Consider the following 250,649-nt stretch of genomic DNA (forward strand, 5'->3'; position numbering starts at 1 on the left):
GGGGGAAAAAAAACTGACCAACCTTCCAAATATCAGGAGTATAGCTAGGGTGACCAGACAGCAAGTGTGAAAAATCGGGATGAGGTGGGGGTGGGAGGGGTAATAGAAGCTTATATAAGAAAAAGACCCCAAAATTGGGACTATCCCTATAAAATCGGGACATCTGGTCACTCTAAGTACAGCTAAGTTTGTTGAGAGCTGGCAAGGCTCCAGTTGGGTGTGGAACCAATGTGGAGGCCCTGACACAGGGAAAGGTTTGGAGAGGTGAGGGTCACCACAGAGGGAGCAAGTTTGTGGTGGGATCACAAGAGACCAGATTCTGAGATGGGGGCATCACTTGAAGGGGGTAAGGTTTTTTTTAGGGGGGGGGGCAGGTTTTTGCAGAGTTTCATGTGGATCTTTAGGGGAGTTATGGAAAGTATTCTGTTTCTACGCTAGTCTCATGGGGGAGTTTGGGGGGTATTATGGAGGGTTTCATGGGGGTTGGGTTTGGGGTATAAAGAGGCCTCTCGCTTTTAAACGTTGCCCTCTAGGGCAGTGCTTCTCAAAGTGGTGGTCCACGGACCGGTGCCAGTCCGCCAGGGACGGCTCTAGGTTTTTTGCTGCCCCAAGCAAAAAAAAAAAAAATTTTGGCTGCCCCCCAACCCCAGCCCTGGGCTCACCTCCGGCACTCCCCTGCTGCCCCTGCCCTGGGTTCTCCCCCCCCCCCCATCTACCCACACCCCCTTTGGAAAAAAACCTTGCCGGTCCCCCACATCAGATAGCTTGCTAAGCTCTGCTCTAGCGTGTGTCTGCCGGCTCCTGCCTGCCTGGCCTCTGCGGGAGCGATACGGCCGGGCTGACACTAGGTGGCGCACAACCCGCAGCTCGTCCCCCCTCACTGCTATCTCTGATCACATGACGTGACTCACTGTCATGTGAGCCTACGGGCCGCTCAATATGGCGGGCTCCACGCTGGCGGCGGGGTGCGCGGCCCGGAGCTGGGGGAGCCGGCAGCGGCCTGTGGCTGTTGTCGCCGCTTCCTTGGCGCTGCTCAGCTGGCTCCGCACAGCGCACGGCGGCAGCGACGGGGGGTGAGTCTCTGGCCTCCCGGCTGGGCAGCTGGCGGCGCCTGTCCGGGCGGCGGATCCGGCCAGCCCGGGTGTCCAGGCTGGGGAGGGGACACACCCCCCCCGCTGGTAACCCCGGTCCAGTTTCTCCATCCCCCCCGTCACCCCTTTCCCCGCTAATAAACTCAGCCAATTTCCCCCTTCCCCCAAATCATCTACCCCCTCCCCCTGTAGTGCTCTCATGGGGCCAACGTAAAAGCAGTTTTCTGTTCCTGACCCGCACTCTCTGCATCCGCCCCCTTCTTCCGTGTCTAGTTCGTTCCCCTAAATAGTGCAGCAGGTTCTACCCAGAGGCGCGGGGTGTCTCGGCCGACCTGCGCCTTTCACACGGTCTAGGGAACGAACTTGGCTGTACTTAGTACTCGTTGAAAGTCCTGTCCCCGACGTGACATGCGCTTAGAGGGGAAATGAACTTTTAGCAGATCTTCCCTTGTCCAAACTGCTCCGTCCTGACTTTAGTGTAGGAGCAAAAATATAACATTCCCTGCTTGTGGAGCCACAGCATAAAGCAAGCAAGAGAGACAAAAAGCAAGCAAGAGAGACAAAAAAAGCCATTGAAGAGAAAGTTTCCTGGAAATGAGCCTATGACTATTATAGTCTAGAAGCTAAGTACCCTACTTTGTTGTTTGTCCACTCTAGGAAAGAGAGAACATAGCAAGAAAGAACGATTTGAGTGTTTTAGCTTTTATAGTCATGCCAATAGTTGATTACTACCTAGCCTCCTTTCAGAAATGATGTCAACCAAATTATGCCTCATATACGTTGGTGACAAACCTGGACTAGTGCAACAGTTGAATACCTACAGCTAGCACAACTATTCTATAAGCATAGACCAGGCTTTGGGGAGTCTGAGGAAAACAGTGAGCTCTGTATGTCTCATCCCATAATTCCTTTATATTATATTTTTTCTAAGGGCATGTCTACACTTAAAATGCTGCATGAGTGAGCTGCAATTCCATCAGCATAGTGAATCTACCTCCGAGAGGCAGTAGCTATGTTGGCGGGAAAAGGTCTCCTGATGACATAAGTGCTACCTATGCGGGCATAGGGTGGTAGAACTAAGTCGTTAGAGATGTAGATTTTACACACTGCTGATTATGCCAATAAAGGTCTGTAGTGTAGACCAGATCTAATTGTCTTGGGTATTCAAGACAGGATTTCCTTATATCAGTTACCTAATATTTCAGAGTTAATTTCCACTGTACAACTCTCCTTGTAATGTCTTTTTTAATATAGTTACTGACTGATATTCATATGCAATAACCTCAGAAAACTATAAGGTGTGTTTTTGGCACATATTATTCCCTTTTATCTCATGCTAAAGGCAACATAAAGTAACAACCTATTTACTAACCTTGAGTAAACAATTTGGAAACCAGTTTCAGTGGTTTCCATCCATCAAAGCAAGTGGAATATAAGAGACTGTTTAAAATAGAAAAAAAGTTGCATCACAGCCCCCTTCTGAGTTCAGCAAATCCTTTTATCCTGGGCATCTCCCACATTACCTATTCTTTCCCCTTCACACCCAGCCCCCCGCTCATCTTGTCAACAATGCTTTATCTAAGCTCTTTAAGAAAACTCCCATTGTTGCACCAACAGCTGTAATTGAACCCCTACAGATATTTTTGCCACTGTGACATCTAGGCCTGCTCTGATCATTTATGTGATGCATAGTTAAAAAATGCCTGCCCCCTGCCTATGCCATCACTCCCACTGCTGGTAGTGCAATAGTGACAGCAGAACAGTACTAGTTTCCCTATCAGATAGAAGCTTAGGGATTTGAGACATGGGTTCCATTCACTGCTCTGCCATATACTTTCTGTGTGACCTTGGACAAGGCACTTAATCTTGTCTATACTTCAGAAGTTTTACTATCGTAACTATGTTGGTTTAAAAGGAAAAAAAAAATCACCCCCCTAACCAGCATAGTTATGCCAGCAAAGCCCTAGTGTAGATGTAGTATCGCTTAGTTCACTTAGCTGAATTGGAATAAGCTGTACCAATATACCACCATAGATGCATGGATTGGAGGTGGGGAGAGGACAGAGTTGCCACTTTAACTATGCCAGCAAAGTTAAAAGCGGCAGAAGTTTTAAGTGTAGACAAGGCCTTAGTGTCTCTGGATTTGTCTACCTAGGCTGCAGGAGCGAGTGTCCCAGCTCAGGTCAATAGACTTGGGTTTGCCTTGGTGCTCTAAGAATAGTTGTACAAACAGCGCTTTGAAGTTGTGACTCAGGCTGGAGCTCAGGCTTTGAAGCCTGCTCCCTCCTTAGGCTTCAGAGTCTGAACTGCAACTTCAAGCTACTGGCTATATGCTTATTTTTAGAGCGCCAGCATGAGCCCCACAAGGCCAAGTCTATTAACCCGGGCTGGGAGGCTTGCTGCCACAGCCTTTGTAGATGTAGCTCTGTGCCTCGGTTCTATCTGTAAGATGAGGATAGTAGCACTTCCCATGCAGGGATGTTGTGGGGCTAAACACATTAAAAAGACTGAGGTGCTCAGAGGGCCCTGTAAGTAGCTTAGACAGACAGACGGAAAACAGACTAGCTGACTGAATGAGAACTAGATTTTATAATCTCACCCATCTCTTCATTTCAGGGGTTCATTAAATGACGACTTGTTATTGCCATATCCTCCGTCCTACTACGGTCCTCGTCACCATCACAGGTACGTCAGAGACTGTCAAGCTGTCGTGCATGGCAATGTAACTCATGAAACTTGGCCCAGCGACACTAGCACCAAACTTCCTGTGACTACGACAAAAGGATTCGTGTCTTACTTCCCGCCAGAAGGCGAGACACAAAGGGAAGTCTATGGCCACTTTACTTTTGTGAACAACCCCCTGAGAACCTTCTCTGTGTTAGAGCCTGGCGGCTTGGGAGGTTGCAATTCAAGCCGTCAGGCCACTGTGATAGAAACTGCAAGACGTGGCAAGTGCCTAGTGGCCCAAAATGGTGGCTACTTTGACATGGTCACCGGAGAATGCCTCGGGAACATTGTGAGCAATGGAAGGCTGGTGAGAAATGCCAGAGGCATGCAGAATGCGCAGTTTGGGATCAGGAAGGATGGCACCATGGTGTTTGGGTAAGGATCTGGGCACTTTTCTGTGCCATTTTCTTCTCCCGAAAGGCTTAGTAATAAACATTAAGGCAGAAAGTGCCCCCCTAGGAATTGGCTTCTGGACCTTCCCCTACTATTAACAATTTTTAATCCCGTACGTTATAGAACGTCTCCTTATTGAAAGGAAGCACTGGCAGTGTGATCTATCAGAGCAGCTTCGTAGAAAGGCCGGATATTTTTCCAGGGCTGGATGCAGCTTATCAAGATCAATACTAGGGCTTCATGTATTCACCTAGCAGCTTCATTTTTTTTTTTAAATTACTTTTACATTGTTGGAAGGACAAAAGGGATATGAAAGTTTTGTGGAAATAGTTGTTTCCCTGGAATAATACCATGCAGATAAAGGATCACATTTACAGACTGTTCCAAACAGCCTTCATTTTTGCATGTGCAATTTCTGTACTATGTGTTGCATAGGCAACTGATTAGGCATACGCCTATAGAACCAGTTTCTCCTCTGTCTGTAATGGACTCTGTACACAGAAGTTGTGTGACTATCACTTTTACATACAATTAATTGTAGAGAAACAGAGCCCATCTATTAAAAAAAAAAGTGGTGCATGCCTAGGTACTATGAAGACTTTCCCAATCTTGCACTGGTTCATTTAAACCTGGAACGCCATGTACACTATGGTCTATTGAAGAGTAAGATTTATCTTTTTAATTCAGGGCTTTGTAGTTCAGTTGGGCATTTCCCCAAAATATCTGCTCTAGTTTGGAAAGGTTCTCTGGCCTGTAATATACAACAGGTCAGGCTAGATGATCACAATGGATCCTTCTGACCTTAGAATCTGAATCTGTGAATCACTAGCCTTGGAGCCAGTCACTCATCATTTCTACATCTGGCTCTGCTCCAGACTCCCCTTTCTGACCTTGGGCAGGTCCCTTTGGTGCTGAATACCCACAGTTTGTTAATTTCTTCTATGCTTGTGAGTGCTTGGTACCTCAGGAAATCAGACCCTCAGCTTGCCAGTGCCTCAGTTTCTCACCAATCAAAAGGAGATAATGCCGACCTTCCAGGAGAGTGATGAGAATCAGTGTCTGTAAATATCGTGTATTAAAACGTACAAATTAGACATTCCCTCTTCAGAAATATATTGAATATTGCAGATTTTCAAGTACATGGTACATTATATCCAGCACAGTTAGTAAAGGGTAGTAAAGTATTCTTCCAAAATAAACTTAAGACGCTTTCTGCGTTCCCTGGGCCAGATGGGATGCATTTGACATGAATTGTCAAGGGTTTTCTCACAATGCCATGAGAGCCATTCCAATGCTAAATACGCTCACCTTTAATCACGCTTGTATTCATGATGCTTTGTTTTTTCAGTGAATGTTTGTGTGAATAAGAACTCATATGGATGGCCACGCCCACTAGCTGGCCTGGAGGTTGTAGCCAGGAATGCCTTTTGCAGCATTAGCTCTGCTTCCAAGAATGTTGGTTTGGGTTTTTGTTAAGGCTCCTTCCCATAATGCAGTGCAGGATCTGTCCACACAGCCTTAGGAGTCCTGGGACTGATTCCATGCCTTGCAAAACCCATCTCACCCAGGCCAATGTGGATTCTCTACTCATTTTCACTGCCAGGATAACCTTAAACTATTTAGGCTCTTTTAAACCTGGAGCTGCTGTTGTACAAGATTTAACACATTGCTAGTGGAGACAGGGCCCGAGGCTCTGCCTGTGCTTGAAAATTGACATGTTTCTGCCTGCGGGGATGGTTCTGTCTAGAGTAAGGTGTTTTGCCATAATCTCCCTACCACTGCTCCTCTGGTTCAGCTCTCCTGGCGGTATCAATGGCAGGAGCTCTAGCATACACAAGGGGCTGGTGGTCACCTGGGTATTACCCAGCGTGTTGTATAGATTTGCTGCCAGCAAGGTTCAGTCCATTGCTTCTGAAACAGTGCAGAACATAGCTTGAGCTACACATATGATCACATTTTTTTCCAGAACTAGCTGAGCTGCCTGTCGTCAGCAGTAAATGGATTTCCTAATGTAGACAAGGCAAGAGTTTGGCATCACTAAAGGTTTTTGGACACCTTGATGAGCCACCTCACTCCTCTTGTCTCTCTCCCAGGTACCTGTCGGAGGAGGATGTTTTGGATCAAGTCAACCCATTTGTGCAGCTGGTAAGTGGCGTAGTCTGGCTGCTGAGAGATGGAGAAGTGTATGTCGCTGAGAGTAAGACAGCGGAGTGTGACAAGACTCAAACCACAGGTAAAGATCCTAAGCTACTGCCTCCAATCTGCTGATGAGCTGCCTTGTGAGGAGGTTGTAAATGGGCATCTTGGTTTCAGAACTATAGATTGTGTCTGCACTGGTACATGCCACCCTCATTGTTGGCCATGGGTGCATCTGCAAACAGTTGTGCATCTGCAAGTGTAGACAGAGCTAAACTTTCCCATACTGCTTTGAGAGGATCAGATGGGGGGTATAGCATGTGCTACTTTGTAATGGAACCAGAATCATTAACATTTCTCCCTGTTGCTACTACCAGCACAGCTGGTGACAGCGGTGGGCTATCTGCTGCCATTTTAGACACCAAGCCACCTAACCCTGCTCAGAATAGGCCTAGACAGCATAATGGTTAACGTGCCAGTGGTTGCTGGTGCCGCATCTACACTAGCATTACCACCAGTGCTGCAGGTAGGGGAGCTGAAAATAAGCCTCACTCGGAGAAGGAGAGTTATTTTGTCTGGGTTGTGAGGCAAAGCACCCCAGTGCCCATGCCAATCTAGTAATATGTAGGAGTGGGAGGATTAACAGGTCACGCCCATAAGCTGATGTTCAGCCAGTATCTGGACACTATCTTTTCCTATACCCCCCACCAATCACCCTCAGTAGCTGCTGTAACAAGATACAACAGTTGGAGCTCTCCCCTGGAAGTTTGAGAGAGCGGGGAGCAGCCGCCTGGACTGTGAACTCTGGAGTAGAGACTGTGTCTTCCAGATCCACATCCGTTGGGCCCTGATCCTGATTAGAGGTTTTGAGTGCTAGAAATAATAATATCCAGTTAGTCCTTGGCCTGAGGGTGCCAGCAAGGGGCCCTATTTTAGTGTGAATTCTTCTCCATGGAGAACTAGATTGAAGTCAGAAACTCATTTCACAAGAGCAGTCACCATCAACCTGGGCTGCAGCTTAACCTGTGACTCAGAGGTGAAGGGCTCCATATTCCATTCCCAATCTCCTCAAGCCAGCCAGTCTCTTGTAACAAGAGTGGTTATGGAAATTTTCATACCTAATTCCTATGTGAGGTTAGATGGGGAAGGTTGGAGTTAAGTTAGTAATTAATGCTCAGTCTTCTCTAGCTAGAGGAGTCTGTAAAGTCAGCTCTTTCACCTGCCTGTGAATTATCTTTTTTCCCATGCAGGGTCCTTTGACAAGTTCATCAATGTGATATCTGCCAGGACAGCAGTGGGACATGACAGGCTCGGGCGACTGATCTTGGTTCATATGGATGGACAGACTGATGTGAGGGGGTAAGGCTGAGGACTCGTTCTTTAATAAACTCATGGGGCAGGCAAAGTATCAAAAGGGATTGATCTGGCATCACTGCCAGTACTGAGAACAGCATCAGATCCCATGTTCAGTAAAGTCAGGTGTAAGTTTTAGGCACCGTATAAAAGTTTGTGGTGATAAAGAGGCAGAGTCGGGCACTCTGAGTTAATGAGAGAACAACCCTGCAGGGCTCCATTACTGCTAGCAGGGCCCTGTTTAACCAGTTGGGCTTCTGATATCCCACTCTCCCTTCTAAATCCACTACTGCAGACAGAGAAGAACTGATGCTGGATCTTTCTGCTAAAATGATCTCAAGTGAAATTACGTGTTGGCACTGATGTTGCCATCATTAGGCTTCAGATTGTAGGTTTCATTGTGATGAATAAGGATAATTTTCTCCTTTCTCAGCAGTGGTGAGCGAGATACTGCTGTCATGGACATTCATGATAATTTTGCTGTTCATTGCAATGGGAACAGATTGGACCTATTGTTTTCAGTTGTTTGCAGAGCTATCCAGACAGTGCTGCATTTGCATGATTCCCCCGCACCTCAGTTAAAAGGGTTAGAAGTGTAACTTTTTAAAATGGAAGCTTACTGTCCTGGAAGCTAGATGTATGATGCATGTCCTGGTCTATAACTTCCTTCTCCCTCTGGCACTCTTGAGTAAAACCTGAGAGAATTTAAAGGTATTGGAGCCAATCAGCCATGGTGTAACTCTCTGGCTTAAAGAGAACTACACTGGGCTAAATTAGAAACAATAAACGGATGCTGCCAACTTGAAATGGAGTCAGTTTAAGACTACAGTGCTTAATTTGAAAAAGATTTGGGGGTCGTGGTGGATAATCAGCTGCACATGAACTCCCAGTGTGACTGTGGCCTAAAGAGCTAATGAAATCCTGCTATGTATAAACAAGGGACTCTTGAGTAGGGGTAGAGAGGTCATTTTACCTCTGTATTTGGCACTGGTGCAGCTGCTGCTGGAATACTGCATCCCGTTCTGGTGCCCACAGTTCAAGAATGATGTTGACAAATTAGAGGGGGTTCAGAGAAGAGCCATGAGAATGATTAAAGGATTAGAAACCTGCCTTATCCTGACCCAAAGAGCTCGGTCTATTGAGTTTAACAAAGAGAAGGTTAAGGGATGACTTGATCACATAGTCTGTATCTACACAGGGAACAAATATTTAGTAATGGGCTCTTCAGTCTAGCTCAGAAAGGTAGAACACAATCCAATGGCTGGAAACTGAAGCTAGACAAATTGAGACTGGAAATAAAGGCATAATTTTTTAACTGAGAGAGTAATTAACCATTGGAACAATTTACCAGGTTGTGGTGGATTCTCCATCACTGACTATTTTTAAATCAAGATTGGATGTTGTTCGAAGAGAGGCTCTAGGAATTATTGTGGAGAAGTTCTCTGGCCTGTGATATACAGATCAGAGGTTCTCAAACTGGGGGGCATGGAATGTATTCTAGGGGGTAAGACATGAGAAGCTTAGGGGGAGGGGGGAAGACAGACACTTACTGTGTGCACTTTACCCACAGCAATGAATAACTAGCAAAGCTGATTACTCCAGCCATATCAGGTCCTCAGATGGCGCTGTGCATTTTGACGGATTTCTGTTAAGCTTGCATAGCATTATACAAAGTCATTGCCATCCTTGTTTGCTACGAGCCGCTGTGCACATTTAACTGTAAGCATGGACCACAATCAGTTTTGCTTTTGCTCTTTTTACATTGGAGCGTTTGCGCATTCAGAAAAAAAAAACAACTCAAGTGAAAAACAGAGAAGCCAAAACCGATTCAAGGGAAGCACCACATATATTGGTAGATGTACTTGTGTGGTGGACACGTATATGACTACAGATACGAAGGGGGGCGCGATCAAATAAGTTTGAGAACCACTAGACTAGATGATCACAGAGGTGCCTCCTGGTCCTGGACTCTGAATTTCAGGCCCGGCACCTGCTGCCAGCTTTCCCTGCCGGTGTTTGAAACCTTTTCCAATAGTCAACTATGTCTTTTCCCTGTGAGGGACCCATCCAAGCAACAGGGGAAATGGCCAACTAGACAGGAGGAAAATTAATTTGACTCTCCCCACAGTGCTGCCACGTTCGTGAAGTAGAACTGGAGGGGGAAACTTTTCTCAGCTCTTTCAGGGATAGTCCTCTCAGATTTACAACTAGGAGGGGTAACATCTTTTAGACAGAGGCATGATTTATGTGGACTCTGTCCCTTTTCAGGTTCTTCTGATAGACAGAAGAACCAGCTTCCATGCTGCATGAGCGCTCGTCTGCACCAGTAGAGCTGCATTAAGTAAGAACCGCTAGCCTCACCCCAGGGTGTACAATTGACGCGCACCGAGGGTCTGAGCTCAGTTTTGAATTCTTTCCATTGGTGGAGCTCTCCCAGGCTGGAGTTTTCCATTGTCATAGCTACCATAGTGCAAAAATCCAAGGGTAACCATTTCACTCCTGTGTTTCCAGGGCCACAGCTGTGAGTAGGCTTGGCAGGATTCAATTTTTTTGGTAAATGTCAGTAAACATCTATTCCACCATAGACACAACCTGACAAAAGTATTTCTATTGACCATCAAAGTTTCCAGATAGGCAAAGTAGGGAAATGTTGCTTGAGATGTTATTAGAGTTGGATTTAGGGATCTTTACTCTGTATATTTTGACATGTGATGTTGACAGTTTGTGTCAATGGTTATAAAGCTTTAACTTTTTGAAGCCTAACATCTGCTGTCATTAAATCATTGTTGCCTGACCCTTCTCCCCCATAGTTTTACACAACTGTGAAAATAGACAAAAAAAATTAAAAATGCTTAAGAATAAACATAGATATTATCCATCCAAATTATATTAAAAAAAAACCAAATTCTGCCAAGCCTATATATCAGTTATATCCACCGGCCACCAGCAGAAATGTTTGCTTCATCTGTAAGAAGACTGTCCGAAATCTAAACAGATTTTAGACTCTATGAGAACCTTCAAGAAGTGGTGCTGAATAAACCCAGTTCAAGAATTCAGAGTCCCTCCAGATGATCCGTGAGCCTGCTATACTTTGCCCCAGAGATGGCTCCTGCATCCCTGGGTGCTAAACTGCAAAAACTGGTTTTTGTTTTGCAGCCTCAATCTCTGGGAAATGGCCAACTTCCTAAAGCAGCAAGGTGTCGTGAATGCTATCAATCTGGATGGTGGAGGTTCAGCCACTCTGGTTTTAAATGGAACCCTAGCGAGTTACCCATCGGATCACTGGTAGGCGCTGGATGGTGAAAAACATGGGGACACCTCAGCTTCCCAGTTCGTTGCCTGAGGAGCTCTCCTCTACATAGACAAGATCTCTGTGGGAACCACTCCAGAGTCACAGGGCTAAACTCAGGCCTGGCGAGAGTGGGTTGGATTCCCACTGACTTTCCTGTGAAATGCACCTGCTTCTTCCGGGAACCAATCTGGTCCTTCATGCTGATCTGTGTGTATGGAAGGATGAGGGAAACTGTATTGCTTTCTGACCTGCCTGGAACGTCACAGAAATAACTTGATGTCTTGGTGCAAAGTACCAGTCCAGACATCAGTCATGAGATAGCTAGACTAGTAAGAGTTATGAATCCCAGCAGATTCCACCCCCTTCCTCTCTTTCCGAGGCAGAAGAGTTGAGTAGCAAGCAAGAGTCAATATTTTTCAGAGACCTTATCTGCTCTGCCAGGCTATAAAGGGTCCCATTAGTCCTTGGAAGAGTGGGTAATGGGCCTAGACTAAAGTGCTCCATCCCCTTTTGCACAATGTGCTAGCTGGCTACCTAGCAGCTGTCATCCACCCCAGAGGTGGCTGTATTTTGATGGTGGCTCTCTGGGAAATGTCTTGGGCTTTTTCAGGCAGAAGTGCACTGTGTAACTATGATAATTGTTGTTTTAAATTAGCATACTCAAGGTCTACTTCTCACCTTGTACCTAAGAGGGAATAATCAGAATTTGAAGCATTAGGAGTTTGCACAGGAAAAGTGTGTGACAGTTTTTCTTTGAGTGAGTGACTAATGGGATTTGGCGTGATTACCTAATTTTCCCAAGTGCTCTGGTATTACACAATCTTCACCATCATCAGGCTGCTAGCAGAGCTATCAAATGGGGCTGTGACTGAAATGGGGATCAAATATGAAGCGGCTGGCAGCTGATCGACAGCTCCAAGCACTTTACTAATGTGCCAGCTGATCCAAAAATCAGCAGAGTCCTGGGTGTGTTTCCCTGTTGGAGGACTTAGTGATCCTGGCTTTCAGTTTTTGCCAGTATCTGCACAGCTCACCCCTCCTCCACTCATGCCATAGGGCTATAGGAACAGAGAAGCTTTCACACCCCAACCATCTGCTCATGGGAACTGCCTTTTGTCCTCAGCAAGTCCGACGCCATGTGGCGTTGCCCTCGGAGCGTCTCGACAGTCATGTGTATCCATGAGCCTGCTTGCGAGCCTCCAGACTGCAGCGGGCATGGGCACTGCGTGCTGGGAGAGTGCCAGTGCACTGGGGACTTCTGGAGAGGACCAGATTGCAGCGTCCTGGACTGCGGGCCTTCCAACTGCAGCCAGCATGGCATCTGCACTGAGTGTAAGCCACCACTATTTACAAAGTGAGCCCATTGCAACGGGGGGGTGGGTGTGTTACTAGTGGTACACACTAGTATGTCGTCATTACCAGCTAGGGGGGCAATGGGTAGGGAGGGAGGTGTAGCTATTGTGGGTGTTGGGTCTGTAGAGATTAGCCAGGTAGTGGTGCTAACATTTATAGGTCATATCTGCCACCTTGTCAGAGTAGGGGAACCTCTCCCATCTAGCACCACACAGTAACAAGGCTGAGCTCCTAGCAGTCCGAGAGAGGTTCTGGACCACTGAAGAGAGAGCCTCTTGTGAACATCTCCCCTCCCAGGGCTCCTCCACATCCTTGTATCCCTGCAGGAACTGCAGAGCTTGTTACATGATGAAACAGCAGGGCAGTCACCTCCCTGGATTACTCCTGCCTTGCTGAAATACCACACTGGAGCCTTTCTACTTAAGGGTCACCAGTGACTTCCATTCTAATGATCCTGAGTGATTCCTCCCACAAGCTCCCAGCACAACCATCAGAAACCCCTGCAGAAAAAGTACCTTTTGATTGACTGCAGTCCTCTCAAGAACATGGCTTGCTCCAGCCCGCCCCAGTCACTTGTGCTCTGCATACAGAAAGTGCCTCCAGTATCAAGCATCTGTGCTCTGCTGAGAACTGAAGTCTTCTTCCCTAGAGAAGAGAAGAGAGCTGCTCTTACTCCAGGCTCTGCTGAAAGCCAAGCCTTTTATAGCAGTAGCTGCAAATGAGCCCAGCTGGTCCACTCCCTGGCTGTCTGGAGGGGAGTGTGTGTTAACCCTTGTCTTGATTTCCAGGTGCATGTTCTAAGTGGGGGCATTGGTGTCTCAAGCAGCTCATGGTCTCTCTGCTGGTCTCAGCTTCAGTGCCTGATTTGTGTTTCCTTCTTCGTAGCTGGGTGCCTCTGTGATGCTGGCTGGATAGGCAGCAATTGCAGTGAAGGTAACTCCAATTTGTATTGTAATTTTATTCTTTATGACTATGGAGGGGACCGCATCGTTATAGGGCGCTGTCTGCCTGACGCCTGCAGCAGTGGGGAAACGTGGTTCTATTGACCCTATCTAACATCCACACTGTTCTGTAAGGGCGAGCCACCAAAGAGACAACAGGGTGTGTGGTCCTTTTTCTGTTGCACCTTTAGGGTACATAGTGGCCTGCAATGGGTTTGCTACATTTTTTCCCCTGTTAGACACAGCCAGGATTTCCAAGCTGTGGTTCCTGGTCAGCTGGGTCTGAGAACTGCAGATTGCGAGCTTCCTGCCTTCTTAAATGCAGGGTGGGAAGTGTGGATTCAGCCTCTAAACCAGGATAAGGTCTCCTCAAGTGTTGTAGTTAAATAAGTTTTAAGTAATGTGAAGAAATTACTGCCCCTCTCAGGTTTCACCTCCTTAATAATGATGTCACCACCCTCCTGGCTCTCCAGCCCTCCTGAGAGTTCCCTGGGGTACAGCATTAGAGCAGCAATGGGGAAGGGAACGTGGGTGAGAGCTGATGGGTCTGGGATGGACACATGATCAGAAGTGCCGGGGGGGGGGGGGGGGTGTGTTGTTTTTAAAATGCCTTTTATTAAACAGCCCAACCCAGCATAATCACCCAGTTAGCAGTGTCTCTGTGGCCTCACCATGAGCAGCACACCTGGCTCGGGCATTGGAGCCACAGGTGCTCAAATCATCAGTGGGAGCTGAGGAGATCTGTGACTTCAGCAGGCACCAGTTAACTCAAGTGCCTTCGAGAGCCCTTGGGAAGTCTTTGCCCCTGCCCAGGCCTGGGGATAGTCCCTGAACTGCAGGGCCCCTCAGCTTTCTTGAAGGCCCCTCCCATATCCACAAGGTTCTCAGCTGTTATCCTCTGACAGAGCTAGCCTGTGGTGAGCACAGGGGTTGAGGAGGCTTGTCCAGCACCAGCTGGGGATTCCTCACTGGAATCGGATGCCCATTAAAGGGGAGGAGGGAAACAGCTACAGCAAGGTATCAAGTATCAGAGGGGTAGCCATGTTAGTCTGGATCTATAAAAGCAGCAGAGAGTCCTGTGGCACCTTATAGACTAACACACATATTAGAGGATGAGCTTTCATGGGTGAATACCCACTTCGTCGGATGCATGTATTCACCCATGAAAGCTCATGCTCCAATATGTCTGTTAGTCTATAAGGTGCCACAGGATTCTTTGCTTATTTTACAGCAAGGTAGGAGTCCTGTCCAACCTCTTCATCTGCTCTGATGGCACTCCTTTCCCTGGGCACTTAATCAGAGGCATAAAGAGCAGAGTCATCCCCCGTTTTATCCTTAATGTGAGCCCCCTGCAAATGGATCTCTTCCTTCTCCTGGCATGCCCTGCTCCCAGCTGAGGCAGGTTCGCTCCACTCTGGCACAGGGCATGTGTCTGGTTTTAATTCACTTTGCCAGTTGCTTAGCAGCCGATTGGCTTGTAGTTGGTGCTGTGGTGTCCCGTCCCTGTGTAATGAACACACAGTGAATAGGGAGAGTGGTGGGGAAGGGGTGCTAACTTGCTGATATGGAGAATTCTAGCTGTTCTCGGCATGGCCAATAAGAGAACCCTGATGAGTTTGTGCTTGCCTGCAGCATGTGCTAGCGGCTCCTATGGGGATGGCTGCACCCAGAAATGCCTCTGTCAGAACGGTGGAGCATGTGACCCTGTGCATGGATCCTGCACCTGCCCGGCTGGATACCAAGGAGCCATCTGTCAGCAAGGTGACATCTCTTCCCAGTAGTGCTTTGTGCGTATGAAGAGTTTAAATGTCCTGTATGGAGCAACCCTGTGTTCAGACTAAGGAAGACATGAGCTTTGCCCCACAGGGCTCAGTCAAGCCCAGGTAGAGGCTCTCCATTTGGGTCATGTTAATGCAGAAAGGTCAGGCTTACAGCTGTGCTAGGGGGCTGCCTTTTACCTACAAAATGCAGTTTAAAAACATAACGCTTTATTTTGTAACTGGAAGCGACTGGCTCTTTCCCTGTGTGCTTTCAAAACCAGGTGAACTCTCACCTACTTCACAGCTGGCCTGACAAATGGACCACCTTTCAGCCAGAAAGCTGTAAATCTGGCAAAGCCAAAGGCAGCTGACTGTGACCTCTTAATTCTGGGTGTCGTGCCGCGCATGTACCTAGTGTGAGTCAATGAGTGTTGAAAGTCTGACCTTTGCACTCTCCCTTTAATGGCTGATTTGCCTCTAGCTCTTATTTCTTAGCTTGTGTAACTGCACCTGCTCTTATTAAAACATCTAATGCTGGTGTGAATCTTACTTTCTGCCTCAAGATCCTGCTGCAGGGAGTTGCACAGATTAATTACACTGTGCTCTTTTAATTTTTGTCACTTCGTTCTCATAAAACGCTTGTCCTTCCAAACTAAATCGTGGCCTCTAAATCATTCCCTAGGTGCTCAGATGCTATGGGGAGGGAGACTAGACAAGTTCGAGAAAATACCCTGGGGAAATAATGCTCGTTTAAACGTTTCTGAACAATTACTATACGTGCAATGGCTTTAGTGGGACATGCGTGGCTGAGGTAACGTGCCTTGTGCTGATGTGGAAATCCCAGCCTACAGGGAGTATACCCTGCTTTCTTTGTAATCAATCGACCTTAATTCCTTAGAGTGCCCCATAGGCTGGTATGGGCCAAACTGCCAGCAGCTCTGTGACTGCGAGCATGGCTGTCCTTGTGACCAGGAGACAGGCAGCTGTAATATCACCTATGAGGACAGCCTGCAGGACAAGTTATCCAGAGGTATGTCCCGTGCTGCCTCTTTGCGTGGTTCTCTTTGGCTACACGGCGCAGCAGCTTTACCGTGTGACACTGATGTGACCATAGAGACCAAAGCTTGTCTCACTTGTCATTAGCTCCGCAGAGCTATGAGCTAAGCTGCCGCCACCTTGGCTAGCTAATGCTTTCCCCGGCACTTTGCTTGGGCTTGTTTGGTGTGAGGCAGTTCTACCCCACCCATGCCTGTTTCCTTCACCTGTTGTCATCTTGCTTTCTAGCTGGCCACTGTCTGGCTTTCTACATGCTTCAGGAAGAGAGTGACAAGAAACCCCTTCTCACAGAGTAAGTGTGCAGTGTTTGGTTATATATGAACAAATGATAGAGCAGCATCTGCCCACCGCCAGTTAGCCTTTTGTGGAGAGGATGGCCATGGAGTATGAAAAGCTCCTGCTTCATTGTATATAATACATGTGCTTGCCCCGGAATCTCTGTACTTTGCTCATCAGGCTTCTGGTTAAGAATCAAATTCACAGGAGGGAGCTGCCCCTAGGCTGCGGAGTGTGTCTAAGCTGGCTTTGAAAGCCAGCCTCAAGTTGTGGGGCTACAAGCAAGAGCTATGGCCCTGCTGCTCTGGCACAAGACTAGAGGGGATGGTCAGGGCAACCAGTGCTTAACAGCGGTCATGGGAGAGCCAGGGTGTGCCCTATCCTCCCTCCTCTCACATACTGTCCAGGCACCAGCCAGCCTGTAAATAATAATCAGGGAGGCCCCTGGCTTTGGGGAGGGAGATGAATAATGATCCATCTTCACTTTGGCTAAGCTCTTGGGGGTAGATTGTTAATGACCTCTGTAACTGTAAGACAAGAGCTTTGTTCTCTGGCCTAGCTGAAGCAGGGTTTGCACCATAGGGGATTGGTGGAGAAAGGTCTCGGCTGTTGCAATATGCTGCAGCATTTAGTGCAATATTGGATTGCAAGTCCTCCAGCCCCACTAGCTCTGAACTGCAAGTAACTTGTGTAGGGAAGTAGAGCTCCATGCACACAGTATCCAAAGGAAGCAAACAGCCATTGTAAACAGTGGATTAAATGCCCTTAGCCTACTTTTTGCCCTGTGTTGCACTTGATTTCCAGCTTCTGGGCACATTAATTTTGATTCTAGAATTGCAGACCATCCAGGTGCAGCAGCATTGTCTGGTGTTTGTATTACTGATGAGGAGAGACTAGACCAGCTGCACTGCTAATGATGGGCCTCCACATTTAAAGCCATTCACTTACTTTTACTGCAGGGGGCCACAACTAACCCTATGTTCTGGTTCCTGCTAGTGAAATGAGAGAACCACTTCAAGTACCCTCTGTTCTGCTTTTGTTATGAATAAGGTTAAGATTTTGTCACAGGTATTTTTAGTAAAAGCCACAGTCAGTACACAATAAATCACAGAAGCACAGGGCTGGCTGCCTGAGCCCCACCCCCGTAGAGGTTGAAGTCCTGGAGGTCACCTAAAATCACAGAATCCATGACCTTCCTGATCTCTGGGACCAGCTCATAGCCTTAGTTATAAAACAAATTGAGCACTCCTGTACTTGCTGAAAACAGTGGGGCCAGCAGCCATTCATTCATCTTTCTTCTGTGCCCCAATCATTTCACACAGCAGAACATGCTTTTCACTAAGCTCCCCCTTTCTGTCTGCCACAGTCAGAGCTATTGGTGGAAGAGAGAGCCTAAAGGTCAGTGTTAAAGGAAGAGGCCAGCCACTCTGAGGGGCTAAAAGCACCCACTTAAGCCACTGTGAGAAGCAAGACCTTAGGCTGCAGCAGTGGTGCAGCCAGCCAGGAGCCACATTCCTGAAATCTGCTGCATAGTTACAGATGTACTAAAACATATAGTGCTGCATTTCTGAGAGTGGGTTATTCTTTCCTCTCTCACAGGAGAACCTGGATCTGCTTCACCTCAGTCTTGGGGCTGCTGCTTTTGATCAGTGTGGTAGGAAACCTGAGGCTAGTTCTCAGGAGCCGGGCAGCAGAGCGCTGTGAACATGGTGACTACATGTACCATCCACTGAAGGAGATGAATGGAGAAGCCAGTCATACATGCCCTTCTGCCTCTTTGGATCAGTACCAGACAGAAGACACTCAAGATCAAAGCCAGACAGAGACTGAAGCACTCATTTAACTTTACAGGTGAGGAAAGACTTGAGAGATTCTCCCCAGCTGTGGTACTGGCTTTCAGCACCGAGGACCTACCAAGGGCTGCTTCGTCCTGGAATGAGAAGCTAGTAACTTGCACAGAACAGCAGCAAGAAGGGGCACAAGGTTGTATTCACAAAACATATGACTATGGGCTCAACCCAGCAGCTGCCTCTGTTCTTGCCACTCCTCAATCAGAAGTCTCTCAGTTCCCTTCATGGGCCTGGTGCTCAGGAGAGAGAGGGGACATGGGAAGCCCTGTGCAACAGCAGCAACTGCTGCTCTACCATGGAGAATAGGGGCCTGTAATAACTGTGAGGGTTGGTCAGTATTCACTGCATTAGTTGCACGTGGATAAGGAATTCCCTGCCCAGCAAACTGAGCCTGATTAACTAATGACAATGAGAAAAAAACTAAAGAAAGGTCAGTGGAAGTGCAACATGCAGTAGCACACGGCTTCTCTCGCTTTGGGCCAGTTCTCCCACCGCGGCACATTCCATAGTTGAGCAGTGTGGCTAGAACATGGTCACATCTGGCTTGTTTCACTGAAGCTATGTTTCTTGCAATTTGGGCTGGAAGGCATTTCTTTAACTAGGGGTAGAACTTGTCTGCCACAAGCTGGTTGTTCTGGTTGGCTGCCATAGTGAGGGATGTATTATGTTTTTGATAGGGTCATAAACAGTGTCACGTGAAAAGCCTTTTATGTCAGCTCCCAAAAGTCTCACTCCTTCAGGGCATGTAACTCCCCCTCTTCACTGTAAAGGGGGCAGGTTGTTGCACTGTGACCAGAGCTGACACTGCTCTGGGGATTTTAAGTGATTCTGCTCCCCTCATTAAAAAAGGTCAGTTTAGCTGGGCTCATTCTCTGAACCTGGTCCTGTGCTGTCCCTGGGGCAGCAAAGAGTAACTCACCTCGAAGGAAAAGCCTCAAGGCAACAGCACACGCAGGCTACATCAAGGTAGAACACTTGAGTTAAATCGTATGCTAATTGTACCAGGGGTGGCATCTAACTTCTTTATTCCCAACCATGTTCCAACATGGTAGGTGCTGAAGGCTTCAGTCACTGCTGTAAAAATTGCATTTGCCCTCTGAGTGCAGAAAGTTGCTTAATAGAGAGGACTGAGGTTCAGTAGATTTTAAAGTTGTCAAAGCTAGTAAACCTATTGGGTGGAGGTTGATGATTTTTCTTGGCCAATGAGTCATTGTAGACTAAAAGGGCTTTTTAGAAACATGTTCATTGAGGTAAGTAATTAGCCTCCAATGTGCCACTGACTGCTCCAAGGTGGGTTTAAAGCACCTTGAATATGCACTTAGATCTTTTTTACTGTGAGTCTCCACATAAACAGAGCTCGTGGAGTTTTTATGCTATATTTGAAGAGTCAGATCAGTCTGTACATTTAAGAATTGATTTGCTATTGGTTACTTAACACTTGAATAAACTCAATTAGTAAGTGACTGTTTGAACTCTTAATAAACCAATATTCTATTGCACACTGAGGGGAAATGATCTATCACAGCCACGCTTTGGCTGGGCTCCTTCCCATTTTACCCACTGAGAATCTTTGTACAGCTGGAAGTGCTGCTATGGGATCTTGCATCATCCTCTGCCACTACAGGAAAAAAAAATAGTTTTAACTGAACTGCTAGCACAGCACATGAGACAGGTTTGAGAAATGAGGTAAGATGCATCTTTACTCCTTGGCACATTTAGATAACTGCAGCAATAGATATACTATATATAAATGCCTTAGATTACCTGACAGATACCACAACTGCAGTATTTAGTAATCTCAAAAAAATTATTGGTTTATTCATTTTATTTTTAAGTTACAGAAATATGGACAGCAGAAAATTACAGCTGGTAACTTCAACTTCCAACTGCCATAAGTGCAGCATCTGTAGCTTCACATTTGTTGCTCAGTAACATGTCACAAAGCACCCTGTGTATTCCAGTAGCATGCTCTGAATTGTCAGAACAAGGTTGTTGGGGTTTTTTTTTGCTGACAAGAACCAAGACCCTTATATAAAAGTTAAGACAGGAGCAGGTTGAGTGGGGCAAATAGTACATTTACCTAAAAAAAATTAATGCCCATTTAGTCTTTATACACAGATAGTGTGGAAGTGTTACAGTGCCATTAAAACTGATTCATGGTCAATGCTGACAGTGAACATCCTTTATGGCCAGTTAGAAGAATTTTCTCAAGTCTGTGCTGGGAGCATAGAAAACCAACACCAGGCAGAAGGTGCTGACAGATGCCCTTCAAATAGTCTTTCAGCCTTAACCTGTAAAGAAGGGTCTCCTCACAGTATAATTGCACAAGAGGGTGAGGAAGTGAACTGCATTTCAAAAGAAGGTCACTGGCTTTGCTGCTGCAACTGGCCTTAGCAGATACGTTAAAAATGTGACAGCTTAGCACCTGAGTTCAGTAGGTAGGACCTGCAGATTCTGGCCCTTTCCCCACCAACCAGTTTTTAAATTGACCAGTTAAAATGACCTTTGGAGTAGGGCATCAGAGTCTGTCTTGTCTGCAAGACTGTAGGCAAGGTGAGCGCAACTGACACCTTTTAAGCAGCAATGTGCCACTGAAGTCCAACCCTGGGCTCTGGGATTGTAAATGCAAAACAAAGACTATTCAAACAATGTCTGAAATAGTATCCTAATCCTCTAACACTGAATCATCACCATAGCTCAGCATTTCACTAGCTAAATCATCCAATAGAAGATTGGTTTCCACACATTTTCCATAATAGGAAAACAATATAGAGAAAGGATCCATATCAAAGGGAATTCACAGTCTATCCTTAACAGAGAAAAAATACAATAGTGCTTTATTAGTATGATTTTTGTGCTCCAGAAAACTCATTTTGGTTCTCTCAGTACACAGGCTGCTGGGAAGAAAATCTAGCAATGCTGCTTCAGTCAGATCAAGGCCAATTGGACTCAAGTCCCTCTCAGCCCTTCTGCAAAACTAAGGTTGTGGTCCATGCAGGACAATTGGGGGGGGGAAAAAAAAAGCCCCTTTAAACCAAACCCCATTTAAATATTTAACCACAAGCCCTGAACTCAGCTGGAACATTCTGGCTTTTGCCCCCGCATGACAATAGAAATGTAGTCTGGCATCCAGAGTTCACTGCAAATCAAGTTTTATACACAATCAGGTACACAGCAAGTTGGGGTATATTTGCAGACCCACACAAGTCAAGGTGTAAATATGGCCATCTGATTTTTAAGCTGTAGAGATGGTCATGTAACACTTTGCCTTTCCTCTCAAGATCTCCGAAGAAGCCTTTACAAATGTCAACCTTGCAATGAGCCTGTGAGGTAGGTATTGTGTGCATTTTACAGATGGAGTAACTGAAACAAAGAGATTAAAGTCCAAATTGACAGAAGTGATTTCATTCTGGGTTCCCAATTAAACAGCTGGGACTGATTTTCCAGAAGTGTGGTACAGCCACAGTGCCATTGACTTCAACTGGAGTGACAGGTGCTCAGCACTTCTAATAATTACATGGGTCTATCATTGGACTTTTGAAGTTCTAGCCCAGTGAGCCTCAGACCTCAGTGGTTCAGGAGCCAAATTAATGATCAACATTGCCCAAGAGAGCTGTCAGAGTGTGAATTCAGTGTTTCATTTACTGTAGTGCTATATATTCATCTTTCTTTAAACAGTCTGGCAAGGGAAATTTTAGTGTACGTATTTATATACACACACAGCAGAATGACTGACCCAAGTATTATTTTATCAACTACAGTTGGTTAACTACATAGTAAAAGCATCCTGATTGGTTCATAATTAAATCACATGGTATTTTAATACCATGTGTTGCAAAGAGCCATAGGAGACTTGCAGCTCGGGAGCTCACTCTGAGTGTCACTGTTCTAGCCTAAAGAATTTGCTCTGGATCATAAGGAATCTGGGGAGCTGTGAATAGAACCCAGGACACCAATCACCTTGCGCTCCTGTCACTGGAGCATGCTCTGAAGAAGTGAGCATTATGCCTTATGAGCTAATGTAGCCTAGAAAAAAAGTCAAGTTAAGTTTCAGAGGAGTTTTACTTTGTCCCATGTCTGGAATTACAGTGCAGCCTCACACATGGTACTCAATGCACAGGAGATTGATGTTTCAGGATCATGGGAAACACCACTGGCCCTTGTAAGAAGCCCTAGAAAGACAGCAGGAGTGAGCCATCCCCTGGCCTATACCCTTCCACTTAAGGCTCTTGCTCCCACATCTCAGTTCAGAATGTGCAGGCGTGTAATACATTCTAAGCTGAGAATTCCACCTTCAGTACTTTTTACTGGATGAAGAACTATTCTCACAGGGACAAAGTAAATGTGAAAAAACTTAACTGTCAAACCAAGAAACAAGCAGCCATCTTGAAATATGGCACAGAATAGGACTTGGGCTTTGCTGTTGGAAAGTGCTGGAAATCAAAACAGTTTAAAAGTTATACATTAAATTGAGTAATGGGTTTTAGAAAGCGAGTCAGTTGTGATTAAAGCAACTTTGTGTATGTGGGTACAAATACACTCGCTTTCAGCAACTTGCTCAGGATTAAACAAAGACTGTGAATGGCTTGCCAATTACAGAACCAGTTTCTCCTCCCTTGCTTTTCACACCTCAACTGCTAGAACAGGGCCTCATCCTCCCTGATTGAACTACCTCATTATCTCTAGCTTGCCTGCATATATATACCTGCCCCTGGAAATTTCCACTACATGCATCTGACAAAGTGGGTATTCACCCACGAAAGCTCATGCTCCAAAACGTCTGTTAGTCTATAAGGTGCCACAGGACTCTTTGCTGCTTTTACAGATCCAGACTAACACGGCTACCCCTCTGATATTTGATTTCCAGGGCTCTCTCATGGTGAAGCCCATTTTCCATTTCCTCTTTGCATTAAACTGGGACTTGGTTGAGAGGTATCATTAAAATGGCAGTTCCTGCCTGAGAAAGGCAAAACCCTCATTCACTTGATGGAGATAAAGAAGCACTGATAAATGCTTGGAAGAGTCCCTGATGTTCGTTCTTATTTAGTAAGGGTTTTACTATGTAGCTGGTCACACTGTCACTGGAGCTTTCCTTTTCCATGCTATGAGTGACAGCTGGAATGTTCAAGGGGGCCTCAATTTATCTTCTGGAACTGCCACTAAAAGTCAAAGTGAGCTAGATGCCCAACTTCCTAGGCTCCTTTGAAAATCCAGCCTACATAGTTATACACTAACTTTCTTACATACAGCAAAGAATCCTGTGGCACCTTATAGACTAACAGAGGTTTTGGAGCATGAGCTTTCGTGGGTGAATACCCACTTCCTCAGATGCATGTATTCACCCACGAAAGCTCATGCTCCAAAACCTCTGTTAGTCTATAAGGTGCCACAGGATTCTTTGCTGCTTTTACAGATCCAGACTAACACGGCTACCCTCTGATACTTTCTTACATACATTGCTCCAGTTATCAAGTAGTTCCCCCCGGTTCCGGCAGTGCCCTGTGCCTAGAAACAAGCAAATGAAGGTAGTGAAAACAGTTACGGATGGATGGGGCAGAGAAGATAAACTGCTTATTGAGGAATACCTCTTGCATGTCTGTTAGTTACAAATACTGCCCAGAAGCAGCTCGGTATTGACCACCTGTTTCTCTAACTTCCTAGCAATTGAGGAAAGAATACAGGTTCTCTCTTTTCTGCTATGTAAACTCTTTTAAATGGGTTCTTACTCCTTCTGCAATACGTCTGTCACTGACGTAATCAGCAGAGATTGTACAAGAACATATCTTCAACAGCTTTTAATCCTCCCTCCCTGCCAACAACATCCACAAGCTCGGTCCCTGCTCTTGCAAACCCTTACTCACGCGAGTAACGTTCAAGTCAGTTGGGCCACTCCCATGAGCTTTGGGAGAAGAGATGACACGCTGCCCTGAGTGCTACAGCCCTGAACGGTAAGATGCCCAGCTGCCACAGAGACTAGAAATGAAATCTAAAGGTTTGTGGGATTCAAGATCTGTCGTTCCCTTTTAAAACAAAAAAGTGCAGCTGGTTAAAAACAGTGATCAGGTTCAATAAATAGTTATCACTGAAATTATAAATAAATTAAACAATTTAAAATAAGCTATGATACAATTTGAATAAATATGTTTCATTAAGTGTTTAAATACACATGCACGTGTACTTTAGAAAAAGAGAGTTCTCTCCTCTCCAAGTTAGCCCGTTTTTAAAGGAGCAGCTCCTATAATGCTGCCATAAAACTTTGTGCCTTTAAGGAAAGAACATATTGCTTTTCTTAGCCCTTTATAATGTGATTTGATTCCCACCAAGTCTGATGGGGTGGGTCAGAGAGACACTCATTTATTGCTCATAAACCTGAGGAGGAAATAAAGACAAGTGGGTGTTTTAAGAAAGGACTTGCTTGCGGGAGGTAGGCGTTCTGCCTACGCACTGTAGAAAATACTGTTTTTTAAACAAAAAAACTGGAAGTATATCCAAGCAACATCCAATCAGATTGGAAGAGGTTTCAGGTTTGGGTTACCTTGGAAGTTTCTCCTCTTTCCCGCCCGCCTCCCTCAAAAGGTACTGGCCTGTATTCAGGTATTTATTTACAATTTGCTTCAAGTCCCTGCTGCTGAAACACCCACTGCACCTTGAGTGTCATCGGTATTGCAGGTGCCCAGAAGAACTAGACTAATTATGCTACATGTGAATAAATCTAGTTCTATGGGTCATTACAGATAAGGCCACATCAGTCTCCTCTATTGTATGTAGAAATAGGACTGATTGGAAAGAGCCCTTTAACCTTAGTAATACACAGATTCATGCAAAGTGATATTCACCCTAAAACACAGGTCTGTTAAAACACAACTGGTACATAGGCCTTTCAACGGAATCCAGTTTGCAGATTGAAAAGTCACATGTCTCTTACTGAAAATAGATTCCAAAGAGTTCCCCAGACTGCTGCTACTCGTGGTCTTATGAATGACTGCCCCCAAAGCCTTGACGCTGAGGCACACTGCAGCCTCTTTGGGTTGGTCCCCAGAACTGCCCTGGAGGGAGGCCTCCAAACACGGATGTAACATTTCAGAGGTCAATAGAAGCCTACACCACGCTATCTAGAAATGAGGGAGCTGCTCTGGGATTGGCTGGAAGATGTCGTGGCTGCACTGAGCTGGGAAAAGCCACTGTTGCAGGATTCCAGGCTTGACATGGACCCCCTGGAATGAAAGAAAACGGATACGTTTGTTACACATACAGCTACTTATTGATACTAGAGTGCGTCCGAGATTCCATTACTTTATTTCCAGTGAGGTGCAAAGTGGGATTTTTCACTCTATCCTCACTGTGGTCTCTCCAAATGTAAAGACATTCAAGGTACCTAGGTGTCACAAAGAGGAATTAAATGATCACAGCCAGGGATACTAGCACCTTTGTACTTTCTACAGAGGTGATGACTCATCTATAATAGTTATCAGTGGGGTAGGGCATAGTACGCTCTCTGGGGCTGTATATACAGTGTGTGGGCAGATAAACGGTTAAGCGAGCAATTAATGGCACTCTGGATGCTATCAAAAGAGCTGCCACAAGCTGAATTGAGAAGGGTCTGTTTGCTGTGGGCTGCCAGCATCAGATCACAGTTTCTACCTCACTGAGCATATCTGTTCAGATTTCCCGACACTGTGGTAGTCTGAGGTTCTATTTATTACTGTTGTAGCCACTTTCCACTACCATGTTTTTCCCTGCAACTACAGCACCGGGAAGTAAGTTTGAATGGTTAGAGTTAGGAATTCTGGGTTCTTTGGTATTCTCTGCCACTGACTCAGCAAGTCATGTCGTATCGGTGCCTTCAACTAAAAAACAAAAACACGCTCTCCCCGCCCCTTTTTCTTCCAGTATCCTGCTGAGGGTTAGTTGACTGTAAAACACTCTGAGAGCTTTTCTGCTAGGAGGCACCATAGAAATGTGTTTTTTTTACCCATTAAACCATTAGGGTGTACAGATACTCTGCAGGTTTCCTTTATGTCAGACTTATTCAGCAGACAAGTCTATTGTCATGTGATCAATATCCTCTTTTGAACACCAGACATAGCACATGGTTACTTTGCCCAAAGGTCTGGAAAGAACATGCTATGAAGTAACAGTACTCCATGCCCCTTCAAGAAGCTACAGTCACTATTAAAGACATTCAGGGTAAGGCAATACATGCAATGAGTAATTCCTCCAGAGGATGTATAGTCAAGTCATGGCCCTTAAAACTTCACGTCCCACCCAGGTCAAGGACGTGTCAAGGCTCCATCTGGTGCTAACAAAGGGAAGTCTCTCTAAAGAAGACGACCAATCTACCTGTATCCATTTTCCATGTGGTGAGCCACAGACATTTTAAAGGTTAGATACATCTGGAATTCCAGAGTCACAGTCTGCTTTGCTAGACTGCTCGTCTATTGCAAGTCACACATTAACCTAGCCCCCAGCAGGGCTCCTACCTGAAATCCTTGGATGCAAGCACCTCAAAGTAGTACATGAGTTTACACTTGTGACTGGAAACTTGCAAAGAGGCCAGGACATCATCTACTCGATGGAGACTGGTGCCAGAGCAGGGCAAAGAGCTGTGCATTTTCCACTGCAGAACATAAAAGCCAGGCCAACGAGTCACATGAGATCCCTGTAAGGGATGGACAAAGAGCACCATCAAGCGACTGCCAAGTGTCTGAAAAAAATAATCATACTCTTTTTAAAAAAAAGTTTAAAAAAAACCAAATCAGAATGTTCTTGATGTGTTCTTTGAATGCTGAGTGGGGAGTGTTGACCTCGGAAGGTTGCAGGGGAGTTTTGCTGGGACGGTCTGCACTGGGGAGGGGAGGGGAGGATACCTGAGCATGTAACATGAGAACTCAAGAGGGGGGTTAGAAGCCAGGTGACATCTCTGCTTGGGACACTGGACAAACGACACAAAGGCTGGGGGATGCTGAGTGAGTCGGCTGGAGGGAGTTTCAGTTTGGAGCTGACTGGGAAATGGAGAATGGCACCTCGACGGGGCTTGAGCTTCCCGTCGGGGCTGTGGTCTCCCTAGAGCCCCCAGATGTACCTAACTAAAGGGGGTCCTGTTGTCTGTACAGGCAAGACCTGTTTTGGACCATGTCCCTGTCATCTAAATAAACCTGTTTGACTGGCTGGCTGAGAGAGTCATGGTGAATCGCGGGAAGGGGAGGGAGGCGGGGGGCATGGCCTTGTCTTCCCCCACCCCGTGACACAAAACAAAAGGTTAACTAACATCAAACTCTAGTGAAACCAATGTATACATCACCCAGGTAACATTATGGGCCTGAGCCAAAGCCCATGAATTCAGTGGGCTTTCAATCATGGCCTACTGCTTACCAGTCTCCAACAGAGCACTGTGCGACATTGGCAGACCAAATGCAAGCTCATGCCAAGGCCCCAGGCCTCACTGAAGACCAACAAATGCATAGCTGGAAACCAGTCTGGCTTCCCTGTGTGTTAGTATAGTTAAAACACATATTAGAATTATGAGAATGTGTTTAGAATTTATGGAATGCCTGCAGGATGCTGCATGTATTAATCCTACGAGAATAGCGTAGCTGAAGTCGACGTATCTTAGATCGACTTACTTTGCGTCCTTGCGGAGCGGGATCAATGGCCACCGCTCCCCCGTCGACTCCGCTTCTGCCTCTCGCCCTAGTGAAGTTCCAGAGTTGACGGGGAGCGTGTTCGGGGATCAATCACTACCCGCCGATTCGGCGGGTAGTGTAGACATACCTTAAGTCAGGTACTGCCCTGCTATGCACTTCCTTAGGGGGTCTGGGAGTCTAGTTCATATGCAGAGAGCTGTGAAAAGAGCCTCTATTCCCTTGCAGTGGAGGACTTCCAGTCTCCATTGTTTGGGGTATTTTTAACCATGGGATTCTGGAATTTGTTAAAGTTTTGCAGAAAAACATCAATGAAAACTGCTACTCCCTGCTCAACAGTCACATATACCCTCCACTACAAGGTTCTGAACGTTACACAGGTTCAACATAGCTGTTTAGAGGTCAAGAGGCGGCAGGACATCCAACCTGGATGCTCTCTCCTTCTCGGCACACCAGCGGAGACTCCATGCGGCTATAATCCACCCCCAGAACCCAGCTCTTATCGATTAGCTGCACGTTGTCCCCAGCAGTTGAAGCACTTGATGAAGTGGCCTCTTTGCGACTGGTCTTGGGTGCTCGCTTGGAGTGAAAGAGGCAGAACACCACGTCTCCCTTCAGGATGTCAAAGTCCCACGTGATCACAGACTCACCCTCCAGGATTTCCACAACGATCTAAACAAGCAGCAAAACAAGCAGGTTTTATGGGCTTGGTCTTCAGGTGAGATCTAACATCCTCCCAACTTCCCATCACACACAAATCCATCCAGCTCCTGTAGTCTTAGAATCCATTACTGCTGCAATTCTCAGCTCCCCATGGGGTCATGAGCTGATCCCAGTTCCTGCCTGCAGATTTCACTGCCATTGATCTGCTCAGCTACTTTCACCACAACCTTCTCCTGCATCAGCAGCACCTTACAAAGTATTGTGCCAGTTCCCATGGTACCCCTCTTAAGCACAATTGGCACCAAAGCAAAGGTTTCTGGGGCTCAACTGTGGACTGCTTTAGAACAGCTAATTGTGGGGTTCCAACTGGCTGTTGCATAGGGAAATTGAACAGCCTGAGTCAGAATGAGCCACCGTCCATGGTTAGAAATGGGTGCAAAGGATTCGTCTCCCCAACTTTGTCCTTTTTGATTACACCTGAATATTCCCAGCTCACGTTCTCTTCTCTCACAAGATCAGAGGCATGATAAATAATAGACAAGGATATTGGTGGGAAAGCCAATGGAGTCTTTATTTCCCCAGAAAAAGGAGGAAGGTGCTACAGTGGGTATATGGACAAGTTACACTAGAGACTAGAGAAAGTGCTTCCTCACCCTCAAATTACTGTTCTTAACTTCCACACACCTCTGAAATGCTGGTTGTGTTATCTCAGCCATCCCCTGCCGAGCACTGTGCTGCTGGAACATGTCCAGCTCTTACATGCTGGGATCCCTTCACTGCTCTATGCCAGCCTTCCCAAGAACAAATCTGCAGCTCAGCCCCTTGGAGTCACCTCCCTGCCTTCCCCAGAACAGCACATGGTTGGTCTGTACCTCATGGGGAGCCCCTTTCAGAATATTTGCAGAGTGGTAGATGGTTTCTGTCCATAGTCGGATGTGATCAGAGTTCTCCGGATCTTCATCTGTTTGATAAAGTGACTTGGGGACGAGTCCACCCTCAGGGATATTGCACTGTAAGAACCAGAGAGAGACAGACATCTGTACTGGGACTTCTACTAAACTAACATTTATGGTAATATCTAGATACTCCCAATATATCCAGTTACCTATTATGAAACATCACATCCTCAGCTGGTGTAAAATGTCATAGCTCCATTGGCTTTACACAAGTAGGATCTGGCCCCTGCTCTTTGTGAGGGGCACATCCCATCAGTTAGGCTGGGACTCCGATTTAGAGCGTTCTTTTCTTTAAAGGACAGTGTTACAACATGTAATATTATTTGAAATTTTACCATGATGTTTCAGCTTAATTTTAAATGCTCCAAGCAGAGTCTGGAATCCAACTAGTGCACCATGGTGCCAGCACCACACAGCCCAAAAGTAAAAAGTTGACGAGAAATAAGTAAGTGACACTCATCATTGTATTTTCATTGTCTGAAGGGGGTTGATATGGTGAGCAGCATAAATGATGAAAAGTAAATTAAGGTCTTTTTCATTATTTCAATTTAATATGATTTATTGAGAAGCTTCTGGGCAACCTACAATAAGAACACAAGTGCCTGCACAATATTACATGAAGTTAACAAGGTTCAAAGAAAGTGGCTTCAATGGCAGATATCAAAAATATGATAACAACAGTTCTAATATTTTAAAGCTCAGATTAAAGACACATTACCTGTAATGTATGAATTATGCATAAACCCCAAAAAAATCAAATCAAGAGTCTTATACACATGATGTGTTGGTTTATTTTTTTAGTCTGGTCGTGTCCCTTTAATCATCTCCCTAATCCAATAGGCACTAAAGTAGCTAGGCCAGATATTTTTAAGGCCTGTGCTAAGCTGGATGCCCTTTGACAACTGAAGCAGTGGAGTCATATTTTGATGCTATGTCATGGGATTGGGACATGATCACCAATCTCTAGCCTGTGGCTCAACCCATCCTTTCAGGTATTCTTTTTTTAAGCAAGATGAAGACACCCGAATAACCCAAGGAAAACCACACTGACTTGAGGAAGAACTCTCGACGGTCAAGGACCAAAGTTCTGTTTTTCCATAACATTCAAGGTCAATGCAATCATAAGAGCAGAAGGGTAAGAATATCTAAACGCATCTCCCTCATAAAAGGCTTCCTCAGCAAAATGCCACCTCTCCAAAGGTGAGCTCAGAGGCAAGGATAATCTCAGCACTCAGCATCATGGGTCCCCAGTCCAGTGTGGGCCTTCGGGCACTACCAGTCTAGAAAGGTAACTACTCCAAGGGAAGGAGTGGAAGGACTAGGGGAGTTGGGAAGTGAGAGGCCTCCAAGAAGACAGTACCTCAGATTCACCTTACACAAAAGTAAGGAAACTCACCATACATTCTCCTCCAAGGAAATCTGGAATCACATCTTTGTCCAGATAGTCTACAAGCCCTCCAGGACCCTGGTAGTTATTGCCACTGTAGATGAGGAACTTCTGCCTGGTGTTTTCATTGATGAAGGGACTAACCTGAAATACAGGTGGACAGAATATGATGTTCTTATGGCATGGACCGTAATGGGAGAGGATATTGCACCACATTCCAGAAACACTCCTAGCATCATGGACTGAAGTCCACAGGGAAGTTGATGGCCGTGAACCAGAACAGACTATACACAGAAATATTTCCATTCTCTCACAGGGTTCCCCTGCCATCCCCCACATTAGATAAAACTAGAAGTCAACTCCCCATCCTCAACACTATTCCAGAACTGCATTGGGCTTTGTCAGTTCTGTGGCCTATACAGCCAGCAGGCCCTAGCCAGGGTCACATTCATTACTTTATTCTCCATTCTCTCGAGTGGGATTTAAAAGCAGTTTATCTTTGCCACTCAAACCTGTGCCAACTGCAGCTTTTTATTGGCACCCCTCTTGCATATTGGTATGAGAGAGAGTCCCAAGAGCTAGCCTGTCGGTTGGTGGTAATGCAGCATAGTGCCATGTGAGAGCTCAGAGTGTAGATCCCAAACTCTGGTCAGCGCTGGCAGGATGGCAGAGGCTAAAAGTGATGTGAAAGCAACATATATTGCTCTGTGGCAGTACTATGGCTAATTCCAGAGCTCCGCCAATGAGCAGTGTCTAGCTCTCCTCAGTCCAATGACAGGTTGCCTGAGAGCTTTTTTCTCCATAACCCTCCAGCGATGCAGAACATCTGCAGGCCTGGAAGTTTTAGCCACTTGTGGCACTGGCCCAGTTCTCACTGTCTGTATCATAAGGATTTCATTTACCAGAGTCCACAGCACAGGGAAAACCCGTGGTGCTCGCACGATCAGTAACCTCCCCAGTGTCTCGGGGTAATTGTCCTCTACAACCTCAATTATCCGAAGGAGTGCCTTAACTCCAGGCCGCCACAGGTGACGCATGTTCAGCCCTTCCAAATCTACCAGACACGTCCAGGATCTGAAATGCACAGAAGAATTGGAGAGGTCCCTACTGCGCCGCAATATCCCCATTCGTCACCAACACAGCATCGGCCCAGCCAGCACAAATAAGAGTTGCACAAAAATCTTTTATCATACACTTTCTATTAAACCTAGGGGTGACTGGCAGTACCAGTGGAGCAACAACTACTCCCCACCGTATGAGCAGCAGATGGCCGGAGTCCAAAGGTATTTTCAGTGAACAGAATGCATTCCTCCTCCTAGGGAGGGCAACGCTTCGAGGTGGTTAAGGGTGCTCAGGCCCTTGAGCAAATGGCTCTTTTAGATCCACCAAGACACAATCTGGGCACTACTGTCATGGCACTAAAGAGTTATTTTGCATTCGTTAAAAACCTGATGCTGCGTAAATAGAGCCAGAACTACAGGCTTCAAGCAGCTGGATTGGATCACAAAGGCATCAGGTAGAAGATTCACCTGGAATGTGGCAGAAAAGCTGGACAATGTGATTGGGTACAAATAGCCTTGTTTTCCTTCATATCAAGTTGTACATTTCATCTCGTCTAAGTCCAGTACATATGGTACCACATACACCCCTGCCTTGGCTAGAGTAGGGATTGAGACAAACAAAATACTCCTATCTATGGCTTGGGCCTAAGAATTCCAGTTACTTATTTCAGTAAAATCCAGGATATCTTAAACACTTCATCTGAAATGTTACTTCCACCTTGCTGGCTCACACCATACCAGGGCCTGAACACAGTTAAATGCATACTAACGTGATGGGACGGCCAAACAGATTGGTGTTTTCCTCACACCTCTTTTGTCCCTGCTCGTTAATGGACAAAACCTGAAATATATGAGAGAGAGAGCATGCAGGGACTGTGAGTTACCTTGGCAACACACCCAAAGAAGAGCCCCCATCTCCTATTCCACCATGGGGGAACACTGAGGAAAATCACATGAACGGGGAGCTGGAGCCAAAACAGCCTATTATGATAAAAGGGACACACCAGCCATGTTACGTGAACACGGAACAAGAAACGAGATTTCTGGAAAGGTTCTCTCTGCTGAAAGATCAGTTCTACTGAGTTTACAAGGCCTGTGTGTTAAAGACCAAGACCCTGCGTACCAGATTCTCAAACCCAGCTATGGGTGCTTTGCATCATTTGGGTAATGTAAGAGTCACAATCCAGCTGCAGATCACCAAAAGAGAATTGCCCTGGCATCAGAGAACTTCCTGCTGGTACATTTGCACCATGGCTGGGCCTTGCCCCACTTTGGACTGGAGAGTACGTTGGGGGTTGGGAGGAGCTACACCGCTATGCATGCCACTAAAGACCCTACACAAGAGGGGTCATATAGAGCTGCCTGGTAGCATGGGGGCTGAGGAGGCATTCCGAAACAGGAGTCAGAACTGATGCCCCAACCATGCTCCCCTCTCTCTCCTGCACTGAGAAGGGCTCGGATGCTGGAGTGGAGACCAGCTGCTGCTCTTTGTTCAAGGTAATGGCAAAGTAAGCACGTGCTGTAGTGGGAACTATGCCAATAGACATCAAGGTCGGGCTCTGTGCTTGAGCTAGCAGGCTAAAAACAGCAGGACAACCAGGACAGCATGGGCAGTGACTCAGGCTAGCTACCCAAGCATATACCTGCCTGGACCCCCTGGGTACATATTAAAGCAGCTAATCCAAGCCGTGGCCATTGCTATCCTGGCTTCACTGCTGTCTTTGGCAAGCTGACTTGAGCGGAGCTAGGTTAGATACATCTACAGGAGCTGGGAATCCATTGTGGATGCACCTTAGTGCTCATTTAGATAAACCCTAATAGCCACTGTATCAACCAGGTGCCAGGTTCCGTGATGGCCTAACTGTTGAAGATAATGAAGAATTTGCCTCCAAATTTGTATCTGGTAAGATGCGGCCAATCACCAGGTCATATAGTGCCCCTGTGCTGCATGCTGAACCTTATTGCCATCAATATTTGATGAGATACACAAGGCCAACTGATATATGGTATTAGAACTAATTTCTTTATCTGCTAGTCAAGGGGATCCCTTCTTCCCATGTGGGCCTGCTGCTGTGATTTGCACTTCATCTAAATCTCTCAGAGAAACTGTAGCAGCTGAAGTCATACAGCATCCCTTACATGTCGCAGGAGCGACTCTTCTCCCAGGGCCTTCACCAAACCTTTTGTGTCCATCTGACCGAGGCAGAGGATGTAGAGGGGGCGGCCATCTTCAAAGCAAAGAAACAAAAAAGTTAGAGGGAAAATACTAGTTCTAAGCCCCCAAACGAGGGATCCTGCAAAGAACCTGGAAACTCTGCTGAAGAAAAGTAGCATTTAGATGGCCATCTAACCGCAGCTTCTTGTTAGTAATAAATAGGCCAGGTGCCTGGGAGATGGAATAGCCTGGTGAGGGCTGAGGGGAAATGAACTACAGATTCTCTCTTATCCATGCCACAGGTCAACATTGGCCTAAGATGGTTAAATGTCTGATGGTCTTAATCCAGTCTTCAGTGGGAAGGTGATGATGTCACAACAGCCTTGCCAGCAGCTCAGAGAGAGGCTGTCAGTTAAATTGGTTGGTGTCTGACCTACTCAACTCCTTAGGGGGCAGACCCTTCCGAGAAGGGATGGGGCACTTGGGTAGGAGAAGCTTCCACTGTAAACAGAGTTGCTTACCTATAAGCAGGACATTTTCTTAAATTCAAAGGAAACAAAAAGGGGGCCCAAAGCATATTCCTGTCAAGGGGAGCTTTAGGCCAGCCAGATTCAGCCTCATCTGCATGTACAAAAACAAAGATTGCTTTGACAAAATTGGTCTATTCATATGTATTAGGAAATGTACCCATGTTAGGATTCTTCACCATGCTACGGTGTAACCTGCCAGCCTGTCTCCACAGAGCCATAGGTCACTGCAGTGGTGGTGCAGATGCACCATCCTACCTTTGTCCTGGTAATGCCACCCTCCGGTGTAGTACTCCTCCAGCAGGGATGGGGGTCTCCAGGTCTGCAAGATGTAATCCACCTGGTACTGCTTGCGCCAGGTCAGCGACTGGCAGAGCATCTCGCGAGCCTTGTCAATGTTGAAATCGCGAGCCCTCAGGAATCGAAGGATATGCTCATCTTTGGGGATCTGAGAGACAGAGGAGATGCACTCATCCCAAAGAACTTGGACTGCACCGCTGCCAGTGTCCCCTCCCACAAACACCAACGAGATGCAAAGAAGCTTCTAGCTCCTCACCAGGCATGGAGAAGGACTGAAGTTTAATTTTCTTTCTTCCTGCTATGTCCATTTGGTCTGCTCCAGCTAATTCAGGACTCTAGGGAAGTGACAAACCCAGCCCCCCTCCAGAGATAGGGCCCTCCCACCTACCTGGGCCTATACATGCGATGCATATTCAGTCTGGAAACACTGCAAGCCAGTGCATTGAATAGACAGCTGGGAATTGCAGTGAACTCTCTTAGCCAGAGTCTCCCAAAACATTCCCCCACCAGCCGAGACAGACCACCCGCAAATCCTGCCCAAAAGTAACAAAGCTACAATGTTCCTTCCCCAGAGAGCAGGGTGAGCCCAAGGGAAACAGGAAAGCCACACAACACCATGCAAAGGGTGAAAAGCATCTTTGTTCAACATGCTAGCCTACAGGAAGGCTCCTGTGCTAGCCCTACGGAGACTGGTCGCAGCTGGGCTGTCTATAAATAGACCATCAGACACGCTCCGAAGGCTCCCTTCAGCTGGAACACTACAGCTCACACTCTTGTGCAGGCTTTTATCTGCTGAACCTCCACACTGGCCTTGTCCAAGTAAGTCAGTCCCTCTCCTTTGTCCATGACAGCTCCCCTTCATAACATTCAAGTGCAACCCCTGCCCCAATTATCCGCTCTCGTACCTGACCACGTGGCCCCCCACAAGCTTTCAGCTAATCACACCAGCCTCAAATGTTCGTTCACTTCTCCCACCAAAACTTCTGTGCTTTGTCCCTTGCTGCCCCTTCTGCATGGGGCACTAGGGTGACCAGATGTCCCGATTTTATAGGGACAGTCCCAATTTTAGTGGCTTTTTATATATAGGCACCTATTACCCCGTACCCCTGTCCCGACGTTTTACACTTGCTATCTGGTCACCCTATGGGGCACCCTCCAGGATAGCAAGTATTTTCTGACTTCCTTCAAATCCCTTGAGATTAACTTCTACCTTGAAGCCCAAGATAAAATTGCCAGCTACTAACGTGGCAGGCAGTTGGCCAGCAGCAATGATCATTAATAAATCCCAAACAAAGATAAATTTGACTTGAAACTGCAAGTTGTGCATACGGCTAATCTGCAACTACATCTTCCAATCTCCTCCTCGCCCCATTGCCTCAGTTTAAGCTCGTGTTGCATCTCATCTTCATTCAGACTATAAACTCTTCAAAGCTGGGGCAGTCTCTTCCTATGCATTGCTACGGCATTTAGCGTAATAGGGCCATGGTCCCAGGTGGGCCACCTGCACCGTACTGTAACACAAACGATACACGTGTTCAGGGCGAAAAGCTCTATCAGTTTACTGGCATGCAAATGAAAATAGAAAGAAGGGCTGGAAGCAAAGCAACCAGGAATTTCAGGCCTGGAGCAATCTCAGTTACACATACCGATATGAAGCTGCAATAGATACACTTAGGGCTTGTCTACACAGTGCATTAGTCAGCACTACAAAGGTGTCAATTCTAACACGCACTCATAAGCTGCACACTAGCTGGCCTGTGTGGACCCTGCTGGCATGCACTAAAAGTTCCTTAGTGCATCTGAATGTAGTCCCGTTTCAAACAGTCCTACACAACGCGCACTAGGGAACTTTTAATAGAGTCCACGTGGGCCAGTTAGCATGCAACATGCTGGTGCAAATTAGAATTTGTACCCCTCTACTGTGGACTAATGCACCATGTAGACAAGCCCTAAGAACAGATTCAGTGGAGAGAAAGCAGATAAGTTTGGATGTAGCTTAGATGCACACCTGGGGCAAATTGTTTCTAACCAACTTTTTGCAAACATCGCATTTGTACATGTTGGCTACCTGGGGCGGGGGGGTGGGGGGGGAAGAGAGGGGAGGATGGACATGTTTCCATGTTGGAGCTCAACATTTTATTTAATAAAAACACTGGCAAGAACTTGTCTGAATCACATTAATATGGAAACAGCTGGGTTTTTTATAGCAGAGTTTGAACATACAACTTCAGTGCTGAGAGGAAGCCACTATACACCAGCTACTCAGGTTGGTTCAAACTAGAGCTGTCAAGTGATTAAAAGAGTGAACCACAATTAATGGCACTGTTAAACAATAACAGAATACCATTTATATTTCGGATGTTTTCTACATTTTCAAATATATTGATTTCAATTACAATACAGAATACAGAGTGTACAGGGCTCACTATTTTTTTATTTACAAATATTTGCACTGTAAAAAAAAAGTATTTTTCAATTCACCTAATAGAAGTACTGTAGTGCATCTCTATCATGGACGTTGAACTTACTAATGTAGAATTATGTACAAAAAATAACTGCATTCAAAAATAAAAATGTAAAACTTTAGAACCTACAAGTCCAATTAGTCCTATTTCTTCTTCAGACAAACAAGTTTGTTTACATTTGCAGGTGACAAAGCTGCCCGCTTCTTGTTCACAAATGTCACATGAAAGAGAGAACCGATGTTCGCATGGCACTGTGGTAGTCGGCATTGCAAGATATTTACATGCCAGATGCGCTAAAGGTTCATATGTCCCTTCATGTTTCAACCACCATTCCAGAGGACCTGCATCCATGCTGATGATGGGTTCTGCTTGATAACGACCCAAAGAAGTGTGGACCGATGCATGTTTATTTTAATCAGATGCCACCAGCAGAAGGTTGATTTTCTTTTTTGGTGGTTCGGGTTCTGTAGTTTCTGCATCGGAGTGCTGCTCTTTCAAGACTTCTGAAGACATGCTCCATACCTCGTCCCTCTCAGATTTTGGAAGGCACTTCAGAGTCTATAACCTTGGGTAGAGTGCTATAGCTATCTTTGAGAAATCTTACATCGGTACCTTCTTTGTGTTTTGTCAAATTTACAGGGAAAGTGTTCTTAAAATGAACAATGTTAGATGAGTCATCATCCGAGACTACTATAACATGAAATATATGTCAGACTGAGGGTAAAACAGAACCGGAGACATAAAATTCTCCTCCAAGGAGTTCAGTCACAGATGTAAATAACTCATTTTTTTAACGAGCATTATCAGCATGGAAGCATGTCCTCTGGAATGGTGGCTGAAGCATATGATTGTTTAGCATATCTGCCACATAAATAACTTGCAATGCTAGCTAAAAAAGTCCCATGCGAACACCTGTTCTCATTTTATGGTGACATTGTAAATAAGCAGCGGGCAACATTATCTCCCATAAACGTAAACAAACTTGTTTGTCTGAGTGATTGGCTGAAAAAGGAGGAGGACTGAGTGGACTTCCAGGCTCTAAAGCTTTGCATTTTTTGTGTTTGAGTGCAGTTACGTAAGGAAAAAAAAATCTATATTTGTAAGTTGCACTTTCAGGATAAGGAGATTGCACTACAATACTTGTATGAGGTGAATTGAAAAATACTATTTCTTTTGTTTATCATTTTTACAGTGCAAACATTTGCAATAAAAATATAAAGTGAGCACTGTACATTTTGTATTCTGTGTTGTAACTGAAATCAATATATTTGAAAATATGGAAAATATTGCTTAGCAGTGTTATTAAAACGGTGATTAATCACAATTTTTTTTTTTAGTTAATAGTGTGAGTTAACTATGATGAATTGACAACACTAGTTCAAACCCTTACAGAAATAATCAAACATAACATCTAGGGGAGCCCTTTGAGTCCCTGTCAAGAGAATCCCCACACTGTGGTTATTCCATGAAGTTTTGCCATTTTCAAGTGTCATGTTGCTCCAGGTTACAACAAACTCTTCATGGTGGATCACATAAATAAATCAAGCGCCTACTTACTACATAGATAAAGCAAGAGCTTACTTACTATGCCAGAGGAAAGTCTGTCAGAAAGCCGAGGTATAGGCAGTGGTACAGTTCTTAATACAGCAGTGCACAGGGACGAGTGAGCACTTACATTTGGGTCAGAGACAGAGCTTTGAGAGGATGATGTGGTATTGTTATACAGAGAATCAAGTTCAAAGGCTAAGTTAGCAGAATGGATTTTGACTCAAGGGACTGCATTTGGCTAAATGGTTGAGAGAATTCCAGAGGCAGTAATTTCCATAAGCAGGAAAATGAAGATGCTCCTGTAGTTCATTATTAGTGTACTAATACCTGTTGCTTTAACAGCAACACACAGACCATTGCTTACAGCTCTGTGTAGAAATCTGCAGTTTCTGCATCATTCACAGTCTCCAGTTCTCTGGCTGGCCTTCAAGCTATGGAAGATTTTATTCAGCAAAGCACTTTGCTGCTGTGGAAGGAGCAGAGAATGGACACTGCAGCTGGACAATGGGAGTGTTTCATTTAAAAAACAAACATCCAAAGGGGCAAGCTCCCATGAACAGAGATCTGCAATGAGCCTCTGAAGAGGTGACGGGGACATATTTAACCTGGAACTAAAAAAAGTCACAGTAAGAGATCAGCCGCCTCAGAGCGAGTTCAAATGGTCTAGGACAAGCGTCTGACTCTGTACCCGCCTGATAAGCTGTTTATATTTCTACAAAGCAGACAAGGAAGCAATAAATGAGGTCTGCCAGTACCATCCACGCTGCTTACAAAGGGCATGGGGAATACACAAAACCTATGAGACGTGCACAAAGCTACCTACAGCTGTCACTAAGGCAGAGTCAATTTCACCCTATTAGTGGATCCACCACAGCAAACGGCTGCCAAGAAGAGCCCACGTGTGTACACACACACACACATACACACACACACACACAGGTTAGACCATCCCTAGGGGCAACTCTTTCACATTGCTCACATGCTCCAGATTTTACCTTTTCCGGCTTCCATTCCCCAGCCTCTGACTACAAGAAAAAACAAAAACAGGCATTTACACTGTGCTTTCCAGCTCAAAACCTGGGTCCTGACCCATCACAAATGTGGCTCCCTGTCACTCTCTCAGCGAAGGGTGGCTCGGGCAGGCTGTCTGACAACTGGCACATTAGATACAGGAGACAATGCGGTTTTGCTGGATGGACTGCAGAAGATGTGTCAAGCCAAAGCAGTTATCCCAGCCCCGCTCCCAGCTGTAAAGTAGCGTGCACAGAAGCCAGCTGTAGCACTGTACGTGAACTCTGTTTTCTTTTGGAAGGTCAGGTGAAATCTCTTTGCCAAGTCTCCCTGCCTCTCAGAAGTGCTTCCCAATGGAGCAGGCAGTCATTACCTCAGGTGCCTCGTTCAACCCCACCTAACCACCACAGCTCTGCACACTCCCCTTCTCCCCTGCTCTAGTCATGGACTGTGAGTGTTAGTTAATCAGGGTAAGGGAATGAGAAGGAGAGCAGGTTGGAGCCTATCTGGGGACCTTCAGGAAGGCCTCACTTTTTGTTCCCCACCCACCTATCCTGTAGGCCTGATGGGACTATTGGCTGCGGGTGAGGCAGGACAAAATGGGCTGCTCTGCTCACAGCTCAGTCCTAGTCCTAAGGAGCCAAATCAAGGGCTGCAGTTAGTAATGAGGCTCCCCTGTCTCCCTGGAACATGGCACACTATTTTCCAGCCCTCTAAATCCCCAGTAAGGATGGGAGGGGAGGGACCCAAAACTGGAGTAATAAGATTTGAACGTGTCCCTCCACTCTTGCATTTCACAGCGCTGAGCCTGGACGTCAGTTCTGCTGGCAAAAGTTTTTTTTGGGTTTGTGCGTTAGACCCGACCAGGGACTCAGCACTGCTAACATCAAGCAGTCAGGCACAATTCCTCCACACAAGCATTTGACACTGCACAGCACAGCCCTGGCTGGGCATCTCCATCCAGAAATGCCAGCAGGCTTTGCTCTTCTGGGCATGTCTGGAAGGGGAGAATACAAACCATGCACCTTCCACAGCCTTTCAACTCACAACCATCGGTAGTGTCCCACTAAACACAAGGCTGAATTCTTCCTCGGTGTAACTGTGCTCTAATCAATGGAGGAGTGGCAGGGATACATTTGTCTCACAATCTCCAATACGGCTTGTGGGAGCCAAACGCAACCTGAGATCAGCACCCAGCTGCTGTGGTCAACTCTGGCTGCACTTGCAAATAACTCTACTCTGACCCCCACCAGGTAGCTACTCTTCGGTTCGAGTGTGATCTATTCCCACGAGTTCAGACAGACACACCCTGCCCCTCAATATGGAAGCTTCTGCATCAAGTTTGAAATACAGAATTTTCATAAAAAAAATAGATTTAAACAAGATTCCTCTCAAAATTAAAGCAGCCTCTAGGCAAGTTGGCTTATGAAGCCCACTTGGAAAAGGACTAGGTAAAAGCTAGGCGTTATCACCCACCACTCTAGTGAGCAATGTCCGTCAAAAGCCTTGGGACTGTGTAGGTTTTCAACTGATCCACACAGTGTGACTAGCAGGTTCTCTCACCCTACCCCACAGGCACAGCAAACTAGACTTTGAAGGGAAGCAGGATCACTTGATAAATACTACAAGGGGTCCACTTAAACCGCAGAGAAAAATCACACATTTTTCATAGGTTGGTCACGGCATAAATATCAAACTTCGTAGCTATATTATACATCCATGAAATTTGCTATTTATGCCGTGAACAACCCACAAAAAAGTTTTCTCCACCGTGTTTCTCAAACTAGGGGCCTTGCATCAGAAGAGTCACCTGGGACACCTGGCATTGGCCACTGTTAGAATACAGGATACTGGGCTAGATGGACCTTTGGTCTAACCAAGTATGGCCATTCTTATGTCCTTAAGGGGGGGATTGCAAGCCTATTAGGAGGTCACAGTATTGTCACTCTTACGTTTCCACTGCTGCTGGCAGCGGCATTGCCGGAAGTTGGGAGGTGGGAGAGCGGCAGCTGCTGCCCAGGCACCCAGCTCTGAAGGCAGCAACACCAGCAGCGGAGAAGAAAGGATGGCATGTATTCTGTACTGCCATGCCCAGCGGCAATAAGATTCATCTAAAGCTTATCAGGAAATAGCTGTCTTAACACAGCACTCCAAAATCAATTAAGCCTCAGCACATGTGAGTTATTCACAGTCCTATTTTTATATGGGGAAACTGAGGCACAGAGCAGTCATTTGTCCTAAACCACACTGCCAATCAGCAGCAGAGCTGGAGTTAGAACCCAGGGGTTCCTGGATCCTAGTTACATAATCAAGCCGCTAAGCAAAGCTGCCTCCGAGAGGCCATCAGTTCTCTGGAGAGCTCCCTTCTTGTCTCCAGGCTGCCTACCTTGCCTTTGTGCATTTCCTGCAGCCACTGACGGAGTCGAATCAGGCAGCTTTCCTGCATAGGAGTCAGCTGCCCCAGGTACCGTTCAATGTAATCAGCGTCCAGTTTGTCAGCTGGAGACGGAAGAAAACAGCAATTCAGGGGAGAAGTCACCCTAGAAGAAGTGGAGTATCTGGGGAATTGCACAGTTATTGCCATACACTAACACACACACGCAATTTCCACTGGGAATTTTCAAACACTCTTGGCGTTCATCAACAGTCTGCCTGGCTTTTGTCTGGAAAGGGCTGGAGAGCATCCCAAGGAGTCCATGGGAGACATTTTGATTACAATTAGGGCGTGGGGACTGAGTCAGTAATTCTAAATGTCTAGGGCATCACAACAGGGTAGGCCACTCGGTACTCAATGGTGCCTATATGCCTTCTAATTGCTGCCTCCATCTCAAAGCTGCCCTGATCTCTGGCTGGGGTTTTCAAAGGTGCTTCAGGGAGTTAGGCACCCACCTCCTGGGATTTCAATGAGTTCTGGGCACCTACCTACCTTGGGCTCTTTCGAAAATCCCACTCCACTATATTCCTACAGCAAGGGGGACAGCAGCCAGTCTGGAAGCTACTGAAATGCTATTCCATGGATAGGCACCAGGGGGAAAGAGTGAATAACTTTAGTGGCTCCTCTCAGTATACAAGGGTAGTCTTTGCCATGAGTATTGTCCTGTGTGGCTAGTGCAGCGCAGGGTCCCTCCAGGGCATAGAGACAAAGGACAAGGGGATCACATCTGCCAGCATAGGGCATTCTAGGCAGATGTGCAGCCGGAGGCGTTTGTGTACAGGGACCATGGTACCAAGAGTAGTGGCACAGGCCAGCAGCTGTGCTGGAGGCATGTGGAGACAGAAGGGAGAGGAGAGCAGAGGGAATATTTCTGACCCTGGATACAATAGGCAACAGTATCGCACAACAGGGATCACGTGCCTAGAAAACACACTGCTGCCCCTCAGTCCTACAGGAGAAATGAGCCTTCCTAAGTGCACCCTCACCGCAGATCATAGGCACTGTCTCTGTGGGTGCTCCAGGGCTGAAGCACCCACGGAAAAAATAGTGGGTGCTCAGCACCCTCCAGCTACAGCTGATCGGGGGTGCCCCCACCCAACAGCTGATCAAGGGCTCGGGGAAGGGACAGAGTGAGCATTGAGCATTCCTGGGGAAAACTAAGTCAGCAGCTATGCCACAGATCCAGCTAAGCTGGGGAGCAGACACGCAACAGAATGGAAAGAGGGCAGCTGGGAGAGCCATACAAAGCTGGCAGTTCAAGAGCAGAGATATGTGAAGAAAAGGAAGCCAATAATCCCCCCGGCTCTTCACATGGCTGCTAAGTAGAGTTCTCCACTTCTATAGCACCTTTCATCTCAAAGCACTTTTACCAATATTAATTGTGCCTTCGAGCTTCCTTAGCCAGTGGGTAAGTATTCAAACCATTTTACAGATGGGTAAACTAAGGTCTAGAGAAGCTACATGACCAAGGCCAGGCAGGAACAGAAGCCAGGAGTCCCAGATCTGTTTCTTGCTCTAGCTGCACTAATAGAGCAGCTGTTCTCAAAGTTCCTGGAGACATACCCCAATTGCAAGGGCCAGGTATCCTGAGTTAAAGCTCCCAATGTTGCACATGTCACTGCAATGCTACAATGACCTCTCACTTCCTTCTGCTTAGGCAGACACTTTCACACTGGGCTGGAGCCTTTTCCTACAATCAGGCTGCAGGAGCTTCAAGAGTTAAGTGGCAGAAAAATCCCAATGTGAAATTCAGAAGGTCTCCACTGCTAACCTTCGCCACTGCCTGGGGATAACATACCATCAGGGCTAGCCGTCTCTGCAGCAGGGCAGGAGCTGCCTGGCTGCTCTTTGGTAGTTCCAAGCATGCAGGACTCTGCTGGAACAATACCAGGGTTGTGTCCCACAGCCAGGGCCCTCTTTTCCTTCTGTCTGCTCACTGGTGGAGGTGTCCATCGGGGGATGAAGGTGATGCCCTGGGAGATCAGCTCCTTCAGGTAATGCTCGATCACCTCCTTGCCCTAGAAATGAAGGCTTGCATTAGAGAGAGAAACCCTGTGGGAAAGGATTCCTAATGCTCCGAGAGATCAGTGTCCCAGCCATAAGCAGGAAGGGGGAAGTTTCCCTAGCCCAGAGAAGAAGGAGCACATTCCTGTATTTAATGGCCTCGTGCAGCAGCTTTAGAGCAAGGCAGAAGGGAGCGGAATGGACCATGTGGGGAATGCTTTATTGGCATGTGAAAGGCACTCTCTAGATAAGAGAAAACATGCTGTTACTCAGGAGAACGCCTGAGGTAAGAACAGATTTGGGTTCAGGCGAGGGGAGAAAACAGGATCAGTCAGCCCTACACCTCTCACCTGTTTGCTGCACTGCTTCCCTGCGACCCTAAACCCAGGGAAAAGGCTGTCAAATCAAACTAACATCTCCCCCAAGACAACACCATTGCACTGCTCAGATCCTGTCAGAGTGGAATCTTTAGTGGAATGAAACTAGCAGGCACCCAGGGCTTGTCCTTCCTGTGTGCATATTCAGGAAGAAGGCTTCTTGTGTGGGGACACTGGTCAGGGAGTGACTCCAGGGAGCCTGGACTGCACATGGAACGTAGCCCTCACCCAGACTAATTCCCTTACAACCTCTGCATGGAGATATCCAAATGAGCAGACTGTTCTGCTTGTTGGATAGTGGCTTAATCTCCACTCTCTACCACTGAGACTCAAAGCAGGGCCCAGATGCTCCTTAGAGCTGCGTTCTCTCTCTATTGAGGATGAAACTCGGACAACAGCGAGGTGAATGGACTTCTTCAAGGCAACGGCACAGGAAGAGTTGGTCATAGAACCTAGGTCTCCTGCTGATCCTCACTCCCTTGATCTACTCATTAGAGAACATTGCATCTCATGACCCTTCACGCTCACTGCCATGGCAACCTTGGACCCGAGCAGCCATTTTACTTCCCCACTTCTAATGGGCTGTGGACACTTAAGCTGCACTTCTCGGAGCTAGGGGGAAAGGCAGCTCTCACCCGCTTGATGTTGGCAGTGTACTGCTTCATGGCAATTTTCTCCACTGTGTTTTCAAAGCCAAAGAACGACTTGATGTCAAGAGACGCAGACTGTTCAAAGCATGTCCACTCTTCATTCTCAGGGTGAACCTAAACTCAGACAGAGACAGGCCTGGGGTCACACAGCGCAGAGCAGACCAAGGCTGCCAGCCTTCATGCCAGGCAGTAATGGGGCTGTTCACTCTCCCAGGCTGCAGACCAGGGGTCTTCCTGCAGGATGTACGTCTGTCAGCACTTAGTGATCTGATTAATCAGGACTGCGACGCTCAGTATGACAGCAGCGTTAGGACACATCTGTTAGGATGGGATTCTCCCCACCCAAGGAAATCAAGACTAAACCTACCTCTGCTGCTTGGCTCCTCAAATGGTAATGGCAGGAGCAAAAGAGCATTACAACAGTGCTGAGAGCATTTAATCAAAGCCATAGTGCTAGACGCAGTACGTGCATGTAGCAAGAGATGGTCACTGAAGCAAACCCACAGCCCATCCAGGGCTGCTTGCTCAGCCACCCCTCCAGCTGAGCCTGCAGTGACTCTGCCTTCAGGCACGCAGCAGCAGCTTGTCCGTGAGCAGAGACTGGGTCATTTGAGCCTGGGGTCATCTATTTCCCCAAGCCGGCCAGAGCTGTTGATCTGTCTATGCAACAGCATTGCCTGGCCAGGAACCCTCCTGCTGCCTTGCAGCATAACACACTCTCCAGCCTGCTCTTGATCCTGTTCCTGCCCCAGCCTTGCCTGAGCCTGGTTCCGGGTCTTCTCCTTGAACTACTCCGACCACACTTCAGTCCTTGAGCCTTCTGACCCTCAGACTCTGACTACCCAGCTTCAGACTTTGGCCTGCACCTGGTCTCTAGCTTTGGTACTGACTTGGCTTGTCCCTGGACTCTGATCTCTGTTCCAGCACTACCCTCAGCCCAGCCCTGACCCTACAGCCGGCTTTGGCCTCCACTCCGACTGCTAGGCCTGATTTCCAAGAGGAAGCACCTGTGTCATTCCACTGCCCCAAACAATTCACAAGGTAAATAGATAAGACAGAGTGAAAGAAGGGGGGAATTATCCTCCCTTGTTGGACAGATGGGAAATGGGTACCCAGAAATGAAATGACTCACCCCAAGTTGCCCAGTCAGCCTGTGGCAGAGCTAGGAACTAAATCCAGGTCTCTTGAGTCTCAGCCACTACCTTAACCACAGAACTTCCTTCCTCTCTAGGCAGTCTCCCTGCATTCTTTTCCTCAAGGAAAACACCCACGTAGCTCTTACCTCTATCCCTTGTGAAGGAGTCTGCATTTTCCCTTATGTGTTACTGTTTTAGTCCAGTAACAGAGTACAAAAGAAACCCACCCCATGCACACAGAGATTGGTAAAAAACAGAGTCCCCACAGGGATTATAGGCAGCAGCCAGAGAAAGATCTTATTTCTCCAAGGAACACAGCGGAGGTTGAAACATGAGAAAAACCTGTTTCCTGTACACTCCCACAATTAAGAGGAAATGGGCAAAAGTAGACAGCAGGACCATCTCAAGGATGCAAACAAGTAGTTCCTCTCTTCCAGAAAGCGGGCAGAGCTTGGAAAACTAGCAGTTAACCTTCCTTCCAGAGTGGTTCAAGACCCACAGGTAACACAGTGCGGTCAGAGAGATCCCAGTAGCATGAAATTTGGCACTGGTGCATGCGCACACACACAGCATCACTGCTGGGCTCAGTGAGCAGCATCTCAACACAGTCAGCAGCTGAGATAGACCCACGGTGACAGCAAAGGAAAAGCCTGATCCATTATCATTTCCATGACCACCACACCACACAAATGTCCCATTGGTCCTGGCCCTGGGGGCCCAGTGAAATTGGGGGGGGTGGGGTGGGCAGGGGGTTAAGTTATTTGCTTCCCTAGAAGCGACAGCCATTGCACGCTTCTTTGATTCCAAGAAGCTGCACTAACATACAAGTTCTGACAGGGCAGGTAAGTAACATGATCTGGACTTTTGTTTAGGAAATATGGTGAGGTATCAGATTGCTTCCAGAAACAGAAGACGCTATTTTTAATGGTGATTGAACCCCTGTGGCCCAGATGCACTGATATGGTACACACACTCGACAAGTGGAACACGCTGGGTGACATCTTCTCAGGCCACAGATAAGCAGCACAAGAGTTTTATCTAAATGATCGACACAGGAGCAATCTGGAAGTCCCGGGGACAGAAAGAGCACGACAAGGAAGCCAGGAACTGTGCTCATGTGGGAGCAGCACGAGAATTCAGCTGCCACAACTGCCTCCCCTACCCACCACCTCACCTTGCCATCACAATAAGTACTTGGGACTCCTCCCTAAAAACTGCTAGAATCATGCCAAGGCCAAACCCCAACACTGGCCAGACATCCATCTTAACTCTAATCCTAAACCCAGAGAACTATGGGAACATGTTATACCAAATCTAGAGCCCCACCTGCCTCCCCTTGCTCTCTGATCTCACCCCAGGACCTAATGTTCCAGCCAAGGCAAGGTAACTCCTTCCCCCAAGATGAGCTAGTTGTTGAGCACTCCCACCTTTGGGAGTCCCTTCAGGTGCCCATCAAATAGGAGCCCCCAATCCAGGTCAACAGGCTTTCAAGTCACATTGGATTACGGTCCAGCATCCACACTCTTCGGAGCGCCCTCCCCTGGCTGTTAGCCCAAGGTGGAAGGCTTCCGCCACGGTCACTCAGCTGCTCTGGCTCACCGCACAGCCAAGAGGAAAAGGAAAGCTGCTTGGGAAGAGAGGCACTTACCGAGTAGCTACAGGTCTCAAGGACGACAACACGATTGGCAAAGGTCTCGTTGTGAGCCTCAATGAGGAGCGTTCGCTCCTTCCAGTTCACGGTGTTCTTCTGTATGAAAAAGACGTACTCTACCCCGGCAATCTGAGAAGGAAGAAAGGAAGAACAAAGCCATACAGGACGTTAGGAGATGTGTGAGCAGAGCAATCACCACGGCTCCAGCCTCTACTGCCCAAAGCAGCAGACACAAGGAAGCCTGGAGACACTGTGTGTATTAGGCTCTCACCTTCTTCAGCAGCCGTGGAGCATCCACATTCAGCTTGCAGCTCCGTTCAACAATATGAACAGCTCCATCATCACTCTTGGATTCCTGAAGGATCTCACTGCCCAGGAAGACAGGGATCTCTGGGCACGTGGGAAAGCGCTTCTCGTAGGCCTAGGAGATGCAATGAAGAATAAGGCTATGTGTACACTGGAAGTGCTGCAGCTGTGCCACCCTAGCACTATAATGTAGACACTTACAACAGTGCTATTGTAAGGCCACCTCTCCAAGATATACTAGTTAAGTCAATGGAGTCTACACCAGGCCTTAGGTCAGCTAAACTACATCTCTCAGGGGAGTGATACCTAACTTTGTAGTGTAGACCAGCCCTGAGCCTCAGCCACCGGGCCATTCACAAAGATCTGTGACAGGTCACAGAGCTACAAAATCCCCTTCATCTCAGAAAAGAGGAGCTAATGCAGAGGTTAAGTTATAGTGCAGTGCAAAACTGCACACCAATCTTTACTAAAACAGGGTTTAGTTAATCCCTAGGAAGGTTGTGTAATCTGTCATGGGAGGTTTGAGAACAGGATGACAAACACCTGTCAGCGATAGTCTAGATCAGTGGTCCCCAGACTGTGGGGCACAACCCTATAGGGGGGCATAGAGGAACATTCAACATTTGGTGGGGAGAGGCAGGTGCACCAGACCTTGGGGGTGGGGAGAGAGCTCTGGCCAGTCCCAGTCTGCCCCCAGTTCCACCCTTTGCTCCACTCCTGAGTCAGCTCTGGACCCAGCCACAGCTCCACACCTCCAATTGCTCTGGCCCCAGCCACAGCTCTGCCCTCATTCCCTCTCCATCTCTAGCCCCAGCTCCGCCATCAGCCCAAGCTCTTCTGCCAAGGAAGCTATGGCTGTGCAGTAATAGAGGGGAGGGGCGCAGGCAGTTTCCATTATTGGTAAGGGGGGAGAAGAGCACAACAGGAACATGATAGCTAGTGGGGCCCCTCCAGGTTATGTTGTAATGTGGGGTATCTGGGAGCCAGGTGATTGTGGGTTGGTGGAATGGTGGTCCACCTCTAGAGACTAGAGCTACATCTATCAGGTCAGAAGTAAGACAATTACATAAATTTCCACCTTCTCCCAACCCTCCTTCCTCCCTCTTCCCAGTTTTGGGCATGTCCCAGAAGTATTACCTGACTGAACAGCAGTCTCAAGAGGCCAGAACTGGAATAGCTGCAAGTCAGAATTGAAGTGCCTTAGCAGAGCTGTGCTTGGCCCCAGGAACACAATAGCAGGGGATTAAGAATGAAGTGTTTGTGCGATACTTGCACTACATTAGCACTAGAAAATTAGGGCTGGAAAGGACCTCAAGAGGTCATCTAGTCCACCCACCCACTCTCCCTTGAGGCAGGACCAAGTAAACCTTGACCATCCCGGACAAGTGTTTGTCCAACCTGTTCTTAAAAACCTCCAATGATTGGGATTCTACAACCTCCCTTGGAAGCCTAGTCCACAGTTTAACTAACTTTTTATAGCAGTGGTCCCCAAACTTTTCACATCACACTCCCCCTTATCCCAGTCTGCATGTCCCCCCTCTAGAGCTGGGGGCAGGGCTGTGGCTTAGGGGGTGTTTGGACTGGGGTAAGCCACAGCTTGGGGCAGGTCTGAGGTGGAAGAAGGACTGCAGCCTGGAGCCAAGGCTGGGACCGGGAGCAGAGCCGCAGCAGGTCACCCATTAGTCATCTTTTCTCAAGACAAAACACTCCCAGTTTAACCTTTACTCAGAGGTCAGGTTTTCTAAACCTTTTATCATTTTGGTTGCTGTCCTCTGGACTCTCTCCAACTTGTCCACATCCTTCTGAAAGTACGGTACCCAGAACTAGACACACAACTCCAGCTCAGGCCTCACCAGAGCCGAGTAGAGCAGGACAATTGCCTGCCCTGTGTTACATGTGACACTCCTGCTAATACACCCCAGAATGCTATTCACCTTTTCTCTTTGCAACTGCATCACACTGTTGACTCTCATTCAATTTGTGATCCACTGTAAACCCCAGGTCCTCTTCCGCAGTACTCCCACCTACCCCCTTATTTACCATCTGTATGTATGCTTTAGATTTTACCTTCCTAAGTGTAGCACTTTGCACTTGTATTTATGGAATTTCATCTTGCTCTGTAAATCTTTAATGCTAGTTTATCAGAAAGGCTCTCCCCAGCTAGGGGCAGGTGCCAGGAGCAGAGTGGAGCAGGTGTCAAGAACTAGCTGCTGTTCTTCCTTAGTCCATCTTTATCTTAAGTCAAAAGCCTTCAGCAAAACTCAAGGGATCTACAAATTCTGTAGGAGTTTACAAGGGATTAAACTCGCCATGTGACTGTGCAGCACAAAGGACCCCTGAACGGCAGCCGATAGCTAGAGCAGGTCCAGTTCATGTCCATCTGCCTTGAGCCTGTAGACTTGGCTGTCTGAAGCCTTATCTAAGGCAAGGTTAAACTTCTGACTTCTCTATCGAGCTCTCTCAGTGGTTCTCAAACTGGGGGTTGGGACCCCTCAGGGGGTCATGAGGTTATTACATGGGGGAGTCCTGAGCTGTCAGCCTCCACTTCAAACCCCCACTTTACCTGCAGCATTTATAATGGTGTTAAATATATTTTAAAATGTTTTTAATTTATAAGAGGGGGTCCACAGGGGCTTGCTATGTGAAAGGGGTCACCAGTACAAAAGTTTGAGAACCACTGAGCTAGCTGCTGAAGAGTTGTAGGGCAACGTGTGACTTCAGCAAACAGAGCCACATGGGTCAGGGAGGGGGTGAGGAGGCTCGAAGATGGGCCTGGTGATACTCAAATGGACAATATTTGTAATTTGCAGCCAGGCTTTTGAACCATGCCAGTGCCAGCCTCGGACAGTGCAGCGTGTCCCCTTGCTGGCATTTGGGTCACTTTCTAGATACTGTTCTGGTTTCTGACACCCTGTGGCCATGCTCTTAGTCTGGTGAGGTGTGAAGTCATAATTGGGTTTTTGGTGTCTTTGCAGAGTGTTAACAGCATGTGTAAAAAATTATACAAGCCGGAAATGATGAGGGCAGGTGCCAGGTAATACTGCACCCTGGTGGCCCACAGGGTAGCTTGTAGCTTTCATTGGCCCAGTGTTGAGAATCTGATGCCAAGGAATGGCTGGGCTGAACTGCCTGAAGTAACTCTTGCCTAAATGCTCCAGGAAAAAAATATTTTGGGGTTGTATTTTCTCTCCAGGGGATAAAGAGGGTGAAAACAGTGATCTTGGGACAGGGAAGGTCATGAATTTGGAGAAGGGTGGGGGAAGCAGGGAATGTTAACCCCATCCTCCTCTTCTATAAGAGAGATTGGTAGGCTGACAATGGCAGGTTTCAGAGAGCAGGTAATTAGGGATGCATGCCTAACTCTCTGACCCTAGAACAAAGTGCAGCATTGGAACCGGCTACCTGGGAGCATCCTTTGGCATTGTCTGGCAGTTGTGAATAGGGTGACCAGATGTCCCGATTTTATAGGGACAGTTCTGATTTTGGGGTCTTTTTCTTATATAGGCTCCTTTTACCCCCACCCCGTCCCCATTTTTCACACTTGTTATATAGTCACCCTAGTTGTGAATATTCCTGTGAGTCTTGAAAACCTGTAGCAAATCAAGCTGCTTGAACAATAAGATGCCTTTGGCCAAGGAGCCAGTTTATCCTGTGGGTGTGATTAGACCATTGGTGATTAGCCAATCGCTCTGGGAAGCTTTTAATTTGCCTTAAAATGGCCTCTCCTCAAAAGAAAATGGCCTTAATGGGAGGCCTTACAGACCTGGGGAGATCTGCAGAGACTAATACATGACTTGGGGACATGACTAGATGAACATGCTAATAACAGGCAGAGGGTAAGTGAAGGATGTGAGCTCTGAAGGCCAGAATTCCACTCAGGATACTCTCTCTTCCTGCTCTGGATATTTGAGCTTGCTGACCGCCTGATGCCATTCCATTCAGAGATCTAAGAGCAGGGGAGCTGGAATGTGTCCTCAGAAGCCTGTGCTATTTTAAGGGCAGGTGCTATTCCCAGCAGCAGGCCACACAAACATGGGCGGTGGGAAGTCAGCCTCCCAGACGGTGGGGATATACACACTGCTTTGGTAATTGGCAGCCCCCATCCAGGCTGCGTTGTGCACATAATGACATCTGAGATGATCTTATTTATAGTTTTGTTATCTCCTTTCTGTGGTTGGTTGGCTGAAGGGACTAACCCTTCTGTATGACACAAGAGCATCTTCCAAGTCCATCATATTTGCCAAAACTGACTATGAGCTCCTGGCAATTTAACCCAGTAGCCCATGTATAGCCGAGTCTAGCCTCCATTTGCACCAATAGCAAAGAAGTCTGAAGGAATCCATGAGACTGCTGCAAGAAAGAACCCTTTCCATCTTCCTCAGTTTGTCTGCCCTAGAGACCTCTACACTGGAGTCATAAGCCCTTTGTACAATACATGCTCCTCTTTAATTATTTTTTATTTACAGTTGCACCCACTACCATACTAGGCACTTTCCATAAAGCCTCAAGCAGGATGATCCACTCTCCAAGGAGCTTGTAGGACAGAGACAAGTAGAGAGAAAAGTTAGGAGAAGGGGAGCAACTTGAATGCATGTCAGCTTGATTTACAGTAAGCAGCATGGCAGTGGGGTATTAGGAGGTACTCAAACATGGACAAAATTGGGGGGAGGCCTTGCAGATAAGCTTGGGGTAGGGGTGGCCCATGCATAGGAGGCAAGACCTGGAAGTGATGGGATGTGAAACATGCATGTAGTATAAAACTTGACATGGTTAGATGTATGTAATGGAGCTAAATTTGGAGGGGGAGGGGGGGAAATGGGTTTTGCATTGTGTATTATTCCATTCTCTTCACTTAATACCTTTCAGCAGAGGATTTCCAAGTGCTTCACAGAACTGAGTAGGAATAGAAAAAAGTTTAAAATTTATGAAGTTGTTTTCACTTTTTTTTTTTTTTTTTTTTTTTAAACTTTCCTCTGTAGTGTTGGCAATGCAAACTGCAGCACTGGGCTAGTGCAGGACTGGGTGCTAGGGAGGAAGTGAAACTGACTAGTCTAGCTTCACTGTCCAAAGGAAGTAAAAGTCGAGGAAACAACTTGCATTGCTAGGGAATGTGTACAGTAACATACAGCATTTGCCTAAATTGAGAGATTGGATCAGCCCTTCCTTTATTGCTCTGTTTTACATCTCCTCTTGGAAATCATTCCTGGTGTACTCAATCCTCACTGTCCAGGCTGGGTTACCCTACTGCCTCCTAAGAGGGGAGCTGGAGCAGTAACTAAACCAGTGCTTCCAGCGAAGAGCCCAGACCAGCAGAGGGAGAGCACAGGGAACACAAGTCCCGTAGCAACAACAGGAAGAGGCAAAAGACTGCACAACATTGCCCAGTGCCAGTTTCTTTCTAGGAAAGGCCCCTGAACATGTGCTTTCTTTCAGGTATCAGGATAACAAACACCTTCTGAGCACATCTATTGGGATGAAGCATTAGTTCACTCAAAGGGACACTAGCAACTTAAGTCACTGTATAAATCAACATGTCACTAACTATGTTAGCAATACAGATTGTTGGAATAGATCTTAAGATAGTCAGTGTACTTTTCATTCCTGATGCAGTTTATTTTTGATACTCCAGGTAGCAGGGATCTCCTTCAGGGCCTATATGCTACACATATTGCTGCTCTGTCAACTCCTAAAATAACACTGCTCTACAGCCAAAACGCTTCTGAAATAAATGTAGTCCAACTTTACTAATTCTGGGTCACTGAGAATGAAAATGATGCTTAAAATTGTTTATTGGCTCTAGTTTTCAAGATATGCTATTGGGTCAGTATATACGACCCTTGACTTGGGAATGGCAGAGGATAAGTGAGTTATAAAGGGAAGGGATCTCAATTTAAACCAGAAATGACTAAAATACATCTTTGACTGGATCTATGAATAAATCTATGACTGGGTTTGGACAGTACTTGCTTTTTAGGCAAAACAATGAATGATGCAATCTGAAGCTGGTATTGCGTCATACATGAGATGAATTACATCATGTTATTCCTAGAAGTCATGGATGATGCAATCATAACGAAGCTTACATCACTCTGCTGAAAAAATTGCCCTAGATCAGCTCTAGAAATCATACAGTGTCGTGTTCTCTTATTTGTCAGTGTTTGATTTTGCAAAGGGACACATTTCTGTTTAGCCAAAGTGAGCAGAGATGCCTCGTACTTGTGTGAACAGTGCAGATAACTTCTGCTATGTTTGTGGTGAAGTGACTTTTGCATCACAAAAGTGCAGTATAAGCACTATGCTTAAGAAAGCCTATCACCTTTATTTTGGCTGCAAAATTGGAGATCAGGACAAGAGGTGGGCCCCACACATACGCTGCAATACTTGTGCAACAAATCTTGGCCAGTGGTTGAACAGGAAAAGGAAATCTATGCCTTTTGCAGTGCTAATGATTTGGAGAGAGCCAACAGATCATACCAGCAATTGTTACTTTTGCATGGTGCCTCCAGTTGGAAAAAGAAGAAAAAGTGGACTGTGCATTATCCAAACATTCCATCAGCTATACGCCCAGTACCCCACAGAGAAGGACTTCCGGTTCCTGATGCACCAGAATCACTCTCACTTGAGTCAGACGAGGAAGAAGAAGAAGAAGAGGATGAAACTTCTGGTCCTGAACCATCAATGTCACGGGACCCACATTTTCTCCCATCCTCCTCCTCTGAACCACACCTCATAACACAAGGTGAACTGAATGACCTTGTCAGGGATTTGGAACTACCCAAGAGCAAGGCAGAGCTGTTGGGCTCCAGACTACAGCAGTGGAATCTCCTGGCAGGCTATCAGGGCAAATTGAGCCCATCAGTGCTTGCAGACTATTGCTGGACAGTGACAAGAGATGCTCCATTTAATGAATACAAGAGACAAGCCAAGAAGCGCCGAGTAGACACTGAATAGGACTAAACTATGTACATAACAGTTTTTTGCCTTTTGTTTCATAATAAATTTTATTTATATAACGCTTTTGCTGATTTTTAAAGTGTTACATAAACAGGACAGGTGAAATATTATCATGTAAAGCAACCATAAACACATGAAAAGATGGGGATCAATATGAAAATTGAAAGGTGGATAAGGAACTAGTTAAAGGGGAGACTACAACGGGTCATACTGAAGGGTGAATTGTCAGGCTGGAAGGAGGTTACTAGTGGAGTTCCTCAAGGATCGGTTTTGGGACCAATCTTATTTAACCTTTTTATTACAGATCTTGGCACAAAAAGCAGGAATGTGCTAATAAAGTTTGCGGATGACACAAAGCTGGGGGGTATTGCTAACATGGAGGAGGACCGGGATGTCATACAGGAAGATCTGGATGACCTTGTAAACTGGAGTAATAGTAATAGGATGAAATGTAATAGTGAAAAGTGCAAGGTCATGCACTTAGCGATTAATAATAAGAATTTTAGATATACATTGGGGACACATCAGTTGGAAGCAACAGAGGAGGAGAAGGACCTTGGAGTATTGGTTGATCACAGGATGACTATGAGCCGCCAATGTGATATGGCCATTAAAAAAGCTAATGCGGTTTTAGGATGCATCAGGCGAGGTATTTCCAGCAAAGATAAGGAGGTGTTAGTACCGTTATATAAGGTGCTGGTGAGACCTCACCTGGAATACTGTGTGCAGTTCTGGTCTCCCATGTTTAAGAAGGATGAATTCAAACTGAAACAGGTTCAGAGACTGGCTACTAGGATGATCCGAGGAATGGAAAACCTACCTTATGAAAGGAGACTCAAAGAGCTTGGCTTGTTTAGCCTAGCCAAAAGAAGGCTGAGGGGGGATATGCTTGTTCTTTATAAATATATCAGAGGGATTAATATTAGGGAGGGAGAGGAATTATTTAAGCTTAGTACCAATGTAGACACAAGAACGAATGGGTATAAACTGGACTCTAGGAAGTTTAGACTTGAAATTAGATGAAGGTTTCTAACCATTAGAGGAGTGAAGTTCTGGAACAGCCTTCCAAGGGGAGTAGTGGGGGCAAAAGACATATCTGGCTTTACGACTAAGCTTGATAAGTTTATGGAAGGGATGGTATGATAGGATAGCTTAATTTTGGCAACTGATCTTTGATTACCAGCAGATAAGTATGCCCAGTGGTCAGTGATGGGATGTGATCTGAGTTACTGCAGAGAATTCTTTCCTGAGTGCTGGCTGGTGAGAGTTGCCCACATGCTCAGGGTTTAGCTGATTGCCATATTTGGGGTCAGGAAGGAATTTTCTTCCAGGGCAGATTGGCAGAGGCCCTGGAGGTTTTTCGCCTTCCTCTGCAGCATGGGGCATGGGTCACTTGCAGGTGAATTCTCTGCAGCTTGAGGTCTTCAAACCACAATTTGAAGACTTCAATAACTCGGACATAGGTTAGGGGTTTGTTATAGAAGTGGATGGGTAGGGTTCTGTGGCCTGCTTTGTGCAGGAGATCAGACTAGATGATCACATTGGTCCCTTCTGACCCTTAAGTCTATGAGTCTAAAAGACCTAGGTTTACAAATTTATGATTAATACTCTATCTACACAATATACATAGACATAAAATGTAAAAACTTAAATATCTTAGAAACAGTAGCCAGTTGTTTTAATTGTCATGTTTGAATTCAGCACATCAAAATACATAATAAATATCACATTTTATCTCTGAAGCAGACTGACTTCTCAAAAATTGTAGACCAGTGTAATGAAAGATGACTAGTTAATTTCCTTTTGTTTATAGGCCGAATTTCTAGGCAGTGTTGCTTCCAGATTCTCATACACTAGTACATTATGCAATGCTGCAGGGGAGCAGTTCTCTGCCCAGCTGTTTCCTTGGGAAGGTCAAAGCCAATGCAACATTTTGCTTGGGCCAGAGGTTTGGTAAAAGCTAGTTTTCACAAAGTCTAAAGATCAAGTCAAATTTGGCCTGAATACTGCCTCTTTAGTAAGAAAAAGCTGGTTTAATCACTGACATCCAAAAATGTAAAACATCTTAAAAGCAAAGGAGACACATTGCTTCTTTAATTCAGGCACAGATCTGGTACCAGGAATCCACTCTGCAACCTAGAGTAAAAACCATTACTGCTGCGCCTCCTCCTTCCCCTGATGGAATAGGTTACTCCAGTAACAAGAAGCTTAGAAACAGCAGCCACTGACTAATGAGTCACTGCTAATGAGTCACTCCTTCCTGTTAGAAGAAGGCACACAGCCCCTATGGAGGAACTAAGATAAGGGCCCAAACACACATCCTAAATAAGCTTTATCTCCTGGTTTGAGGAAGGATTCCTCTTCTACATGTCAACCTTACGCTCTCTGCTAATCTTCGCTACACACCAACAGCAACTCTAAAAATACAGTGGGTCATGGCACCTGCCTGCGGGTCACGTGGAGGAGACATTGAAGAGCTGCGCCACAGTGCTCTGGTTGCCCCCATAAATCACTACTGACCTCTCTGGTACCCCTTTCATCACTGCAGAGAGATACAGGGCTGCACTGCTGAGCTTTCACTGTCAGCAGCTAGACCCACCAGTGCATTTCTCCTCCAACTGGCAACAATCACAACCCCAAAAGGGGAAAGAAGAAGGAGTTTCGACATTAAGCAGCAGTTGCCACTCCTCATCCCTCCCCCCCCCCGAAAATCACTTAATTGAGCTGAAGATGCAGAACAGAAAACAGCACAGCCAAATTGAACCCGAATGGGACTTAATGTTACCAGCCATAGTATTAGAAGAAGCTAACCTGCCTGCATTTGCCCTTCCAGCTCCTTGCTGCAGTAATTCTTCAGAGTTTTTCCAAGGAAGAAGGCCCTTGAAGTCATGGCTCTGCAGGCTCTGAACTAGCCAAGAGCTAAGTTCCTTTTGGGTCTGTCGGTAATTCAACACGATTCAAGTGCTGAACAGAATCAAATGCGTACAGCAATAAGCGATTTACTCATCCTGTCCCGCTCCTTCCAGAGTGACCCACTTGGGACAAATACTCACTGAGCAAAGCATTGCTCACCCCAGCTTTCACTTCCCACAAATCCTCTAGCCTGAACCTGCCAAGGCTCCACACCAGAATCCAGGCCACAGACTGTGGAACTGCCTCTTCCAGCTACAATCAAGTTCCAGGGCTGACTTATTACCAGATCAGGAGAAAATCCCAGAGCAACTGATCTGAACAGCTGCAGCAGCTGCCTGGGCAACTCTGACCACTGAATACACCCAATTAGCCAAGTACTAATCTCACCATAACAGTTCACAAAAGGATCTTTCCTTATGCTGCACACAGACACCTTACCCTTGAAAGAGGTGTCTACAATGGTTGTCAATTCAGGCCTAATTTGTTCTATGGCCTTGTCTACCTCAGAGGTTATAGCTCCAGCTTTCGCACTGTTATACCATCAACACAGCTCCACTGGTGGTAGCAACCGCAACAGAACTGGTGCAGTCAACCCATCAGTGGCCATCAATGTTCCAAGCAGCGTAGACCTGATCTGGGCAGCGTTAGACAACTCTGTGCTTAGCACACTTGTGGCTGACTGGAGTCCTGTCTAGCTCTACCATCAGACAGCTGCAGCAACAGTGGGAAATAGAAGCACAAATCCGAACATGCACACCTGGCCTAAGAACTACCATGTTTTTAGAGCCAAATTAGGACACCCATCTGACTGGATACAACCAATATGGCTGAGTTATGCCCACACAGCAGCTTTCCTCACAAACCAGTCACATGTCAGCCGTGGTTGTAAGTCCACACTGCCAAGTGTGTGTCAGTGCACTACAGCATAAGCTGTTCTGCTATCCCAGACCAGCTCAGCATACACCACACACAGAACGACACCAGCAGCACGTGGAGCAATATGCCCTGTGACGTCCCATAGCACATAGCCAGAGGAAGGGAGTGGCCAGCTTGGTTCCATAAGCATGGTTAAGGGGTCCACCAAATAGTGTAATGAGCTGGTTATAGCCCCAGACCTAGACACAGTGTTAGCTCCCACTGCTACTAAACAGAGGATTAGCCATGTTTACACCAACCATACCACAACAGGTTACAAATTCAGGTCACGTTATAGTGCTGGGAGAACCTTGGAGGACTCAAAATGAAAGTACCACATGAGAGAGACATTTCTCTCCAGTAAAGGAAATTACACCCTCTAAAAACCTCATGATCCCCCTGACAGGGGGTGGTGTAAGGGAAGGGAATGCCCCTTAAGCTAGTCTGTTCCTATTCCTCTTCTCCCAGCCTCCATATCCTCCCCCCAATCCTTTCCCCTTTCATAGGATAAAGATCTAGAGAGAAGGTGCATGTGACTCATTATAATTCCCCGCATCTGGAGTATCCCTCTCATCGACCCCCTCTCTTCAGGATAAGGGAGTAGACAATGCATTCCTGCCCACCCTCTGCCCTCCAGTATGCCCCAGAGAATGGGAGCACATGCCCAGGGCATCTGATCTTTACACAACTCCTCCTGCTTCTCCTCTGTGGGTTTTCATAACCCGTCAGGCAAGTGACCTAGAAACAGTTTATAAAACAGATGTGCCTCAGGAGTCCGGACTTGGATATTTCTGTCCGTAACAGCACAGACGCTCAAGCACCAAAGCAGAGCAAGCAATAAAACCCCTCACCAGTGTAACTCTGCTGTACATGTGCAGACATTTCAGCCCAGAACCTGCTGGGTGGTTCCTGCGTGCTCCGGTGAGGCAGCACTCAGAATTAGGTTATCTAGCCTCATACTGTACCAGAATATCCTCGAGGGGAACATTATCCTCTCAGCTCATGTAAGGAAACTGAAGGGGATTATACCGTAAGTCAGCACAGTGTTGCATAACGATTCCCAGGACAGCAGCTCTGGCTTTCTCCCCAAGCCAGTCACTTCTCTAAGGCTAGAGAGAGGCTTCACTAATTCCCCATTAGTACATGTTACTGCTGAAGTGACTGGTTTGGACCTTGCATGTTAGGAGACAGTTCCTTCAGCAGGCTGGGTAAAATGAGGTGAGTCACCAATCTTCTCACTTGTTCTCCGCCTGCATTGCCTCCAGAGCCATTCTGAAGGAGTCCCCTGCCTACCCAGGCAGCCATTTGTGAATAAGAGCTGACAGTTGGGCTCAGAGGAATTGTGCCTGCTTATATCTGCCAAATGTTGCTCCAGAGTGGTTCTGTGGCTCCCACAGTAGGGCTGTCTGGAGCCAGTGGCATGAAAGAGCTGTTTTTTTAGAAACAGGCCCAGCACACAGATGAAGATGGGAGAAAATGGAGGACAAATCACTGCACACAGAATCCAGTTGGGGCTCTAGCAAGCGCGTGAAGGCTCGTCCACATCAGAAAAATTACCTCACATTACAAAATAACCTAGAGGGGGCCCTGCTAGCTAACATGATGTTAAGCACTCATCATAGACAGAGACTGCTGTGTTTAGTGTCGTGCGAATGGGTCGTGAACAGTAGGGTTCACCTTAGGGCCAACTGAGACCAACTGACACCACATCAAAACACAACGTGTCCCTTCCTATGCTGAGTCACATTTACCATTGTGCAAGTTCCCATGACTCCTCAAGCTTGTATTCTAGCTCAATGCAATCCTCCAGTGCAGAGAAGCCTTAGAGAGGGGGTCTGTGTTTGGGGAATGGGGGCGGGGGAACAAGAGGGGAGTGAAGGTATGATGTCGTTAAGTTTGGGGCTGAGAAACTCCAAAGCAGCATCCTCCCCAGAGGAGGAGAGGGATGTTGCATTTCTCTTGAGCAGCCACTGACTCTAGAAAGAACTGTGACCCTCCCTCTTAGAACAAACTGCCTAGGGAGGTGGTGGTGGAAGCTCCTTCACTGGAGGTTTTCAAAAAGAGGCTGGACAGTCATCTCTCTTGGATGATTTAGCCACAACAAATCCTGCATCTTGGCAGGACGTTAAACAAGATGATCCTTGTGGTCCCTTCTAACACTATGGTTCAGACATTGTGTCAACCATCATCCAAGGCTCGAAGAGAGTGGACTTTCTCCAGCAGTCCTTTCTGTGTCTGCTTAAGCCAGGCTGGCACTTAGGGAGACCCTGTGTGGTGACACATGGCAGCTCAGGCTCTATGAGTTAGTCTAGGAGACCAACAAGGGCCATATGAGTGTCCAGCAGATGGAATAAAGAATCTTCATGATATTCATCATAAGAGAACCCTGTCTCTTGTCTACCCAAGGGTAACACAAGAGAAAACATGGGTGGGGTTGGGGATGGAGGGAAGGTGCAGAGGAGTCAGGACTCCACCAGGGGAAAAACTCCTCCAAAAAACATGCAAAGCAGTTATGGAGATAGGTGAGAGCTTTCTGTGACTGAGAAAATACTGGCAGTCTCTGGGCTGGAGCAGAAGTAAGAGATCCACTGGACTCCAGAGCTATAAACACTGATCTAGTGTTAGCGCCTTCTGGACGGGAGCCAATGATCTGCCTCATTCCTTCAGACTCGATGAAAGGAATGATTCAGTTAACACCAGCTGGTTATTACAATGCATCCACAACTGGGCAACACAGCAGACCTTCCAGGACCATGACGTGCGCTGTAGCCGGATGCCGCTAATTCTGGAAATCACCAACCTGTCCCATCTTCCATCCAACAGGAAACACCATTCTAGTCAGGCTATTCTGCTACAATATTCACCTTCATTTGCTATCTAAATACAAACCTACCCTTGATGCCAACAGGCAGAGGACACAGGGAGTGCAGCACCTAAGGTAGTACAGGGATCCCCTGTGTTGTATATCGGCATAACAGTTCAAAGAGCAGCATGAGAGGTCTCCATCGAGAGCCAGTAGCCCACTGCTCATCATAACCATTCTGAAGTGTACGTACAGATAATATTGAAAGAGTTAAGAGGAGAAAATGATGCTCTTAAGGTCTTGGCATTAAGGCAGGTCCCCAGCAGGTAACATAGCTTGGAGATGTTCCCTTCAGGCAGCAGGAGGTAGCTGAGACCCATCTCCCTGTCTATTTGCATACTGAGCCAGGTACACAAACACAGATTTCGAAAAAAAATTGACAAGGTAAAAAAACTGCAGGGGCTATTCTGTGTATGAATAAAGATAAAGGGCTGGGCTGGTATATCCTGGAGTGCATAGAGATACACAGAATCCTTCACCGAGGACGCAAACTAACAGTGTGCAGGTCTCATGAGAAAAGGGTTGCAGCCAGCAGGCTGCTACTTGAATCTCTGAGCTTTGTTAAACTAGTACTGGATTTACTATAGACAGATAAGTCCTGTGAGTTAAGTAGAGCAGTGATCTGAGATAGACCTGGTATGCTGGGGTGTACTGCTCCTTTGGGAGCAGCAAAACTGTGCATACCATGAATGCCCAGGGGCGAGACACTCCAGGGAGAAGCTCAGAGGGCTTGAATGTGCCTGTTGCTAACTTAGAGGGGAGTGTGTATGTTGCACCTGGCTAGTGGAGTGGGGGAGCTGAATGCCAGGCACAGACAAGGCTTCCCTCACACTAAGGGCAGGCGGTAGTGGGTGCCTCCCAACCCTGGGTATCCCCAGGAAGCATTACACAGGTCAAGACATGATCAACCATCAGGATATGTTGGACTCTGCAAACGACCCTTCAGCAGTGGGGCCAGAAGCCACACCCTACTGAGGAATGATTGCTAGTTGGACAAATTTCCCATGTCCTACTTTGGGGAAAGTCTGGTACCTTGGAGGAGGAAGGTAGTGAAGCAAAGCCCCCAGGGGCAGCAGGGCTCTTGGGGAGAGGAGCAGAGCAGGTCAGATGTACCATTGGACACGTACACACCAGTGAAAAGTTTGATCCAAGTTATTACAAATAAAATGCAGGGAAGTGCACATGCATTGCACCTTTGTGCGAGACAGAACAGTTTCAACCAGTCACTTCCAGAAGCTGCAGTGGGAATTCAGGTAGGTAGGACATAACCCAGATTGGAATTTGGCCAAGAAACTGTGGTTAACAGACTTACACTCTTACCAAAAGTGCCCTGCCTGAAATATTTAATACCCACAAGTGCCCAGGGTCCTCAATTTTACTTTGTCAATTGAGTTCTTCAGGGCAGGGATCATCTTCTCTTTATGCACAATGTATCTAGTACAGCGGGGCCCAAGCAGGTTTTTAGGCGCTACTGGAATACGAATAATAAGGACACCTCCAACAGCACAGTGCCCCCTAACGCCATGCCAAGGCATTGATTCAGTACTGATAAAAAGTACACCCCCTCCCCTGTGATGACCCTCAGAGCTCGCCCATCCAGGTGCTGACATCCAATGATCCTGCTCAGCTTGAGCTCACATCGTCACAGCACATGGTGATGTGTCTGCAAGCAAGAAAGAGAGCACAGACTGAAGAAAGTCTAGAGAGACACTGTATGAACTCCTTCAGTGAAAGGAAACTTACATTCCTTTTGGGTGGATCTGCCCTAGAATTCATGTAGTTCTGGGGTCAGTCCCTCCCAACTACTCAAGTTGAATACTTCAAAGGCAACAGAAGTCTCAGCCCCAACACTGCCTCAGTGGCACATACTAAGCATCAACAACAGAAGGCAGTTAAGGGAAAGATGTTTTTGATGTTCCCAAAAACATACATATTAAAGTCCAGAGTAAACAAATGCAACCAGCAGCTGTTTCAGAGCCCTGGATGAATCAAATAGCTGCTCTCAGCAAAGAGCATTTATCAAGCATTTCATATTCAGTACGTGGGAACCATCCTACACCACCAGCTAGAGAGGAATGCATCAGAGGCGGTCTGTTCAGACTGATGCTGCTCACTCTCCTTAATAATGGAGGGGTATAGAAACTGGACAAGCAAAGGCAGCTAAGACAGCATGTCTAATCAGGGCTGTCATTTTTGGTATCTGTCCAATGAGAGTAACTTGGGCATGAGGATGTCGTGCTGTTCATACTGCATCAGCACAACACGGTTCTGTGGCCTCAAACCATCAGGTCACACTGAAGCATGTCATAAAACAGCAGGACTTTTCTGGGCTCCGAAAAGTATTTCGAGATCCATTAGCTTCTCCCAGTCACATTAAGAATAATCCAGGAACTAACAGGGCAGGCTGGAGAGCAGAAGAGAGGAGACATCTTCCTACACAATATTAGATATGGACCATTGTTGGACACAGGTATCCAGGTAAAAAGACCATTAGTCTGCACTCAGAAGGCAATTTCCTAGAGAGTTTTAATTATTCCATTAAAATGAGACTTGGTTTCCCACAGTAACATCCATTTTGTAAGTACTGCACTGATCTATACTAGGCAATTTCATGAGCCATGTATGAGTTGCTCAGCTCCCGTCAACGTACAGGGATGGTTATTTTGAAACTCTTTTCCGCCTCTTGCTCATCTCAGATACTCCGGGCTAGTGTCAGCCAGAAATGCCATGTCAGATGCACTCTGAAAAGTGCGTCACTGTCTAGGTCACGCCAGCTTCTAAGGAACCTCGGAGCAGCGGGCAGGCAGGCTGCTCGCTGCCAAGTGCCATCATGTGTCGGTCGCAGAACAGTCAAGGGCAGATTGGGTAACATGCACCTGCAGGCAAGTGCCTCTCTGGCACTTCCTCAGTTATGGAGATGCTGCACTCAGAGCTCCATCCAAACTCTTCGGCTGCTTTGTACAGACCTCTCCCATCTGCTGCAGCATTCTAGCTGCTTTAGACTAGATTCCAGCCACTCAGACAGAGACTGCTCTCCTTGCTGCAGCAGGAATACTCTCCTGCTAACAGGATCCAAGCTTGCAAATGGAGGCTGCAGAAGCGTGTGTAACATACCTTTCCATTAAAATTCTGATTCTGCCAATCTAGACTTGCACTTCTAACCAGTTAGGGACTCCTCAATCTTTATACTGGGATGTATCAATACCATAAACTTTATAAAACACTGGCCTGCAGTTGACCTAGATACCCTTCCTGTTTGCACATCTGGTCATATAGATAACATGAGCCGTTGTTGTATCCATATGGGATTGACGGATCGATCCATAGATCCTATGAACAGATGCACTGAACCTGTCATTCTATTGCAAACAAACTCATAAAACAAACAGAACATTTGCTAGTCACCACCACGCTTGCATGTTATACCATTTTCTACCACCCTTTATCTTATTGAGTTAGATTGTAAGCTCTTAAGACTGTCTTACTATGCATCTGTGCAGCACCTGGCACAATACAAATGAGCTTTTGGGTCAGATAGAGGACTGTACATACCTTTCAACAACTGTGGCAGTGATCAGGGAAGGCATAATACAGAAGAGTTTAGTCAATCTGTTTACACCCCAATATGTACCTTCCTTAAATGTGACCTGAAGCTTATATAAAGCTATTTAAAATCCAAGCTTCACAACAGAATCCACATGGGCATTAAGGAACATTACAAAATCAAAGCCAGACACAGCCCATTATTAACAACTCTGGTTGAGTCCTTTAGGCCCTGCTGGGATTGGGGCCCTATTGTGCCGAGTGTGGTCCATACACTCCCTACCCCACAACACTGACAGCCTGACTAGACAGGTAGTAGTATTATTCCCATTTTACAAATGGGGAACTGAGGCAAAGAGATGCAAAGCCCAAGGTCACATGGGGATCTGTCATGGAATTAGGAGTTGAACTCAGGTCCCCTTCTTCCAAGTCCAGTGCCTCAAGCACAAGATCATCTTTCCACCCCATGAACCACTGTATTGAATCACTGCACTCCAGAAAATGTGCCTAGAGCATTTTGGGGCATCCCAATACCGAAGAGGATGAGACTGCCTGGCTTATGGTGACACGCGAGTATGAGCATAAGGGCTGTTCCACACTGGGGGGGGGGGGGGGAAATCGATCTTAGATACGCAACTTCAGCTACGTGAATAACATAGCTGAAGTCGAATATCTAAGATCGGATTACTCACCCGTCCAGACGGTGCGGGATCAATGTTCGCGGCTCTCCGTGTCGATTCCGGAACTCCGTTGGGGTTGATGGAGTTCCGGAATCGATATAAGCGCGCTCGGGGATCGATAGATCGCGTCTAGATTAGACGCGATATATCGATCCCCAAGCAATCGATTTTAACCCGCCGATACGGCGGGTAGTCTGGACGTACCCTAAGTGATGGCAAAGTCATTTGCTGAAGAGCAAGTTTGTTTCATTTTACTCCCACTCTCCATGGGAAAGTGCCACCCAGTGACAGTTTAGCACTCTGCATCTGTGCTAAATGCTCACTGCCTCCCACACTAATGGAACATTCCATTTAAATTCGTCTAATAAGATTATTGAGACTGCACCGTGACTGATCCACTGTCACTAGAGTCAAACATCAGCGTCTCTAGAATCTTTGTGACTTCAGCCTTCACACTAACAGCATGTTATGCCTGGCGGGGTGAGGACGCTGGGCCTCAGGAGATCTGGATTTCACTCCTGGCTCTGCCACAGACTCCCTGTGGTAGACAAGGCCACACAGAGTAAAGGCCTCACATGGGCCACGTGACCTTGGACAAGTAACTTGATCTCTGTTCCTCAGTTTTCCCATCTGTAAAATGCACCTAATACCTTTGCAGAGATGACACAAAGCTTAATTAATTAGACATATAAAAGACTAAATGTCACTTTTCATTCTCAAAGTCTTCAAACCCCAGGGAGCTAGCAGTTCTGTCAAGTAGAAAGCATCCTGAAACCAAAAGCAAAACAGAACTAAACCACTCAAAAATAAACCCATCAAGCCCTGGCCTCCAGGAGCTCTGCTAACAAGCTTACAAAGGATTTGTCTAGAGGCAAGCGTCCTTATATTAGCAGGCAATCTATTGACTAGCATCTGGCATCCGAGCAATCCTGCTAAGATAGACTGTGATGGTCCTGAGAAGCACACGCACATCTGGCATGTTAGTGCTGTTTGCACGTCTCTTTGTAATGAACATTGCTGCATTGTTTTAACAGGGGCTGCATAGAGTCAGCACGGAGGGAAGACACAGAAAGCTCCTACCACAGCAAGCAACATGCTTCGTTAGCCTGGGATATGTTTTATCAATTTCCATAGCACACACGGCCCTGGCAGTTTGCTTCACAAATTAGCAAGGACAGAAAGCGAATGAAAAAAAATCAGTCCAACCAACACTGAACAAAAGCAGGCCTTATGCTTTGCCTTTCACACTAGACTTGCTGTGAAGGAGCCTCTAGGGGACTTGATTCCTCAGTTTAGAAAGCAACACCACCATAATGGTGCATTGAAAATTTAGGAGCCAACTGCAAGAGCCTGCCAGCCAGTCTTAACTGCTGTGACAAGAGGCAGGATGAGAGGCTGGTTTGGATAACCAGGTCCCAGACCAGTTGTATAGTAATATACCAGCTGTACATTAGGAAAGGCACCAGGGGCCACTACTGTCATGCAGGAATCCAGAAGTAGCAACGGGGCCAGTAGGAATCAAAGGCTGCAAACCATTCTAGGGAATGGTGCATACATCCTCCATCCATGAACACACTTCAACCCATTCATCTAAATGTTTCCCCTGCTTTACTCACCATCTGTGTCAGATACTAGGAAAAGCTAGAGTCCTAGTTCAGTAGTAAGGGCACATGGAACATACTGGGGATGTTCCGACCCAAAAAGGCTCAGTCTTCCCGAGCAGCTACGCAGCCACTGAACAAGATGTGACAAGATGAACCCATATGTGGGGCTCTGGGCTGAATGACTAGCTGCCCAGTGTTTCCCTCTGAAGTCTCCCAGAGCAAGGCCCAAGCCCACCCAAGGGCCATTCAGCTCACTCCTTAGAGATCGGTAGCTGAATCAGAAATATCACATTAGGAGTAGTAGCAGAAGCCACCCAGCTATAGAACCAGAGCCCTTACCTTTATCCATCATGATGGGGATGGCATCACATAAGGTTGATCGGCCTTTTTTGAACTAGAAATGTTATCAAAATTTCAAAGGAAAAAAAAAATGGGAAATTTTGTTTGAAGAGATTCCCTCCCTCTACTCTCCACTTTTTAACCAGCTCTAATCAAACTTATCTACATAGTCCCGGTCTCATACACAGATCACACATCAGAGGAAACCTATGGAATCAGCTCATCGCCACTTAATTAATAATATTCCCTCACCATGGCAGTTTCTAAGCAAAATGGTATTTGGGGAGGCTGGGAATATCCAAAGATGGTTCCTTAAACAAGGGCCTAACCAAGCACAGCTGGCTGCTTGCTCTTTCACAGGCACTGATAGCCTTTACCAACAACAGTCCCACTGGCTTTAAGAATCAGCCATGAAGGATGCAGATCTCTCTTACAGATGGCTGCTCAGGGACCCACGCGCACACTCCCCTTCAGTGAAGCAAACAGGATAAAAAAAAATTTAACCAGCACAGATGGCATGTTTTTTTCCTCTCCTTCTGACACTGTTCTCATGTCCATGGGAAAGAACTTTACTAGAGTAAAATACTTAGACTGAGGCAGATTTTGATTATTTCTGGAGTATGGCAGTGAATGTAGAAGATTGCAATGGAAGAAAGAAGTCCGTGCCTCGAACTCACCCTAAAGAAAGTTCCTCTAAAATCAGTGGTGCCCAATCTCATTGCACAGGAGGGTCATATAAACCTAGGCACACCCTTGTGTGGGCCAAGCAGATTCTACATATCTTAATAAGACAAAGTCACCCATACTGATTTATATTTTAAGTTTAGCTTGTTTCATATGTATTTATATAGAAACAACCTATGTACAATATTGTTTATTTAGGGACTTGTAAACATGACAAAACACTAAAAAAATCGGCCATTAGTATATTGTACTGAAACAGGCCGCAGGCCTTACGAGATGATCTAGTGGGCCATGTACAGCTCGTGGACCCTGCTCGAAATAACCCATGATCTCACACCAGAGCCCCAACACCTCCCACCACCTGACGGACACCAGAGGTTGCAGTCGAGGGTTCAGCTGTAGGAGGAGAGGTAGAAGTGCAACATCACTCACCGCCATGACAAGCTCAAAGGGATATTTGTAGACTCGAACAGGGGACTGGTACTTCTGCACCATTTTTAACCGCACACCTGCAATGGGAAGGGAATAGTGGCTTTTAGATTTTTACATTGAACACTTCAACTCTAATAAGCATCATCATATATTTTGTACTTTTCATCACTAGACCTTGATGTGCTGTGCAAAAGGAGGACAGTATCATTATCCCCATTTTACAGATAGGGAAACTAAGGCACACAGAGGGGTGAACTGATTTGCCTCAGGGTCACCTAGCAGGCCAGCAGCACAGTCAGGAATAGAACCCTGGTCTCTCTTGTCCCAGTGTAATGCTGTACCCACTAGGCCACACTGTCTTGCATATAAGCAGTACACGTTTCTGCTTCTCAACACCATTGCTGTGAATCCCACTTAGAGCTTAAATGCAGCTTGCAACAGTAGCACAAGTTCAGAGCATGAGACAGATTTGTAAGTCAAAGAGCTGCTAGCCCATACCTGGGAGAACAAGACCCTTAGGCGGCTCACCAAGCCTGAATTCTAACTTGTGTCTTCCACCCGATGTCTCATACCACCACACAAATCCACAGTGCTGGAACAGTTACACCTGCATCTCCTTGTCTGGCACGTGGGATTTAAAATACCTCTTAACCCACCTGATTAAGAAAGCCAAAGGAGGCAGAGTGCTTACAAAACCAGCCCACCACTTAACTAGGAATCGCAACCCACTGACAAGTGACAATGGCAGCTGCTTACAGTGGAATGAAGGAAAACAACTGCCTCAGTTACGAACAGTACAGACCTCAGCACTTCCTTTATCCAAGCCACCTCTCACTGATCCCATCAGAATTCCTCGGCTGCCTCCTTCACTGGGGTTTTAACTCTCAAACACATGGCAGTAACCAGCATCGGGGGAGAATACACACCCTTAGAAAAAGCTTGTTACATGGCTTTCTGCAGTTCCTTCCCCTGCTATTAATACCAAGTGTCTGAGAACGCTAGGAACACAGCAGACAGGCTCTGGGGCTGAGAATCCATGCTGCTCCTACCATCCTCAAATTCCAGTGCTGAGCAGACACTGAAAGGACTGTTGCTCAGCACTGAACTCAACGGCTAGGACACAGAACAACTAATCCCTGCTTTAAGCCAAGGATTGGAGGTGAAACGGAGCTAAAAGGCTCTAAGCCACTTTATCCTCTCACAGGAGAAGGTCTAAGCATCTCAATATTAGGAGGGGCTAGGGGGCATCTGCAAAGAGAACAGCCCATCACAGTTCAGACACTTTAAAAAGTTTGAGTACCTGAATGAAGTTTGGGGATGGCTCCTAGTAGGAGAGTCTCACATTCAGTCAGAGAGACACTTAACTCTTTAGGTCCATATGACAGGTTCAGGGCTCAATGGATCTAGAGAAACAGCATCAGCATTGAAACTGAATAGAGGCAAGCCCAATAGTGTGGAGAGACTCCATCACCAGGGCACCCGACTACCAAGCAGAAAGCAAACAGGGCGAGGGCAAATGTGCACCTAGAAAGCTAGGCTGATATCATGTAACAGGTACCCGAGCCAAAAGGAATACAGGGCTCCTTGTAACATAAGGCTGTAATTTGATTATGTAACTGTGATACCTGGCCTGTGCAGGGACTTTCTGGGTAAGTGCTAACATAGTGGAAGAATCCTAGCAGCCAAAGGTATTTAGCCGTGATCCGGTTAGCACTCGCTGACCCAGCTCCCATATATGAAATCCATGCCCTCTCTCTACAGAGAGGGCAAAGAGTCCTGCAAGGAGAAAGCAGCACCCTAGAAAAGAGCAGTCAGTCTTAGTCTGTGTCCACTAGAGAAATGAGCCATTGCTAACTGACTGGCGGAATGGAACCAGTATGAAGTCCAAGAAGGCAGCACACCAGTAGCTATGCTGTTTTAGGTATAGTTTTGTTTTGCCCGTACTTGCGCTGTACCACACTGTTACAAAGTCACTACCCCCCTGGGTGCCTATTCCACAATTCCCAGCCAAATTCCCTGTAGCAGTGGGTTGAGAAAGGCCTAGGAGTCAAGGGGGGCTGTGGGAGAAAATATCAAACTCAAAAAGCCATGGAAAATTCCCACCATTCCCAGGGAAAAGGTGCTGGCACAATTTCCATTTTCAGAAAAGCTCTAGGAATTCAGGATGAATGCCAACCTTTCACACAGCCAGAATGGCTTCTGCTGAAGCTTCTAGACAGGACTCATGAGACATCAAAGATAGCAGTGGAATGTACCTGTGACAGAGACCAGCAGTCGAGGAATTTCATGCTGCATCATACATACAACTTCCCCCCTCTGGACAGCACTTAGCACCGTGTTCACTGGATAAAGCTTAGAGAGTAGGTGCAGACCATGGCCATGAACTAGTGGGCTAGAGTTGTTCTTCAGACCTGGGACAAGCAGCAATGGCTGCAGAACTTCAGACAGAAGGAGACTTGTCCAACCTCCTGTGGTCAGACAGTACAGCCACTGCAGCCCCTGAACTACCCAGATGACAACACTGTTCCACATGGAAAACACCATAAGATCCTCCTTTAGAAACCTGACCAGCTACTGTATTTTCCACTACATGCATCCGATAAAGTGGGCTGTAGCCCACGAAAGCTTATGCTCAAATAAATTTGTTAGTCTCTAAGGTGACACAAGTACTCCTGTTCTTTTTGCAGATACAGACTAACACGGCCGCTACTTTGAAACCTGACCTGCCTAGTTACTGGTCAGTTGGCCCAGTTTAGGGTTCAGAAATCTGTGGTGGCAGATGTCACGATGAAGGTAGGTATTCAGAAACACTACATCATGCCTTGTACGGGCATGTTACTGAGATGACCAGTATAGCAGAGATCATTGAACTTTTCAGCAGCGGATTTCCCAAACTGTGCAGGAGCTATCGATGGAACCCATGTGCCTACTCTTGGCCAGTCTTCAGGAATACATTAACCATGGATACTACTCAGTAGCGGTGCAAGCCTTAAATGGATCACCTGGGCAAGGGCCTAGCTGTGTAGAGAATGGCCCAGTGACATGCCCATGGCCAATTTTTGTTTTTCAGAAATTGGCAACTTTGAGGGAAAGGGACTATATTCCCACTGAGGAATATTAACACAGCCTCCATCTCTACAGTGATTCTAGGTGAGCCTGTCTACGCACTTTTACCATAGCTCATGAAGTCATTCCCGGATTACACAAACCTTAGATAGTGATGAATCAGCTACAGATTCTGTGGGGGACAACATGGTGGTGGAGTGAAGCTGGCGAAGTCCTAACACACAACAGTTTAGTAACTAATGTACCAATATCATCTGCCTGCTGCAATCTGAACAAGTAAAAGAAAAGGGGGCCCTTAATGAGCAGAGAAGTGAGTAAGCAGTAGAGCAAGCAGCAACCTAAGCACCAAAAGGCAAGCTATTGCACCTGGGGCTGTTATTGATTAGCCCAGCCTGCAGACAGCATGCTGTTCAAATTAGAACTATTCTGCACCCTTTGTTACACAGATGGGGGAACTGGGGAAAAGACCTGTAGGTCTGATTCTAAATAAAATGCTAATTTCTAGCTTACAATTTTTATTATTCCCATGACGACTTTTTCTTTCATCTTTGTACAGGCAAAGAGATTTTATGACGTGTAGCTAGATGTGAAATTCCCATCCTGTGTTTCCATACAGGAACTACAACAACATAAGAGCACAAGTGCAACTAAGAAGTCAATGGGACTTGTGCTCCCAAATCACTTAACACTCCACTGCAACACTTACTTCTGGGTGGGATTTCAAGAGTGCTTTGGGGAGTAGGAGTACACGTTGAATGGTTTCCTGCAGTTCTCTCTCATTGTTTAGCAGCGATTTGGCTTAGAGTTGGAGGGACATCGTAGAGGACAAAACACTGTTGAGCAATCAATATTAAAGAGTACGACTTGCCTGACTTTTTTGGAATCTACTGCATTAAACACACAATGACCAGCTGCAGTATCAAACCAGACTAGCATTTATAGTAACTAAAACCATAGTATTTTACACAAAGAAATGCATGTTTGGGGTTCCCATTTTCCTTGCCCCATTCATGTGAAAGTGGGGAATGCCCAAGAAACTACTGGAGAGTAGGGGGAAGAGCAACAATAGTGCTGTCCTGGTTAGCACATTTGTATTGGCAGGAGCCAGTTGCTGGATCAACTGTGCAGTAATGTTTTCTTGACCTCTTAAGTTCTCTCACTGGAACCATCTGTTCTCATGTCTCTCCTTTTTCACCTTCTGGAAATCTCTGGAGATTCTAGAATCTCCTGCCTAAAGCTGTTCTGTCCTCCAGAAGTGAGCGTCATCCTCACAACCAAAGCATTTGACCAGAATCCCTTTTCCATCTCTCGATGACAAACAATAGGACTTTCCAGATTCTCTTTTTTCCTGGATCTCAGATCCACCAACCATTCCACCACTCTGGATCCTGTCCACCTGCCTCTACGCCTATTGAGCAATATGGCCATTACAATGATAAATAAGTGACAGGATTATTAACCTAGCAATATCTCATCCATTCATTGGAATACCAAGGGATGCAATAAAATTATGCTACAAAAGTGGAGTGGCAGAAAGAAAGGAGGAGTGGTGGAGACTAGCAGAACAAGGGAGAAGCAAACACTTCCAGCTACCTGTGAAGTTTTAACAGTTCTCTTATCAGTAGAGGATTGGTCATGCTAATGACAACCTAGAGAAAAAATTTGCATACAGGTCTCAGGATAAACCCCCGTTGAGACTCAATACAATGCAAAGCTGCATACTTGGCATAGAAGGCTCCTCATACCCAGGTTTCTTCTCCTGGGAAACTGGCTTGAATGCCATTTCCACAGTGTGTCTGGATCCTGGCAACATGTTGGGAATCTCTCAGGCTGGCATCTCCCATGCCAGCTCCTCATTCCTCTTGGGCACCCGGTTCAAAAGGTGGCATTCACACTACTGCACTGCAAGTAACCTCCATGCTACCTAGTAGCATAGGAGGCTGCATGGAAGGTCCAACAATTCAGTCCAGCTTAGAGAACAATACATTTTACATGCAGAGCTGGACCTACTTTTGTTGTCCCAGGCTTTATTGGAAGGAACTCTGGTTCCAATATTTAATCTTTTCACAGCACCACTTGCTTTTCTGATTAAAGCCCATCTCTGCTAGTTGCCTGGACCTCCAGTTACACAGCACAGTGCTCCTTACAGAGTTCAACCTCTTCCAGAGCTCATCTCCCCAGATGGCCACCAGCACCTGCATGTCAGCCTCAGGCCAGCTGGCAGCAGGCTTCTAGGGAAAAGCGCTAGACATGCTAGCAGATGGAAGTTGATCACTGGCCAAACAGTATACAACTGAGTGCCATGGTATGCGCGGGTGCTATTTGCACAGCTAAGTGGCTTCAAACAAACTTGGCCCTGGTGTAGTGGAGTTCACAGAGTGGACTGACAGGCTGTATAGACAGCGACTGAAGCGCTAAGAAGATCTACTACACCACTGGGACTGTTATGCAGGCACCTCCTGCTCACAGAAGGCACAGCACCAGTGGAGAAGGGGCTAAATTGGAGCTTTGAGCAAGGTTCACCATTGTATTGTATTCAAACGGTTTCATGATATAAGTAGACGTTCTTATTGCTGCACAAGTCATGGATGCGATGTGTGTTACCAGTGTGCTAAGGGAACCCAAACTACCAGCATGCCGACCCAGAGAACAGCCAGCCATGGTTTAACCCTGCACTAAAGCCAATCAAAGTGCACCCAGGAGCTGAGCCAAGTATATCAGTACTTCTATAATAACTTGCAGGGGCCAACCTTTGAAGTTAGAAATATCTGGGGCCTTGTTTTCAGCAACTCACAGTTCTCAGTGACATCAAATGGAGCTGTGGACAACCAGCTCTTCTGAAAGCCCTTTGTTTAAAAATATTATTTAAAAAGATCATTTAGTAAGACCCACACAAAACCAGAGCTGAGCATTCCATCCACTGAATTCTATATTACATTTAAATGCAAGGCACACTTCTTCAGTATTGCCTTCTCTGATATAAAACACAGTGTAACATGTACATAAAACAAAAAAACCCTAACACCATGAAAGAAACCGTACCAAAACACACCTCTGAATAAACACACAATTTGCACCTGGAGAGAGGAGGAGAAAAAAACAAACTATACAAAATAGGCATTCATCATGTTGCTTAATACACTACTGGAAGATTATTACTCCAATACCATGGTGATGAGCATAGAATAAGAAGCTATATAGAAAAGAGTTTAATGATATCTGTGATGAGGTTGGGGCAGACATGCCAATGTTAGCTCCATGTTCATTTCAAGCCCAGGCAAAAGGGAAGAGACTTTGCTAAGGGAAAAGAGTTGTTTTCAAGCTTTTTAAAAAAAAAAATCAGACGGCAAGAGAAGTTAGATATGAGAACCAGAAATAGAAGGTGACTAAGTACTTAGTCTTTTTTTTTCCCCAAATGAATTTTACAGTGTAAAGTGATTTATTGCAAGATAAAGGAGTTTTCAGGCTTGTCAGTTACTCATCACCACTCCAACAGCTTTACTCCTCTCTCCCTTCCCCTGACACTCCTAACTAAGATCTTCTCCAACTTCTCCCATTAGCAAGGCTGACATTTTTTCATGTCTCCTCCATTCCTCCCACTAGTCCCTTCCCCGAGCCGTACTCATCAGCACATGCCCACTCTCCTACCCACAGGCACAGTGCCTGCACCAGGCAACTTTAGAGAAAAAGATCTCACCCATGCTACTGCTTGTTCAGTTGCACCGGTGGAGTCCTAGAACACCAGAGGCTTGCGTGTACTATCAGAGAGCGCCATATATACCTGTCCAGTACCACTGACAGAATCCTGCCTTAGGGCTGCCAACTTGCAGCTGATGCAATGGGAATTTTCTTCCAAGCTACTCTAGAGTAGCCTTACTATGAAGTCTTCAGCATTTAATGGGCAGAAGTCAAATCCCGGTTGGTTCAAGTGAGAATAGACCATTATTAACTTCTTCCACGTCATACAGCAGTTTACTCCTATCCATTGTTACGAGTCTGGAACTACCAAAAGGTGTGTGGGATACGCTGGATCAGCAGGTATCAGCACAGTTCAGGATTTAAGTGCATTGGGAAGGCTTCCTGGGTCCCACACTGGAGAAGTTGAGGAGAAAGGGTGAGATAGGTCAGCATTCAGGGACATTAGTGGAGTTATGTGGGAGCCCAGGACAGGATTAATACAGGGGGCTGCAGGACAGGTTAAGAAGCATCAGCAGAGCAGCTCCAGGGCTCACGACTGGAGCGGCAGGGAGTAAGTTTCCAGACTTTATGGCTGCAAAGAAAAGCTGCCTGATGGGACCCACAGAAATGCTGTCTTCCTGAGGCTGCAGATAGGTAGCTCCAATGCCAGAGCTCCTGCTTTCCACCTAACTTTACCTAGCTGCTGCTCTCTGGGTAACTTACCCGAGGAAGAGCGCTGCGTGGCTGGAAAGCTTGTCTCGCTCACCAACAGAAGTTGGTCCAATAAGTTATTCCCTCACCCACCTTGTCTCTCGAATTTTACAGGGGCTGTTTAGAGCCCTGTGGGCAGCAGCGAAATTGTTCAGAATCAAATCAATTTCCGGCTGCTGCGCAAAGCTCAGAGCAGCAAGGAAGGCTGGCACTGGAGTTACACAGAGCAAGAGACTCCCTCCGCCCTGCCCCTCACCTAGGAAGAGGGGGCTGGAGCGGACATGACCCCCAGGACAGGGGATGCAGCGGAATGGTCCTTCTCCGGCTGGGGGAGGCGGGGAGCGACAGCAAGCGGGGGCTAGGGCCAGCAGCCCAGTCTGGCACCCGGGACAGCTCCCCACCCCGCAGCGGCCACAGGGAGCTCGGGGGCGACTCCCCAGCTTATGGCCCTGGCCCTGCGGCGGCGGCCGGCTGGGGCGCACCACCTGCCAGGGCAGAAATAGCCAAGCACGGAGGCAACCGGGGCTCCGTCCCCATGGGATGCACCAGAGCCGGGACTGGCCCGGGATCGCAAAGCAGAAAGGCGGGGACGGAAGAGGTGAGCCGCCCGCAGAGGGAGCGCGGATAGGGAAACTCTGAGGCTGCGCCGGGGCGGGCTGCGGGGGAGCCGGACCGGGGGCTGGCAGCGGCATGGAGCTGCGGGGGAGCTGAGCCGGGGAGGGGGGCGGCAGGGGCTGGGAGCCAGCCCCACTCACCCTCACACCGTGTCGCGGAACAGCCGGACCGGGTCCATGGCAGAGGTGGAGGCAGCAGCAGCAGCCGAGTCTTCGGCTGCCGCGGCAGTTCTCCCGGTCCCCGGCATACAGCGGCCCTTCAATAGCCGCGCCGCCAGAGCCCCGCCCACTGCACAGAGCCCCGCCTACTGTGCCAGACAGCCCCGCCCACTGCAGAGACGGCCCACTTCGTAGCCCCGCCCTCTGTGCCGCACAGCCCCGCCCACGACACACAGCAACACCCATTGGCCCTCGCAGCTCCAGGTATAGTTAAGAGGCTGAAGATTTATTATTATTATTTTCATCAAAAATAAGGCCCAGTGACCCTGAGTGCAGCAGAAGCGGGGGTACTAGGTGTACCACATCTGCTCCCTGCTTTTTATTAAAAAACGTCCTCCTGCTAATCCTGCAGAGGGGCATTGCCCCCTTCCTCCCACATGAGCATCCTCCATGCCAGTTCCACAAACCTATTCCTGCCTGGTAAGGCTGGTGGGGTGAGTAGAGGCTGGAGAGCAAGCTCACCTATTATCCACATCAAGCAGCAGGGGCTCCTGCAGCTCTGGTCATGAGGGTAGGGTAGGGTAGGGGGTGGGGTGGGGTAGGGGGAAGGCCATCCTGAGTAGCAGTGCAGTACTGCAGCCGTCCACACCTGATCCTCATGCCAGGAGCAGGATGCTGGGCTCAGCCCCGTGGGAGAGGAGCTGCGCTGCGCTGCAGGATAAGTGCAGCACCTGTTTACTTGCCAACTTCCACCCCCAGGAGCTGTCCTCATCCCGGAGCTGGGGGGCAGGTTCACTCTTCAGCTCCCCCCCGCCCCCACATCTCCCGCCCCTCTGCATGAGGCTAATGCCCACCAACCACTATTTGAGAAAATCAGTCCGGACAAAGCATCGCAAGCCAATAGAAAAATCACACTGTGACTTTTGTCCCACTGTAACTAACCTGCACCCCTAGCCATGGTACCACCTAGAGCACCATCAGCTACCCTGACCCCCTTTGCACCACCCAGCTCCCTACCCTGCCTCAAGTTCTACCAAACAGCTGGCCCCCCACACACACCTGAAGTCCTGCTGCAACCTACAGCCCTGTCTAACAGCTCCACTCCTTCCAGTATTATGTTAGGGCTACTGTGGCCCAGTGCTGCACCTGCTAGTAAGGCTGAGGAGTGAATGTACTGTAATTAACAACATGTATGACCACATACACAGACCTAGTTCTTATTACAATGTATATACTGTATTCATTGAGAAATAAATGTAACCTCCTTGGGGTTTAGAGAGCACAGCCCTATTCAAACATTGTCCTGAGGCAGAGGGAGTGCCAGTTGCTCTAGGATGAGGAAGTGCAGGTTGTAGCAGGGGAGTGGAGAGAGGGAGAGTGACCAGGTGTGTGTGTCTGGAAATTGAGCCATAAGAACCTACGGGAAGCAGGCCCTCACAAAGGGAAGTAGCAGAGAACTAGCCCAAAGCCTGGGAGGTACAGAGCAGCAGACCAGCAATGCCCCACGACAGGAGGAGCACTGTGCCAGGGAGAAATCATCCAAGAAAGACAAACTGGAGCCGGACCCAGTATCACTGTTGCCCAGAGCCGCATGGAGCTGTGAGTACTGGAGCTTGTGACCTAGCAGTGGGAATAAGGAGGGAGGCTACAGTGAAAGGTTGTTGCAGAAGACGACACCGGAGGGGTTTGTTGAGGAAAGTTGACTGGCAGCGACCACAACCAGGAGCACCCAAGACTCACCGCTGGATTGGAACTCTGCCAAGGATTCCTCAACTCTGAATGTAGACGCATTGCTCAGTGTCTGCCCTTTCAGACTGTGGCACCACAGGGCCTTTCCCCAACAAACTCCTCTGGGAATATCCATGGAAACAGGGAGCATCAAGGATGTATCCACAGAGCAGCAGTAGCAGGGAAATTCTATTATCTGTCCTGGAAGTTTTTGGTTAGACTTTGTATTTCAGAATCCAGTGTAGAAGGAAGGTCCCTCTACTACAGAAAAATAGCACTCTGTGGATAACCCGCTCCGTATTGTCACACTAAGCCCTTTTCCATCCTCCTTTCACATGTGCTTAATGATCCAGAGAAAATCAGTCTTGTTTAAACATTAAAGAGCCTCTTTAAATATTAAACTGCAAAGTTCACCTGGTTGTTAAAGCTGTATTTAAAGCAGGTTGGAATCGAGTTTCCATTCTCCATTATTGGCCTTCCATACACCTGGTGTCCCTCAATGGCAGGGCACTTTTCAGCACATCAAGCAGCATCATGAGGCTCAGAAATGCCAGCTGACTCCAAAGCATTTTTCAGGGACATTTAGCTTGGGGATGAGAAATGGTTCTCGGTTGATAAACTTTCCAATATTTAATCTAGCTTCATTTAACAAAAAGGCAACAATCAGTTTCACTGGACTTAGGGGTAAGCAAAAGCTTTCCCGACTACGAATGTGCCTGACATGATTCATTCTGGGGGAATTTCTATAGAGAAATAAAATACAATTATTATTATTATGATGATGCCCCTTTCTAGAAAGGCTGTCATACTAGACTCACAAACCCACTTACTGTGCTTCGCAAACACTGATGATGTAGCTTCACAACACCCCAGTGATGTAGGTCAGTATAATTATCCCCATTTTACAGATGTAGAAACTGATGCACAAAGGATGAAGTGAGTTATCCAAAGTAAAAGACAGAGTCAGTGCCACAGCTGGGAAGAGAATCCAGATCTCAAGTCCCCACCAACTACTCACCCAAATTATCCCTCATACAACAGCCTTATCTATCCCATCACAAAATATTGTATCAGTGATTCTTTACCGCACATATCTGCATCACTCTTGATCCTTCAAGATTTTACCATTGGTACCTGGCTGTGCAGCATCTTTTGTAGCTGTTAAATATTTTTGCTCATATCTTTTTTGTTTTGTTCATTAGGAAAAACAAAACAAAAACAAATAAGCAGCAAGAAGTGAATCTTCTGCCACGCTTAAGCAAAAATGCACAGATCTAGTGAGTAAGAAAACACCAAACCAGTGAGATTCAAACCCACAGCCTTCCAGGCCAAACTCCAGCCATTTTCATTTTGTTTCAATGTGCGATTGCAAGTTTGTGGTTGCAGTGCACTGAATGCAATCTAGGATTATGTTTTAATAACTTTAATGGGACGATATGGGCTCCCCTCTAGTGGCTAACCCTTGTTATTTTTCACTAGTTTTAACTGCAGGTTGTAGTCCAATGCATTATAGGGCTTCCTCATCTTTGTTGTAAATGCTGCTCCTTATTTCCATTAGAGCATTTTGGGACCCCAGTTACATGGTCATAACAGCCATTGACACCAAGAGATCTTTTAGATACTACAGTGCTAAGTTTTACAGAGAATTCTACAATACTGTCTTACCAATTGCAACTGAAGGCAGAATTAGGCGCTTTATGGGAGCACTAGAACAGGTTCTGTCTAAATAAGATGCATTTCAGTTAGGTGCCTTTTCAACTGGCTTCTGTGCACATGCTATTTGTTTCTTTTTGCCTTTCCCATTTTGTCTCCTGGTTACGGTGGGAAGATGTCGGTGTTTCTGCTCTGCTTTCTGCCTCTAACCTAATACCATATGAGTAACAGTAAGGCACGACAACAATTTTGTTATCCTAGCAAAAATCTACATCAAGTCTGGCAGCATTATTCTCCTCAGACCTTAGCTTTCAACATTTCTTTGAAAGGGTAGTGGCTAGTAACAAAGCTATTAATAGAAGACTGTCCTTAAAGCAATCTTAAAAGGGACATGACTTGTGCGATGAGATACTGTCAGAAAACAATGGGGTCAGGCTAAAAAATGGGACTCTTTTGAAAAGCATGTAAAAGTCTTCCTGAAAGGGTCCTGACTGTGTGGGTACAGGAACCCGGGGGATTTCTTTTCCCAAATAGATTGCTGAGAGTACAGAATCTTCTAGAGTGTTCAGAGGCTAAAATCTGAAAGGCTCTTCTTGTAGAAAGTGGGTGGGCAGAGGGCTGTAGCTAGGGTGACCAGAAGTCCCGATTTCATAGGGACAGTCCCGATTTTTGGGTCCTTTTCTTATATAGGGTCCTATTACCCCCCACCTCCTGTCTCGATTTTTCACATTTGCTGTCTGGTCACCCCAGCTGTAGCTATAGTCTTACATTTTCCTGGATATTGGGTAGAGGAAATGAATTGTACTGGATTAGTGTCTGTTTCCTTCCCTCTCCACTTATTTGGTTAAGTCATACCATGCTTTCAATGCAACACTTTGCTTTGCCATGTTTTCTTTGCACAGACCATCATGAAGTGTAATATAGTTGTACAATTCTTCTTTCATTCTCATTAAAATGAAAGTCACCTTACCATGGGGAGAGCATCCCAGGTACTGGAGATTGAAAAGACCTAGTAGGTCATTTAGCCAAAAGTCCCCCATCTGTTACAACATGCTGGTTGTTTACTTGGCTGCTGTCCTCTACCTCAAAGCTGGCTGCATTTTAGTGGTGAAGTGATTTTTGTATGTATATTGTTAGTAAAGTGCTTTAGGAACTTTTTGGACAAAAAGTCACATACAAATAAGTGAATACAGGTGTGACGGTACACTCCATATTTTTATAAAAATATGTTTATAAGTGTGGATATGATGCAACTGGAATATACTTTATGCAAAAGGTCTCTTGTAAGGTATCATTACAAAGCTTATAATCTACTGAGTGTGTTCAACCTAGTTGTATGCATGTATCATTCTTGTATCTGAAACTAGGAATATGAAATATAACTGAGGTCCTATTGTAATCATGCAAAGTGTGGGCCATTAATGGTGGTTTAGAATCTTGATGGCACCCATTGACTAGGACAATTGGCTGTAGATGGTTTATTTACCTGCAGTCCTTCTTGTGGACATGTGGGCCAGACTGTGGGTAATGAAGAATGAGGTCTTACAATGACATGTGACCATGTCACCTGATGCTGGAATCCATCTTAAATCTGGTGCTTTTCCATTTAGAAGGAGGGATGGGAACCCAGAGAGACAAAGGATTCCCACCTTGGGCCAAAGTTATAAATGGGAGTGGAACAGAACAAAGGTGGCCAGTCATGAGAAATCCCGTAGTTAGCACCTGAGCTGGAACAAGGACTGTAGCAAGGGGCAAGGATTGGGCCCAGACTTGGAAGGAGTCTTGTTCTAATAAGCTTTTTTCACAGACATCAGAGGGTTCGATTTACCTGTATTCAGTTTCTTAAATGTATTAGGCTTAGACTTGTGTGTTTTGTTTTACTTTGCTTGGTAACTTACTTTGTTCTCTGTGTTAATACTTGAAATCACTTAAGTCCTACTTTTATACTTAATAAAATCACCTTTTGTTTATTAATGAACCCAGAGTAAGTGATTAATACCTGGGGGAAACAAACAGCTGTGCATATCTCTCATCAATGTTATAGAGGTCGGACAATTTATGAGTTTACCATTTATAAGCTTTATACAGAGTAAAACGGATTTATTTGGGGTTTGGAGCCCATTGGGAGCTGGGTGTCTGGGTGCTGGAGAAAGGAGTACCTGCTGAGTGGTTTTCAGTTAAAGCCTGCAGCTTTGGGAATGTGGTTCAGACCCTAGGTCTGTGTTGGAGCAGAATAGCATGTCTGGCTCAACAAGACAGGATCTGGATTCCCAAGCTGGCAGGGAAAATGGGCTCAGAGGTAGTTTCAGCACATCAGGTGACAGTCCCAAGGGGGTCCTTGTGACCAAACTTGTCACAATAGGGTATTATTATTATGCACGGGCCTTCCTTTTACAATGTGTGGGACCTGTGTGGTTTTAAGTCCCAAAGAGGAAATTTGAAGCTATGCTTAAAAGTTCCTGGGAAAAAGGCTAGAACGTGCCCATTTATAATGTGAGCTAAGTTCAACTTGTTATTAGTTGCCAATATCTGTAATACAGAAGGGAAAACTTGAAGTTAAGAAGCAGCTGGCCCAAACAGGTTAAACTCATCCCAGAGACTCAAACCAACCAACTCCAAACCTCAACAGCTCAGAAATCAAACACCCTCTAAGCAGTGTTTTCATTTTATTTCCCAGACTGTGCTTTCATCTCAGATCTCTACCATTTTCATTGCTAACCACATAAAACCTCGAACCACGTGGGTCTAGTTTCCAAACATTACACCACACCTTTACTGAAACATGCTCTATGGTGTCCTTTCTGTGCTCAGCACAGCTTACGGGTACCACATGATTGACATTGTCAGCTACCACCGGGTTTCTTCTTTCCACTTCAAGCATTGCAGCTCAGATAAGCTTTACAAAAAGCACATGAAACGTATGGGCTCCCCTCTAGACTACAGACACTACAGAGTATGTTGGTTTCAGTACAGTCCACTAAGCATCCGAAGAAGTGGTTTTTTACCCACGAAAGCTTATGCCCAAATAAAGCTGTCTTTAAGGTGCCACCAGATCCCTTGTTGTTTTTAAGTTTACTTTGGTTTTTCCCATATGAAATCCCAAAAGAAATCCTTTCAGGACCCACGTGTCCTCTGGTTAGCCCATGCTCCTCTTACTGTATAGAATGCCAGCTCTAAAGGCTGCCTGCCTGTGGGGTCCATGCATTCACATCCCCTCAGTGATAACTTTCCTGTTGTCTATAAAGCTGAAGAACCAAGAGAGAACAGCCTTGTATAATAATTCAGAGGTAGCCATGCGGGTGGGTTTGCTGCTTAAGTCTTAGCTGGCTAGTCAGAAGAATCAGTGTTTCAGCAGAAAACTCATGGATTTTCTGCTCTGCTTGGACACCGAACCATCCATTCTGCATCCTGTCTGTCTCCCAGCAGAGCATCTGTGTTATGAATATACATGGTTATGCATAGGAGTGCATCTCAGGAGATTTATGTAGTCTTCTCAGGCAGTTCCTTGGTTGGGCTCGAGGGCTGTGGCTCATCACTCTTGCTGTGGGTCGGAGGAGGGGGCCATGTGGTTTTCTGATGAAGATGGCTGGAAATAGAAATCAGATTTTACAAAGATGTGGGAGAAGAACACACATGGCAACTTAGTATAAAAACAGGATTCTATGTTAAAGAAAGGGATGGTTTATGAAAAATATAAAGGTCACATGTTCTGCAGGACTATTTAATTGCCCCGTAAAATGTGCCAGTGCATCTGTTTTGCACACACTCAACAGAGGTGCTTGGAGATTTTTAGGATGCAGTTGAGATGGCCAGATAAAGCTTTAGCCTGAGACAATGAAGCATACATTATTATGGTCTCAAAAATTAGGCCCTAATTCAGCAAAGCACGTAAGCATATGTTTAACTTTAAAGCATGAGAGTGTTCCCACTGAAGGGTGTAAGTGATCTGTAGAACTGGTACCTAAATACAACCCATGCAGATTGTACTCTGCTGAGTGATAGCTGGAGTGCATCAGAATTAAATGTGTGTGTTTATATATGTAGTTCTTGGAGCAAGTAATAGTCACACCCTCAGCAGGGCTCTATTCATATTGAAGACCCATACAGTCACCTAGGAAGATGTCAATCAGACAAGCCCTGGAGCCGGAAGAAAGGCAGGCCATAAAAAACACAACAGGAACTGGCACTAGAATTTGCCCTGCTCCCTGCTGAAACTCCCTTGCAGGACGAATGGCTTGCCTCGGAAGGCACTCGTTTCCCTGATGTCAGTATTCTCTGAAAGCTGGGTCTCTATAGTACAGAAGAAGGAATATGGCCCCTCTCACCTCTGCTGTCTCTGTGTTTTCTTTATTGACACATCTGTGCCAGTCCATGGACCCCCTGATGTCTATCTATTCCTGTTCTAGTGCATGGGTTCTCTGCTCATACTTTCAACAGCCAGTCCTATACCAGCACTCCTTGCCTAGTGACTTGGCATTGCTATGCTGCCCACTGGCTCCCTAGAACATAACTTTGATATGGAATATACTTAAGACATGTGATATAAAATCCAGGAGCTGACTACTGCACAGGCTGTAATGGATTGTAATTAAGCTGATCTAGTGTTTCAGACTGAACGAGATCAGGAGATGAGATTTGGATGAAGCAGATCTACGTTTCAGAGTGTGAGTGAGTGAGCTGTTGTGTTCTATTTCAGGAAGGTGTACGAGGTGTTGCCGCTTTTCTGGATGAAAACGACAAAGGGATACAAAATGAGCCGTGTCTTTAAAAGAAGCTTTTTAATCTTTATAACCAGGAAGATCTCAACAATCTACCACAACTGTACGTGGACAGTGTTCTTCTGAAAGCTGAGATGTTTGCAAATACCTCCACCAAAACTAAGCAGAAATGAGAGGCCCAAGCAGACCTGACACTTACTCCTTGTAGTTTAGGCATCCCTCCTCACTCAGGCACTCGTCCCAGTTGTATGGCAATACTGCAGACCCAGGAACACAGCCACCGGTTAACAAAGGGTCAGAAAACATCATTATTTGTTCCTTAACAGCAAGGTACAATGCAACCAGCACTGGGAGCACAGTAACTGCATAAAGGATATACCTACCCTGCTCGCTGGAAATGTTTCGGGACCATTAGCTAAGTTCAGAATTGCTAGGCAAGACAGTTAACTTAAACTCCCACACACTGAAGTTTGAATCCTGTAGCCTGACTTACACCCACTTACCCAGAAGCAGGGGGTCTAAGCTGATAGATCTTCATGCCAAGGACACCTTGCACCTTTCTGTTAGCTGCTTTTCCTGCTAAACTCCTTTTTCCTGGTTCCTTCGTAGGAGTTACACCAAGCTAGACTCCCTCCCCTCCAACTCCATAGGTCAAATTCAGAGATGATCCATACGGAGAGTGAGGTGTAAATGAATTGCCCATCAGTAAGCAGGTGTAAATCTAAGTAAGTTTAAGGGAAACTAAACTGGTTTAACAGGTAAGGGGTGAAAGTGCAAGTTATACCAACAATAAGTCCCCTAAATCTAGACTTTCTTCACTTCAGACTCCCGTCTGAATTTGGGCCTCTACAGCTGCCTCATCACTGAGAAGGCTTATACAAAATTTACCATCCTTTGTCGTGTCAGCGAGGATGGGCTCCAACAATTCTTTAGCTTCTGATATCAACAGGTCCAGGAAATCTGGAGATGGAAGAGACGCATCCGAGATTGCTTCTGTTTTATCCTCCTCTGTCCGACTGTTGACTCTTAAAAATAAAAGCAGATGTGTCAATCGTACCAGAATAAAATGAGCATCACAGCAAAAGGTCTGACTAGCAACTCATGAGAGAACCCCCCACTAAATTACAACGTACTGTGTATTTCATCTCATGCTGCCAGTAAGACAGGAGTTTCTCTCTTTTAGATGTGTTGGCGTTGTGGTGATGTAATTAGTTAATGCAAGGACACTGTTAAAGAGTTTCAAACAATATCATGACCTTGGAAACACAAAAACAGCCATGCTGGGTCAGATCAATGGTCCATCCAGCTCAGTATTCTGGCTTCCAAGAGTGCCAGTGCCAGATGCTTCACAGGGAATGAACTGAAAGGGGCAATTATCGAGAGTTCCACCCCTGTCATCCAGTCCCAGCTTCTAGCAGTGAGAAGTCTGGGGACATCCAGAGCAGGGGGTGGCATCCCTGACCATATTGGCTAATAGTCATTGATGCCATCTAGCCTCCATTCATTTCTTTTTTGAACCTCATTATACTTTTGTCCTTCACAACATCCTCTGGCAATGAGTTCCACAGGCTGACTGTGCATTGTGTGAAGAAGTACTTCCTTATGTTTGTTTTAAGCTTGCTGCCTATTAATTTCATTGGGTGACCCTTGTTCTTGTGTTATGTGAAGAGGTAAATAACACTTCCCTATTGACTTTCTCCATGCCATCCATGATTTTATAGGCTTGTATCATATCCCCCGTCAATCGTCTCTAATTTAAGCTGAACAGTCCCAGTCTGTTAAATTTCCCCTCATATGGAAGCTGTTCCATACCCCTAATCACTTTTTTTGCCCTTCTCAGCACCTTTTCCAATTCTAACATATCTTTTTTGAGATGGGATGACCAGAACTGCACACAGTATTCAAGGTGTTACTCCTGGGGGGATTCTGCATGACTGCGTGCCTGCAGAAAATCCGCCCCCCTGCCCCCCCGGATTTCCTATGTTTCCCTGCAGAAAATGTCAGGGAAGCAAAGGGAAGCCACACGGGAGGGAGGTAGAGCAGGGGGGAGGGAGGGGGCAGGGGGCAACCAGGGGCACACAGGGTTAAACATGCCACTTCCGCCCCCCCCCCCCTCCCGCATTCTGCAAGAGCAGAGCCGCCCAGCTGAAGGAGTCTGTCTTGGCTCTGCTGACTCTGCAGCTGAACACCGCCTCCTGGGTCCCAGTGCCACTCATTCTCCCCTTCTGCGTGCAGGGAGCTTTCCTGTTTTCTACTCTGTGCAACAGTGAGTGTTCGGTCAGGGGAGTGGGGGAAATGAGGGAAGAGGCAGTGGGAAAAGAAGGACGGGTGGAATAGGATGGGGGAGGAGAATGTGGGAGTGAGGGGAGGGGGATGGAGAAGAAAAGGGGATGGGGGAATCGCGGGGGGAAGCAGGATCCCGGCATGCGGCATCCCCTCGGCAGCAGCTGGGGTTCCCCTGTTAAGCAGGTCCATCAAACCCTCACCCTGACAAGCCCTACCTCCCTACACCTGGACCCCTCTGATGAGCACCCCACACCCAGACCCCCACCCCACTGTTCCCTAACCAGCTGCACCTGGACCACCACCCCATCGACCTCCACTCCCCCAGCACCCCAACTGAGCCCCCCACACCCAACCCCTCCCCTGAGACACCCCTGAGCCCCAACCACCTTCACCTGGATCCCCTGCTGAGTTCCATTTCCCCTGCACCCAGAACCCTCCAACAAGCTAGATCCAGATCTCCCACTGAGCTGCCCGCACCCAGATTGCCCCACACAGAAACCTCTCACACACACCCTCGGATCCTCCCACACTAAGCCCCTCTGCACTTGGATCCTACTGGGCTGAGCTTGCTCACCTACACCAGGTGCACCTGGCGCAGATGGGCAGGACCCCGGGGTGTTTCTGGGGCAGGCCCAGCTCTTGCACTGTGTCAGGGTCAGGTGCAGCCTCACTGCCAAGTCGCTGTACTGGGGCATGTGGGGACTTCAGGGTGATCTCCCACCTCAATGCAGCCAGTGGCCAGTGCTCCCCATTGCCATGCTGGAGCCACATTTATTTATTGACAAATAAAATTTGCAGAATTTTAAAATACTGTGTGCAGAATTTTAATTTTTTGGTGCAGAATTCCCTCAGGAGTAAAGGTGTGGCTGTGCCATGGCTTTATAAAGTAGTATTACGATATTCTCCGTTTTATTATCTATCCCTTTCCTAGTGGTTCCTAACATTCTGTTCGCCTTTTTGGGTATGTCTACAGTACAATTAGACACCTGCGGCTGGCCTGTGCCAGCTGAGTTAGGCTCACAAGGCTCAGGAATGCTTAACTGCCGTGTGGACATTTGGGCTCAGGCTGCAGCCCAAGTTTGGGTCCCTCCCCACTTCGCAGGATCCTAGAGTCTGGCTTCAGCCCAAGCCCAGACATCTACACCTCAATTGAACAGACTGTTAGACCAAGCCCTGGGAGCATGGGCCAGCTGTGGGTTTTTAACTGCAGTATAGACATACCTTTTGACTGCTGCTGCACACTGAGCAAATGTTTTCAGAGAACTAGCCACAATGACTCCAGGATCTCTTTCCTGAGTGGTAACAGATAATTTAGAGCCCATAATTTTGTATGTATAGTTGGCTTCGAATTATTTGAAATTGAAATCTACCATCTTCCTGTCACGCATACTGGTGTATTATTATAAGGTTGCTCATTAGCCCTGGAATGCTGATTTTTTTTAAAACAATAACAAATCAGATTTCTGATTCATTTGTTTTGGACATCAATGCAAAGAATGATATGGGTTTTTCCAACAAATATTAAAAAAAGATATGTTCAATTTGTAGGGTAGGGCTACAAACCTTAACAATGTCCCTGTAACCTTTACAGAGTTAGAGATACACCTTAGTTCACTTGCCAGACTCTCATCAGCAAAGATGAATAACAGACAGCATAACTCCCAATTTCAGTAACAGATGATAAAAATGGAGATGGGCCCAAAACCAAACACAGGCTAGTCTTAGGCAAGTTTTGCAGAGCTAGGATCTGCAAGTCAGACGTAATCTGCTCAAGACCTCTGAAAATTAGGCCACTTATTTAGGTACCTAAGCCTAGGCAACCACTCTTTTGCCTAAATAACTTAACCAAGGTCACTCAGAAAGAGTTTGGAACAGAACCCAGGTCTCCTGAGGCCCAGTCTGGTATTTTAACCACAAGACTATCCTATCCTATCTCATCTGTTTCAGTCACCAAGTGACTGTATTTACTCAATACCTTTGTTACCCAGATGAGAAGCAACAGCAGCAGCTGACACTCTGATACCTTTGTTACTAGATGAGGAGTAACAGCAGAAACTGACACCCTGTAAACCAGGGGCGGGCAAACTTTTTGGCCTGAGGGCCGCATCAGGTTTCAGAAATTGTATGGAGGGCCTGCTAGGGGAAGCTGCGCCTCCCCAGAAAGGCAGGTGTGGCCCGGCCCCCGACCTCTATCCGATCCCCCTGCTTCTCGCCGCTGATGGCCCCCTGGGACTCCTGCCCCATCCAACCCCCCTGTTCCCTGACCACCCCCAACTGCCCCCCTGCCACCCAAGTCCAACCCCCCTCTCCTTCCAGACTGCCCCCCCCGGGACCCCTGCCCCATCCAACCACCCCTTCTCCCTGTCCCCTGACCGCCCCTGGAACCCCCACCTGACTGCACCAGCCACCCCTCCAACCCCTCATCTCATTCCTTACTGAACCCCTTCCCCATCCACCCCCTCGTTCCCTGACCACCCCCTGCCACCCCATCCAACCCCCCTCTCCTTCCTGACTGCCACCCCCGCGGGACCTCTGCCCCATCCAACCACCCCTTCTCCCTGACCACTCCCGGATCCCCTGCCCCCATTCAACCCCCCTGTTTCCTGCCCTCTGACCACCCCGACCCCTATCCACACCCCTGGCCCCTGCCCTCCATCCAATCCCCCTCCTCCGCTCCCTGCCCCTTTACTATGCCACCCAGAACATCAGGACAGGCAGCTGCATCGCCTGGCTGGAGCCAGCCATGCATTGTGCCGCATAGAACACCGAGTCAGGCCAAGCTCTGCAGCTGCGCTGCCCCCGGAGCTCATTACCCCACCGCCCAGAGCATTGCGCTCATGGCACAGTGAGCTGAGGCTGCGGGGGGAGGGAGAACAGCAGGGGAGGGGCCAGGGGCGAGCCTCCCGGGCCAGGAGCTCAGGGGCTGGGTAGAACAGTCCCACATAGTTTGCCCACCTCTCCTGTAAACACATCAGCCAGACAAAGGTCAAAACACGGTCGTTTTATGCACACATTCACAATTCTCAGAAGCCTTTCCCCACCTTGTCTCATCTGGTAGCTGGCTGGGTGTGCTCAGGACCCTGTGAACATTCTGTGGGGGGAAAAAGAAGATCTCAAACTTACAGGATTGACAAATTCCAGAGAACAAACCCCATGCATTTTTGCTGAAGCTCAGATTTAGTATGACAGTAATGAGCTTCTGTTTATTCACTGCCCTTGAAGCTAATATCTCAAGGCCTTTTGCAACAGAAGCAAAATTCGTACCCTATGCAAATATACAGACATAATGTAAATTAATACAGACACTAAAATATATCAGATGCAAGGTTAAAAACCCACTCTTAAAGAATAGTTTTTCAGGCTGCACTTCAGAATGCCCACTATCCCCATTATTCACACTCTGTGCCTTGGTCCTGCTCTTGAATGAATGCCCACTCATGGATGGAGCCACTAACATGCACAGAAAGAGAATTCCCAAAAAGCAGTAAGTAATATATATGAGGAAGGCATTCTGAGCTGCGGGTATGTCCCTCCAAGTTCAGTGATGTTTGTGCAACCCACCCACTTGGAGTTCACCAGATCCTGGAACTCTGGACTGAGCCTCTAAGGGGTACTAATTACTCTACAGACTGTAACAATCATGGTGTCCAGGGCTCTCTGATTCCATTTCAAACATGCTTGGAGTCACGGGTGGGGATGGAATGGACTAAACTCCTGCTGAGGCCAATAGAGAGGCTTCTGTGTGATGTGATCTGGACAAGCATTTTGCTGGGCCAGTGACACTCTGGGGCGCCTCAGCCTCTCAGCGTCAGGGGACAGCCTGACTTAGTGAGAGACAAAGAAACTAGTTTTGTTTCAGTTTTGAGCTTTGGTAGCTGAGCAAGAAGCAGAACGGCTCAGGGAGCCTGATTCACGAGAGCCAGACAAGAACGCCGCAGGACTCCAGCCCATGGAGCCAGGAGAGGGGCAAAGACATTGTAAGAGAATCCTTGGTTTTGTTTAAGCCAGCCAACATTCACAGCACCGCAGCACCTGTCTCTAGACTTATCCCCGGCATCTCAAATTCCTGGGAAGGTGCCAGGGAGGGCACTGGACAATTTGTTGATGTGTTAGTACTTATTAGTTAACCCTAAGTCTTTGCTTTCCAGATCCTATATTCCTGCTCCTAGTAAAGTCCCCCTTTGTTATGCAGTTATTGTTAGGAGCATCAATTCTTTGCTGGGCTTTGTGCTGATGTACTTTGTGTCTTGTGGACGAGGTTTTATGCTCCTTGCCAGCAGTGGTTAACATGATTCAGTTTTCCCAAGCAACGGCACCTCTCATGTCTCAGGCACCGCAAAGTAACCTTGGCTGAAGGCACCAGACATCACAAAAAAGAAGCCAGGGCCCAACCCATTCAAGAAGAGGGATAAGCCACTCCAAGCAGCAAAGAAGAGGCAAAGTCAAACCAGTACTTACATACTCCAATATCTAGCATCAATGTCTATATAAGCCACTATCTACAGCTGTAGCTCTATAGCTCTGAAGCCCTATAGAAGTCTAATTTCCTCCTTCTCCAGCACAACTGATATAGAATCTGCTCTTCCTTTCATTTTACTGTTTCCTCAAATGGAATGATTCCCACTGACTTCAATGGACTTTGGTCAGGCTTGTAGCAGGTATGCTGAGTCAAAGACAGCTCCCCCGGTGCTGGCCAGTGTGCCAAGTATATCACATTGCCATTTCAATGCACATTTAGAATGTCAGATTGCTACATGCCATGACAGTGGAGGAAGAGCAAATGAAACAGAGAAAGACATTTTAGGCATGAGTCTAGAGCAGACCTACGGAAAAGTGTTGGGGGAACAAAATTGATTTTCCAGTTGACATATGACGTGTGGTGAGAAAAATGACTAGTCAGCTATCAGAAGATAAGGTTAAAATAATACCTAACACATAGACTAGATTGTAGGTCACAGGCCAATGGCAAAATTCCAGAGCCAGGACACAGCCCGAGTAGCTGGGCTGCATCTTGTGGAAAACCACAGGAGCTGGAGAGGTAAGAATTCCCTCTTACTGCCGTGTGGAACAGCACAAAGATACAGCTACAGTCAGTGCTGCAGCGTCCTTCACAACTCCCTTGTTCCTCCTCCATGCGGGACAATGGCAGGTAGATCCACCAGCCCTGTTCTGCCCCACGATGGCATCCCAGCATTCCTCTGTGGGGTGGATGCAGAGAGCCTGCAAGAAGGAAACTCCATGGTGCTCAGGGTGTGGACTTCCTGTGTGGGTTCCCCAGATCTTGTCCCCCTTTCCACAGCAGAACTGCATTGGTTCCACAGGGTCAGTGTTCACTACTGCAGGAAGGGAGGGATAATTTGGCCTCTAGTGTCTACTATACAAGGGCCTTTTGGATTGAGTCACACCTAGTTATTCTAGGACTTGGGTCTGTACAACATAGCCTGTGTGTGTTCTTACAGCACCTAATACGATGGGCCCCGATTGAAGCCTTTGGGTGCTACTGTCAGATAAGAGGAGGTTATTTTCCTGTAACTGGAGGTTCTTCGGGATATGTGGTCCCTATATGTATTTCCACGGAGGGTTTACACATGCGCACCATGTGCCCGGAGTCAGAGAATCTGAAAGTAGTGTCCGTTGATCTGAGCAGGCACCCTGGCTCACTTCATGGTTTCACTGAGTCTCCAGTTCCTTCTCCACAGCGAACCAAACAGATCCGTAACAGGGGAAGGAGGGCAGGAAGTGGAATACAGTTAGGGACCACACATATTAAAGAACCTCCAGTTACAGGTAAGCAACCACCAGTTCTTCTTGGAATGATGGTCCCTACTGTGTTCCACTGAGGATGATTAACAAGCAGTACCTAAGCCAGAGGAGGGTGTAAGGATGAAGATGGAATGGTCATGCGGAGGACTGCTGCGCCAAAGGAGGCATCTGCCACCGAGTCCTGTATTAAGGCATAGCACGTGGCAAAAGTGTGCACAGAACCCCACATGGCTACTTTACAAAGCAGCCTGTCCTGGAGGGAGGCCAGGATCGAAGCCTGGGCTCTTGTGGAATGAGCCCACACCCCAGGGGAGTTAGACCAGACAGTTGGTAGCAAAGTGTAATGCAACCTGAAATTCACTTGGAGATTCTCTGGGTGGAGACTGCCTGCTTTCTGCTACAGGAACAAACAGTCTGGGGGACTTCCTGATGGGTCTTGTCCTCTGCAGGTAGAAGGCTAAGGCCCGTCAGATGTCTTTAGAGTGGAGTCATCATTCTTCTGTAGATGCGTGTGGCTTCAGAAAAAATAAGATAAGGCTCTGTCTACACTAGCACTCTTGTCAATAAAACTTTTGTCAGTCAGGGGTGTGAAAAAACACCCCTCGACAAACATAAGTTTCACTGACAAAAGCGCCAGTGTGGACAGTGCTATGTTGATGGGAGATGCTCTCCTGCCAGCATAACTACTGCCACTTAATTGAGGGTGGTTTAATTATGCCAGCAGGAGAGCAGACATGGAGCGGCTACATGGGAGACCTTACAGCAGCGCAGATGCAGTGGTACAGATGTGCCGCTGTAAGGTCTGCAGTGTAGAGAAAGCCTAAGTAACTGGACTGATGTGAAAGTGGGAGATTACCTTTGACAAGAATTTGGGATGCAGGTGCAGGGAGACTCTATCTTCATGGAAAATTGGGAAAGTGGGTCTGCTGTCATAGCTCTGAGTTCACCGACTCTTCTCGCAGAAGTGATAGCACGAAGGAAGGCAGCTTTCACGGAGAGGGGCATAGAGCAGGGATGGGCAAACTTTTCGGCCTAAGGGCCACATCTGGGTATGGAAATTGTATGGCAGGCCATGAATGCTAACGAAATTGGAGTTGAGGTGCGGGAGGGGGTGAGGGCTCTGGCTGGGGGTGCAGGCTCTGGAGTGCGGCTGGGGATGAGTGGTTTGGGGTGCAGGAGGGTGCTCCGGGCTGGGACTGAGGGGTTCAGAGGGGGATCAGGGCTGGGGCAGGGGGCTGGGGTGTGGGAAGAGGTCATGGGTGCGGGCTCCGGGTGGCACTTACCTCAAGTAGCTCCCGGAAGCAGTGACATGTCCCTCCTCTGGCAGAAGTGCGGCCAGGAAGCTCTGGGCGCTGCTTGTCCACAGGCACCACCTCTGCAGCTCCTAGAAGCACTGTCATCCCCACTCCAGCTCCTATGTGGAGATGCGGCCAGGCAGCTCTGAGCAATGCCCCATCCACAGGTGCTGCTCCTGCAGCTCCCATTGGCCATGGTGGGGGCAGCGTGCGGAGCCCCTTGGCTTCCCCTACGTGTAGGAGCTGGAGGAGGGACATACCACTGCTTACAGGAACTGCGCAGAGCCATGGTATGCGTGGAGCGGGGCAAGCCCCCGACTACGCTCACCAAAAGGACCTCAAGAGCCGGATTAAAACATCAGACGGGCCAGATGCAGCCCACAGGCCGCAGTTTGCCCACTCTTGACATAGAGCATGATGCCAATGCTTCAAAGGATGCTTTCGTTAGTACGGATAGAACTAGGTTCAGGTCCCACTGGGGAGCAATGGGTTGGATGGGTGGGAAGGTTCTGATGAGGCCCTTCCAAAACCTTCATGCTAGCAGGTATGTAAAGACAGAGTGCCCTTCCTTGGGGGCCGGGGGGGAATGTACTAAATCGCCACTAGGTGGACTTTCAGAGTTGAGGGTGAGACACAGTGCCTTCAAAGACAGGAGATAGTCCAGAAGGAGGGGGATCCTGATTCTGGTGAAATTCCCTTTTGTTGGGCCCAGGAGGCAAAGTGTTTCCACTTGGCCCAGTAACAGTATCTAGTGGATTCTTTCCTGCTGCTGGAAAGCATGTCTTACATGGCTGAGGAACAAGTCCGTTCTAGAGCAGATGCCCATCCAAATACCATGCTATGAGATGGAGGACCTGTGAACTGGGGTGTCTGATCTCACCGTTGTACTGTGTCAGCAGACTGGATAAGGTGGGGATAGGAATTGGTGGACGGGTTGACATACGAAGGAGGCTGGGAAACCAGAACTGTCTGGGCCAGTAGAGGGCGATCAGAATGACAGCTGCACTGTCTCGCCTGATCTTGTGGAGTACTCAAGGTAAGAGTGGTAGAGGAGGGAAGGCATACTGTAGTTGATTTGGTCTGACCAGGGGAGTATGAAAGCATCACCCTGAGAGTGGTGGCTGAGACATCCCCTGAAGCAGTACTTGTTGCATTTGCTATTTATGTGGGAGGTGAAAAGGTCTCTGGTTAGCATCCCCCATCAGCTGCAGATGTTGTGAACTACTGAGCCACGGAGTTCCCACTTGTGGTCAATTGCAAAATGCCTGCTGAGAAAGTTAGCAATCACTTTCGGTGTCCCTAGGAGACAGGCTGCGGAAAAGAGGATTTGGTGGGTGATGCACCAATTCCAGAGATGGACTGCTTCTGCACATAAAGGGGTTGATCTGATGCCCCCTTTTGTTGATGGAGAAAACAGTGATGGTGTTGTCTGACATGCTAAGAACCTGACAGGAATGGATGAATGGGAGAAAGGCTTAATATGCTTTCCTTACAGCTCAGAGTTCCAGGATGTTGATGTGCATCTTGGATTCCCAAGGAGTCCACGTTCCCCATGTCACGTGATCATCCACATGTGCTCCCCAGCCTATGAGGGATATATCAGTGATGATCGTCTTATCTGGGGAGGGAGGGAACCCCTACGCAGACATGATGTGGATCTGTCCACCCCTGGAAAGGTGAGAGTACCCTGTGGGGAACTGTCAGCATGAGGTCCATGGCATGACAGTTGAGAGAGTAAACTGGAGGCAGCAAAGATGGAGTCAAGTGAAGGTGGTGACATGTGCGCATGCACAAGCCATGTGGCCAAAGAGTGACAGGCAAGTCCTGGCTGGCACATACGGATGGTTGACAATGAGAGTTCTGAGATCTCACAGTGTCTGGAACCTGTCCTTTGGTAGCTAGGCCTGTGCTGTTACTGAGCTGATGGTGGCCCCTATAAAGTCCAGGTATTGTATGGGGCCAAAGGTCGATTTTGACATTGATACTGACCCGAGGGACGAAAGAAGACCAAGCAACGATGAAGTTGAAACTTGGGCTTTGTGCCTGGACTATGTGGCTGAGAGCCAGTCATTGAGATATGGAAATACCAAGACTCAATAACATCTGACATAGGCTGTTATGACAGAGAAAACCTTGGTGAAGACTTCAGGAATGGTAGGGGTTATTCTAAAGGGGAGCAGCCTGTATTGGAAATGGTGGTTGCCAACTGTCAATCTCAGGAAGCACCCATGGGCTGGATGGATATTGATGTTAAAATAAGCATCTTGCATATCGAGAGTCATATAACGCAAGCCTCTTTCTACGGATGAGATGATCGCTGCCAGCATGACCATTTGAAACCGGCTTGCGAATGAAGCGGTTGAGATATTGGAGTTCCAGGATTGGTCTCCATCCGCCTTTCTTCTTGAGTATCAGGAAGTAAGTTGACTAGAACCCTGTCCCTTAATATTCTGGGGGAATGCATTCTACCGCTCCCCACTGTAGTAAGGGCTTCACCTCTTGGGTGAAGATGCTGTCTCATAGACTCATAGGTCAGAAGGGACCAATATGATCATCTAGTCTGACCTCCTGCACAAGGCAGGCCACAGAACCCTACCCATCCACTTTTATAACAACCCCTAACCCAGGACTGAGTTATTGAAATCCTCAAAATTGGTTTGAAGACCTCAAGCTGCAGAGAATCCACCAGCAAGTGACCCATGCCCCACGCTGCAGGGGAAGGTGAAAAACCTCCAGGGCCCCTGCCAATCTGCCCTGGAGGAAAATTCCTTCCCGACCCCAAATATGGCGATCAGCTAAACCCTGAGCATGTGGGCAAGACTCACCAGCCAGCACCCAAGAAGGAATTCTCTGCAGTAACTCAGTTCCCATCCCATCCAACATCTCCCCGCAGACCACTGAGCAGATTTATCTGGTGATAATCCAAGATCAATTGCCCAAATTAAACTATCCTATCATAACATCCCCTCCATATACTTATCCAGCTTAGTCTTAAAGCCAGAAAAGTCTTTTGCCCCCACTACTTCCCTCGGAAGGCTGTTCCAAAACTTCACTCCCCTAATGGTTAGAAACCTTCGTCTAATTTCAAGTCTAAACTTCCTTATATCCAGTTTGTACCCATTCGTCCTTGTGCCTACATTAGTACTAAACTTAAATAATTCCTCTCCCTCCCTAACGTTAACCCCCCTGATATATTTATATAGAGCAAGCATATCCCCCCGCAGCCTTCTTTTGGCCAGGCTAAACAAGCCAAGCTCTTTGAGTCTGCTTTCATAAGGCAGGTTTTCCATTCCTCGGATCATCCTAGTAGCCCGTCTCTGGACCTGTTCCAGTTTGAATTCATCCTTCTTGAACATGGGACACCAGAACTGCACACAATATTCCAGATGGGGTCTCACCAGCGCCTTATATAACAGTACTAACACCTCCTTATCCTTGCTGGAAATACCTCGCCTGATGCATCCTAAAATCGCATTTGCTTTTTTAACAGCCGTATCGCATTGGCGGCTCATAGTCATCCTGCTATCAACCAATACCCCAAGGTCTTTCTCCTCCTCTGTCGCTTCCAACTGATGCGTCCCCAATGTATATCTAAAATTCTTATTATTAATCCCTAAGTGCATGACCTTGCACTTTTCACTATTGTATTTCATCCTATTACTATTACTCCAGTTTACAAGGTGGTCCAGATCTTCCTGAATAGTATCCCTGTCCTTCTCCGTGTTAGCAATACCCCCCAGCTTTGTGTCATCCGCAAACTTTATTAGCACATTCCCGCTCTTTGTGCCAAGGTCAGTAATAAAAAGGTTAAATAAGATCGGTCCCAAAACCGATCCCTGAGGGACTCCACTAGTGACCTCCTTCCAGCCTGACAGTTCACCCTTCAATACGACCCGCTTTGGGGCAGGCGAGTAAATGCCCGGCGAGCGAAGGGTGGTTCTGGAGTCCTTGGGGGTATGTATGGAATCATCCATCTTTTGATTAAGAAGATGGGATTCATTGAAGAGGAGGCCTGCAACAGTGTTTTGCACCTCTGAAGGGAAACCGGAAGAGTGGAACCAAGATTCCTGATGCACAACTTTGTTCGTAGCCAGTGCGCTGGAAGAAGTATCTGCCGCATCCACCACCAATTGGAGCTCTGTTCTGCCCACCAGCTTCCCTTTCTAAATCTCCTGGAAACAGGTCCGATCCAGTTGTGCAAGTCCATCAGCAAATTCCTCCAGTTTGCTGTAATTCAGGAAGTTGTATTTGGCTAGTTACGCCTGATAGTTCAAAATCCTGAATTGGAGACTGGCTGAGGAAAAGATCCCCAAAAGATCCAAACACTTGCCTTCCTTGTTGGATGGTGTGGAGCACGGGTGTTGTTGTCTGGCTCATTCAGTCATTGCTTGGACCACCAGGAAAATTGGGGAGGGTGGGGGAGGATGGTTGGATGTGAGAAAAGAAACTCAGACCCCTTAGCCAGAACATAGACTTTTTCTGCCCCTTTCGGGGTAAGCGGGCACATGGCTGGTGTGTTCCATACTGTCCTGGCCAGTTCAAGAATGGCATCATTAATAGGCAATGTGACTCTAGTTGGTGCTGGGTATCCTGGATTTCCTCTAGGGGAATGTGGAGTTACCCCATGACTCTGCACTGTAGCTCTTGGAACTGCCTAAAGTCGTGTGGAGGCGAAGGGGATGCTGTAATCCTTGCCTCCTCAGGGGAAGAGGAAGGGAATCTCGCCAGGCTCAGGGGTTCCTCCTCCAGCAACAGATCCAAGTGCCTGCTAGAAGGGTCACTCAATGGGGAGACAGATGAAAGCGCCATTGTGGATTGGGAAGGTTCTGAGGGGGGGTATTAGGACCAGGGTCCCAATAAGGCCAGAAGACTGGATCCAGAGGGTATTGAGGTGGTCCCCTTGGCATGGGGAACCAGTGGCTCCATGGTGGTTGGAATAGAGGGTGTTGCCAAGATCGGGATAGCCTTCCTGAGTACATGTACAGTTGGTACAACATCGAGGGTCCCTCTCCGGCATACAACTTATAAGAGGATGAGAAGGTGGGTTCCAATTCCATTGGCGATACCGTCAGAGCCGGTGAAAGTATGTAGACCGTCGGAGCAGGAGGCGAGGGGTCTCACAGTGGTGGTATATCATGAGTGGGGAAAACAGTCTCTCTAAAAGTATTGGGTCCCAACAAGCATGGTGAACCCAGTTCCATTATGGCGAAGACATCCTGGGCTCAAACACTGTTCTCAATCTCCCTGGTGTTAGAGGTATCCTTTCTTTATTCAGAACTGGTTGTCGTGCTGCAGATTTCCCCAGAGCGGGCAGATCCTGCATCTTTGGGAGCACCGATGTTGACAGTCCCTGTGGTCTAGTGCTCAGGACTGCTGGATCACCTGCTTGTGGGACTTTTTGTTGTGTGGTTTACAGCGTACTTTCTCCCTGGTTCAAACTCATGGAAGGACTATCCACTTTCTTCATTTTTGTGGAAGACTTATTCCAATGCTTACAGATATGGCTTCTTTACCTCCCAACTGGGCCCCAGCATGGGTTCTATGGTGGTGGTACCACTGGTGCCAGATTTGGGTTTGGCAGCAGGAGGCACACTCCTGGCGGTTTCAGGCCAATAATATGGGGGGGGCGGTCCCCTGGCCTAGATCCAAGAGAGGCCTCATGACAACTTCCATGAGGTATTTCCAGAGGCGGGAGCCAGCCTTCTTGGGTACGGCTGGGGAAGGACTGGCAGATAGTACACCTGGATGCAGTGTGAGCTTCCCCCAAACATTAGAGGCAGTGTTGGTGTTTGTCACTAACGAAAAGGGAACGTTGGCAGGAGGCACAGAGTTTGAAGCCCCGTGTTCTGCACGTAGTCTGGTACCTGCTCATTGGTACAGTGGATAGGAAGGAGGGGGTAGAGAAACAAACCCCTGATTGATCTACGTTGCTCACTAAAACGATGTTAAAACAGCTAAAAAGTTCTATAAAACTCTAAAATTCTAAAATCTATTTACAATGTATATAAAGGTGCATAAGAGATGAAGGCACAGAATTTTTAGCAGTGGTGAGAACAAACTGGAGATGTGGTCCCCACCCTTTATCACCTTGGATGAAACCACAAGGCGAGCCTGGGCACATGCCCAGACCAACAGACGCTACCTTCACATTCTCCAACTCGGGACACATGGTGCACATGCTAAACCCTCAGTGGAATACAACAGGGACCATCAGAAATCTGGGCCTAGTCTCTGGGTTTCTTGAGGGTTGCATACGAGTAAAAGAGGGCAGATTTTAGTCCCTTAGGTATACTGAGCTCCCACACATGTAAGTTCTAGAGAGGTTTGTACTGAGTAGGTTCTCCTGACACTAACAGAGGGCATCTTTCCAGGATCCAATGGAAGAATAAAGGATCTAACATCTAGAACAGGAAGTGGTTTTGACTGCCATGGTAACAGAAGGCAGAGTAAACCAGCTAAGTACGGCTCCCATAGACAGTGGCCACATTTCAATACTTCACCTGCACAAACAGGAGCAGCTTCCTGTTGCAGATTTCCAAGTGCTTCCGCATGACTTCAGATTTCCGCAACTGGCCATCTGCCAGGGACAGCCGTCTTTTCAGCTCCAGAATGTCTCCCTGAGGTGGAAAGGAGGAGGTGGGAAGAGAAGGGAGTTAGCATCAACCCACTTTAGGCACTTGGAGGCACCAACTTAACAACAGGCTTGAAAACAGAAGCACACGGACGGCAGCTAGGTCCTCAGTGACGACAGAACTTCCCACAGAGTGGCAGTGGGGCTACATTCATTCCAGCACTGTTCTCAGGGCTGCTTGGAAAAAGACAGGGGCATGAACACGCTATAGGCTCCCACAGCTGCGACAAACAGGACCAATTACAGGACAGAAAGGGAAGATGCCCCTTTAAATTCCATTGGATTATGAGAGAGACTTTCTGCAGGGGCAGAGCAAGTAGAAATAATGTACTTAATTAAAATACAAGGACTGCCCTTCCTAAGTAGGAGCAGCTGGCAAAGACACATCTCACGTCTACTGGCCTGCACCTTAATTTGCCTTAGTGTGGTCTCAGTCTGAGACCTGGCTCCCATGTGGCTCTCTCCGTTACTCATGATAGTTATGATCAGCTGGGTAGTAGTCCCTACATTGAACCACCTGGGGGCTGGGCACTCTTAATGGAAGGCCCCCATTCTGGAATCTGCTCCCCACGCTAGCCCACTAACACTGTCATTGACCTTCAGGCCTGGTACAAGACCCATCTGTCTTCTGAGGTTTTTGCCTGAGTTTGGAGCTTGGGGATGGAGGGTGGGGTGAGATTCTCAGCTAGTGCACATGCAGTGTCAGTGGAGCAATGATTAGCAGAGGAGCTAACCTGGGTGTTAAGTGTTGTGGAGGATGCCTTTTCTTTTGATCTGGTCACTGGAGATCATATTAAATATCAACATGAGCTCTGGGACTCTACCAGCCTCCGTTTTACAAATTACAATAAATCTATCAATTACATTTTGCTTCAAAAGTAAGAGCCAGAGGCTTTTCCAACTGGTCCACTGAGTCCCCAGCCATCCCCTCCTGGGCCATGGGGGTACATTACCTCTGCTTCGGAGACATGCTTTGTTTTCTTCCCTACCAGCTGAGTTTTCAGCTCAGTAATTTCAGCCTCTAGCAGGTGGATCACTTCCTCATAGTCCTGCTCTGCACTGTGGGCTTGCTGCTGCACCACCTCCGCCACCTGCAGCTTGCTGTGCAGGGTCCGGTTCTCAGACAGAAAGTCCAGCGCCTTCTGGAATCGGCAGGGAGTTTGTTAACACAGCTTCCCCACCAGCCACCGATATATCAACCCATCAGTGTTCCTGGAGTTGCTCATAGTAAAGCTGCTGCTGTTCCTACCATGGTACCATCTTAATCTATTATGAATATTTTTCCTTTGCAACTTCCATGTCATTGTGGCAAAGGGCTGGAACCCACACATGTATGAACCTCCCAGGGTATGTCTATACTGCAATAAAGGAGTTGCAGCATGGCTGCGGCTGGCCCAGGTCACCCAGATCCATCTCTGGGGCTTGGACTGCAGGGCTAAAAATTGCCATGTAGATATTGAGTCAATGAAGTCCAGGACCTCCATGGTAGCATTCTCTGAAATGCTTCCAGTTCCATATGCAAGGCCAGTTAGACAGGCAGAACTGCAGGGTCCCAATGCGTGGATGAGATGATGATGTAGGGAGGAGGGGGTTAGATTTATTAGGAACTAGGGAAACTTTTGGGAAGGGGGAGTCTATACAGGAAGGATGGGCTCCACCTAAACCAAAATGGAACCAGATTGCTGGCACTTGAAATTAAAAAGGTCATAGAGCAGTTTTTAAACTAAGGGCTGGGGGAAAGCTGATAGGTGCGAAGGAGTATGTGGTTCAGACAGAGACATCCCTTAGGGAGAATCTATTAATGGAGATTCTCTATATCCTAGTAAGGAGGAGAGGATGGAAAATGATAATATACGGGTAGGATCTGATGAGAAGCTGTCAAATGAAAAAGAGTCCCATTCAATTACATCATGTAATGGGAAATAGCTAAAAAGTGACAAGTTTTTAAAGTTCTTATATACCAATGCTAGAAGTCTAAATAATAAGATAGGTGAACTAGAATGCCTCGTATTGAATGAGGATATTGACATAATAGACATCACAGAAACTTGATGGAATGAGGACAATCAATGGGACACAGTAATATGAGGGTACAAAATATATCAGAAGGACAGAACAAGTCGTGCTGGTGGGGGAGTGGCACTATGTGTGAAAGAAAGCGTAGAATCAAATGAAGTAAAAGTCTTAAATGAACCAAATGGTACCACAGAATCTCTATGGATAGTAATTCCATGCTCTAATAATAAGAATACAGCAGTAGGGATATATTACTGACCACCTGACCAGGATAGTGATAGTGACTGTGAAATGCTCAGGGAGATTAGAGAGGCTATAAAAATAAAAACTTCAATAATAATGGGGGATTTCAACTATCCCTCTATTGACTGGGTACGTGTCACCTTAGGATGGGATGCAAGTTAAAGTTTCTTGACACCTTAAATGACTGCTTCTTGGGGCAGATAGTCCTGGAACCCACAAGAGGAGAGGGAATTTTTGATTTAGTCCTAAGTGGAGCACAGGAGCAAGTTCAAGAGGTGACTATAGCTGGACCACTTGGTAATAGTGACCATAATATAATTAAATTTAACATCCCTGTGGCGGGGAAAACACCTCAGCAGCCCAATACTATAGCATTTAATTTCAGAAAGGTGAACTACACAAAAATGAGGAAGTTAGTGAAACATAAATTAAAGGTACAGCGCCAAAAGTGAAATCCCTGCAAGATGCATGGAAACTTTTTAAAGACACCAAAATAGAGGTTCAACTTAAATGTATACCCCAAATTAAAAAATATAGTAAGAGAACAAAAAAAGTGACACTGTGGATAAACAATAAAGGAAAAGAAGCAGTGAGAGGCAAAAAAGCATCCCTGAAAAAGTGGAAGTTAAATCCTATTGAGGAAAATGGAAAGGAACATAAACTCTGGCAAATGAAGTGCACAAATATAATTAGAAAGACCAAAAAAGAATATGAAGAACAACTAGCTAAAGACTCAAAAAGTAATAGCGAAATTTTGTTTTAAGTACATCAGAAGCAGGAAGCCTGCAAAACATCTAGGGGGCCACTGGATGGTCGAGATGCTACAGGAGCACTCAAGGATGATAAGGCCACTGCGGAGAAACTAAATGAATTCTTTGCATCGGTCTTCATGGCTAAGGATGTGAGGGAAATTCCCAAACCTGAGCCATTCTTTTTAAGTAACAAATCTGAGGAACTGACCCAGACTGAGGTGTCATTAGAGGAGGTTTTGGAACAAACTGATAAACTAAACAGTAATAGGTCACCAGGACCAGATGGATTCACTCCAGAGTTCTGAAGACACTCAAATGTGAAATTGCAGAACTACTAACTGGTTTGTAACCTATCATTTAAATCAGTTTCTGTACCAAATGTCTGGAGGATAGCTACTGTGATACCAATTTTTAAAAGGGGCTCCAGAGGTGATCTCAGCAATTATAGGCTGTTAAGCCTGACTTAAATACCGGGGAAACTGGTTGAAACTATAGTAAAGAAAAAAATTGTCAGACACATAGATGACATCACTTGTAGGGGAAAAGTCAACATGGTTTTTGTAAAGGGAAATCATGCCTCACCAATCTACTAGAATTCTTTGAGGGGGTCAACAAGCATGTGGACAAGGGGGATCCAGTGGATATAGTGTACTTAGATTTTCAAAATCCTATTACAACGTCCCTCACTAAAGGCTCTTAAGCAAAGTAAGCTGTCATGGGATAAGCGGGAAGGTCCTCTCATGGACTGGTAACTGGTTAAAAGATAGGAAACAAAGGATAGGATTAAACGGTCAGTTTTCAGAATGGAGAGAGGTAAATAGTGGTGTCCTCCAGGGGTCTGTATTGGGACTAATCCTATTCAACATATTCACAAATGATCTGGAAAAAGGGATAAACAGTGAGGTGGCAAAATTTGCAGATGATACAAAACTACTCAAGATAGTTAAGTCACAAGTAGACTGTGAAGAGCTACAAAAGGATCTCTCAAAACTGGGTAACTGGGCAACAAAATGACAAGTGAAATTCTATGTTGATAAATGCAAAGTAATGCACATTGGAAAACATAATCCCAACTATACATATACAATTATGGGATCTAAATTAGCTGTTACCACTCAAGACAGAGATCTTGGAGTCACTGTAGATAGTTCTCTGAAAACATCCACTCAATGTGCAGCATCAGTCAAAAAAAGCGAATAGAATGTTGGGAATCATTAAGAAAGGGATAGATAATAAGACAGAAAATATCATATTGTCTCTACATAAATCCATGGTACGCCCACATCTTGAATACTGCATGCAGATGTGGTCACTCCATCTCAAAAAAAGATATATTGGAATTGGAAAAGGTTCAGAAAAGGACAAAAAAAAGATTAGGGGTATGGAACGGCTGCCATATGAGGACAGATTAATAAAACTGGGACTTTTCAGCTTGGAAAAGAGACAACTAAGGGGGGATATGACACAGGTCTATAAAATCATGACCAGTGTGAAGAAAGTAAATAAAAAAGTGTCATTTACTCCTTCTCGTAACACAAATAACTAGGGATCATCAAATGAAATTCATAGGTAGCAGGTTTAAAACAAACAAAAGGAAGTATTTTTTCATACAATGCACAGTCAACTTGTAGAACTCATTGCCAGAGGATGTTGTGAAGGCCAAGGCTATAACAGGGTTCAAAAAAGAACTAGATAAGTTCATGGAAGATAGGTCCATCAGTGGCTATTAGCCAGGATGGGCAGGAATGGTGTTCCTAGCCTCTGTTTGCCAGAAGCTGGGAATGGGTGACAGGGGTGGATCACTTGATGATTATCTGTTCCGTTCATTCCCTCTGGGGCACCTGGCATTGGCCACTGTCGGAAGACAGGATACTGCACTAGATGTACCTTTGGTCTGACCCCGTGTGGCCGTTCTTATGTACGTTTAGATTTGGGCAGGAACCTGGCTCTGAAACCCCGCAAGGGGGATGGGTCTCAGAGCCCAGGCTCCAACCCAAATGTCTACACTGTGAATTTTCAGGCCTCCAGCCCGAGCCTCAAGAGCCTGTCAATTGACCCAGACTCTGAGACTCGGTGTCGTGGGTTCTTTATTGCAGCGTAGACGTATCCCAGAGAACATTAAAACAGAGCCTGCCTTTTGCACTTTGGCTAAGGTAATGGAAACAACAGGTGCAGGACACTTGAGGGTGTGATTTTGCCCCTACCCCTACCCCCGGCCATCCTGCCTGTAGAAGAGCACATCTGGGCCTGATTTCTGTGGGTGCAATTGCGTCCATGGAGCCCGGCTAGTGCCGCCACTGGACAATTCACAAGTAACCTCTAAACTAACCTGGTTCAGTCTCTGAAGTTCATATTCCATTGACTTCTTGCTGCTTTCCACCTCCTTCAGAAGAGACTAGGAGGAAGATTTTCACTTGGTCAGGCATCATGTTTGATAGCATATTCACTCAGATGAAAAGGCAACAATGGAACACTGATCACCTGGCTATCTCCTGAATAACGCAGGAAATAGGTCGCAACTATGGACTTGCAGCTCTCCTTTACAACAGCCATATTTTTAGATGCACTCTTACTCTGCAATTGCCTTTCATTGGCTACAGCTTGTATGTATCTGAAAAATGCACCTTGTCACCATCATGCTTTTAACAGTTGAGCTGCCAATATTAGGTTAGATCGGGAGGGTGGGGGGTGTATTTAGGTTTAATATGAGATGTGAATTACTTGTGTTATGTTTTGGATATTTTAAAAATGTTTATTTTCTTTTAGGGTTTTCCATTAAAAAAAGAGTGACCGTACCCTTTCGGCACATTAAACATTTTTTTAAGGAAAAAAATACCAAAGAAAGAACAAAAATGAAGTCTCGATGAGAGGAAGCACAGTACACGTGTCTCCTCTATAACAACACGCATTGAACTAAACGCAAAATGGTGGTTGCCTCCAACAAATGCCTAGGAACGTAAAGGCGTGATACACACAGAAGACCTGCCTAATTGTCACACTGTTACATCCACTATATTTGAATCGTTATGGAAAAACATGCTGAAAGATAAGCCTTACCTTCAGCCTCTGGACTTCCTGCCGCAGATCTGTCATTTCCAGTTGAAGCTGTTCCAGTTCCTCACCGTTGGTACAGCTGACGGAATCAAAAGACTGGAACACATTGGTGCACACAGTGAGTGAGTTTGGCCTATCTTTCACCATGAGCATGGGGTTACAACGCATGAATACTTTTGACATACCCCAACCAATCATTATTCAAAATAATTTTCAAAGACAGTTTGTGTTTTTACAAAACGACACAAGTGTCACAATAAATAATCTAATTGTGGTTTTGTATTCCATAGGAATTCAGGCTGCACGCCATGAGACAGCTGGAACAATGGTAATTCTCACTGCGTTACTGAAGTGACAATAGCTGGAATGGATTCACCATGGCTAATTTTCCTTCTGTATCACTATCAAAGTGACATAAGATGGCCCCTTTAGGCAATGAAATATCTTGAATGGCTTTACTATGGTAATTTTTTTTCTTTTGTATGGCTAGAAAATTGACATCAGCAGCTTTCTTCAAACCATTACATAGGTTTTTTTTTATTCATTAAGCATAGGAAGTCAGGTCTTTTATGGGATTTCCTTTAAGCTTTATGATTAAGGGATGAAATTCTACCCTCTCTTTTCTATAACTAAAGCATAAGTGAAAGCTAGCCCATTTGTCTTTGCCTTCTCTGCCCTTTGGAGAAAGATAGCACTGTCGCGTTTTCTTCTATAGTTTACAGCTAACATCCAGACCAAGAATCCAGGACACAGCTACTTGGTCCCAAATCATCTTATGGTATATATCTTTCTCTTACATCAGCTCACAGAAAGACCCAGAAGGTCTTTGATCTGAGAGGAGCTTTGGAACCAAGGCAGGGTGCAGTAGGCTAGGAAGAGAAGCAAGAAACAGTATTTGGCTATGGCTGACCAGAGAGTGAAAAGCAGATGTATCCAACAAACTGGCCACTTCATGCTGAGTGAAGAGCACAGAACTGGCATCAAGGCCAGCCTCCTCCAGCTCATCTTGCAGCAGATCCCTGAGTGCTTGAAGAAAATCTATGAGGGAAAAAGAGAGTGAGTAGTCACAGTTTGAGGAGAGAGTGCCTGGAATTGAGTTTACACAGCCAACTTTCACAGAAGCCACAGATTATCCAGAAGAAGGTAACACATTTCATGTCCATCACTACAAACATTATAGCAAACCCAACCACAGCCAGCAGAGAGAAGGTTCTCTATCCCATCCCAAATCTCTGTATGTTGAATACATGGTCCGTATGCAGTATGCTTTTGCTAGCCATGGTTTAGAGACCTCTATCCAATTTTCTAGAAAGCATTGCTTAGGATTAAAAAAAAAACACAACCACCACCTAGCATTTTCATCAGAGGGTATGTCTACATCTACAATTTTGCAGCGCTGGTTGTTACAGCTGTATTAGTACAGCTGTATAGGGCCAGCGCTGCAGAGTGGCCACACTTACAGCAACCAGCGCTGCAAGTGGTGTTAGATGTGGCCACACTGCAGCGCTGTTGGGCGGCTTCAAGGGGGGCTCGGGGAACGCGAGAGCAAACCGGGGAAGGAGACCAGCTTCCCCGCGGTTTGCTCTCGCGTTCCCCGAACCCCCCTGCAAACCGCAGGGAAGGAGACCTGCTTGCACGGGGGTTCGGGGAACGCGAGAGCAAACCAGGGAAGGAGACCAGCTTCCCCGCGGTTTGCTCTCGCATTCCCCGAACCCCCCTGCAAACCGCAGGGAAGGAGACCTGCTTGCACGGGGGTTCGGGGAACGAGAGAGCAAACCGCAGGGAAGGAGACCTGCTTGCACGGGGGTTCGGGGAACGCGAGAGCAAACCGGGGAAGGAGACCAGCTTCCCCGCGGTTTGCTCTCGCGTTCCCCGAACCCCCCTGCAAACCGCAGGGAAGGAGACCTGCTTGCACGGGGGTTCGGGGAACGCGAGAGCAAACCGGGGAAGGAGACCTGCTTGATTACCAGAGAGGCTTCCTCAGGTATGCTGGGATACCTGCTTATTCCACGGAGGTCAAGAAAAGCGCTGGTAAGTGTCTACACTTGATTACCAGCGCTGGATCACCAGCGCTGGATCCTCTACACCCAAGACAAAACGGGAGTACGGCCAGCGCTGCAAACAGGGAGTTGCAGCGCTGGTGATGCCCTGCAGATGTGTACACCTCCTAAGTTGCAGCGCTGTAACCTCCTCACCAGTGCTGCAACTTTGTGATGTAGACAAGCCCAGAGAAACTACTTGGAAGCAATGCCGCACTTCAGTGAGGAGACAAAAGAGTTACATGACCAAACCTCATAAAGCAGGTTTGTCATTCTGTTTTTGCAGCTTCCCTTTGCCATTGCTGGTGAGCAGGCTGAAAGTTTGAGGAGAAGGGGCCTGTGCACTCCCTCTCTGTTACTCCCATTTTATATGTGGACCAGTCAGAGGCCTTTTTCTTGTGTGACCAGTTACTGAAGAAATAGCATCTGAACTAAAACCTGTCTGGGCACCAAACCATGGGGTTAGAAGGGACCGCAAGGGACATCTAGTCTAACTCCCTGCCAAGAAACAGGATTTGTCGTGTCTGTTTCTTTATTCTAGGTGGCATGTCTCATGTCCTAGAGCAGTCAATGGTGCTATACCAGGGATGAAATGTGCCTTCTGTCTCATATTGCACATAGCAGCACCCTGCTCACCTCCGTAGGCCACTGTTCCCTGCGAATCTGTGATCACTTCATATAGGGCATGGGACAGATCCTCAACTGATGTAAACTGTCATCGCTCCGGTGAAACCAATGGACAATTTCCACCAGCTGAGGCTGTGCTGCTGAGAGTTCACCTTCCTTTCAGGGCCCATTTATGCTCGCTCTCTCACTCCCCAGCATGAGTCTTCGGCATGGTTTGAGCGTGCAAACAATACAAGTCTCACTGCTTTTTTCTGCAGAAGGCATTTGTCATAATACTTTACACTTCCATAGCGCCTTCCAGTCAAAGAGCTAAGTTATTATTATTATTGTTTCTTTAATTTGTGTAGAAGACACAAACATTAATTAATCAAACCTCATTGCAGCAACACAAGACAAACAAATCCATGTTATTTCTATTTTATACATGACAGGACTGAGGGACACGGAGACTAAGTGACTAATGCACAGTCCCATTCTGCAGCAAGTCAGCGACAGAGCCTAAATTAGAAGCCATGTATTGTCCCCTTCTCTAACCACTAGACATATGGGAAATTCTGGATTTTCTCCAGCTTGGCCCAGAACCTTGGAGAATCCCTCTTGGGGGAAATAAAATGGCATTCAGAAACACAGCTTGTAAAGTGCAAGGCAAAGTGTGCTGTGCTCTTTATACATGAAGCAACTTTGTGTTAAAGCCAGAATAGGTAGAGACCAATGAGAAAATACAACTCTGAATTCTAACTGAGAAGCATTGTGCATTTCTAGCAGGAAAGGTTGTGCCCACCTGCTACAGTCCTGACTTTCCTGGAATTCCCAAACTGAAAAGGCAACTGCTTCGTACACCATGAGGTGGCAGCAAACTCTGGCGTCTATGCCTGGAAAAGGTATGTCTTGCCGAGCAAGTTGTATCAGCTCCAAAAGGAACAACAGAACCAGATACTCATGACAGCCACTGTACCTATACAAAAGCCTGGGTGAGGAGATAACTTTGGGGTGGGTGGTACATTTCTAGACTGTATCCATCACACTACAAGAAATACAGTACAGGTGAGCGGGGTATTTATATTTGATATAAAATGATTGAGAATAAGAAACCCCAGGGATGCTCTCAAGTTAATTAGGCCTCACCATTTAGTCACCAGTAAGTTCCAGTCTGCATCCTTTGAAGAGGATTGGAATGTTTTATCAAAACACTTTAACTGGGAAAACCCCACAACATCCTTTAGATCCTCAGCACTTCAAGCACAACTTGACACATTGTTATATTGGGCCTGATTCTTGTTTAAGGCTGGTCTACACTGGGAACTACATCTACATTCATACCCCTGAGAGACGTAGGTGTGCCTATCCAACCCCCGGTGCAGACAGCGCTACGACGATGGAAGAATTTTTCTGTAAATTTAACTACTGCTTTTTGAGGCGGGGGATTACCTACTCCAACAAGCAAACCCCTCCCGTCAGCGTAGGTAGTGTCTACACTGTAGGGGTACAGAAGCGCAGCTGCAGCTGTAGCAGTTTCAGTGTAGACGTCCCCTTACACTAAGGCCCACTTACATGGCTCTAGCAGTATGAAGGGGCCATGAAATGGGTGTAGGTTAGTGTAATGAGAATTTAGACCATTGTGGTAAAAAATGCTCAACTTCAATGACAGCAGGATTGGACTCATAGATAGCGGAAGGAGGTCCTTCTGAATCAAAAGCTCTCTATAGATGTATAACACTAGCGCCAACAATAACCTTACTATAGGAGGACATGGGAGATTTTAGGGGCTCTCTGGACAGAAAGCCAAGCCGGGAGAATTCAAATGCCTGTAGGTTCTAATCCATGTGATGCTGCCACACTGTGTCTTCCTTGTTTCAGGTCTGGCACCCTCTATATCTCAGAATTTTGGAGGAATGGTGCACATACTTCTTGACCGGAAACTGAACTCAGATATGGTGCAACAGTGTCATTTTTTCTCGAGTCCTGTTCAGATAGTTTGGTAGAAGCCTATTATCCCTCTATCTCATTAATCAGATTAGGAATTGAACCTAATTGCACTGGATGAACTCTGTGATCCTAATAATGTAATCAATGTTTTGAGCACTGTGTCTGTATCTCCCATTACCTGAACTATGACTCACGTTTCTATTAATAGCCCTGTACACCCAGGTCAGGCTCTGGATTAGAATAAAGGGGAATCAGCTGGAGCAGACTGAATCCAGCACTAGATGATGTAGGTGCAGATTAGGTCACCTGACCCAGTGCTATAGATTTATTCTATGCAAACAGGCAGGCACCAGATTCTGTCAAACTAGGTTCGTGGTATTTTAATCTCTCCTGAAAGCAAGTGACATACTAACCCCAATGCCTTTCACTGACACCTGACGTCATGAACCTGAATATAATGTTTGTGCAACAGAATTGGGAAAGATTCAAGCTGAGAAACCTAGATATATTCGTAGGTCCACATGTGTGTCCATGGGATCTCAGTGCATACCCATGGTACACCAAGGTACAGTCTGTGCATTGATTTGAGAATATACCACCAAATTTAAAATAAATAGCATATTGCCAGAGATTAACAGCCTAAAAAAACAAAAACATTTTTTCCACCAAATACTTCTAGATGGCTTATAGACTCATAGACTTTAGGGTCAGAAGGGACCAATATGATCATCTAGTCTGACCTCCTGCACAAAGCAGGCCACAGAACCCTACCCATCCACTTCTATAACAAACCCCTAACCTATGTCCGAGTTACTGAAGTCTTCAAATTGTGGTTTGAAGACCTCAAGCTGCAGAGAATCCACCTGCAAGTGACCCATGCCCTATGCTGCAGAGGAAGGTGAAAAACCTCCAGGGCCTCTGCCAATCTGCCCTGGAGGAAAATTCCTTCCTGACCCCAAATATGGCGATCAGCTAAACCCTGAGCATGTGGGCAAGACTCACCAGCCAGCACTCAGGAAAGAATTCTCTGCAGTAACTCAGATCCCATCCCATCCAACATCCCATCACAGACCAATGGGCATACTTATCTGCTGATAATCAAAGATCAATTGCCAAAATTAAGCTATCCCATCATACCATCCCTTCCGTAAACTTATCAAGCTTAGTCTTAAAGCCAGATATGTCTTTTGCCCCCTATACTCCCCTTTTAGGCTGTTCCAGAACTTCACTCCTCTAATGGTTAGAAACCTTCGTCTAATTTCAAGTCTAAACTTCCTAGTGTCCAGTTTATATCCATTGAGTAAAGACAGAAAATTACAAAACAAAGTAAATAAGGCAATGCCCAGGGTTGGACAAAGCCCTATTGCAATCATTCTCCAACTTTTCCATCATTCTTCAAGATCGAGATCCTCTTACTTGGCACTCCCAGTCCTGATCCTTCACCTGCCCTGCAGCTGTCAAGAGAGCTTGTGCACTGACAATCACCATGGTTATCACCATGGATTCACCATGTGCCCTCCAGAGCTAAAAACATGAGCCTCCTCAGCGTGAGCTACAGGAGTAAGTCCCTCGTGGAAACTGTAGTATGGTAGCCTGCATGGACCAGGCTGAGATGGACACTCATGCACCAAACAGCAGGGTGCTCTTGATTCCATGAACAAGCCATGTCAGAACAACGTGAAGATGAAAGTAAGCTCATGTTAATATGACTGGTGTAACAGCTGGGTTATGCTCCTCCCATTTGCACCTATGTGTTCCATTTCCCTGCGTTCCGGACTCCATATTTACCAGTGCAGCATCTCCCCTCATTCCCTGCAGCCCCCTGCAAACTACAGCAGAGGCTCTGGAAGTCTGTAAGAGCACAGACTTCTGTCGCTGAGTCAGTCAGCTGCTCACCCAGCACCTAGATGTGCTCACACTACCTGGCACAGCACCCACTCATGAGAATCTATTCAATCTGCTCCATGCACCACAACCTCCACTTCTAAACTCAGCATTCCCATAGGAGCCAAAGCACCTCACCCCATCTTCAAAAGGTACCTACTCACATCTGGTGATCCAGCAAACAGGGGAGACACCACCGCAGTAGGGACCACCAAGACAAAGGTCAGGAGGCTGTGGAGTTGCAAATAATGACCTTTCTCCTTGCTATACAAACATACAGCAAGAGAACTTACTAGCTTCTTGCATGCAATAACCTGATCAGCACCATTTTTAGGTAGTTATGCCTCATGGTCTCTTTAAAGTGTTTTACACTATTATCAAGGCCAGTTACTAGTGGGTTGGGGCTGGACACCACAGAATAATCTATCGCCTATTGGTATGTATGGATGCCACATTCACCCATAAAATAGAATACTCTATATTCACAAGTGCAATGAAGTCTGTATCAAACCATTACCACTGGGATTTGGAGCTCAGCCATTATTATTATTTGTAAGTATCACCTAGGATCCCTACTGCTGAACCAGGGCCCCACTCTGCCAGGTGCTGTACAAACAAAGGACAAAAATGGAGTACAGTTTTATCCAGTCATTTTTCTGGAAGGTAATTTAAATCCAGCAATATTATGGTAAAGACAACGGTCCCAGCTGAGATGTGGCATATCAGGATGACACTCCCACTAAGACAATACAAGACAACTGTCCTCCTCATTAGAGCCAGAAGAAAAAGGGAAAAAAACAGGTTTGCAAAAATAAATAAATAAATAAACTAATCAGAATATTTTTCCATTCTGGGTTCACACTTGACCAATTTTTCATTTGTAATGGTTTTTTGCAGGTTTTTTTGGGCCTGGTTTCCATTTTTTTTAAATGACAGGAAAACAAAACAGGATTTCAGCCATTTATGAAAGCAAGCAAGAGAAAACCAAATATGATAATTTTTTTTTCCATTTCTGATTTTGTTGAAAAACTGAAATATTTCTAAAAACACCCAAAAAGGGCTATTTTTGAATAATAAACTTTTTCTCTGAAAAATGTCAACCATCTCTAGCCTTCAGACCAGGACTGAGTCTGCCCTTGTATCCTGGTTTGCTGCCTATAAGATCTGAAGACAGAAAGTCTTCTTCCTTTTGCGGTTCTATTTTGTGTTTATGTTTTCCTCTGGCCTTCAGCATTTTTTGGCCCATTATCTCCAAAGGCACCTCACCTATTCCTGCAGAGAAGCAGCTGTCTCCAAGCAGGACAATGATGCTGTTCTATGGAATGCTGAATTGGACAGGGACCCACAAAATGATCTCTGAGGCAGAGACCCATGAGTAAAGACCTGTTTCACTGCCTAATCTTGTTTGACCTGGGACTGCCAGGGTATCTTAACATTAGACTTTCATAGCATGGACCAACCTTACTTCCCCTTCCATCTACCACCGCCTAACCCCACCTCCTCTCTCATTTGCCATCACCTGGTCCTTCTTCCCTTAACCATCCTCATATAAATTACAGCAATTTCCTTCATGGAAAAGCAATATGAGGGAAGTGCTTATGTAGTTTTAGCTTCTTTTCATATGATTCAGCAGCTGAAAAGAAGGAGGAGGAGACAGCACCATGTAATCAGATGCAGTCTGGGAGCCCCAATCATTTTATTGAACACAAAATCTCAATTTCAAGGCAGGAAGCCTTTCAACTTACCAATTCGAGTTTCCCATCCTTGAGTCGAATATGGGGATCCAGCGCTACTTTCGGTTTGCTGCCTGAAGCCACTCTCTGACTAGAGGGTGAAGCAGGTGCTAAATAACATTAAGCAATCATTAGTGGAAGAGCATGCGGGTGGGGGGGAAGAGAGATGTTGACAAGGAGCATCCCAAACTAAGATCAGGGTTTTGGCATTGCATGAAATATGTTGCAAGTACAGATGGGCTAAAATCAGAGGCCAGGATTTTCAGAGGATCGGTGCTCAGCACTCTCTGAAAACCAGGACACTTAAAAGTCTCCACGTGGGCATCACAAATGAAGGCAACTAAAATTACAAGCTGCTTCTGAAAATCTTGTCCAGAAGTTTATATATGAGGCCTGGGACTCTGAACTTTGGTGATTTGAATAAAATTCAACCTGGATTCCAACCACCCCAATTTATGCTTCGGTTTTACAAAACCAAAACCCAACTAGTGAGGTTTTATAAAAATCCACCGCTGGCCCCCTAGCCCAGAAGTTCTAACCCAGATTCAAAGTAACGTTTATGTAAGTGCTGGACTGAGTGTGGTCTCAGAGAAATGTTCCCAACTCCCATTAAGAAGAGAATTCACAGGTTAAAAACACCACAAGAAAACGTGTCACAGGATTTCTCCCTGCGATACTGTTCTGAAAAGCACTGGCTCCCTGCTCCCTTTCACTTACGCTGGGGCAGGCTGCATAGTATATGCAGGGTGTACGGTTAAGGTGAGGATGGAGAGTGCTTGTGTCCACAACAGAAACTGTATTGTAAGAAGGGAAACGTAGAGTGTCTCCGTCAGAGAAAATGACTGAGGCATTGGAAGAGAGACCCGGCCGCTGATAATCTGCTCTTCACTCCAGGGGGCATTTTCAAAAGTGCCCAAATGACTTAGGAGCACAAGTCCCATTGACTTCAGTGGGAACTGTGCTTAGGAAAATCCCACAATTCAGTTAATTCCTGCAGCCTGCAACAGGCCCCTCCAGAAGAAGACTGCAGAAACTGCTACGCATTTAAGGGGAGGCCCAGATGGACTCTAAAAATGGGTAATGCCACCACTGCTTTCAAGACCCTGCTAATGATGCTCTTTGAATCTGATAACAAAAGGGGCTTATAAAACCTGACCCTGTTCACATCAGAGTCAGTGACAAAATTCCCATGGACTTCAATGGTACAGGATTGTGTCCATAGAAGAGTGTCCAGGAGCCATTTTCTTTCATCGTTGCACTGCCTGGGAACTGGGGCACAGGTTAACAAAGAAATTGATACCCAGATCGCCTTAAAGACCTCCTGCTGTTTTAAATCAGTGGGGGGGGGATTTTCCAAAGCATAAGGGATTTAGGAGCACAAGTCCTCTTGAAAAAAAATCAGTGGGACAGATGCTCCTAACTCACTCAGGCATTTTTGAAAAAATGCCACTCACTGTGACTCTCAGGTGAAGAGAAGATTTTATGGAAACACAGGAGAAAAGCAGCAGAGGTGCTGTCACAAGCGTAAACCTCCTAATCCTGATATTTATCTATCCCGCTAATGCCAGCAGCTGGGAATCAGGGCCTGAAATAATAAACAGGTTCACTGGATTGGTCACCCAGCCCCATGCTGTGTAGGTTCAAGGGCAGATCACTCCCCTTCAACTCCTTGCTAATCGGGATTAGCTCCATGAGGCTTTGCTCATAAACTCTCAACACAGACATCCCAGGCAATCCTGAAGGCCGCCAGGCACCAGTGATCAGTCAACAAGCCCCAGTGACTTGTTCAGATTTCAGACTAAGCTCCTGTCCCCCAAAATGATTTGTTTATTCTAATGTATAATGGGGCCTATTCAGAACTCTGTGCCCTTCGCTGCACTCATAACACCCGCTATAAAAAGCGGACATCGGTAATGGACTGCCTGAGATGATTCTCAGCCTACATTATATGATTTGTATGACTAACAGCCCGACTGAAAGAGGCGCTGGACAGAAAAAGAGCAGGAGACAGCCACTGCCCCAAAGAATTTACAGCCTAGACAGACAAAAGATGGGAGGGGGACACAAAGGAGAAGTGACTTGCCAAGGGTCACATAGCAGGTCATTAGCAGAGCTGGGAATAGAACCCAGGTTGCCTCACAGTCAAGGGCCCTGTCCACCAGACTACACTGCCCCACAGGTCTACTATGTAGATAAACTAACTAACAGCTGCCCCCCCATAGGCTGGCCTTGGCCCGTCCCTTCAGACTATCACCTTCAAGAGGAAATATGTTCTTGACAGCACGTCCTGAGGGTTAACAAAGCAGGTCTGGGGGGCTTACCAGTATGGGGAAGCATATTTCAGAGTGGAGGGCCCTTAATAGAGCTTCCTGCCTGCAGCTCTCTCTTGTTTCAACCAAGGGATCTCTTCTTGAACGCCAATGCAGAATGCAGCGGGGGAGTGGGAAAGAGTCTGTCATAAGCCTTGTCTGCACTAGGAGAAAGGTGGGGTTTCACCAGGTGGTAGCTAAAGCATGGTGACAATCACATAGTGAAAACTAGTGTGGCTAAGGCAGGGGTAGCTTTCACACAGTAGTTGGTTGAGGTAACCTGTAGGTTCCCCCTACACCTGGTCGCATGTGCAAACTGTCTTGCCCACACTAGGATGTTTTACCACATATTAGTTACCATGTGTTAGCTAGCATGGGGTAAATGCCCTACCTTTATCCTTGGTGGGGTGCACCCACTGTGTCAGAATAAAGTTTACGGTATCATGCTGAAGATTATCTATTGGGCCACTGAACTGTGTGTATCTCTGCAATTTCCACAGACTCCAACAAGAATAGTGAAGACTTACGTGAGGCCAGAATTCATCCCAGTGCATCCGTACCTGCCATCACATCACTGAGGGCAGTAATTCTTTTTATGAATTGCCCAAATGGCAGGAGAAGAGAGACGTTTATACTGATTAAGACTATTTCGCTATATCATCAATTCAAAGTATCAGGCTAATCAGGACCTCAGTTCCCAAAGAACATTACTCCATATGAATGTCTGTCTCAAAATAGTTTTTGTATTGCAGAGTAGTCTGACAGCATTAGCACTATTGTGCAGATGTAGAAATGGACAGGCAGCATGGCAGATAAGCATTTACTCCTTGGGGGAGAAGAACCATGAGCCCAACAGATCAGATGTGCTTCTGTAGATATTATTCATTATCTTTTTCTTATTAATCAAATACAAACATCCCTGAGCGTACAGTGTAGGGGCTCAAAATGCCTAAAGGAAAAAAAATTATTGAGCTGAGAATATGTTATTTAAGCCACAAATGCCTCAGGATCAGCCAGAGGGCTCAGTTTCTTCTTCCTCAAAATTTTCTACATCTTCAACTAATGCACAGTCTCCATGGGAGAAAATAGAGCATGTGCATTTTAGCATGTATCTGACACAAGCACGCAGAAATCACACTGGCCGGGGTTGGCACACGCACATTTGTAAACCCCAACTTTCATGCATGCCTTGGATTATTGGTGTGCTTAAGCTGAGTTTGCTGATTTTGGTGTTTGCTTGAAAATTGCCCTCAAGTGTTTAATGTGCAAACAGATGGAGCCACTTTGGGATTCAGAACTATACAAAGTGGGATCTTAAGTGGAAGAAATGTGTGTTTGTGTGTGCGCGCAAAAAATATGTTTGATGTGTGTGTGGAAAAAAATGTTTCCACTGAAATTTTTCAAAACTGGAAATGTTTCTAACCTGCTCTTATCTTAAATGGTAAATCTCAAGCATCAGCCAGAAGAGAAACCTGCAAGGAGGGATTCTTCTGTTCAAACCAAAGAAAAAAAAAAAAGAAAAAAAAAGTGAAAGCAAAAGGTATGTAGTGGTCTGTGAGCACAGAGGAAAATATAATTTGAAAGATGAATATTTTCCTACATGTGAAACTCAAATGCTGAGACAATTATGACAGACTTACAAAGCCTCTGTGTTCTCTCTCATGCTTTACAACTACCTCTTCATGGATCGCTGGTGGCAACTGATTTGGCTCAATGATCATGGAATCGTGTTCCCATTTGGGGCCATGCTGTGCTTTGTAAGCAACACTGATTTATCTATTTTTTAATAGCAATTCAGCTTCAAAGGGCCAGTCAGTCCCACCAGCAAGGCTGCCAATTAGCGCTGACTACAGTAAGGATATCCGGCCACTGGACTGATCCCAAAACTACATTGTACACAGCCTTTGAATAATAGCAGTGACACTCCATCACTACCAACCCAACACAGAACCAGTGACCTAGAGCTGAAAGGCTCTGTATCCCATTGCTAATCCCTTGAGATACTCAATCACCCCTGCAAAGACCTCTGCTCCCATAGACAAGCTGACATGGGGGTATCTAATGCCTACTGAATACAGCCCTACATTAATTATACTATTGCCTTTAATCAATCCTAATGGACTGGACCCTGTCATTACACTATTAAATTCCACCTACACTGCTGTGGGTATTTAAAGCTTCATTTCATTACTTCTGATACAGAGGACCTGTGAACTAGATACCTTCGCCACCTACACAAACAGAGGAGATTGCAAGAAAGCATGCCTCTTACCAGATATTGTGAGCTCTGGGGGGCAAATGTCTGGTGATGGAGAAGGCACAGGAAAGAGATTTTCTTGTCTGGTCTAAAAAACAAAACAAAATAGCACAGAGGACAAAATGCTGAGGCCAGTCTGCCAGTGTAAGTGAAAAGCAGAAGTAGGGGGAAGAGCTCAATAGGTCCCAGTTGCTCCCTAAGGAATCAGACTGAACCATCTCTTGCATGAAGCACCATGTGAATCTATTGTGCTAGAGAGAGAGCATGAACAACGATGATGAACCAATCAAGAGTCCTGTTTTGGAGTAAAAGGGGACTGTGTCAATAACAGTCCCAGAGACCCAGATCCTCAAAAGGTTTGTGCGCCTAAGTCCCATGTTCATTACTGTGGGATCTAAGAATCTCCCGGATGATTGCACACACAGGAGGCTAAACTGAAGTAACTTTACTGAGAGAAGTGGAATCACACCAAGGATGACCCAGTGTGTTGTAGCCACTGGGGTTTGTTAAATCCCTACATATCCAAGGCACCCATGGATTCTGAGGGAGTTTGGATTATCATAGTTGGGAGGGATAGCTCAGTGGTTTGAGCATGGGCCTACTAAGCCCAGGGTTGTGAGCTCAATCCTTGAGGGGGCCATTGAGGGATCTGGGGCAAAAATCTGTCTGGGGATTGGTCCTGCTTCAAGTAGGGGGTTAGACTAGATGACCTCCTGAGGTCCCTTCCAACCCTGCTATTCTATGATCTTAAGGGCTCCTCTAGTATTACCCAATGGACAAAAAGCAGAGCTATCTACAAGAACATGCTGGGATCAAATGCAGCAGGGACTCTCAACCTGGGGTCAGAGGGCTGCAATCAGAATATTAAATGGGAGAAGGGTCCCAGTTGGGTCTATGGTATGGAAAAGGGTAAGAAGTGCAGAAATACAACACAACCAAAGCTAGGAGGTTACATCCCAGATATTGGCAATGAATCAGTGCCCCATACACAGTGACGACAGTTTACAAGCTCCTTCTATAAGACTAGAGCTAGCCCTCACTGTAACCTTAACCACATGACTCATTGATTTTGATGGGAGCTGCATGGCCAAATCTCTTAGTCACCCCTAGCTTCAGGAAATACAGCATAGTGCTGTGCTTCATGAGGAACGAGTGCTGATGGTGCTGAATTTGATGGTTGTTGAATGTGGGCAGGTATTCACTGAGTTACCGTCACCAATTGCTTTTTTCACTTGTGACGTCTGAAAACAGGTTTGAACCAGGACTCTGGAGATGAAAACACATCTCAGCGACCTTCAAACACATCACTTCAATTGACTGATCCTTTGTCACCCCAAACCAGAAGAAACAATATCTCAGATGTAAAATACCCAACTCCATATGAGAGCAAACAGAGCCATACGAGTCCACACTGCTGACTTTCCAAGCAGCTAATCCGGAAAGATTATCACAGAGTCCCTAAAAACTGTAATCCAATCGGAGACGGAAATCATGGGGTCGGCCTCTGTGGTCTTATACTGAACTACAACGTACCTCAGGTGACCTCACATGGACTTTCAACCTGCAAGAGCTAAGACCATTCCCCATGGCCTTAGGAGGTGGCGATTGGATGCTGTTATGAACCGAGAGTCCGGGATGTAACCGTCCCCTTCCAGGAATAAAGGCCACTTCTGTGTTTCCCTCATGTCTGAAAATAACCAAGTTTTGTTAGTGCTTAAAAACTACACATGCTTAAGGTTTCATAACTTTCACAGGAATAGCTCTGTGGTCTTTCCTCTGAGCTAAGCTCATTAATTGCCTGTGTAACATGCAACAATATTAGAGCTGACTTCGTCAGACAGGATTCTTATGATAGCCCAAGTTCTGTTGCAGAACTTTGGGAAGGTCTGTGCGATGGAACACACTCATTGCAAAGCAAAACAAAGACTGACAGGTTGGGAAGGACTCCGGCCATTCCTGATTATGATGTGAGAAGCTTCATGTACTCAAGACCTCCTGAAGTATGAAGGTCTCCGGTATGGGAGGTTCTTCTTGCACCTTAAGCTTAGAACAATGTGCCGGTCTCCTACCTAACACTCAGCAGATGTCACAAGGTATGGCCTTTATTGACAATAATAGGAAACGCTTTTTGTACCCAAGGAACTTATTAGCCTGGGCTGCTTCTGCATGCCTACCTGAATTTGGTTTTTGCAAGTATTTTTCTGGCCTCTTCATATGTGCTGCCCACCAAAGAGTCTTTATTGATGGCAATTAGCTGATCACCAGGCCGGAGCCGCCCATCCTAAACAAGGGAGACATCTGTGCAGCATCAAGCTTTATCCACAAGGATTAGTGCATCAAAAAAAGAGAGACACTCTGCTCAAAGTATTCTCCTGCAATACACATCCTTATTACCCCACGCCATAGATTGTTCACCCATCCCAATAAGAGCTCCTTCCGAACAGCTAGAGCTTTCAGGAAAGACTCCTGTTTCATAGGTCACAGAAGTCCTCCATGCTGTTGACTTACTCTGTAACAGTCCCCTTCTGGCATAAGCTCTTGAACATAAATCATGGGACCCTCTGGCCTGTTAGATCCGCCACTGATCGTCAATCCCAACCCAGAGGATTTTGCTATGGAGATGCACTGAATCCCTGATTCAAGGGAGTAGCTGCAAGGAATAGAAGAGTTAGCAGAAGACACAACAGTGGTCTGTTTATTCTATATAGTCATTGAATACATCTGTAATTACACAGTAGAGTTCTAGCAAGTTAGCACCACTGCTGAATGAAAAGTTCTACATTTGGTTTTGTTCCTGAGTCTGCACTCTCCCTGTCCTTCTCAACCTCTTCTCCCTCTGCCTCCTCTTCTCCCCCACTCTACCTGAAAATGGGAGTGAAGAAAACACTTATCAAAACCATTCTGAACCTCAAGAATATGTTTGATTTGAGTTTAGGAGTAGAAACGGGTAAAGCTTCAGGTGCTTATAGGTTGGGGGGGCAGTATTTGCTACTTCTATGGGGATAAATGTTGTTACTGTTATTGTTGTTTATTTGTATTATAGTAGTCCTTAAGAACCCTAATTCGAGGACCAGGGCCCACTGTGATCAGCACTGTCCGGACAAGTAATGAAGAAGAGATTCCCTACCCCAAACAGCTTACAATCTTCATGGCAGGCAGCACACAATGGGTGGACGAAACAGATCAGTGGGGTGGCAGTGGGATGGCGGGGAGGCTAACAATAAAATGGAGTTAAGCAGGAAAGCCGAAGTCATAGCCAGTTACTTGCCTAATCAGTGCCAGGTGGGAATGATTTGTAGGCACGACAACAGAGGCAGGTTTGAGGGAGGGATTTAGCAGTGAATACTGTGGGTAGGTTGATAAATATTGCTAGGGAGTTTTCCCTATGCATGGGGGGCAGCATGGGACAAAGCGTGGAGGTGCTGGAGCAGCAGGAAAGGCTGCCATTACTGGAAGAGCAACAGCGGGCATCAACCACTTGATAAGGCCACTCATCCTTAGTAAATAAAGGTGGTAATTAACTGATTCTTTCTCTTCAAAGATAAAGTCTTGTAATCACATCCATATAATAACCTGTAAGCAATCTGTCATGTGAATGATCTTTTGTTTTCCCAGTAGCTCAAAATACAATACGACAACTATGTGATCTGTTGAACTATGCAATCACCACAAGAGATAACAACTTCTCCATACTTCTAAACAGCCCCATCCCTTTAAACTTGTGGCTGTGTTGTGGCGCAACACAGAATATTGCGAAGAGTGTGGGCGTGTCATATTTTTACAACAAAGGAAACGTCTAAAAGAAATCTTTTCAGGAAATAAAATGCCATAGAACATAGTGGTTAAAAAAAAAAAAGCACATCCATTGCACTATCTGGGAAGAGGTGAGGAAGAGAATAAACTATACAGTGCAGATGTTAGTCCTATTGTTTAGTGCACAGCTGGAAGATGTCCAGCTGCCAGGGTGATGAGTGAAGCATAAGAGCCTGTACAGAATAGAAGGAGTCACTACTTTGTAAGAGTCAAGATTATATCATAGTTGCACACGTGCTCATAGTCTCCAAGATCTGAGATTTAAAGTGGTCTGAATGCTGGAGTTTCTTATAGAAGATGGCTATTTCATTCCTGCCTACCCTCTTCTACATCCCCCAAGTGGAGATAGGGTGACCAGATAGCTAGTGTGAAAAATCAGGACATGGGATAATAGGCATCTATATAAGACAAAGCCCCATAAATGGGGACTGTCCCTATAAAATCAGGACATCTGGTCACCCTAAGTGGAAACTTGCAGAACTTTTGCTTTATCGGTCACTGAACACTGTTGTACTGGACACCTCCATCAAGTACATACATGAGTACCAAGCCAGGTCACCTCCTGTCTATGCTCTGTCGTAAACAGGGCTAATTGAGGAGTGAGGCGGCCTAGATGGCTGCCAAATAGATGAGCAGTTCTCTCCTCTGTATGGATGTCTCCAGGCATGAGTCCATGCCTGGAGACATGCCTGGAAGGGGATAGGTTTAGAAGATAAAATAAAAAAAGAGCAAGTTAAAAATCACTTAGAAAAGTTAGATGCCTGCAAGTCACCAGGGCTTGATTAAATGCATCCTAAAATACTCAAGGAGTTAATAGAGGAGGTATCTGAGCCTCTAGCTATTATTTTTGGAAAGTCATGGGAGACGGGAGAGATTCCAGAAGACTGGAAAAGGGCAAATATAGTGCCCATCTATAAAAAGGGAAATAAAAACAACCCAGGAAACTACAGACCAGTTAGTTTAACTTCTGCGCCAGGGAAGATAATGGAGCAAGTAATTAAAGAAATCATCTGCAAACACTTGGAAGGTAGTAAGGTGATAGGGAATAGCCAGCATGGATTTGTAAAGAACAAATCGTGTCAAACCAATCTGATAGCTGTCTTTGATAGGATAACGAGTCTTGTGGATAAGGGAGAAGCGGTGGATGTGGTATACCTAGACTTTAGTAAGGCATTTGATATGGTCTCGCATGATATCCTTTTCGATAAACTAGGCAAACACAATTTAGATGGGGCTACTATAAGGTGGGTGCATAACTGGCTGGATAACTGTACTCAGAGAGTAGTTATTAATGGCTCCCAATCCTGCTGGAAAGGTATAACAAGTGGGGTTCCGCAGGGGTCTGTTTTGGGACCAGCTCTGTTCAATATCTTCATCAACGACTTAGATGTTGGCATAGAAAGTACGCGTATTAAGTTTGCGGACGATACCAAACTGAGAGGGATTGCAACTGCTTTGGAGGACAGGATCAAAATTCAAAATGATCTGGACAAATTGGAGAAATGGTCTGAGATAAACCGGATGAAGTTTAATAAAGGCAAATGCAAAGTGCTCCAAAGTTAGGAAGGAACAATCAGTTTCACACATACAGAATGGGAGGAGACTGTCTAGGAAGGAGTATGGCAGAAAGAGATCTAGGAGTCATAGTGGACCACATGCTAAATATGAGTCAACAGTGTGATACTGTTGCAAAAAAAAGCAAACGTGATTCTGAGATGCATTAACCGGTGTGTTGTAAACACGACATGAGAAGTCATTCTTCCACTCTACCCTGCGCTGGTTAGGCCTCAACTGGAGTACTGTGTCCAGTTCTGGGCAGCACATTTCAAGAAAGATGTGGAGAAATTGGAGAGGGTCCAGAGAAGAGCAACAAGAATGATTAAAGGTCTTGAGAACATGACCTATGAAGGAAGGCTGAAAGAATTGGGTTTGTTTAGTTTGGAAAAGAGAAGACTGAGAGGGGACATGATAGCAGTTTTCAGGTATCTAAAAGGGTGCCATAAGGAGGAGGGAGAAAACTTGTTCACCTTAGCCTCTAATGATAGAACAAGAAGCAATGGGCTTAAACTGCAGCAAGGGAGATTTAGGCTGGACATTAGGAAAAAGTTCCTAACTGTCAGAGTAGTTAAACACTGGAATAAATTGCCTAGGGAGGTTGTGGAATCTCCATCTCTGGAGATATTTAAGAGTAGGTTAGATAAATGTCTATCAGGGATGGTCTAGACAGTATTTGGTCCTGCCATGAGGGCAAGGGACTGGACTCAATGACCTCTCGAGGTCCCTTCCAGTCCTAGAGTCTATGAATCTATGAATCTATGCAAGCAGCTTAAAGCCTTCTGTGCCAAATATTTGTCCTCTGCAAATCCCTAATAAAGAGCTGATATTGGGCACATTGTGGAGTTCACCTGCTAAGTGGATTTTCTGTGTCTGAACTAAGGGGCTGGTTTTCCTCTCATGGGGGTGGGTAGCCACTCCACTGACTTCATGGAAATTACCCCTGATTTACACTAGTGCAAGGAACAAAAGCAGCAGGCCCTAATCTGGGATGCCACAGTCTGAGGACCAACGTTAATGAAAACCTTGACAGTGCCAGTCACTCCTATAGGTGGAGCCGATAGCAGAGCCCTCCCTGCACGTAGCAGACCCTGGCTTTTGTATTTTACAAAATAGGAAGCTTGGAACTAAAACATATAGACACAACATAAAGTTGCCACACTCCATAGACATAAAAGGCCTGGTTCTCCATTCCCTAGCCCTTTGTGCAGCCATTTCCTCTCCCTCCCCCCAGCGCAGAGCAGGTGTGAAATGCTGCCAGGTCAGAAGGGTAGCACTGCCACTGATTTTGCACTGGTGGAAATGACTGCCCGAGGGGGAGGCAATGGATCACGAGGCCATGATCTGCAGAAAACAGCCATAACCTTGCAGGACATCTCCATCAAGGGCATGTTTGTAAAAGAAGTGCCATGTTGGCCTCTCAGACCTCTGTAAGCTTTGGGCTCTTCCTCACCTTTAAAGGGATGGAAATGGAGGACGTGCATTCTGTAGATCCCTACTGCCTATAGCACTGTAGGCTATGTTCTCTGAGGTGGTGGCTGTGCTCTGTGTTTGTACAATGGGGTCCTGGTCCATGACGGGGGTTCCTAGGTGCTACCGTAATACAAGTGATAAATAATAATATTAAAAACAACATAGAGTGCAACAGTATGAAAGACACTGAATGACTGCTTATCCATCCTGTGACGCTGCAGTCTATATGATTTTATAAAAATTTGACAATGAGTGAATATAATGTAACTGAAATATGCTTCATGCAAAAGGTCTCTTGTAAGGTATCATTACAAAGCTTATTGTCTCCTGAGTGTGGTCATTCTATTTGTATAAAAGTATCACTCTTGTATCTGAAACTAGAAATATAAAATATAACTCTGAGGGCCTGTTGTAATTATGCAAAGTGTGGGCCATTAATGGTGGTTTGAAATCTTAATGGCTCCCATCAACAGGACAATTGACTGGATGAGTCTGTTTGCAGGCAGGCCTTCCTGAGAGTCAGGCTTGGAGGAATGAAGGCTTGGGGTCTTACAGTGACATGTGATGTCACATGAACTGGAATCCATCTTTAACCTGGTGCTTTTCCAGGGGGGTGGGGGGCGGGTGGAAACCCAGAGGGACAAAGGATTCCCGCCTTATGCAAAAGATATATAAATGAGTGGAACAGAACAGAGAAGGAGCCATCATGAAGAATCCCCTAGCTACTACCTGAGCTGGAACGAGAGCTGTACCAGGGGGAAGAATTCTGCCCAGGCCTGGAAGGTGTCCAGTCTGAGGAAAAAACTTACTGAAGCATCTCTGAGGGTGAGATTATCTGTATTCAGTTTGATTAGACATAGATTTGCGCATTTTATTTTATTTTGCTTGGTGACTTACGTTGTTCTGTCTGTTACTACTTGGAACCACTTAAATCCTAATTTCTCTATTTAATAAAATCACTTTTGACTTATTAATGAACTCAGAGTATGTATTAATACCTGGGGAAGCAAACAACTGTGCATATCTCTCTATCAGTGTTATAGAAGGAGAACAATTTATGAGTTTGCCCTGCATAAGCTTTATTTGGGTTTAGACCCCATGGGGAGTTGGGTATCTGAGTGTTAAAAACAAACACACGTCTGTGAGCTGCTTTCAGGTAAACCTGCAGCTTTGGGGCAAATAATTCAGACCCTGGGTCTTTGTTGGAGCAGATGGGAGTGTCTGGCTCAGCAAGACAGGGTGCTGGAGTCCTGAGCTGGCAGGGAAAACAAGAGCAGAGGTAGTCTTGGCACATCAGTTGGCAGCTCCCAGGGGGGTTTCTGTGATCTAACCCATCACACATCCTCCAGTACATGAGCAGAGACAGTCAATGTATCCAAAGACAACACTGGGGCCTGATCTGCACTAGAAAATTAAGTTGGTTAACTCTGTCGGTCAGTGGTGTGAAAAATCCATGCCCCTGAGCAATGTGCTTAAACTGTCCTAAGTCCCCGTGTACACAACGCTAGGTGGACTGCCTCTGGGGGAGGTGGATTACCTACACCAATGGGAGAACCCTCCCATCCCAGTAGGTAGCGTCTACGCTGAAGTGCTGCAGTGGCACAGCTGTGCTCCTGGAGCGTTCTAAGCGTAGACAAGCCCTGGATATTAGAGGATAGTTTTAATGAGAAAGAGGGAGAAAGATAAAGTGACTATCGATCTGGGGTTCTCCAATTTTGAGGAGCCCAAGTTGAGACCTCTTTAAAGGGTCTGATTTTTAGAAGGCGGGAGCACTGCACTTTATGAAAATCAGGCCCTTAAAGGTGTCTCAGGTTGTGCCCCCCAAACCACTAGACCCCTTTGAGAGCCAAGGTGGGTGAGGTAATATCTTTTATTGGCCCAACTTCTGTTGGTGAGAGAGACAAGCTTTCAAGCCACACAGAGCTCTTCTTCAGGTCTGTGTAGCTTACCCACCTTTTCTCTCTAATATCCTGGGACCAACATGGCTACAGCTACACTGCAATCAGGGCCGGCTCCAGGCCACAGCACACCAAGCCCGTGCTTGGGGCGGCACGCCGCGGGGGGCACTCTGCCGGTTGCTGGGAGGGCGGCAGGCAGCTCCGGTGAAGTTGCTGCAGGTGTGGCTGCGGACGGTCCACTGCTCCCGCGGCTCCGGTGGACCTCCCGCAGAAACACCTGCAGCAGCTCCACTGGAGCCGCGAGACCAGCTGACCGTCTGCAGAAACGCCTGCGGGAGGTCCATCGGAGCCGCGGGACAGGCAAGCGGCAGAGCGCCCCCCGCGGCGTGCCACCGTGCTTGGGGCGGCGAAATTGCTAGAGCCGGCCCTGACTGCAATGGGGCCCTCTCAGGGCTTTGCTACACTTGCAGGTGTGCAGTGCTGGGAGTTAAAGCTGTCTGCATACAGCTGTGCAGGGAAAGCGCTGGAGTGTGGCCACACTGACAGCTACCAGCGCTGCAGTGTGGCCACATTTGCAGTGGTGTTGAGAGTGGTGCATTATGGGCAGCTATCTCACAGAGCACCTCATCCCATTTTGGCACCATTTTGGCGCTGTGGGTTGTGTGAAGAGGGCGGAGGATGCGGGTCATTCTGCTTCCTGTCCCAACACCTCGTGATGCATCGCTTCACATCCCAGCAATCCCTGTTTTTCCATCCACCTTTGGCCCTATCTTGACTGTCTCAACGGTTTCTGTGCAGCACGATTTCTGAGGGAAATGGAGCCCGAACTGCTGAGGAGTATGCTGACGAATCTCACCAGCACATCACGTTTGGCAGTTGAGCTATTCCTTAAGATACAAAATGACGAGGAGTCTGACGATGATAGCGAGTTGCCTGACGCGTACGACGCTAAATTGCTTCTGGCATTCACGGAAATGCTCAGCACCGTGGAACGTCGCTTTTGGGCTCGGGAAACAAGCACTGAGTGGTGGGATCACATCGTCATGGAAGTCTGGGATGACGTGCAGTGGCTGCAGAACTTTCGGATGAGAAAAGCCACTTTCATGGGACTGTGTGCTGAGCTCTCCCCCCACCCTGCGGCACAAGGACACGAGATCGAGAGCTGCCCTGATGGTGGAGAAGCGGGTGGCTACTGCAATCTGGAAGCTGGCAACTCCAGACAGCTACCGATCCTCGGATTGGCGGTGGGGTCACCCCCAAGTATCGCACCCAGCTCTTTGTAGAAACGGCAGGTCGTGGAGGCAGCACCAGAGCAGTGATTTCCCTCATGGGCTTTGCAGTAGGCACTCCGCAGCTCCTTCACTTTAACCCTGCACTGCAGCGCATCCCGGTCATGGCCCCTTTCCAGCATGGCCCTTGATACCTGCCCAAAAGTATTGTAATTCCTACAGCTGGAGCGCAGCTGGGACTGCGCAGCTTCCTCCTCCCAAACACTGATGAGGTCTAGCAACTCGCCATTGCTCCATGCCGGGGCTCATTTGGCACGTGGAGGCATGGTCACCTGGAAAGATTCACTGATTGCACTCCACACCTGGCTGAGCAAACAGGAAGGGGATTTTTAAAATTCCTGGGGCATTTAAAGGGCGGGTCACCTGAGGCCAGGGCAGTAGAGTTCAAACTGATGAGCAGAGTGGCTGAACAGGCATTCTGGGATACCTCCGGAGGCCAATAACAGCGCTTTTGGTGGCCACACTGGCGGAGCAGCGCTGCAGTCGTTACTCCCCAGGCCGAGGCGGAGTACAGCCAGCGCTGTAGCCAGGGAGATACAGCGCTGTCCATGTGCCTTGCAAGTGTGGACAATGAGTGAGTTGCAGCGCTGTAAAGCCACCACCAGCGCTGCAACTCTCCAGTGTAGCCAAGCCCTCAGGGTCTATAAGCACTTCAGCAATACAAATAATATTCTAGAAACAGACAGAGAAGCCTGCAGACTTTATGAGTTGATGCCTGTGTAACTTAGAGCTGGTTTCCCCGTCCCATTAATATTTTTGAGAGTTTTAAATTTCTTACCATTCAAAATTGGGACAAAAAGTCCAAATTTCAAAAAAAATCATAAATCAGAGTACCAAAAAGTTTTTGGTTTGGGTCAACTGAAACATGTAATTTCAAAATTTTTCAATTTGATTTCTACCTTTTTTCTTTTTAAGAAACTCTAAAAATCTAAATTGCTTAAATTTCACACTGAAAAGTCATTTTGAACTGGGAAACAGAATTTTTCATTTAGAAAGTGGCCAAAAAATACTTTTTGACAACTTCAGAGTTTTCCAACATATTTTTCCAGCATTGTGAGATTGATTGGTTTTGCTGTCAACAAATCAGAATTTTCCAAGGAAAAAAAATTTAATTGAAAAATTCCTAAAGAGCTCTAGTGTTGAGTAATATGGTACATACTGCGAGATTGAGTGTGGGGAATGTGCCGAGTTTCCAATGATTGGGCCATGAGAATTTGCAGGGCTCAGCAGCAGAGGACTCTGGGAACGTGACGAAGACCCCGAGGATGTACTTTCCAAATATCTACCTAAAAAACAAAATAAGACAGTTCAAATAATGAAAGCATTTTCCCCCCTTACTCTTCCCAGCTGTCCCTGCTACACAGTCAAGAATTAAAACACCTTTCATGGTTTTTTACCTGGAGGCAGAAATACCTACCATTGACGTTAATGATATCAGTATATTTCTAAACTAATTAACAGAGTTTTACCTTCTCACCACAAATTCCAACCTGTGATGGTGGTAATTAATGACAAATACCACCATGTTACAGTGTCACATGCTTCTTCCCAAAAAGAAGCAGTGGAGTGATCCAGCAAGCAAACCACTGAACTAGTAGCCAGGAGACCTGGGTTCTAGTCTGACCTCTGCCACTGACTTCTTGTGTTGGTCACTGAATGAACAAGCCACGTCACTGCTCTTGCCTCAGTTTCACCAGGTGTAAAATGGGGATAGTGGTACTCACCCTCTTTCTAAAACACTTTGAGGTCCACTGTTGAAAATTGCTTTACAAGAACTAGACATGATTATAAGTTACTAGCACAATATTTTCCTTAGTTGTTGCACATTGAAGGTGGAGTTAAGGGAGCTGGAGAAGTGTTAGATACCAACTAATCCTCCCTTGGACTCTTCAGCTTGGAAGGACTCTTCAGCTTGGAAAAGAGGAGACTAAGAGGGGATTCGATCGAGGTATATAAAATCATGAGTGATGTGGAGAAAGTGGATAAGGAAAAGTTATTTACTTATTCCCATAATACAAGAACTAGGAGACACCAAATGAAATTAATGGGCAGCAGGTTTAAAACAAATAAAAGGAAGTTCTTCACACAATACACAGTCAACTTGTGGAACTCCTTACCTGAGGAGGTTGTGAAGGCAAGGACTAGAACAGCGTTTAAAAGAGAACTGGATAAATTCATGGTGGTTAAGTCCATTAATGGCTATTAGCCAGGATGGGTAAGGAATGGTGTCCCTAGCCTCTGTGTGTCAGAGTGTGGAGATGGGTGGCAGGAGAGAGATCACTTGATCATTGCCTGTTAGGTTCACTCCCTCTGAGGCACCTGGCATTGGCCACTGTCGGTAGACAGATACTGGGCTAGATGGACCTTTGGGCTGACCCGGTACGGCCGTTCTTATGTTATGTTCTTGTTTCACTCAAGGAAGTTCTCTCTCTCTCTCTCTCTTAGTATCCATGACTGGGCTGACATTTTCTGCAGCCAAGATGCAGTTAAGTATTCAGCGCCCAGAGGGTCAATACTCACTGCCGCCGTGGTGAACAGGAGAACTCCGTGCCGATTCTGTGTTGCTATGAGATCCAAACTTTTCCAGCAGCTCAGAGAACTCTCTCCTGAAAGACAAGGCCAAGCAGATTCACTTAGTTTCTCAATACACTTCTGCATGGATTTACAATGCAAACAATGCCTATGTTTATTCCATACTAACCAGTTTGTGGGATTAATTCTCTCGAGCACTGGAGCTCAGCTTAGCGCAGGGTGAGGCATTAGGGAACCAGATACAGCTCACAGGTAGTCCCAATGTAAATCAGAGCAGTTTCCAAGCAACTCAAGCTTGTGCCGCTGATTTAGAGTCCATAATCAAACTCACACCAGTAGAAGATTCTTTTGGTAAAGCAGAACTTTTGCATGCCCCATACTGTGTGTTAGGGGCAGAGGCCAGGTGCAGCGCAGATGCATCAGCAGCAAATTCCCTACATAGGGGGAATTCTCTGCTTGGCATTTGCAGCTGAATTATGGTCCCTTCTATGCCCCTTTTCATCCCACAGTCTTCAAGCACTTCATGAATGTTGATAAAGCATCATGACATCCCTCTCAGGTATTACTCATGCAGTAACACATACTGGTAAATTGAAGCGCAAAGTAGTTGTGTAATTTGTCCATTGTGAGGGACGAGGCTAGAACCCATGAGTCCTGGCACCCAGCCCTGGGCTTTAACCATTCGGTCAGAATGCCTCTTGTAGACTAGCCCAGGATAATTTCATCTCCAACCATCAGCCTAATTTGACATACAAGTTGAATACTGACTATTAAGGGGAGTTGCAACTAAGCCAAAATAACTTTTTTTTAATACACATTGGCCATCTGTGGGTTTTTTCATAATAGTCAAAGAAATGCAAATAACTGTCAAATATGCCAGCTCAAACTGTGAAATTATCATCCTTGGAACTGTGGCTATATTACATGTTTTAAAATCACCCCCCTTGACTACCCTGCTGTAATTCATACATAGAGAGGAGGAAGCTTAAAGCCAACAATTTAATTTAAAAGAACAAGTTGTGAGCACAGGGCCGGCACAAGGATAGTTTGCGCCCTAGGCAAAATTTCCACCTTGCGCCACCCCCTCCCAGCATCGCTTATTAAAAACTTTCAAAAATGAATACTGCATAATGTGGCATAGAATTAATACATGTTCAGCTTGAACATTTATTAATTTAATTATTTAGTCTATATATTTAATGAAAATAAATGAATAACCCGACAGCACTGACACTGTTATTGTTTTCACTTTGAAAACCATAGCATGGATCTTAAAATAAATCACACACATTACACATAATACACTGTCACAGAGTAACACATCATCATTCAGAATTTATTTTTCTGCGGAGAAGGGAAGCAGACCAGGTTTGTTCAGTGGGGGTTCGGGTTTGGCTGGGGAGGGGAAAGGAAGCAGACCGGGTTGAGTCAGTGGCGTATTGGGTTTGGTGGGGAGGCAAAGCAGACCGAGTCAGTGGGGGTTCGGGCTTGATGGGGAAGGGAAGCAGACTGGGTTCGGTCAGTGGGGGTTCGGGTTTGGCCGGGGAGGGGAAGGGAAGCAGACTGGATTCAGTCAGTGATGGTTCAAGTTTAGCTGGGAGGAGAGGGAAGCAGACCGGGTTGAGTCAGTGGGGGTTCGGCTTTGGCTGGGGAGGCGAAAGGAAGCAGACTGGGTTGAGTCAGTGGCGTATTGGGTTTGGTGGGGAAGCAAAGCAGACCGAGTCAGTGGGCGTTCGGGCTTGATGGGGAAGGAAGCAGACCGGGTTGAGTCAGTGGGGGTTCGGCTTTGGCTAGGGAGTGCAAGGGGAGCAGTCCGCAGACCAGGTTCAGTCACTGGGAGGATCGGGTTTGGCTGGGGAGTGCAAGGGGAGCAGACCGGGTTCGGTCACTGGGAGGATCGGGTTTGGCTGGGGTAGGGAAGGGAAGCAGATCGAGTCAGTGGGGTATCAGGTTAGGTGGAGAAGGCAAGCAGACCGGGTTCAGTCACTGGGAGGATCGGGTTTGGCTGGGGAGTGCAAGGGGAGCAGACCGGGTTCAGTCACTGGGAGGATCGGGTTTGGCTGGGGAGTGCAAGGGGAGCAGACTGGGTTCAGTCACTGGGAGGATCGGGTTTGGCTGGGGTAGGGAAGGGAAGCAGATCGAGTCAGTGGGTATCAGGTTAGGTGGAGAAGGCAAGCAGACCGGGTTCAGTCACTGGGAGGATCGGGTTTGGCTGGGGAGTGCAAGGGGAGCAGACTGGGTTCAGTCACTGGGAGGATCGGGTTTGGCTGGGGAGGGGAAGGGGAGCAGACCAGGTTTGAGTGTGGAGGGGGACGGCGGGCGGGGTAGGATTAAAAGAGCCACAAGGTAAAATGGGCACTCTCCTCTCCAGTCCCTGGCATGCAGTAGCAGCGGGCCAAGTGCACTTGCAACAGGGCAACGGGAGCGTGTGGATCTGCTTTGCCTTCACGAGTCCGTCCTGTGCCCAGGCTGGGGAGTTGAATGCTGGGCTCTTGCTCCAGCAGGGGGGTGAGGGGCAGGCAGGACTGTGAAGGCAGAAAGTTTGCGGCCCTGTCATAGCATTCTTTCTCAAATCTGAACCTTAGAGTCCAGGAATGAGATACTAGCATGAATTTCCCTAAGCTTAATTACCAGCTTAGATCTGACAGGCTGCCTCCACCCAAAAATATAGTGTTTTGGGGCACTCTGACCTCCCCAACCTTCCCTGGGGACCCCAAGAACCCAGATCCCTTGGGTTCTTAAAACAAGGAGAAATAAACCATTCCCCCACCTTCCCCCTCTCAGAACTTCCCTCCCTGGGCTATCCTGAGATACTGATCTAACCTCTTAAATCACCATTCAGAGAAGCATCTCCCTTCCCTTCCACAAAGAGGCAAACAGATTCAAGGAAAACAGAGAGAGATTTTATCTCTCCCCCTCCCGTCTCCCCACCCATCCTGGTGAATTATCCCAATCCCCTGGGATAAAACAAGGGAAACAGAGAAAAAACAATCAATCAGGTTCTCTAAAAAGAAATCTTTTAATAAAAGAAAGGAAAAAGTAAAGAATTATCTCTGTAACTTCAAGATGTCAATATACAGGGTCCTATAGCTTACAGATACCAGAAAGAGACTTTCCCCTCAGTACCAATACAAATCAAAATATTCCCAGCAACTACACATATAAAAGTTAACCAGCCAGATCCACAATTGCAAATAGAGTAAAACAATTAAAAAGCCTAAACCGCCTGGTTTTTACCTTCTATTTGAAAAGAAACTTAGAGAGCCTGTAGTAATGTCTGGTCTCTCTCAGACCCTCCGAGAGAAAAAAAAGAACAAAGAACTCACACCCAAACTTCCCTCCACCCGAATTTAAAAGTATCTTGTCTTCTGATTGGTCTTCTGGTCAGGTGTCCAGTTTCCTGCTTGTAACCCTTTACAGGTACAAGAGACATTAACCCTTAACACTCTGTTTATGACAGGCCCTCACGCCAAATCAGGGTTGGGAGGGTAGAAAGCTGGGGCGCAGGGAGGTGGGTTAAAGTGGCTTAGCTGCCCATCCACGCAAGAGAGCCAGCAGAGCTGCCAGCTGCGGCCTCCCTCCCTTCTCTCCCCAGGGACCAGAGTCTCTGCCCTGGAAAACCTGCAGCCCGCTCTCTGAGGAGCATGCCAAGTGCAAGCTGGCCCCGCTTGCACCACAGTGGCAGCATAGCTCAGCCCCAGCGGGGGATCTTACACTTCCCACCGCAAGCTGCTCCACTCTCCTTCTGGCTGCTGCTGTGCAATCTGCAAGACAGAGGAGCTAGTACTGTAATAATGTACCCACCAACACAGCAATCTGTACAATTATCAATTCACAATCAAATGACTTGGCTGGCTTTCTAAATGGCAGGAGTCGGAGAGCAATTCACTGGGAGTGTGATTCTTATCACCTCCCTATAGTCTGCGATCTAATCAAAGGACTTCCCTAATCACTGGCTATCTAAATGGCAGGAGAGCAATTCATTGGGAGCATGGTTCTTATCTACATCCTCCCTACAGTCTGTGATCTGCAGCCTGCGTCTTGATTGCTATCTGGTTCTATTTTTAGGCACCACTTTTCAGCGCCCCCCAAATCTCAGCGCCTTAGGCAGCCACCTAGTTTGCCTAGTGCTTGCACTGGCCTTGTGTGAGCATGATACAGATGGTGGGTAACACTTAGGGATTACAGACAGAGCATTAGAATGTGGGGGCCAAAATGCTATGGGATGGGACTCTTCCATTCAGTTTTGGGCGCCAAGTTCTTTACCTGCCTATAGTAATAAATGTAGTGAATCCTATTTGTTATGCTCATGGCATACAAACAGCGAAGTGAAATAAACAACATAAGATACTCTTGACAGGAGGTTGCAGTTTAACTGCTTTATTTTTTAGAATTCAGAACGATAACCCAAAAGCAGAGAGAGACAAAACAGGCTGCTCCCTGAAACAGAGAGGCCCAACTCACCTCACCTTATTCTAGACTACAGAGCCCCATAGCCTAAAAGCAGGACCAGGAATACCCCTCCCCGCCTTAAAAGGATAGCTTGCAAGTCTAACACAGTCTTCAAATGCCACATCGCTCATCAAGCATCAGAAAAATATTCATTTTTTTAAAAATTCTCCTACCGCAGTTGCTGTTGGCTCAAGCTCCTCTTTTTGATCACTAGTGAGAAAGGCCAATGCAACAGGGGGGAAACCAGAACCTATTCCACAAATGGCTCTAAGAGTGACATAGGTTTTTAAATGGGAGGATTCGATACCAGGGGAGGAGGTGAAGTGAGACACAACAGAGGGAGAAATGTGAAGAAAATCAGAGGTGACTTGGACCCAAATATCTCCAGACTTTAGGGGAGTTCTAGCTCAGATCTGGATCACACACTGTGGCTTGTACTCACTTCTAAAGAAAATAAATACGGACAATGGTGGGGAAAAAGGAGTAGGCCTGTTATTCTCCTTTCCTCTCCTTGCCTCTTTCTCCACCAATGGTATCCCTTCAGCCTGCATAGCTCAGACAGGAGTCTGTTGGTGAGCATCTGGTACTTATGTTGCTGCTGAGGTGTGACGGAATGGATACTTGTCATCAAGTAAGGTGGCATTCCACTCCCCTCTTTCATATTAGAGGCACCAGGGTGCTGCCCAAAGCGGACCAGAGGCTAGTCCCTTTTGAGTCCATCAATGGCACCTGTAATTGTCTAGAGCAGTTGTAACAGAGTAATTGGAAGCTCAGGCTATACTCCTGGTAAGTGCTGGCCTGGGAACTGAGATATCAAGCCCAGGAAAGCAGAGCTCTTCATGAGGCCAACCCCAGAGAGGTGACAAGCGCACACATCAAGGCAAGTTGATGGGAAAGATACATAGCAGCTGATGATAGAACAGCATTTTCTCAGGCGGTGGCTCCTTACAACACAGCAGCTATCAGAGGGAGCATCAATTTCCATCAACTCTGTTGGTACAAATCTCACTTTAATATCATTTCCAGTAAAACCCTTCATCTTCCCATCGCTCGCTCATAATCCCGTATCACTGCTGAGTTATGCCGCGACAAAGGCCAGACTGCAGCTGAGACTCTGTGAGCCTTCCATTCACTGTCTCCTCCTTTTCCTGGGCAGGACGCTTCACTCCTCCTTTAGCTCGCTCCTTTACTGCATGGACTAGCAACCCCAGGGCATACCCACGACCCCAACAGGCTTGTGCACAGGCAGCTAGCTTACGCTGAAGCCCATACTACCACGTCTTCACTGCTCTTGTCCCCACACTGGATAGGTTAAAGCTAACGAGCTACAGTCAGACCTTGGTTTGCTGTGTAGGTGTACCCATTGTCTCTCCCGTCCCATGCCTAACTCCACAGCCTAGTGCAGCTAGAGCTACAGGTTTCCTGTGATTTGGGGTTGTTGCATTTAAAGCATTCCCATTCTGAACTATCTCAACCTCAGCAGTAACATGGCTGTCACAGGGGAGCTGGTCGTGTAAGTAGATCAGGCCTAGCTCCCCTGTGTCAGAGCAGGTGGGCCCAACTAAGCCAATTAAAAAAGGTAGGGCTACATGTGGGGCTAAAAAGTCTTGTTAGAGGGTAGACTATGTCTTGGGAGAGGAACCACAGAGGAATGGAGCTAAGTCTGGTGGTGGTTCCCTGGAACAAGGGCCCAGCTGTTCAGGGAGGTAGACCTCAGTATGGGGTCCCAAAAGGGGAGCAGGGCTGGCTCTGAGAAGGGAGCTGGCTGGAACAGGGAAGCTGCAAGAAGCAGGATTACCAGAGACCCCTGGGAGATGAGGCTGAAACCCTAGGACAAAGGGTCAGCTAAGGAGCTGATTTTGTCAGCTGCTTACATTTGGACAAATAAAGCAGACCGAGGACGGCAATGAGTGCTTGCGAAGCTGGGGAGACACGCTGCCAGGTCACAGTGGCCTTGTACACGACTATCGTTACCAATTTGGAACTGGCCAAGTCAGGACATTGGCGCTAAGGCTGGCTCAATGCAATTCCCCATTAGATTTGGGAAAATCACTGCAACTGTGAGCAAATGGTCGGATCTTTACGAAAAATTTCTGAAGTCATGTGAGTTTTTACTCAAGAGAGACCATCTTTCAGTGAAAACCAGCAAATGGGCTGCTTTCTTTTGTTCCTGTTTTTTTTAAGTTTCCAGCTTTGACACTTCAAAATGTTATTCTGATGAAGAAGAGTTCAAGAGGGAAGAAGAGAAAGTGAAACAGGTGAACTCTCAAAACTGCATTTGTTGCAGTGCAAAAATCCTATGTGAGAAATGGTGCAAAGCCTTTAAAACCTCTCAAAATAAACAATGGGAGATTCTTCCCTTATAGACTCATAGACTCATAGGTCAGAAGGGACCAATATGATCATCTAGTCTGACCTCCTGCACAAGGCAGGCCACAGAAAAGACGGTTACTCACCTTTGTAACTGTTGTTCTTCGAGATGTGTTGCTCACATCCATTCCAGTTAGGTGTGCGCGCCGCGCGTGCACATTCGTCGGAAACTTTTTACCCTAGCAACTCCAGTAGGCCGGCAGGTCGCCCCCTAGAGTGGCGCCGCCATGGCAGCCGATATATACCCCTGCTGGCCCACCCGCTCCTCAGTTCCTTCTTGCCGGCTACTCCGACAGTGGGGAAGGAGGGCGGGTGTGGAATGGATGTGAGCAACACATCTCGAAGAACAACAGTTACAAAGGTGAGTAACCGTCTTTTCTTCTTCGAGTGATTGCTCACATCCATTCCAGTTAGGTGAATCCCAAGCCATACCTAAGCAGTGGGGTCGGAGTGAGAAGTCGCGGCATGGAGCACTGCAGATCCGAAGGCCACGTCCTCTCTTGACTGCTGGACCAGGGCGTAGTGGGAAGCAAAGGTGTGGACCGATGACCAGGTCGCTGCCCGACAGATTTCCTGGATGGGCACACGGGCGAGGAAAGCCAGCGACGACGCCTGCGCCCTGGTAGAATGCGCAGTCACACGGCCCGTAGGAACGTGGGCCAGCTCATAGCAGGTCCTGATACAGGATGTTACCCATGAGGATAACCTCTGCGAGGAAATGGGAAGCCCCTTCATGCGGTCCGCTACTGCCACGAAAAGCTGGGCGGATTTGCGGAACGAGTTGGTCCTCTCCACGTAGAACGCGAGAGCCCTACGGACATCAAGCGAGTGGAGTTGTTGCTCCCTGCCTGAAGAATGAGGTTTCGGGAAAAAAAAACGGGAGGAATATCTCTTGGTTGACGTGGAAGGCTGAGACCACCTTGGGGAGAAAGGCAGGGTGTGGCCTCAGCTGCACCTTATCTTTGTGGAAGACTGTATACGGGGGGTCTACCGTGAGAGCCCGGAGTTCCGACACCCGTCTAGCTGAGGTAATAGCTACTAGAAAGGCAGTCTTCCAAGAAAGATAGAGTAGGGAGCAAGTAGCTAACGGCTCGAAGGGGGGCCCCATGAGCCGAGACAACACCAGGTTAAGATCCCAGGTCGGGGCAGGGAGTCGGATGTTAGGGTATAGACGTTCCAGCCCCTTCAGGAATCTAGTCACCGTCGGGTGAGAGAAAACGGAGCGGTCATCCCCACCCGGGTGAAAGGTGGAGATAGCCGCCAGGTGGACCTGCAGGGACGATATCGCCAGGCCCTGTTGTTTGAGGGACCAAATATAGTCCAAAATATTGGCCACCGAAGCTTCCATCGGGAGGAGACCTTTCTCCACGCACCAACAGGAGAAACGCTTCCACTTGGACGAGTATGTCGCTCTAGTGGAAGGCTTCCTGCTGCCCAAGAGTACCTCACGTACCGGGGTGGAGCAGCGCAACTCAGAACTGGTCAGCCACACAGGAGCCACGCTGCTAGGTGCAGCGACTGGAGGTCCGGGTGACAGAGAGTTCCGTGTTCCTGGGTGATCAGGTCCGGGTGAAGGGGCAGGGGAACTGGGTCGGCTATGGCCAGGTCCAGCAACATGGGGTACCAATGCTGTCTGGGCCACGCCGGGGCAACCATGATCATGCGTGCCCTGTCCCTGCGCACCTTCAGAAGGACCCTGTGGACCAGCGGGAACGGGGGGAACGCGTAGTACAAGTGGGTCGTCCACGGAATAAGGAAGGTGTCCGCTATAGACCCGGGTTCCCGGCCCTGAAAGGAGCAGAACGCCTGGCATTTCCTGTTCCCCCCAGACGCGAAGAGGTCCACACGGGGACAACCCCACCTCTGGAAGATCGAGAGGGCGACGTCCGGGCGAAGGGACCACTCGTGTGAGAGGAAGGATCTGCTCAGGCGGTCCGCCAGCGTGTTCCGTACTCCGGGGAGGAAGGAAGCCGTGAGGTGAATGGAGTGGGCTATACAAAAGTCCCAGAGTCGCATCGCCTCGTGACATAGGGGAGAGGATCTGGTGCCGCCCTGCTTGTTGATATAGTACATGGTCGTCGTGTTGTCGGTAAATACCGCGACACAACGACCCTGAAGCTGGTGACAGAACGTTTGACAAGCAAGGCGGACCGCTCTCAACTCCCGCATGTTGATGTGCAGCTTCACCTCCTGTGGGGACCACAGGCCCTGCGTTCTCAGGGTTCCCAGGTGGGCCCCCCAGCCGAGATCTGAGGCATCCGTCGTTAGGGACACCGAGGGCTGGGGCGAGTGGAATGGGAGCCCCGCACACACTACGGACTGGTCTAGCCACCAGCTGAGAGAATCCAACACCCCCTGGGGGATTGTGATCAGCATGTCTAGTGGTTGCCTTGCCGGCCAGTAATGTGCGATGAGCCACGACTGGAGGGGCCTCATGCGGAGCCGAGCGTATCCAGTCACAAATGTGCAGGCTGCCATATGGCCTAACAGGGTTAGACATGTCCGTATCGATGTCAAGGGGGCTGCCCGCAAGCGCTGAACGATCGCCGACAACGCCTGGAACCTTGGCAACGGCAGAAGGGCCCTGGCCACGGTGGAGTCCAGGACGGCCCCAATGAACTCCACTCTCTGCGAGGGGAGCAGGGTGGACTTGTCCACGTTGATCATGAGGCCCAAGGTAGCAAACAGGCCGGTGATCCTGCGGACGTGGCTGCAAACCTGTAGCTCCGACGTGCCCCGAATTAGCCAATCGTCTAGGTAAGGGAACACGTGGATACGACTGCGCCGAAGATGTGCCACAACGACGGCCATGCATTTTGTGAATACCCTCGGAGCCGTAGAAAGGCCAAATGGGAGGACTGCAAATTGGTAGTGAAGGCGGCCCACCGCGAATCGAAGGAATCGTCTGTGGTGTGGCCATATGGCAATATGAAAATAAGTGTCCTGCATGTCGAGGGCGGCATACCAGTCTCCCGGATCCAGGGATGGAATAATGGTCCCCAGGGATACCATGCGGAACTTCAACTTCGCTAGGTACTTGTTGAGCTCTCGCAGGTCGAGGATAGGCCTGAGGCCTCCCTTGGCCTTGGGGATCAGAAAGTAGCGGGAATAAAACCCCTTGCCTTTCTCGTTTTCCGGAACCGCCTCTATAGCTCCTTTGTCGAGGAGCGTCTGTACCTCCTGCCGAAGGAATTGCTCGTGAGAGGGGTCCCTGAAGAGGGACGAGGAAGGGGGGCGGGAGGGAGGAAATGATACAAACTGCAGGAGGTATCCCGTCTGCACCGTGCGTAAGACCCAGCGATCGGATGTTATTTGGGTCCACGCCTGAAGGAAAAACGAAAGGCTGTTGGAAAACGGGGAGGAAGGATCCGTGGGGGAAACTGGTACTGCGCCCTCGGGCGCACCTTCAAAACGAAGGTTTGGGCCCAGGCGGGGGCTTGGAGGAGCTTTGATTCTGCCCCCCTTGGTTCCCCGACTGTCTGCGCCTTCCATTCCTGCCGCGGCGCCTATTAAGGTCCTGCCGCTGGCGGAACTGGGAGTATGGCCGACGCTGCTGCTGTTGTTGCGGCCGGAAGGGTCTGCGCTGCGTCCCAGGCGTGTGCATCCCAAGGGAGCGCATAATGACCCGATTGTCCTTAAGACTTTTCAGTCTGGGGTCTGTCTTTTCTGAGAACAGGCCCTGGCCTTCGAACGGGAGGTGCTGGATGGTGTATTGGAGCTCCGGTGGAAGGCCAGAAACCTGAAGCCAGGAGATGCAGCGCATCGTTACCCCCGAGGCGAGGGTACAGGCAGCCGAGTCTGCAGCGTCCAGAGAGGCCTGCAACGAGGTTCGTGCAACCTTCTTGCCCTCGTCAAGAATCGCTGCGAATTCCTGACGAGCCTCTTGTGGCAGCAGCTCTTTAAACTTGTCCGCTGCCACCCATGAGTTAAAAGCGTAGCGGCTAAGAAGGGCTTGCTGATTGGAGACCCTGAGCTGAAGGGCCCCAGCCGAATAGACCTTGCGGCCGAGGAGGTCCATACGCCTGGCCTCCTTGGATTTGGGGGCTGGGGCTTCCTGTCCGTGACGCTCCCTCTCGTTCTCCGACTGCACCACCAGGGAACATGGTGTCGGGTGAATGTAGAGGTACTCATAGCCCTTGGAGGGGGCCATGTACTTCCTTTCGACGCCCCTCGCCATAGGGGGGATGGAGGCCGGTGACTGCCAGATTGTATTGGCGTTGGCCTGGATCGTCCTAATGAAGGGAAGGGGGCGACCCTGGTGGGAGCATCGGAGGAGAGGATGCTGACGACGGGGTCCTTGATCTCAGAGACCTCCTCGGCTTGCAGGCTCAGATTCTGTGCTACGCGCCTGAGGAGGTCCTGATGTGCCCTGAGATCTAGCGGAGGAGGGCTATTGGAGGAAGTGCCAGCCACCGCTTCGTCAGGAGAGGAGGATGAGGAGACCCCTGGCAAGAAAGTGTCCAGCGGGGGGTCCGCCTCAGCCCTCGCCTCTGGCTCAGGAGGAAGACCAGGGTCTTACTGCTTCGATCCTTCCTCCCCATCCGGGGAGGGAGGGGGGCGGGATAACGACGCCTCCGGCACCCTGTGCTCTGCCGTTGCAGGCCTAGGAGGAAGCTGTTGGGGGCCCTGGGCTTGATGGTACGCCCAGGGTGTCCAGAACCCCCACTGCTGCGGACCCTGGTCCTGTTGCGGAGGGTCCTGGAAGAGAGCCGCTTGTCTGTCGGTGCCCAGCGCATATACGCTGTCCGCCTGTGATGACACCGACGGCTGTCTAGAAGGCCATGGTGGGGCCGACCGCGGCTGGTAAGAGTCTCCGCGGTCCGGCACTGAAGATGTCCTCGGTGCCGGGGACCGGTACCGGGAGTCATACCGGCGCCGGGATCGGGACCGGGTTCTGTCTCGGTGCCGGGATCTGGACCGGTACCGGCCGCTGCTTCGGTGCCGGGATCGGGACCGGGACCTGCCACCGAAGCGGTGCCGGGAGGTCGACCGGGACCGGGACCTGCCACCAGCTCGGTGCCGGGAGGTCGACCGGTGCGCTGAACGACGGCGAGACTGGCTCCTAGAGTCCAGGTGTCGGTATCGGCGGCTGGAACCAGACCGTGACCGTCTGGAGGCCGATCGGTGCCGCGAGTACGACCGGTACCGCCGAGGGGAGCGGTGCCGGGACTGCGAGCGGCGGCGGGATCTCGAGCGACCGTGGTGTCGGGACCTCGATCGCGAGCGTGAGTCCCGAGACGGCGCCGTCATCATGGGTTTGCCCCTGGACGCTACCCGCACCGGAGGTACCGGGGGTGGCGGCTGAGTTGACTCAGACAGGGCAATGAGGTCCCGTGCCGAAGCGAAGGTCTCTGGAGTGGAAGGGACCAATAGCTCAACCCCAGATCTTATGGGGGAGCTCGGCGGGACCGGACTCGACGGACCCACCAGGCCCGGAGTCGACGGTGCTGGTAGCACAGCGGCAGATGTCGGTGCCGGGCGCTCCACTCGAGTCCGCCTGGCTGGAGTTGCAGACTTCGATGGTCTTGTTTCTGCACCCGGTGCCGGGGAAGGTCGGTGCCGGGGAGTCTTTCCGGTGCCGGTGCGATCCGGTGCCGGTGTAGAGATCATGGTCTGCGAAGCTGCTGGGTCAAGTGCCGCTTCCATTAGGAGAGTCCTAAGTCTCTGGTCTCTCTCCTTCTTTGTTCTGGGCTTAAAAGCCGTGCAAATGCGGCACTTGTCCGACCTGTGCGATTCCCCCAGGCACTTTAGACACGCGTCATGAGGGTCGCTGGTCGGCATAGGCTTCTTACAGGCCGCACATTGCTTAAAGCCCGGCGAACCAGGCATGAGCCCGGTGCCGGGTGCCGGGAAGGGCTACGGCCCAAACCAGCTAACAACTATGTACAATATTATTTACACTATAAACTAAATAACTAACTATACTTAACCACTAACTAACAACGGTAGTAACAACGGTAGTAACAAGGAGAGCTAGGGACGTGGAGGACAGCAATGCCGTGCTCCACAGTTCCAACGACCGACACGGCGGTAAGAAGGAACTGAGGAGCGGGTGGGCCGGCAGGGGTATATATTGGCTGCCATGGCGGCGCCACTCTAGGGGGCGACCTGCCGGCCCACTGGAGTTGCTAGGGTAAAAAGTTTCCGACGAACGTGCACGCGCAGCGCGCACACCTAACTGGAATGGATGTGAGCAATCACTCGAAGAAGAACCCCACTCATCCACTTTTATAACAACCCCTAACCCAGGACTGAGTTATTGAAATCCTCAAAATTGGTTTGAAGACCTCAAGCTGCAGAGAATCCACCAGCAAACGACCCATGCCCCACGCTGCAGGGGAAGGCGAAAAACCTCCAGGGCCCCTGCCAATCCGCCCTGGAGGAAAATTCCTTCCCGACCCCAAATATGGCGATCAGCTAAACCCTGAGCATGTGGGCAAGACTCATCAGCCAGCACCCAAGAAGGAATTCTCTGCAGTAACTCAGTTCCCATCCCATCCAACATCTCCCCGCAGACCATTGAGCAGACTTATCTGGTGATAATCCAAGATCAATTGCCCAAATTAAACTATCCTATCATAACATCCCCTCCATATACTTATCCAGCTTAGTCTTAAAGCCAGAAAAGTCTTTTGCCCCCACTACTTCCCTCGGAAGGCTGTTCCAGAACTTCACTCCCCTAATGGTTAGAAACCTTCATCTAATTTCAATTCTAAACTTCCTAATATCCAGTTTGTATCCATTCGTCCTCGTGCCTACATTAGTACTAAACTTAAATAATTCCTCTCCCTCCCTAACGTTAACCCCCCTGATATATTTATATAGAGCAAGCATATCCCCCCGCAGCCTTCTTTTGGCCAGGCTAAACAAGCCAAGCTCTTTGAGTCTCCTTTCATAAGGCAGGTTTTCCATTCCTCAGATCATCCTAGTAGCCCATCTCTGGACCTGTTCCAGTTTGAATTCATCCTTCTTGAACATGGGACACCAGAACTGCACACAATATTCCAGATGGGGTCTCACCAGCGCCTTATATAACGGTACTAACACCTCCTTATCCTTGCTGGAAATACTTCGCCTGATGCATCCTAAAATAGCATTTGCTTTTTTAACAGCTGTATCGCATTGGCGGCTCATAGTCATCCTGCTATCAACCAATACCCCAAGGTCCTTCTCCTCCTCTGTCGCTTCCAACTGATGCGTCCCCAACGTATATCTAAAACTCTTATTATTAATCCCTAAGTGCATGACCTTGCACTTTTCACTATTGTATTTCATCCTATTACTATTACTCCAGTTTACAAGGTGGTCCAGATCTTCCTGAATAGTATCCCTGTCCTTCTCTGTGTTAGCAATACCCCCCAGCTTTGTGTCATCCGCAAACTTTATTAGCACATTCCCGCTCTTTGTGCCAAGGTCAGTAATGAAAAGGTTAAATAAGATCGGTCCCAAAACCGATCCTTGAGGGACTCCACTAGTGACCTCCTTCCAGCCTGACAGTTCACCCTTCAATACGACCCGCTGGAGTCTCCCCTTTAACCAGTTCCTTATCCACCTTACAACTTTCATATTCATCCCCATCTTTTCCAATTTAACTAACAGTTCCCCATGTGGAACCGTGTCAAACGCCTTACTGAAATCGAGATAAATTATATCTACCGCATTTCCTTTATCTAAGTAATCTGTCACCTTCTCAAAGAAGGAGATCAGATTGGTTTGGCACGATCTACCTTTAGTAAATCCATGTTGCAATTCGTCCCAATTACCATTGACCTCTATGTCCTTAACTACTTTCTCCCTTAAAATTTTTTCCAAGACCTTACATACTACAGACATCAAGCTAACAGGCCTATAATTACTCGGATCACTTTTATTCCCTTTCTTAAAAATAGGAACTACGTTAGCAATCCTCCAGTCGTACGGCACAACCCCTTGTCCCCAACCCCCAAAATATTTTAAGTCAATTTTGCACCACCCTAATTCTCACAACCGAAGAGGTTTGGTCATAGCTCTAGCAACCAATTCGACAAGCTATTTGCTCAGAAGTCTCTAACTACTGGAGTTATTGACTGAATAGATCATGATTCACTGGACACCTGCAGTTATAGGACTGGGTTCTGCAAAAAATTATGCATGAGTAACTTCCTCAGGGTAGTAGCTCTATTGTTTTCAATAAAATTTACTCACATGTGACTATTTGCAGGACTGAGCTGTTTTTTCAGGCTGCCGGGTGAGATCTGGTGAGCACACCCCCTCAGCCTCTCTTACTTTCTGAATCATGGGTGGTAGGATCTAAGGTACTGAATTTTGATCAGTGTTGTAATGCGAGTTAATTTCCAGTGATTATTTAGCTAGAAGAAGCTGGTTCATTGTACTCGTCTGTATTTACATATTCCCCTCAACTGTATTTAGAGCCTCAGGGATCCGTTTATTTGAAAAAATAATACAATTTCCACAGTAGTTCAATCAATGGAATATGACCACATGAGCAGATCTTGTTATTTCAGCCCTACCCCACAAACAAGTTTAAGTAATGAATATAGAGCTGGCAAACTATTCGTGACATAAAATCCTATTTTTGATTTTAGCCCTTTTTCCAATTAACAAATCCCAAGCTCTGTGAAGATAAGCCACTATGTGCCCAATAGTTTGGGTGAATAATTTTCAGCCTGTAAACTGTTTGCAAACCATCCACTCCAACCTGTTGCTATTGGCGTGAGATGACCGAACACCTAAGTCACATGGTATTATCTGGGCCCCTTGCTCAGAGAACAGATATTGCTCAATATCTCAATTCAGCAAAGCATTTAAGCACATGCTTAAAATCCCATTGAGGTAAATAATGAACAACAAGTAATGCATTTTCTGGTATGACTCTTCAGATAGATGATTTTGTGCTAAACTTCATGAAGCCTGGGAGATCTGCAAGTGCACAGATACTGTCCGCATACTGACTAATGAATAATCTGACTCCAGGAATCCAGTCCAACCTTGCTCAGTGCCTTCAGGCACAAATAGGTTAAAATAATATATATATCTTCAATGTTTTTAGTTTGATTTACTGTTTGACCAGCTCTAGTATGAAAATACTTAATCTTATCAGGTTCCTGTGGAACTTAAATGTCCAGCCTTATTTAACTAACAGAGGGCTAAAATAGGGGGACTTTCTCTTTAATAATGTACTCCCAGCCCAACTCCCCCCCACACATACACCCTTTTTCACTAAGGATACTGAAATCTAGGATAACAGAAGTATCCTTGTTACAGAACCCAGAAACTTGTACAGACCCGCTGAGTGGAGTCAGATCAGAGGGGATGCACAGCAGCAGCCAGCTGCAGGCCGACTTTGCTACAGATTAAGCAGCAGGAGGCCAATCTTTCTGCAGAATATTGTTGTTTTATCCCATAATACCTTGTTGTGATGCCCTTGTGTTCTGGGGAGAACAAAGGGTGAGCCCTACGTCAAAGGTTACGTGAGAGCAGAGTGGCTGGAAACTTCACCCTCTGCTCTACAGATGGGAAAAAAGAGATTGAGACACTAAATAAAACCCTAGAATTAATAGCTTGTCTCTATAAATAAAGCCTATGAGATACCAGGAACAAGGCATTCAGAGCACTGAAAGCCCGATGCATGCTTAAAGCAGCAATCTGCACATACACTGATTTTCAGCTACCCCACGTCACCAACTGTTGTGATTTTACTATGAGTCCTGTGATATTCAGTGTTATTCTTAGAGAGCCACAAGAATTTCATTTTTGAAAAAGTGAGTTTCTAGCTAATCCTCATATTCAATACTCACCAGCTTTAAAATACTTCAGTCATTCAGTCAGGTAGCAGAAACAATAGCATGTAACCTAGATGATACTATTAATCATAATGTTGTATTAATGTTGTAAGAATTCTGGGCCTGATTCTCATTTTCTCTAAGGCACTAGAGTGGTGTAAGGGAGCCCTTGTGGAAACCAGAATCAGGATCCCTGTGTTCCCCAGAGACTGGCTGAGTCAGTCATTCTCAGAGCCCGACAGCTGATGTAAAAAGGGCCAACATGCCGAGCGGGTCACCGGCCATGGTTGCATCCACGTCAGCGACCGCTCCTGACAGCAAAGTGGATAGAAGGATGATTACTCCTCAGAGCTCAAGGACGTTGCTAAAAGATCATGTGGGATAAAATAAATAAATAAATAAGCACACACAAAAAGCCTTCCGCCCTCCTGCATCCCTTTTAATCTTGGAGATATGTATTCATGTATTAAACATTTTGTGAGGCGATTATGTAAGCAAAATCTCTGCAAATCTTTAAAAAAAAATTAAACTGATTACTGTCCAACTCTCCCTCTGGATGACCTTTGGCAGATTTAGCAGAGAACCAAGAGCAAATGAAGACTAAATAAATTGCTTCAAGTTTGGTTGCCATGGACGTCTGCGTCCTATCAGTTTACAGCAATCTATTTCTTAGGGCGGTTGGAGGCATCATTGACAGATGCACAAAGGAGCCGTAGCCTCAGACAAAGCCATGCACACACACATATATATGTATATATTTAGAAACATCTGCTGCAATTTAAGATATTAGTAACATGCCTGAGCAGCTTGAAGCAGATGAACAAGGGTAATGGCAGATTACTTGCCCCCAGGGGCACTGGCTTAGAAACAAACTGATTGTCACAATAACTATGACGAATACCTCCTGCTAACCTGCCCAGAGGAGCCGAGTTGGGTTATCCCCTGCTGTGTCTGGCTATGGTGCCCATCACATAGATCACACAGTGTGAGGAGCCCACTGGGGCCTGTCCAGGTGTTTCCATCATCCAATGTAGATGTTCTCTTTGTCGCCACTCCCCAAGTATGGCTAATTGCCTAGAGCAGGGGTTGCCAACCTGAGCCTGCGAAAGAGCTAGAATTTACCAATGTACATTGCCAAAGTGCCACAGTAATAGATCAGCAGCAGCTCCCCATCAGCTCTCCCTCCCTCACTCCCAGTGCCTCCCACCCACTGGCAACCCCGCCGATCAGCACCTCTCCCTCCCTCTCTGCATCTCCCAATCAGCTATTTTGTGGCATGCAGGAGGCTTTGGGAGGGAGGGCATGGCAGGGGAAGGAGAAGGGGCCTGTGACAGAGCCAGGGGTTGAGCACCCCGGCACACTGGAAAGTTGGCACCTGTAGCTCCAGCCCTGGAGTTGGTGCCTATACAAGGAGCAGCATTTTAACTTCTGAAGAGCCACATGTGGCTCCGGAACCACAGGTTGGCCACCTCTGGCCTAGAGCTAGCTTCTGACTTTGTCTCTAAGGGACGAGGAGTGACTGAGACCCACCCACCTCTAGACTTTGGTCTGGGTGCACAGGAATAAGCAGGGCTATTCACCAGTTTCCTGCCTGCTCCAGGGAAGGAGTGGCCTTGGCTTCACTTCCCTCTTCTCATTGGCCAGAGTTACCCAGAGGGAAGGGCAGAGATAGCAATTTACTGCTGGGATAGGAAGAAAAATGTACAGGTGCCCAGGCTCAGCCAGGATACGAACTGGAGAAAAAAAGACGTTTAGTCCAAGTTTCCCAGAGCCATGTCCATCACAACAATGACAGATGCTGCAATCCAGAAATAAAATACTTTGGCAAGGCCACCTCCTTGGCAATCCAAAACCAAGCCAGTTCTCCCCTGCTGCTTCACTAATGGCAAAGAGGGAAACATTTCTGGCAGATAAACATCATCTGCACGAGCTCCTGCTGAATTTCTTTGTCAATTCCACTAAGCTGTGGGTGTTTTCCCTGAGCTCAGTCCTTAGGCAGTCCCAGCAGCCAGCCAAGAGCTTCCCTTGCTCTCCTGGTTCCTCCCAGTACTGAGCTGTCCATGGTCCTGCTGCTCTTTCACCCAGCCAGGAAAAAGGCTTCTCTCCTCCGGCAGCAGGCAGCAACTGAGCTTCTCTAGCCCTGTAGCGCCTTTTATGTGATTCTGCTGGACTCTGGTTGGCTGCTTGCTCACAGCTACTCCAGGCCACTTAGAGGGCTTCTCTTCTGCTCCTCTCTGGGACAGGGTGTGGCAGAACCCTGAGGCCTCCAGCAGGGGTTCTCTGGGCCTAATCTGCCCCATCACAGATCCCAAAATCAATCTATGGTTAATTAATGAAATTATAGTTTTAAACACTAACTCACTTTACAAAATAAAGGCCTGGTCCAATCAAAAGACTCTCCTTGACCTCCATGAGCTTGCAGTCAGGTTCTTTGAGCAGCATGGCATTGGTAAAATTATATGATGTTTATCTGTCTGGAATTTTGTGGCTTAGCCTTTTTTTTGCAGCCTTGAATCCAAGGCTAACGACCAAATAAAGCCAAAGGATCCAGATGACTAACTTCCCAGCCGTTACTGTCAGATCATTTCCCACATTTTGGGTGGGCCTTTCCACCCAAAGAGAAGGCAGAGACCATTTCTCCACTACAGCAGGGAGGCCTTATCTGAGATACAAATTCTCCTCTTCAGTGATGGATGTATGCTCAAAACAATTTGAGAGTCTTCTCATTTGAGCAGAGGTTGTCATCCTTCCCCTTGCATCACAATGCAGCATTTTCTCTCTCATGAGGACCAAGCCAAAGTAGAGACAGGCCCAAGCAGAAAACCCAGTTGCAAACACCTCTAACTAGAAAGCTTGGATCAGGTTTTGAACATCATGGCTCAGGTCCATGCCTGGTGCTTCCCTCAGAGAAGTTCTCAGCTTTGTATTAGCTGCTGGCTGAGCTATCAGACTTGTATCAGCTCCCTACCACTCATTTCCCATTCCTGGTGTTCCCAAGATGAAGGCTTAGTCTTAAGCATCTATCATCTTCTCACCTTCCAACCTCACCTAGGATCAGATCCTGCATCCATGAAAGTCAATTGGTGGAGTCAGGATTTCACCCTAGGACAAAGACCCACTGATGTCTGTAGTGCAGGATCAGGTCTTTGTTACACTTTCACTACAGACTTTCTGTTTACAGCCCAAGTGCACAGGAATTCCTTGGGAACACAGTCAAGCTTTCTGTCATGGCCTAAGCACCTTGGCTCGATGCTGAGATTAACCAAGATGTGCAGCTCTGGCTTGGAAACAGCAACAGACCAAAACCAGGGCTCAGAATACACTAGCCTGCTTCATTTCTCAAAACCAACATTTATACAGAATGCCTATTTGTACAGATTTCATTTATTAAGATCCAATAAGAGATTATAGAATCAGAAACTAAGCAGATATGCAGTCATCCCAGCTTTTGGCTCCTGGCCGGGTGGCAAAGTACTACTTTTTTTTTTTTTTTTTTTTTGCTTCTCTACAAAAAAGAGAGCACATAGCTGTCACACTCATTAAAGTGCAACCAGGCAGGCTTCAGCCTGAAGGGTATTACAGATGTGTCCCATTGGCTTATTGCCAGTGTTCAGGTGAACATTCCATTCTAAGTAACAGTCCAAAGCTCTTATGTAGCCAGCTGAGTCTTCTGTTTGACCTAAGCACATGCAATTGAGATATTCCAATTTACTTGTGCTGTTCTGTCCACCTGGCAGCCCTATGTCTAAATTACTACATTTTCTGTATGTCTCCTGGCTCCCTACATGTGGCAACTCCAGCACTGCTCCAGGACACTCAGTAGCACGGTATCCCTCTTGGTCTGACAAGATTTGGGACTTGAGAAGCTTTCAGAAGTGATCACGTGGGGGCAAAACAAGTACTCTTACAGCTTAACAACAAATGGCCAAGACCCAGAGGAGAAAATTAAAATCTTGAGAGGACAGAAAAATATAGACGAGAAATATGAACTATTCCGAAGGGCTCTGTCCTTGGCCCACTCCTCTTTGCCCTCTGCATCCTCTCTCTAGGTGTTTGTAGCTACCCCCAGGGATTTAGCTACCATCTTTAAGCCAATCACTCACAAACCAACCTGTCCACTCCTGACTTGTCTTCTTGAATACAACCCCACCTCTCAGCCTCTTTTTCCTAACACGTCATTTTGGATATCTCACCATCATCAGCTTCAGTCTGGGCCAACCCCTAACCATCCCTCCCACCACGCCCACAGAAAGCAAGATCTTCAGGGGAAGCAACTGGCAGAGAGGATCTGGAACGAAGCTAACCTCCCCCTCTGGAGGCAGAGGTTTCCTCCTGGAGGAGGTAGCTGACTGCTTCTCAGGCCCTCCCATAGCAGTTGGACTGTGGACACCTACATCGGTTCTGCACATGCATTTAGAAGAAAAAGGGTGAATCCTGCTGTCCTCTTCCTGGGCTCAGAGGGCCTATGATGTAACAGAACCAGAGCTGTTCCACAGCCCAGACGGGGAAGGATTTGAGGAATCAAATTAGGCATCAGTACACCATGCAACACAGATCCAGAAGGGATTCCTATGCTCCATCCTAAAAGGGGAGGACTTAGAAGTGAGGTTGCTACCACACAGTTCCACAGCCCACTCCCCCAGGAAAGGGGCCAAGACCAGGTAGTGTCCATGAAAGCTACTGCAGCGATAGTAGTAACTCCTGAGGAAGAGCCCAAAGGCCCAAGGGGTGGAGCAGCGCTTCCTCCACAGACCTAGCACACAGCCCATTTCCCCAGAGTTTGGGGCAGGAGTCGGACCTGAGAGAAGGTGGCTTTGCTTTCCGTTCAGTTACAGCTTTTAAAAAAGAAGTTTTAGGGTTAATGTGACTTTGGCCATTTTCCTTAGGACTTTTGATTTTATTTTTGTGTAGTGTAAAGCTGATCATTCCTGCACCACGTTTTAACTGGGAGAAGAAGAAAAAATAAAAAGACCCTCACTATGCAGGCAGCACCGCTGAGAGACTAACCAAGGCCCTTTTAGAGCTGTAGTACGAGTACAGCTACAAAGAATCCAATGACCCTGACCACTTTCCTATTTATTTTATATCACACACACACATACACACAAATATCATAGATGTATATAGAGTACAAACAAATTCCCCTGCCCCCTACCCCTGGTGGAATACAATGAAACTTCACCTGGCATCATCATCTCGAGCTATTAGAAGGCGCATGTGGCTGGTGGCAGAGGCTGTCCTGAGAATATCCACAGCTCTGTGGGAAGACAAGAATGACTATCAGGTTCAAAAAGAGGACAAGAGAGCAATACTGGGCCACAGTTATGTGGCAGAGGGCTCACACATCAGCATGTCAAACTCAACAGCGAGCCATGTATTGGGCAAACTTTAATGACGGCTTTTTGGCGAGGGCCATTGGCAGACAGAACATCTCCTAGGCTCCCGATTACCTTGTCTGCCAGCAGAACTGGAGGAAAGGTAAATCACAGCCTGAGTTTCCTCACTGCTGTACTAGCTGGGGATCCTCAAATAATAAGGCCAACCTATTAGCAAGTATCTCCTCACTATCATCTACATTGCAAGCCTTCCTTCCCTTACGCCCGGCCAGATTCAGAGCACCACACATACAGAGCCCAGGCACAGTCATGAATCAAGCCCACAGAGCATGTGTCTGCTCTCTACTGGTTGGACATAGAGAGAGACTTATCTGTGTGCCATAGGCTCTATGCTACTAAAATCTAATGGGGATTTTCTGTCCCTTAAAGTAAAAGGGGCCAGTGCTTTCGGAGCAGGAAGATTAGGGTCCTATGCCTGCTATTTTCCAAGTCTCCATGTGGCTGTTTTGGGCAGCATAGTGAGAATGAAAAATTCCAAGGCAGCCACAAATTTGCTACACTATTTAAAGAACAACAGGCACCTCTAAAAGTGTAAACCTTCAACCATTCCTCCTAGATATTTGAATATTCTCATTCATGCATTGTTGGTGTCTGGGTTATGCTGCAACCTCCCTGGAGCACAGAGACATGGGTCAGAATGCGGCCCTCCAGTGGATTCCCCATGCAGGAGCTGTATTGGGCCCATGAACACAGTGCTATGTTGGCTGTTCTTCTGCCTGGCTGCCAGCAGAGGGACATGCTGGGAAATGGGGTTTGAGGGTGGGGGCCTATCACAGACAGGAGAGGGAAGGTCCAGCACACTCAGCACTGTAACAATTCTGGGATGCTAAGTAGTTCATAATGAGGCATGTAAGGCTACCATAAGGTAAAGCAGACCTCCGGGCTACCCTGACTTATGCCCAGGCCCACTTCGACTCCTGGAACAGCTCAGAATCTGGAAGCACAAAACTGGTATAAAGAGCCTTTACCTTCCTACATTAAAGGTGCAGCCCAGAATCAGACTTTTGTCTTTTGCTGTGTTTGCATAGTGTCAGGTGCACTGTTATTGCACAGAGAGTCAAAGTAAAAAAATAAAGGGGCAATGAAGTTCTCTCCACTTCCTCTGACCTCAGAGGGTGGGTGGGTTCAGGTTGAGTTTGCATTCTGGATGAAAGTTAAAGTCATTTCCAATGCAGTTTGGAGTTCTTTGCTCTATTACAAAGAAGCTTTTCTTAATAGAAGAAGAATTTTACAGGGATGCTGGTCTAGGAAAGAAGTGTTGGATGGATAGCACTGGAACCAGAAGCCCATTGTTTATATACAGAACACGGACAGCAGCAGCACTGCAATGTTCTTCATGCCAACTGTTCCCCAATGCATGTTACAGGACTTCGTGGAACCGAAATGAATGCATTTGGATATGGTACCTCTCACTCGTGACTCCAATCAAAGAATCTCCGTTGACCTCCAAGATCTGGTCTCCTGGCTGCAAGCGTCCTAAACAAAGAAACCAGGAGACATTGAATGGATGGTGAATTCTTCCTGTACTATGCTTTAATTCCCTGGAAGGCATAAGGGAAAATCAAAAAAAGCAGAAGGTTTTGCGGGGACCTAAAATTGTTCCTGTATCTGGAGATGCTAATGATTATACATCTTAGATTAGTTGGGATTGTTAGACACATTGGTTAACTGATCGAAAGACACAATTCTGTTGGGGAAAAAACAATGTTTGCTTGGTTTCAAAGAGGCCAAATCTTGAGAATTCTGTCCAGTTCTCCCTCCCTCCTTACTCAGGAGAAACTCACTGGAGGTTTGCCTGAGCAAAGAGCGAGCAAAATCGAGCAAGTGTCTCGGGAGGTCTTTCTGGCCTCGAGGCAGCATACGACTAATGAGATCTGATTTTAAAAGGAGAATCCTAAAATGGAGAGAATCTGCTGTGTAGCATGGATGTGTCTCTGTGCAGGGGGTGGACTGACATCTAAACACCCTATATAAACACCTTAGAAATAAGAGAGCACATTTGACCTTAGACATGAAAATAGTTTGCCAGATCTAGAAGCTGCTTTAGGAAGAAGCATCAGAAACAGGATCAGTATAATTACTTAATGTGAACAAATATAATCTCACTACTCAATTTTCCACGGCTTGTAACTCACCATCAGCATAAGCCACGCCCCCTGGTAGGATCCTCTTTACATAAACTCCATATTCTTCTCTTGTCAACTCCTTGATGCCACCGATTACCTTAATACCTAGGAAGAAAAGTCACTCAATTACACAGCAGCTAACACCAGACATAACTTCCACAGGAGAGTGCTACCATGGGGGTCATGGAGAGTGACAGCTCCAAACACAGCTAACCAACATCACCCCATGTCACGAATACAACCTCCTCTTCACTCTCAGCTTGATTCCACAGATTTCACCAGAGGGATGAAGCCTTTGCTTTATACAAAAGACAAATCCAACACAAAGCCACATAAGAGGAACTAATACTTGGGATGATGTTACTTCCCCAGGGTTTGATTAATGCCGGTCAACGCTGGAAAAATACCACACAAATATGGCAAAATTCACTCAAATATAAACAGCAAATTCACTTAGATGGCTTCATCAACAGGACACGTGGAAATATCTGAGGTGGAGGATGCAAGCCAACTACAGATTTCTATGGCAACAACAGAGGAGGAGGAGGAACTGGCTGCGCTGCAGGCAGGAGAGTGGCTGTTGGCCACCTTGGGCAGTGGACAGTGCTCCACCCCTGACCCAGGTCCCCTGTCCAAAGTGGTCAAGAACCAGTGTGTTCAACTGGCAACAGAAGGTGAGGAGTAGACCCCAATGGCCGAGGAGCAGGAGGTACTTGTTCCCAAGGCTGGGAAGCTCAAGGCCACCACACCTAAGAGGGGGAAACATAAGGTTCCAGTGGTTGGTGACTCCCTTCTGGATGGAGGCTTACATCTGCCGACCTGACATGATGTCCTGGGAGTGTGCTGCCTGCCTGGAGCCCACATCTGAGACATTATGGAAAGGTTGCCAAGACACATCCATCAGTGTGACCACTACCCCATGCTGCTCATCCATGTGGGTACTAATGATACGGCCAGGTATGACACTGAACAGATCAGCAGCAACTATAGGGCTCTGCAAGTGAGAGTGAAGGAGTCGGGGGCACAGATTGTGTTCTCGTCCATCCTCCTGGTCGAAGGCAAGGACCCAGGCAGAAACACATTCATTCTGGAGATGAATGCATGGCTGCGCAGATGGGTGTCGATGGGAGACCTTTGGCTTCCTCAACTATGGGATGCTGTTCTGGGAAGGAGGACTCATGGGAAGAGACAGGGTCCACCTGACCAAGAAGGGGAAGAGCTACCCACAGGTAAGCATAAAAAATGGTGACGTTAACAGAGAGCTAAATGTTGGGAGGGTTTTGTGGGGGAGAGATGGAAAATTACAATAAGGTCATAATAGCAATAAGAGGTAAATTGATGGAGGAATCTGCTTAGATGTCTACACACAAATGCAAGAGTATACCAAATAAACAGGAAGAACTAGAAGTATTAGTATATAACCTAAATTATTACTTAATTGGCATCACAGAGACTTGGCTGGATAAATTTCATGACTGAAATAATATTGGAATAGAGGTGTATAGCTTGTTCAGGAAGGACAAGTGGGGAGAAAAGAAAGGAGATGTGGCATTACAGTAAGTATATATATATATATACACACTTCTTCTGAGGACCAGAAGAAGGTGAGAGGCAGACCAGTTAAACATTTCTGGGTAAAGATAAAAGGGACAAAAATATAGGTAGACCACTACATGCTTGTGGTCTATTATAGACCACCAAATCAGAAAGAGGAGGTGGATGAAGGACTTCTAGAATAAACACAGAAATATCCAAAACAAGATCTGGTAGTAACGAGAGACTTTAGCTACCCTGACATCTGTTGGAGAAGTAATATGGCAAAACATAAAATTCCAGTAAGTTCTTATTGGGGATAACTTCTTATTTCACAAAGTGGAGGAAGTAAGTTGGGGGACAGCCATTTTAGACTTGATTCTGCCCAACAGTTAGGAATTGGTTGTGAATCTGAAGGTTGGATGCAATTTGGGTGAAAGTGACCACGAAATGATAAATGTCATGATTCTTAGCATGGTAAGGCACCAAAGTAGCAGAATAAGAAAAACAGACTTCAAAAAAGCAGACTTTAACAGACTCAGAGAACTGGCAGGTAAGGTCCCAAGAGAAGAAATTCTACAGGATAAAGAAGTTCAGGAGAGCTGACAGCTTCTCAATAAGGCATTATTAAAGACAACTACAAACTATCCAGATGTGAAGGAAAGTTAAGAAGACTAGTAAGAGGCCAATATGGCTGTCACTTGAAAATCAAAAAGGAATCCTATCAAAAAGTGGAAACATGGACAAATTGCTAAGGACGAGGACAAAAGAATAGCGCAAGCATATAGGGACAAAATCAGAAAGGCCAAGACACAAAATGGAACATAAAAGACAATAAGAAGAGGTTCTTTAAATATATTAGAAGCAAGAGAAAGACGAAGAGAAGCATAGGTCCTCTACTTACTGGAGAAAGAGAGCTAATAACTGATGGCATCAGGAAGGCTGAGGAGTTTAATGCCTATTTTAATGATGACCAGATACTCAACAGAATTAATATTAATACAGGGAAAGGAATGCAAGCCAAATTAGGGAAAGAACATGTTAAGGAATATTAGATAAAAGTTAGATGTATTCAAGACAGCAGAGCCTGATGAAATTCATCCTCAGGTCCTTAAGGAACTAGCAATTATTCTCACAAATGCAGACAACAGATGAGGTCCCAGTGAACTGGGGAAGGGCAAACATAACACCTATCTTTAAAAAGGGAAACAAAGAGGCCCGGAGAATTATAGACCAGTCAGCCTGCCTTTATACCTGGAGAGATTCTGGAACAAATTATTAAACAATCAATTTGTAAGCACATAGAGGATAATAGAGATATAAGAAATAGCCAGCACAGATTTATCAAGAACAAATCGTGCCAAACCAACCTTATTTCCTTGTTTAACAGGGTTATTGGCCTCGTGGATGGGGGACGGGGGCGGGGGGAGATAGCAGTAGATGTGATATATCTTGCTGTTAGTAAGGCTTTTGACACAGTTCCATATGACATTCTCATAAGCAAACTAGGGAAATGTGGTCTAGCTGAAGTTACTATAAGGTGGTTGCACAACTGGTTGAAAGATGGTACTCAAAGAGTAGTTATCCATGCTTTGCTGTCAAACTGGGAGAGTGTATCTAATGGGCCACACGGGATCTGTCCTGGGTCTGGTACTCTTCAATATTTTCATTGATGACTATGATAAGGGAGTGGAGAGTAATGACATCAAGCTGGAAGGGACTGCAAGCATTTCGGAGGACAGAATTAAAATTCGAAGTGACCTTGACACATTAAAGAATTGGTCTGAAATGAACAAGATGAAATTCAATAAGGAAACGCACAACTACAAAATGGGGAAGAACTGCTTAGGTGGTAGTACTGGTGAAGAGGATCTGGGGGTTACAATGGATCACAAATTGAATATGAGTTGACAATGTAGTGCAGTTGAAAAAACAAGCTGATCTCATTCTGAGTTGTATTAACAGGAGTGCTGAATGCAAGACACAGGAGGTAGCTGTCCCGCTCCAATTAGGCACTGATGAAGCCTCAGCTGCAGTACTGTGTCCAATTCTGGGTGCTAGACATTAGGTAAGATGTGGATAAATTGGAGTCCAGAGGAGAGCAACAAATAATAACAGGTTTAGAAAACCTGACCTCAGAGGAAAGGTTAAAAAAACTGGACATGGTTAGTCCTGAGAAAGGACGACTGAGTGGGGACCGGATAACAGTCTTCAAATACATTAAAGGGCTGTTACAAAGCGACTGTGATCAATGGTTCTCCACGTCCACTGAAGGTAGGACAAGACGTAATGGGCTTAATCTGCAGCAAGGGAGATTTTGGTAGGATATTAGGAAAAACTTTAAGGCTAATTAAGCACCAGAACAGGCGTCCACCTAAGGGTGGTTATGGAATCCCCATCACAGGAGGATTTTAAGAACAGGCTGGACAAACATCTCTCAGAGTGCCTAGGTTTACCTGGTCCTGCCTCAGCACATGGGGTCTGAACTTCACCGCTCACGTTCCTTCTATAATTCTATGGCATTCACCATCCCTTTCATTTGCTTCCCCCAGCCAAAACAGCATGGGAGCAATGTCTGGTTTGCAGAAATGCTTGGGGAAAGGGAATGCCTTCCAAACATGTAGTCTGCATAGCAGCAAGATTGGTGGGCCCATCTGGTAAACTGGCTAGGTTTGGGAGTCATGCAGTGAGGAGCAGAAACAAAAGTATATGACCTGGGTGCTCAATGACACAGCATGAACCACAACTTATAAACAGTGCACATGCAAATCAGTTGCCACGGAATAGAGTATCCAAGGAAACTATAGCTCAGGAATGTCTCCAGAGACCTCCCCATCAAATCATTTCAACATTTCAACTAGACAAATTCAGCCAAATCAAATTCTGCTGATGGATAAATCCCTAACACGCAGCTCCAATGTCTCTGATCAGACTATGAGAGCTGTATCATGAGACCATTATTGTGGATAGCCGCATTTTCAGCCTCTGAGAGAGAGAGAGAGATCTTCAGCTTTTCCCACAATCCAGTCAAGCACTAGACTTAACACAGGGAACAGAAATGTCGCTGCTAACATACGCGGCTCGGCACATGTTGCATGGCACCCTCTAGTGGCTGAGTCACAGAGGGTTAGGAAGCTACCACTGCCTCCAGAGATAAAAACCTTTGGCAGACGCAGTAGAGGCTCCAGCTTTTAGACGGAGCTTTTGTGACTTGGGCAGAGCAGATCAGAGATAGGAGCCAGAATGCCAAGCACAGGAGTATTTCGCAACCCTGTGCCACAGAAGAGTCCTAGATTTTCATTTTGAAAAGATGGGAACGTTGCATTTAGGATTCTAGTAATATTAACTGATTAAAGCTGGTGTCCTGGCAGTGCCGTGGAGAACTCCAAGGCAGTGGGGTTTCATACAGCAGCACCCTAATAATTCCAGCCAGCAGGTCTCTTTCCTCATTGCACCAACCTGTGTATGCCAGTTAAGATCATATGACCTAAAGCAAATCATGCCCTCTCAGTGTCAGCTGAGCTTTCAGTGCATGAACTTCCTAAGTTCCTCCAGACCACCATGGGAATTTCTTGGTGGGGAAGGGATCCACTTGGCTTCCAGCCCCTTTATACCACTGGAGTCATACACAGGAGCAAGACTATAGCCCAGAATCAGGACCAAATATTCCTATATAGCATTCGAGAGATTTCTGTGTATGAAGAGCAGAGGAAGAGCATCCCCTGCTTTACGGCTTCTTTCCTAATGGACTACCACAACACATTTCTGCCTCTGAATGTGGCATCGCTGATGTTATTTTAATGCAGGGGGTTTTATGGTGCTTACACACAGCAACACCGAACTACATAAGTTGCTTGGCAGGAAAAGGCAGAGGAGACTGATTTGTCATGAGCTCATTAAATCCCGATTCTGGACTGTGGACAGTGGGATTAAGAATGCTGGCTTTAATTAACAAATCTTCCCAGAGATCCACTGCTGATCAGACATTTGACTGCTCTAAATCCAAGGCGGAATTGGGATATTCAGAAGGCAGAATATACACTAAAGAATGCTCAGTCCCACACCCCCAACGTGGGATGCTGTAGCGCCGCTGGAAAAGCAGCCTCCCAGGTTCTTTCTGCCCCGTGGCTTCCTCCTCAAACAGCTCTGAAAAATCCCAATCAACAGGATAGCTTTTAGAAATCAATAGATAGTTTTACTGAGCAGCCTCTGGGGGAGATCCATCACCTTAATGCCATGCTAAGGGATCTAGATGGAGGTTTGCAAAGCCAACAAAGAGATTTAGCAACACTACTTCCCTTCATTACAATTAATGGGAGATGTGTGGCTGAATTTCCTCATCAGCAATAAACATCTCAACATACTGTGGCCTTGTTTAGATTTCTGCACACACCTACCTGCTCATTCATTCCGGATGTTCGTGACATCAAATTCCCCTCACCAGAGCTAAACTGCAGCCATTCCACCCATCCCAGGAGACCTGCAGCCAGCAAGCCAGGCACACTAAAGCTGGGAACAATTCTCCTCCTCTATCAATTAATCATCCTTAGGATTCTCACCCTTTTCCAAACAAACAAACAATCAGGTGACGAGATGAACTGATGGCCATTGGATGGGGACTATTCTGGACCCAGGGCAGCAAGAGTTCCAAAGTCAAGGGGTTCTCACAGAGAAAGCCGTGCTAATAGTTTCTTCTTGTTTATAGTCTGAGCTTCTCCACTGGTCTCGGCTGTGGCTTCTGAAGCAGGCAGGTCATCACAGTTTAAAACTCTGGCTTCATAGTTTAGAACTAGAGCCAGTCAGAATTTTTTCCATATCACTATATTTGTTTGACCAAAACAAAAATCTTTGCAAAAATGTCCATTTTGGTTTCAGTTTTCTTCAAAAAAACAGAAACTTTTTAGGAACATATTTAAGTTCTCGAAAATCAAACCTTTTTTTAACTGAAAAGTTTTTGAAAACCAATGATTTTTCTGTTTTCAATTTTTTCCATCAAAAAAATGAAGAACATTCACAGGCATTTCTTTTTAAATGATTTTTTTCTAAAACTTTCCCATGGAAAATAACTTGCATTTTTCAAACAGCTCAAGTTACAACCAGCACCTTACACTTCATCCAGAAACCCACTGGCAAACAGCGAGGCTCCTGGAATGCCAGGTGACATGCCCACAGTGAGATGCCCGCTCAACAAGCAAGCTGCCTTTTCTGGTTCTGAATGTCTTTCAAGGTGCAACTCCTCAACAACAAAGGTATGGATGTGTCACAAGATCCTTATGCACAGAGAATGGTCACAGCCTTCTGGCCATATGTAAAACTTAGGCAGCTGACCTCTCCCTGATCTTCTAGGGGCCAGCCTGAGCCTGAGAAGGAGCCAGAATTTACCAATGTACATTGCCAAAGAGCCACAGGAATACATCAGCAGCCCCCTACCTCCCCGCATCAGCTCCCAGTGCCTCCCTCCCACCAGCAGCTCCATCGATCACTGCCTCCCGCTCTCTCCTTCCCTGCACCTCCTGATCAACTGTTTTGTGGTGTGCAGAAGGCTCTGCGGGGAGAGGAGTGAGTGCATGGCAGGCTCAGGGGAGGGGGCAGAGTGGGGGCAAGGCTTGTGGCAGAGCCAGGGGTTGAGCAGTGCGCAGTCCCCCCTGCCCCCCCCCGGCATATTGGAAAGTTGGCAACTGTAGCTCCAGCCCAGAGTCAGTGCCTATACAAGAAGCCGCATATTAACTTCTGAAGAGCCGCATGTGGCTTCAGAGCCACAGGCTGGCCACTCCTGTTCTAGGGAGTCCAACCAGACTCCTTCACTGGGAACCTGAGCAAACCCCACCTCCATTAGTGGGTCTAGTTTCAATTGAATCTGTGATGCTTTCTGGGGTTACCCAGGACTGAGAGTCACTTGGCTATCCCCTACCTCCAGTGAGACAGACCTTGCTGGTGCTTACTTGGGTGCCAGCTCCCTGACAATGGCAGCCCATCACCCACCCAAACAATCTCCTCAGCCCCCACTTGACTTGTAGTTTATCAGTAAGTGCACTCCAGTCCCAGCACCCCTGTGAAGCATTCCCCTGTGATATCCAGCTCCTGTCACAAAACAAAATTCATAGATGGTTTCTAAAGACAAACAACTTCAACACGCTGTGACACTGCACCCTATAGTCTTCATAGTGATATTATTATGGTATGCTTATAGCAAAATTATGATGCATTTTATGCAAGATAAGTCATGTGAGGGATCATTGGAAAAGTTATGATTTGCTGAATGTGATTATCTTATTTGTATGCATGAAACACTTTGATCTGAAGTTATGAATATTGACTATGTACCTGTATTTCAAATGTAGTTACACCTTGGTAATGCCCACTAGACACAATGCTTTCAGTCTAGACAGCTGGTTGGGAAGGGCCTATTCAGGGAAATGTGCTATTAGGGAGAACAATAGGAGAAGCTTATCTCACACCTGGTGAGCCTTCCTGAGAACACTACAGACAGCCTGTGAGCGATGGCTGCTATGATTCTACAAGGACATGTAACCAGGCCACATGATGCTGGCCTCCATCTTGGGATGTAAGTATTGTTCCACAGACTGGTCTGGAATCAAGCTTTGGAATAGAGGGTTCCTGCCATATGCAAAAGCTATATGAGGTGGGGAGTGACATCATCTGTGGTTCTTCACTCCCCACACAAGACAACTCCTGGAAACGCCTGAGGAACAAAGACTGAACTGAGGGAAGTGCTGGACCCAGGCTAAAGGGATTTCTAGCCTGTGAATGAAACACCTGGAGAGTCCAAGCTGTAAAGCAAGTGCAACTTGTCCCTTAAGAATCCGTGGCCTGCTTATATCATTTCTCAGGGTGAGACTCTCCTAATTCATATCCAATCTATCTAGTATATTAAGTTTAATTTGTGTTTTTTTGTTTATTTGCCAGGTAATCTGCTTTGATCTGTTTACTGGGTCTTATAATCACTTAAGTTTATTAACTACAAAAGATGGATTTTGTTTTAGTCAAAATCAGTGAGTTTTGACTGGAGTGCTTGGTGAAAATCTCTGCTTGGTTACCACATGTGTGCATTGTTCTCTCCACATTGAGGGAGAGGCGGACTGGGTATTAAACCCATATACTGGCCAGATTTGACCAGGGCAGGACAGTACTGCTCTGGGGTCCCGGGCTGGGAAGCTGGTGGTTAGAGAGCCTGTGTGTAACTGCAGCTGGGTGTCTCCCTGCCTGTGTGAATGCTGGTGAAAGTGCAGGCTGGAGGGCTTTGCAGCTTGTCACAGCAGTACAGTGTGAGAGGGAGCCCAGGCTGGTGTGTCAGGGGGCTAAGTGGTACCCCAGTTCCAGGTGGCACCCATCATACTAATCATCAGTCTAAAAGCTCTCTTATCTCACCGACGTGCCCTTTACAGTACTTCCACCCAGTGCAGCTGGGGATCCCATTTTCATGAATGTAACCTCACTGCCCAATCACTGCCTCAGGTGCAGATGAAAAGGTGTCCTTTTGCCGTCTCCTTATATCCCCCAAAACTCACAATTGGTCCCCAGCATCAGGATGACCCCTAAAGTTAATTCCCTGGTGGGCTGACTTCACATCCTCATGTTGACTTCATATGCAAACAGGGCTATCATTGGGCTGGCTCACAAAGCTTCGTGTGAACCGAGGTGGACAAGGGAATATACATCCATTGTCTGGCCGAAACCGGTTTGCCAACCCTGCCTTGAGCCAGGCTTTAGGAACATATTTTCACTGTACATATATAACTTTTTACATAGTATCTGACTGGACACAACAATATTAATGATCAGCATGATCCTGGCTTTCACTGAAAATCTTCCATGACATCATTTATGGATAGATACCATGAAAGCAGGGTGGTAGGTGAAGAGAGTTTGTCAGGCATGTTAGGAGTTATGTTACAGAGCAGTGAACCCTTTGCCAGTTGACACTGAGGGGTTCTTAGGGTCACAGAACCTCAGACCTTAACCCATCTCACCCTGACCCTGAGCGATGGCACTGGCCACCTTGGCTGGGCTGGAGGAAATGGAGACCCAGAACTGAGACAGCAGCATATTGAAGACACCGCAGCCCAGGTTCCCTCCCCAGCCTCCAAATGGCCCCACAAAGAAGAGCATTGACAAACTGAATCTAGGTGGCATGCCCCATGGGAGGGCTCTGAGGGATGGGGAGCCATTGCCCATCACCCTCTGAGGATAGTCAGCCAGAAATGAACAACGCCAATTGATTCCAAAGCGGCTACAGGAACCTACCGATGGCTGCTGCTGCATGCGTGTGTTGGGGAGAGGGACTGGAGCTGGGGGCTGAGGGACCACACATAGAAGCAGCAACTACTACACACTCCAGAAGTGTGCAGTGTATGCGGCCAGCCAGTGCAGATGGGAGGTTAATAATAATATATGCCTGCAGGCTGGCTGTTATCAGTGCTTTATAAAGGGAGGGAGGGATTTGTGTCCCCATTTTACAAACGGAGAGCATGATGCATGGTGAGTCACTGGGGTAATCATGCCCTTGGTTTGACCTCTTGGGGTTGGGTAGTGCTGTTTGTGGAGCTATGGTTCTCCCCCTCTGAATTCAGAAACTGTTAAATTGTGAGATGCTGGCTGCTCCCTGAGTTTGTATAAGTGCCTCCCTGTCCCATTCCACCCCTGTCCCAACCTCACACACCCACATCGTGCACAAAAGAAGCCAAGAAAAGGCTCTAAGGGACAGATCCTTGGTGGATGTAAATTGTAATCATTCCATGGACTTCCTTTGCCCTTAGTACATTGCTATATACAATACTCCACAACAGCAGGAAGATGCCTGACATCCTGTCAGATGCCCCTGTTTTCTGATGGGCCAGGAGAGCTGGATCTGGGTTTTGTAAAAACTCATCAGTTACGGTTCAATTTTACAAAACCAAACTCAACAGCAGGGATGGTCCAGATTCAGGTCCCATTTTATCAGTTGTTTGTGCCTGGCTCGTCCTTCTTTCCAGAGATGCAAGGCAACCACTCTCCCGGAACACCCACTTCCTGCCATGCCAGCTACATGAAGTCAGCCAGCTAAAACACTGATTTATAGCTAACCAATGAACTCCATACTTCATCATGCTACACAGTGGCCCCACTGAGTGACTTTGTCATTCGACTGATGTTACTTAGAGACACCAGAACAAGAGAAAAAAACTTTCTTGAAATGCTTTAATTGCCCCTCTTTTTTAAATTCTGAAGTTTAAAACATTGACCAGTTCTCATAAAAACAAGAAAAAAACTGGTGAAAATTTCATTGAAATCTAAACATTTCAACCCAACTCTAACATTACCCTGTCTTTCCTCCACTGCACTCATCCCTAGCATCTTACTACTCTTTGCTCCTTACATCATGTCTGACATTCGTTTGTAAGCTTCCTTAAGGCAGGGATTGCATCTTCGTGTATATCACAAGCCCTAGCACACTAGAGCATCATAAAACAATCTAATCTCAATCCCTGAAGTCAAGGGGCACAGATATAATGTTAGATACCTGGCCCATCTGGAAAAGAATCATCATGATTTTGGAGTGATGATAGCGGAGCTATCTTGAATCCCCAGCAAAACAAAAACCACATAAATTATGACCTAGCTGCCTTACCATCTTTCTGAAATAGGCACTTGTAAATAACACTTCTAATTAATTAATTAATTGGAGATTATCTGCCCTAGCCCAGAGATTATTTTAAATCACTTATCTCCTTTGCTTTGCCCAGTGAGATGGCCAAGAGTATTTTCAAAGTTCCACGAAATAACTATATTTAGAAAGCTAGCTTGAAGAATATGTGTGTCAGTCTGAGCCGTATCGCTGTGGAGACAGAACCACGGCAGCAAAGTGGGGAGCACCAGGGCTGGATGAACACCATGGGCTTGACTCCCTGCACTGGCACACTGTGCACAGACCCTTGTGTGCAGCTGGGTACAGCTGTATCCCTGGGGGAACATGCCCTGAGGGGTGGCAGGAGGTGTCTGGTCCACCATCATCCCCAAGATGCCCAGCCAAGCGAAAGCAGTGGGACTCCAGAGGAGTCCTGCCATTGGAAGATGCCTAAAAAATGTGCTGAGTCTACACATCTCCTCAGATCTTTGCCCACTCCTCCTCAGAGGCCACTGCTGCCTACTCTTGGAGAGACAATCACCAGCTGTGGGCCCTCTGTGGTGCAGAGGGAGCCCTACAGTACTGGCTTCACCCAGTGCTTCATTTGTAATGAAAGAGGTGCCAGGGCTCAAGCAATTTTTTTACTTTCATAACTGAGGCAGCAAGCCAAAGGTGCCAGGACTATGAACTGCCAGGCCTAGAGACGCCAGGGCTCAGCTCTGGCACATATTAAGCACTGGCTCCACCTCTAGGTGCACTTTGCACTGCCAGGGGGCCCACAGTTCGGTTGTGCCTGCAGAAACTCACATGGATCAGAGCTGAAGACAGCCCAAGACTGGATTCAGAGGAAGGAAGCACCTTCACAGCAGGGACCTCGAGGATGGAGCAACATTTAGGAAGCTCGGGATTAAATAAATGCAGTGAATTAATTCCTCTCCCACACTAGCAATGGGGATCTATTGGAAGAAGAATGGAATGCCTGTCTGCATAACGTGCAAGGAGGAGACCAAGAGAACCTTCATTCTGATGGGTCATTTTGCCCTTAGGTCAACACACACCTCACCGTGACTTCCACAGGGGCCACAGACATGCACTCCCAAGCAGTATTCGGGCCTCTGAGCGTTGCCCAGACATAATGAAGCCACCTGAGGGCAAAGTACACTGGTGGGAGTGTGTGTGTGCAAAAGTTAGTTTATTTTAGGACACTGTGACCCATTTCAATTTCTCATTAAATGTCTATGAAGGATGTGATCCTCTTGTCCTTGCACACAGTTCCCCGCACAGTCAGGAGCACTTAGAGAGTATGGTTAGAAATGTTGACAAACCTCTTTGCTGAGGAAAGGGTGTGCTGGTCTCTTCCAGTTTTCTTACTAACTAGAAACAGAAAGACTTCAGCTTCTTTTATTAGTTTTTGTTAAGCATTAACAGTGCGGTGAGCACTATGCGAGACCTAGCAATGGGAGAGTGCCGGGAACATTTCTTTAATATGTTTTTTCCCCCTTTGGTCTGGGTTGGTATCAGCACAATTCATAGAAGATACGAGTTTCTACAACAGCAGTATTGTTAACTCTAGCCATTGTATTGTGTCCCTCTCCATAATAGGTGTTTTTCATAAGAGCCCATCTTCTGGAGCTAAATGATTACATGAGAATCTCAGCTTTTAAACAAAGGTTTCTAGCCCTCCCAATTGTGCAGAAAAGCTTAAAAGGTTCAAAAACAAAAAAAAGATGAATAAAAATGATTTTTGAGAACTTCATTATTTTTAAGCAGGTATCATGATTGTGGGCACGGCTAGGGATTGTTCAACACTTGGGGTTGGCAATACGACACACAGAACACCAGATAAACCTCAGGCTGAAATTCACTTCCTCCCCACACCGCACAAAGCCTGAGTGAGTGGGCTTACTGCAGCAAACTCGGAGGTAGTCGACAAGATGGGATACAGTTCCAGAGTCCCTCTCTGGCTGTCAGAATAGCCAGGTGGCTGGAATAGTGCCCCTAACCATTACAGATCCTCTACAAGGCACTTTGTCACCACTTGACGCCACATGCCACTGCTCTGTCCCAAAACTTCCTTCTGTGCTGGGATACGTGCACAGCCCAGCTCTGTGGGTAGGGGCTACAAACTGCCAAGTCCCCCCATACAGACACCTGTGTTCTGCTGTTGCTTTCCCCTTCCTGCCTAGCAGAAAAATGGTTATCCTTTGTTGACAGCCTCAGGTAGCCTCCTTCAGGACTTGAAGACCTTTCTCCTGAACGTCTAAGGGGACACAATTTCTTTTCCACCAAGACCAAGTGCTGTGATTAACAGGCTCTGAGAGGACAATTCTGTCTCCTCTGAGTATCTAGAGATTTGAGTATCTAGAATTCTGTCTCCTCTGAGTATCTAGAGCTTTGAGGTCTCGTTATGTGGCACTTAGACTTATATTGATGATGACTCCAACAGTCACCCACGCACCTTTCTACACAGTATCAGCTAGAAATACAACAGGTAGAAATTATACAAATAGGGGACAGAAATAAGGTAAAATTATATAACTGCTGAGAATTACAACTATAGTGTCACACACACACACGCACACAATGTACACACAGGTGTATTGGAGGACTGCAGATTCTAGCTGTTCCTCTGTTTAGGTACTGAAAGAAAAAACCTGTAATCACTCATTTCTCCTTTGTGTCCATGAATCAATTGTAATAATGGTTTAATATAGCCAGAGTATCTACAAATCCTCCTTTATCCCCAAAAATGTCAGCAGAAAATCTGATCCGGTTATTAAAATCAGTGACTACTCACAGTATTAGTCTCAGACACATTCAAACTTTGATAGGGGAAAACACCGACTTTAACTCCAATATTGGCAAACAAAACAACCTCCTCCCCTGACCTCCCCCAAAACCACTCACTCCCCCATGCGCTCTGCCTCCACACACACACACACACACACACACACTCACACTCACACTCTTAAGAATCAGAAACAAAGCAGTGCAAAGGGCCATGTCTGTGTCTCTCACTTGAAAGGTCTAGTCACTGCATGCTGTCCCCAATTTGAGTAGTAAGAGACTTGAGATTTTTCCATCGCGATGTGCAGCTACTTCTAATATAGCAGAAACTGCACCACCTGCAGACTCGGACCACCCCTGGGGAAGAGTCTCCTGTTACATACAGAAACAAACCTAATGAGCTAAATTGTGACACAGCTCAAGCCCTATTTCTACTCTTGGATAAGCATGTTACAACAATAGGATCCTTTTGCACTGGTGTGGCTTAACACTCAGGCTGTTCAACTGCTCACCTGCCCTAGTGCCCCATTTGTGGGGGCAGGTGCAAAGGATGTGTCATGCATGATGGAATGGAAATTACAGGGCTGAATGTGGCCAAAGACAAAACAGGCAGGTGGGAAACCTGACACCAAAGATGGACAAGCAAGGAACTATCTGAGTTGCTGAGCATAGTAAGAAGTAGTATGGAGGAGCTACTGGAGAAGGGGGCGATGTCTTGGGTGACTGGCTGAGCTGGATAGTTATATGCACAGTGAGGGGAAGATAGCCACAAAGATGAAGGACTGTGGTCCTGAACTTGCCCTGATGAAATCACCGGCAAAACTCCTAATTATTATTACTACAGTGGCAAAGACAGGTACAAAGGGCTTTGCCACAGAAATCAGCTGAGGAACAGCAAGAGAGTGCCACTGATTTCAGAGGGAGCAGGCCCCAATGACCAGAAATGGGAGCAGGACATAACCCAGATAGACATGAAGAGGGGGACAAGGCCAGTCTACAGAGAAGTGGGTGAGGAGGAGACGGCACATTTACCCTGAACCCTAAGGACGGAGTACCCACCCCTAGGGCTTTAAACAGAGACGGAGACTGAGTCCACTCTCATCTCTCTCCTCTTTCCCATCCCAGCTCCCAAGACTCTCTCTCTGCTGAACAACAGGCCATCCACTAGCTTAAGCCCTTCTCTGACCTGCTTGCTCAGCACTGATGAGGGCTGCTCGCTCGTCACTACCATACAAGCAGCCATAGGCTGCCAACCCACCACCACTCACCCCGAGAGCAGAGCCTACCTGGGGTCCAGGCCAGCCTCTCTCCACTTCCCCAAGGGCAGGGGCATGTGCAGGAATAACATTTTGACGGCTTTTGGAGAGGCATGTTCTCTGCCCCATCACAGCCCTGGGGACAGAGGAGCTCATCTCCCCACTGCAGCACTGGGGCCGGAGTTCTGTGCCCCACCAATTACTGGGGGGCAAGCCCCTGCTTGCCCCTCCTTGTGCAAGCGCCTGCCCACAGGTGTCTGCAGTTCCCACCAGCCCCCTATTGCTTTCCAGCAGATGGAATTGCATAGGCACCTATGGCAAGGAGAATGGAGCGCAGCAAGAGAGTCAGCGAGAAGGCGGTACCCAACACAGGAGGCAGATCCAGGACTCACTCCAAACCTAGGTTTCTCTCTCAGAACTGCATCTCCTCCTTGCCACAGTGCCTCTAGAAGCCATGGCCAGACATGGATATGGACCAGCCTTTAGGGTTACATCATGTTAGGTGTGATGGAAGGGATGAATAGGGAATACGCCACATTGACTAGAAGTTGAATTTTACATTGTGAGCTCTTTAGGGCAGAGACCCTCTTTTTGTTCTGTTTGTACAGCCCCTAGCACAACAGAGTCCTGGCCTGGCTACTAAGCTCTAGTGCAGTACAAATAAATAGTAATAATAAGGGTGGGTTATTTGGGATTCTTCTCTGAATTTTCCCCATCAGATCAGAATATCTTCCTCAAAGTCATTCCAATCCAGCAACTAAATGAGTATCGGCACTTTAAATACAGTTCCTTGCCCAAAAGGAAAGTGCCAAGGTGAGCATGTGTATATGCATTATGAAGCTTTGCATTATCCAATCAATCACGTCTCGCTCAAAGCATCTATTAATCATGTTTATCAATACAATAGCGACTAGGAAGCAACCAAGATTGGGGACTCATTGTGTGAACATATCTATGGGGCCAATATGGTGGTAAAAATTATTATGCGAGTTCTTTGGAAGTGAGTCAGTGTGTTAACGCAATAGTGACGGCTCATAGTTTAATGTCTCAGCTATTTGACATAGAGGGAAAAGGAGAGAGTAAGAAACCCACTGCCAAAATACCAATCAAGAGTAAGCCATTAATACAGGGCCACTTGCTCCAGGTTCTGTTCCAAGGAGAAGACACTCAGGTTCTATGCATGTGCAGGGCTGAGCATGAGGTGGAGGGGAGTATCCAGAGGCGGCTCCAGGCACCAGTATGCCAAGTGCGTGCCTGGGGCGGCAAGCCACAGAGGGCACTCTGCCGGTCGCCGCGAGGGCGGCAGGCAGGTTGTCTTTGGCAGCATGCCTGTGGAGGGTCCGCTGGTCCTGCGGCTTCGGCGGACCTCCCGCATGCTGCCGCTGAATCCGCTGGACCAGGGACCTCCCGCAGGCAAGCCGCTGAAGGGAGCCTGCCTGTCGTGCTTGGGGCGGCAAAATACCTAGAGCCGCCCCTGGGAGTATCCACAACCACCACCACACTATTTTGGCCATTTAAAAGCAGGAAAATGCCAACTGAAGCTTTTCACAAGATGGGATTAAAAAAAAAAAAAAAAGGAGAGAGAGAAAGAGAACCACCACAATGGCACCCAAACTGAGAACTCACCCTCCAGAACAAGGAGAATTTTGTTAGCTAGTGATGTGTAAAGATTTGCTCACTTGACCTCAAGGCACTGCACCAACTCTGGTGATTTTATCACCAATCTCATGATATTTGAAGATTTTCTTAATGCCCCAGCTCCTAGATTCAAGTGATTGCAAAAAAATCTCAGTTTTCATTTAAAACAACAATAAATATCTAGTCCTCATGGTTGCAGAGGGACTCTTGAGAATGTGAAGCAACTGAACCCTATGGTTCCAAAACCAGGAGATAAACCTATCCTGACGTTTACTATTATTTAAATCATGATTTTTAGGCCAATCTCCTGATTTGGGGGGGGGGGGCTTGACTCATGATTTTTGAATGCTTGTGGTTGGCAACAGTGACAATATAGTTAAGCATGCTCATAAATATTTGCAAGATCAGGGAATAAGTTATAAGCTTATGCAAACAGGTGTTTATCCCTTTAAGGTTTTAACATCAGTTCCATTCAGTCAATTGAAAAATCATAAATTGTGAACAAATGTTTGTTTGACCTAGAGTGTGTTATTAACAACAGCTTCTAGAAGGAAAAGAATTTTTAAATTCTGGTTTACATGTCATTGTATATGGGCTTAGTCAATTTTGCATTTCCCTGGATTGAACAAAGATAGTCCACGACAATCATTTCCCTTTTATTTACTATTCATTTCACTTTCAGGTTCTTAGTGCAACTCTGTTTGGGTGTTAAACACTAAATTAAAAGCCAACTGTGTAGATGAGAGGGCGTTTTTTGTAAATTGTGGAAACATTTCTATTATCCTTTTAGGTTTTAGAAAGAAAGAGTTATTTTAACCCAACTTATATTTGGGACCAAAATTAAATTGACAGTGCCCCTTTAATTTGATAGCATCGGTGTCCCAGAATAATGCTTATTAAGTAATACTTAGGGCCTGATAATCTAGCCTATTTTGGATCTCTTTAATCTTTCTTTTCTGGCAAAGGTCCTGGACTTGGTATGGGTGTCCTCGATGGTTTCTCTTTCGCAGAGTAAAGGTTTATGGAGGAAAGTCCAGGTCAGGGTAGAGCTTAGAATGACCCAGAGAGCATTTGTGTGAGGTTCTTTACAGTATATTTCAAAATTCAGACCCTGGACTTGCTCTTTTGCATCAAACTCTGTTCCCTCCAGTGCCATTGGAAAAAATCCTCAGGCCTATAATCTCACAGGGCTCCTGGATCTCCATCTCCACTATGGGTCAAGGGGTCCCTAGATAAGCTGTTTGTTTAGTCTAGCAGTCACGCTCCCCAGTGGCTTTCAGTGACGCTCAACAACTAGGTGCCAAACAGACACTGAGGTCTATTGGATCAGGCACCAAACAAACAAACAACAGACTTGGTTTCAAGCCCTTGCCCTGCCGCATCTGCTACGTGACCTTGGGCAAAGTCAGTCGTTGTGCTCCAGTTCCCCAATTTGTAGAACAGAGGTGGTCATGGGTATCCAGCTGGGTCGATGAACTGTACTTTGTAAGGGCTAACTAACTATTATTGTTGCCTAGGTTGTGATCCGCAGCTCAAAACTGAGTGCTTTCCACACGTTTATGCATTGCTCAGTCTTCCATCCCAGGCACCAAACCTCAGGATTGTGACCTTTATTCCTGCTCTTAGACACAGTGGAGCAGACTCCTGTTCGACGTCTAAGCTGACAGTGTTCAGTTATATTTCTCTTACTCCCTCTGTTACTCTTGCAGTCTCTGGCTTCTTTTCTGTCTGGGGTCAGGGACAGGTTGCAGGTGAATCACACTCAGCTCAGTTCTAAGATGATGAAAGTAAGGATCACTGGATCTCAGCTTTTCTGAGAAATGCTGTTTAACTGTCACTTGCCTCTGAGAACTATTCCTAATTAAAAGTTACGATTTAAGGAGCATTTGGACTTTCATTTGGGATTGTTTGGGTTTCAAGTTAAAGCCACAGAACAGACCTAGTACTTAGATCTGATCTCTTACACTTGTGTAAGTCTGGACTAATACTTAAATCTATGTAGTTACTCTGGAATTATGCCAGGTTCAGAATTTGGCCCATTAATAGGTTAGGAGTTAAGGCTATGATTCACGGGTGCTTCTTTCTTTTCCAAAGAATTCTGAGCCCTGTAGAACTAGCTAAGACAGGGGTCGGCAACCTTTCTGACGTGCTGTGCCGAGTCTTCATTTATTCACTCTAATTTAAGGTTTCGTGTGCCAATAATAAATTAACATTTTTAGAAAGTCTCTCTCTATAAGTCTATAATATATAACTAAACTACTGTTGTATGTAAAGTAAATAAGGTTTTTAAAATATTTAAGAAGCTTCATTTAAAATTAAATTAAAATGCAGAGCCCCCCGGACTGGTGGCCAGGACCCAGGCAGTGTGAGTGCCATTGAAAATCAGCTCGCGTGCTGCCTTCGGCACACGTGCCATAGGTTGCCTACCCCTGAGCTAAGAGCTAGCTTTAGTACTGTACTCTTGTAATGACTTTATTGCTCTTGTTTCTGGCTGAAAGAGTGATTTTTTAAAAAAGTGTGCTACTTCGCTTGGATGAGTTTACCTGACTATATGATCCATGGCTCATCCCACAACAGAACATGAAGAAAAGCTGAAGGACTGCACTGGAAACTGAATCACCAGACTTCAGTACTGCCAACTGCATCATATTGCAACAATTTACAAAGGCCTCTTGCCCCTTCTTGGGTAGAGTTTGGCGGAGAGATAGAGTTTTAGAACGTGATATAGCAACATATGGATCGAGTATATAATTTATGGACATGTGAATGGCTAATGCATGCTAGCCAGTCTACTTAGCTTCTAGTCACTGACCTACCTAGTCCATTCCCAGAGCTCCAGTCCCAGCAACTGAATCAAGTTTGTTCATCTATGGAGCTGAAATTTCCAAGCCACTGGATAATGGAAATGCTCTGAGCTCCCAATCATTGCACAGGTTAGCCCATCTACAGAGTAGAAGCTCCAAGGAAGCAGACCTATTCCTTCAGGGGAGATGACATCACAACTGTCAACCAGCTCACTCAGATGGCTGAAAATAGACAGCTCCCAAACAGCCGTTCGCTAGTTTCTCAGGAGAGCTGGAATTCCACTTACTAGTTCATCTGCTGAGCTGAAATTCTTAGCACCTCTCTCTCTTTGGCTATGATTATTGAAGAGTCTCACTGATTATTCCCCATCATGAATTCAGATGGATTTGTTGTCATTTAATCTTTTTTTCTTTTTAAAGTATGCACCGTACAGAAGATAACGTGTGTGACTCTGGCTCTCACCCTCCATGATGAGGATTTGCAGCTGCTCTGGGCTGTAAAGTAGTTCTACTTTATGCTAGTGGCCAACTTTGGCCTCCACCCCACTCCCTTAGGCCGCATCCTAGCCAACAGCTCCATGCTTTCAAAAACTAAACTATGGGTCAGATCCCCAGCTGGTGTAAATTAGGATAAGTTGACTCAAAGGGCTGGGTGAAAGTTTTCCATGCGAGCTCTTTTGCAACAGGAAATTGGGTTTTTGATTAAAAATTTTCATAAGAAGTGCCAATTTCTATTTTGGGGGGGGTTCCGTTGTTGAAGCACAGAACTGAAAACTGGTCAAAAGTCAAAATATTTTGATTCTGAAATGCCATAGTGGTGTCTCACGGAAATTGTAGTTCCTGTGACTCATGCTCCCATTCTCTTCCACAGGCCAGGTTCCTCAGCCAGATTTCATCTATCATGATGTACCACGGCCACAATGCACTGCCTCTTCTCACCAAGAGGTGCATGGTGCCTCATGGGAGACATGGTTTGACCATGAAGCCGAGCCCATTGAGAAGAATGGGAGCATGAGGCACCAGAACTACAACTCCCATGATGCACCGCAGCACCATTTCAGAATCAAAATATTTCAGTTTTTGGCTGAAATATTTTGATTTTTTTTTTTTGGACCAAAAAACCCTCAAAATTTTTCATGGAAATGTGACCAAAAAAATCTTTTTTTTTTTTTTTTGGGGGGGGGGGGGGAGGGCAAAAAAATATTTTACAGCTAGCTCCAAGCTCTGCTACTCTACACCAGCTGAAGATCTGTCTATATGATATTAAGCTTTTATGCAGCATATATTATACACACACCTCAGTTATAACAACAGAGGTGATTCTCTTTGTTGAAGGTAGCATTCCAGGATGCAGGTGAACTAATATTTCAATTTCAGAAAATAATGAGCAGAAAGAGAGACTAGAATAGAATTTGGGTTTCTGTCCTACCTTTCAAAGTGTAAGTGTTACAAAGCACTTCCAAGCCATTAAATGTATGCTGCCAAGGTAATGTCTGCGAAGGAGGCTAGAGCAGCAGTTCTGAACTCCTGGGCAGCACTGCAGACTCTGCTTGTGGCAAGAGAGGGGAATACGAGGTTACTTTAAACTATCTCATGGCACCTTTCACTGGGAGCTGGATAATCTGCAGCTGGCCAGGCACCAGAAACAGGACCTCCCATCCACACCTCGTGTGAAGGTCAGAGTTCAATCTAACAAACAGGGAGAACAGGTCAAGTTGCGGCTGGCCCTGCATGGGTGCCCAAGGAGCAGAGCATTTATGGCATGTACTTCCTCCCAGCACACCCATGCAGTAGACAGCCATAGTCTGGCTTCAGGCATCACTGAGTGGAAAAGGGGGTGCCAGCTAGCTGCCAAAGACGGGACATGTCTGGCTGGGCTATAGCATGGTGACAGCCCCACTGCCAGACTGGTGTTCAGAGAGAGTGGGGTTTTCACAAGCGCTCAGTGCTGGCCTCCCTGCTCCCACTGAAGTCAAGAGGAGCATCTGTCTGAGCAACGGCTACGTGTTCAGGACAGCTTTGTGTTTTCATTTGTTTTAAAGGGCTTGTGGGGAAGAAGAGGGTCATTTGCACCTCACTGCCTCTGTGAAATACAGTCCTTCTGTGGTCTCAAACCCACGTTTTGATTCACCCAATGCCAAATCCTAACTGTTTTCAGAGAATATCCAGAGATGTTAAGTCTAGAAGGGACCATTATGACCATCTAATCTGACCTCTTGCATAGCCCAGCCCTGAGGAGCTCACCCAGTGATCTGGAATCAAGCTCATATTCTGGTTGAAATAGGGGGTATCTTTTGGAGAAACATCCCTTCTTGATTTACAGTCTCCATGTGATGAAGAATCCACCATATCCCATGGTAAGTTGTTCCAGTGAGTAACATCCTCCCTAGTAAGTAACTGCACCATATTTCCAGTCTGAATTTGTCTAAATTCAATTTCCCGTCATTGAGCATATAATAAAAATAATACACCTACAAAATCCTTTTCTTCCAGAGATCTCAGCATATTTTACAACAGTGGAGAAATATGTATTTGCCCATTACACAAGTGGAGAAACTGAGGCTCAGAGAGATAAAGACTGACATTTAACAAATATTAGTTTGGGTGCCCCAATCAAGGTGTCTCTGGCTGGCCACTCAAAAATGGAGGTACACAAAACAATTAGTGGACATTTTGGGCCTCAGTGATTTGTCCAAGGTGATCTGGGAGGTTTGTAGCAGAACTGGGAATAGAATCCAGGTCTCACCACCCACTCTTGTGTATTAATTACAAGACCAGCACTGTCTTAAGGGTATAGCTCCCTTACACACTCTAGAAGCTATTCAAAAGAAGACACAGTCCTCTGCATTGTACCTGCATGAGGAGGTCCCCATTCAAGATGCTGGAAGCGAAATTTGATGGTGCATTTTCTCCAATATCCCAGGGTGATGCTTGCACATACACAAAGTACTCACCAAGCCCATTTGCACAGTCATAGAAATCAATGCAGTGCACTGTTCGATCCATTCCATATGGTCCCATGAGTGTCCTGGAAGAGAGACCAGATACAGTTTGAAGAGGCTAAAATAGTGACACACAAAACACAAACACAGAAATCCCCACCCCGACAATCTGTGCCCATAAAACCATACAAAAAACACGTCGTTTCAAAAGATACAAACCAGCGCATGAGGTGCATGCTGGTAGAGGGCAAAAATCAAACCTCACAAAGTTACATAGACATAAGCTAATGTATACATACCCAGACATGGACAGATGGATGGAAGGCAAGATACACACAAAATATGTGTGTTTGTGTTCTCAATGAGACCGGTGTCCATGTGGAACACCACCACTCTGGCTAATGGATTTATTCCAGATATACATTGGTACACAAATTAGATCTGAATTTGGACCAATAGTCCAATAAGTCTACTGCCAAAAACAGTTTAAACCAACTCATTCTGTAATGAAGGAATTTGGTGAGAGGTGGAGTAGATTTCAGCTCCAAGGTTTTAAAGCACACACCTAATTAGCATGGAGGAGCACTGATCAAATTAGAGCTGACTGGAGGACCACTCCATTTTGTGGTAACTTCCAAAGTTTTTGTTCAAACGGTTTTGCATCACGTCACACTTTATAGTAAGGTGGGTAGGGCACTGGCTTGAGAGATCCAAGCTTAGCTCCCTGCTCTAGAGCAGAGTTTTCATCCCAGAGCACCCCAAATCAGGCAGAGAAAGGACCTGAACCTAGTCTCCCACATCCCAGGCCAGTGCTGCACCCACTGAGCTAGAGTCTCTTGTGTTTCCCCCTCTCCTCCAGTGGAAGTGAGGACATTCACTACCTCGATGTGCAGGATCTCAGATTAGATGATCATGATGGTCCCTTCTGACCGTAAAGTCTACGAGTCTTTCTCTCACCCCAAAACCTTTCCAAACATTATATATATCTTGATTGTAGTAAGGCTTTTAATACGGTCTTGCATGACCTTCTCATAAACAAACTAGGGAAATATAGCCTAGATGGAACTACTATAAAGTGAGCGCATAACTGGTTGGAAAGTTGTTCCCACAGAGTAGTTATCAGTGATTCACTGTCATGCTGGAATGCCATAATGAGTGGAGTCTCGCAGGGATCGGTTCTTAGTCTAGTTCTGTTCAATATCATCATCCATGATATAGATAATGGCATAGAGAGTATACTTATAAAGTTTGTGGATGATACCAAGCCAGGAGGGGTTGTAAGTGCTTTGGAGGATAGGATTAAAATTCAAAATGATTTGGACAAACTAGAGGAATGGTCTGAAGTAAATAGGATGAAATTCAATAAGTACTCCACTTAGAAAGGAACAATCAGTTGCACACATACAAAATGGGAAATGACTGCTTAGGAAGGAGTATTGCAGAAAGGGCTCTGGGGTCATAGTGGGTCACAAGCTAAATATGAGTCAATATAACACTACTGCAAAAAAAGTGAACATCTTTCTGGGATGTATTAGCAGGGATATTGTAAGCAAGACATGAGAAGTAATTCTTCAGCTCTACTCCACGCCGATTAAGCCTCAACTGGAGTATTGTGTCCAATTCTGGGCAGCATGTTTAAGGAAAGATGTGGACAAATTGGAGAAAGTCCAGAAAAGAGCAACAAAAATGATAAAAGATCTAGAAAACATGACCTATGAGGGAAGATTGAAAAAATTGGGTTTGTTTAGTCTGGAGAAGAGAAGACTCATAGAGGTCATGATAAGAGTTTTCAAGTACATAAAAGGTTGTTACAAGGAGGAAGGAGAAAAATTGTTCTTCTTAACCTCTGAGGATAGGACAAGAAGCAATGGGCTTAAATTGCAGCAAGGGCACTTTAGGTTGGACATTAGGGAAAACTTCCTGTTGGAGTGGTTAAGCACTGGAATAAATTGCCCAGGGAGGTTGTGGAATCTCCATCATTGGGGATTTTTAAGAAAAGGTTGGACAAACACCTGTCAGAAATGGTCTAGATCAGTGGTTCTCAAACTAGGGCCACCACTTGTTCAGGGAAAGCCCCTGGTGGGCCGGGCTGGTTTGTTTGCCTGCCACGTCCACAGGTTCAGCCAATCACGGCTCCCACTGGCCGCGATTCACCACTCCAGGCCAATGGTGGCTGCAGGAAGGGCAGCCAGCACAGCCCGCGCCACTTCCTGCAGCCCCCACTGGTCTAGATAATACTTAGTCCTGCCTTGAGTGCAGAGGACTGGACTAGATGACCTCTCAAGGTCTCTTCCAGTCCTATGATTTCATGGAAACCAATATCTCTCAGCAAAATGTTTTGGCTCAGATGAAACGGCATGTTTTGCTGACATTTCATTTTAGCAAAAACATTCCGACCATCTCTAGTCAAAAAACAGATGCTTTAGACCTCCGACACCCAAGCAAATAAGTGGGACCCAATATTAAGTAAAAACAGAAAACCTATTAACAAGGTAACTTCAAACACTTAGGAAGAACCAAGAGGCCGTGTATGTTCCATAGTGCCTCTGACTTCCTTCCAGGCACAGAGGTAGAGATCCAGCCTTTCAGACATTTCAGCATAGATATAAATAAGGTCACATTAACACACCATCATCCAGTCCCCTGACATCAACAGTGCTACACCAATATATTGCACTACAAGAGATTAGGATAGACAAATTCCCATCCTGAGGCATCACCGAGCTCAAGTTCCTACCATGAAGGCTTTTGAGAGACATTTGGGGCAGGACTGACTTCAATGGGAGCAGAGTTAGGCCAATGCTGAAGACCTCTGAAATTTCTGCCCTCTATTTATTTATTTAAAGACGACTCGGGGCTGCAGAGTGCCTCAGTATTAGATTCAACTTGCCTCAAAAATACAGGTTTTTATTTGGATCACTAAAGAATTCAAGTATGGTCCCTTTTCTTCTCCTGACCCCTCAAGATACTTTCACAGCAGCAGTGTTACATGGGAGTGGGTGGATTTTAACCTAACAAGCCAAAAGTGCCCAACTATTCTAGATGGCAAACCAATACTGAGGTCCTCTTTAATTCAGCCTCCTGCCGTGCACTCTCCTGTTCCCATAGTTCACCTTGGAGGAAAAATGTGAGTTTCATGATTCAGCATGAGATTTGACATGGTTTGGTCTCAGCAATAACATGGAAGTGGATACAGCAGAGTCTGTTAACCGGATACAAACCCAACAGGTTATGGGAGGAGTAACCCTGCATTTTTCCAGAAAAGCCTGTAGGGACAGCCAAGATTTAAATCCTAACTAAATACCTTCACGCAGCTTAAAACTACACCTCAGAGACCATAATATCCAAGACTAAGTCTCTGATCAAATTTTACCTTCCAATCAAAAAAATCTTCATTCCTCCTACTTCAGTTTCATATTAATCATACTTAATATTTATATAATATTTTGCATATTCAAGGCATTAGATAAACATCTAGGGCCAATTTCTCAGCTAGTGTAAATCAGAATAACTCCACTGAAGTCAACGGAGCTACACCAATTTACTTCAGCAGAATATGTGGCCCTAATTAAGTGTATTGAAATTACTACGCAGAATTTTGCAGAGTTACCTGGATATGTGCCTGAAGAAACCATGTTATTAACAAAAGAGGAAACTGAGTTTTAACCCGAACTCAAATGTAGTGTCAGAATAGGGGTTTCATAAAACAAGTGACTAGCCGATTACCCCCAAAATGTTCCCTAAATCTGATCCCCCCAACAATGGAATAAATTAACCATACCCAAACACACACAGCGTTAACATTAGAGGGAACAAGCTTTCTAATCATATAAAATGCACAGCAAAAAGGAGCAGAGAGGGCTGATTTTGGAGTAAATAACCCTGAGCACTAGACAGTCTCATACTAGGTGTGCAGGACTTCCAAAAAGTCTTCTTTTCTTAATCACTTCCTATGCAGTGCTGGGACTTCAGCAATAGGAAGGAAACCTTCCCCAAGAGAGCAGGCAGTCAAACAAAAAAGAGTTCATTATTCAGAATAGCATTTCACTGAAAGCTTTTATGCTCATCCAATTTAATAACCCTTAGCCCTTTCACTTATCACGCCATTATACCTTACTCCATCCTGAGCACAGTCACTCATCTTCCCTCCCCTCGTTTGGCTTGGAGAGAAAACAAAACAAAGTCCTGGAAAGGTACCAAGGGCCAGGAGATATTCCAGGACAGGAGAGCACAAGTCTTCCCCCTTATCCTAAGGGAGGCACTTCGGATTTTCTCAGCCTGCGTCACAGTCTCAGCCCTTTCTGAAGCAGACACACATCCCCCCTTGTCATAAACAGATTGTTAAGAGTTAATGTCTCTTGTACCTGTAAAGGGTTACAAGCAGGGAACTGGACACCTGACCAGAAGACAAGATACTTTTAAATTTGGGTGGAGGGAAGTTTTTGTGTGTGTTCTTTGTCCGTTGTGTGATCTTCTCTCAGAGGGTCTGAGAGAGACCAGACATTACTACAGGCTCTCTAAGTTTCTTTTCAAATAGTAAGTAAAAAAAGGCGGTTTAGGCTTTTTGATTGTTTTACTCTATTTGCAATTGTGGATCTGGCTGGTTAACTTTTATATGTGTAGTTGCTGGGAATATTTTGATTTGTATTGGTACTGGGTGGAAAGTCTCTTTCTGGTGTCTGTAAGCTATAGGACCCTGTAATATTTACATCTTGACGTTACAGAGATAATTCTTTACTTTTTCCTTTCTTTTATTAAAAGATTTCTTTTTAGAGAACCTGATTGTTTTTTTTTCTTGTTTCCTTTGTGTTATTCCAGCGGATTGGGATAACTCACCAGGACGGTGGGGGGGAGACGGGAGGGGGCGAGACAGAATCTCTCTTTGTTTTCCTTGAATCTGTTTGCCTCTTTGTGGAAGGGAAGGGAGATGCTTCTCTGTATGGTGATTTAAGAGGTTGGACCAGTATCTCTCAGGATAGCCCAGGGAGGGAAATTCTGGGAGGGGGAAAGGTGGGGGAATGGTTTATTTCTCCTTGTTTTAAGAACCCAAGGGATCTGGGTTCTTGGGGTCCCCAGGGAAGGCTGGGGAGGTCAGAGTGCCCCAAAACACTATATTTTTGGGTGGTGGCAGCGCCATCAGATCTAAGCTGGTAATTAAGCTTAGAGGATTCAGGTGCTAGTATCTCATTTTCCGAACTCTAAGGTTCAGATCTGAGAAGGAATGCTATGACACCCCTCTCTCCCTTACTGAATCACTTTTCTGTGTAATCCAAAGGAATCTTCCCTTCCTCTTGCCCAGTTGATAGGAGATTGGACATTAAATATCTATCGCACAGACAGGAATTTTGTATTTCCCCAAGGAGGCTCTTAAACACCCCAGCCCAACTACGCAGTCTCCTTGCCTTCTTCTGACCCGCTACCCATTTTTCATCAGTTTTGCTGCTCAGACGTATTACCTGCTAATAATGACGGCGCCTCTGTAAAGGACTGAGATCACTGGCATCTCGCTCTCTGGGTTGTGTGATTCCAGCCCAGCCCAACTAGCCTCTAGCCATTCTGCTTTGGCAGGAAGCCGATAAAGCGACGGAAAAAGGGGAGAGGTCTCATGATCTTCTCTTATGCATGTTAATTCCCACCCAACATTAACACAGATCAACTAAAAACATCTAACTTTAGATTAAATCTTATGCAATCCAAGCAAAACCAGCATGGCCTATCGCAAGTGCCTTCCTGAACAAACAGCAAAGACATCTATATATACACACTCATCCTCTCCCCGCCCCCTCCTCAAAGCAGCGCTGCTCATATATAATGAGAGCAGTGGTGTAATTATCTGATGATTTATTGTTTACCTTTTGGAATATCCCCTAAATAACCAACGCATGAACTTTGCCCTTCAGCGTTGAAGCCAGGACATGTTGCTAATGTCCCTGAAGGCTTTAAATCTGCAGCAAAGCTTTGAAAGTAATAACATACTGCACTGTTTACAGTTTTTCCCTCTTTAATATCTTATTTGGGGTGTAGCATTGCCCAGTTAATACCAAGTAAATCAACTTTGGCTGTGCTAATATCTGCTGAGAGTTTATAGGAATAATTTGCTCTTAAATAGTCTCTTTCATCTAAGGCTCCCAAAGGAATCTGCAAAGTTAGGGCAGTATTATGATCCCCAATTTACAGATGGGGAAACTGAGGCACAAAGGTTATGGTAACTAACTCAAGGTCATATAATGAGTTAGTGGCAGAGCCTGAAATAGGTAATCTGATGTCAAATCCTTTGTTTTAACAATTACACCATGTTCCTTTCCACTATGCCACCCTCTGGACCTGACCTTGTTCATTTTAAAATCAATGGGAATTTTGCTTTAAACTCAGTTGGGAAATGGATCTCAGTTGGTGCAGCTCTGAATTGCTACTGGGCAGCGTCTGAAGTGGGTATTAACTCCTAGAGAGACAAATGTGTATTTATGGGTTCATTTGTCAGGTATTTTCCTTTCCTGGTTCTGATTCTCCAGAACTTTGCTCTGATAGCCAAGAGCAAATTGGAAATTGTTCAACGAATGGTTTATATGGACTCATCTCATCACCAGCACTGCTTGGAGTACATTCTATTCAGCGTTCATTACCTGAGCTGATGATTCGTCACCCAAAGTCACATGATGGTGTTACTTCTCGTTGACAGGATGATTCCTATATCCACAAAGAGCTTTCAAGAGGGCCAGTAAACGCTTCTGGTGTGAATACTACCCCGGTTCAAAAAAAAAAAAAGTAGCAAATGTGGATTTTTTTCAAAAAATTTTACTGTGATTTCAAAAGAAAAAAAGGGGGGAGGGTTGATGTGATGAATATTTTAAAATAAAAAGCTCCAACCAGCTCTTTAGCTGGTTGGAACTGTCTTCCAAAAATGTGAATTTATTCATTAAAATACATGTATGAAAATTTTTGTCAAAAAGATGAAAACTGAGAAAATGTTGACCAGCTGTAGTGAATACAGATTTGCTTGAGTCGTCAAAGAGAATCTGGGAGTGAGGGGCAGCTATTTGAATAATGTTTCTAGCTATCTAAATGTCCTACGTACTTGTATGGGTCCCATTATAAAAGTATGAGTGTCTCCCAAGAATATTTATCATCACAACACCTCTGTGCTATTATCCCCATTTTAGAGCTAGGGAACAAACATAAAGACACTAAGTGATACAGGAGGTTGTGCGACAGAGCAGAGATTTGAGCCCAGATCTCCAAAGTACTAGACAAGCATCCTAACCGCTGGACCTCTATTTTTCTGCAGTTCTTGTCCAACTCTTCCAAAAATGCTCTCCCTCACCAGACAGCAAAAACACATGGATGGTGGAGGCTAGTTCAGGCAGGCCTGCTGCAACAACTCATTTGTAAATGGATACTTTAAACAGACTCAAACCTTTTATGCGCCTATTGGTTATTGTAACAATTCCAAATCCACTAATGCAGGAATAATCTTCTAAAACCACAATAACAGAGCATTTATATCCTGCCGCTAAGACTCATTACATGACTTGTTTTACACAAGGCCAGGAAACTCCCTGAATCATTGCTAATAAAATGAGTCACAAAATTAACTTTTTATGGCTCATGGGCCAGACTCAGCTAGAATATTTTGGCAAAGCTCTGTTGAAGTCAGTAGGTATGTATTGGAAGCAATAGAGTTATGCCAATCTAGCCCAGAGTGTTTAGCCAAGATAAAAACAAACACACACACACACACACACACACACACACACAAAGAAAATTTTACACACATGCAATTCACTATGATCTGGATCACTAAGGGTATGGCTACACTTGGAGATGTGCAGCGCTGGGAGTTACAGCTGTGTTCGTACAGCTGTGTAGGGAAAGCGCTGCAGTGTGGCCACACTGACAGCTACCAGCGCTGCAGTGTGGCCACATTTGCAGCGCTGTTGGGAGTGGTGCATTGTGGGCAGCTATCCCAGCATTCAAATGGCTGCAACGTGCTTTTCAGAAGAGGGGAGGAGGGTGGGGTGGAGTGGAGTGTGACAGGGAGCGTGGGGGAGACAGAGAGAGTGGATTTTTGGAGCTGACACTGTTCTCAGCTCCCTGCCTTGCAAGTTCTAAGGACTGGAAGATACACAGTGCCTACCTTCAATCATTTTAAAAGTTTTGACCTTTCCCCCACCTGTCTCTTATTCACTAAATGCAAATTATGCACTCCTAAATAGTCTTTAGACCATAAAAGCAGCTGCTCAACACTACCCCTCCCCTCTCTCCTCAAGCAAACAGCTGTGAACATTCCAAAGCAATTCCCCTGCCTCCGCTCGCTCGCTCGCTGGAGCAAAGAGCAGCTCTGTTTGTTTTTTATAGTAGCTACGGGGAGATCGGAGTTCAGCCATTCTTCTGGTTTGTTGTGGACAGGAATTCTGGGATACCTCCTAATACCCTGGAGGCCAATAACAGCACTTTTGGTGGTTACACTCGATGACCAGCGCTCCATCACCAGCACTGGAATCGCTACACCCCAAGCAGACCAGGTGTACAGCCAACGCTGCAACCAGGGAGTTGCAGCGCTGGCCGTGCTTTGCAAGTGTGGACACAGAGAGAGTTGCAGCGCTGTAACCCCATCACCAGCGCTGCAACTCTCCAGTGTAGCCATGCCCTAAGTAATGATAATGTTATCACACCACTTCCAGCCCCTCCCCTCCAAAAAAACATTTAAAAGACCAATGAAATAAAAAGTAAAAGACATCCTTAACTGGCTTAACAAACAAGCAAAATATTCGCATCTAAAGAAAGGCCTAGTTCATCACACACCATCAACCTGAAATCTAATCCAGGGATTTTTCTTCAATTTTTGTATTAGTTTTTTTATCCTTATTTCAGTTTCTATTTTTTTTAAATGTAGATACTATTAAACTGCCCCATGATCTAGTGAGCAAGCTTGGAGTCAGGACTCCAGGGTTCTATTCTCAGCTGTGCGCTGACTCAGCATGTGAGACTAAAGGGAGAATGATAATGCTTACCCACATTTGTAAAGTGCTATGAGATCAATTGGTGAAAAACACTATGAGTGGTAAGCATTATCGACAACAGAAAACATATGCAGTCATTGACAGTAACATTTATTGGTAAAGTAACTGCCATTCCTTGAGAATAGTGTGTGTATAGTTTAAAATAGGGGAAAGTGTAACAATAATTATCATAATTCCTATCTCTTATCTAGCACTTATCAGTAGATCTCAAAATGCTTTACAAAAGGAAGTCAGTATCATTATCCTCATTTTGCAGTGGAGAAACTGAGGCACAGAGCCGTCACCCAGCAGACCACTGGCAAGAGGTGGAACTAGAACCCAGGTCTCCTTATTTGTTCCTATGAAAAATTTTCTTTCCTAAAAACATTTAAATGAAAACATTTCAACCACCTTGACTTAATACTAAACATGTGAAAGGAGGATTTCTTTATTTACTTTTTTGTTTTATTTTATTTAAACTACCTGTGTCTTATAATAGGAACACGAAAAAAAATGTGGCAAAGCATAACATAGAACAACCTATCTCTCTGTTTCCCAACAAAACTAAAAAAAAAAAAAAAGGATAGAAACAAAGGGGTTAACACAGAAGACAGAAAACACAGAAAGAATTATCTACTAGTAATCACATTTGTTATGGTTGTTCTCTTCCCCCATCCTACAGCCAGTTAGTAGAATTGCCTCTTCCTCCCAGGAAGCCAGAAGGCAAAAAAGACTGTCATTTAAGGTAAATACAGTCCAGAGCCACACTCTTTTCCTACCTCTTCCTTGAATGGTTGGGCCCATCTGCAGGAAGAAGCTTATCCTGCACAGTTGGCTAAGGACATTGTGGAAGGCTTTGCATATGGAAGGTTTTGCACCTCTCTCTTCACCATCAAATTCTGATCACTGCCAAAAGCAGGAGTGTGGACAAGAAGATGGCTTACTGCAGCATGGCAAATCCTGTGCTCCACAAACAAACTGGACAGAGGGATTGGGAAGAGGATAACTATGACAAGTACAGTGAACACTAAATTATTCTTTCTTGTCATACATCTCTCATTTCCTCCTCCTCCTCATTCTATAGCCAAGCAGTACTGGGAGTGGAGGTGGCCCCTATACCTCCATACACAGCTGAAGAGAGCCAGGTCCAGTGGATAATGTTGTGACTTGGGCATTCAAGGTGCCAAATTTAAGTCCCTTCTTGAACCCCACAAAAATCAATAGGCAGAGATGCAGTCAGAACACTTCCCTCACTGCCATTTCTCCTTCTGGAAGCTCAAGTTCAAGAGTTTTCAAAGAGTTCTTCTGGATTCTCTCTCACATACCAATCGTGCAATTCTTCTTGCTCCTTGCCAAGCAATGTGCTCTGTCCATGGGAGATCCTGCCTGAAGAAACTACACCCTTCACTCTCTAGGGCAAGGGAGATTTAGCTGTCCAGATCTGGCAGGCACAATCAGATTCCCAGGGTCCAAAACATTACGGCCTTAGGCAATATACAGCAGGTGGGGATCCTCTCTCTGGTGGGAAGTCATAGTCGGATATTGCCATGCTCAGTTGGCTGTAACACTCTATCTCAGTCTCTTACTAGACTGGTGAAAATCCCACTGGAACAAATAGATTGTCCCATTCAGGATAAATGTGCACCCTGCCTGATGCAGGCATTTATCACTAAAGAGTTTAGATTAGGGTAACCAGATGTCCCAATTTTATAGGGACAGCCCCAATTTTGGGGTCTTTTTCTTATATAGGCTCCAATTACCTCCCACCCCCTGTCCCAATTTTTCACACTTGCTGTCTGGTCACCCTAGTCTAGATCCTCGAGTTAATCCTGTTAGGGACTCTAACCCAGACGGCAAAGTTTGTTGTTTGACCGCAAGAGAGACAGGCAACACCAGCAAGGTTTGATTAAAAGCTTTTTATTGACAAGTGCATGCATTAATAGAGAGCAGCTTGTTTTTAGTGAGAACCAGCCCCCCTTTTTACATTTTAGTATAAGCTTATATAGACAATTCCATCGTGTCATAAACTATTTACTGGAGCAACCCACCCCCTTCTTCTAACAACTAGAAACTAGACACCTTTAGTATACATGCATGCCTAAAGTTAGACATGTAGGGGAGTTAAAACAAACAAAGAACAAAACCAGGGAGTGAAAACAAGGAGGCTGGGAAACTAGGGCTTTTATTAGTCCTTCGAAGGAGCTGCTCTAACACAGCACATCTGGCACTATGTCAGGAATGCAGCTTTTCTCTTATCTCACTTTTTCCCAGCGCTTGTGAGACATGCTGCTGCTTCTTAGTGTTTTTCACTCAGGGATTACCCACAAACCTCTGTTAGCCTGACTTTGGTCAGGTTGGCATACCTGGTTTTGTCTGCTATATTTTTATTCAGGCCTAACAATCCTAAGGGCAGAACCTAGAAATGGCTGTCCCTTTCTCTAAGCAAAATGCACAGATAGAAGGACTCCCTCATATGCAGTAAGTGGGCATCCTGGAAGTCCAATCAGAAAATAAAGCTTTAGGGTACCCAAAATCATACCTTGTGCACAGAATTTATGGCTTTACCATAACAATCAACAGCTCTTTTCATCTTCAGCTCTCCGCGCACTTTACAAAGGAGGAAAGTATCATTATTCATGGATTTTAGATGGAGAAACTGAGGCACGCAAAAGGTAGCGTGAAATGCCCACGGTCACACAGCAGACCAGTAACAGAGCTGGGACTAGACCCCAAGTCCTCTGGCATCCCTGTCCAATGCCCTAGTCACTAGGGCACACCACTTCTCGTAAGAGAAGAGGATGTCCTTTTTAAACCAGAACTTCACCTGGATGTACTACTCCCACCTCCTTCATGATAATAAAATAGCCTCTTCCAGGAGCTCAGGAGCTGGGTTAGTGGTCCCTCGCTGGGTGCCTGGACACTGATGGCATGCATGAGAATACAAGCAGAACTAAAGAAAGGAGGATACTGCCATGTCTCAAAGGAAGCTTCTGCATGCCCCCTAGTCTTGAGGCTGTGGGTGGGTGAGACTCTCTTCTACACTTCCCTCTTCCTTTCTTCCCTGCTTCTAAGGAGCAAGCAGCGGGAAGAGGAAAAAGGCACACCAAGCGGGGGCACCGGCTCAGGGCCCACAGCACGAGGCGGCAAAAAAAGGCTGAATTCCGTGGTTATACTTACCTAGCTTGGGAATGGGTTCATTTGCTCTCCTTGCTCCCTGGCAGGTGACTACACCCTGCTCTCAGTGCTAACTGGTTGTAGGATGGGGGAGCATATGACAGACGCAAAAGGTAACAGAAAACACTCAAACACAGCAATAAGGACGGGGCAGAGGTGAGCACATGAAGGGCACAAGGAGAGAGACCTGCCCAAGGAAATGACACAGGATAGGTGTGACAATCAGACCTAGGGAGAAGGGAAGTGACTCAGAGAAGCTAATGATGGAGAAACCCTGCCAGCAACCAACAGAGGGCTTCAGCCAGTCAGTGGCCTGACATGCCTTGCCCTGAGGCGACTACTTAGTCTGAGGTTCAGGCTTGACTGGCCCCACCTCCCACCCAGCAGACAGTTGCTTCAGAGCCAGACATCTTGCTTGCTCACTCACTGCATGACCTCGCAGCCTGGTCTGCTGCACTGTGCAGCCAGGTCACTGGCTGACCTGCCCCCTCCTTCCTCTGATCCTCCAGATCTGTCACTGTGCTTGTCAAGTATAATTCCCAAATCTGGACCTTAGCATCCAAAATATGGGTACTAGCATGAATTCCCCTAAGCTTAATTACCAGCTTAGATCTGTAGCGCTGCCACCAATCAGGAATTTTTTTTAGGGCCTGATACCCTCTGGTCCCCCCAAAACCTTCCCAGGGGACCCCAAGACCCAGATTCCTTGAGTTTCACAACAAAGGGAAATAAGTCATTCCCTCCCCCCTCCCTTCTTCCTCCCAGCTCCTTCCCGCCCTGGGAACACTAGGAGATCGCCTGATTCAACTTTTTGAATCACCACACCGAGAGGAGTGTTACCTTCCCCCTCACCCAGAGGCAATACAAGCTGCGTGAATATAACACAAAGAGAAAATTTATCCTTCCCTTCTCCCCACCAATTCCCTTGAACCTTAACTAGGAGAAAAAAAATTAAACAGGTCTTAAAAGCAAAACTTTTAATAAGAAAGAAAGAAAAAGTAAAAGTTTATCTCTGCACTTTAGCTGGTAAACAGTTACAGGGTCTTTCAACTTATAAACAATAGAAAGAAACTTTCTCCAGCAGAAACACAATTTAAGCTACTTCCAGCAAGTACACATATGTAAATGAAAAAAAAAAACAACTTAAAAGACTATGACTGCCTTTTCTTACTCACAATTCTGAATAGATAAGAGACTGTAGCAGGGAGATTGGCAGAAACCTGGTTGCACCTGTAGTCCCGTCCAGGACCCAGAGAGAACAAAGCCAAACCCAAAACCCACAAACAAAGGCTTCCCTCCACAAGATTTGAAAGTATCTTGTCTTCTGATTGGTCCTCTGGTCAGGTGTTTGCAGGTCACTGTTTGTTAACCCCTTATAGGTGAAAGAGACATTAACCCTTAGCTATCTGTTTATGACAGTGCTCATGGTGCTCTGTAAAATACTTTAACAGCACGTGTCACAAGGCTTGTTCTATTAGTCTAGCTGAAATAAATGGGCTAAAGGTGTTAATATAATTTAGATACAGATTAATATTAAACAAGGTTTGGCATATAGAGGTTTAAGACTTAGGTTTAACATTATGGCTAATGTTAATAATAAAATACAACAATTTAAATAAAAATAAAGGAAAAATAATTAACGTGTTTGCAATGTAAAGTATAAAATAAGACTTTTGGGGCAAAAAAAATTGCCCTTTTTTGGAGCTGGACAGTTTTTAAGAAGGAAAAATATTCATAACCAACCATTTTTAGCTCATATTAAAGATTGGCAATTACTGTCTTTTGTGGGAGGGGAAGAAAAGAAGTTAGTTAAGATGAGCTGATGCTGCTATTGTTTAAGTAGGATTTTATTTTAGATGGTGTATGGAACGTAGCTGGAGCTAGAAAAGGTGGCAATGTCATCTGGGTCTTTCTTCTTTGGCCCAGTTTGGTTAGGACATTTTTAGGATCAAGATGACAAAGGCCCAGGGTTTTAGCAGACAGTATGGGTGGCAGCCATGACGGTGAAGCTTGTTTTAGTAGTTAAAGACCTCTTTGTAAGTCCTTAATTTAAAAAAAAGGAAGGGGGGGAAATAGCCCATTCCTTTATTATTTTGTTTACTAATTAAGCTTAGTTTTTGATATACTATTTTGTTTATATTTTATTCATTGTTTTCTTAGCATGATTTTAACACATTCCTTCCTTGAGTTACTGTAGTAGGCCTTTTTGCTTGAACTAATTCAGGGGTTTTTTTTGTCTCCCTTCTGTATCCTTAACCTTTAACATTTGTCGTTATGGGTTATTGAGACATTTTATTAAGCTACAATCACTTTTTAAGGTTGAATTCACAATTAAAGTAAATTTGTAGGCCAAATTATTATAACATAGTTGCTCCCATGAGCCAATTCCACCTAGGATTGGACATTTTTTCATAAAATTACAGTTACAAAAAAAAATAGTTTAGCCATTTAGAGGAAAGGTAACGTGTACTTGGTTATATTTTAAGGTTTGTACATTTATTTTAAAATTGGGTTTATAAGTTTTACTTGATTAAGTATTACAAAAGTTACAGGTAAGTTTCATTAACATCTAAAAAGTGTAAGAACTTATATTTCACTAGATTTGTAGCTAAAACAAAACTTAAAACTGCTGCTGTTATATGTTTGCAACATGTTAAACTGCAACCTAGATCTTCTGTCTTTGGCTGTACACTCAAGATGGGAAAAGATAGTGGGGGGCGGGAGGGGAAGGAAGCTTTCCCCTTTTTTACTGCTTACACAGTGAAAGCTATACAATTTACACAAACCATAAAAATTGTATGCACCAACAGTTAAGCTTGCTTACCTGGAGAAACACTTTAGCCCGGGTGGCATTTTTATTTAAGTGTGGTGCTTTCTTGAAAAAAAAGAAAAAGCAAAGTTCTTTTGGAACTAGTTTTGCATTTATGAGCCATCTGCAACACCCAAAGGCAGTAAAGATTTGCAGGCATTTTTACTGTCTAATAGACCTTGGCCACTACCTTTTACCACCAACATTTGAGAGGATAAAATGGCCATCATGGCAATTTAGCTTCTTACAGGAAAGCTAACCTGCCACACTAGCATTCTGCTGTCTCACATGCACAGAACAAAACAAACAAACAAACAAACAACAAAACAGGACAAAAGCATTGCACAACATTTTAAAGACAAAACAATTACAAAATGTTTGGTGTTGCAACAACTCTTCCTTTTGGTGGTTTGAAGTTTAATTTCTAGTTAATGCAGCAGCAGCCCTGGTATAAGCTAGCATTTTGTTAACACGAGAGCCAGGCCAACTTAAAAGTCTGATTTAGCAACTTAATTAAAAACACTTAATTTTTATTATTTTTGCTTTTTCTTAAAAATACTTTGTCATTTTAAAACATTAACCACTGTTTTAAAGCTAACTTTTTTAACAAGCAAAAACAAAAAAAAACAGTTCGCTTTGCATACTTTTTTCAAAAAGACCAGCATATTCAAGGATTTAAAAACCTTTTTTTTTGGTTTAACACTAACTTTGAAAACAATTTTTTGTTTGCCAAGATGTTAGCTTCTAAGTCTGTATTAACCCTCCAGGCCCCACACTGGGTGTCAGAAATGTTGTATTAATTTAGATGGAATAAATGGACCAAAAGATGTTAACGTAACACAGTCACTGGTTAATGTTAAACCAGGGTTGGCCGACAGAAGCTTTAGTTTGCTTAGTGCCATGGCATGGCAAACACAATCATAAATCCTTTAACTTTTTATTAAAGATAAAGAAAAGGAGAAACAGTTAAAGCATTTGAAATGTAAAGTATTAACAAGGCTTTCATTTTAACAACGGCCCTTGCTCCCTTTCCCTCGAGCTGGAGAGAGTTTTTATGAAGGGCGGGGGGTGGGGGAATCACTTTGTTTCTCAGTTTCTTAGAAGGTGGCAAATATCTTTTTGGGGAAAAGAGAAGTTAGTTGAAATGAACTGAAGCTATTCTTGTCGGCAAAGTCCGATCCCATTTCATCCTAGATGGTGTCCGAGATTCAGCTGGAGCACGGGATCAGCTGGGCCCTTCTCTGGTCTGGTCAGGGCATCTCTCAGGATCAGGATGACAAAGTCACAGGAGATGGTGGGGGTGGTGGCCATGATGGCAAAGAACAGTTAAACTTACAATTCAAGTAAATTCATAGGCTCAATTACTACAACAGGCTACAAATTCCGGAATCTTTTCTTAGTGATATTAAAACATAAAGATACACCTCTCAACACACACAGAAAAATCATCCCTACTCTCCTGTGTGGGGTTACCACAAAAACGATATGACCAAAGTCGTTTGCACAAATGACTACAGAAAGCAAATACTGAGTTTGGGCAAAGTTTATTTTAATGTAGGTCCTAAATTTGTTTTGTGATAAATTAGGGCTGAAGCAAAAGTATTTTGAACAAAGATTAAGGCAGTCAAACCAAGAAACAAAAAATAACCCCATCTGACTGAGGTGATCAGCCACAAAGTTTGAGTAACGAATTCCAAACTCACACACATACACACTCTCACTCTCTCTCTCCCCATCCCCCCGCTCTCATTGGTGAGTGGGTGAAAAGATACTGCAAGCTACCCATAGGCTGAAATATTTTCATAAATATTATTCATTGAACAATTTCAGATAAATTAATAAAAAATTGGCTAAGTATATTGATTAAATTGTTCAAAGTGAAATTTAACCTGATTAAAATGCAACAAACCTTTGATAATAGAGAAATCATGGATAGCCAGTGTGACACAGCAGGGTCATTAGAAACTTCACAGGGACAGCAGAGTTAGAATGCCAAAAGAATAGGTCCCTATCACTTTAGCAATGGAGAATCACCAGTAACTGATAACAGTATAGGGCTTCTGACAGCCAGCTGAGCAGTTCCAAGAGACAGACAGACATCAGTTCATTACAAAGTAACAAAGTCCTGACTTTTAAACTTGCAAAGCCTCCTGGAAATGTGCTATTAACTAAGAGGAGCTGAAGAATTTAGCTGATCAGAACTAAAACAGCAACTTCTAAATAAAGCATCAGCCTGTGTGACAGGAACCTGCAGTGCTAGGAGTATTGCAAAACACTAGGCTGGAGAGCAGCAACATATTCTGATGGAATAAAATAATGACTTATTACCAGTTATTAATTTCATTCATCTACAGAACACGTGCTATCCAGACATCTCAGTCCTAAAGCTCCAGCAGTGCTGCTGCTATAAACACACCTCCCATAAGGGCTATGGCCTTTCTCCCTGTTGCCATAACTACAGCTATTTGCATCATCCAGCTCTCTAATCACCCAATCTGTTATCAGATTAGGTGGCACAGTCAGCAGTACAGGATGACATGGCAGGTCATAGCCCCAGCATTCCCACATTAACCATTGGAAGGAAACTCACATGACCTATGCAGAGGCAGCGTTTTATTCATCTCGGCTATTCTCTGCTGCAGTTTGCATGTTTGCAGCTTTAATCTTCTATTAGGATTGGCTCCCCCTCCCCCTTCTCACACAGGAGAGAGGCTGAGGGGCAGATTCTCCTCAGTGGTGTAAATAAGGAGAGAGTCCATTGAAGTTAGTCCCAGCTACTCTGTTAAAAACCAGTGAGAGTCAAAGACCAAGCTTATTTAGTGGGAAGGCTGTGTCTAGCATGGGCCAAAGTCCTCTGTGGTGTAAATCCACTGAAGGCAATGGAGTTATAGCATGGAGGAACTTGGCCTTGCATTCAGATGCTTTCAGAAACATCATGTTTCAAAGCAGCAGGATAGTGAACAGGGGAGCGGGGGAGAGGGTGCTGACCAGCGGTTACATTTTAACCCTTCCAGTGCAGACTGAGAAGGCAGATACGTCCGAAAAATGCTGTGCTGACCAGCACACCTGTAATCGGCAACATTCAGTTTAGGGAGACCAGACAGCAAATGTGAAAAATCAGGACGAGGATGGGGGGGTAATAGAAGCCTATATAAGAAAAAGACCCAAAAATCAGGACTGCCCCTATAAAAATCGGGACATCTGGTCACCCTAGGTTCATTGCAAAGGACATCTCCCAAGGAAACTGCTGCAAGGCACGCGCCATTTCTTGCAGCAGTAGCGAAGGGGTTAATTCGATTACTCCTGGGTTAAAACTGCCAATCATAAGGAAGTGCCCATATTGCTGGGGATCGGACATGGGTTTAAACTAGTATTGCACAGCAGTGCCCGCTTCCCTCCTGCCTCCCCCGCCTTGTGCCTTACCTCTCCCCTGCAGCACTCACCGGGAGTGCTGGAGACAAGGGAGTAAAGCCTCAGAACCTCACACAGTCTTAGCCTTGCTGCTAGAGCTGCTCACAAAAGCGAGGAGAAGTATGTTCCCCAAGGGTTTGAGTCTCATTAACACTCAGGTACATGTAATCTTTAAGGCCCCTTTACATTGCCCAAGTGGTATAAAAAGGCTGTAGTGTAAATGAGAATCAGGCCTATATTCAAAGTGTCAAATTAACTCCAAGGACCAGGTGGCAGGTGTATGTACAGTAACTCCTCACTTACAGTTGTCCTGGTTAACATTGTTTCGTTATTAGGTTGCTGATCTATTCGAGAACATACTCATTTAAAGTCGCACAATGTCCCATTATAAGACTGTTTGGCTTGCCCCATTCCACCCACCCGGCATTCCAGCTGGGGAGTTGGCAAGCCCCTGACACCCCGACCCCACACCCCAGCTGGAGCACTGGGCAGCTGGAATGGGGCAAGCCCTCAACCTAACCCCCCGACTTACATTAATTCTTACGGGAAATTGGAGTTGCTTAACATCATTTCACTTGAAGTAGCATTTTTCAGGAACATAACTACAACATTAAGCAAGGAGTTACTGTACTAGAAATCCAATTACTACAACTAATAGTTTGTGTCATTGAGAACAGTCTAACAGCCTCATTCAGGTTTGGAGTAGCAGCACTCTCAATGGCTTTTTACCAGGCGCTAGCCAGGCAATTTCAGTTCCCTGACGAAGCTGTGCAGGGAAATCCAGGATTTATAGGCTACAGAGGATAAATAACCCTAGGTTCTCTAGAGAGACCAGAAATCATGACTTTGATTGGCCTGCCCTGCTTTCTGTAGCAACATTCCTGCTTCCTCCCTCTCTCGATGACCAGCAGTACAGCCAGCCGGAGAAGCGCTGAAATATTGTCACATTACAGCTTTGTGAATGACATGACTGCCAAAGCCAACTTCTGCTTCAGCAGAGGGCCAGCTCAGGGCCTGATCCTCCCATCCTTAACACAGGCAGGGCTCCTGTGGACTCACAGAACTGCAGGGTAAAGCCCCAGAGAGGTAAAATTCACAGCTATTTGGAGAGTGGCTCTACGGAAGCCAGACTGAGCCAATCTGGAAACAGATCTTTCAGTTCCAGGCGGGTCCCTCCAGATCAGCAATGAAAGGAATGTATGGGAAGTGTGGTTTTCAGTTACTGACAGAGCAAGTCAGCTGTGGGTGGGTCCTTGCAAACTTTCTAAGGACAGAACTAACCCAGCATGGTTTTGAATTCTGAATTCACAGCCTTTAGGATATATATGGTATTTTGCCTTCTCCCACATTTCCCCTGATCACTTGGGACTCAAAGTAAAATAAATAAATAATCTCTCTCTTGCCCTGACTATTAGGAGGGAGAATTTAGAACCCGCCGTTTGGGGCTGACAGTGAACCTGCCCTCAGCACTGCCCAGATACACATAGGACCATGAGTTAGCTGACCCCCAGCATTCCCAATGTACACAGAGGAGCCAGGAGCAAACCAGCCCTAACCTCGCCCAGATGCACACAGGAGCATCTGGTAAAGCAGCAAATAGCAGACTCCTGCTAGGGAGGAGCTGGTTTCCTGCCTGTGGGAATGTACCATTTTGTTATAGTGAGCATATAGGAAATGGGCATATAGAAATCCCCCGCCTCAGAATTCTGCATCCGTCTCCCATGAGCATCATATATCCATGGAGCCTCTGTTCTTCCCACCCTGAGGCATCCTCCTCTCATCACTGATCTCTTGGGGAGGGGCTCAGGGGCCTTTCACTTTGTCTCCTTTTCTCAAGAGGTTTAGGGGTAGTGGTGAATGCTAGGGAAAGGAGGATGTCATAAACAGATAGCTAAGGGTTAATGTCTCTTTCACCTGAAGCACCTGACCAGAGGACCAATCAGGAAACCGGATTTTTTCAACTTTGGGTGGAGGGATTTGAGTGTCTGAGTCTTTTGTTTTCCGTCTGCCTGCTTTCTCTGAGCTTTGGAGAAGTAGTTCTACTTTCTAGTCTTCTGTTTCTAAGTGTAAGGACAAAGAGATCAGATAGTAAGTTATATGGTTTCTTTTCTTTGGTATTTGCATGAATATAAGTGCTGGAGTGCTTTGATTTGTATTCTTTTGGAATAAGGCTGTTTATTCAATATTCTTTTAAGCAATTGACCCTGTGTTGTATCATCTAAATACAGAGAGAACATTTGTACTTATTTTTCTTTTTTTTTATATAAAGCTTTCTTTTAAGACCTGTTGGAGTTTTTCTTTACTTCAGGGAAATTGAGTCTGTACTCACCAGGGAATTGGTGGGAGGAAGAAATCAAGGGGAGATTTGTGTGTTGGATCGCTAGCCTGATTTTTGCATTCCCTCTGGGGGGAATAGGAAAGTACTTTTTGTTTCCAGGATTGGGAACAGAGAGGGAGATTCACTCTGTTTGGGTTCAGAGCTTGTGTCTGTGTATCTCTCCAGGAGCACCTGGAGGGGGGAAGGGAAAAAGGATTATTTCCCTTTGTTGTGAGACTCAAGGGATTTGGGTCTTGGGGTCCCCAGGGAAGGTTTTTCAGAGGGACCAGAGTGCCCCAAAACACTCTAATTTTTTGGGTGGTGGCAGCAGGTACCAGGTCCAAGCTGGTAACTAAGCTTGGAGGTTTTCATGCTAACCCCCATATTTTGGACGCTAAGGTCCAAATCTGGGACTAAGGGTTTGTCATGGTGTGCAGCTGGTGGGACTAGAATCCAGAAGCCAGTAGGAATATTATATTTTTCTTTTCTCTGCTAAGGGCTTTTTAGCAGAGAGAAACAGTTGGTTTTAAAAGGGAACCAGAGAGAATTTTTTTTTCTGCTCTCTCTGGCAGTTTGTGGCTTGCATGTTAAGCGAGAAGCCATTAAGAAACTGTTGAGGGTCTTTTGTCATGCAATAGCCCTCCCATTAGGAGGCAAGTAACAGCACTTATAGGCATGCAAATAAAGTGGTTTTTCTGGTTTCCCTTCATTGAACATTAGCTAGAAAGAGAAAAGGAAAATTAGCTAAAGGCACTGTTGCTAGGCAGACTCCAGGAGGCAACAGAACCTGCAGTTCAGAAGATAAACACCGGAGGGCACCCCAACACAAGAAAACAGGAACCATGACTTCTAAGGCAAAAATTGACGCCGAAGAACAAATCAAAGAAGCTGAACACAGGCGACAACTGGAAATAAAACAAAAAGAGATGGAGATGAAAGAAAGAGAAGAACAGATCAAAGAGGCAGCCTACCAAAGAGAACAGGCAGCCTACCAAAGAGAACAGGCAGCCAAAGAGGCAGCCAAGGAGGCAGAACACAAAAGAAAACTAGAAGAAGAAGAGGTGGCCTACCGAAGGAAACAAGCAGAAGAAGAGTTGGCCCACAGAAGGAAGCAAGAAGAAGAAGAGATGGCCTACCGAAGGAAACAAGCAGAAGAAGAGTCGGCTCACCACCGAGAAATGGAAAAACAACAAAAAGTTGGGACGTGCCCAGTTCATCTCTACAATAGACTTAACCAAGGGGTACTGGCAAGTACCGCTAGATGAACCTGCCAAGGAGAGGTCAGCATTCGTCACCCATGCGGGGGTGTATAAATTCAAGGTCCTTCCTTTCGGCCTTCGAAATGCACCCGCCACCTTCCAGAGGCTGGTAGATGGTCTACTAGCTGGACTGGGAGAATTTGCAGTTGCCTACCTCGATGATGTGGCCATTTTTTCAGACTCCTGGCCCGAACACCTACTACACCTGGAAAAGGTCTTTGAGCGCATCAGGCAGGCAGGACTAACTGTTAAGGCCAAAAAGTGTCAAATAGGCCAAAACAGAGTGACTTACCTGGGGCACCAGGTGGGTCGAGGAACCATAAACCCCCTACAGGCCAAGGTGGATGCTATCCAAAAGTGGCCTGTCCCACGGTCCAAGAAGCAGGTCCAATCCTTCTTAGGCTTGGCCGGATACTACAGGCGATTTGTACCCCACTACAGCCAAATCGCTGCCCCACTGACCGACCTGACCAAAAAGACCCAGCCAAATGCAGTTAAGTGGACTGATGAGTGTCAAAAGGCCTTTACCCAACTTAAGGCAACGCTCATGTCGGACCCTGTGCTCAGGGCCCCGGATTTTGACAAGCCATTCCTAGTAACCACAGATGCATCTGAGCGTGGTATAGGAGCAGTGCTCATGCAGGAAGCAACAGATCACAACTTCCATCCTGTCGTGTTTCTCAGCAAGAAACTGTCTGAGAGGGAAAGTCACTGGTCAGTCAGTGAAAAGGAATGCTATGCCATTGTGTACGCCCTGGAAAAGCTACGCCCATATGTTTGGGGACGGCGGTTCCAACTACAAACTGACCATGCTGCACTAAAGTGGCTTCATACTGCCAAGGGGAACAACAAGAAACTTCTTCGTTGGAGTTTAGCTCTCCAAGATTTTAATTTTAAAATTCAACACATCACAGGAGCTTCTAACAAAGTAGCTGATGCACTCTCCCGTGAGAGTTTCCCAGAATTCAGTAGTTAAAAAGTTTTCTTAAAATGTAGAAGTCTGTTAGTTATACACTTAGTAGTATATGTAAAGGTGCATGTGTTGTATTAATCTGTTTATTTTCAAGTTCTAGAAGGAAATCGCCGCCAGTGAGCTTCCCCACTGTCTGCAATTTGGGGGGCGTGTCATAAACAGATAGCTAAGGGTTAATGTCTCTTTCACCTGAAGCACCTGACCAGAGGACCAATCAGGAAACCGGATTTTTTCAACTTTGGGTGGAGGGATTTGAGTGTCTGAGTCTTTTGTTTTCCGTCTGCCTGCTTTCTCTGAGCTTTGGAGAAGTAGTTCTACTTTCTAGTCTTCTGTTTCTAAGTGTAAGGACAAAGAGATCAGATAGTAAGTTATATGGTTTCTTTTCTTTGGTATTTGCATGAATATAAGTGCTGGAGTGCTTTGATTTGTATTCTTTTGGAATAAGGCTGTTTATTCAATATTCTTTTAAGCAATTGACCCTGTGTTGTATCATCTAAATACAGAGAGAACATTTGTACTTATTTTTCTTTTTTTTATATAAAGCTTTCTTTTAAGACCTGTTGGAGTTTTTCTTTACTTCAGGGAAATTGAGTCTGTACTCACCAGGGAATTGGTGGGAGGAAGAAATCAAGGGGAGATTTGTGTGTTGGATCGCTAGCCTGATTTTTGCATTCCCTCTGGGGGGAATAGGAAAGTACTTTTTGTTTCCAGGATTGGGAACAGAGAGGGAGATTCACTCTGTTTGGGTTCACAGAGCTTGTGTCTGTGTATCTCTCCAGGAGCACCTGGAGGGGGGAAGGGAAAAAGGATTATTTCCCTTTGTTGTGAGACTCAAGGGATTTGGGTCTTGGGGTCCCCAGGGAAGGTTTTTCAGAGGGACCAGAGTGCCCCAAAACACTCTAATTTTTTGGGTGGTGGCAGCAGGTACCAGGTCCAAGCTGGTAACTAAGCTTGGAGGTTTTCATGCTAACCCCCATATTTTGGACGCTAAGGTCCAAATCTGGGACTAAGGTTATGTCAGAGGGCCTCTGATTTTATCCTCAGTATCTGCAGGTTTCTTCTCCACACACACAACCAGAGCGGTGCTGGATCGAAAAGCCAGCTCTGACCCTGACTCCCCTCCAACCTACACTGGTGTTTCCTCAGGCCATGTCTACACTTGGGGAAAGGGTGCATATTAACACATTCAAATCCTAGAGAAGACAGGGCTGTTGTTGTTAATGCATGTTAGCTGCTTGAGGTAAATCCTAGGTTCCCCTTCAGACAGCTAAATACCTGCTAAAACTAAGTCTCCCTGTGCCTGTTTCACAGAGGACGGGAGTCTGTTATAGCTCCCGTTCAAGTGCTCTAGGGGCTGTAGCAGCTTGTGCTTTTCGCTCTGGGGGTTCCCACATCAATCCCTGCTGTGCTGGCCAAGATGGCAGCCATCACAAAGACAACACCTATGAGTAGGAATGAGCAATGAACACTAAATGATTGCAGCAGGTGTGACGTTAGCTTTAGCCCTGCTGCTGCCTGTCCCCCTGGCCATTCCATCTGGTGTGGTTCATTTACAGTAGTTCTCTTGGAAGTGGCCCAAGGAGCCTTGCTTCCCATCCCTGCCTCTACAGGGATGTGGCGGGAACTTGTGAAAAAACTAGGCTTATAAGTGCTGCGGCTCAATTAGAACAATGACACACTGCGCTGCACACACGACACTATGCTAAAAATAACTTCATAGGTTCAGAGATTAAGTGACCATCATGGTCCCTTCTGGTCTTGCAGTCTGATCTCCTGCCCAACATGGGCCAGAGGACTCCCTGCTTCAGCTAGAGTATGGTTTTTAGAAAAAAAAAATCCAGTCTTGATTTTAAAGTTTCCGGCGGTGGAAAATCCACCGCAGTCCTTGGTAAACTTAATTACCTTCCCTGTGAAAAGTCTGCACCTTATTTCTAATCTGAATTGATCTGGTTTCAACTTCCAGCCTTGGAACTTGTTACAGCCTTTTTCTGATTGACAAGAGAGGGCTCTTGAAATTCCTCTTCCCCATTTAAGTACTTATAGATTGTGATCAAGTCACTCCTTAACTGTCTCTTGGAAAGATAAATAGATTGAGCTCCTGGAGTCTTCCACTATCAGACATGTCTCCCAACCCTTTCATCACTCTTGTGTGTCTTCTTTGAACCCTCTCTGATTTTTCCAACATTCTTCTTGAATTGTTGACATAAGACCTGGTCACAGTATTCCAGTAGTGGTCACACCAATGCCAAACAGAGAGGTGATATATACTCTCTACTCCCACTTAATATTCCCTCTTTACACATCCAAGGATCACATTAGCCCACTTGGCCACATCACTGCACTGGGAGCTCCTCATGTTCAGCTGATTATCCACTTGACTCCCAAGTCTATCCATCTTAACTAAGTTTTTGTTCCGTTATTATTCAGTCACTAATCAGACAACATCCCACTAAACTCAAGGGGTGACTGAATGAGCAAAGATTTCAGGATCTGGCTCCTCAAAAATATTTTTGTCTATATTTAGATTGTGCAGATTATTTGAATAAGTAAAAAAAGTCACACAGAACCTCTCATGCAGCCATTATCCCAATACCGCTTTCAAATTTCACTAACTATTAAGATAGTGCGTGTAGTTGTTTTCAGGAGGAAATCAAAAGTAGTCAACCCAACTTCATATAGAAAGTCCTGTGCAGTCCTTCTCTTTGGGGACTGAAGAACCTCAAACAAATGTGGGTTTACAAACCGAAGCAAATTTGAGACATGGCTTTCAAAACTGCTAGATTTTCCCCTTAAGTAAAATACACATCTTCACATGCCTCTTCAAAGTTAAGTATTTCCACATAGAAAAAATGCCTCATCTGGTTTGCTTCCCTTCCCTCTCCTCCCAACCCAAACATCCTCTAAGAACATAAGAGCGGCCATACAGGGTCAGACCAATGGCCCATCTAGCCCAGTATCCTGTCCTCTGACAGTGGCCAATGCCAGGTGCTCCAGAGGGAATGAACAGAACTGAGCAATTATCCAGTGATCCATCCCCTGTTGTCTAGTACTAGCATCTGGTAGTCAGAGCCTGGACATCATGGCTAATAGTCATTGCTGGACCTCTCCTCCATCAACTTATTTAATTCTTTTTTGAATCTAGTTACACTTTTGCACTTTATCCTGGCAATGGGTAAAGGGAAATAGGAAATTTGTGCAGTACCCACGTATCCAAGTAAGATAAACGTTCTATAAGTACCGTATGTACCAACATCTGTTTCAGTTCAAATCGCCGGATGTGTTGACTCGAGATCAAGATTAACTGAATGTAAATATCTCATTTTTGGAAGCTTTAACAAGCTCGTTTTTCTTTCAAAGCCACTCGAGTTATTGCGGCATGTTCCTCCATAGGACCCCAAGTCCAGTTGGACTGGGACTGTCCCCACATTTGGGATCCTTGCTCTGCTGCTCCCAACCTTCTCTCACAAAGCAAAAGGTTAGTCTGCTTTTCTAGCTTGCTGGAATTTGGGGGAGTCAGAAACTCTGTCTTTCTATAATTGGAGACTAATCTCCCAGCCGTTTAGAAATGGATCTGCTTAGTTTAAGTAGCTGTTGTGGATAAACAAAAGGCTCTAGCCTCCTTCCTTGAACAGTTTCTGAGGTTGATTTGATGGTTTAATTTTACAGCCTCATGCTCCCACCATCCTATTGGCCCAAATCAGCCTGTAGCTCTTTAGAGCTCCTTACAGCTTTCCCTTCCCAGCACCCCTACTGCCCTTCAAGGTCTGGGGGACAGTCATGTCTGCTTATCTCATGTTTTTCCAAAGACGGAAACATGCACTGCTGCCCTTTGAAGCCCCTTCCAAGGTTTCACCCATACCACATCCCAGCCACGATCAGAGGTCACTGCAGACATGATGCAGAGCGTCCCCCACACTTCAGATGGCCAGTATTTTCTCTTCTTCTCTCACTTTCCTCTAAAACTCATCATTGCCATTGGGCACGAGTCTCATATACCCAGTCGTGGCTGCATAGTAACACATCCACAAATGCTCCCACAGCCCCCAGTGAGACTACTCAGGGAGTAAGGGAGTATTCCAACCGAGTACGGGGAGCCTCAAAATTCATGTTACTATTTATCTGACCTTCCGTGAGCAGACAGCTCTGCCTGGGTCTCCTGCAGCATAGTTCTGTCAAGACATTAATGTAGCATTTTTGCTAGGTCTGCACAAAGACATACAAACTGCCAATCTAAATCACATCAAGAGTCCATCTAGCCTACTGTCCTGTCTGACAAAGGCCAAAGCCAAATGCATGAGAGGACAGTAAAACCCTATAGCGCATCTAACAGTGCAATAATGTACCAATAGTTTAGGAAATTTTCATGACACTAGTTCATGATTAGTTTACACCTTGAAGTGTGAGGACTAACAGCTTTGCAAGGTTTCTCCTATTATTACTATTCATACATCTTTTCTTTTACTCTTATTAAGCCATTTTCCTTAGTTCTGTCGCACCAAGTTCCCTAGACAACATATTGTACAAAGAGTGAAATAAACACAACATGCCCAATTCATTGTTACATTGGTACAATTCTGGAGTTACACTGGCGTAACCCCACTGACGTGAGAGACTAGAGAATCAAGAACTATAGATCTAATTCTGACTCCAATCCAGTGAACGTGTGTGTGTGTGTGTGTGTGTGTGTGTGTGTGTGTGTGTGTGTGTGTGTGTGTGTGTGTGTGTGTGTGTGTGTGTACACAAACACACAGATTTACATACACACATTCTTTCTTGCCCTGAATTATAAGGAAACCTATTTTAAATGCAGCGGAAACTCAGCTGTATCTAAAAAAAATATTGTATTCATTCAAGTAAACAAGTTCACACACACACACACACACACAAATAATATTAAGAAAAATAAAATACCCCAGCTAAAATCAATCAGCTCTAACTCAGTCAGCAAATCAGATGTATTAAGGGTTAACAGGATTACAAAGTCCCCAAGTTTCCGAATCCCCTCAGCCACAGGATTTCACTGGTTATAAACTTATTAACAGAAGCAGGTTGTTCCTTCCAGACTGGAAGAACTGAAAGCTAAGATCCCTTTTCTCCCCAGGCATCCAGTCTAGACTCCGTCTGCCAGCCTGCAAATACTTTCTATCCTCTGGGTTAAGCTGTCTGGGTCCCCTGATGAGCAGCAAATTAATTGGGGAAAATAAGAGGCCGACAGCAGGAAACCAAAGGGAGATAAGTCCAAATGAATCCAAAGCCCACTGAAAAATTCACTGTACAAGGAAGAGAAGCAGCAGGGAAGGAGAAGCAGCTGCCAGAGGCCTAGTGTACACTGGGCGGCATGGGGGGGATCAGGACCGGCTCCAGGGTTTTTGCCACCCCAAGTGGTGAGAAAAAAAAAACAACTGTGATCGCGATCAGCGGCAGCTGCACCACGCCGCTTTCTTCTTCGGCAACAATTTGGCGGCCGGTCCTTCCCTCTGAGAGGAACCAAGGGACCCGCCGCCAAATTGCCACCAGAGAGCCCGACTTGCTGCTCCTTCGCTTTGGCCACCCCTTCCCCTTGGCTGCCCTAAGCACCTACTTGCTGAGTTGGTGGCTGGAGCCGAGCCTGGGGTGGATCAATCTAAGATACGCAACTTCAGCTATGTGAATAATGTAGCTGAAGTTGACATACTTAGATCTATTTACCATGGTGTCTTCACTGTGGTAGGCCGCCTGCTAACGCTCCCCCGTCGACTCCGCCTAAGCTTCTCACTCTCGTGGAGTACTGGAGTCAACGGGAGGGCGCTCGGCGGTCGATTTATCACATCTTCACTAGACGCAATAAATTGACCCCCGCTGGATCGATCACTCCGAAGGTAAGTGTAGACATGGAAAAGAACAAGGATGTTAAAATAAAGTCCTCTGGGCCAAATCCTAGTCCCTATTGATTTAGTGGGACAAAGCCCATAGATTTCCTTAGAACGAGGATCTGACCCTCTGGCTCCAATGAGATCTAACTTCAGAGAGTGGAAATATGAAAAGAAAAATCATGAAGAACATTTTGTTGAAATAGTTTCTTGGGTTTCCCCATGGCAAAAAATGGCTCATTTCACCAACCTTTTTTGTTGAACTTTTGATGTATGAAAAACTTCTAATAGTCCTTGAGCTGGTTGGGAAAAAGAGGGAAGTGGGAAAGTTTTCTTCCTTTTCTTTTTGGTCCAAATAAGACTTTTGATCAAAATAGGAATCAAAAACAAAAATCAGGAAAATTGAGACCAGCGCTTGTTCTAGTGGTTGATGGAACCCTGCCCCCGTGGGGAACAAATGGCATAACACTCATTGCCTTCTGAGAGACAGGCCTCATGTTCTCAGGCTGAAAGGGATCAAATCTGCCTGATGGATTGGCATAAGGGCCTGATTCTGCAATGGGTGGGCCTCTATGCTAAGCCCCGAGGAAGCCAAAGGGCCTCTGAGGCCTCAGGTACCATGGAAGGAAGCATGAAGGGGCTTGTCCAGGCATTGTAACTTGTAGAATTGCGGCTAAATCAGCAATAATTCCACTCAAGTCAATAGAGCTATCTAGGCACACCTGACAAGAGGAGCCAGTCCCAGGCAACACTGTGTGCATTTTTCTTTACAAGCCCACCCAGCAGCTGCCCCATTTCTCTTTATGCCCACCAAGGTCTCCTCCCACACAGCATCTGCTTTTGCAAGACAGCCTGTCAGCTGCTGCCACCTTCTGCCACTGAAGCCAATGGGTGATTCCAACACTTCCTTCATTGGCTGGAGAAAGAAAACGCCATACATAAGAACGGCCCCACTGGGTCAGACCAAAGGTCCTTCTGGCCCAATATCCTGTCTTCCAACAGTGGCCAGTGCCAGGTTCCCCAGAGGCAATGAACAGAACAGGTTATCTTCAAGTAAGCCATCCCCTGTCGCCCATGCCCAGTTTCTGGCAAACAGAGGCTAGGGACACCATTGCTGCCCATCCTGGCTAATAGCCATTGATGGACCTATCCTCCATGAACTTAACTAGTTCTTTTTTGAACCCTGTTATGGTCTTGGCCTTCATACCAGATCCCTTTAACCATTATCACTCAGTCACGTTTCTGACAGCAGTGCTTCCAGACCAGCCATTCATGGAGCCTCTCTGTGCCAGCTGCTGGGCCATCAGAGTGGTGGCCAATCCCTGCCCGAAAGAGCTTGCAGCATAAGTAATACAATAGCTCTCATGACCTATTTAGGAGCTGCCCCACCCCACAGTGGCTGAGCGGGCTTCATCTCTCTCTCCTCACAACTCCAATCTTGCAACGAGCTCAGAAACATTCCAGTTGCTCCTGAACGGTAATCTGATTTTTCTCAAATGACCCCTGCATCAAAAGCAACTCTTTCCCACCTCTTTCCTTCATCCCTTTTCCTCCCCATTTCTGCTCTCCTTTCTCTTTAGTCATTCTTGTTCTCACCCATCACAACCCTTTCCCTGCCCCTCCCTATATCAGCAGCACTGCCCTTGACTCCTTTGGCTTCCCATCTTTGATTCCTTTCTCCAGCCCAGTTGCACCGTGTTACTGCTCGTTCTGGTCCTGGCTGTATTTCAGCAAGGGAGATCTACATCTACAAAGCTACTTCATTGGCCCCCTTCAAATCCCTCCTTTGCTGGGACAAACTCCACAGTGGTCCGGCAGAGATCACTGCCTGGTGTGGCGAGATCACTGCCTGGTCATGCTGAGCAGTATCATCTCATTGTTTCTTTGTGTGCCCTCCATCTGTCTGAATCCACCCATTGTCTCTTGTCTTATACTTAGATTGTAAGCTCGTTGGGGCAGGACCTGTGTTTCTGTTCCATGTTAATACAGCCCTCAGCACAATGGGGTCCTGGTCCATGATCGGGGCCCCTAGATGCTAGCACAATACAAATAACATGACAAGGCAAAAATCTATCCAGCCAAGGCAAGTCATCATGATTGATGGGCAGATAATTTCTCATTTGTTTTATCCTCACTGTTGCAGAGGAGAATATTTGTATCTAAGGTGTACATTCTATGACAGTTTTCCAAATCTGACTTCACTTCTACTAGAAGATCTCAAAGTGTTTTATAAAGCATTCATGAATTAAGCCTCACAATTGAGCCCGATCCAAATCCCATCAACTGACTTCAGTGGGCTTTCAATCAGCCCCAATGTCCGCAGGTAGGCCAGCAGTATTGCACCCATTTTACAGATGGGAAAACAGAGTCATGGAGAAGAGAAATTAAATGCCCAAGATCACAGCAAGAGAGCCCGAAACTGAACCTAAGGGTGCCGGCTTCCAGTCCCCGCACACTAATCACTGCCTAGGACACAGATTTTAGAACTTGTTCTGTTCACTCATCAGTGCAAGGGAAAGGTTGCCCAAGTGTCAGTTCCCAGCAGGTGTGACTGTACAAAAAGTACCAGGGTATGGGTCAGTTTAGTTAATCTATTCATTCATTCATTCCAGACACTCTAACAAATTAATCTTTTAATCAGTGGCAGAGTTGGGCCACATTTATCAAAGTGATGGGGCAGCGTTATCTCACTTGCCATCTGTTTACTGCCCTGAAGAGCTTGCTTCCTGGACAAAATCCTAAGCAAAGTGTAAGGCCAGCAGAACACCACCCAGCCCATCTGGCACTTTTCATACACTGGGGTCTTGGAGGGAGCTTGGCTTTCCCCGAGCCAACAATTTTCCCGATGCATCAACAGGACTAATCAGACACATACTGTTGCAGAAACAGAGCAGCTTCTGCTAGGCAGATTGCTGCACAAACTCTTCCCCTCCCTTTCTTCAGCTGTTCCCCAACTACAGGCAGATAAATCCCACAGAGCTTTTCTCTGGATACAGGGTTGGGTCTGAAATTGTGTACTGGAGAGGATAGTAAACTTCTGGGGAAAGGAAGGTTTTCACCCACCCGATTTGCAATCCAATGAAAATGAAGTCAGATGAGTTCTGAGTGACTTTGGCACCATGCCCACAGAATGTGGAGATACACTAATGGGTTGGGTTTTGTGGAGGGTGTTTTTTAAACATTTAGGCAGATTGTCATTGTCTAACAGTGTGTCTGTCTAGGACAGGGATCAGCAACCTTTGGCACGCGACCCATCTGGCAAATCCACTGGCAGGCTGGGACGGTTTGTTTACCTGCTGCGCCCGCAGGTTCAGCCGATTGCAGCTTTCATTGGCCGTTCCAGGCCAATGAGGGCTACGGGAAGCGACAGCCAGGACATCCCTCAGCCCACCTCGCTTTCCGCAGCCCCCATTGGCCTGGGACAGCGAACCGTGGCCAGTGGGAGCTGTGATCGGCCAAACCTGTGGATGCTGCAGGTAAACAAACCATCCCAGCCCACCAGTGGATTCCCTGATGGAACGCGTGCCAAAGGTTGCCGAACCCTGGTCTAGGAACTTGTATACCCCTCTATCTACTTTAAGTGCTCAGATGGCCCCCATGACCATAGTACCTGAGCATCTCACAATCCTTAATAGCTTCATCCTCACAACACCCTGGGGGGGCTATTATGCCCATTTTACAGATGGGAATTGAGCCCCAGAGAGACTGACTCGCCTAGGGTCCCACAGGAAGTTGAACCCACCTCTCTAGCTAGTACCCTAACCACTGGACCATCCTTCCTCTTTAACTATCATAGAATCTGAGCGCCTCGCAACTGTGAGTGGATTTTATCTTCACTGTGCCCATATGAGGCAGGAAAGTGTAAGCACCCATTTTGTACACAGGGAACAGAGGCACTGGATAAATTAAAGGCTTTGCCCAAGCTCACATAGAAAATCTGTGACTAAGCCAGGAACTGAACTTAGGTCTCCCGGGGCCCAGCTTAGTGTCCCATCCACTAGGTCATCCTTTCTTCCATGGGGACATGCTGATAAAAAAACACTTGAGTCCTGTTTGCACTGCAACTTCCACCAGAGTTGACTCATACCTGCCAATAGCGGTGGGGAGGGGCAGAGTGAGGGCAGCAGCTTCAGCAAATATTACTAAGCATGCTCAGTCTGTGTGAGCATGCTCACTACAAGCCAAGGAGCAAATCTGGAGGCCAGGGGTGCTTCTTGCTTCCACCATTGTTCCAAAGCTCTGCTTACGGCCAATTGCTGGTACAAAGCTCGCTCTTGTAGACAAAGCCTAAGAGGAGGATGTAGGGCCCAGAAGCCATCCCCTACACCTTTTTTACCTACGAAGCAGTAATCTAGTGACCTCTCTATGCTCACAAGTATTTCCACTCCCACCAAGTTGGAGATGCTGGGCCAAATCCCACTCTCCACCACACAGATGTAAAATCAGAGTTCCAGCACTAAAGTCAGCATAGTCAATACTGAATACACTGGAGTGTCACTAAGAGCATTAGGGGGTTCAGGTGGAGTCATGAGGGAGCCAAATTCAGGAGCAGATGATGATGCTGCACAGGTTTTTAAAAGGAACGATTCTGGAAAAGTACAATGTCTTTGCTTATTCCTGGAGGCACCTCACACATTTCTGTGTGCCTGAAAACAAATGATTGTTTATTATTATAGCGCACCCTGCAGGGCTGAGATGCACCTTTTGCATGTATTCAATCCATGCATTGACATGATGGAAACTGGAAATCTAGATTAAAGTCCAGACTTCACTCTCCTTGTGGAAGTATCTCTAGGGTTTTAAGTTCTTACAGGAGTAACAATTTTTCCTGCAGCTGAAAAAGCAACTAAGCAAACCAAAAATATTCTTTGCTTATAACATTCTCCACCCCTCCTGGAAGGAATTTGCTAATGAATTCCAGTGGGAGCGACACAAATCTCTGTTACTTTTAGTTCAACATTCAAGTGTTAAACCATCAAAGAAAACAAATTTCTTGGAAACAGTTAAAGAGGTTAGTTTCCTCTTACTAGGTTCTTCCTTATAAGGCACCTAATGAAAACTTGATGGGATTATGGGGACATAAAAGGTGAATTATTTCTAGCAAAGGCAAGAGAAAGCCCTGTTCAGAAAGCTCAGGGTTGCTTTTAAAGGCAAAACCAACTGAACATGTCTCACGTCACTAGAAAAACAGGGCCAGATCCTCACCTGGAGGAAAACCAGCGTAGCACCACTGAAGTCAACAGAGCTACAGTAGGTCACACCAGCTGTGGTTCTAGCCCACTGAATCCATAATTCATCAGCCAGTGAAGTCAGTCGCACTATGGACCCAGACTGGGTCCATTCAAGTCAATGGGAATACTCCCATTGGCTTCAATGCACACTGGAGCAGGTCCCACATATAAGTCTATGTACCATATTAAAATTAGATATTAGCCATCTTTCCTCTGCCCAGATTTTCTGCTTCATGGAAGCATCCACCTTAGAAAGCCAGACATGTTCTTGATCACACTCACCAGTTGAGGGATGCACCAGGCCCTTGTCATTTATTTCTGGTTGGTTTCAGTAACACCATGTTCTCCCTTTCTGAGGTTTTAAACACACTTGTATATTTACTGCCAGTTTAATCAAATAATTACTTTTCTAACCAAGCACTTACAGTATCAAATGTCCTGTCAGAACCAAAATTGCATGGGTCATTCTGTGCATGGTATGAGCATTAGGGAGCAAATCAAGAATTCCTGGGTCCAAGCCTGGTTCTGACACTGATTCTGGGGCTCTGGCCAAGTCCCTTAATCTATCTGCTCCTCTGCAGTTGGGTTACTAGTACTTACCAGCCTGGGAGAATTAAATTACATATTGGGATAGATTTAAGCGGGTGGCAAGTTGGCATAACTCATCTGAGGACAATGGACCTACTTGGAATGACACCAGCTGGACCCACTATGTTAAGCACTATTTTTCCAGCACGTTCCCCATTTATGATGGTGACCATATTTGCATATGGAATGCAGGAGTCATGCACTGTACCAGTAAGGCTTCCTTCAAACTGCCCCATTTGGGAAATTAACTAGTTTACTCAACCTCAGGTGGAATTTAGAGAGAATTGAACATCCAAGCTACCTGGTTTCCCTCCTACTGCCCAATCCAAAACAGCCTTCCATTCACTTCACTGGACTTCGGATCAGACCCATAGCGAGGTACTGCCAGTTGCACATGGATATATGGTGTGCATCTTCCTTTGACCAGATACCACCACTCATTTCATTGACGGTCTCAGACTGGACTTGTGCAGCAGGCTCCAGGGGCCTGATCCCCTTCGCCGAGGCCATGTTCCGCTATTTACATCTAGGCAAAATGGATGGAAAACGCTACCAGCTCTGAATGGGAGCAGAAGGACAAATGACTCCACAAGCTGAAGGGACCCTCGGAGTCTGACCCATTTTCTGCTTGTTAGTGTCCTGGAACAAGGACTGTTCAAAAAGCAGCAGCTCAGCTCCAGAGTCTATCAAACCCTCTCCCTTTTCTCGGCACAGACTACTGCTTTATTTTAAGTCATTTTTAGTTGCATTTGTCCTTCCAGGGGGTGGTTCTCCAGTTGTCAAACTGAGTGGAAGTAATTGGCGAGAGTATTAGTGCAGGTTCCTAGAATATCATTGAGCTCGCCTAGTGCTAAGGCCTCTTGTTTTTATGATCCCAAGCTAGGGAGTCAGCATATCCCAGGTGCCAGCTTAGAATTTCTAGGGTATCACACATGGAAGCTGGCTGACAAACGTATCTTTTAAACTCAGTCCCTTCTAGTGTAAGAGTCTCGGAGCAGGGAACCAGTTCAGTTCTGCTGCCTTTCCTACTGGTGCATCTCTGTTGGAGCCATTGGGGACAAGGCTGCAATGGCCCTTTCTAGATGTTTTGTGCACACTTACTGTTCCAAACAAACACTACTGGTTTAGAAAGAGATCACAAAACTAGCGTTGGAGCACAGGGGCTGGGAGCCATAAGCTTTGGGGAGCTATTCCCACCTCTGTGGGACCCTTGGCAAAGCTTTTCACCTTGCTCTACTTCAATTCCCCCAACTATAAAGCCAACCCCGTGACCCATCTCACAGAGGAAGGGGGCTGGAGTGTAGGGGCTACCAGGCTTAAATAAGAGGGCGGGGGATTGGACTCGATGACCTCTCGAGGTCCCTTCCAGTCCTAGAATCTATGAAAATAATCGTGCCTTGTAAAGGGTGGCTGGAAGAAGGGAGTTACAGGAATGCACCTGCTCCCCTTTCAGCGGCCCTGCAAAGCGACTCCATGCAGCGCCCTTCCCCGGTCACAAGTCAATGCGTTCTCCTCGGGACCCCCCCGCGATGGGTCCATTCCCCGCCACTCGCGTTAGAAATTCTCGGCCCTTCCCTTTGTGCCAGCGCTCGGCTCCTAGTGGCCCGGCCGGGCCAGCCCAGGGGCGGCAGCCCGCTTACCAGTAAATGAGAGAGAGCCCGTCGAAGCGCTCCAGGTCCCTGCCCGGGGGCCGCAGATAGGACATGCTCCGCGGCCCGCAGTCACTCGGCCTGGGCACAGCTCCCGGCCAGCGCCTGCTCCGGGGCCAGACGCCCGCTGCAGCGCTCCCCGGCCATGTGGGTGCAGCGAGCGGCTCCCTCCGGCCGCGCTCGCTCTGCTCCAGCCGCCTCCCCGGATAATCACCGCGGCTTTTCGCTGCAGCGCGACGCGTCTAATCCCAGCCGGCCGGACCATGTGACGGGCTCCGGCCCCGCAGGTGCCGCGGGGCTCCAGCGCTCCCCGCCGCTGGCTGGGCTAGCGACAGATGTTGCGGCTCGCGGCTTAAGCCTGAATGGCAGAGCCGCCGGCAAGGGCAGGCTCCGGCTCAAGGGCTGCCAAGGCTGAAGCGCCGGCTCCAGCCAAGGAGGGGCCAGCAAAGCGCTGCGTCTCCCTGGCCCTCTGGCCACCAGGCGCAGCTCACTGCATGAATGGGGAGGGTGCCTGAACCGCTCCCCGCCAGGCAGTGCACACAAGCCGCACAGCCAGCCTGGGTTGTCTGTGACCCACCCAATGCTGCTACTTATTATAATAATCTGGGGCTTCTTCTCAGCACCCTTGAAAGGGAAATCCACTGGGAATCTGAGTTGGCGCCATAGCAGCTGGAGGAAGAGGAAAGAGCAGGGTGTATTATTATTGGGAGTGCAATTGGGCCAGGGGCTTTAAGAGAAGTGATCCAGGAATAAAAAGTGCCCTGAATGAGTATTAGATGGGCCAGAACCATTTGATGGTCATTCAGTCCTTTAAACACTAGGGCTGCTTTGGTTAGTGAGCAGTTGACGTCTTACCAGCGAGTCAGGAAAGCGGCCCTAAAATATGTAAAGTAACGTTGCAAAGAGTCCTGGGGCACCTTATAGACTAACAGAGGTATTGGAGCATGAGCTTTCGTCCTATAAGATGCCCCAGGACTCTTCGCTGCTTTTACAGGTAAAATTTAGCAGATGTTTCTTCCAGCAACATGGCAGACCACCTCTCTGGTCAGGATCTCTCTCCAAAGATAAAGTGCTCAGTTTCTTTGTCTTGTTAGGTGAAAAGATAAGGGGGGAGGGTTCTTTGCCCCACTTTTGTAGCCCAGTGAACCACCGAAAGCAATTTTTCTGAATGTTGGTCTACCCTCCCTCCCCCTGTAGAGTTCACTGGACCTGTGAGAAAGCTGACATGGAGTCTGGTGGTGAAGGAAGGTTTATGCTAGTTTCTTCCTCCACTGGTGTTTTCTATAATACAAATTGATCTGTTCCTGCCCCCTTCGTTGCAAATGAAAGGGGCCCTTGACCTACAGTTACAAGTCAATTCTGACACCTGGCTGGAGACATCAGTTCTTTGTTTGGGAGAAACCTGTTTACTCATTCCACAGCCTGGTAAACACATTTTAGTGCCACATTTACTGTGCATGTGCCAGCCACAAAAGAATGTTCATAAGCTGTGTGTTCTTAGCTTTCCAGTGACACCTTACTTGACACATATCAGATACACTTGAAACTTTCCACCAGATATCAAGGAGCCCCTTGTCCTCCAGCACTGGGATGCTCTTCAATTACATGAAGACTATGGGGATGGGAACCCACACACTCAAGTCTCACAATATTTGGTAAGTTGTCAAGTATGCGTTTAGTTAATTCACCAGCAGTGATCAAATGGCTAACTGGGCACATCCTTGGAGAGTTCTCCCTCTCTCTCTTCTGAAGGAAAACTGGCAAGGGCCCAACCTGCAGGTCTTACCAGACCAGATCCTGGTTGATCTTTAGGCAGGTGGGACGTTGAGGAGAGACACAAGGAGCCACACAGGGTCTGGCTCCAAATGCAATGCCTACACTTGTGGAAAGAGAGGGACTCTACTACCCTCCTGTGTTCCTGAAGGTGCCCTGGCCCACAGCTCTACAGCATGCCCCCAGCACTGGTCTGCAAAGTGGGAGAATCTCACAGGGAGAAATATGTCCCCTTATGCACTTGGGCGCTCTGGAAAAAATCCTGCCTTTACAGCTTCCCATGGCGTGGTGCAGCTCTGAACAGAAACCACTGCCAAGCTGTAGCCCTTGTACAGGCTAGAATCACTCTGGACTTCAGTGGCATTTAAGTCCAATGAAGGACTGCCACAGCAGGCCCAGATCGTGCAAGAATGAGCTTGTGTGTGTTTCAAGAGCATGAATGCTGTGCACGACGGAGCATATGGATACATATCCAGTCTCCTAAGACATGCACCAGAAAGGCAATAGTAGCACCTATTAAAGGAGGTTGCACATGCAAGGTCCATGCAAAGTGAGTGCTCCTGCTGTCTTGTAAGGATAGGGATGTTTCTAAAAAAAGCTCTGAACAGGTCTATACAATGGGACTGAGTACCAGGGATTTCCTTACACCCACTCAGTGGGTGTGCAACCCCACTCCCTGAATTTCCTCAATCCCCCTCTGCCCTCACACACACTCACACACTAGTTACCGTGTTGCCAATTTAGTCATTGGTTGGAAATTCGAACTGAAACTGAAACATTAATACACACTTTAAAAGCATGGACAGTGTATGATAAAATACTTGTGCCTGAAAAAGTATCATAGATTGAAAAGTATGAACAAAGACTAGCTCCTTCACATGGCTCTTGTTTGTTCTGACAGTGTTGGCACATTCATTTTAGCCTTATAATTTCAAATGATGATTTGTAAGCAAGGTCTGAATGAGCTCTCCCTGACAGCTAGTGATGAGCCGGGGGAGGGGAGAAGGCTTCAGGACCAGAGTGTATTTACATGAGCATACCTACTCTGCCTAGGTATCCAGCAGACAGAGCTGTGCTGCCCAAGTGAGCAGTTTTGGCTGGTGCTGGGTTACAAATCATTTTAGTATTGAATGCGGGGAGTCATGAAATGTTGTTCTCATTGTTTGAGTAAAGGGCAGCAGAACTGTACTTAGCCTGTCCTGACTGAGGGAGTCACCCTCAAAGCTTAATTTTTGCCAGGGCTGAGCCCTGGCACCTCTAGGCTTGGCAGTTCAGAGCCCTGGGCTTGTCACATCAGTTATGAAAGTAAAAAACTTGCTTGAGCCCTGGCACCTCTTTCATTACAAATTAAGCACTGGTCACCCTCGATTGAACTGCACTCACTAAGGAAGGGGTTTGGATGGCAGATCCCAGTGAAGCGAGAGTGGGGGAGGATGGGACAAGGGTTTTGCTTAGTGCTGTGGGCTGTGCCTAAAAGTCACAGGCATTATTTGACCTGCCCCTCTCCCCTATTTAAAGATAGAGCTTATTAGGCTCCACAGAGAGTCTTTTTTGTTTTGTTAAGTGGTCACTAGAGCTGAAATCACTAATAATCAGGTCTAAGTGCTTAGACCTGCTGCAGGACGGCTTTTCTCTTGAAAAGACAGCCCAGCCTGCACGCGCTGTGAGGTTCCCCCACTAAGAAGTGAAATCACTCAGAGCTGGTTGGAACTTCAAGAGACCGACTCTCAGAGGTCACAGTGGCAGGCGGCAGCAGAAGGTTATGGCGCAGGGTCATCAGCAACGGAGTGGTGGGGGTGAATGGTGTCAGGACAAACAACAGCGGCCAGAGCGAGTGATGAGCAGCTGGAAGAACAAGCAAGGTGCCTTCTCCCCTGTACTCCAACAGGATGGGAGGGGAACTCATGTGAAAGCACCTCTGAACTCTGGGTCTTCGCTGATCAAGACCAAAAACTATGGGTGGGGTGTGGTAGAGGGAGAAGGGAGGGACACATTAAAGGAACATTTGTTTGTTGGACTACATTTTAGTGACTTTGCTCCAGAATGCTAGATTTGTGACTAAGAAACTTATATAAATATACATTCCCTAGTAGGCCAAAAAATTTAAAAAAACACATTTGCCAAGGTCATTCTCTCACATTGTTGCTATCTCAAGAGGTCATTATCTTGAGGAGTTTCTGTACTAAACATTTTTATTATATCATAACAAAGTTTTACATAAGAACAGCCATATTGGGTCAGGCCAATGGTCCATCTAGCCCAGTACCCTGTCTTCCAACAGTGGCCAATGCCAGGTGCTTCAAAGGGAATTAACAGAACAGGGCAATTATCGAGTGATCCATCCTCTGTCATCTACTTCCAGCTTCTGGCAAGCAGAGGCTCTCAAGGCATGGCTTTGCTTACCTGCCCATCCTGGCTAATAGGTATTGATGGACATATTCTGCATGAACTTATCTAGTTCTTTTCTGAACACTGTTATAGTTTTGGCCTTTACAACAACCCCCTGGCAAAAAGTTCCACAGGTTGACTGTGCCTTGTGTGAAGTATTTCCTTTTGTTTGTTTAAAACCTGCTGCCTATTAATTTCATTGAGTGACCCTCTACTTCTTGTGTTATGTGAAGGATCTTATTCACTTTCTCCGCACCTGTCAAGATTTTTTAGACCTCTATCATATCCCCTCTGAGTCCTCTCTTTTCCAAGCTGAAAAGTCCCAGTCTTTAATCTCTCCTTATAAGAAAACTGTTCCATACCACTAATCATTTTAGTTCACCTTCTCTGTACCTTTTCCCAACTCCAATATATCTTTTCTGAGATGGGGTGACCAGAACTGCACACAATATTCAAGATGTGAGCATACCATGGATTTATAGAATAAAAGTGGAGGAGCTTGGTTTGCCAGACCAATCAGCAAAGCCAATGCTGATAAACTATGTGAAAAGGCTGCAAAACACCAATCCTCTGGACCGCAGCGACATGCAGAAAGCCTTATAAGCAGGTCATGGTCAAAACCAATTTTAGAAGTACTTAACAAGCCTGTTAAAAATGCTGTAGACACAAACATACATGGTTGTCACATCATTCTTGCTTAAAGAGAAAGTGATATCGCACACTACAACCAGGAGGCCAGTGTTAAGTGCATTATCATTTGTTAATCCTAAAGTTGGACACTGGTTCTGACTAAGACCAGCAAATGCTCACTATCTTTCTGCAAGAAACTCAACTGACTGGTTTGAATCATGCAGTACAACAATGAAACACTCAGCAGTTGAAAAAGTGAAGAACTCTCTCACCCCATTCAAAAAATGTGCATATATGGCTGATGAATGCACCGATGCAAATGGACGTCAAGTATTAAGTCATTGTGTACATTATCTTGATGTCACTGGTAGGCCAGTAGATGAATTTCTAAATGTTCAGGTTATAGAAGACACATCAGCTGCATCTGTGACAACTCACTTCTTAGAAGAGTTAAATGCTTGTTAATTGGACCCCAAACAGATGGCTGTTTGTGCATTTGATGGAGCTGCAAACTTCTCTGGAAGACATGGTGGAGTACAAGCTTTGCTCAGAGAAAAGTGTAACCCTAATGTCTCCTATACACACTGCAGAGGCCATCTACTCCAACTAGCACTAGTAAAAGCTGCAGAATCTTCAAAAAGGCATTAAAAAGCCATAAATTTCATGTCTTCATTATATTCTTTTTTCAGCAAGAGTCCAAAAAGACTGAACATCTTGGAAAAAATAAAAGATACACTGGGACTGAAGTTCAAATTAGTCCAACCTGAGAAAACCCACTGGCTTTCTCACGAGCGATCCTTGGCTGTTGCAGTAATTTTAAGACAACCATTATTAGTGGCTTTGGAAAGTATCTACTGAGATGGACTACCTTTGTAACTAAGTTCAGAGAAAACTATCACCATTCTCTCCCTCGTAAGTCTACTGTTGAAACCACTTGGGTAATTAAACAACGTCATCCAGGCATCTGCTACAACAGTAGTAGATCTCTGTTCAGCAAGAGAAGCTACATTTGGATCAGAGAGCTAGCCATTGAAAAAATACTGGAAGAAGCAAAGACTTCAACCCAGAAGTTGACTAGTAAAGGCACTTATATTGACTCCTTAAGTGAAGAGGACAAGAAGTGTTTGTTAAACCAGCTGAAAAAGTACACAGACTTGATTCTTACATCTCCACAACAGTGACTTCTAGATTCTACTCAATCTCTTTGTAGCTTTTACAGATCCTGAGTGGAGTGAGGCACTACCTGCAATGGGGCTGTCATGGGATCAGGACAGAATAGAGCATTTGAACACAGAGTGGAATATCATATGATGAATGAATGAAGATTTGACTTCAACTTCTTTTTTATCAGCACTAGTGGCTCAACCCGATCTTTGTGCTAAGTTTCCTGGGATGAAAGATGTAGGAATTCATCTCTTGCTACTCCCAGTTACAACAGGTACAGTTGAGCTTTCTTTTTCGTCATTGAATACAATTTTGTGTTCTGAAAGAAGTCGCCTTCTGCCTGATCACGAGAATGAACTAATGAGTATATCAATTGAAGGAATGGAAGTACAGGACACATGAGAAGCCACTGAAGATGAACGCACTGCATTGAGGAAGTTCATTAACAGAGCTGTGCAAAATTATAACAAGAAACCCAGAAGGATGTAGACGTAGGGCTTCATAGAAAGCTTGAGTAGCCAACTTTAAATTAGTGTGATTTTAAAACAGGAGTTAAATCTAATAAAATGGTCATTTCTTAGTTTTTACTATGGTGCCATAGAGCCCATCTTTGCCCTAACTGTCTCACCCTTCAGAGGCCCTGACCCTCCCCCCCATAAATTCGAATCTCTCCCCCCAATTTCAATTCCTGGAGAAAACACTGCTGAGTACCACAGCATATCAGCATTACTGCACAGTATTACCCAGAAGGGAGGCACCAACCACAAAGCAGCTTGTGTCAGTGTCCATGTCCAACAGTGGTATATACACACACGATGTTGCAATTTGACAACCTGCTCTAATGAACCAGGGGACCTAAGTGTGCATTTCTGCAGGTGGCTAAGCAGCTGCCAGCTGTGTTTTAGGATGGCTGTGGACTCCAGTGCTCGCCTGGATACCTGGGCATGTTTACAAGGCTCCAGAGGCACTGCAAGTGGGTGGCAGATCATGGATGACTGGTGTCATTGCCAGAGAGTGTAAGCCTACGTGGATAATCGGCGTCAGTGTAGGCGGGTAAGCAGGGAAGTGTTACCCTTTGGCAAGCTCCTCTTGCTGGAGTCCATGGCAGGCAGTGGCATTAGTTGTATAAAGCTCCAGAAAAGCTCTGCCCCCTTTAATAGATGTCACTGTATTTAATGGCATTTATACCTCAGCAGGGAGTGCGTCCTAACACAGGGGCTTCCAGCACAGAGATCTACCAGAGGATAAGGAGTTGCAATGTGAGGTAACCCACCAGATCCTTCTTTCCCCTCCAACAGCCAGTGGCACCAGCAGCACAGCACCTCTTGTTACACACTCTGGCAACAGGTGGTGGTACAGCAGAGGGATCCCTCTGCCACTAGTGCTTCTGGTTCTGGGGAAAACCCTCCAGAAGATCTCCCAGCCTCTGTCCCTCCCTGGTCCTTTGATCACCTCTCTTTTTCTGAAGGTGGAAAGGAGGATGCTGGATCTGCCTGATTGGGGGTGGGGAGACTAGAAAAGATAATTCAACTATAGCTGAGTATTGCTATGGCAGCCATCATCAATGGATTTGAATCCTCACTACACTCCTGCAAAGTAGGTCAGTGTTACTCGAGAATCTTACTGTCAGCTGACAAGTAGGGTAGAGGGAGGCTACAGAAATCTCATTAATCTGGTGTGTACATTCTTGATTTCCCAAAGAATGTCTTAAATGAAAAATGGTGTCACATCTCACAATGACACTGATGACCAGTATGTGCACAGCTACTACACAAGGAGAAATGTGTGTACACACACACAAAATATTTTCTTAAAGTATTTATCAAGGTATTAGTCACCAGCAAAGGTAAAAGAGCAGGTTCTCCTCCAGGCAGGAGGCAAGAAACTGTATATTTGTTGGGATGGAAGCTAGCACAGTGGTTGCTCATTTACATATGCAGTCAAATGTTAACCAAGAGACATTAAATCAACAGGAAAGGAGCACAGGACAGAAGGTTGGAGGCAGGTTATCTTGTCTGAGTAAAGACCATGAACTTAGGGGGTGTTTTTAGAAGGCAAAGACAACACCCCTTCATCCTGCACATAGGAGGCAAACATACAGCATGTCCCCATTCAAGAAACTGGGATCTCAGCTAACCCTGGTTGAGAATGCTGTGAGAACTCCAAGTGAGAAGTTTCTTTAGACAGGAAATTAACCTGTGAGTTTAGTTTAGCCTCTAGAAGGCGGTTATGATCTTGCTTTACATGTAACCAGCTGTTTTCAGTATTCTTACCATCACTTGATCAACTTGTTCTTGTTTCCACTCTGGAGATAGTTAAGTGCTATGATGTTAAGCAAGGGTGTTGATCTTGAGCTGAATCTTGCAAGTCAGCGTGTTCTGTTCCTTTGGGACCAGTGGGCCTGGCAGTTCTGTGAGCAGCCAACCTCGGAGCTGGATAGGGACTAGGGAACTTCTCAAAGGGATTCAGACTGGGGCACCAATTGCTATCCTGCAAGGCAAAGGCTGCTGGCATAGCCCAGAGGAGAGTGCTCAAGTGACTAACACTCTTGCTTGTGCTAAGCAGGGAGTTGGCTCCCTAACACCGCCAGACTCCCTCATGCTGAGACCAGGGATAACGAGGTAACTCCCAGTCTTGGGTACTCTGAGAACCGTCACAGTCAGTATCATCCCCATGCTCCTGACAGGGAATGGAGACATGGTAGACTAAGTGACTTGGACAAGGTCACACAGCAGGTCTGAAACCGAGCCAGGAGCTGAATGCAGGTCTCAGTACTGTGACCAAGCCATTAGACCAGGCTTCCTACCCAGCAGTGCCTCGTTCCTTGCAAAGAGTGCTACGTAGAGGAGAGCAGCACAAAGAAACTGTAACTTTTCGCCACCATAAAGAGGAGCAGCCAAAAGGAAGCAGGCACTGAGGAAAGGAGCCGAGATGGGGACCAGACATAAGTGATTTGGCTTAAAGAAGAAACAGAAAACATTCAAGGCAAGGGGGGGATGTCAGAGAAATGGGCACTGAAGAGGGAAGGCTGTTTCTGAATTCAGGCAGCAGGCTATTAACCAGAAAGCAGCAGCCATGGGGCTAATTCCTGCAGCAGACAGAGCATTGACTGTGAGTCGATCCAAAGCTTCATGGCTAAGCACAGATGAGCACCTTGTGGGAGAGTGATCAATATGGTAAGTGTCCTGGGCTCAGAGGTAGGAATTCTAACTCCACTTGAGTCAGGCACTGTCAGTACAGCCAGTGGCCAAGTGAGCCAACTGAGCAAACATTGAGATTTGAAGAGGTTCCCCGTCATCGTTTTACTAAGATCAATGGCCTTGTAGTCAACGCTTGGAAGACATGATGTGCTGTCTGCTTGACTCTTCATTCCCGACTGGTGTGTGGCTGCTGTCTACCCAACATTAAGGGTACAGGGAAGCCACACTGCCAAAGATGGATTCCAAATAACCACATAACTCAATCAGGAGCTATGGAGAAAGGGGGTGGGGAGGGGAGCGAGAAAAGAGACCCATACATTAGGTCAAAACATCCTCAGCTGGTGTCAATTGTTGTAGTTCCACTGAAGATTCAACGCAGGGTGAATTCACTCAGAGAGCAGCTTAGGAAAGAACCACCACACTACTTCCCAACCACAAAGGCCAGCTTGGAGAGACACAAAGCAGAGAATATATGTGGCTGCAGCAAAGACTCTGAGACCTGGCAGACAGATGTCTGTGCTAAGCACTGACAACATTTTTAAGTGTTTGAGAAACTGGAGCCACCAGGAATGTTCATTCCAAACCCACTCCTAACACGTGATGACACAGAGCTGGCTGCTGAGGTGAGCAAACTGTTGTCTGTAGATGGAAATGAATTAGCAAGTTGAATTGTTTACCACAGAAGCCAACTTTCATCTGAAAGCCAGGTTCTAGGAGGCTGAATTTTGGAGAAAGATAAGCCCACCATTGCTGTCTTTGTCCATAAAAGCAGAAGTTGCCTTCAGGTTGACACATTCAAATTAAAAAAAAAAAGTTTCTAGCCATGCAAAATCCAGCGCAAATCCCAGAGGAACTGTGGATGGGAGCACCATTGTAAAGAGATGGGTTACGGGGATTCATTTTCTGTCTCCCCTGCTCACACAGACCAAACCACATGCAGGAAAATGCTGGAGGATTTTAGTTTTGCCTGCCAAGTTTTTTTAACCCAGGTGAATAAGATGTCTCTACTACTGTCCCATCACTGATGGGAAAGGATTGTCCTGTGGTTAGAGCACTGACTTACGCTGTGGGAGACCTGGGTTTCACTCTCTTCTCCACCATGGACTTCCTGTGACCCAACACCTTGGGCAAATCACTTAGTCTCTCTGTGCCTCAGTTCCCTGTTGGCAAATAAGGATAATAAATTAATGCTTCCCTATCTCAGGGGTGTTAAGATATTGTGATCTACTGCTGAAAAGCACTCTGGTACAAAGAGTTGGCATTTGGGCAAGGACTGGAGGATGAGAGGAAAGTGACTTGATGGATCAGCAAGGGGGTAAGTAGTAACATTGCCCTATGTATTGCACAGCACATAGGTACGTATGACTGTCTGCATTTTAGGGGGGTCAGAGGTGAGGTTTGCCCTAAACCGCGTAAGTTAGGGTCAAAGGCAGAATTAGGAATTGGGAGAGCTTCCCCTCCTGTCCTCTAATCTCTACAGCTCCTTGCCTCTCTCAAGCCCTGTCTCATGTATTATTACAGTTCCTGCAACTGAAATGTAAGAAAAGAACAACTCACCCCAGGCAATAGTATTTTAGCTACTATAGAAATGCTTTGGGCCCTGCTTACCTGCAAGGGCTGCTTTAACTCAACCGCCTTCATGTATAGACTAGACAAGCTGAGACACTAGAGCAAATGTGACCTATGCTCCCTCTTGTGGAAAGAGGGAAGAACAGCAGGTGGGAGGAAAATAAACTTGACTGTTTAGCAATACAGCGCAAGGTAAATAGACAGGGGTTTACCCCACAGAGCATGATGTAAATCAAGGAACAGAGAGAAGCAGAACACTGCATAAAGTCCAGTAGGAATTTCATAATTAAAAGATTTAATTTACATAGGAAGTGCTGTGACACTGTGGTGGTGAACAGATTTCTGGACCGATTACGACGGGAAGGCTTCATGGAAAAACACAGCGAATTAGGGAGTTATTCCACTGACTTGATAAGATTTAAAAACAGATTTCTTCCTCTACCTGGTAGCACCCACTGAAAGCTGATGGATTCATCTTAACAGTTCTGCAATGAGTCTTTCTCAGCTTCTTTTAAGTTAAGGAACCAGGTCTTTCTTGCATAGGGTGGGTCCGCCTGCCGTTACATATTGGTCATGCTCAGGCATAATCTTGTTTGTGATGCCAGCCATCTCCACCCCGAACAGCTTTATCATCACAAGGGATTATGGGTCAGAAGGAAGTGGAGCTGTGCTCATTTACATCACCCGGGGATCTGGCCTCATCATTTCTGGCAGTCTGGCCTAAGCAGTAAACAAGCACATAAGGAACAGAGATCCTCTTTGACTACACCTCTGGTGAATAAGTAGTGAGACCTTGTCATACAAATATCCTTGGCGCAGAACCTGAATGCTAGCGCCTCATCCTGACACCAGCAGGTGTTTAAGCACCTGTCTGAGTCCCATCCCATCTCTCCTCCCACTGCCCCCCATTATAAACAAACAAACAAAGGAAGGGAGAAGCACAGAGCAGCAGAAGCAGGGTTATCTCAAGGGAGAGCCATTGCCATGAAACAGTCACCTGGATGTGGTTAACCATCACCCAGCTAAGGACCAGAGTCCTACTCAGCTGAGCTACCTCACTGCCAGGAAGCAGGCAAAGGGGGCGGGGAATATCCAGAGCTGCAGCTCCACCCCACCTATGCACCAGCCAGGCAAGCAACTCCTTCCTCCACCCAGAGTAAAGGAGGAACTGCTCCCACCCTGGGCAGATGGGGAAGTTACAGGCTCGGGGCTTGGCCACACAGGGAAGTTCTTTCAGAATGAGGTCGGGTGCGAATTCAAAGTGTTGTTGCTATTCCAGAATAAGAGAACCAACCAGGGGAGTCATGCTAGAATAGCGAGTCCAGAAGAGTTTATTCAGCAATTTTTATTGTGGTCAGTTTCCCTATCTAGACAAGCCCTAGCCCTCGGGGTGCACTTGGGGACCTGGACACTGTGTGTGTAGGCAGGCAGCGTGATGAAAGGGTTCGCAGCGGAACAACTGGGTTTCTCACCTTGTGGGCTCGTTGGTGAGTGCAATATAGTCCCTCCTAATGACCGGCACACTCACACCCCAAGATCTCAGATCGCCCTGCTTGGGAAGGAGGGGACTATCATGCAGGGTGTCAGAGGATGACCCTCTTATGTGGGATGATTGTTCCATTGGCATCCAATTATGCATGAGGAAGAGAATTTGTTATTAAATTCTTGGGATTAGCTTGGGATCCTAGAGTCCCTCCTCCCACTGAGGCAGAAGGTTCCTTCTCCTATCACACAGTTCTCTATGCCCTGGGATATCCAAGTGCCACCATCTATTTTGACAGGCCTTGAAACACCTGATGTTCCATTGCATCTGCAAAAAAGGCCCAGCCCCTCCGTAGTGTAAACTAGCATAGTTCAGTCAATTCCAGTGGAACTACACCATTATTGGGCCAAATTAAGAGATGGTGTCTTGCCCTAGGGAGGGAGGGAGACGTTTGGATCATTTGATCTCCTTGGCACCTGCCATTCTAGAGTCGCATTCATACTGAAATTGGTAAGAGGCAAAACAGGACGGGCAGGGATGCTAGGCAGGAAGGTGCCTTGAGGCATAGCCCACACACACACAGCTACTCCCTTCGGTCTCTCTCTCTCTCTCTCTGGCCCAGCCCCCCACCCCTCTTTGTACAAGTCTGGGATAGGCCATCATGTCACACTACATAGTGTGAGCGGCTGTAAGAAGTTCTTTCCCTCTTGCTGCTGTGATGCAAAAATGTTACCAGGCAGGGTTCTGGGGTGTGGCTAGTGCAAGCTGATTTTCAGCACAGGAAGGGGTAAGGGAACCAGGGTTTGCCGAAACTGCTCCGAGCCCCAACCCACGACGACTCTCTGCAGAAAGGGCTCAGTCTCTTGCTGGTCCTGCAGGCTGCTGAGGGTTGGGTGAGGCAGCTATTACTGCATTAAAAACTAAAGGCTCTCCCACTTTTCTCCCAGTTTTTGTAGTTTTTCAGCTATGCAATTCGCCTTCTAGGTCATTAAATATTTAGTCATTAATTGTGTAGGTGGGAATGAAATCTGCCACAACTTTGTCCCTTGTTTCAGATCCACAAGCTGAAAGTAAACAGCGAGGTGAGGGGCAGCTGAGGGAGAATGGAAAATTACGAAGTCAGCTGGAATGTTTCTGCAGCATAGTTCGCTCACTTCGTTGCTAGTTACAGCTCCTCTGCCCTTAGCTGCCACTGGAGTCAGCTAGACTAGGGAGCTCTCAGCAGGAGCAGGCTCTGCCTAGGACATCCTGTCTAAGTTCTGTCCTTTCACTTCAGTGGCAGGACATGACCCATTTCTCTGCACACATTCACTTAGTTACATTCTGGTCTCTCCTAGCTGCAAATACCAATTGCTTAGTGAGATCACAATCAGGCATTGGCTTCAGTGCTCTTACCCCAGTGTAAATGAGTTCAGAATCAGGATTCTCTATGGAAAGGACTATGCTTTTTCCTATATGCAGAGAGGTGTGCATACCCCATTGTAAGTAAGGCCCAGCCTGCTTTCTTCTGTGCCAATTAGAGCCTCATTTCCAGGATGGGCTCAGAGGCAGCAAAATCTGCCCCTGCAGAGGGTGTAACTTTTTGCTTTCTTTATAGAGGTGGAATGAAGGAGGTTTGACAACAGAGAGCAGGCAGAACTGGTTCCTGGAAGCCAGCAGATTGTTCATCAGGGGAGTGGCCCTGAGAAGAGCAAAGGATGAGAAATGTGTGATGTCTGAGCACTCACCCACTGCGGCTGAGGGCAGTTTCATGCACTCTGAGCAGGTGCAGCCTTGCAGCTCAGCTTTGCACACAGGCACTGTTAGCAAGCAAGACATTAACTCCCATCAACTCTGCTCCTTTCTGTTGGAGTTTTTCCCCTCTGTAATTCTTTAAACAAATGATTCTTCACACACAGCCAGCAAGTAGCAATACAAGCAAGGAAGGCTGATGTCTGCTTTCCAAGGTTTCCATCAGACAGACCTTTTCATCATTCTCACTGTGTTCATATTCCCCAGTTACAACAGTAAGGAAACTGTATATTCACGTACTGCAGTAACAGAGCTAGAGGGAGCCTGCTTCTGCTAGTCTTACACAGGGCAGTTGACCGTACATGAATGAGATGCAACCCACTGAAGTGCAGGGTTTCATTTCCCCTACTCCATGGGGATTTAGTGCTGGTGAAAGGTTCCCTGATAACTAGCCCTGGAGATTGAAGTGACCTGTATGCCCCAAACAATTACAGTATGTGCAGTAGCTGGGTAGGCTTCCCCTGCAAAGTATTTCAGCCTTGACCTAGAAAGCCCAGCTGATCAGTCTCCAGAGCCCATTTATAAGAACAGCCATACTGGGTCAAACCAAAGGTCCATCTAGCCCAGGATCCTGTCTTCGGACCATGGTCAATGCCAGGTGCCCCAGAGGGAATGAACAGAACAGGTAATCATCAAGTGATCCATTTCCTGTTGTGCATTCCCAGGTTCTGGCAAACAGAGGCTAGGGACACCATCCCTGCTCATCCAAGCTAATAGCCATTGGTGGACCTATCCTCCATGAATTTATCTAGTTCTTTTTTGAACCCTGTTATACTCTTGGTCTTCACAACATCCTCTGGCAAGGAATTCCACAGGTTGACTGTGTGTGGTGTGAAAAAATACTTCCTTTTGTTTTAAATCTGCTGCCTATTAATTTCATTGGGTGACCGCTAGTTCTAGTGTTATGAGAAGGGGTAAATAACACTTCCTTATTTACTTTCTCCACACCAGTCATGATTTTATAGACCTGTGTCATATCCCTCCTTAGTTGTCTCTTTTCCTGATATTGCCAGCTAAGGAGCCAGTTAGTGCCAAATGTAATGGAATTATTTGATACAAACTGGTCTTCAGCTAAGAACACCTATCAAATACACTAGGCTTGATTCCCCTCTTCCTTACAAGATTCAAAACACTTCAATAAAGGTAAAAACCTTTCAACTTCCTAATTGCAATTCATTTTATTTTGACATACTGGCAAAATCATGGAGCAGGTACTCAAGGAATCCATTTTGAAGCACTTGGAGGAGAGGAAGGAGACTAGGAACAGTCAACATGGATTCACCAAGGACAAGTCATGCCTGACCAACCTGATTGCCTTCTATGATGAGATAGCTGGGTCTGTGGATATGGGGAAAGCGGTGGATGTGATATCTTGACTTTAGCAAAGCTTTTGATACAGTCTCCTACTGTATTCTTGCCAGCAAGTTAAAGAAGTATGGATTGGATGAATTGACCATAAGGTGGATAGAAAGCTGGCTAGGTTGTTGGGCTCAATGGGTAGTGATCAACGGCTCCATGTCTAGCTGGTAGCCGGTATCAAGTGAAGTGCCCCAGGGGTCAGTCCTGGGGCTGGTTTTGTTCAACATCTTTATTAATGATCTGTATGATGAGATTAATTGCACCCTTAGCAAGTTCGCAGATGACCCTAAGCTGGGAGGAAAGGTAGACACACTGGAGGGTAGGGATAGTGTCCAGAGTGACCTAGACAAATTGGAGGATTGGGCCAAAATAAATCTGATGAAGTTCAACATGGACAAGTGCAGAGTCCTGCACTTAGGAAGAAAGAATCCCATACACTGCTACAGGTTGGGGACTGACTGGCTAAGCAGCAGTTCTGCAGAAAAGGACCTGGGGTTTACAGTGGATGAGAAGCTGGGTAGGAATCAGCAGTGTGCCCTCATTGCCAAGAAGGCCAACGGCGCATTGGGCTGTATTAGTAGGAGCATTGCCAGCAGATCGAGGAAAGTGATTATTCCCGTCTATTCGACACTGGTGAGGCCACATCTGGAGTATTGGGTCCAGTTTTGGTCATCGTCCCCCCCCCCCAAACACACGCAGAAGGGATGTGGACAAATTGGAAAGAGTCCAGCAGAGGGCAACAAAAATGATTAGGGGGCTGGGGCACATGACTTAGGAGGAGAGACTGAGGAAACTGGGGTTATTTAGTCTGCAGAAGAGAAGAGTGGGGGGCGGGATTTGATAGTAGCCTTCGCCATGTTGTTTTCGGGGCAGCCTCATTTTCGCTTGCCTTCAGGTGTCCATCTTATTGCTACTCTGGTGATGGAATCAGTTTCCATTTGAAGCACATGACTGATCCATCTCCAGTGCCTCCCGGCAATGATGGTGCTCGGATCCTCTTGGCTGCACTGTGTCGATAGATCTTGGTTTGAGATTGTTCTGGGCCAAAAGATACGGAGGATTTTTCTGAGACAGATTGTATGGACAGTTTGGACATGTGATACTTTCTCATTCCCCAGCATTCTGCACTATAAAGTAGTGTTGAAAGTACTGTACGCAGCTCTGATAAATCTTGAGTTTGGTTTTGGTTCTGTATTTTGATGATTTCCAGACTGTATTTAAGCTCCTGAAGGTGTTCCTGGCTTTACTGATTTTGTTCCTGATGTCCTGGCTTGTTCCACCATCCTGGCTCATGGTGCTGCCCAAGTATGTGAATGTTTCTGCATTGGTGAGAACATGATCCTCTGTTCGTACTGGTGATGGTGAGGCAATATTAGCAGTCATGATATCTGTCTTACTGCGGCTGATTTTCAGTCCAATTTGCTGGCTGAATGCATTGAGTCAAGTTGTTTTTTTTTGTATATGGTGTTGGGTATGTGATTGGAGAACAACATCATGTGCGAAGTCCAGGTCTTCAAGGGATGCTTATGATAACTGGAAAAGGAACACTCTGCATTTTTCAATTCACAGCATCAAGTCTGAGCATCTTTTATTTACTCTGTTCAGACAAGACCTAGAGCTAAGCCCCTGCTAACATGGGGAGATTTCACCCTGGGTTACACACACCTCCTCAGCTGTATGCTTGAGCAGATTTTGGCTCAATTATTAAAGATACAGCAGGGCCTAGTGAAATCCTTAGTGAGAGCCAGGACTGGCTGAAGGGAGGGAACTCCCTCTGAAATGCCATGACAAGTTGATTAAGAACATATTTCCCCAATGAGGAATTCACCCAGCTCTCCTCTTGGCTCTTACAGTTCCTGGAGAGGATCCCTTTTGCCCCTGCGGTCATGTGTTATGTTATGCAGGTGCTGGATGGGACACTAGTCCCCTAGCAGGGCAGGGTGTGTCCCCTTACCCGGAGGGTGCTGCTTGTTTTAGGGACAGGCATGTGCATTCCTCTTCACCCATTACTTGATTGACAGCCCTATTGGAATGAGTCAGGCTTCAGGCACGAGCTTTCCATTTGCGTCCAAGGCTATTGAGATTGTCAGCGTCAAGGGGGAACCTGGCTCTGAAGTCATGGGAGCATGTTCAGCCGGTTTCTGCTTCAGAGGAGCAAATCCGGCTGGCTGTGCCATGCCCGAGTTCTCCAGCACATATTGCACCCTCCCCAGGGCGACTCCCCCCACACCTCTGAGAGCCCCAGGACAATTGTGGTTCCCTCAAGGCAGCACATCACCCCATTCCCACTACTGTATTGTGGGAATCAGTGCTGGGGGGGCCAGGCTGCACCTGACAAACAGGTAGATTGCAAATAGGCAAAAAATCCTACACTCCTCGCTCCACCTGCAAACAGGAGCTATAATTACCACTGCAAACAGCAGCCTACAAATGGTCACAGCAAGCTGCAACCTGCTGGGCAAACAACTTATCTCCACTTCAGGCTGGGCAGGAATGAGTGCCAGCCCCTGCTGGGAGGAGCTGTCAGTTTTCTCACAAGGAGCTGCCCCCAAGGCCCTTAGCTCCTCTCCCTGAGGAGGGCATGCTGGGAGGAAGGAGTTGTCTCATCATTGATTTTTCAGCTGGCAATGCTTTTAACTTGATCCCCAAAATCATTTTGATTGGACAGCAGCATTCAGCTTGAGAGTTTACGTGGGAGAGAGATGGAAGCCTCTGAGCTGCAGAGAGGGCTTAACTTCCTTCAGAGTGGAGCCAAGGCTCCATCGGGGCAGGAGATCAATTGGGGGAGATGGAATTTTGATATGGCAGCACCTCTCAAGCATTATAATTCACCACGTTGTCCAGACATTCCTTCCTAACCCCACAGTCAGTGGGGGTCTGTCTTTCCATCAACTCCAGTTGGCTTTGGTTCAAGCCCTAGAGGCCAAAGTCTCTTTTCACACACATTGATACAACTCCCTGAGGCTTATAGGGACACTTGGGCGTAACGGAGAGGAGCATTCGCTCCCAGTGGCGTCTCACGTCTGATTCTTACGCACTGATGGAGTTCGACTCAGAGCAGGGATGGGAGAGAAACAGAAAAAAAAGGCACCCACTAGAAGGGTAAAACAAGCCTACAGCCTTCACGATCCCCTGCTGGATTATTTCCAACTAGTGGCGGGATCTTATTTTACACAGCTGCAGCAGTAGTTAATAAAGACCTGATGCTGCTCCTCTCAAGCTCAGTGTACGTCTATGCAGTGAGTGACAGCCCCTGGCAATAAGTCTCCGTACCCGGGATGACAGACTCTGGCTGGCACTAAGGTGGTAAAAGTAACGGTTGTAGGTGTTGTGGCTCAGGCTGGAGCTCAGGCTGTGATGCCCGTCCCCTCTTCTGAGGTGTCAGAGCCCCCAAGTCTATACACAGTTCTATTTCGTGCCATAGTGTGAGCCCACATCTGTCAACCCAGGCACCAAGACTCATTGCTGTGCAGACGTATGCTCAGCAAGGGCTTTGCCATTGAATTGAAGGGGATTTTTGGCCTATTGTCTCCAATAATCATAGGCTACAGCCCCATTCCTTGTTGGAATGGGCACCTAGCATCTGTCTAAGTCTGTTTAGAAATGCTGGTGTTGCAAGAGCAATTTTGCCTCTCTGCGCCTGAAGTGAAGCTCTGAGGGGCAACGCCTCCTTCTCCGAAGAACTCAAGAACCTTCTCACCTACTGCTTTCTTTATAAGTTAGGTCATGTCTGCCGAATCTTCATAAAAATCAGAGGAATAGGAAATCTTTGTTCTTTTAGAAAGGGCCTGGACATGCCTGACATCAACTCAATGTTCATTATATTCAGTGTTAATAAATGTTTTCCAGTGTGCTCTACCTTGCAATCTCAACTATATATATAAAATTATGGGGTCTAAATTAGCTGCTACCACTCAAGATAGATCTTGGAGTCATTGTGGATAGATCTCTGAAAACTCCTGCTCAAAGTGGTTAACAGAATGTTAGGAACTATTAGGAAAGGGACAGTGGCATTATATTTTGTCTATATAAATTAATGGTATGCAAGCACCTCAGAAAAGATATTAGAAATGGAAAGATTACAGAGAAGGGAAGGGCAATGGAAGTGATTAGGGGTATGGAACAGCTTTGACGTGAGAAGAGATTAAAAAGACTGGGACTGATCATCTTAGTCATCACTTTTCTAAGGGGTATATGATAGAGGTGTATAAAATTATGACTGGTTTGGAGAAAGCGAACCGAGGAATATTATTTACCTCTTCACATATGTCATAAACAGATGGTTAAGGGTTAATGCCTCTTTTACCTGTAAAGGGTTAAAAAGTTCACCTAGCCTAGCTAACACCTGACCAGATGAACCAATGGGGGAACAAGATGTTTCAAAAGGAAGGAGGGAAGTTTTTCCTTTGTTTAGAGTTTCAGTTTCAGCCGGAGTGAAAAAGATCAAGGAACCAGCCTCTTATCAGAGTAGTAAGTTTTAGAAAGGAATAAATAGGTTTATGTTTATTTCTTTGTAACCTGTCTTATGCAATTAGAGGTAGAATCAAATTGGGTATTTTTTTTGTGTAACTAAATTTGTGCCCAGGGGAACATCCTCTGTGTTTTGAATCTGTTGTCTGTGAGAGTAGCTGGTATGCTAATCTTTCCCAGAGGGTTTTATTTTACCTTTCTTTTCTTTAATTAAAAGCCTTTTTTCTTAATACCTGATTGATTTTTCCTTGTTTTTAGATCCAAGGGGATTGGATCTGGACTCACCAGGGATTGGTGGGGGGAAAAGGGAGATGATTAATTTCTCCTTGTTTTAAGATCCAAGGGGTTTGGATCTGTGTTTACCAGGGAACTGGTGAAGTCCCTCAAGGCTACCCAGGGAGGGGAAGGTTTTGAGGGGACAGGGAGTGATCCAGACACTGAAAATTCTGGATGGTGGCAGCAATACCAGATCTAAGCTAGTAATTAAGCTTAAAAGTGTCCAGGCAGGTCCTCACATCTGTACCCTAAAGTTCAGAGTGGGGAGGAACCTTGACAACATAACACAAGAGCCAGGGGTCACTCAATGACATTTATAGGCAGCAGGTTTAAAAACAAAAAGTAGTACTTCTTCACACAACACGGTCAACCTGTGGACCTCATTGCCAGGGGATGTTGTGAAGGCCAAAAGTATAATTGAGTTCAAAGAGGAATTAACTAAGTTATTGATGGATAGATCCATCAATGGCTATTAGCCCAGATGGTCCGGGATGCAACCCCATGCTCTGGGTGTCCCTAAACCCCGACTGCCAAAAGCTGGGACTAGAAAACAGGGAATGATCACTTGATAATTATCCTGTTCTGTTCATTCCTTCTGAAGCACCTGGCACTGGCCACTGTCAGAAGACAGATACTGGGCTAGCTGGACCATTTGTCTGACACAGTGTGGCCATTCTTATGTTCAGAACATGTCAAAAATGTCTTAGGCTTTCACATCAGTCAGCTCGTAATCATCTAGTATGAAAGTCAGTTCATGTGGACTCCTTACTTGGTGAGCTGGTTGTTGATGTTGTTCCATGCCCAGGTGAGACACATAGGAGGTAGTGGCAAGAGGAGTTTTGTGCTGACCTTCTCATTCCATTTCTTTCCTTTGGTGGAAAAAGCGGACATTTGATTCTTTCACAGCTGAGAACAACGGTTGCCAACTTCATTCTGAACAGGTGAAAAGGAATGCGGGGAGGAGAAATCAGACTGAACCCTGAAATGTAACTGACTTGCAGTGTAACCAGAAATGGCACGATTTATTGATTTCTTCCCATCATGACAGGCCCTGTTAGCATACAAGCTATTTTTCCATCCTGAGGGCAGCCTTCAGGCCATTTGCAGAGAAAATAGTTTTATTTTTCATAGCATCTTACACACACACACAATTCCAAAATGCTTTGCAAAGTGACAAACGATAGTTACTGCTATGCTAGTTACATGGGAGCCAATAGATTTATTCTGAATTTACACCAGCATAACTGAAATCATACTCTGGCCTCCAGATGATAACTAGTAGCAGAGGGAGAAGAGTTGAGATTTCAGAGCACATTAAGATTAAGGGACTGTACAAGGGAGTGGAGGACAGAGGAGGTCTGCAGCAGAAGAAGGCTCTTGCACCAAACAGAGACGATGGTGTGTGAATGGACAGAGGAAACCAAAGGACTAGATGACCAGGAGTAATACCAAGGTGGAGAGGAGACACTAAACTGATGAAGTTAGCTGAACCAAGCCCATGGCGTGTGAGGGAGAAGGGTATTTGGAACTGATTTCAGAAACAGCCGGGAGCTCAGTGGAGTGGTCTGAGGACAAGTTTTTTGGTTGCTCTCTGATAAAGAAAAGTACCGAGGCAGCAGCAGTCTGAGTGGTGGAGGATTGCAGCACCAGTGGCGTGGAGGCAGTGGTGAGAATGGGCAGACCGACACACAACCATGTAACAACTTGTGCAAGAACTAGACAATCCTCCCTCAGCGGTGTATAAACAGAAGCCACATTTCCAGCTTGCATGCTGCTCTTCCCCCATTGGTCAGGCCCACATCTCCTCCTTTGGCTTCCCACCCACACTTCCTAACCCCCCATGGGGGAAGCAGATGACTAATGACACTGACATGTGCTGCTCTGCCCAAGCGCCAGCTATAACAATAGGGCAGATTTCCTTTCCTGCGTAAAGCACCGTGGCTGTGGACAGAGGAGAGAATAGAATGTATTCCACAATGCAGTCTCATGCCAAATGACTCATACCACTGGCCTCACTGACACAGGCAAACCAGCTTGGTTTTGTTTTGCTCAAATGAGCATTTGCTTTTGATTAGTGTTTGTTTAATATTTAACCCCATTGCTGGAAGGGGAATGGTAATGTCACCAATTTGGGGCTGCATGGACAGTTGTCATTAATGTGTGCAATCGGACGGTAAAAATAGCTGCCACTTATTTATCTCAACTATAATGAAGGAATTGTGTTTATGCAGAGTCCTGAGAAATTCTGGAGCCCAGTGTTTAATTTGTAATGAAAGAGGTGCTGGGGCTCAAGCAATTATTTTTTACATTCATAAGTGACTCAGGAAGCCCAGGGGTGCTGGGGCTATGAACTGCCAAGCCTCCAGGTGCTGGGGTTCAGCCATGGCACAACGTAAGTGCTTCTGGGGTCTGATCCAGCCTTCATGGTCCATTCATGGAGGTTTCATTTTCTCATGAGATTAGTTCTTACTCATGCAAAGGTTGTGGGATCAGGCCCCAGGTCCCCCACAAAGGTGTTTAGGGACACAGCTTTGCTTTCTCCATTTACATTTGCCTAGATCCCCTTGATTGTCAGCCAGCTAGCTATTTCCCCCCAGAGAAAAAGCCTTGAATAGAACTCAGTTTCCACATGAAGAACAGGCTTGGAACGAGAATGGCCACATTCCTGCAAGTTTGGGAAACTGTAAAATGGAGGATGCAGCCCCACAGGTATTTCAGGGCTCCTGTTTTCATATACTATGTTCAGATGTTGCTGACCAGGAATTGGATCTCCCCTCAAAACATTCTATCCAAAAATCAGACTCCAGCTTGAGTGACCCATGACTGCAGACTGACTGCTCAGTTAAACCCCAGTTAGGGTGGCAGGGTGACAGTATTCTGCCAGACCAGTTCTGCTGGCAGATTACTTTGACTAAATAAAATTGGTCATATGAAGCACCTGCTTTCTGCAGAAATTTTCAATTTTATTGAAAGATAAAGTGCCCAAAGCCTGAAGAAGTGGTTTTCCACCTAAAAAGCCTGAAGTATTGCAGCCAAAAATCAAAGTATCTCATTTGGACTGTGCCACTGCATTGCCTCCTGAGAGGTGCAGTTTGGTTGCCTCATGGTGCCAGTCTTACCCATGTGCCAGATTTCCCTGCCAGGCTACATCTCCCATGATGCACCACCGCCTGACACGCATGATTCAACTACCTCATGAAGGGGGAGATTGTGGTGCATCATGGGAGATGTAGTATGACCAGTGAGCCAAGTTTATAGAGGGGAATGAGAATATGAGGCATCTGAACTACAACTCCCATAAAGCACTACAGCAGTATTTCCAAGTCAAAATATTTCAGGTTTTGATCTAAATCTTTTGACAAACCTCCCCAGCCCTCAGGAAGTCAAATATTTTACATGAAGAAAAAAAGTACTGAACCATTCCCCCCGCAACCACCTCTACCCCAGTGCTCTACATTTGGAATATCTGTCCAGCGCATTCACTGTTTATGGGGCTAGATTTTGCGATCCTTACTTTTACACTGAATAGTACTCTGCCACACTGAGTATTCTCAGTGAAGACAGTGGGACTACTAAAGTACAACCCACTCAACAATTCAAAAGGTATTAGAATCTGGCCCTTAATTTAGATCAGGCTTCTACTAGTCAGATAGGCCTACGCTGAGAAGTTTGAATCTAGATGGCAATACAAATTCAAATGCCTTCAGTGCTCACGTAGATTTGGATTTGGTGTTCCAGTTCAGCTCCTTAGAGAGGCTTGAAGCACAAAGTTCTGCTCTGACTCTGAATGGCTTCTAAAAGTTCATGTTTGTGTGGGGAAGGCAGGCTGGCTTTGATCCAATGGGTGCATTGCTAATATGATTTGTGCGCACATTTCTTGAACACTCAGGCTGGAGGAAAGAGAAAAGGGAAAGAAAGGAGAGAGGGATAGCTCAGCGGTTTGAATATTGGCCTGCTAAACCCAGGGTTATGAGGTCAGCCCTTGAGGGGGTGACTTAGGGATCTAGGGCAAAATCAGTACTTGGTCCTATCACTGAAGGCAGTCGGGCTGGACTCAATGACCTTTCAGGGTCCCTTCCAGTTCTATGAGAAAGGTATATCTCTATTTAAAAAAAAAAGCTGGGATCCTCTCAACTCCAAAGCGATCTGTTTGCTTTTCACCTCCCCAGATAAATGCTGGGAAAAAATAGTTGAAAGAGTCAGAATTGGTACTGCTGCCCAAACTAGCTGACTCACATCGTTGGAGTTACACCAATCACTGCAAGCCAGGGCTCTGCTATGAATCCACAGCCTCAGTTTTACTGGGGGTGGGGGATGTGATGTAGTGCTAAGAAAAAGGAGACAGTGTCTTTAGAGGCAACTGGTATGTGTGATATGTAATCACTGTGTGTTGGAATGTTGAGACTAGTCTCTAGGCATGGGGTCTCAAACATGCCCAGTGCCAGTTCTCTGCACAGAATTCCATCTCACGCATTGAGAAGCGGCTGGTAGAGATAGTATTTACAGACAAAGCTGAAAGGTTGGAATTCAGGGTGGAGCAGACAGGCTATGCAGGGTGTGGGATACATAGAAAGAAGTTGCCAAGAAAACAAATTTCATTGCAGAAGATGTCCACTCCCTCCTTTCAATAGCAATGGCACAAGTGCTCCTTACCCAGGTTCGATCAACATTGCCACAGTGCTGTCACCATCAAAATATTCACTTGTATAGTGACTCAAGGAGTTTTTAAATCCAGCCCATCAAGAAGCCGTAGTCAGAGCATCAGAACACTACTCTCCCTGAAACACAAACAAAGGGGTGGCCCTAGACCTGGAATTCTCAAACTGGGGGTTGGGACCCTTCGGGGGGTCATGAGGTTATTACATGGGGGGCCATAAGCTGTCAGACTCCACCCCAAACCCTGCTTTGCCTCCAGCGTTTATAATGGTGTTAAAATATATTTTAGAAAGTGTTTTTAATTTATAAGGGGGAGTCGCACTCAGAGGCTTGCTGTGTGAAAAGGGATCATCAGTACAAAAGTTTGAGAACCACTGCCCTGGACAGCCTGGAGGGATGGCTGCCTACAGAACCACATTTCATGGGAAAGAAAGGGATGTTCCCCTGCAGCAAGAAGCCATCTGGCCAGAAGACCCCTGTGTTTCAACAGCTAATCCTGAAAGTCCAGGTCAAAGGAGCTCATCAGAAACAAGTTACCCAGGGGAGATGCCAAGGAATAAGTAGGCTAGGAAGAGAGGTGACCCAAGGAATGGGTAGGCAAAGTCGGGTGAGGGACCAGCCATATTTTGTTGATATCTGAGAAGTGGAGATGGGGAAGGAGTGGCACCAATAAAAATTCTCCACTTGGAGCGCCAGTTCACCCAGAACGTCCCCTGAACAAAGAACATGGTGTTCTAATGATTAGCAAACTTCAAAACATTGGGAGGTCCAGTTTGTATAAGTGCCTGCAAGTTCACCTGGCTCACCCACAAGCTACCTGAATCCATGCAACAGTATGTAAATAAGGCCATGTCTACATGGTAAGTTGCTGCATAGACTGCCAAGGTGTGCACCTACAGCGGACCAGCTTGCTGCACAGTAGCATCCCACATGGACACTGCTGCAATACACAGAAAATCCTGGATCATAAGCCAAACTGCACTCTGGGAGTTTCAATGCACTGTAGCCACATCCACATGGGATGTTACTATGCAGCAAGCTGGTCTGCTGCACATCCACCGGTCTTGCCATTGCCACACAGTAACTTGCCGTGCGGACAAGCCCTTAGTCTGGCTCCTTTCACAGCACAAGCACCACAATCCTTTATCTATCCCTGGAGGATGAACCAACCTGGACAACAGAGCACACATCCCTCACCCCATCCCTGACCTGCAGGGCAGGACAGTTCCTTGATATAGAGAGCATAGGCTTCCCTGCAGTTTTTAGTCCTTCCTGCTTCTAGTTTGGCTGGAGCAGAGATGCAGGGAATTGAGATCACTAAATCTTAAGCAAGTGTCATTCACTTGAGTTTGAACAAGATTTAAGGTTGGTTCTAACAGCATTGCCCATCCTCAATCTACAGACAGGATTTGCACCCAGGAGCCAGAGATGTGTGTATCTGCATTAGGCTGGCAGGATCTTTCCAGATAGCAGAACAATCTGGCACGGTCTGAAAGTAAACTCTGCATCAGTTCAGACAGCTGAAAGAATCTGGCATTTGTCAGCCTACCAACTAAGTACTGCAGCCCCAATTCTAAGCTGCATCTTGAGTGTCACAGGTTAGGAGGTGCTGACCAGAGGAGGAGAGTAGAGACAAAGGTGGTTTCATGGGTGACTGCACAGCCCCCAGGTTAATTTAGAGCACAGAGTCTCCATAGTACCGTGCACTATGGTTATAATCCTTCATGTCCCCCAACATGCCCCCAGCATCCCCCAGTCTTGCAGCTGGGATGGGGATTATGCAAGGACACATGGGCCTGAAGCAAGTCCTGCACCAGAGGAAATCTCCCAGAGGAGGGCTGCTGGAACTGCATGCAGGGACCAGAGTGGGTCAACATTCTGCCTATCCTCTATGAGGCATTATGATCTAGAGGATAAAGCAGGGAATGGAGTCAGGTGCCAGGGATTCAATTCACAGCTTTACTACTGACTTGCCATGTGATCTCAGGAGAGGCTAAAATTCCAGCAGTGGCCTCTGAGTTGTAGGTGCCTCTGTTTGAGGGACTTGTTTATAAGAAGCCCTGAGAACACCCATAATTTCAGGCAGAATCCTTGGGAGCTAAGGCCCCCTCAGCTGCCTCAGGTTTAAGATAAGAGACCTCAGGAGATTTAACCAGTCACAAGTTCAGATGTGATCAACTGCAAGTGCCCCAGCTAAGGCCAGTGTGAGCAAGACTTACAGATTCTAAAGAGTCAGGATGGGATTAAAAATTCTTACAAGGAGCACCAAATAGCACATGGTATTTTATTTATACGGCACCTTTGATCCAAGGCAAGCACAAGGCAAAATACCTAGGCAGGTTATATAAACATTCCTCCCCTCAGATAAATTTCAAGCAGTTAGAAATTCCAACAGTCACAAGCAACTTAGCAGAAACTCAAGTGCCAAAAGAAACTAAGAACACACCACGGCAGACACAGAAGGGGTTAAGTCATTGCCATGGAGGGAGACACTCCAAAGATTAGACAGAGATCCCACAGCCCATGAGTGGAACAGAAACAGATGGCCGTAAAGGAAAACAACCCCCGCCTCCCACCCACGCACATGGTAGAAGTGGTCACTTTGTTATTCTTACCAGGCCTTTCTGATCATTTAAAAACAAAGGGATACCCGACAAAGTTAAAAGGCAACAGATTTAAGACTGATAAAGGAAATGCCTTGCCACACAATGCATAAGCCAGTCGGAGGAGCTCATTGACATACGATAGCAGTAGGATTTTAAAAAAAGACTCTGCATTTTACAGTGAATAAATGGGCAGCATTATATTTGACAGACTGTATATGGGTACAAGCTCCCCTCACTTTGTGGAATAAAGTGCTAGCTACCAGAGGCAAGGCAGAAGCTTCCCTTATGGGCATGTTATTGCCCAATCATCTAGATGGAAACATTTCTATACTGCGTATAGACAGATAGGAACTGACACCAGAGAGCCACCAAGCAAACTACAGAACCAGACGACCACTCCACACAGCTGGTGATCTCAAGCTAGGCATGATGGACGGCAGTATGACCCAGGGGCCAGGACATCTGAATGGCAGGTAGGACAGCTGTGGTGTAGGACAGCTTTTGCCACTGACCTGCTGTCTGTAGCTCTCAAAGCACTTCACAAAAGGCACTAAATGGGATGATGATTTTAACCTTCCTTTGTAAAGAGCTTTGAGATCCTTGGAAGAGAAGCACTAACAGCTAGCTAAGTATTATTACAGGAGATAAATTCTCACTCCCCCTGGAAGCAAATTCACCACCAGCTATTAATGTCCTATCATACATTTGATCATCGGATGGACTTATGCAGAAGTTCTTCTATAAATCAGGGTTGGGTCATGTTCCTCTTCTCAAGCAAGGAGGAGGGGTGTCACACAGTGCATCCCCTCATGGCCAGGCATAATACAGCAGTTTCTCTGACACAGGCACCCCCTGTCAAGGCCACCCCCACATCTCAGCCCAGGCCATTTATAGCTCCACCCCTTGTAGGATAATAAAGAATCCAATGAACAAACAGGCCAATGGCTTTATGCCAGGTCTTTAGCTCCAGTCCAGGCCCTATAATCCTTGCCCCAGCAAAGAATTACATCCCCTTTCTCAGGAGTCAGTCAGGGAACCCAGGGCCTCCCTAGAAGGTCTGTGTCTTCAGACTCACTACTGTTCTCCTGAGCCACCGCCTACCTTCATCTACCTCCAGGCTCTTTTGGCAGAGCAACTCCTCCTAGTACTTGCTCCCCAGAGGATCTGGCTCCTGAGGCCACTTCCTTCCAATCTAAGCCTGATGCAGAGTCCCCTGAGGCTCCATAGCAGCATACACTCCTTGGAGGCTTGGCCTCTGCAGCTACCCAGAAGGCCTTGCCCTAGGAACATTCTCCTCAGGAGCTGCCTTCTCACTGTGAGCCCCAGTGACCTTTTATCAGGTCCAGGTGCTTGTTAGCCAAATGGGCAGTTAGTTATTTCCACATGAGCCAAAATGAGCTGTCCACCCTTAAAGAAGCCTTTATGGTAGCCTGACTTCCCTAAAAGGGGGTCAGCTGGCCAACCAGACCCCCCCCCCACACACAGGTTGATGGTTTTCAGGCCTTCTTTCCTCATCTTTTGCATGATGATGCTAGGACAGTACAGGATTTTCCCCTAGGATTCCCTTTGTAAAAACAATCATTCCTAAGGTCATAACTGAAGGGAAGTTTGGCTTCAATAAGGTCCTGGCCCATTTTGTTGGTCCTGCTAGAATAGTTCCCATAAATAGTTTTAATTAAAAAAAAACTGAACATATTTTGGTTTTCAGCCAATATTTTTCAATTGTTGGGATTCCGCGCCACCCCTCCTCTCCCCAACTTTGATCAAAGTTAGACATTTCCCACAGAAATTGCCACTTTGGCAAAAAAGCCATTTTTCATCAAAAATATTTTGAAGGCAAAATTTCAACCAATTCCAGTCCCAGTGCATGTGTTCATTCTCTCTGCTTGCACAGGGCACTGTGCCCACATGTGCATTCCCAACATGCACAGGATTAACTCTCGATCCTTTTGTGCAAACACACTTAGAGGCTCAGATTCACGCTTGCTGAGCCAGGGAGATGCAGATTCCTAGGCCAGGAAGGGCCGCTGCTCACCAGGGAGTAGGAGAGAGAAGGGAACACTGCTCAGCAAGAGAGAGTCTGGGGTTGGAGGTTCACCCTCCACTGTCCTTCCTCAGGGATACCGTTGGGATTGAACAGCTTTATGTTCTGCCAGCAGCTCTGTTGTGAGGAAGCACTGAGTCTGCCCGCAATTGATTGTCCTCCTTGGCCAGTGCCACATGCTCTTGGGGCTGTACTGGCTGCCTGTGGGCCTCTTTGTGGAGAAGAATTTGCAGCAGCCTTGCTCCGGACCAGCCCTCCCTGCTCCACCCCAGATGGATTTTCTGCCATAGATAAGCCCACTCTGGGATCTACACCTGCTTGCATGCTGTACACTTCTGGCCCAAAGTCTCCACTGTCCTGCACCTCATCTGATGAAGGCCCTGACAATCCCAGTCATTTTTAACACCAACACAGAAGCCTCTCAGTACTGGGCAGTGGACAGAACTCCCACTACCACAATCCTCCATGAAAATTCCTGGTAACACACATGCACAGCGGTAGACAGGCGTCCCAACCTTCTGGCCTCTGCCCACACAGCCTCTGAATTCAACTGATTGTGGAGGCTCTTCCGATTTGGAAATGTATACAGTGGACTACAAAGCAAGGTAAAAGGTAGATAATGAAGCTATTGAACTGCATTGCCTAGATTCCTAGAGTCTGATGCATGCACCTAGCATGTCCATGGTGACACTAGTAGCATTGCACTGCGGATATAGCTGTGACCTTCACCCAGGTTTCATAAGTAATCCTGGGCTGTACCTCTTGATCTTGACAATGTCTCTCCTCCTCCACTGAGCGCTTGGCTGGATGGGCTCTCTCTGGAGCAATTACCACATCTGCTAGGGTGGGGCAAGATGAGGCATTTCCTGACACCTTCCTCCTTAATGAGTCACAGCAAAAAGCAAAGTCTTTCAAGAGGTTCTTCTTAATGAGGTGACTGAATTGTGAGCCCGATACAGAGGTGCACAGACCCTCTAGCCAGCTTGGAAATCCATCTCTGATGGCCACTCAGAAGAGATGCCCTGGACTTTATTCCCATGCTGCTTCCTTAAGCACTAGTCATCGGGCCAGATCCTCAGCTGGTGTAACTTGACTTGCATGGAACTAAGCTATTATACACAAGCTGAGGATCTGGCCCACCGGCACTTGGCTGCCCCAACTTAAGTGTAAACCTTCTGCCTGTCTGAGTTGGCAGTAACAAGGGCGGGGTTCAGGATCTAGGGGTTCCATTTCAATAACACAATGCAAAACTGGCTCGAGCCCCCACCCAGTGACCTGGGACAATTCCATGCCACCCCCCAGCTGCCTCTAAGAGTCAATACTTCCCCTCTTGCAAGCACGGAGTCTGAGTGTAGCAAAAGCCTTTTAATAAAGGAGGGAAACAATGCAGCATTATGTTGGGGTAACACCACAAACAGGATTCATAACACAAACCATGAGCAAAAGACCCACCCCCAAGTAAGTCTGGCAGTGTCCCTTTCCCCTGAGGATCTTAAGTCCAGCAACCCAACAGTCACCCCACCCACAGTTTCTGTCCTTGGTCAGTGCAGCCCCAAAGTGGTTCTTCAGTCCAGCAAGCCAAAAGTCACCCCTCCCACAGTTTCTGTCCTTGGTCAGAGCACCCCCAGAGTTCAGAATTTCATCTGCAGAGTTTACCTCCCAGCCTAGGTAGAAGTAGGGGGAGGTATGGGAGCATCTTACATGCTCCGCTACTCGGGTCGACAACCAGTTGCCACGCCTCTCCATGGGGTTCTGCTGCAGACTTTACCGTCAACTGCAACTGACCGCCAGACGTCCTGCTGGCCACGCCCCTCCACTGGCCCCCCTACTGGCCGCTCCTCTCCGCTAGCCACTCTTCTCCACTAGCTATCCTGCTAACTGACCACCAATATGTCTTTAGCCCCCGTCCCCCCTCCCACACACTTAACACAGCTCTCAGAGATTTCTGCTCTTAGTGACTTCAACTCGTTAGGGATTTCAGCTGTCAGTAGGGGAGCCTCAGTGCTGGTGCACTCAGAACCACTAGTCCAGGGGTAGGCAACCTACGGTATGGGTGCTGAAGGCAGCACGTGAGCTGATTTTCAGTGGCATTCACACTGCCCATGTCCTGGTCACCAGTCTGGGGGGCTCTGCATTTTAATTTAATTTTAAATGAAGCTTCTTAAACATTTAAAAAGCCTTATTTACTTTACATACAACAATAGTTTAGTTATAGATTATAGACTTATAGAAAGAGACCTTCTAAAAAGGTTAAAATGTATTACTGGCACGTGAAACCTTAAATTAGAGTGAATAAACAAAGATTTGGCACACCACTTCTGAAAAGTTGCCGATCCCTGCACTACTCCAAAGTAAGTCTAATGCTTAGACTTAGGTATCAATGATTTCAGCTCTGCAGCATGTAACAAGACTCCTAATGGAGTCAACATTAGCTCTGTTATTACACAGTGAGAGAAGAGAGGTCAACAAGGTGTATAGTGCCCTCAGAAAGGGCCCAAACAATCCAATACACATACCTGTCCCAGGCCTCTCTTCCGTTACTGGGAACCCATGTCCACTGCCTAACAAGTGGTACTTTGTTGAGAGCGAGTCCCTCCATCATAAAATGCCAAGTATAGTTCTACTGTCCTTGATTCACATAATGAGGATAACAACATTTTATTACTCCTGCCCCAATAACAAAGAGACTGGGGATCCCACAGCAGCCAAAGTGACCATTTGGGCAAGCAGTCCCATCATGCTAGGCGGGGTGGGTGTGTCCATGCAAACAAGATCAGCCCCTGAAGTCCTTTTTCACAGCTCACCACCAGATGTCAGGGTAGAGCTCATTCTGACTCTGCTTACATCAGCAAGCACATAACAGTGCATAGTTGTGAGGAAGGCTCCCAGAATTCAAAATGACCTTAATACATTGGAGAATTTGGTCTGAAATCAACAAGGTGAAATTCAGTAGAAACAAGTGCAAAGTATTACACTTAAGAAGCGAAAATCAAAGGCACAAGTACAAAATGGGGAATAACTGGCCCCCTCCTGCACCTCAACCCCCTTCCCCAGCCTAGAGCCTGCACCCAAACTCCTTGCCAGAGCCCACACCCCTACCCCAGCTGGTGAAAGTGAGTGAGGGTTGGGGAGAACGAGTGAGGGGGGATGGAATGAGCAGGGAGCGGGGCCTAAGAAAAGGGGCAGGACAGGGGCATGGTCTCATGGAAGGGGCAGGACAGGGGACAGGGCATGGGTTTGCATGATTAGACAGTTGGCAACCCTATCAGGCAGGCATGTGGAAGCCCAGGCAATGCCGGAAGAGCATGTCCATTGACTGTTCTGCCGTCAGGCCAAGAATTGCTGTCAGTGGGCCTGCTGCTGAGGCCTCATCTGAAGTACTGTGTCCATCCAGTTGTGGGTGCCACACTTTAAGAAGGATGTGGAGAAATTGGAGAGTCCAGAGGAGAGCAACAAAATGATAAAAAGTTTAGAAAACCCGACCTATGAGGAAAGGTTAAAACACTGGGCATGTTTAGTATTGTGAAAAGAAGAGTGAGGAGGGATAAGTAATAATGGGTTTCATCTTTAGCGAGGGAGATTTAAGTTAGATATTATGAGAAAACTTAAGCTCTGGAATAGGCTTCCAAGGGAGGTGTGGAATCCCTGTCAACAGAGGTTTTTAAGAACAGGTTGGACAAATACCTGTCAGGGATGGTCTAGGTATAATTGGTCCTGCCTGAGATCAGGGGGATGGACTAGATGACCTCTCAAGGTCTGTCGTACATATCTGTGATTCCAATATTTTAGCTACACATGACAAACAGGACTAATAAGAAAATCTAATAGATGTGTTAGTGATGTTGGAGTTTGGAACAACAGATCTCCCTTCAAATCTGCTTGTTGGCTACAAATACATCACACTATATTCATTGCTTTCTGGAAGTCAGAACAGAGAAATATTGTAGCCCCATTGTAATAACATGCACTATAGACCCAAACAGGGATGCATTCCAGACCACCATTATCCATCACAGCCTCATTCCTTCCACTGCAACTAAGGCCTCACCATAGCATCCCCAAGCAATTGTCTCTTGTTTGGGCTTAAGGTGACCACAGAGCTTCTGCAAAGAGCCAGCTGTATTCCTGGGGGGGAGACAGCCCAAGAAGGTGAAAAGAGAGGGCTAAGGTGGCTTCAGGACACCTTTTTGTCTTCCTGATTCCAGGCCTGGCTCAGGGTCTGCCTGGTCCCCAGTACAAGTTAGAGCAGTCCCTTGGGCTTCCTTTATGCAAGCTTTGAATGGCCCTCTGCGCACTGGTCTACTGGCCCAGACTAGCCAGAGTGCTCTGGTCAACTCTCTCCCCCAGCCATGTCCCTATGCTAGGGACTGCGGGGGATTGGCGCAGAGCTATTATACCATCTCTATGCTAGCTCAAGAGCCCCCTGTGCTGCGGGCATTCTCCAAGGACCATTTTCACCAGCTATCATCTCCATGGCATAAAAAGGACTGGTTTTACAGCAGAGTCGGAGCCTATCCCTTTACATGTTTATCACTGTCACAGCTGCTCTGGCTGTGCCCGTCATCCCTATGCTAACATCCTATTGCAACACTAATCCATTTTCCATCTTACCTGCTTGCAAAGTGATAAAAACATGGTCACTTGGACCTCTTCAGGGTCTCCACTTCCTTTTGATCTTATAGCCCTTTGACCTCAGCTGGAGAAGTCCAGAAAGCCATGGAAATGCTGCACCAAGTAGGCTGAGGAGCATGAGTTGAGCACTCATCAGCTGAAGATTTAGAGAAGGAGGGATGAACTGCGAGCTCTGTGCTGGGGTTGGAAGCACAGCAAGAGACGTCCATAGAGATTTAACAGCGCTGGGATGATTGGATGAAGAATTATCCCTCAGAGGATTGTCTATAACTAAATCCATTTAGAATAAAAATTGACACTGGTAGCCTTAAAGGGAAATCTGTAACCACAGTCAGCATCGAGCTGGAGTTGTCCCTGCTGAGATGAGGATCTAGGAATAAAAGCTCAGTTCTAAGATGCTGTGGTTCATTCAACGGTTGGGCCAGTAGCGAGAGACAGCAATGGAAATGAATGTGTTGACCATAGATGGCCAGTACAGATACTGGATACTGTGGAGCCAGCACAGGAGGA

General features: G+C 46.4%; 3 protein-coding genes across 5 annotated transcripts; 1 reads left to right on the plus strand and 2 right to left on the minus strand.

Moving 5' to 3' along the window:
- The first annotated feature begins 938 nt into the window (after positions 1-938).
- On the plus strand, positions 939-19,729 carry NAGPA (N-acetylglucosamine-1-phosphodiester alpha-N-acetylglucosaminidase). Of its 2 annotated transcripts, XM_050966429.1 has the most exons (11): positions 939-1,073; positions 3,708-4,193; positions 6,305-6,444; positions 7,598-7,706; positions 10,857-10,985; positions 12,116-12,324; positions 13,231-13,278; positions 14,919-15,047; positions 15,945-16,076; positions 16,331-16,394; positions 17,978-19,729. In XM_050966429.1, exons 1-11 carry the CDS (start codon positions 940-942, stop codon positions 18,219-18,221), a joined length of 1,824 nt encoding a protein of 607 aa, XP_050822386.1. In that variant the 5' UTR covers position 939; the 3' UTR covers positions 18,222-19,729. The 2 variants fall into 2 exon arrangements, with proteins under 2 accessions (XP_050822386.1, XP_050822387.1); XM_050966430.1 differs by lacking the exon at positions 10,857-10,985.
- A 3,946-nt stretch (positions 19,730-23,675) lies between these two features.
- Positions 23,676-77,776, minus strand: SEC14L5 (SEC14 like lipid binding 5). Of its 2 annotated transcripts, XM_050966426.1 has the most exons (17): positions 77,638-77,776; positions 69,428-69,504; positions 48,466-48,615; positions 48,192-48,323; positions 45,393-45,521; positions 44,175-44,394; positions 42,329-42,441; positions 39,927-39,956; positions 34,877-35,066; positions 34,076-34,164; positions 32,707-32,777; positions 31,778-31,949; positions 30,885-31,019; positions 29,405-29,542; positions 28,296-28,541; positions 26,709-26,887; positions 23,676-25,442 (listed from the first exon to the last, which is right to left on the minus strand). In XM_050966426.1, the coding sequence occupies exons 2-17, from the start codon at positions 69,488-69,490 to the stop codon at positions 25,337-25,339; spliced, it is 2,163 nt and encodes a 720-aa protein (XP_050822383.1). In that variant the 5' UTR covers positions 69,491-69,504; positions 77,638-77,776; the 3' UTR covers positions 23,676-25,336. The 2 variants fall into 2 exon arrangements, with proteins under 2 accessions (XP_050822383.1, XP_050822384.1); XM_050966427.1 differs by lacking the exon at positions 39,927-39,956.
- Positions 77,777-83,979: 6,203 nt separating this feature from the next.
- Positions 83,980-216,179, minus strand: LOC127058528 (syntaxin-binding protein 4-like). Its single transcript, XM_050968654.1, has 23 exons — positions 216,090-216,179; positions 179,852-179,925; positions 157,264-157,359; positions 156,535-156,604; positions 154,915-154,989; positions 133,117-133,202; positions 131,756-131,882; positions 123,078-123,219; positions 122,744-122,850; positions 122,103-122,256; positions 120,585-120,657; positions 116,016-116,113; positions 112,565-112,616; positions 110,470-110,505; positions 108,705-108,832; positions 107,798-107,890; positions 107,070-107,135; positions 102,683-102,871; positions 101,599-101,715; positions 91,082-91,131; positions 86,643-86,779; positions 85,954-86,011; positions 83,980-84,622 (listed from the first exon to the last, which is right to left on the minus strand). Exons 1-23 carry the CDS (start codon positions 216,152-216,154, stop codon positions 84,517-84,519), a joined length of 2,199 nt encoding a protein of 732 aa, XP_050824611.1. The 5' UTR covers positions 216,155-216,179; the 3' UTR covers positions 83,980-84,516.
- Between the last annotated feature and the right edge of the window lie 34,470 nt (positions 216,180-250,649).

This window comes from Gopherus flavomarginatus, chromosome 9 (assembly GCF_025201925.1).
Source record: "Gopherus flavomarginatus isolate rGopFla2 chromosome 9, rGopFla2.mat.asm, whole genome shotgun sequence".
Classification (NCBI taxonomy): domain Eukaryota; kingdom Metazoa; phylum Chordata; order Testudines; family Testudinidae; genus Gopherus; species Gopherus flavomarginatus.

Coding starts and splice junctions, on each gene's coding strand:
- NAGPA (XM_050966429.1), top strand. CDS start 940: ATGGCGGGCTCCACGCTGGCGGCGGGGTGCGCGGCCCGGAGCTGGGGG. Junction 4,194..6,304: donor GATGGCACCATGGTGTTTGG/GTAAGGATCTGG, acceptor TCTCTCTCCCAG/GTACCTGTCGGAGGAGGATG. Junction 16,077..16,330: donor GCAGGACAAGTTATCCAGAG/GTATGTCCCGTG, acceptor CTTGCTTTCTAG/CTGGCCACTGTCTGGCTTTC.
- SEC14L5 (XM_050966426.1), bottom strand. CDS start 69,490: ATGGTGCAGAAGTACCAGTCCCCTGTTCGAGTCTACAAATATCCCTTT. Junction 48,324..48,465: donor CTCCACGGCTGCTGAAGAAG/GTGAGAGCCTAA, acceptor CTTCCTTCTCAG/ATTGCCGGGGTAGAGTACGT. Junction 35,067..39,926: donor GGGAATGGAAGCCGGAAAAG/GTAAAATCTGGA, acceptor TCTGTCTCTCAG/ATCCCCAAAGATGAGCATAT.
- LOC127058528 (XM_050968654.1), bottom strand. CDS start 216,154: ATGTCCTATCTGCGGCCCCCGGGCAGGGACCTGGAGCGCTTCGACGGG. Junction 107,136..107,797: donor AGGAAGTCCAGAGGCTGAAG/GTAAGGCTTATC, acceptor TCTTCCTCCTAG/TCTCTTCTGAAGGAGGTGGA. Junction 91,132..101,598: donor AGCTGCTCCTGTTTGTGCAG/GTGAAGTATTGA, acceptor TTCCCCCCACAG/AATGTTCACAGGGTCCTGAG.